Source organism: Petromyzon marinus, assembly GCF_048934315.1.
Source record: "Petromyzon marinus isolate PM22_M1 ecotype Great Lakes invasive population chromosome 78 unlocalized genomic scaffold, UKy_Petmar_22M1.pri1.0 chr78_unloc.2, whole genome shotgun sequence".
Classification (NCBI taxonomy): Eukaryota; Metazoa; Chordata; class Hyperoartia; order Petromyzontiformes; family Petromyzontidae; genus Petromyzon; species Petromyzon marinus.
In genome coordinates this window covers 9,196-295,234 of record NW_027422626.1, presented here as the reverse complement: position 1 = coordinate 295,234, position 286,039 = coordinate 9,196, and the positions used below count along the sequence as shown (strand labels likewise).

At 53.2% G+C, this 286,039-nt stretch overlaps 2 protein-coding genes and 3 long non-coding RNA genes across 7 annotated transcripts; 4 read left to right on the top strand and 1 right to left on the bottom strand.

Moving 5' to 3' along the window:
• Positions 1 to 84,375: 84,375 nt before the first annotated feature.
• Positions 84,376 to 133,959, bottom strand: LOC142908308 (uncharacterized). Its single transcript, XR_012931675.1, has 3 exons — positions 133,902 to 133,959; positions 95,966 to 95,986; positions 84,376 to 84,421 (listed from the first exon to the last, which is right to left on the bottom strand). It is a non-coding gene; the product is annotated as an uncharacterized LOC142908308 (long non-coding RNA).
• On the top strand, positions 85,275 to 114,646 carry LOC142908303 (uncharacterized). The gene is made up of 4 exons (XM_076058817.1): positions 85,275 to 85,295; positions 86,122 to 89,807; positions 101,569 to 105,359; positions 105,609 to 114,646. The coding sequence occupies exons 1-2, from the start codon at positions 85,275 to 85,277 to the stop codon at positions 86,851 to 86,853; spliced, it is 753 nt and encodes a 250-aa protein (XP_075914932.1). The 3' UTR covers positions 86,854 to 89,807; positions 101,569 to 105,359; positions 105,609 to 114,646.
• Positions 133,960 to 135,234: 1,275 nt separating the features above from the next.
• LOC142908306 (uncharacterized) lies at positions 135,235 to 145,820 on the top strand. Its single transcript, XR_012931673.1, has 3 exons — positions 135,235 to 138,507; positions 139,982 to 142,157; positions 143,632 to 145,820. It is a non-coding gene; the product is annotated as an uncharacterized LOC142908306 (long non-coding RNA).
• A 594-nt stretch (positions 145,821 to 146,414) lies between these two features.
• LOC142908307 (uncharacterized) lies at positions 146,415 to 155,132 on the top strand. Its single transcript, XR_012931674.1, has 2 exons — positions 146,415 to 147,401; positions 152,964 to 155,132. It is a non-coding gene; the product is annotated as an uncharacterized LOC142908307 (long non-coding RNA).
• Positions 155,133 to 173,691: 18,559 nt separating this feature from the next.
• LOC142908304 (uncharacterized) lies at positions 173,692 to 240,139 on the top strand. Of its 3 annotated transcripts, none has more exons than XM_076058819.1 (4): positions 173,692 to 174,685; positions 176,137 to 177,763; positions 194,374 to 194,403; positions 212,722 to 240,139. In XM_076058819.1, exon 2 carries the CDS (start codon positions 176,327 to 176,329, stop codon positions 177,287 to 177,289), a length of 963 nt encoding a protein of 320 aa, XP_075914934.1. In that variant the 5' UTR covers positions 173,692 to 174,685; positions 176,137 to 176,326; the 3' UTR covers positions 177,290 to 177,763; positions 194,374 to 194,403; positions 212,722 to 240,139. The 3 variants fall into 3 exon arrangements, with proteins under 3 accessions (XP_075914934.1, XP_075914935.1, XP_075914933.1); XM_076058820.1 differs by lacking the exon at positions 173,692 to 174,685 and having other exon boundaries at positions 175,451 to 177,763; positions 212,722 to 226,538; positions 227,399 to 240,139; XM_076058818.1 differs by lacking the exon at positions 173,692 to 174,685 and having other exon boundaries at positions 175,451 to 177,763.
• The last annotated feature ends 45,900 nt before the right edge of the window (positions 240,140 to 286,039 follow it).

Genomic DNA, 286,039 nt, shown 5'->3' with positions numbered 1-286,039 from the left:
GCTCCTCTATCGGCCATTCCAGGAAGTTAACGGGACCCAGTAACACCGTAAATACTTTGACATTCACATTTGCCTTGCTGCTACTACTACTACAGGCCTTGTGTTTGTATCAGGGGGGAGTGGGGGGGGGGTCTCTAACGTTCTGTCTTCCAGAATCCTCTCTCTGGTCTACTCTGAAACATCTCGGTACAGCTCCAAACCAAGGAAGCCCCAACGGGGCAGAGATCCCAGGCAGTGACGGGACAGGGAGCCAGGTCTGCGTCTTTGTCTCGGTTCAACTCCACGCGGCTTCATGTTGTTGCAAGCGGAGTGGAGGGCGTGCAGATGTCTGGGGCGTCATCGGGAGAATCCAGGCCGTTAACGGGACACCTGGTAAAGTTAAAATGCCGTTGCCATTCGAATTATCAACGACTACTTTGGGCTTTGCGTTCGTATCGGAGCTGGGGGGGGGGGGTCGTCTTAACACCATGTCTTCCAGAATCCCTCGCGTCTCCTGCGTCCTCACGACACCAGCAAAGAGGGGGAAGAGAGATCATCGGTGAATCCAGGCAGTGGCAAGATCCCCAAGTCTGATTTACACAGACAGCTCTCACGCTTCGAGCTCCACACAAACCCTCTCGTGCGTCCCGTGAAGGAAGTGCGGATGTCTGGGGCGTCATCGGGAAAACCCAGGCAGTTAACGGACCTCCTGGTAAAACCGCAGCTCCTGGGCCATCCGTTGCTTTCAAGTTTGTTGACTGTGGCAGTTGGGGGAGGGGGGGGGTTCCTTTAACGCTGCAACCTGCAGACTCCTCCACCCGTCTACTCGCGGAGGAGGCCCAAGGTCTGCGTCCGTCGGCGATTCCAGGCGGTTGTACCGGTACCTGGCGACACCACAAATACTTTGGCGTCTGTTTTAATTGGCCTAGCTACTACCGGAGTTGTGTTTGTATCGGCAGAAGGCGGGGGGGGGGGTACTCTAACGTTCTGTCTTCCAGAATCCTCCCCGGGTCTACTCTCCTACTCGCTTTGAACATCATCTCAACATCTCGGTACAGCTCCAAACCAAGGAAGCCCCAATGGGGCAGATCCCAGGCAGTGACGGGACAGGGAGCCAGGTCTCCAGCCTCCTACCGCTGTTACAACCCAGTCCTGGACAGGAGGGGCCAGAGAACGCCAACACCGTCCACCAGGGAGTGTCAATGTCTCTTGCGACCCACAGCGGCAACATTATTACTATGCAATGGTCATGAGCAGTGCCGCTAGGTAGCCACGAGTGTGAACACGGAGGTCGTGTTTATCATTGTCAAGGCCGAGCGGGCGATGGTGGCGATGGGCGGAATGGGAGAAACGCAACCCCCTACCGCTGTTACAACCCAGTCCTGGAGAGGCCAGAGACGACCAACAGCGTCCATCAGGGAGTGTCAATGTCTCTCGCTACCCACAGCAGCAGCATACTTTATTATCAATGGCAATGAGCCGTGCTCTGTAGCCACGCGTGAGCATCACGGAGGTTGTGTTTTATTATTGTCAAGGCTGAGCGGGTGGTGGTGGCGGTGATGGGGAATCGGACACGCTGGCATCCGTTCCTGCCACCCCCAACTTTGAGAAAGATGTCTGGGCGAGTTCTCAACCCAGGTAACGTTGCGAGTCTCCGGCCTGGTCCTCGGCCTTGCTCACCAAACGAGCGATTAGTTTTTGTAATTGGCCACGCGTGGAAAAGTTGTCAGGAGGACTTCGAAACTTTTTAACGAGTCAATACTTGAAGCCTAGTTATAGAATAACCACAGCATGAAGTTTACGTAATGTGACCTGAAGATTGAAATCAATGTTTTCTTACGGCTATCCTGAATATTTCCCTGAGCCAGGAAAGGGCTTTGATGGTGACATTGCTAGCGAGCGGTGTTCAGTGTTGGCCATTGTGGCTCTGGGGTGGTGGGTGGGGGCAGGGGCTCCTAACGTTCTGTTACAGGACCCCAGCAGTTGTGCCTAGCGCAGACGTCTCTGTTCAACTCCGCAACTTCCTCGGTGCAACGCCACACGGTCTCTGCAACTCCACACGGCCTCAGTTACAACTCCACACAACCTCGCTGCAACTACTCCACACAACCTCGGTGCAACTCCACGTAACCTCGGAACAATTTCATTCAACCTTGCTCCAACCCCTCGCAGCTCCAGTGCCATCCGTTGCTTTCAAGTTTGGGACTGGGACTTGGGGGAGGGTGGGGGGGGGTCTCTAATTCGCTGTCTTCTAGAATTCCCATCCAGCGTCTCTTGACTCAGAACATTCCCGCCAGAGCTCCTCCAAGCAACAGTCTCTCACATGGTCACAGCCAAGTCCTGGACAGGGGAGGCTTGAGAAAACCAACACCGTCAGGGAGTGTCAATGTCTCTTGCTACCCACAGCAGCAACATTATTACTGTGAAATGGTCATGAGCAGTGCTGCTAGGTAGCCACAAGTGTGAACACGGAGGTTGTGTTTATCATTGTCAAGGCTGAGCGGGTGATGGTGATGGGGAATCGGACACGCTGGCATCCGTTCCTGCCACCCCCAACTTTGAGAAAGATGTCTGGGCGAGTTCTCAACCAGGTAACCGTGCGAGTCTCCGGCCCGATCCTCGGCCTTGCTCACCAAACGAGCGATTAGTTTTCGTAATTGGAAACGCGGGGAAAAGTTGTCAGGAGGACTTTGTGAAAGTTTTAATCGAGGCAAAACTTGAAACCTTTATTTGCAAATAACCACAGCATGAAGTTTACGTAATGTGACCTGAAGCTTGAAATCAATGTTTTCTTACGGCTATTCTGAATATTTCCCTAAGCCAGGAAAGGGCGTTGATGGTGACATTGCTAGCGAGCGGTGTGCAGTGTTGGCCATTGTGGCTCTGGGGTGGTGGGTGGGGGGAGGGGCTCCTAACGTTCTATGTTACAGGACCCCAGCAGTTGTGCCTAGCGCAGACGTCTTTGTTCAACTCCACGCAACTTCCTCAGTTGCAACTCACACGGCCTCAGTGCAACTCTTCCATACAACCTCGCTGCAACTCCTCCACACAACTCCGTGCAACTCCACGTAACCTCAGAACAATTTCATTCAACCTTGCTCCAACTCCTCGCAACTTCAGTGCAACTCCACACGTTCTCTGTGCAACTCCCAAGCAACCTCGCGACATCGTACAAGGGGACAGCAAGAGGGAAGGAAGCGCAAATTGCTCCTCTATCATCGGTCATTCCAGGCAGTTAACGGGACCCGGTAACACCGTAAATACTTTGACATTCACATTTGCCTTACTGCTACTGCTACTACTGGCCTTGTGTTTGTATCAGGGGGAGTGGGGGGGGGTCTCTAACGTTCTGTCTTCCAGAATCCTCTCCCTGGTCTACTCTCGCTCAAACATCAAACATCTCGGTACAGCTCCAAACCAAGGAAGCCCCAACGGGGCAGAGATCCCAGGCAGTGACGGGACAGGGAGCCAGGTCTGCGTCTCGATGTCTCGGTTCAAGTGCAGAGGAAGGAAGTGCAAACGGTCGAATCGGTGGTGGATACGGGCAGTTAGCGGACCTCCTGGTAACACCGCAACTCCTTTGGCCGTGCGTTTGAATTTGCATCGCTGCTACTACTACAGGATTTGTTTGTATCGGGGTGGGGGGAGGGGCTCCTAACGTTGTGTTACAGGACCCCAGCAGTTGTGCCTAGCGCAGACGTCTCTGTTCAACTTCACGCAACTTCTTACTGGAACTCCACACAGCCTCGGTGCCACTCAACGCAACCTTGATGCAACTCCAACACCGTCCATCAGGGAGTGTCAATGTCTCTTGCTACCCACAGCAACAACATTATTACTATGCAATGGTCATGAGCAGTGCTGCTAGGTAGCCACGAGTGTGAACACGGAGGTTGTGTTTATCATTGTCAAGGCTGAGCGGGCGATGGTGGCGATGGGCGGAATGGGAGAAACGCAACCCCCTACCGCTGTTACAACCCAGTCCTGGACAGGAGAGGCCAGAGACGACCAACAGCGTCCATCAGGGAGTGTCAATGTCTCTCGCTACCCACAACAGCAGCATTCATTATTATAAATGGCAATGAGCCGTGCTCTGTAGCCACGCGTGAGCATCATGGAAGTTGTTTTATTATTGTCAAGGCTGAGCGGGTGGTGGTGGTGATGGGGAATCGGACACGCTGGCATTCGTTCCTGCCACCCCCAACTTTGAGAAAGATGTCTGGGCGAGTTCTCAACCCAGGTAACCGTGCGAGTCTCCGGCCCGATCCTCGGCCTTACTCACCAAACGAGCGATGTGGATGTCTATTTGAAGTTTGACGTTTTGGTTTTCGTAATTGGCCACGCGCGGAAAAGTTGCCGGCAGAACTTTGTGAAAGTTTTAATCGAGGCAAAACTTGAAACCTTTATTTGCAAATGACCACAGCATGAAGTTTACGTAATGTGACCTGAAGATTGAAATTAATGTTTTCTTAGGGTTATCCTGAATATTTCCCTAAGCCAGTAAAGGGCGTTGATGGTGACATTGCTAGCGAGCGGTGTGCAGTGTTGGCCATTGTGGCTCTGGGGTGGTGGGTGGGGGGAGGGGCTCCTAACGTTCTGTGTTACAGGACCCCAGCAGTTGTGCCTAGCGCAGACGTCTCTGTTCAACTCCACGTAACTTCCTCAGTGCAACTCCTCCACACAACCTCGGTGCAACTTTACATACCTCGGAACAATTTCATTCAACCTTGCTCCAACTCCTCGCAACTTCAGTGCAACTCCACGTTCTCTGTGCAATTCCCAAGCAACCTCGCGACATCGTACAAGGGGACAGCAAGAGGGAAGGAATCGCAAATTGCTCCTCTATCATCGGCCATTCCAGGCAGTTAACGGGACCCGGTAACACCGTAAATACTTTGACATTCACATTTGCCTTGCTGCTACTACTACTACAGGCCTTGTGTTTGTATCAGGGGGAGTGGGGGGGTCTCTAACGTTCTGTCTTCCAGAATCCTCTCCCTTGTCTACTCTCGCTCAAACATCAAACATCTCGGTACAGCTCCAAACCGAGGAAGCCCCAACAGGGCAGAGATCCCAGGCAGTGACGGGACAGGGAGCCAGGTCTGCGTCTTTGTCTCGGTTCAACTCCACGCGACTTCGTGTTGTTGCAAGTGGAGTGGAGGGCGTGCAGATGTCTGGGGCGTCGTCGGGAGAATCCAGGCCGTTAACGGGACACCTGGTAAAGTTAAAACGCCGTTTCCATTCGCATTATCAACGACTACTTCAGGCTTTGCGTTCGTATTGGAGTTGGGGGGGGGGGTCGTCTTAACACCGTGTCTTCCAGAATCCCTCGCGTCTCCTGCGTCCTCACGACGCCAGCAAAGAGGGTGAAGAGAGATCATCGGTGAATCCAGGCAGTGGCAAGATCTCAAGTCTGATTTACACAGACGTCTCTCTCGCTTCGAGCTCAACGCAAACCCTCTCGTGCGTCCCGTGAAGGAAGTGCGGACGTCTGGGGGCGTCATCGGGAAAACCCAGGCAGTTAACGGACCTCCTGGTAAAACCGCAGCTCCTGGGCCATCCGTTGCTTTCAAGTTTGTTGACTGTGGCAGTTGGGGGAGGGGGGGGTTCCTTTAACGCTGCAACCTGCAGACTCCTCCACCCGTCTACTCGTGGAGGAGGCCCAAGGTCTGCGTCCGTCGGCGATTCCAGGCGTTTGTACCGGTACCTGGCGACACCACAAATACTTTGGCGTCTGTTTTAATTGGCCTAGCTCAGGGGTGGGCAAGTTTTTTAACTCACGGGTCACAATGGGTTCTAGAATTTGACCGAGGGGTGGGGCCAGGAACAGATGGATCGAGTGTTTGTGTTACCTAATATAAATCACGTGTAAAAATCATTACATGAAAGGATTTGGCCTTTTAACAGGTTAGCAAAGCATTAATTTGCAAAGGAATTTAACAAATTGCACGAACATGAACAACACAAACATGTCGTAACGTGACTGATCAAACATCATGAAAACAACGCCATGTAATGGGGAAATGGCGGCATTACAGGAGAAAGGTAAAATTTAATTTAATAATCATATTTGGACAAGTTCGACGGACCGGATTTAAAAGCCCAACGGGCCGTACTTTGCCCATGCCTGGCCTAGCTACTACCAGAGTTGTGTTTGTATCGGCAGTAGGCGGGGGGGGGGGTACTCTAACGTTCTGTCTTCCAGAATCCTCCCCGGGTCTACTCTCCTACTCGCTTTGAACATCATCTCAACATCTCGGTACAGCTCCAAACCAAGGAAGCCCCAACGGGGCAGAGATCCCAGGCAGTGACGGGACAGGGAGCCAGGTCTGCGTCTTTGATGTCTCGATTCAAGTGCAGAGGAAGGAAGTGCAAACGGTCGAATCGGCGGTGGATACGGGCAGTTAGCGGACCTCCTGGTAACACCGCAACTCCTTTGAATTTGCCTCGCTGCTGCTACTACTACAGGATTTGTTTGTATCGGGGAGGGGGGAGGGGCTCCTAACGTTCTGTGTTACAGGACCCCAGCAGTTGTGCCTAGCGCAGACGTCTCTGTTCAACTCCACGCAATTCCTTACTGGAACTCCACACGGCCTCGGTGCTACTCAACGCAGCCTTGATGCAACGTCAACACCGTCCATCAGGGAGTGTCAATGTCTCTTGTTACCCACAACAGCAACATTACTATGCAATGGTCATGAGCAGTGCTGCTAGGTAGCCACGAGTGTGAACACGGAGGTCGTGTTTATCATTGTCAAGGCCGAGCGGGCGATGGTGGCGATGGGCGGAATGGGAGACACGCAACCCCCTACCGCTGTTACAACCCAGTCCTGGACAGGAGAGGCCAGAGACGACCAACAGCGTCCATCAGGGAGTGTCAATGTCTCTCGCTACCCACAGCAGCAGCATTCTTTATTATCAATGGCAATGAGCCGTGCTCTGTAGCCACGCGTGAGCATCATGGAGGTTGTGTTTTATTATTGTCAAGGCTGAGCGGGTGGTGGTGATGGGGAATCGGACACGCTGGCATCCGTTCCTGCCACCCCCAACTTTGAGAAAGATGTCTCTGGGCGAGTTCTCAACCCAGGTAACCGTGCGAGTCTCCGGCCCGATCCTCGGCCTTGCTCACCAAACGAGCGATGTGGATGTCTAGTTGAGGTTCGTTGACGTTTTGGTTTATGTAATTGGCCACGCGGGGAAAAGTTGTCGGCAAGACTGTTAAAGTTTTAAACGTGGCATAATCTGAAACCACAACGTTAAGTTTAAGTAATGTGACCTGAAGATTGAAATTAATGTTTTCTTATGGCTGTCCTGAATAGTTGCGTAACCAGGAAAGGGCGTTGATGGTGACTTTGCTAGCAAGCGGTGTGCAGTGTTGGCCTTTGGGGTGGTGGGTGGGGGGAGGGGCTCCTAACATTCTGTGTTACAGGACCCCAGCAGTTGTGCCTAGCGCAGACGTCTCTGTTCAACTCCACGCAACTTCCTCAGTTGCAACTCACACGGCCTCAGTGCAACTCTTCCATACAACCTCGTTGCAACTTTACGTAACTTAAGAATACCTTCACGCAACCTTGCTCCAACTCCTCGCAACTTCAGTGCAACTCCACACGTTCTCTGTGCAACTCCCAAGCAACCTCGCGACATCGTACAAGGGGACAGCAAGAGGGAAGGAAGCGCAAATTGCTCCTCTATCATCGGCCATTCCAGGCAGTTAACGGGACCCGGTAACACCGTAAATACTTTGACATTCACATTTGCCTTGCTGCTACTACTACAGGAATTGTGTTTGTATCAGGGGGAGTGGGGGGGGGATCTCTAACGTTGTCGTCCAGATTCCTCTCCCTGGTCTACTCTCGCTCAAACATCAAACATCTCGGTACAGCTCCAAACCAAGGAAGCCCCAACGGGGCAGAGATCCCAGGCAGTGACGGGACAGGGAGCCAGGTCTACGTCTTTGATGTCTCGGTTCAACTCCACGCGGCTTCGTGTTTGTGCAAGCGGAGTGGAGGGCGTGCAGATGTCTGGGGCGTCGTCGGGAGAATCCAGGCCGTTAACGGGACACCTGGTAAAGTTAAAACGCCGTTGACATTCGCATTATCAACGACTACTTCAGGCTTTGCGTTCCTATCGGAGTTGGGGAGGGGGGGGGTCGTCTTAACACCGTGTCTTCCAGAATCCCTCGCGTCTCCTGCGTCCTCACGACGCCAGCAAAGAGGGGGAAGAGAGATCATCGGTGAATCCAGGCAGTGGCAAGAGCTCAAGTCTGATTTACACAGACGTCTCTCTCGCTTCGAGCTCCACGCAAACCCTCTCGTGCGTCCCGTAAAGGAAGTGCGGACGTCTGGGGCGTCGTCGGGAAAACCCAGGCAGTTAACGGACCTCCTGGTAAAACCGCAACTCCTTTGGCCGTGCGTTTGAATTTGCCTCGCTGATGCTACTACAGGATTTGTTTGTATCGGGGAGGGGGGGGGCTCCTAACGTTCTGTGTTACAGGACCCCAGCAGTTGTGCCTAGCGCAGACGTCTCTGTTCAACTCCACGCAATTCCTTACTGGAACTCCACACAGCCTCGGTGCTACTCAACGCAACCTTGATGCAACGTCAACACCATCCACCAGGGAGTGTCAATGACTCTTGTACTTCCCACACGCCAACATTATTAATGGCAGTGAGCCTTGGCTGCGTAGCCCACACGTGGACATACGGAGGTCGTGTTTATCGTTGTCAAGGCTGAGCGGACGATGGTGGCGATGGGCGGAATGGGAGAAACGCAACCCCCTACCGCTGTTACAACCCAGTCCTGGACAGGAGAGGCCAGAGACGACCAACAGCGTCCATCAGGGAGTGTCAATGTGTCTCGCTACCCACAGCAGCAGCATTCGTTATTATCAATGGCAATGAGCCGTGCTCTGTAGCCACGCGTGAGCATCACGGAGGTTGTGTTTTATTATTGTCAAGGCTGAGCGGGTGGTGGTGGTGATGGGGAATCGGACACGCTGGCATCCGTTCCTGCCACCCCCAACTTTGAGAAAGATGTCTGGGCGATTTCTCAACCCAGGTAACCGTGCGAGTCTCCGGCCGATCCTCGGCCTTACCAAACCAGCAATTAGTTTTCGTAATTGGAAACGCGGGGAAATGTTGTCGGCAGGACTTTGTGACAGTTTTAATCGAGGAAAAACTTGAAACCTTTATTTGCAAATGACCACAGCATGAAGTTTCTGTAATGTGACCTGAAGATTGAAATCAATGTTTTCTTAGGGCTATCCTGAATATTTCCCTAAGCCTGGAAAGGGCGTTGATGGTGACATTGCTAGCAAGCGGTGTGCAGTGTTGGCCATTGTGGCTCTGGGGTGGTGGGTGGGGGGGGGGCGCCTAACGTTCTATGTTACAGGACCCCAGCAGTTGTGCCTAGCGCAGACGTCTCTGTTCAACTCCACGCAACTTCCTCAGTTGCAACTCACACAGCCTCAGTTGCAACTCCACACAACCTCGGTGCAACTCTACATAACCTCAGAACAATTTCATTCAACCTTGCTCCAACTCCTCGCAACTTCAGTGCAACTCCACACGTTCTCTGTGCACCTCCCAAGCAACCTCGCGACATCGTACAAGGAGACAGCAAGAGGGAAGGAAGCGCAAATTGCTCCTCTATCATCGGCCATTCCACGCAGTTAACGGGACCCGGTAACACCGTAAATACTTTGACATTCACATTTGCCTTGCTGTGGCTACTACTACAGGCCTTCTGTTTGTATCAGGGGGAGTGGGGGGGGGGTCTCTAACGTTCTGTCTTCCAGAATCCTCTCCCTGGTCTACTCTCGCTCAAACATCAAACATCTCGGTACAGCTCCAAACCAAGGAAGTCTCAACAGGGCAGAGATCCCAGGCAGTGACAGGACAGGGAGCCAGGTCTGCAGCCTCCTACCACTGTTACAACCCAGTCCTGGACAGGAAGGGCCAGAGGAACACCAACACCGTCCATCAGGGAGTGTCAATGTCTCTTGCTACCCACAGCAGCAACATTATTACTATGCAATGGTCATGAGCAGTGCTGCTAGGTAGCCACGAGTGTGAACACGGAGGTTGTGTTTATCATTTTCAAGGCTCAGCAGGTGGTGGTGGTGAATCGGAAACGCAAGCTGATGCACAGAGCAAGCAGCCGCACTGCTGTACAACACCAACCCAGCCCTGGGTGGAAGGCGGGAGAAGCCGTACGGCCTTTACCATCCACCAGGGAGTGTCAATGACTCTTGTACTTCCCACACGGCAACATTATTTATCAATGGCAATGAGCCTTGGCTGTGATGCCTACACGTGGACATACGGAGGTCGTGTTTATCGTTGTCAAGGCCGAGCGGGTGATGGTGGCGAGGGGCGGAATGGGAGAAACGCAACCCCCTACCGCTGTTACAACCCAGTCCTGGACAGGAGAGGCCAGAGACGACCAACAGCGTCCATCAGGGAGTGTCAATGTCTCTCGCTACCCACAGCAGCAGCATTCTTTATTATCAATGGCAATGAGCCGTGCTCTGTAGCCACGCGTGAGCATCATGGAGGTTGTGTTTTATTATTGTCAAGGCTGAGCGGGTGGTGGTGGTGGTGGTGATGGGGAATCGGACACGCTGGCATCCGTTCCTGCCACCCCCAACTTTGAGAAAGCTGTCTCTGGGCGAGTTCTCAACCCAGGTAACCGTGCGAGTCTCCGTCCCGATCCTCGGCCTTGCTCGCCAAACGAGCGATGTGGATGTCTACTTGAACACCAGAGGAACATTAAATTCTCCCAAACGCAGCTGTCGGCAGTGGCTGAGCTCGTTTGCCGACAAGGACATTCAATTGATTTTGATAACGTTGAAGTGTTACGCGGAGCTAGTTATTACATGCCAAGATTAGTTGGAGAATAAATTTGAATTGAGAACAATTCAAATAATTTCAACCCGCTGTGATCGCAACAGGCTCGGCGCAGCCTGGAAGCGTCTTACATCTCGACCTTGAAGCTTTCGTGACTGCAGGAATTAATATTCTTTGGGTCATTCGGTAAAGCCACGTGACTTTACCGAAAGACCCAAAGAATATGGAAGCGTATTATTAAGTAATACTCAACGCACTTTGCAATTGCTTACAGATGAGTTGCGTGCTAAGTTGCTGATTACTGATCTATTACTTGATTGCATTTACCCCCGCCTATGATCTCGAATCCTGATGGGGTTCAACAACGATGACATGGTCATCCTGCGCTATTTAAGACCAGAAGCAAGTGGGTGGTTTCACTATTCTGGCAAATTTGCCCGAAGGTGCCGGATGTGATTTGCAGTGAAACGTCACGCTACCCAGATTTTGTAAATGTTGTGGATCCACTCTGCAATACACCGGCGGGCTAAAGTGGTGAACTATTTTGTCTCTTGTCAACGTGACACATCTTTTTACTGATTGGCCGTGTCGGGTGGTGGAGGGTTGCGACACATTTATAAATAACGCGATCTGACACAAAAACACCTTCACCGTGAATCATCGTGGTCGCGAAAGCGTGCGACGTGTTAGACCGAGGTTTGTTAAATTGAACTTTTGGCTTTCATAATTGAACACGCGGGGAAAAGTTGTCGGCAGGACTTTGTTAAAGTTTTAATCGAGGCAACACTTGAAACCTTTATTTGCAAATGAACACAGCATGAAGTTTACGTCATGTGAGCTGAAGATTGAAATCAATGTTTTCTTACGACTATCCTGAATATTTCCCTAAGCCTGGAAAGGGCGTTTATGGTGACATTGCTAGCAAGCGGTGTGCAGTGTTGGCCATTGTGGCTCTGGGGTGGTGGGTGGGGGGAGGGGCTCCTAACGTTCTGTGTTACAGGACCCCAGCAGTTGTGCCTAGCGCAGACGTCTCTGTTCAACTCCACGCAACTTCCTCAGTTGTAACTCCACACGGCCTCAGTTGCAACTCCACACAACCGCGGTGCAACTCCACGTTACATCGGTGCAACTCTACGTAACCTCAACACCTTCACGCAACCTTGCTGCAACTCCTCACAACTTCAGTGCAACTCCACGCGTTCTCTGTGCACCTCCCAAGCAACCTCGCGACATCGTACAAGGGGACAGCAAGAGGGAAGGAAGCGCAAATTGCTCCTCTATCATCGGCCATTACAGGCAGTTAACGGGACCCGGTAACACCGTAAATACTTTGACATTCAAATTTGCCTTGCTGCTACTACTACAGGCCTTGTGTTTGTATCAGGGGAGTGGGGGGGGGGTCTCTAACGTTCTGTCTTCCAGAATCCTCTCCCTGGTCTACTCTCGCTCAAACATCAAACATCTCGGTACAGCTCCAAACCGAGGAAGCCCCAACGGCGCAGAGATCCCAGGCAGTGACGGGACAGGGAGCCAGGTCTGCGTCTTTGATGCCTCGGTTCAACTCCAGGTGGCTTCGTGTTGTTGCAAGCGGAGTGGAGGGCGTGCAGATGTCTGGGGCGTCGTCGGGAGAATCCAGGCCGTTAACGGGACACCTGGTAAAGTTAAAACGCCGTTGCCATTCGCATTATCAACGACTACTTCAGGCTTTGCGTTCGTATCGGAGTTGGGGGGGGGGGGGGTCTTAACACCGTGTCTTCCAGAATCCCTCACATCTCCTGCGTCCTTGCAATGCCAGCAAAGAGGGGGAAGAGAGATCATCGGTGAATCCAGGGAGTGGCAAGAGCTCAAGTCTGATTTACACAGACGTCTCTCTCGCTTCGAGCTCCACACAAACCCTCTCGTGTGTCCCGTGAAGGAAGTGCGGATGTCTGGGGTGTCGTCGGGAAAACCCAGGCAGTTAACGGACCTCCTGGTAACAGCGCAGCTCCTGGGCCATCCGTTGCTTTCAAGTTTGTTGACTGTGGCAGTTGGGGGAGGGGGGGGGGGTTCCTTTAACGCTGCAACCTGCAGACTCCTCCACCCGTCTACTCGCGGAGGAGGAGGAGGCCCAAGGTCTTCGTCCGTCGGCGATTCCAGGCGGTTGTACCGGTACCTGGCGACACCACAAATACTTTGGCGTCTGTTTTAATTGGCCTAGCTAATACCAGAGTTGTGTTTGTATCGGGAGTTGGGGGGGGGGGGTACTCTAACGTTCTGTCTTCCAGAATCCTCCCCGGGTCTACTCTCCTACTCGCTTTGAACATCATCTCAACATCTCGATACAGCTCCAAACCAAGGAAGCCCCAACGGGGCAGAGATCCCAGGCAGTAACAGGACAGGGAGCCAGGTCTGCGTCTTTGATGTCTCGATTCAAGTGCAGAGGAAGGAAGTGCAAACGGTCGAATCGGCGGTGGATACGGGCAGTTAGCGGACCTCCTGGTAACACCGCAACTCCTTTGAATTTGCCTCGCTGCTGCTACTACTACAGGATTTGTTTGTATCGGGGAGGGGGGAGGGGCTCCTAACGTTCTGTGTTACAGGACCCCAGCAGTTGTGCCTAGCACAGACGTCTCTGTTCAACTCCACGCAACTTCCTTACTGGAACTCCACACAGCCTCGGTGCTACTCAACGCAGCCTTGATGCAACGTCAACACCGTCCATCAGGGAGTTTCAATGTCTCTTGTTACCCACAACAGCAACATTACTATGCAATGGTCATGAGCAGTACTGCTAGGTAGCCACGAGTGTGAACACGGAGGTTGTGTTTATCATTGTCAAGGCTCTGCGCGTGATGGTGGTGGTGAATCGGAAACGCAAGCTGATGTACAGAGCAAGCAGCCGCACTGCTGTACAACACCAACCCAGCCCTGGGTGGAAGGCGGGAGAAGCCGTACGGCCTTTACCATCCACCAGGGAGTGTCAATGACTCTTGTACTACCCACACGGCAACATTATTTATCAATGGCAGTGAGCCTTGGCTGTGTAGCCCACACGTGGACATACGGAGGTCGTGTTTATCATTGTCAAGGCTGAGCTGGTGATGGTGGCGATGGGCGGAATGGGAGAAACGCAACCCCCTACCGCTGTTACAACCAAGTCCTGGACAGGAGAGGCCAGAGACGACCAACAGCGTCCATCAGGGAGTGTCAATGTGTCTCGCTACCCACAGCAGCAGCATTCTTTATTATCAATGGCAGTGAGCCGTGCTCTGTAGCCATGCGTGAGCATCATGGAGGTTGTGTTTTATTATTGTCAAGGCTGAGCGGGTGGTGATGATGGGGAATCGGACACGCTGGTATCCGTTCCTGCCACCCCCAACTTTGAGAAAGATGTCTGGGCGAGTTCTCAACCCAGGTAACCGTGCGAGTCTCCGGCCCGATCCTCGGCCTTGCTCGCCAAACGAGCGATGTGGATGTCTACTTCAACACCACAGGAACATTAAATTCTCCCAAACACAGCTGTCGGCAGTGGCTGAGCTCGCTTGCCGACAAGGACATTCAATTGATTTTGATAACGTTGAAGTATTACGCGGAACTAGTTATTACTGGCCGATAAGAGATGGAGAATTAATTTGAATTGAGAACAATTCAAATAATTTCAACCTGCTGTGATCGCAACAGGCTCGGCGCAGCCTGGAAGCGTCTTAAATCTCGACTTGAAGCTTTCGTGACTGCAGGAATTAATATTCTTTGGGTCATTTGGTAAAGCCACGTGACTTTACCGAAAGACCCAAAGAATATTGAAACGTATTATTAACTAATACTCAACACACTTTGCAATTACTTACAAGTGAGTCGCATGCTAAGCGGCTGATTACTGATCTATTACTTAATTGCATATACCCCCGCCTCTGATCTCGAATCCTGATGGGGTTCAACAACGATGGCACGGTCATCCTTTCACTATTTAAGACCAGAAGCAGGTGGACGGTTTCACTATTCTGGCAAATTTGCCCGAAGGTGCCGGATGTGATTTGCAGTGAAACGTCACGCTACCCAGATTTTGTAAATGTTGTGGATCCACTCTGCAATACACCGGCGGGCTAAAGTGGTGAACTATTTTGTCTCTTGTCAACGTGACACATCTTTTTACTGATTGGCCGTGTCGGGTGGTGGAGGGTTGCGACACATTTATAAATAACGCGATCTGACACAAACGCCTTCACCGTGAATCATCGTGGTCGCGAAAGCGTGCGACGTGTTAGACCGAGGTTTGATGAATTGAACTTTTGGCGTTCATAATTGAACACGCAGGGAAAAGTTGTCGGCAGGACTTTGTGAAAGTTTTAATCGAGGCAAAATTTGAAACCTAATTAGCGAATAAACACAGCATTATTTTTACGTCACGTGACCTGAAGATTGAAATCAATGTTTTCTTACGGCTATCCTGAATATTTCCCTAAGCCAGGAAAGGGCGTTGATGGTGACATTGCTAGCGAGCGGTGTGCAGTGTTGGCCATTGTGGCTCTGGGGTGGTGGGTGGGGGGGGTGCTCCTAACGTTCTATGTTACAGGACCCCAGCAGTTGTGCCTAGCGCAGACGTCTCTGTTCAACTCCACGCAACTTCCTCAGTTGCAACTCCACACAACCTCGCTGCAACCCCTCCACACAACCTCGGTGCAACTCCACGTTACCTCGGTGCAACTCTACGTAACCTCAACAATTTCATTCAACCTTGCTCCAACTCCTCGCAACTTCAGTGCAACTCCACGCGTTCTCTGTGCACCTCCCAAGCAACCTCGCGACATCGTACAAGGGGACAGCAAGAGGGAAGGAAGCGCAAATTGCTCCTCTATCATCGGCCGTTCCAGGCAGTGAACGGGACCCGGTTACACCGTAAATACTTTGACATTCACATTTGCCTTGCTGCTACTACTGCTACAGGCCTTGTGTTTGTATCAGCGGGAGGGGGGGGGTCTCTAAAGTTCTGTTTTCCAGAATCCTCTCCCTGGTCTACTCTCGCTCAAACATCAAACATCTCGGTACAGCTCCAAACCAAGGAAGCCCCAACGGGGCAGAGATCCCAGGCAGTGACGGGACAGGGAGCCAGGTCTGCGTCTTTGATGTCTCGGTTCAAGTGCAGAGGAAGGAAGTGCAAACGGTCGAATCGGTGGTGGATACGGGCAGTTAGCGGACCTCCTGGTAACACCGCAACTCCTTTGAATTTGCCTCGCTGCTACTACTACAGGATTTGTTTGTATCGGGGAGGGGGGAGGGGCTCCTAACGTTCTGTGTTACAGGACCCCAGCAGTTGTGCCTAGCGCAGACGTCTCTGTTCACCTCCACGCAATTCCTTACTGGAACTCCACATCCTCAGTGCTACTCAACGCCACCAGGGAGTGTCAATGTATCTCGCTACTCACAGCAGAAGCATTCTTTATTATCAATGGCAATGAGCCGTGCTCTGTAGCCACGCGTGAGCATCATGGAGGTTGTGTTTTATTATTGTCAAGGCTGAGCGGGTGGTGGTGGTGGTGATGGGGAATCGGACACGCTGGCATCCGTTCCTGCCACCCCCAACTTTGAGAAAGATGTCTGGGCGAGTTCTCAACCCAGGTAACCGTGCGAGTCTCCGGCCCGATCCTCGGCCTTGCTCATCAATCGAGCGATTAGTTTTCCTAATTGGAAACGCGGGGAAAAGTTGTCCGGCAGGACTTTGAAAGTTTTAATCTAGGCAAAACTTGAAGCCTAATTCGAGAATAACCACAGAATGAAGTTTACATAATGTGACCTGAAGATTAAAATCAATGTTTTCTTTCGGCTATCCTAAATATTTCCCTAAGCCCGGAAAGGGCGTTGATGGTGACATTGCTAGCAAGCGGTGTGCAGTGTTGGCCATTGTGGCTCTGGGGTGGTGGGTGGGGGGAGGGGCTCCTAACGTTCTGTGTTACAGGACCCCAGCAGTTGTGCCTAGCGCAGACGTCTCTGTTCAACTCCAACTTCCTCAGTTGCAACTCACACGGCCTCAGTGCAACTCTTCCATACAACCTCGGTGCATCTTTACGTAACTTAAGAACACCTTCACGCAACCTTGCTCCAACTCCTCGCAACTTCAGTGCAACTCCACACGGCCTCAGTTACAACTCCACACAACCTCAGTGCAACTCCTCCACACAACCTCGGTGCAACTCCTCCACACAACCTCGGTGCAACTCCACGTTACCTCGATGCAACTCCACGTAACCTCGGAACAATTTCATTCAACCTTGCTCCAACCCCTCGCAGCTCCAGTGCCATCCGTTGCTTTCAAGTTTGGGACTGGGACTTGGGGGAGGGTGGGGGGGGTCTCTAATTCGCTGTCTTCTAGAATTCCCATCCAGCGTCTCTTGACTCAGAACATTCCCGCCAGAGCTCCTCCAAGCAACAGTCTCTCACGTGGTCACAGCCAAGTCCTGGACAGGGGAGGCTTGAGAAAACCAACACCGTCAGGGAGTGTCAATGTCTCTTGCTACCCACAGCAGCAACATTATTACTGTGAAATGGTCATGAGCAGTGCTGCTAGGTAGCCACGAGTGTGAACACGGAGGTTGTGTTTATCATTGTCAAGGCTGAGCGGGTGGTGGTGGTGGTGATGGGGAATCGGACACGCTGGCATCCGTTCCTGCCACCCCCAACTTTGAGAAAGATGTCTCCTGGGCGAGTTCTCAACCCAGGTAACCGTGCGAGTCTCCGGCCCGATCCTCGGCCTTGCTCACCAAACGAGTGATTAGTTTTCGTAATTGGAAACGCGGGGAAAAGTTGTCAGGAGGACTTTGAACGTTTTTAACGAGTCAAAACTTGAAGCCTAGTTAGAGAATAACCACAGCATGAAGTTTAGATCATGTGACCTGAAGATTGAAATCAATGTTTTCTTACGACTATCCTGCATATTTACCTAAGCCAGGAGTGGAGTCTGGAGCGAGGATCAGGAGTGGCGTGGAGTCTGGAGGGAGGATCAGGAGTGGAGTCTGGAGCGAGAATCAGAAGTGGAGTCTGGAGCGAGGATCTGGACCGAGGATCAGGAGTGGAGTCTGAAGTGAGGATCAGGAGTGGAGTCTGGAGCGAGGATCAGGAGTGGAGTCTGGAGCGAGGATCAGGAGTGGAGTCTGGAGTGAGGATCAGGAGTGGAGTCTGGAGCGAGGATCAGGAGTTGAGTGGAGTCTGGAGCGAGGATCAGGAGTGGAGTCTGGAGCGAGGATCAGGAGTGGAGTGGAGTCTGGAGTGAGGATCAGGAGTGGAGTGGAGTCTGGAGCGAGGATCAGAAGTGGAGTCTGGAGGGAGGATCTGGAGTGGAGTCTGGAGCGAGGATCAGGAGTGGAGTATGGAGTGAGGATCTGGAGCGAGGATCAGGAGTGGAGTCTGGAGCGAGGATCAGGAGTGGAGTCTGGAGCGAGGATCAGGAGTGGAGTCTGGAGCGAGGATCTGGAGTGGAGTCTGGAGCGAGGATCAGGAGTGGAGTCTGGAGCGAGGATCTGGAGCGAGGATCAGGAGTGGAGTCTGGAGTGAGGATCAGGAGTATAGTCTGGAGCGAGGATCAGGAGTGGAGTCTGGAGCAGGGATCCGGAGTGGAGTCTGGAGCGACGATCAGGAGTGGAGTCTGGAGCAGGGATCCGGAGTGGAGTCTTGAGCTAGGGTCAGGAGTGGAGTCTGGAGTCTGGAGCGAGGATCAAGAGTGGAGTCTGGAGCGAGGATCAGGAGTGGAGTCTGGAGCGAGGATCAGGAGTGGAGTCTGGAGCAGGGATCCGGAGTGGAGTCTTGAGCTAGGGTCAGGAGTGGAGTCTGGAGTCTGGAGCGAGGATCAGGAGTGGAGTCTGGAGCGAGGATCAGGAGTGGAGTCTGGAGCGAGGATCAGGAGTGGAGCCTGGAGCGAGGACCTGGAGTGGAGTGTGGCGCGAGGATCAGGAGTGGAGTCTGGAGCGAGGCTCAGGAGTGGAGTCTGGAGCGAGGATCAGGAGTGGAGTCTGGAGCGATGATCAGGAGTGGAGTCTGGAGCGAGGATCAGGAGTGGAGTCTGGAGCGAGGACCTGGAGTGGAGTGTGGCGCGAGGATCAGGAGTGGAGTCTGGAGCGAGGGTCTAGAGTGGAGTGTGGCGCGAGGATCAGGAGTGGAGTCTGGAGCGAGGGTCTAGAGTGGAGTCTGGAGCGAGGATCAGGAGTGGAGTCTGGAGCGAGGATCAGGAGTGGAGTCTGGAGCGAGGATCAGGAGTGGAGTCTGGATCGAGGATCAGGAGTGGAGTCTGGAGCGAGGATAAGGAGTGGAGTCTGGAGCGAGGATAAGGAGTGGAGTCTGGAGCGAGGATCAGGAGTGGAGTGGAGTCTGGAGCGAGGATCAGGAGTGGAGTCTGGAGCGAGGATCAGGAGTGGAGTGGAGTCTGGAGCGAGGATCAGAAGTGGAGTCTGGAGGGAGGATCAGGAGTGGAGTATGGAGTGAGGATCTGGAGCGAGGATCAGGAGTGGAGTCTGGAGCGAGGATCAGGAGTGGAGTGGAGTCTGGAGCGAGGATCAGGAGTGGAGTCTGGAGCGAGGATCTGGAGTGGAGTCTGGAGCGAGGATCAGGAGTGGAGTCTGGAGCGAGGATCTGGAGCGAGGATCAGGAGTGGAGTCTGGAGTGAGGATCAGCAGTATAGTCTGGAGCGAGGATCAGGAGTGGAGTCTGGAGCAGGGATCCGGAGTGGAGTCTGGAGCGAGGATCAGGAGTGGAGTCTGGAGCAGGGATCCGGAGTGGAGTCTTGAGCTAGGGTCAGGAGTGGAGTCTGGAGTCTGGAGCGAGGATCAGGAGTGGAGTCTGGAGCGAGGATCAGGAGTGGAGTCTGGAGCGAGGATCAGGAGTGGAGTCTGGAGCAGGGATCCGGAGTGGAGTCTTGAGCTAGGGTCAGGAGTGGAGTCTGGAGTCTGGAGCGAGGATCAGGAGTGGAGTCTGGAGCGAGGATCAGGAGTGGAGTCTGGAGCGAGGATCAGGAGTGGAGTGGAGTCTGGAGCGAGAATCAGGAGTGGAGTCTGGAGCGAGGATCAGGAGTGGAGCCTGGAGCGAGGACCTGGAGTGGAGTGTGGCGCGAGGATCAGGAGTGGAGTCTGGAGCGAGGCTCAGGAGTGGAGTCTGGAGCGAGGATCAGGAGTGGAGTCTGGAGCGATGATCAGGAGTGGAGTGGAGTCTGGAGCGAGAATCAGGAGTGGAGTCTGGAGCGAGGACCTGGAGTGGAGTGTGGCGCGAGGATCAGGAGTGGAGTCTGGAGCGAGGGTCAGGAGTGGAGTCTGGAGCGAGGATCAGGATTGGAGTCTGGAGCGAGGATCAGGAGTGGAGTCTGGAGCGAGGATCAGGAGTGGAGTCTGGAGCGAGGATCAGGAGTGGAGTCTGGAGCGAGGATCTGGAGTGGAGTCTGGAGCGAGGATCAGGAGTGGAGCCTGGAGCGAGGACCTGGAGTGGAGTGTGGCGCGAGGATCAGGAGTGGAGTCTGGAGCGAGGCTCAGGAGTGGAGTCTGGAGCGAGGATCAGGAGTGGAGTCTGGAGCAGGGATCCGGAGTGGAGTCTTGAGCTAGGGTCAGGAGTGGAGTCTGGAGTCTGGAGCGAGGATCAGGAGTGGAGTCTGGAGCGAGGATCAGGAGTGGAGTCTGGAGCGAGGATCAGGAGTGGAGTCACGAGCAGGGATCCGGAGTGGAGTCTTGAGCTAGGGTCAGGAGTGGACTCTGGAGTCTGGAGCGAGGATCAGGAGTGGAGTCTGGAGCGAGGATCAGGAGTGGAGTCTGGAGCGAGGATCAGGAGTGGAGTCTGGAGCGAGGATCAGGAGTGGAGTGGAGTCTGGAGCGAGGATCAGGAGTGGAGTCTGGAGCGAGGACCTGGAGTGGAGTGTGGCGCGAGGATCAGGAGTGGAGTCTGGTGCGAGGCTCAGGAGTGGAGTCTGGAGCGAGGATCAGGAGTGGAGTCTGGAGCGAGGATCAGGAGTGGAGTCTGGAGCGATGATCAGGAGTGGAGTCTGGAGCGAGGATCTGGAGTGGAGTCTGGAGCGAGGATCAGGAGTGGAGCCTGGAGCGAGGATCAGGAGTGGAGTCTGGAGCGAGGATCAGGAGTGGAGTCTGGAGCAAGGATCAGGAGTGGAGTCTGGAGCGAGGATAAGGAGTGGAGTCTGGAGCGAGGATCAGGAGTGGAGTGGAGTCTGGAGTGAGGATCAGGAGTAGAGTCTGGAGCGAGGATCAGGAGTGGAGTGGAGTCTGGAGCGAGGATCAGAAGTGGAGTCTGGAGGGAGGATCAGGAGTGGAGTATGGAGTGAGGATCTGGAGCGAGGATCAGGAGTGGAGTCTGGAGCGAGGATCAGGAGTGGAGTGGAGTCTGGAGTGAGGATCAGGAGTGGAGTCTGGAGCGAGGGTCAGGAGTGGAGTCTGGAGCGAGGATCAGGAGTGGAGTCTGGAGCGAGGATCAGGAGTGGAGTCTGGAGCGAGGATCAGGAGTGGAGTCTGGAGCGAGGATCAGGAGTAGAGTATGGAGTGAGGATCTGGAGCGAGGATCAGGAGTGGAGTCTGGAGCGAGGATCAGGAGTGGAGTCTGGAGCGAGGATCAGGAGTGGAGTGGAGTCTGGAGTGAGGATCAGGAGTGGAGTCTGGAGTGAGGATCTGGAGCGAGGATCAGGAGTGGAGTCTGGAGCGAGGATCAGGAGTGGAGTCTGGAGCGAGGATCAGGAGTGGAGTCTGGAGCGAGGATCAGGAGTGGAGTATGGAGTGTGGATCTGGAGTGAGGATCAGGAGTATAGTCTGGAGCGAGGATCAGGAGTGGAGTCAGGAGTGAGGATCAGGAGTGGAGTCTGGAGTGAGGATCAGGAGTGGAGTCTAGAGCGAGGATCAGGAGTGGAGTGGAGTCTGGAGCGAGGATCAGGAGTGGAGTCTGGAGCGAGGATCTGGAGTGGAGTCTGGAGCGAGGATCAGGAGTGGAGTCTGGAGCGAGGATCGGGAGTGGAGTGGAGTCTGGAGCGAGGATCGGAAGTGGAGTCTGGAGTGAGGATCTGGAGTGTAGTCTGGAGTGAAGATCACGAGTGGAGTGGAGTCTGGAGCGAGGATCAGGAGTGGAGTCTGGAGCGAGGATCAGGAGTGGAGTCTGGAGCGAGGATCAGGAGTGGAGTCTGGAGCGAGGATCAGGAGTGGAGTCTGGAGCGAGGATCAGGAGTGGAGTCTGGAGCGAGGATCAGGAGTGGAGTGGAGTCTGGAGCGAGGATCAGGAGTGGAGTCTGGAGCGAGGATCAGGAGTGGAGTCTGGAGCGAGCATCAGGAGTGGAGTGGAGTCTGAAGCGAGGATCAGGAGTGGAGTCTGGAGCGAGAATCAGGAGTGGAGTGCAGTCTGGAGTGAGGATCAGGAGTGGAATCTGGAGTGAGGATCAGGAGTGGAGTCTGGAGCGAGGATCAGGAGTGGAGTCTGGAGTGAGGATCAGGAGTGGAGTCTGGAGTGAGGATCAGGAGTGGAATCTGGAGTGAGGATCAGGAGTGGAGTCTGGAGCGAGGATCAGGAGTGGAGTCTGGAGTGAGGATCAGGAGTGGAGTCTGGAGTGAGGAGCTGGAGTGGAGTCTGGAGCGAGGATCAGGAGTGGAGTCTGGAGCGAGGATCAGGAGTGGAGTCTGGAGTGAGGATCAGGAGTGGAGTCTGGAGGGAGCATCAGGAGTGGAGTCTGGAGGGAGCATCAGGAGTGGAGTGTGGAGCGAGGATCAGGAGTGTAGTGGAGTCTGGAGCGAGGATCAGGAGTGGAGTGGAGTCTGGATCGAGGTTCAGGAGTGGAGTCTGGAGCGAGGATCAGGAGTGGACTGGAGTTTGGAGCGAGGATCAGGAGTGGAGTCTGGAGCGAGGATCAGGAGTGGAGTGTCGTCTGGAGCGAGGATAAGGAGTGGAGTCTGGAGCGAGGATCAGGAGTGGAGTCTGAAGCGAGGATCAGGAGTGGAGTCTGAAGCGAGGATCAGGAGTGGAGTCTGAAGCGAGGATCAGGAGTGGAGTCTGGAGCGAGGATCAGGAGTGGAGTCTGGAGCGAGGGTCAAGTGTGGAGTTGAGTCTGGAGGGAGGATCAGGAGTGGAGACTGGAGCGAGGATCAGGAGTGGAGTCTGGTGCGAGGATCAGGAGTGGAGTGGAGTCTGGAGCGAGGATCAGGAGTGGAGTCTGGAGCGAGGATCAGGAGTGGAGTGGAGTCTGGAGCGAGGATCAGGAGTGGAGTCTGGAGTCTGGAGCGAGGATCAGGAGTGGAGTCTGGAGTGAGGATCAGGAGTGGAGTCTGGAGTGAGGATCAGGAGTGGAATGGAGTCTGGAGCGAGGTTCAGGAGTGGAGTCTGGAGCGAGGATCAGGAGTGAGGATCTGGAGTGAGGATCAGGAGTGGAGTCTGGAGCGAGGATCGGGAGTGGAGTCTGGAGCGACGATCAAGAGTGGAGTCTGGAGTGAGGATCAGGAGTGGAGTCTGGAGTGAGGATCAGGAGTGGAGTCTGGAGCGAGGATCTTGAGTGAGGATCTGGAGTGCAGTCTGGAGCGAGGATCAGGAGTGGAGTCTGGAGCTAGGATGTGGAGTGGAGTCTGGAGCGAGGATCAGGAGTGGAGTCTTGAACGAGGATCAGGAGTGGAGTCTGGTGCGAGGATCAGGAGTGGAGTCTGGAGCGAGGATCAGGAGTGGAGTCTGGAGCGAGGATCTGGAGTGAGGATCAGGAGTGGAATCTGGAGCGAGGATCAGGAGTGGAGTCTGGAGCGAGGATCTGGAGTGAGGATCAGGAGTGGAGTCTGGAGCGAGGATCAGGAGTGGAGTCTGGAGCGAGGATCAGGAGTGGAGCGAGGATCAGGAGTGGAGTCTGGATCAAAGTGCCAGCAGCCCCGAATCATCAATGACTACTTCAGGCTTTGCGTTCGTATCGTAGTTTGGGGCGGGGGGGTTCCTAACGTTTCACGAGCGATGTACATAACAGAAGTTGGTTTTTGTGCGTGTGCTAGAACCAGTGACGAATTGGCACGTTTTGTTCACGCGACAAACCTTACCCCAATTGGCCGTGTCGGGTGGTGGCGGGTTTTAACGACACATTTAATATATTTCGGCGATCAAACCCAAAAACAACATCTCTGTTACAATATAATTAAAGCTTTCGTGACTGCATAAATTACTCATTGTTTATTTCGGTAAAGTCACGTATGTAGAAATACCATAAAATTATATTAAAATAAAATAAATAAATCACGACGTTTCGACCGCAACACAAGCAATCTTCATCAGGTGTAAAAAAACAAATAGCACACAGGGTGACATCAACACATAGAGAGTTGTTGTTTTTACCTCCGTGCAGTTTAACGCTCTCCATGTGCTGCGTTGATGTCACCCTGTGTGCTATTTGTTTTTTTTACACCTGATGAAGATCGCTTGTGTTGCGGTCGAAACATCGTGATTGATTTATTTTATTTGAATATAATTTTATGGTATTTATACACACGTGACTTTACGGAAAAAAAACAATGAGTAACTCTGTTACGCGTTTACAAACGGTTGCGTTGCTACTAGAATTCGTGTTCTCACGTCAGGAGTTGTGGGCTGGGTATGAGGAAGGGGGAGGGGTTGTTGTGTTCACGCCGCCTCCTACAGACTCCCTCGCGTCTCCTGCGTGCTCGCAACAACAACAGCAGCAGCAGCAAAGAGAGGGGTCGTGGGCGAAACCCAGGCGTTCCCAGCAGGAGCACCGAGTTTGATGATTTACACAGACGGTCGCTCTCGGTTCGAACTGCGCGCAAACCCTCCGTGTGTGTGGTGTGTGTGTCACTGTGTGTGTGTGTCACTGTGTGTGTGTGGCGTGTGTGTGTCACTGTGTGTGTGTCACTGTGGCGTGTGTCACTGTGGCGTGTGTCACTGTGGCGTGTGTCACTGTGGCGTGTGTGTCACTGTGTGTGTGTGTCACTGTGTGTGTGTGTCACTGTGTGTGTGTGTCACTGTGTGTGTGTGTGTGTCACTGTGTGTGTGTGTCACTGTGTGTGTGTGTGTCACTGTGTGTGTGTGTCACTGTGTGTGTGTGTGTGTGTCACTGTGTGTGTGTGTCACTGTGTGTGTGTGTCACTGTGTGTGTGTCACTGTGTGTGTGTCACTGTGTGTGTGTGTCACTGTGTGTGTGTCCGTCGTGCGCCGGTGTCTGGGCTGCGTCGTCGTCGGAGAATCCGGGGCCGGTGTCTGGGGCACCCGGTAAAAACCGAATAAATCCTCTGGCACGAATCCAACGCTTCTTTTACAAACGTCGCGTTTTTATCCGTGATTTGTGTTCGTTTGTCGTGAGTCGGAGGTGCTGGGCTGGTGGGCTGGGGGGGGGTGTTGTGATAACGCCGTGTCTTGCAGACTCCCTCACGTCTCCTGCGTGCTCGCAACAACAGCAGCAGCAGCAGCAAAGGGGGAGAGAGAGATCATCGGTGAACCCAGGCGGTTACAGGAGCCCCAAGTCTGCCTCACGCAGATGTCTCTTGGGTTGGAACCCCAGCGGGGCAGAGATCCCAGGCAGTGACGGGACAGGGAGCCAGGTCTGAGTCTTTGATGTCTCGGTTCAAGTGCAGAGGAAGGAAGTGCAAACGGTGGAATCGGTGGTGGATACGGGCAGTTAGCGGACCTCCTGGTAACACCGCAACTCCTTTGAATTTGCCTCGCTGATGCTACTACAGGATTTGTTTGTATCGGGGAGGGGGGGGGAGGGGCTCCTAACGTTCTGTGTTACAGGACCCCAGCAGTTGTGCCTAGCGCAGACGTCTCTGTTCAACTCTACGCAACTTCCTCAGTTACAACTCTTCCATACAACCTCGGTGCAACTCCACGTTACCTCGGTGCAACTTTACTTAACTTCAGAACACCTTCACGCAACCTTGCTCCAACTCCTCACAACTTCAGTGCAACTCCACATGTTCTCTGTGCACCTCCCAAGCAACCTCGCGACATCGTACAAGGGGACAGCAAGAGGGAAGGAAGCGCAAATTGCTCCTCTATCATCGGCCATTCCAGGCAGTTAACGGGACCCGGTAACACCGTAAATACTTTGACATTCACATTTGCCTTGCTGCTACTACTACTACAGGCCTTGTGTTTGTATCAGGGGGACTGGGGGGGGGGGTCTCTAACGTTCTGTCTTCCAGAATCCTCTCCCTGGTCTACTCTCGCTCAAACATCAAACATCTCGGTACAGCTCCAAACCAAGGAAGCCCCAACGGGGCAGAGATCCGAGACAGTGACGGGACAGGGAGCCAGGTCTGCAGCCTCCTACCGCTGTTAAAACCCAGTCCTGGACAGGAGGGGCCAGAGAACAGCAACACCGTCCATAAGGGAGTGTCAATGTCTCTTGCTACCCACAGCGGCAACATTATTACTATGCAATGGTCATGAGCAGTGCTGCTAGGTAGCCACGAGTGTGAACACGGAGGTTGTGTTTATCATTGTCAATGCTCAGCAGGTGGTGGTGGTGATTCGTAAACGCAAGCTGATGCACAGAGCAACCAGCCGCACTGCTGTACGACACCAACCCAGCCCTGGGTGGAAGGCGGGAGAAGCCGTACGGCCTTTACCATCCACCAGGGAGTGTCAATGACTCTTGTACTTCTCACACGGCAACATTATTTATCAATGGCAGTGACCCTTGGCTGTGTAGCCCACACGTGGACACACGGAGGTCGTGTTTATCATTGTCAAGGCCGAGCGGGTGATGGTGGCGATGGGCGGAATGGGAGAAACGCAACCCCCTACCGCTGTTACAACCCAGTCCTGAACAGGAGAGGCCAGAGACGACCAACAGCGTCCATCAGGGAGTGTCAATGTCTCTCGCTAACCACAGCAGCAACATTATTACTATGCAATGGTCATGAGCAGAGCTGCCAGGTAGCCACGAGTGTGAACACGGAGGTTGTGTTTATTATTGTCAAGGCTGAGCGTGTGGTGGTGATGGGGAATCGGACACGCTGGCATCCTTTCCTGTCACCCCCAACTTTGAGAAAGATGTCTGGGCGAGTTCTCAACCGAGGTAACCGTGCGAGTCTCCGGCCCGATCCTCGGCCTTACCAAACGAGCGATGTGGATGTCTATTTGAAGTTTGACGTTTTGGTTTTCGTGATTGGCCATGTGGGGAAATGTTGTCGGCAGGACTTTGTGAAAGTTTTAATCGAGGCACAACTTGAAACCTAATTAGCAAATAACCACAGCATGAAGTTTATGCAATGTGACCTGAAGATTGAAATCAATGTTTTCTTACGTCTATCCTGAATATTTCCCTAAGCCAGGAAAGGGCGTTGATGGTGACATTGCTAGCGAGCGGTGTGCAGTGTTGGCCATTGTGGCTCTGGGGTGGTGGGTAGGGGGAGGGGCTCCTAACGTTCTGTGTTACAGGACCCCAGCAGTTGTGCCTAGCGCAGACGTCTCTGTTCAACTCTACGCAACTTGCTCGGTGCAACGCCACGGTCTCTGCAACTCCACACAACCTCGCTGCAACTCCTCCACAACCTCGGTGCAACATTACGTAACCGCTGAACAATTTCATTTAACTTTGCGCCAACTCCTCACAACTTCAGTGCAACTCCACACGTTCTCTGTGCACCTCCCAAGCAACCTCGCGACATCGTACAAGGGGACAGCAAGAGGGAAGGAAGCGCAAATTGCTCCTCTATCATCGGCCATTCCAGGCAGTTAACGGGACCCGGTAACACCGTAAATACTTTGACATTCACATTTGCCTTGCTGCTACTACTACTACAGGCCTTGTGTTTGTATCAGGGGGAGTTGGGGGGGGGGGGGTCTCTAACGTTCTGTCTTCCAGAATCCTCTCCCTGGTCTACTCTGAAACATCTCGGTACAGCTCCAAAACAAGGAAGCCCCAACAGGGCAGAGATCCCAGGCAGTGACGGGACAGGGAGCCAGGTCTGCGTCTTTGATGTCTCGGTTCAAGTGCAGAGGAAGGAAGTGCAAATGGTCGAATCGGCGGTGGATACGGGCAGTTAGCGGACCTCCTGGTAACACCACAACTCCTTTGGCCGTGCGTTTGAATTTGCTTCACTGCTACTACTACTACAGGATTTGTTTGTATGGGGGGGGGGGGGGGGAGGGGCTCCTAACGTGCTGTGTTACAGGACCCCAGCAGTTGTGCCTAGCACAGACGTCTCTGTTCAACTCCACGCAACTTCCTCAGTTACAACTCCACACAACCTCGCTGCAACTCCACGTTACCTCGGTGCAACTCTACGTAACCTCAGAACACCTTCACGCAACCTTGCTCCAACTCCTCGCAACTTCAGTGCAACTCCACACGTTCTCTGTGCAACTCCCAAGCAACCTCGCGACATTGTACAAGGGGACAGCAAGAGGGAAGGAAGCGCAAATTGCTCCTCTATCATCGGCCATTCCAGGCAGTTAACGGGACCCGGTAACACCGTAAATACTTTGACATTCACATTTGCTTTACTACTACTACTACTACAGGCCTTGTGTTTGTATCAGGGGGAGGGGGGGGGGGGTCTCTAACGTTCTGTCTTCCAGAATCCTCTCCCTGGTCTACTCTCGCTCAAACATCAAACAATTCTTTACTGGAACTCCACACTTCCTCGGTGCTACTCCACGCAACCTTGATGCAACTCCAACACCGTCCATCAGGGAGTGTCAATGTCTCTTGCTACCTACAGCAGCAACATTATTACTTTGAAATGGTCATGAGCAGTGCTGCTAGGTAGCCACGAGTGTGAACACGGAGGTTGTGTTTATTAATGTCAAGGCTGAGCGGGTGATGGTGGCGATGGGCGGAATGGGAGAAACGCAACCTCCTTCCGCTGTTACAACCCAGTCCTGGACAGGAGAGGCCAGAGACGACCAACAGCGTCCATCAGGGAGTGTCAATGTCTCTCGCTAACCACAGCAGCAACATTATTACTATGCAATGGTCATGAGCAGAGCTGCCAGGTAGCCACGAGTGTGAACACGGAGGTTGTGTTTATTATTGTCAAGGCTGAGCGTGTGGTGGTGATGGGGAATCGGACACGCTGGCATCCTTTCCTGTCACCCCCAACTTTGAGAAAGATGTCTGGGCGAGTTCTCAACCGAGGTAACCGTGCGAGTCTCCGGCCCGATCCTCGGCCTTACCAAACGAGCGATGTGGATGTCTATTTGAAGTTTGACGTTTTGGTTTTCGTGATTGGCCATGTGGGGAAATGTTGTCGGCAGGACTTTGTGAAAGTTTTAATCGAGGCACAACTTGAAACCTAATTAGCAAATAACCACAGCATGAAGTTTATGCAATGTGACCTGAAGATTGAAATCAATGTTTTCTTACGTCTATCCTGAATATTTCCCTAAGCCAGGAAAGGGCGTTGATGGTGACATTGCTAGCGAGCGGTGTGCAGTGTTGGCCATTGTGGCTCTGGGGTGGTGGGTAGGGGGAGGGGCTCCTAACGTTCTGTGTTACAGGACCCCAGCAGTTGTGCCTAGCGCAGACGTCTCTGTTCAACTCTACGCAACTTGCTCGGTGCAACGCCACGGTCTCTGCAACTCCACACAACCTCGCTGCAACTCCTCCACAACCTCGGTGCAACATTACGTAACCGCTGAACAATTTCATTTAACTTTGCGCCAACTCCTCACAACTTCAGTACAACTCCACGTTCTCTGTGCAACTCCCAAGCAACCTCGCGACATCGTACAAGGGGACAGCAAGAGGGAAGGAAGCGCAAATTGCTCCTCTATCATCGGCCATTCCAGGCAGTTAACGGGACCCGGTAACACCGTAAATACTTTGACATTCACATTTGCCTTGCTGCTACTACTACTACAGGCCTTGTGTTTGTATCAGGGGGAGTTGGGGGGGGGGGGTCTCTAACGTTCTGTCTTCCAGAATCTTCTCCCTGGTCTACTCTGAAACATCTCGGTACAGCTCCAAAACAAGGAAGCCCCAACTGGGCAGAGATCCCAGGCAGTGACGGGACAGGGAGCCAGGTCTGCGTCTTTGATGTCTCGGTTCAAGTGCAGAGGAAGGAAGTGCAAATGGTCGAATCGGCGGTGGATACGGGCAGTTAGCGGACCTCCTGGTAACACCACAACTCCTTTGGCCGTGCGTTTGAATTTGCTTCACTGCTACTACTACTACAGGATTTGTTTGTATGGGGGGGGGGGGAGGGGCTCCTAACGTTCTGTGTTACAGGACCCCAGCAGTTGTGCCTAGCGCAGACGTCTCTGTTCAACTCCACGCAATTCCTTACTGGAACTCCACACAGCCTCGGTGCTTCTCAACGCAACTTTGATGCAACTCCAACACCGTCCACCAGGGAGTGTCAATGACTCTTGTACTTCCCACACGGAAACATTATTTATCAATGGCAGTGAGCCTTGGCTGTGTAGCCCACACGTGGACATACGGAGGTCGTGTTTATCGTTGTCAAGGCTGAGCGGGTGATGGTGGCGATGGGCGGAATGGGAGAAACGCAACCCCCTACCGCTGTTACAACCCAGTCCTGGACAGGAGAGGCCAGAGACGACCAACAGCGTCCATCAGGGAGTGTCAATGTGTCTCGCTACCCACAGCAGCAGCATTCTTTATTATCAATGGCAGTGAGCCGTGCTCTGTAGCCCACGCGTGAGCATCATGGAGGTTGTGTTTTATTATTGTCAAGGCTGAGCGGGTGGTGATGATGGGGAATCGGACACGCTGGCATCCGTTCCTGCCACCCCCAACTTTGAGAAAGATGTCTGGGCGAGTTCTCAACCCAGGTAACTGTGCGAGTCTCCGGCCCGATCCTCGGCCTTGCTCACCAAACGAGCGATGTGGATGTTTACTTCAACACCACAGGAACATTAAATTCTCCCAAACACAGCTGTCGGCAGTGGCTGAGCTCGCTTGCCGACAAGGACATTCAATTGATTTTGATAACGTTGAAGTGTTACGCGGAACTAGTTATTACTGGCCGATAAGAGATGGAGAATTAATTTGAATTGAGAACAATTCAAATAATTTCAACCTGCTGTGATCGCAACAGGCTCGGCGCAGCCTGGAAGCGTCTTAAATCTCGACTTGAAGCTTTCGTGACTGCAGGAATTAATATTCTTTGGGTCATTTGGTAAAGCCACGTGACTTTACCGAAAGACCCAAAGAATATTGAAACGTATTATTAAGTAATACTCAATGCACTTTGCAATTGCTTACAGGTGAGTCGCATGCTAAGCGGCTGATTACTGATCTATTACTTAATCTCATATACCCCCGCCTCTGATCTCGAATCCTGATGGGGTTCAACAACGATGGCATGGTCATCCTTTCACTATTTAAGACCAGAAGCAGGTGGACGGTTTCACTATTCTGGCAAATTTGCCCGAAGGTGCCGGATGTGATTTGCAGTGAAACGTCACGCTACCCAGATTTTGTAAATGTTTTGGATCCACTCTTCAACACACTGGCGGGCTAAAGTGGTGAACTATTTTGTCTTTTGTCAACGTGACACATCTTTTTACTGATTGGCCGTGTCGGGCGGTGGAGGGTTGCGACACATTTATAAATAACGCGATCTGACACAAAAACGCCTTCACCGTGAATCATCGTGGTCGCGAAAGCGTGCGACGTGTTAGACCGAGGTTTGATGAATTGAACTTTTGGCGTTCATAATTGAACACGCAGGGAAAAGTTGTCGGCAGGACTTTGTGAAAGTTTTAATCGAGGCAAAACTTGAAACCTTTATTTGCAAATGACCACAGCATGAAGTTTACGTAATGTGACCTGAACATTGAAATCAATGTTTTCTTACGGCTATCCTGAATATTTCCCTAAGCCAGGAAAGGGCGTTGATGGTGACATTGCTAGCGAGCGGTGTGCAGTGTTGGCCATTGTGGCTCTGGGGTGGTGGGTGGGGGGGGTGCTCCTAACGTTCTATGTTACAGGACCCCAGCAATTGTGCCTAGCGCAGACGTCTCTGTTCAACTCCACGCAACTTCCTCAGTTGCAACTCCACACAACCTCGCTGCAACCCCTCCACACAACTTCAGTGCAACTCCACGCGTTCTCTGTGCACCTCCCAAGCAACCTCGCGACATCGTACAAGGGGACAGCAAGAGGGAAGGAAGCGCAAATTGCTCCTCTATCATCGGCCGTTCCAGGCAGTGAACGGGACCCGGTTACACCGTAAATACTTTGACATTCACATTTGCCTTGCTGCTACTACTGCTACAGGCCTTGTGTTTGTATCAGCGGGAGGGGGGGGGTCTCTAACGTTCTGTTTTCCAGAATCCTCTCCCTGGTCTACTCTCGCTCAAACATCAAACATCTCGGTACAGCTCCAAACCAAGGAAGCCCCAACGGGGCAGAGATCCCAGGCAGTGACGGGACAGGGAGCCAGGTCTGCGTCTTTGATGTCTCGGTTCAAGTGCAGAGGAAGGAAGTGCAAACGGTCGAATCGGTGGTGGATACGGGCAGTTAGCGGACCTCCTGGTAACACCGCAACTCCTTTGAATTTGCCTCGCTGCTACTACTACAGGATTTGTTTGTATCGGGGAGGGGGGAGGGGCTCCTAACGTTCTGTGTTACAGGACCCCAGCAGTTGTGCCTAGCACAGACGTCTCTGTTCACCTCCACGCAATTCCTTACTGGAACTCCACATCCTCAGTGCTACTCAACGCCACCAGGGAGTGTCAATGTATCTCGCTACCCACAGCAGAAGCATTCTTTATTATCAATGGCAATGAGCCGTGCTCTGTAGCCACGCGTGAGGATCACGGAGGTTGTGTTTTATTATTGTCAAGGCTGAGCGGGTGGTGGTGGTGGTGATGGGGAATCAGACACGCTGGCATCCGTTCCTGCCACCCCCAACTTTGAGAAAGATGTCTGGGCGAGTTCTCAACCCAGGTAACCGTGCGAGTCTCCGGCCCGATCCTCGGCCTTGCTCATCAATCGAGCGATTAGTTTTCCTAATTGGAAACGCGGGGAAAAGTTGTCCGGCAGGACTTTGAAAGTTTTAATCTAGGCAAAACTTGAAGCCTAATTCGAGAATAACCACAGAATGAAGTTTACGTAATGTGACCTGAAGATTAAAATCAATGTTTTCTTTCGGCTATCCTAAATATTTCCCTAAGCCCGGAAAGGGCGTTGATGGTGACATTGCTAGCAAGCGGTGTGCAGTGATGGCCATTGTGGCTCTGGGGTGGTGGGTGGGGGGAGGGGCTCCTAACGTTCTATGTTACAGGACCCCAGCAGTTGTGCCTAGCGCAGACGTCTCTGTTCAACTCCAACTTCCTCAGTTGCAACTCACACGGCCTCAGTGCAACTCTTCCATACAACCTCGGTGCATCTTTACGTAACTTAAGAACACCTTCAAGCAACCTTGCTCCAACTCCTCGCAACTTCAGTGCAACTCCACACGGCCTCAGTTACAACTCCACACAACCTCAGTGCAACTCCTCCACACAACCTCGGTGCAACTCCTCCACACAACCTCGGTGCAACTCCACGTTACCTCGATGCAACTCCACGTAACCTCGGAACAATTTCATTCAACCTTGCTCCAACCCCTCGCAGCTCCAGTGCCATCCGTTGCTTTCAAGTTTGGGACTGGGACTTGGGGGAGGGTGGGGGGGTCTCTAATTCGCTGTCTTCTAGAATTCCCATCCAGCGTCTCTTGACTCAGAACATTCCCGCCAGAGCTCCTCCAAGCAACAGTCTCTCACGTGGTCACAGCCAAGTCCTGGACAGGGGAGGCTTGAGAAAACCAACACCGTCAGGGAGTGTCAATGTCTCTTGCTACCCACAGCAGCAACATTATTACTGTGAAATGGTCATGAGCAGTGCTGCTAGGTAGCCACGAGTGTGAACACGGAGGTTGTGTTTATCATTGTCAAGGCTGAGCGGGTGGTGGTGGTGGTGATGGTGAATCGGACACGCTGGCATCCGTTCCTGCCACCCCCAACTTTGAGAAAGATGTCTCTGGGCGAGTTCTCAACCCAGGTAACCGTGCGAGTCTCCGGCCCGATCCTCGGCCTTGCTCACCAAACGAGTGATTAGTTTTCGTAATTGGAAACGCGGGGAAAAGTTGTCAGGAGGACTTTGAACGTTTTTAACGAGTCAAAACTTGAAGCCTAGTTAGAGAATAACCACAGCATGAAGTTTTGACTTTGAACGTTTTTAACGAGTCAAAACTTGAAGCCTAGTTAGAGAATAACCACAGCATGAAGTTTAGATCATGTGACCTGAAGATTGAAATCAATGTTTTCTTACGACTATCCTGCATATTTACCTAAGCCAGGAGTGGAGTCTGGAGCGAGGATCAGGAGTGGCGTGGAGTCTGGAGGGAGGATCAGGAGTGGAGTCTGGAGCGAGAATCAGAAGTGGAGTCTGGAGCGAGGATCTGGACCGAGGATCAGGAGTGGAGTGGAGTCTGGAGTGAGGATCAGGAGTGGAGTCTGGAGCGAGGATCAGGAGTGGAGTGGAGTCTGGAGCGAGGATCAGGAGTGGAGTCTGGAGCGAGGATCAGGAGTGGAGTGGAGTCTGGAGTGAGGATCAGGAGTGGAGTGGAGTCTGGAGCGAGGATCAGGAGTGGAGTCTGGAGCGAGGATCAGGAGTGGAGTCTGGAGCGAGGATCAGGAGTGGAGTCTGGAGCGAGGATCTGGAGCGAGGATCAGGAGTGGAGTCTGGAGTGAGGATCAGGAGTGGAGTCTGGAGCAGGGATCCGGAGTGGAGTCTGGAGCAGGGATCCGGAGTGGAGTCTGGAGCAAGGATCCGGAGTGGAGTCTTGAGCTAGGGTCAGGAGTGGAGTCTGGAGCGAGGATCAAGAGTGGAGTCTGGAGCGAGGATCAGGAGTGGAGTCTGGAGCGAGGATCAGGAGTGGAGTCTGGAGCGAGGATCAGGAGTGGAGTCTGGAGCGAGGATCAGGAGTGGAGTCTGGAGCGAGGATCAGGAGTGGAGTGGAGTCTGGAGCGAGGATCAGGAGTGGAGTCTGGAGCGAGGATAAGGAGTGGAGTCTGGAGCGAGGATAAGGAGTGGAGTCTGGAGCGAGGATCAGGAGTGGAGTGGAGTCTGGAGTGAGGATCAGGAGTGGAGTCTGGAGCGAGGATCAGGAGTGGAGTGGAGTCTGGAGCGAGGATCAGAAGTGGAGTCTGGAGGGAGGATCAGGAGTGGAGTATGGAGTGAGGATCTGGAGCGAGGATCAGGAGTGGAGTCTGGAGCAAGGATCAGGAGTGGAGTGGAGTCTGGGGCGAGGATCTGGAGTGGAGTCTGGAGCGAGGATCAGGAGTGGAGTCTGGAGCGAGGATCTGGAGCGAGGATCAGGAGTGGAGTCTGGAGTGAGGATCAGGAGTATAGTCTGGAGCGAGGATCAGGAGTGGAGTCTGGAGCAGGGATCCGGAGTGGAGTCTGGAGCGAGGATCAGGAGTGGAGTCTGGAGCAGGGATCCGGAGTGGAGTCTTGAGCTAGGGTCAGGAGTGGAGTCTGGAGTCTGGAGCGAGGATCAGGAGTGGAGTCTGGAGCGAGGATCAGGAGTGGAGTCTGGAGCGAGGATCAGGAGTGGAGTGGAGTCTGGAGCGAGGATCAGGAGTGGAGTCTGGAGCGAGGATCAGGAGTGGAGCCTGGAGCGAGGACCTGGAGTGGAGTGTGGCGCGAGGCTCAGGAGTGGAGTCTGGAGCGAGGATCAGGAGTGGAGTCTGGAGCGAGGATCAGGAGTGGAGTCTGGAGCGAGGACTTGGAGTGGAGTCTGGAGCGAGCATCAGGAGTGGAGTGGAGTCTGGAGCGAGGATCAGGAGTGGAGTCTGGAGCGAGGATCAGGAGTGGAGTCTGGAGCGAGGATCAGGAGTGGAGTCTGGAGCGAGGATCTGGAGTTGAGTCTGGAGCGAGGATCAGGAGTGGAGTCTGGAGTGAGGATCTGGAGCGAGGATCAGGAGTGGAGTCTGGAGTGAGGATCAGGAGTATAGTCTGGAGCGAGGATCAGGAGTGGAGTCAGGAGTGAGGATCAGGAGTGGAGTCTGGAGTGAGGATCAGGAGTGGAGTCTGGAGCGAGGATCAGGAGTGGAGTCGAGTCTGGAGTGAGGATCAGGAGTGGAGTCTGGAGTGAGGATCAGGAGTGGAGTCTGGAGCGAGGATCAGGAGTGGAGTGGAGTCTGGAGCGAGGATCAGGAGTGGAGTCTGGAGCGAGGATCAGGAGTGGAGTCTGGAGCGAGGATCAGGAGTGGAGTCTGGAGCGAGGATCAGGAGTGGAGTCTAAAGCGAGGATCAGGAGTGGAGTCTGGAGCGAGGATCAGGAGTGGAGTCTGGATCAAAGTGGCAGCAGCCCCGAATCATCAATGACCACTTCACGCTTTGCGTTCGTATCGTAGTTTGGGGCGGGGGGGTTCCTAATGTTTCACGAGCGATGTACATAACAGAAGTTGGTTTTTGTGTGTGTGCTAGAACCAGTGACGAATTGGCACGTTTTGTTCACGCGACAAACCTTACCCCAATTGGCCGTGTCGGGTGGTGGCGGGTTTTAACGACACATTTAATATAAATTTCGATTTAAAGCTTTTGCGACTGCAAGGATTCATCGTCTTTGGTTCTTTTGGTAAAGTCACCGCCACGTAGAATGAGAATAAAATAATAAAATAAGACGATAAAATTCTCACTACGTTTCGAGACGACAGTTCTGTTCTTTCACCTGAAGAAGGCTACTTGTGTTGTGGCCGAAACGTCGTGAGATTTTTTTCGTTTTATTTCATTTCATTCTTTTACTCTCATTCTACGTGACTTGACCGAAAGAACCAAAGGAGACTTTTAATATGTTTACGCGATCAAACCCAAAAACAACAACTCTGTTACGCTTTTACAAACGGTTGCGTTGCTACTAGAATTCGTGTTCTCACGTCAGGAGTTGTGGGCTGGGTAGGAGGAAGGGGGAGGGGTTGTTGTGTTCACGCCGCCTCCTACAGACTCCCTCGCGTCTCCTGCGTGCTCGCAACAACAACAGCAGCAGCAGCAAAGAGAGGGGTCGTGGGCGAAACCCAGGCGTTCCCCAGCAGGAGCACCGAGTTTGATTTACACAGACGGTCGCTCTCGGTTCGAACTGCGCGCAAACCCTCCGTGTGTGTGTCACTGTGTGTGTGTGTGTCACTGTGTGTGTGTGTGTCACTGTGTGTGTGTGTGTCACTGTGTGTGTGTGTGTCACTGTGTGTGTGTGTGTCACTGTGTGTGTGTGATAGTGTAGCGGTTAGCGCGCTGCGCTATGAACCTGGCGACCCGGGTTCGATTCCCGCTCACGGCCAACACCAGTGACGATTATCTGAACCGGTCCCGGGCCTCCCCTAGGTCGACTCAGCCTCAAATGAGTACCTGGTGCGGTGTGTAAACATTGCCACTAGGGAGACAAAGGCGGTCGGGCGTGGTGCTGGCCACCCACCCCCTCGTGTACCGTTCCGGCCTTCATAGGTGCTCGCTAACAGCACTTGCCCCTACAGTCTGTTAAGGCTATATGGGGGATCTTTTGTGTGTGTGTCACTGTGTGTGTGTGTGTGTCACTGTGTGTGTGTGTGTCACTGTGTGTGTGTGTGTCACTGTGTGTGTGTGTCACTGTGTGTGTGTGTGTGTGTCACTGTGTGTGTGTGTGTGTCACTGTGTGTGTGTGTGTCACTGTGTGTGTGTGTCACTGTGTGTGTGTCACTGTGTGTGTGTGTGTCACTGTGTGTGTCACTGTGTGTGTGTGTCACTGTGTGTGTGTCCGTCGTGCGCCGGTGTCTGGGCTGCGTCGTCGTCGTCGGAGAATCCGGGGCCGGTGTCTGGGGCACCCGGTAAAAACCGAAAACATCCTCTGGCACGAATCCAACGCTTCTTTTACAAACGTCGCGTTTTTATCCATGATTTGTGTCCGTTTGTCGTGAGTCGGAGGGGCTGGGGGGCTGGGGGGGGGGGGTGTTGTGTTAACGCCGTGTCTTGCAGACTCTCTCGCGTCTCCTGCGTGCTCGCAATAACAACAGCAGCAAAGGGGGAGAGAGAGATCATCGGTGAACCCAGGGCGGTTACAGAAGCCCCGAGCCTGCCTCACGCAGATGTCTCTTGGGTTGGAACCCCAACGGGGCAGAGATCCCAGACAGTGACGGGACAGGGAGCCAGGTCTGCGTCTCGATGTCTCGGTTCAAGTGCAGAGGAAGGAAGTGCAAACGGTCGAATCGGCGGTGGATACGGGCAGTTGGCGGACCTCCTGGTAGCACCGCAACTCCTTTGGCTGTGCGTTTGAATTTGCCTCGCTGCTGCTACTACTACAGGATTTGTTTGTATCGGGAGGGGGGGGGGGCTCCTAACGTTCTGTGTTACAGGACCCCAGCAGTTGTGCCTAGCGCAGACGTCTCTGCAATTCCTTACTGGAATTCCACACAGCCTCGGTGCTACTCAACGCAACCTTGATGCAATGTCAACACCGTCCATCAGGGAGTGTCAATGTCTCGTTACCCACAACAGCAACATTATTACTATGCAATGGTCATGAGCAGTGCTGCTAGGTAGCCACGAGTGTGAACACGGAGGTTGTGTTTATCATTGTCAAGGCTCAGCAGGTGGTGGAGGCGATGGGCGGAATGGGAGAAACGCAACCCCCTACAGCTGTTACAACCCAGTCCTGGACAGGAGAGGCCAGAGACGACCAACAGCGTCCATCAGGGAGTGTCAATGTCTCTCGCTACCCACAGCAGCATTCGTTATTATCAATGGCAATGAGCCGTGCTCTGTAGCCACGCGTGAGCATCATGGAGGTTGTGTTTTATTATTGTCAAGGCTGAGCGGGTGGTGGTGGTGATGGGGAATCGGACACGCTGGCATCCGTTCCTGCCCCCCCCAACTTTGAGAAAGATGTCTGGGCGAGTTCTCAACCCAGGTAACCGTCTGAGTCTCCGGCCCGATCTTCGGCCTTACCAAACCAGCAATTAGTTTTCGTAATTGGAAACGCGGGGAAATGTTGTCGGCAGGACTTTGTGAAAGTTTTAATCGAGGCAAAACTTGAAACCTTTATTTGCAAATGACCACAGCATGAAGTTTCCGTAATGTGACCTGAAGATTGAAATCAATGTTTTCTTATGGCTATCCTGAATATTTCCCAAAGCCAGGAAAGGGCGTTGATGGTGACATTGCTAGCGAGCGGTGTGCAGTGTTGGCCATTGTGGCTCTGGGGTGGTGGGTGGGGGGAGGGGCTCCTAACGTTCTATGTTACAGGACCCCAGCAGTTGTGCCTAGCGCAGACGTCTCTGTTCAACTCTACGCAACTTCCTCAGTTGCAACTCCTCCACACAACCTCGGTGCAACTCCACGTTACCTCGGTGCAACATTACGTAACCTCGGAACAATTTCATTCAACCTTGCTCCAACTCCTCACAACTTCAGTGCAACTCCACGCGTTCTCTGTGCAACTCCCAAGCAACCTCGCGACATCGTACAAGGGGACAGCAAGAGGGAAGGAAGTGCAAATTGCTCCTCTATCATCGGCCATTCCAGGCAGTTAACGGGACCGGTAACACCGTAAATACTTTGACGTTCACATTTGCCTTGCTGCTACTACTACAGGCCTTGTGTTTGTATCGGAGGGAGTGGGGGGGGTCTCTAACGTTCTGTCTTCCAGAATCCTCTCCCTGGTCTACTCTGAAATATCTCGGTACAGCTCCAAACCAAGGAAGTCTCAGCGGGGCAGAGATCCCAGACAGTGACGGGACAGGGAGCCAGGTCTGCGTCTTTGATGTCTCGGTTCAAGTGCAGAGGAAGGAAGTGCAAACGGTCGAATCGGTGGTGGATACGGGCAGTTAGCGGACCTCCTGGTAACACCGCAACTCCTTTGAATTTGCCCCGCTGCTACTACTACAGGATTTGTTTGTATCGGGGAGGGGGGAGGGGCTCCTAACGTTCTGTGTTACAGGACCCCAGCAGTTGTGCCTAGCGCAGACGTCTCTGTTCAACTCCACGCAACTTCCTCAGTTGCAACTCCTCCACACAACCTCGCTGCAACTCCTCCACACAACCTCGGTGCAACTTTACGTAACCTCAGAACACCTTCACGCAACCTTGCTCCAACTCCTCGCAACTTCAGTGCAACTCCACACGTTCTCTGTGCAACTCCCAAGCAACCTCGCGACATCGTACAAGGGGACAGCAAGAGGGAAGGAAGTGCAAATTGCTCCTCTATCATCGGCCATTCCAGGCAGTTAACATGAACCGGTAACACCGTAAATACTTTGACATTCACATTTGCCTTGCTGTGGCTACTACTACAGGCCTTGTGTTTGTATCAGGGGGAGTGGGGGGGGGGTCTAACGTTCTGTCTTCCAGAATCCTCTCCCTGGTCTACTCTCGCTCAAACATCTCGGTACAGCTCCAAACCAAGGAAGCCCCAGCGGGGCAGAGATCCCAGGCAGTGACGGGACAGGGAGCCAGGTCTGCGTCTTTGATGTCTCGGTTCAACTCCACGCGGATTCGTGTTGTTGCAAGCGGAGTGGAGGGCGTGCAGATGTCTGGGGCGTCGTCGGGAGAATCCAGGCCGTTAATGGGACACCTGGTAAAGTTAAAATTCCGTTGCCATTCGCATTATCAACGACTACTTCAGGCTTTGCGTTCGTATCGAGTTGGGAGGGGGGGGGGTCGTCTTAACGTTTTATTTTCCAGAATCCCTCGCTTCTGCGTCCTCGCAATGCCAGCAAAGAGGGGGAAGAGATCATCGGTGAATCCAGGCAGTGGCAAGATCTCAAGTCTGATTTACACAGACGTCTCTCTCGCTTCTAGCTCCACACAAACCCTCTCATGCGTCCCGTAAAGGAAGTGCGGACGTCTGGGGCGTCGTCGGGAAAACCCAGGCAGTTAACGGACCTCCTGGTAAAACCGCAGCTCCTGGGCCATCCGTTGCTTTCAAGTTTGTTGACTGTGGCAGTTGGAGGGGGGGGTTCCTTTAACGCTGCAACCTGCAGACTCCTCCACCCGGCTACTCGCGGAGGAGGAGGAGGCCCAAGGTCTGCGTCCGTCGGCGATTCCAGGCGGTTGTACCGGTACCTGGCGACACCACAAATACTTTGGCGCCTGTTTTAATTGGCCTAGCTACTACCGTAGTTGTGTTTGTATCGGCAGTAGGCGGCGGCGGGGGGGGGTACTCTAACGTTCTGTCTTCCAGAATCCTCTCCGGGTCTACTCTCCTACTCGCTTTGAACATCTCAACATCTCGATAGAGCTCCAAACCAAGGAAGCCCCACGGGGTAGAGATCCCAGGCAGTGACGGGACAGGGAGCCAGGTCTGCGTCTTTGATGTCTCGGTTCAAGTGCAGAGGAAGGAAGTGCAAACGGTCGAATCGGCGGTGGATACGGGCAGTTAGCGGACCTCCTGGTAACACCGCAACTCCTTTGGCCGTGCGTTTGAATTTGCCTCGCTGCTGCTACTACAGGATTTGTTTGTATCGGGGAGGGGGGAGGGGCTCCTAACGTTCTGTGTTACAGGATCCCACAGTTGTGCCTAGCGCAGACGTCTCTGCAATTCCTTACTGGAACTCCACACAGCCTCGGTGCTACTCAACGCAACTTTGATGCAACTCCAACACCGTCCATCAGGGAGTGTCAATGTCTCTTGCTACCCACAGCAGCAACATTATTACTATGCAATGGTCATGAGCAGTGCTGCTAGGTAGCCACGAGTGTGAACACGGAGGTCGTGTTTATCATTGTCAAGGCTGAGCGGGTGATGGTGGCGATGGGCGGAATGGGAGAAACGCAACCCCCTACCGCTGTAACAACCCAGTCCTGGACAGGAGAGGCCAGAGACGACCAACAGCGTCCGACATCAGGGAGTGTCAATGTCTCTCGCTACCCACAGCAGCAGCATTCGTTATTATCAATGGCAATGAGCCGTGCTGTGTAGCCACGCGTGAGCATCATGGAGGTTGTGTTTTATTGTCAAGGCTGAGCGGGTGGTGGTGGTGGTGATGGGGAATCGGACACGCTGGCATCCGTTCCTGCCCCCCCAACTTTGAGAAAGATGTCTGGGCGAGTTCTCAACCCAGGTAACCGTGCGAGTCTCCGGCCCGATCCTCGGCCTTGCTCACCAATCGAGCGATTAGTTTTCATAATTGGCCACGTGGTGAAAAGTTGTCAGGAGGACGTTGAAAGTTTTAAACGAGGCAATACTTGAAGCCTAGTTATAGAATAACCACAGCATGAAGTTTACGTAATGTGATTTAAAGTTTGAAATCAATGTTTTCTTACGGCTATCCTGAATATTTCCCTTAGCCAGGAACGGGCGTTGATGGTGACATTGCTAGCAAGCGGTGTGCAGTGTTGGCCATTGTGGCTCTGGGGTGGTGGGTGGGGGGAGGGGCTCCTAACGTTCTGTGTTACAGGACCCCAGCAGTTGTGCCTAGAGCAGACGTCTCTGTTCAACTCCACGCAACTTCCTCAGTGCAACTCCACGTTACCTCGGTGCAACTTTACGTAACCTCAACACCTTCACGCAACCTTGCTCCAACTCCTCGCAACTTCAGTGCAACTCCACGCGTTCTCTGTGCACTTCCCAAGCAACCTCGCGACATCGTACAAGGGGACAGCAAGAGGGAAGGAAGCGCAAATTGCTCCTCTATCATCGGCCATTCCAGGCAGTTAACGGGACCCGGTAACACCGTAAATACTTTGACATTCACATTTGCCTTGCTGCTACTGCTGCTACAGGCCTTGTGTTTGTATCAGGGGGAGTGGGGGGGGTCTCTAACGTTCTGTCTTCCAGATTCCTCTCCCTGGTCTACTCTCGCTCAAACATCAATCAATTCCTTACTGGAACTCCACACAGCCTCGGTGCTACTCAACACAACCTTGATGCAACTCCAACACCGTCCATCAGAGAGTGTCAATGTCTCTTGCTACCCACAGCAGCAACATTATTACTATGCAATGGTCATGAGCAGTGCCGCTAGGTAGCCACGAGTGTGAACACTGAGGTTGTGTTTATCATTGTCAAGGCTCAGCAGGTGGTGGTGAATCGGAAACGCAAGCTGATGCACAGAGCAAGCAGCCGCACTGCTGTACAACACCAACCCAGCCCTGGGTGGAAGGCGGGAGAAGCCGTACGGCCTTTACCATCCACCAGGGAGTTTCAATGACTCTTGTACTTCCCACACGGCAACATTATTTATCAATGGCAGTGAGCCTTGGCTGTGCAGCCCACACGTGGACACACGGAGGTTGTGTTTATCATTGTCAAGGCTGAGCGGACGATGGTGGCGATGGGCGGAATGGGAGAAACGCAACCCCCTACCGCTGTTACAACCCAGTCCTGGACAGGAGAGGCCAGAGACGACCAACAGCGTCCAGCAGGGAGTGTCAATGTGTCTCGCTACCCACAGCAGCAGCATTCATTATTATCAATGGCAATGAGCCGTGCTCTGTAGCCAGGCGTGAGCATCATGGAGGTTGTGTTTTATTATTGTCAAGGCTGAGCGGGTGGTGGTGGTGATGGGGAATCGGACACGCTGGCATCCGTTCCTGCCACCCCCAACTTTGAGAAAGATGTCTGGGCGAGTTCTCAACCCAGGTAACCGTGCGAGTCTCCGGCCCGATCCTCGGCCTTGCTCACCAAACGAGGGATGTGGATGTCTATTTGAGGATCGTTGACGTTTTGGTTTATGTAATTGGCCAAGCGGGGAAAAGTTGTCGGCAAGATTGTTAAAGTTTTAAACGTGGCATAATCTGAAACCTCATTAGTACAGAACCACAGCGTGAAGTTTAAATAATGTGACCTGAAGATTGAAATTAATGTTTTCGTACGGCTGTCCCGAAATAGTTGCGTAAGCCAGAAAAGGGCGTTGATGGTGACATTGCTAGCAAGTGGTGTGCAGTGTTGGCCTTTGGGGTAGTGGGGGGGGCTCCTAACGTTCTATGTTACAGGACCCCAGCAGTTGTGCCTAGCGCAGACGTCTCTGTTCAACTCCACGCAACTGCCTCAGTTGCAACTCTTCCATACAACCTCGGTGCAACTCCACACGGCCTCAGTTACAACTCCACACAACCTCGGTGCAACTCCACACTGCCTCGGTGCAACTTTACGTAACCTCAGAACACCTTCACGCAACCTTGCCCCAACTCCTCACAACTTCAGTGCAACTCCACGCGTTCTCTGTGCAACTCCCAAGCAACCTCGCGACATCGTACAAGGGGACAGCAAGAGGGAAGGAAGCGCAAATTACTCCTCTATCATCGGCCATTCCAGGCAGTTAACGGGACCCAGTAACACCGTAAATACTTTGACATTCACATTTGCCTTGCTGCTACTACTGCTACAGGCCTTGTGTTTGTATCAGGGGGAGTGGGCGGGGTTCTCTAACGTTCTGTCTTCCAGAATCCTCTCCCTGGTCTACTCTCGCTCAAACATCAAACAATTCCTTACTGGAACTCCACACAGCCTCGGTGCTACTCAACGCAACCTTGATGCAACTCCAACACCGTCCATCAGGGAGTGTCAATGTCTCTTGCTACCCACAGCGGCAACATTATTATTATGCAATGGTCATGAGCAGTGCTGCTAGGTAGCCACGAGTGTGAACACGGAGGTCGTGTTTATCATTGTCAAGGCTGAGCGGGTGATGGAGTCGATGGGCGGAATGGGAGAAACGCAACCCCCTACCGCTGTTACAACCCAGTCCTGGACAGGAGAGGCCAGGGACGACCAACAGCGTCCATCAGGGAGTGTCAATGTCTCTCGCTACCCACAGCAGCAGCATTCTTTATTATCAATGGCAATGAGCCGTGCTCTGTAGCCACGCGTGAGCATCATGGAGGTTGTGTTTTATTATTGTCAAGGCTGAACGGGTGGTGGTGGTGATGGGGAATCGGACACGCTGGCATCCGTTCCTGCCACCCCCAACTTTGAGAAAGATGTCTGGGCAAGTTCTCAACCCAGGTAACCGTGCGAGTCTCCGTCCCGATCCTCGGCCTTGCTCACCAAACGAGCGATGTGGATGTCTACTTGAACACCACAGGAACATTAAATTCTCCCAAAGGCAGCTGTCGGCAGTGGCTGAGCTCGCTTGCCGACAACGGCATTCAATTGATTTTGATAACGTTGAAGTGTTACGCGGAGCTAGTCATTAATGGCCAAGATTAGTTGGAGAATAAATTTGAATTGAGAACAATTCAAATAATTTCAACCCGCTGTGATCACAACAGGCTCGGCGCAGCCTGGAAGCGTCTTACATCTCGACCTTGAAGCTTTCGTGACTGCAGGAATTAATATTCTTTGGGTCATTCGGTAAAGCCACGTGACTTTACCGAAATACCCAAAGAATATGGAAGCGTATTATTAAGTAATACTCAACGCACTTTGCAATTGCTTACAGATGAGTTGTGTGCTAAGTTGCTGATTACTGATCTATTACTTGATTGCATTTACCCCCGCCTATGATCTCGAATCCTGATGGGGTTCAACAACGATGACATGGTCATCCTTTCACTATTTAAGACCAGACGCAGGTGGACGGTTTTACTATTCTGGCAAATTTGCCCGAAGGTGCCGGATGTGATTTGCAGTGAAACGTCACGCTAACCAGATTTTGTAAATGTTGTGGATCCGCTCTTCAACACACCGGCGGGCTAAAGTGGTGAACTATTTTGTCGCTTGTCAACGTGACACATCTTTTTACTGATTGGCCGTGTCGGGTGGTGGAGGGTTGCGACACATTTATAAATAACGCGATCTGACACAAAAACACCTTCACCGTGAATCATCGTGGTCGCGAAAGCGTGCGACGTGTTAGACCGAGGTTTGATGAATTGAACTTTTGGCGTTCATAATTGAACACGCGGGGAAAAGTTGTCGGCAGGACTTTGTGAAAGTTTTAATGGAGGCAAAACTTGAAACCTTTATTTGCAAATAACCACAGCATGAAGTTTACGTAATGTGACCTGAAGATTGAAATCAATGTTTTCTTAGGACTATCCTGAATATTTCCCTAAGCCTGGAAAGGGCGTTGATGGTGACATTGCTAGCGAGCGGTGTGCAGTGTTGGCCATTGTGGCTCTGGGGTGGTGGGTGGGGGGGGGTGCTCCTAACGTTCTATGTTACAGGACCCCAGCAGTTGTGCCTAGCGCAGACGTCTCTGTTCAACTCCACACAACTTCCTCAGTAGCAACTCACACGGCCTCAGTGCAACTCTTCCACACAACCTCGGTGCAACTCCACGTTACCTCGGTGCAACTCTACGTAACCTCAGAACACCTTCACGCAACCTTGCTCCAACTCCTCGCAACTTCAGTGCAACTCCACACGGCCTCAGTTACAACTCCACACACCCTCGCTGCAACTCCTCCACACAACCTCGGTGCAACTCCACGTAACCTCGGTGCAACTCCACGTAACCTCGGAACAATTTCATTCAACCTTGCTCCAACCCCTCGCAGCTCCAGTGCCATCCGTTGCTTTCAAGTTTGGGACTGGGACTTGGGGGAGGGTGGGGGGGGGGGTCTCTAATTCGCTGTCTTCTAGAATTCCCATCCAGCGTCTCTTGACTCAGAACATTCCCGCCAGAGCTCCTCCAAGCAAGTCTCTCACGTGGTCACAGCCCCCTACCGCTGTTACAACCCAAGTCCTGGACAGGGGAGGCTTGAGAAAACCAACACCGTCAGGGAGTGTCAATGTCTCTTGCTACCCACAGCAGCAACATTATTACTATGAAATGGTCATGAGCAGTGCTGCTAGGTAGCCACGAGTGTGAACACGGAGGTTGTGTTTATCATTGTCAAGGCTGAGCGGGTGGTGGTGGGGAATCGGACACGCTGGCATCCGTTCCTGCCACCCCCAACTTTGAGAAAGATGTCTGGGCAAGTTCTCAACCCAGGTAACCGTGCGAGTCTCCGGCCCGATCCTCGGCCTTGCTCATCAATCGAGCGATTAGTTTTCGTAATTGGAAACGCAGGGAATCGTTGTCAGGAGGACGTTGAAAGTTTTAATGGAGGCAAAACTTGAAACCTTCATTTACAAATAACCACAGCATGAAGTTTACGTAATGTGACCTGAAGATTGAAATCAATGTTTTCTTACGGCTATCCTGAATATTTCCCTAAGCCAGGAAAGGACGTTGATGGTGACATTGCTAGCGAGCGTTGTGCAGTGTTGGCCATTGTGGCTCTGGGGTGGTGGGTGGGGGGAGGGGCTCCTAACGTTCTGTCTTACAGGACACCAGCAGTTGTGCCTAGCGCAGACGTCTCTGTTCAACTCAACTCAACTTCCTCAGTTGCAACTCCTCCACACAACCTCGCTGCAACTCCTCTACACAACCTCCGTGCAACTTTATGTAACCTCAGAACACCTTCACGCAACCTTGCTCCAACTCCTCGCAACTTCAGTGCAACTCCACGTTCTCTGTGCACCTCCCAAGCAACCTCGCGACATCGTACAAGGGGACAGCAAGAGGGAAGGAAGTGCAAATTGCTCCTCTATCATCGGGCATTCCAGGCAGTTAACGGGACCCGGTAACACCGTAAATACTTTGACATTCACATTTGCCTTGCTACTACTACTACAGGCCTTATGTTTGTATCAGGGGGGAGTGGGGGGGGTACTCTAACGTTCTGTCTTCCAGAATCCTCCCCGGGTCTACTCTCCTTTTATCTTTGAACATCATCTCAACATCTCGGTACAGCTCCAAACCAAGGAAGCCCCAACGGGGCAGAGATCCCAGGCAGTCACGGGACAGGGAGCCAGGTCTGCGTCTTTGATGTCTCGGTTCAAGTGCAGAGGAAGGAAGTGCAAACGGTCGAATCGGCGGTGGATACGGGCAGTTAGCGGATCTCCTGGTAACACCACAACTCCTTTGGCCGTGCGTTTGAATTTGCCTCGCTGCTGCTGCTACTACTACAGGATTTGTTTGTATCGGGGAGGGGCTGCTAACGTTCTGTGTTACAGGACCCCAGCAGTTGTGCCTAGCGCAGACGTCTCTGTTCAACTCCACGCAATTCCTTACTGGAACTCCACACAGCCTCGGTGCTACTCAACGCCACCAGGGAGTGTCCAATGTCTCTTGCTACCCACAGCAGCAACATTATTACTATGCAATGGTCATGAGCAGTGCTGCTAGGTAGCCACGAGTGTGAACACGGAGGTCGTGTTTATCGTTGTCAAGGCTGAGCGGGTGATGGTGACGATGGGCGGAATGGGAGAAACGCCAACCCCCTACCGCTGTTACAACCCAGTCCTGGACAGGAGAGGCCAGGGACGACCAACAGCGTCCATCAGGGAGTGTCAATGTCTCTCGCTACTCACAGCAGCAGCATTCTTTATTATCAATGGCAATGAGCTGTGCTCTGTAGCCACGCGTGAGCATCATGGAGGTTGTGTTTTATTATTGTCAAGGCTGAGCGGGTGGTGGTGGTGATGGGGAATCGGACACGCTGGCATCCGTTCCTGCCCCCCCAACTTTGAGAAAGATGTCTGGGCGAGTTCTCAACCCAGGTAACCGTGCGAGTCTCCGGCCCGATCCTCGGCCTTGCTCACCAAACGAGCGATGTGGATGTCTATTTGAGGTTTGTTGACGTTTTGGTTTTCGAAATTGGCCACGCGGGGAAAAGTTGTCGGTAGGACTTTGAAAGTTTTAATGGAGGCAAAACTTGAAACCTTTATTTGCAAATGACCACAGCGTGAAGTTTACGTAATGTGACCTGAAGATTGAAATCAATGTTTTCTTACGGCTATCCTGAATATTTCCCTAAGCCAGGAAAGGGCGTTGATGGTGACATTGCTAGCGAGCGGTGTGCAGTGTTGGCCATTGTGGCTCTGGTGGGTGGGGGGAGGGGCTCCTAACGTTCTATGTTACAGGACCCCAGCAGTTGTGCCTAGCGCAGACGTCTCTGTTCAACTTCACGCAACTTCCTCAGTTGCAACTCCACACGGCCTCAGTGCAACTCCACGCGTTCTCTGTGCAACTCCCAAGCAACCTCGCGACATCGTACAAGGGGACAGCAAGAGGGAAGGAAGCGCAAATTGCTCCTCTATCATCGGCCATTCCAGGCAGTTAACGGGACCCGGTAACACCGTAAATACTTTGACATTCACATTTGCCTTGCTGCTACTACTACTACTGCTACAGGCCTTGTGTTTGTATCAGGGGGAGTGGGGGGGGGGTCTCTAACGTTCTGTCTTCCAGAATCCTCTCCCTGGTCTACTCTCGCTCAAACATCAAACATCTCGGTACAGCTCCAAACCAAGGAAGCCCCAACGGGGCAGAGATCCCAGGCAGTGACGGGACAGGGAGCCAGGTCTGTGTCTTTGATGTCTCGGTTCAAGTGCAGAGGAAGGAAGTGCAAACGGTCGAATCGGCGGTGGATACGGGCAGTTAGCGGATCTCCTGGTAACACCACAACTCCTTTGGCCGTGCGTTTGAATTTGCCTCGCTGCTGCTGCTACTACTACAGGATTTGTTTGTATCGGGGAGGGGCTGCTAACGTTCTGTGTTACAGGACCCCAGCAGTTGTGCCTAGCGCAGACGTCTCTGTTCAACTCCACGCAATTCCTTACTGGAACTCCACACAGCCTCGGTGCTACTCAACGCCACCAGGGAGTGTCCAATGTCTCTTGCTACCCACAGCAGCAACATTATTACTATGCAATGGTCATGAGCAGTGCTGCTAGGTAGCCACGAGTGTGAACACGGAGGTCGTGTTTATCGTTGTCAAGGCTGAGCGGGTGATGGTGACGATGGGCGGAATGGGAGAAACGCCAACCCCCTACCGCTGTTACAACCCAGTCCTGGACAGGAGAGGCCAGGGACGACCAACAGCGTCCATCAGGGAGTGTCAATGTCTCTCGCTACTCACAGCAGCAGCATTCTTTATTATCAATGGCAATGAGCTGTGCTCTGTAGCCACGCGTGAGCATCATGGAGGTTGTGTTTTATTATTGTCAAGGCTGAGCGGGTGGTGGTGGTGATGGGGAATCGGACACGCTGGCATCCGTTCCTGCCCCCCCAACTTTGAGAAAGATGTCTGGGCGAGTTCTCAACCCAGGTAACCGTGCGAGTCTCCGGCCCGATCCTCGGCCTTGCTCACCAAACGAGCGATGTGGATGTCTATTTGAGGTTTGTTGACGTTTTGGTTTTCGAAATTGGCCACGCGGGGAAAAGTTGTCGGTAGGACTTTGAAAGTTTTAATGGAGGCAAAACTTGAAACCTTTATTTGCAAATGACCACAGCGTGAAGTTTACGTAATGTGACCTGAAGATTGAAATCAATGTTTTCTTACGGCTATCCTGAATATTTCCCTAAGCCAGGAAAGGGCGTTGATGGTGACATTGCTAGCGAGCGGTGTGCAGTGTTGGCCATTGTGGCTCTGGTGGGTGGGGGGAGGGGCTCCTAACGTTCTATGTTACAGGACCCCAGCAGTTGTGCCTAGCGCAGACGTCTCTGTTCAACTTCACGCAACTTCCTCAGTTGCAACTCCACACGGCCTCAGTGCAACTCCACGCGTTCTCTGTGCAACTCCCAAGCAACCTCGCGACATCGTACAAGGGGACAGCAAGAGGGAAGGAAGCGCAAATTGCTCCTCTATCATCGGCCATTCCAGGCAGTTAACGGGACCCGGTAACACCGTAAATACTTTGACATTCACATTTGCCTTGCTGCTACTACTACTACTGCTACAGGCCTTGTGTTTGTATCAGGGGGAGTGGGGGGGGGGTCTCTAACGTTCTGTCTTCCAGAATCCTCTCCCTGGTCTACTCTCGCTCAAACATCAAACATCTCGGTACAGCTCCAAACCAAGGAAGCCCCAACGGGGCAGAGATCCCAGGCAGTGACGGGACAGGGAGCCAGGTCTGTGTCTTTGATGTCTCGGTTCAAGTGCAGAGGATGGAAGTGCAAACGGTCGAATCGGCGGTGGATACGGGCAGTTAGCGGACCTCCTGGTAACACCGCAACTCCTTTGAATTTGCCTCGCTGCTGCTACTACTACAGGATTTGTTTGTATCGGGGAGGGGGGGGGGCTCCTAACGTTCTATGTTACAGGACCCCAGCAGTTGTGCCTAGCGCAGACGTCTCTGTTCAACTCCACGCAATTCCTTACTGGAACTCCACAGCCTCGTGGCCACTCAACGCAACCTTGATGCAACGTCAACACCGCCCATCAGGGAGTGTCAATGTCCCTTGCTACCCACAGCGGCAACATTATTACTATGAAATGGTCATGAGCAGTGCTGCTAGGTAGCCACGAGTGTGAACACGGAGGTTGTGTTTATCGTTGTCAAGGCTGAGCGGGTGATGGTGGCAATGGGCGGAATGGGAGAAACGCAACCCCCTACCGCTGTTACAACCCAGTCCTGGACAGGAGAGGCCAGAGACGACCAACAGCGTCCGACATCAGGGAGTGTCAATGTCTCTCGCTACCCACAGCAGCAGCATTCGTTATTATCAATGGCAATGAGCCGTGCTGTGTAGCCACGCGTGAGCATCATGGAGGTTGTGTTTTATTATTGTCAAGGCTGAGCGGGTGGTGGTGGTGGGGAATCGGACACGCTGGCATCCGTTCCTGCCCCCGCAACTTTGAGAAAGATGTCTGGGCGAGTTCTCAACCCAGGTAACCGTGCGAGTCTCCAGCCCGATCCTCGGCCTTACCAAACCAGCAATTAGTTTTCGTAATTGGAAACGCGGAAATGTTGTCGGCAGGACTTTGTGAAAGTTTTAATCGAGGCAAAACTTGAAACCTTTATTTGCAAATGAACACAGCATGAAGTTTACGTAACGTGACCTGAAGATTGAAATCAATGTTTCCTTACGGCTATCCTGAATATTTCCCTAAGCCAGGAAAGGGCTTTGATGGTGACATTGCTAGCGAGCGGTGTGCAGTGTTGGCCATTGTGGCTCTGGGGTGGTGGGTGGGGGGAGGGGCTCCTAACGTTCTATGTTACAGGACCCCAGAAGTTGTGCCTAGCGCAGACGTCTCTGTTCAACTCTACGCAACTTCCTCATTGCAACTCCACACAACCTCGCAGCAACTCCACGTTACCTCGGTGCAACTCCCAAGCAACCTCGCGACATCGTACAAGGGGACAGCAAGAGGGAAGGAAGCGCAAATTGCTCCTCTATCATCGGCCATTCTAGGCAGTGAACGGGACCCGGTAACACCGTAAATACTTTGACATTCACATTTGCCTCGCTGCTACTACTACAGGATTTGTTTGTATCGGGGAGGGGGGGGGGCTCCTAACGTTCTGTGTTACAGGACCCCAGCAGTTGTGCCTAGCGCAGACGTCTCTGTTCAACTCCACGCAATTCCTTACTGGAACTCCACACAGCCTCGGTGCTTCTCAACGCAACTTTGATGCAACTCCAACACCGTCCACCAGGGAGTGTCAATGACTCTTGTACTTCCCACACGGCAACATTATTTATCAATGGCAGTGAGCCTTGGCTGTGTAGCCCACACGTGGACATACGGAGGTTGTGTTTATCATTGTCAAGGCCGAGCGGGCGATGGTGGCGATGGGCGGAATGGGAGAAACGCAACCCCCTACCGCTGTTACAACCCAGTCCTGGACAGCAGAGGCCAGAGACGACCAACAGCGTCCATCAGGGAGTGTCAATGTCTCTCGCTACCCACAGCAGCAGCATTCATTATTATCTATGGCAATGAGCCGTGCTCTGTAGCCACGCGTGAGCATCACGGAGGTTGTGTTTTATTATTGTCAAGGCTGAGCGGGTGGTGATGATGGGGAATCGGACACGCTGGCATCCGTTCCTGCCACCCCCAACTTTGAGAAAGATGTCTGGGCGAGTTCTCAACCCAGGTAACTGCGAGTCTCCGGCCCGATCCTCGGCCTTGCTCACCAAACGAGCGATGTGGATGTTTACTTCAACACCACAGGAACATTAAATTCTCCCAAACACAGCTGTCGGCAGTGGCTGAGCTCGCTTGCCGACAAGGACATTCAATTGATTTTGATAACGTTGAAGTGTTACGCGGAACTAGTTATTACTGGCCGATAAGAGATGGAGAATTAATTTGAATTGAGAAAAATTCAAGTAATTTCAACCTGCTGTGATCGCAACAGGCTCGGCGCAGCCTGGAAGCGTCTTACATCTCGACCTTGAAGCTTTCGTGACTGCAGGAATTAATATTCTTTGGGTCATTTGGTAAAGCCACGTGACTTTACCGAAAGACCCAAAGAATATTGAAACGTATTATTAACTAATACTCAACACACTTTGCAATTACTTACAGGTGAGTCGCATGCTAAGCGGCTGATTACTGATCTATTACTTAATCTCATATACCCCCGCCTCTGATCTCGAATCCTGATGGGGTTCAACAACGATGGCACGGTCATCCTTTCACTATTTAAGACCAGAAGCAGGTGGACGGTTTCACTATTCTGGCAAATTTGCCCGAAGGTGCCGGATGTGATTTGCAGTGAAACGTCACGCTACCCAGATTTTGTAAATGTTGTGGATCCACTCTTCAACACACTGGCGGGCTAAAGTGGTGAACTATTTTGTCTCTTGTCAACGTGACACATCTTTTTACTGATTGGCCGTGTCGGGTGGTGGAGGGTTGCGACACATTTATAAATAACGCGATCTGACACAAAAACGCCTTCACCGTGAATCATCGTGGTCGCGAAAGCGTGCGACGTGTTAGACTGAGGTTTGATGAATTGAACTTTTGGCGTTCATAATTGAACACGCAGGGAAAAGTTGTCGGCAGGACTTTGTGAAAGTTTTAATCGAGGCAAAACTTGAAACCTAATTAGCGAATAAACACAGCATTATTTTTACGTCACGTGACCTGAAGATTGAAATCGATGTTTTCTTACGGCTATCCTGAATATTTCCCTAAGCCAGGAAAGGGCGTTGATGGTGACATTGCTAGCGAGCGGTGTGCAGTGTTGGCCATTGTGGCTCTGGGTTGGTGGGTGGGGGGGGCGCTCCTAACGTTCTATGTTACAGGACCCCAGCAGTTGTGCCTAGCGCAGACGTCTCTGTTCAACTCCACGCAACTTCCTCAGTTGCAACTCCACACAACCTCGCTGCAACCCCTCCACACAACCTCGGTGCAACTCCACGTTACCTCGGTGCAACTCTACGTAACCTCAGAACAATTTCATTCAACCTTGCTCCAACTCCTCGCAACTTCAGTGCAACTCCACGCGTTCTCTGTGCACCTCCCAAGCAACCTCGCGACATCGTACAAGGGGACAGCAAGAGGGAAGGAAGCGCAAATTGCTCCTCTATCATCGGCCGTTCCAGGCAGTGAACGGGACCCGGTTACACCGTAAATACTTTGACATTCACATTTGCCTTGCTGCTACTACTGCTACAGGCCTTGTGTTTGTATCAGCGGGAGGGGGGGGGTCTCTAACGTTCTGTTTTCCAGAATCCTCTCCCTGGTCTACTCTCGCTCAAACATCAAACATCTCGGTACAGCTCCAAACCAAGGAAGCCCCAACGGGGCAGAGATCCCAGGCAGTGACGGGACAGGGAGCCAGGTCTGCGTCTTTGATGTCTCGGTTCAAGTGCAGAGGAAGGAAGTGCAAACGGTCGAATCGGTGGTGGATACGGGCAGTTAGCGGACCTCCTGGTAACACCGCAACTCCTTTGAATTTGCCTCGCTGCTACTACTACAGGATTTGTTTGTATCGGGGAGGGGGGGGGGCTCCTAACGTTCTGTGTTACAGGACCCCAGCAGTTGTGCCTAGCGCAGACGTCTCTGTTCAACTCCACGCAATTCCTTACTGGAACTCCACATCCTCAGTGCTACTCAACGCCACCAGGGAGTGTCAATGTATCTCGCTACTCACAGCAGAAGCATTCTTTATTATCAATGGCAATGAGCCGTGCTCTGTAGCCACGCGTGAGCATCACGGAGGTTGTGTTTTATTATTGTCAAGGCTGAGCGGGTGGTGGTGGTGGTGATGGGGAATCAGACACGCTGGCATCCGTTCCTGCCACCCCCAACTTTGAGAAAGATGTCTGGGCGAGTTCTCAACCCAGGTAACCGTGCGAGTCTCCGGCCCGATCCTCGGCCTTGCTCATCAATCGAGCGATTAGTTTTCCTAATTGGAAACGCGGGGAAAAGTTGTCCGGCAGGACTTTGAAAGTTTTAATCTAGGCAAAACTTGAAGCCTAATTCGAGAATAACCACAGAATGAAGTTTACGTAATGTGACCTGAAGATTAAAATCAATGTTTTCTTTCGGCTATCCTAAATATTTCCCTAAGCCCGGAAAGGGCGTTGATGGTGACATTGCTAGCAAGCGGTGTCCAGTGTTGGCCATTGTGGCTCTGGGGTGGTGGGTGGGGGGAGGGGCTCCTAACGTTCTGTTTTACAGGACCCCAGCAGTTGTGCCTAGCGCAGACGTCTCTGTTCAACTCCAACTTCCGCAGTTGCAACTCACACGGCCTCAGTGCAACTCTTCCATACAACCTCGGTGCATCTTTACGTAACTTAAGAACACCTTCACGCAACCTTGCTCCAACTCCTCGCAACTTCAGTGCAACTCCACACGGCCTCAGTTACAACTCCACACAACCTCAGTGCAACTCCTCCACACAACCTCGGTGCAACTCCTCCACACAACCTCGGTGCAACTCCACGTTACCTCGATGCAACTCCACGTAACCTCGGAACAATTTCATTCAACCTTGCTCCAACCCCTCGCAGCTCCAGTGCCATCCGTTGCTTTCAAGTTTGGGACTGGGACTTGGGGGAGGGTGGGGGGGGTCTCTAACTCGCTGTCTTCTAGAATTCCCATCCAGCGTCTCTTGACTCAGAACATTCCCGCCAGAGCTCCTCCAAGCAACAGTCTCTCACGTGGTCACAGCCAAGTCCTGGACAGGGGAGGCTTGAGAAAACCAACACCGTCAGGGAGTGTCAATGTCTCTTGCTACCCACAGCAGCAACATTATTACTGTGAAATGGTCATGAGCAGTGCTGCTAGGTAGCCACGAGTGTGAACACGGAGGTTGTGTTTATCATTGTCAAGGCTGAGCGGGTGGTGGTGGTGGTGATGGGGAATCGGACACCCTGGCATCCGTTCCTGCCACCCCCAACTTTGAGAAAGATGTCTCTGGGCGAGTTCTCAACCCAGGTAACCGTGCGAGTCTCCGGCCCGATCCTCGGCCTTGCTCACCAAACGAGTGATTAGTTTTCGTAATTGGAAACGCGGGGAAAAGTTGTCAGGAGGACTTTGAACGTTTTTAACGAGTCAAAACTTGAAGCCTAGTTAGAGAATAACCACAGCATGAAGTTTAGATCATGTGACCTGAAGATTGAAATCAATGTTTTCTTACGACTACCCTGCATATTTACCTAAGCCAGGAGTGGAGTCTGGAGCGAGGATCAGGAGTGGCGTGGAGTCTGGAGGGAGGATCAGGAGTGGAGTCTGGAGCGAGGATCTGGACCGAGGATCAGGAGTGGAGTCTGAAGTGAGGATCAGGAGTGGAGTCTGGAGCGAGGATCAGAAGTGGAGTGGAGTCTGGAGTGAGGATCAGGAGTGGAGTCTGGAGCGAGGATCAGGAGTGGAGTCTGGAGCGAGGATCAGGAGTGGAGTGGAGTCTGGAGTGAGGATCAGGAGTGGAGTGGAGTCTGGAGCGAGGATCAGAAGTGGAGTCTGGAGGGAGGATCTGGAGTGGAGTCTGGAGCGAGGATCAGGAGTGGAGTCTGAAGTGAGGATCAGGAGTGGAGTCTGGAGCGAGGATCAGAAGTGGAGTGGAGTCTGGAGTGAGGATCAGGAGTGGAGTCTGGAGCGAGGATCAGGAGTGGAGTCTGGAGCGAGGATCAGGAGTGGAGTGGAGTCTGGAGTGAGGATCAGGAGTGGAGTGGAGTCTGGAGCGAGGATCAGAAGTGGAGTCTGGAGGGAGGATCTGGAGTGGAGTCTGGAGCGAGGATCAGGAGTGGAGTATGGAGTGAGGATCTGGAGCGAGGATCAGGAGTGGAGTCTGGAGCGAGGATCAGGAGTGGAGTGGAGTCTGGAGCGAGGATCAGGAGTGGAGTCTGGAGCGAGGATCTGGAGCGAGGATCAGGAGTGGAGTCTGGAGTGAGGATCAGGAGTGGAGTCTGGAGCAGGGATCCGGAGTGGAGTCTGGAGCAGGGATCCGGAGTGGAGTCTTGAGCTAGGGTCAGGAGTGGAGTCTGGAGCGAGGATCAGGAGTGGAGTCTGGAGCGAGGATCAGGAGTGGAGTCTTGAGCTAGGGTCAGGAGTGGAGTCTGGAGCGAGGATCAGGAGTGGAGTCTGGAGCGAGGATCAGGAGTGGAGTCTGGAGCGAGGATCAGGAGTGGAGTCTGGAGCGAGGATCAGGAGTGGAGTGGAGTCTGGAGCGAGGATCAGGAGTGGAGTCTGGAGCGAGGATAAGGAGTGGAGTCTGGAGCGAGGATAAGGAGTGGAGTCTGGAGCGAGGATCAGGAGTGGAGTGGAGTCTGGAGTGAGGATCAGGAGTGGAGTCTGGAGCGAGGATCAGGAGTGGAGTGGAGTCTGGAGCGAGGATCAGAAGTGGAGTCTGGAGGGAGGATCAGGAGTGGAGTATGGAGCGAGGATCAGGAGTGGAGTCTGGAGCGAGGATCTGGAGCGAGGATCAGGAGTGGAGTCTGGAGCGAGGATCTGGAGTGGAGTCTGGAGCGAGGATCAGGAGTGGAGTCTGGAGCGAGGATCTGGAGCGAGGATCAGGAGTGGAGTCTGGAGTGAGGATCAGGAGTATAGTCTGGAGCGAGGATCAGGAGTGGAGTCTGGAGCAGGGATCCGGAGTGGAGTCTGGAGCGGGGATCAGGAGTGGAGTCTGGAGCGAGGATCAGGAGTGGAGTGGAGTCTGGAGCGAGGATCAGGAGTGGAGTCTGGAGCGAGGATCAGGAGTGGAGTCTGGAGCGAGGATCAGGAGTGGAGCCTGGAGCGAGGACCTGGAGTGGAGTGTGGCGCGAGGCTCAGGAGTGGAGTCTGGAGCGAGGATCAGGAGTGGAGTCTGGAGCGAGGATCAGGAGTGGAGTCTGGAGCGAGGACCTGGAGTGGAGTGTGGCGCGAGGATCAGGAGTGGAGTCTGGAGCGAGGATCAGGAGTGGAGTCTGGAGCGAGGATCAGGAGTGGAGTCTGGAGCGAGGATCAGGAGTGGAGTCTGGAGCGAGGATCAGGAGTGGAGTCTGGAGCGAGGATCAGGAGTGGAGTCTGGAGCGAGGATCAGGAGTGGAGTCTGGAGCGAGGATCAGGAGTGGAGTCTGGAGCGAGGATCTGGAGCGAGGATCAGGAGTGGAGTCTGGAGCGAGGATCAGGAGTGGAGTCTGGAGTGAGGATCAGGAGTATAGTCTGGAGCGAGGATCAGGAGTGGAGTCAGGAGTGAGGATCAGGAGTGGAGTCTGGAGCGAGGATCAGGAGTGGAGTCTGGAGCGAGGATCAGGAGTGGAGTCTGGAGCGAGGATCAGGAGTGGAGTCTGGAGCGAGGATCAGGAGTGGAGTCTGGAGCGAGGATCAGGAGTGGAGTCTGGAGCGAGGATCAGGAGTGGAGTCTGGAGCGAGGATCAGGAGTGGAGTCTGGAGCGAGGATCAGGAGTGGAGTCTGGAGCGAGGATCAGGAGTGGAGTCTAAAGCGAGGATCAGGAGTGGAGTCTGGAGCGAGGATGTGGAGTGGAGTCTGGATCAAAGTGGCAGCAGCCCCGAATCATCAACGACTACTTCACGCTTTGCGTTCGTATCGTAGTTTGGGGCGGGGGGGTTCCTAACGTTTCACGAGCGATGTACATAACAGAAGTTGGTTTTTGTGCGTGTGCTAGAACCAGTGACGAATTGGCACGTTTTGTTCACGCGACAAACCTTACCCCAATTGGCCGTGTCGGGTGGTGGCGGGTTTTAACGACACATTTAATATAAATTTCGATTTAAAGCTTTTGCGACTGCAAGGATTCATCGTCTTTGGTTCTTTTGGTAAAGTCACCGCCACGTAGAATGAGAATAAAATAATAAAATAAGACGATAAAATTCTCACTATGTTTCGAGACGACAGTTCTGTTCTTTCACCTGAAGAAGGCTACTTGTGTTGTGGCCGAAACGTCGTGAGATTTTTTTCGTTTTATTTCATTTCATTCTTTTACTCTCATTCTACGTGACTTGACCGAAAGAACCAAAGGAGACTTTTAATATGTTTACGCGATCAAACCCAAAAACAACAACTCTGTTACGCTTTTACAAACGGTTGCGTTGCTACTAGAATTCGTGTTCTCACGTCGGGAGTTGTGGGCTGGGTAGGAGGAAGGGGGAGGGGTTGTTGTGTTCACGCCGCCTCCTACAGACTCCCTCGCGTCTCCTGCGTGCTCGCAACAACAGCAGCAGCAGCAGCAAAGAGAGGGGTCGTGGGCGAAACCCAGGCGTTCCCAGCAGGAGCACCGAGTTTGATGATTTACACAGACGGTCGCTCTCGGTTCGAACTGCGCGCAAACCCTCCGTGTGTGTGTCACTGTGTGTGTGTGTGTCACTGTGTGTGTGTGTGTCACTGTGTGTGTGTGTGTGTGTCACTGTGTGTGTGTGTCACTGTGTGTGTGTGTCACTGTGTGTGTGTGTCACTGTGTGTGTGTGTCACTGTGTGTGTGTGTCACTGTGTGTGTGTGTCACTGTGTGTGTGTGTGTCACTGTGTGTGTGTCCGTCGTGCGCCGGTGTCTGGGCTGCGTCGTCGTCGTCGGAGAATCCGGGGCCGGTGTCTGGGGCACCCGGTAAAAACCGAATAAATCCTCTGGCACGAATCCAACGCTTCTTTTACAAACGTCGCGTTTTTATCCGTGATTTGTGTCCGTTTGTCGTGAGTCGGAGGGGCTGGGGGGCTGGGGGGGGGGGTGTTGTGTTAACGCCGTGTCTTGCAGACTCTCTCGCGTCTCCTGCGTGCTCGCAATAACAACAGCGGCAGCAGCAAAGGGGGAGAGAGAGATCATCGGTGAACCCAGGGCGGTTACAGGAGCCCCGAGCCTGCCTCACGCAGATGTCTCTTGGGTTGGAACCCCAACGGGGCAGAGATCCCAGACAGTGACGGGACAGGGAGCCAGGTCTGCATCTCGATGTCTCGGTTCAAGTGCAGAGGAAGGAAGTGCAAACGGTCGAATCGGCGGTGGATACGGGCAGTTGGCGGACCTCCTGGTAGCACCGCAACTCCTTTGGCTGTGCGTTTGAATTTGCCTCGCTGCTGCTACTACTACAGGATTTGTTTGTATCGGGAGGGGGGGGGGGGCTCCTAACGTTCTGTGTTACAGGACCCCAGCAGTTGTGCCTAGCGCAGACGTCTCTGCAATTCCTTACTGGAATTCCACACAGCCTCGGTGCTACTCAACGCAACCTTGATGCAATGTCAACACCGTCCATCAGGGAGTGTCAATGTCTCGTTACCCACAACAGCAACATTATTACTATGCAATGGTCATGAGCAGTGCTGCTAGGTAGCCACGAGTGTGAACACGGAGGTTGTGTTTATCATTGTCAAGGCTCAGCAGGTGGTGGAGGCGATGGGCGGAATGGGAGAAACGCAACCCCCTACAGCTGTTACAACCCAGTCCTGGACAGGAGAGGCCAGAGACGACCAACAGCGTCCATCAGGGAGTGTCAATGTCTCTCGCTACCCACAGCAGCATTCGTTATTATCAATGGCAATGAGCCGTGCTCTGTAGCCACGCGTGAGCATCATGGAGGTTGTGTTTTATTATTGTCAAGGCTGAGCGGGTGGTGGTGGTGATGGGGAATCGGACACGCTGGCATCCGTTCCTGCCCCCCCAACTTTGAGAAAGATGTCTGGGCGAGTTCTCAACCCAGGTAACCGTCTGAGTCTCCGGCCCGATCTTCGGCCTTACTCGCCAAACCAGCAATTAGTTTTCGTAATTGGAAACGCGGGGAAATGTTGTCGGCAGGACTTTGTGAAAGTTTTAATCGAGGCAAAACTTGAAACCTTTATTTGCAAATGACCACAGCATGAAGTTTCCGTAATGTGACCTGAAGATTGAAATCAATGTTTTCTTATGGCTATCCTGAATATTTCCCAAAGCCAGGAAAGGGCGTTGATGGTGACATTGCTAGCGAGCGGTGTGCAGTGTTGGCCATTGTGGCTCTGGGGTGGTGGGTGGGGGGAGGGGCTCCTAACGTTCTATGTTACAGGACCCCAGCAGTTGTGCCTAGCGCAGACGTCTCTGTTCAACTCCACGCAACTTCCTCAGTTGCAACTCCTCCACACAACCTCGGTGCAACTCCACGTTACCTCGGTGCAACATTACGTAACCTCGGAACAATTTCATTCAACCTTGCTCCAACTCCTCACAACTTCAGTGCAACTCCACGCGTTCTCTGTGCAACTCCCAAGCAACCTCGCGACATCGTACAAGGGGACAGCAAGAGGGAAGGAAGCGCAAATTGCTGCTCTATCATCGGCCATTCCAGGCAGTTAACGGGACCGGTAACACCGTAAATACTTTGACATTCACATTTGCCTTGCTGCTACTACTACAGGCCTTGTGTTTGTATCGGAGGGAGTGGGGGGGGTCTCTAACGTTCTGTCTTCCAGAATCCTCTCCCTGGTCTACTCTGAAATATCTCGGTACAGCTCCAAACCAAGGAAGTCTCAGCGGGGCAGAGATCCCAGACAGTGACGGGACAGGGAGCCAGGTCTGCGTCTTTGATGTCTCGGTTCAAGTGCAGAGGAAGGAAGTGCAAACGGTCGAATCGGTGGTGGATACGGGCAGTTAGCGGACCTCCTGGTAACACCGCAACTCCTTTGAATTTGCCCCGCTGCTACTACTACAGGATTTGTTTGTATCGGGGAGGGGGGAGGGGCTCCTAACGTTCTGTGTTACAGGACCCCAGCAGTTGTGCCTACCGCAGACGTCTCTGTTCAACTCCACGCAACTTCCTCAGTTGCAACTCCTCCACACAACCTCGCTGCAACTCCTCCACACAACCTCGGTGCAACTTTACGTAACCTCAGAACACCTTCACGCAACCTTGCTCCAACTCCTCGCAACTTCAGTGCAACTCCACACGTTCTCTGTGCAACTCCCAAGCAACCTCGCGACATCGTACAAGGGGACAGCAAGAGGGAAGGAAGTGCAAATTGCTCCTCTATCATCGGCCATTCCAGGCAGTTAACATGAACCGGTAACACCGTAAATACTTTGACATTCACATTTGCCTTGCTGTGGCTACTACTACAGGCCTTGTGTTTGTATCAGGGGGAGTGGGGGGGGGGGGTCTAACGTTCTGTCTTCCAGAATCCTCTCCCTGGTCTACTCTCGCTCAAACATCTCGGTACAGCTCCAAACCAAGGAAGCCCCAGCGGGGCAGAGATCCCAGGCAGTGACGGGACAGGGAGCCAGGTCTGCGTCTTTGATGTCTCGGTTCAACTCCACGCGGATTCGTGTTGTTGCAAGCGGAGTGGAGGGCGTGCAGATGTCTGGGGCGTCGTCGGGAGAATCCAGGCCGTTAATGGGACACCTGGTAAAGTTAAAATTCCGTTGCCATTCGCATTATCAACGACTACTTCAGGCTTTGCGTTCGTATCGAGTTGGGAGGGGGGGGGTCGTCTTAACGTTTTATTTTCCAGAATCCCTCGCTTCTGCGTCCTCGCAATGCCAGCAAAGAGGGGGAAGAGATCATCGGTGAATCCAGGCAGTGGCAAGATCTCAAGTCTGATTTACACAGACGTCTCTCTCGCTTCTAGCTCCACACAAACCCTCTCGTGCGTCCTGTAAAGGAAGTGCGGACGTCTGGGGCGTCGTCGGGAAATTCCCAGGCAGTTAACGGACCTCCTGGTAAAACCGCAGCTCCTGGGCCATCCGTTGCTTTCAAGTTTGTTGACTGTGGCAGTTGGGGGAGGGGGGGTTCCTTTAACGCTGCAACCTGCAGACTCCTCCACCCGTCTACTCGCGGAGGAGGAGGAGGCCCAAGGTCTGCGTCCGTCGGCGATTCCAGGCGGTTGTACCGGTACCTGGCGACACCACAAATACTTTGGCGCCTGTTTTAATTGGCCTAGCTACTACCGTAGTTGTGTTTGTATCGGCAGTAGGCGGCGGCGGGGGGGGGGGTACTCTAACGTTCTGTCTTCCAGAATCCTCCCCGGGTCTACTCTCCTACTCGCTTTGAACATCTCAACATCTCGATAGAGCTCCAAACCAAGGAAGCCCCACGGGGTAGAGATCCCAGGCAGTGACGGGACAGGGAGCCAGGTCTGCGTCTTTGATGTCTCGGTTCAAGTGCAGAGGAAGGAAGTGCAAACGGTCGAATCGGCGGTGGATACGGGCAGTTGGCGGACCTCCTGGTAACACCGCAACTCCTTTGGCCGTGCGTTTGAATTTGCCTCGCTGCTACTACTACAGGATTTGTTTGTATCGGGGAGGGGGGGGGGCTCCTAACGTTCTGTGTTACAGGACCCCAGCAGTTGTGCCTAGCGCAGACGTCTCTGTTCAACTCCACGCAATTCCTTACTGGAACTCCACATCCTCAGTGCTACTCAACGCCACCAGGGAGTGTCAATGTATCTCGCTACTCACAGCAGAAGCATTCTTTATTATCAATGGCAATGAGCCGTGCTCTGTAGCCACGCGTGAGCATCACGGAGGTTGTGTTTTATTATTGTCAAGGCTGAGCGGGTGGTGGTGGTGGTGATGGGGAATCAGACACGCTGGCATCCGTTCCTGCCACCCCCAACTTTGAGAAAGATGTCTGGGCGAGTTCTCAACCCAGGTAACCGTGCGAGTCTCCGGCCCGATCCTCGGCCTTGCTCATCAATCGAGCGATTAGTTTTCCTAATTGGAAATGCGGGGAAAAGTTGTCCGGCAGGACTTTGAAAGTTTTAATCTAGGCAAAACTTGAAGCCTAATTCGAGAATAACCACAGAATGAAGTTTACGTAATGTGACCTGAAGATTAAAATCAATGTTTTCTTTCGGCTATCCTAAATATTTCCCTAAGCCCGGAAAGGGCGTTGATGGTGACATTGCTAGCAAGCGGTGTCCAGTGTTGGCCATTGTGGCTCTGGGGTGGTGGGTGGGGGGAGGGGCTCCTAACGTTCTGTTTTACAGGACCCCAGCAGTTGTGCCTAGCGCAGACGTCTCTGTTCAACTCCAACTTCCGCAGTTGCAACTCACACGGCCTCAGTGCAACTCTTCCATACAACCTCGGTGCATCTTTACGTAACTTAAGAACACCTTCACGCAACCTTGCTCCAACTCCTCGCAACTTCAGTGCAACTCCACACGGCCTCAGTTACAACTCCACACAACCTCAGTGCAACTCCTCCACACAACCTCGGTGCAACTCCTCCACACAACCTCGGTGCAACTCCACGTTACCTCGATGCAACTCCACGTAACCTCGGAACAATTTCATTCAACCTTGCTCCAACCCCTCGCAGCTCCAGTGCCATCCGTTGCTTTCAAGTTTGGGACTGGGACTTGGGGGAGGGTGGGGGGGGTCTCTAACTCGCTGTCTTCTAGAATTCCCATCCAGCGTCTCTTGACTCAGAACATTCCCGCCAGAGCTCCTCCAAGCAACAGTCTCTCACGTGGTCACAGCCAAGTCCTGGACAGGGGAGGCTTGAGAAAACCAACACCGTCAGGGAGTGTCAATGTCTCTTGCTACCCACAGCAGCAACATTATTACTGTGAAATGGTCATGAGCAGTGCTGCTAGGTAGCCACGAGTGTGAACACGGAGGTTGTGTTTATCATTGTCAAGGCTGAGCGGGTGGTGGTGGTGGTGATGGGGAATCGGACACCCTGGCATCCGTTCCTGCCACCCCCAACTTTGAGAAAGATGTCTCTGGGCGAGTTCTCAACCCAGGTAACCGTGCGAGTCTCCGGCCCGATCCTCGGCCTTGCTCACCAAACGAGTGATTAGTTTTCGTAATTGGAAACGCGGGGAAAAGTTGTCAGGAGGACTTTGAACGTTTTTAACGAGTCAAAACTTGAAGCCTAGTTAGAGAATAACCACAGCATGAAGTTTAGATCATGTGACCTGAAGATTGAAATCAATGTTTTCTTACGACTATCCTGCATATTTACCTAAGCCAGGAGTGGAGTCTGGAGCGAGGATCAGGAGTGGCGTGGAGTCTGGAGGGAGGATCAGGAGTGGAGTCTGGAGCGAGGATCTGGACCGAGGATCAGGAGTGGAGTCTGAAGTGAGGATCAGGAGTGGAGTCTGGAGCGAGGATCAGAAGTGGAGTGGAGTCTGGAGTGAGGATCAGGAGTGGAGTCTGGAGCGAGGATCAGGAGTGAAGTCTGGAGCGAGGATCAGGAGTGGAGTGGAGTCTGGAGTGAGGATCAGGAGTGGAGTGGAGTCTGGAGCGAGGATCAGAAGTGGAGTCTGGAGGGAGGATCTGGAGTGGAGTCTGGAGCGAGGATCAGGAGTGGAGTCTGAAGTGAGGATCAGGAGTGGAGTCTGGAGCGAGGATCAGAAGTGGAGTGGAGTCTGGAGTGAGGATCAGGAGTGGAGTCTGGAGCGAGGATCAGGAGTGGAGTCTGGAGCGAGGATCAGGAGTGGAGTGGAGTCTGGAGTGAGGATCAGGAGTGGAGTGGAGTCTGGAGCGAGGATCAGAAGTGGAGTCTGGAGGGAGGATCTGGAGTGGAGTCTGGAGCGAGGATCAGGAGTGGAGTATGGAGTGAGGATCTGGAGCGAGGATCAGGAGTGGAGTCTGGAGCGAGGATCAGGAGTGGAGTGGAGTCTGGAGCGAGGATCAGGAGTGGAGTCTGGAGCGAGGATCTGGAGCGAGGATCAGGAGTGGAGTCTGGAGTGAGGATCAGGAGTGGAGTCTGGAGCAGGGATCCGGAGTGGAGTCTGGAGCAGGGATCCGGAGTGGAGTCTTGAGCTAGGGTCAGGAGTGGAGTCTGGAGCGAGGATCAGGAGTGGAGTCTGGAGCGAGGATCAGGAGTGGAGTCTTGAGCTAGGGTCAGGAGTGGAGTCTGGAGCGAGGATCAGGAGTGGAGTCTGGAGCGAGGATCAGGAGTGGAGTCTGGAGCGAGGATCAGGAGTGGAGTCTGGAGCGAGGATCAGGAGTGGAGTGGAGTCTGGAGCGAGGATCAGGAGTGGAGTCTGGAGCGAGGATAAGGAGTGGAGTCTGGAGCGAGGATAAGGAGTGGAGTCTGGAGCGAGGATCAGGAGTGGAGTGGAGTCTGGAGTGAGGATCAGGAGTGGAGTCTGGAGCGAGGATCAGGAGTGGAGTGGAGTCTGGAGCGAGGATCAGAAGTGGAGTCTGGAGGGAGGATCAGGAGTGGAGTATGGAGCGAGGATCAGGAGTGGAGTCTGGAGCGAGGATCTGGAGCGAGGATCAGGAGTGGAGTCTGGAGCGAGGATCTGGAGTGGAGTCTGGAGCGAGGATCAGGAGTGGAGTCTGGAGCGAGGATCTGGAGCGAGGATCAGGAGTGGAGTCTGGAGTGAGGATCAGGAGTATAGTCTGGAGCGAGGATCAGGAGTGGAGTCTGGAGCAGGGATCCGGAGTGGAGTCTGGAGCGGGGATCAGGAGTGGAGTCTGGAGCGAGGATCAGGAGTGGAGTGGAGTCTGGAGCGAGGATCAGGAGTGGAGTCTGGAGCGAGGATCAGGAGTGGAGTCTGGAGCGAGGATCAGGAGTGGAGCCTGGAGCGAGGACCTGGAGTGGAGTGTGGCGCGAGGCTCAGGAGTGGAGTCTGGAGCGAGGATCAGGAGTGGAGTCTGGAGCGAGGATCAGGAGTGGAGTCTGGAGCGAGGACCTGGAGTGGAGTGTGGCGCGAGGATCAGGAGTGGAGTCTGGAGCGAGGATCAGGAGTGGAGTCTGGAGCGAGGATCAGGAGTGGAGTCTGGAGCGAGGATCAGGAGTGGAGTCTGGAGCGAGGATCAGGAGTGGAGTCTGGAGCGAGGATCAGGAGTGGAGTCTGGAGCGAGGATCAGGAGTGGAGTCTGGAGCGAGGATCAGGAGTGGAGTCTGGAGCGAGGATCTGGAGCGAGGATCAGGAGTGGAGTCTGGAGCGAGGATCAGGAGTGGAGTCTGGAGTGAGGATCAGGAGTATAGTCTGGAGCGAGGATCAGGAGTGGAGTCAGGAGTGAGGATCAGGAGTGGAGTCTGGAGCGAGGATCAGGAGTGGAGTCTGGAGCGAGGATCAGGAGTGGAGTCTGGAGCGAGGATCAGGAGTGGAGTCTGGAGCGAGGATCAGGAGTGGAGTCTGGAGCGAGGATCAGGAGTGGAGTCTGGAGCGAGGATCAGGAGTGGAGTCTGGAGCGAGGATCAGGAGTGGAGTCTGGAGCGAGGATCAGGAGTGGAGTCTGGAGCGAGGATCAGGAGTGGAGTCTAAAGCGAGGATCAGGAGTGGAGTCTGGAGCGAGGATGTGGAGTGGAGTCTGGATCAAAGTGGCAGCAGCCCCGAATCATCAACGACTACTTCACGCTTTGCGTTCGTATCGTAGTTTGGGGCGGGGGGGTTCCTAACGTTTCACGAGCGATGTACATAACAGAAGTTGGTTTTTGTGCGTGTGCTAGAACCAGTGACGAATTGGCACGTTTTGTTCACGCGACAAACCTTACCCCAATTGGCCGTGTCGGGTGGTGGCGGGTTTTAACGACACATTTAATATAAATTTCGATTTAAAGCTTTTGCGACTGCAAGGATTCATCGTCTTTGGTTCTTTTGGTAAAGTCACCGCCACGTAGAATGAGAATAAAATAATAAAATAAGACGATAAAATTCTCACTATGTTTCGAGACGACAGTTCTGTTCTTTCACCTGAAGAAGGCTACTTGTGTTGTGGCCGAAACGTCGTGAGATTTTTTTCGTTTTATTTCATTTCATTCTTTTACTCTCATTCTACGTGACTTGACCGAAAGAACCAAAGGAGACTTTTAATATGTTTACGCGATCAAACCCAAAAACAACAACTCTGTTACGCTTTTACAAACGGTTGCGTTGCTACTAGAATTCGTGTTCTCACGTCGGGAGTTGTGGGCTGGGTAGGAGGAAGGGGGAGGGGTTGTTGTGTTCACGCCGCCTCCTACAGACTCCCTCGCGTCTCCTGCGTGCTCGCAACAACAGCAGCAGCAGCAGCAAAGAGAGGGGTCGTGGGCGAAACCCAGGCGTTCCCAGCAGGAGCACCGAGTTTGATGATTTACACAGACGGTCGCTCTCGGTTCGAACTGCGCGCAAACCCTCCGTGTGTGTGTCACTGTGTGTGTGTGTGTCACTGTGTGTGTGTGTGTCACTGTGTGTGTGTGTGTGTGTCACTGTGTGTGTGTGTCACTGTGTGTGTGTGTCACTGTGTGTGTGTGTCACTGTGTGTGTGTGTCACTGTGTGTGTGTGTCACTGTGTGTGTGTGTCACTGTGTGTGTGTGTGTCACTGTGTGTGTGTCCGTCGTGCGCCGGTGTCTGGGCTGCGTCGTCGTCGTCGGAGAATCCGGGGCCGGTGTCTGGGGCACCCGGTAAAAACCGAATAAATCCTCTGGCACGAATCCAACGCTTCTTTTACAAACGTCGCGTTTTTATCCGTGATTTGTGTCCGTTTGTCGTGAGTCGGAGGGGCTGGGGGGCTGGGGGGGGGGGTGTTGTGTTAACGCCGTGTCTTGCAGACTCTCTCGCGTCTCCTGCGTGCTCGCAATAACAACAGCGGCAGCAGCAAAGGGGGAGAGAGAGATCATCGGTGAACCCAGGGCGGTTACAGGAGCCCCGAGCCTGCCTCACGCAGATGTCTCTTGGGTTGGAACCCCAACGGGGCAGAGATCCCAGACAGTGACGGGACAGGGAGCCAGGTCTGCATCTCGATGTCTCGGTTCAAGTGCAGAGGAAGGAAGTGCAAACGGTCGAATCGGCGGTGGATACGGGCAGTTGGCGGACCTCCTGGTAGCACCGCAACTCCTTTGGCTGTGCGTTTGAATTTGCCTCGCTGCTGCTACTACTACAGGATTTGTTTGTATCGGGAGGGGGGGGGGGCTCCTAACGTTCTGTGTTACAGGACCCCAGCAGTTGTGCCTAGCGCAGACGTCTCTGCAATTCCTTACTGGAATTCCACACAGCCTCGGTGCTACTCAACGCAACCTTGATGCAATGTCAACACCGTCCATCAGGGAGTGTCAATGTCTCGTTACCCACAACAGCAACATTATTACTATGCAATGGTCATGAGCAGTGCTGCTAGGTAGCCACGAGTGTGAACACGGAGGTTGTGTTTATCATTGTCAAGGCTCAGCAGGTGGTGGAGGCGATGGGCGGAATGGGAGAAACGCAACCCCCTACAGCTGTTACAACCCAGTCCTGGACAGGAGAGGCCAGAGACGACCAACAGCGTCCATCAGGGAGTGTCAATGTCTCTCGCTACCCACAGCAGCATTCGTTATTATCAATGGCAATGAGCCGTGCTCTGTAGCCACGCGTGAGCATCATGGAGGTTGTGTTTTATTATTGTCAAGGCTGAGCGGGTGGTGGTGGTGATGGGGAATCGGACACGCTGGCATCCGTTCCTGCCCCCCCAACTTTGAGAAAGATGTCTGGGCGAGTTCTCAACCCAGGTAACCGTCTGAGTCTCCGGCCCGATCTTCGGCCTTACTCGCCAAACCAGCAATTAGTTTTCGTAATTGGAAACGCGGGGAAATGTTGTCGGCAGGACTTTGTGAAAGTTTTAATCGAGGCAAAACTTGAAACCTTTATTTGCAAATGACCACAGCATGAAGTTTCCGTAATGTGACCTGAAGATTGAAATCAATGTTTTCTTATGGCTATCCTGAATATTTCCCAAAGCCAGGAAAGGGCGTTGATGGTGACATTGCTAGCGAGCGGTGTGCAGTGTTGGCCATTGTGGCTCTGGGGTGGTGGGTGGGGGGAGGGGCTCCTAACGTTCTATGTTACAGGACCCCAGCAGTTGTGCCTAGCGCAGACGTCTCTGTTCAACTCCACGCAACTTCCTCAGTTGCAACTCCTCCACACAACCTCGGTGCAACGCCACGTTACCTCGGTGCAACTCTACGTAACCTCAGAACAATTTCATTCAACCTTGCTCCAACTCCTCACAACTTCAGTGCAACTCCACGCGTTCTCTGTGCAACTCCCAAGCAACCTCGCGACATCGTACAAGGGGACAGCAAGAGGGAAGGAAGCGCAAATTGCTCCTCTATCATCGGCCATTCCAGGCAGTTAACGGGACCCGGTAACACCGTAAATACTTTGACATTCACATTTGCCTTGCTACTACTGCTACAGGCCTTGTGTTTGTATCAGGGGGAGTGGGGGGTAACGTTCTGTCTTCCAGAATCCTCTCCCTGGTCTACTCACGTATCAAACATCTCGGTACAGCTCCAAACCAAGGAAGCCCCATCGGGGCAGAGATCCCAGGCAATGACGGGACAGGGAGTCAGGTCTGCGTCTTTGATGTCTCGGTTCAACTCCACGCGGCTTCGTGTTGTTGCAAGCGGAGTGGAGGGCGTGCAGATGTCTGGGGCGTCGTCGGGAGAATCCAGGCCGTTAACGGGACACCTGGTAAAGTTAAAACGCCGTTGCCTTTCGCATTATCAACGACTACTTCAGGCTTTGCTTTCGTATCGGAGTTGGGAGGGGGGGGTCGTCTTAACACCGTGTCTTCCAGAATCCCTCGCGTCTCCTGCGTCCTCGCCACGCCATCAAAGAGGGGGAAGAGAGATCATCGGTGAATCCAGGCAGTGGCAAGATCTCAAGTCTGATTTACACAGACGTCTCTCTCGCTTCGAGCTCCACGTCAAACCCTCTCGTGCGTCCCGTAAAGGAAGTGCGGATGTCTGGGGCGTCGTCGGCAAAACCCAGGCAGTTAACGGACCTCCTGGTAACACCGCAGCTCCTGGGCCATCCGTTGCTTTCAAGTTTGTTGACTGTGCCAGTTGGGGGAGGGGGGGGTTCCTTTAACGCTGCAACTTGCAGACTCCTCCACCCGTCTACTCGCGGAGGAGGAGGCCCAAGGTCTTCGTCCGTCCGGCGATTCCAGGCGGTTGTGCCGGTACCTGGTGACACCACAAATACTTTGGCGTCTGTTTTAATTGGCCTAGCTACTACCAGAGTTGTGTTTGTATTGGGAGTAGGCGGGGGGGGGGTACTCTAATGTTCTGTCTTCCAGAATCTTCCCCGGGTCTACTCTCCTACTCGCTTTGAACATCATCTCAACATCTCGGTACAGCTCCAATCCAAGGAATCCCCAATGGGGCAGAGATCCCAGGCAGTGACGGGACAGGGAGCCAGGTCTGCAGCCTCCTACCGCTGTTACAATCCAGTCCTGGACAGGAGGGGCCAGAGAACACCAACACTGTCCATCAGGGAGTGTCAATGTCTCTTGCTACCCACAGCAGCAACATTATTACTATGCAATGGTCATGAGCAGTGCTGCTAGGTAGCCACGAGTGTGAACACGGAGGTCGTGTTTATCGTTGTCAAGGCCGAGCGGACGATGGTGGCGATGGTCGGATTGGGAAAAACGCAACCCCTTACTGCTGTTACAACCCAGTCCTGGACAGGAGAGGCCAGAGACGACCAACAGCGTCCATCAGGGTGTGTCAATGTCTCTCGCCACCCACAGCAGCAGCAGCATTCTTTATTATCAATGGCAATGAGCCGTGATCTGTAGCCACGCGTGAGCATCATGGAGGTTGTGTTTTGTTACTGTCAAGGCTGAGCGGGTGGTGGTGGTGGTGATGGGGAATCGGACACGCTGGCATCCGTTCCTGCCACCCCCAACTTTGAGAAAGATGTCTGGGCGAGTTATCAACCCAGGTAACCGTGCGAGTCTCCGGCCCGATCCTTCGCCTTGCTCACCAATCGAGCGATTAGTTTTCATAATTGGCCACGCGGGGAAAAGTTGTCAGGAGGACTTTGAAAGTTTTTAACGAGTCAATACTTGAAGCCTAGTTATAGAATAACCACAGCATGAAGTTTACGTAATGTGACTTAAAGTTTGAAATCAATGTTTTCTTACGGCTATCCTGAATATTTCCCTTAGCCAGGAACGGGCGTTGATGGTGACATTGCTAGCGAGCGGTGTGCAGTGTTGGCCATTGTGGCTCTGGGGTGGTGGGTGGGGTGAGGGGCTCCTAACGTTCTATGTTACAGGACCCCAGCAGTTGTGCCTAGAGCAGACGTCTCTGTTCAACTCCACGCAACTTCCTCAGTGCAACTCCTCCACACAACCTCAGTGCAACTCCACGTAACCTCAGAATAATTTCATTCAACCTTGCTCCAATTCACAACTTCAGTGCAACTCCACGTTACCTCGGTGCAACTTTACGTAACCTCAACACCTTCACGCAACCTTGCTCCAACTCCTCGCAACTTCAGTGCAACTCCACGCGTTCTCTGTGCACTTCCCAAGCAACCTCGCGACATCGTACAAGGGGACAGCAAGAGGGAAGGAAGCGCAAATTGCTCCTCTATCATCGGGCATTCCAGGCAGTTAACAGGACCCGGTAACACCGTAAATACTTTGACATTCACATTTGCCTTGCTGCTACTGCTGCTACAGGCCTTGTGTTTGTATCAGGGGGGAGTGGGGGGGGTCTCTAACGTTCTGTCTTCCAGATTCCTCTCCCTGGTCTACTCTCGCTCAAACATCAAACATCTCGGTACAGCTCCAAACCAAGGAAGCCCCAACGGGGCAGAGATCCCAGGCAGTGACAGGACAGGGAGCCAGGTCTGCGTCTCGATGTCTCGGTTCAAGTGCAGAGGATGGAAGTGGAAACGGTCGAATCGGCGGTGGATTCAGGCAGTTAGCGGACCTCCTGGTAACAACGCAACTCCTTTGGCCGTGCGTTTGAATTTGCCTCGCTGCTACTACTACTACAGGATTTGTTTGTATCGGGGAGGGGGGAGGGGCTCCTAACGTTCTGTGTTACAGGACCCCAGCAGTTGTGCCTAGCCCAGACGTCTCTGCAATTCCTTACTGGAACTCCACACAGCCTCGGTGCTACTCAACGGAACCTTGATGCAACTCCAACAGCGTCCATCAGGGAGTTTCAATGTCTCTTGCTACCCACAGTAGCAACATTATTACTATGCAGTGGTCATGAGCAGTGCTCCTAGGTAGCCACGAGTGTGAACACGGAGGTTGTGTTTATCATTGTCAAGGCTCAGCAGGTGGTGGTGGTGAATCAGAAACGCAAGCTGATGCACAGAGCAAGCAGCTGCACTGCTGTACAACACCAACCCAGCCCTGGGTGGAAGGCGTGAGAAGCCGTACGGCCTTTACCATCCACCAGGGAGTGTCAATGACTCTTGTACTTCCCACACGGCAACATTATTTATCAATGGCAGTGAGCCTTGGCTGTGTAGCCCACACGTGGACAAACGGAGGTCGTGTTTATCGTTGTCAAGGCTGAGCGGACGATGGTGGCGATGGGCGGAATGTGAGAAACGCAACCCCCTACCGCTGTTACAACCCAGTCCTGGACAGGAGAGGCCAGAGACGACCAACAGCGTCCATCAGGGAGTGTCAATGTCTCTCGCTACCCACAGCAGCAGCATTCTCTATCAATGGCAATGAGCCGTGCTCTGTAGCCACGCGTGAGCATCACGGAGGTTGTGTTTTATTATTGTCAAGGCTGAGCGGGTGGTGGTGATGGGGAATCGGACACGCTGGCATCCGTTCCTGCCACCCCCAACTTTGAGAAAGATGTCTCTGGGTGAGTTCTCAACCCAGGTAACCGTGCGAGTCTCCGGCCTGATCCTCGGCCTTGCTCACCAAACGAGCGATTAGTTTTCGTAATTGGAAACGCGGGGAAAAGTTGTCAGGAGGACTTTGTGAACGTTTTAATCGAGGCGAAACTTGAAACCTTTATTTGCAAATGACCACAGCATGAAGTTTCCGTAATGTGACCTGAAGATTGAAATCAATGTTTTCTTACGGCTATCCTGAATATTTCCCTAAGCCAGGAAAGGGCGTTGATGGTGACATTGCTAGCGAGCGGTGTGCAGTGTTGGCCATTGTGGCTCTCGGGTGATGGGTGGGGGGAGGGGCTCCTAACGTTCTGTTACAGGACCCCAGCAGTTGTGCCTAGCGCAGACGTTTCTGTTCAACTCCACGCAACTTCCTCAGTTGCAACTCCACACTGCCTCAGTTACAACTCCTCCACACAACCTCCCTGCAACTCCACGTTACCTCGGTGCAACTCTACGTAACCTCAGAACACCTTCACGCAACCTTGCTCCAACTCCTCACAACTTCAGTGCAACTCCACACGTTCTCTGTGCAACTCCCAAGCAACCTCGCGACATCGTACAAGGGGACAGCAAGAGGGAAGGAAGCGCAAATTGCTCCTCTATCATCGGCCATTCCAGGCAGTTAACGGGACCCGGTAACACCGTAAATACTTTGACATTCACATTTGCCTTGCTGCTACTACTACAGGCCTTGTGTTTGTATCAGGGGGGGAATGGGGGGGGGGTCTCTAACGTTCTGTCTTCCAGAATCCTCTCCCTGGTCTACTCTCGCTCAAACATCAAACATCTCGGTACAGCTCCAAACCAAGGAAGCCCCAACGGGGCAGAGATCCCAGGCAGTGACTTGACAGGGAACCAGGTCTGCGTCTTTGATGTCTCGGTTCAAGTGCAGAGGAAGGAAGTGCAAACGGTCGAATCGGCGGTGGATATGGGCAGTTAGCGGACCTCCTGGTAACACCGCAACTCCTTTGAATTTGCCTCGCTGCTGCTACTACAGGATTTGTTTGTATCGGGGATGGGGGAGGGGCTCCTAACGTTCTGTGTTACAGGACCCCAGCAGTTGTGCCTAGCGCAGACGTCTCTGTTCAACTCCACGCAATTCCTTACTGGCACTCCACACAGCCTCGGTGCTACTCAACGCAACCTTGATGCAACGTCAACACCGTCCATCAGGGAGTGTCAATGTCTCTTGCTACCCACAGCAGCAACATTATTACTATGCAATGGTATGAGCAGTGCTGCTAGGTAGCCACGAGTGTGAACACGGAGGTCGTGTTTATCGTTGTCAAGGCTGAGCGGGTGATGGTGACGATGGGCGGAATGGGAGAAACGCCAACCCCCTACCGCTGTTACAACCCAGTCCTGGACAGGAGAGGCCAGAGACGACCAACAGCGTCCGACATCAGGGAGTGTCAATGTCTCTCGCTACCCACAGCAGCAGCATTCTTTATTATCAATGGCAATGAGCCGTGCTCTGTAGCCACGCGTGAGCATCATGGAGGTTGTGTTTTATTATTGTCAAGGCTGAGCGGGTGGTGGTGGTGGTGGTGATGGGGAATCGGACACGCTGGCATCCGTTCCTGCCACCCCCAACTTTGAGAAAGATGTCTCTGGGCGAGTTCTCAACCCAGGTAACCGTGCGAGTCTCCGGCCCGATCCCCGGCCTTGCTCGCCAAACGAGCGATGTGGATGTCTACTTGAACACCAGAGGAACATTAAATTATCCCAAACACAGCTGTCGGCAGTGGCTGAGCTCGCTTGCCAACAAGGACATTCAATTGATTTTGATACCGTTGAAGTGTTACGCGGAACTAATTATTACTGGCCAAGATTGATTAGTTGGAGAATAACAGACTCGGCGCAGCCTGGAAGCGTCTTAAATCTCGACCTTGAAGCTTTCGTGACTGCAGGAATTAATATTCTTTGGGTCATTCGGTAAAGCCACGTGACTTTACCGAAAGACCCAAAGAATATGGAAGCGTATTATTAAGTAACACTCAACACACTTTGCAGGTGAGTCGCATGCTAAGCGGCTGATAACTGATCTATTACTTGATTGCCTAGACCCCCGCCTCTGATCTAGAATCCTGATGGGGTTCAACAACTATGGCACGGTCATCCTTTCACTATTTAAGACCAGAAGTAGGTGGACGGTTTCACTATTCTGGAAAATTTGCCCGAAGGTTCCGGATGTGATTTGCAGCGAAACGTCACGCTAACCAGATTGTCAATGTTGTGGATCCACTCTGCAATACACCGGCGGGCTAAAGTGGTGAACTATTCTGTCTCTTGTCAACGTGACACATCTTTTTACTGATTGGCCGTGTCGGGTGGTGGAGGGTTGCGACACATTTATAAATAACGCGATCTGACACAAAAACACCTTCACCGTGAATCATCGTGGTCGCGAAAGCGTGCGACGTGTTAGACCGAGGTTTGATGAATTGAACTTTTGCCGTTCATAATTGAACACGCGGGGAAAAGTTGTCAGGAGGACTTTGTGAAAGTTTTAATCGAGGCAAAACTTGAAACCTTTATTTGCAAATAACCACAGCGTGAAGTTTACGTCACGTGACCTGAAGATGAAATCAATGTTTTCTTACGACTCTCCTGAATATTTCCCTAAGCCACGACAGGGCGTTGATGGTGACATTGCTAGCGAGCGGTGTGCAGTGTTGGCCATTGTGGCTCTGGGGTGGTGGGTGGGGGGAGGGGCTCCTAACGTTCTATGTTACAGGACCCTAGCAGTTGTGCCTAGCGCAGACGTCTCTGTTCAACTCCACGCAACTTCCTGAGTTGCAACTCCACACGGCCTCAGTTGCAACTCCTCCACACAACCTCGCTGCAACTCCTCTACACAACCTCGGTGCAACTCCACGTTACCTCGGTGCAACTCTACGTAACCCCAGAACAATATCATTCAACCTTGCTCCAACTCCTCGCAACTTCAATGCAACTCCACGCGTTCTCTGAGCAACTCCCAAGCAACCTCGCGACATCGTACAAGGGGACAGCAAGAGGGAAGGAAGCGCAAATTGCTCCTCTATCATCGGCCATTCCAGGCAGTTAACGGGACCCGGTAACACCGTAAATACTTTGACATTCACATTTGCCTTGCTACTACTGCTACAGGCCTTGTGTTTGTATCGGGGGGAGTGGGGGGGGGTCTCTAACGTTCTGTCTTCCAGAATCCTCTCCCTGGTCTACTCTCGCTCAAACATCAAACATCTCGGTACAGCTCCAAACCAAGGAAGCCCCAACGGGGCAGAGATCCCAGGCAGTGACGGGACAGGGAGCCAGGTCTGCGTCTTTGATGTCTCGGTTCAACTCCAGGCGGCTTCGTGTTGTACACGCGGAGTGGAGGGCGTGCAGATGTCTGGGGCGTCGTCGGGAGAATTCAGGCCGTTAACGGGACACCTGGTAAAGTTAAAACGCCGTTGCCTTTCGCATTATCAACGACTACTTCAGGCTTTGCGTTCGTATCGGAGTTGGGGAGTTGGGGGGGGTCGTCTTAACACCGTGTCTTCCAGAATCCCTCGCGTCTCCTGCGTCCTTGCAATGCCAGCAAAGAGGGGGATGTGAGATCATCGGTGAATCCAGGCAGTGGCAAGAGCTCAAGTCTGATTTACACAGACGTCTCTCACTCTTCGAGCTCCACACAAACCCTCTCGTGCGTCCCGTGAAGGAAGTGCGGATGTCTGGGGCGTCGTTGGGAAAACCCAGGCAGTTAACGGACCTCCTGGTAACACCGCAGCTCCTGGGCCATCCGTTGCTTTCAAGTTTGACTGTGGCAGTTGGGGGAGGGGGGGGGGGGTTCCTTTAACGCTGCAACCTGCAGACTCCTCCACCCGGCTACTCGCGGAGGAGGCCCAAGGTCTGCGTCCGTCGGCGATTCCAGGCGGTTGTACCGGTACCTGGCGACACCACAAATACTTTGGCGTCTGTTTTAATGGGCCTAGCTAATACCAGAGTTGTGATTGTATCGGCAGTAGGCAAGGGGGGGTACTCTAACCTGTCTTCCAGAATCCTCCCCGGGTCTACTCTCCTACTCACTTTGAACATCATCTCAACATCTCGGTACAGCTCCAAACCAAGGAATCCCCAACGGGGCAGAGATCCCAGACAGTGACAGGACAGGGAGCCAGGTCTACGTCTTTGATGTCTCGGTTCAAGTGCAGAGGAAGGAAGTGCAAACGGTGGAATCGGCGGTGGATACGGGCAGTTAGCGGACCTCCTGGTAACACCGCAACTCCTTTGGCCGTGCGTTTGAATTTGCCTCGCTGCTACTACTACTACAGGATTTGTTTGTATCGGCGAGGGGGGGGGGGCTCCTAACGTTCTGTGTTACAGGACCCCAGCAGTTGTGCCTAGCGCAGACGTCTCTGTTCAACTCTACGCAACTTCCTCAGTTGCAACTCTCCACACAACCTCGCTGCAACTCTTCCACACAACCTCGGTGCAACTCCACGTTACCTCGGTGCAGCATTACGTAACCTCGGAACAATTTCATTCAACCTTGCTCCAACTCCTCACAACTTCAGTGCAACTCCACGCGTTCTCTGTGCAACTCCCAAGCAACCTCGCGACATCGTACAAGGGGACAGCAAGAGGGAAGGAAGCGCAAATTGCTCCTCTATCATCGGCCATTCCAGGCAGTTAACGGGACCCGGTAACACCGTAAATACTTTGACATTCACATTTGCCTTGCTGCTGCTACTACTACAGGCCTTGTGTTTGTATCAGGGGAGAGGGGGGGGGGTCTCTAACGTTCTGTCTTCCAGAATCCTCTCCCTGGTCTACTCTGAAATATCTCGGTACAGCTCCAAACCAAGGAAGTCTCAGCGGGGCAGAGATCCCAGACAGTGACGGGACAGGGAGCCAGGTCTGCGTCTTTGTCTCGGTTTAAGTGCAGAGGAAGGAAGTGCAAACGGTCGAATCGGCGGTGGATACGGGCAGTTAGCGGACCTCCTGGTAACACCGCAACTCCTTTGAATTTGCCCCGCTGCTACTACAGGATTTGTTTGTATCGGGGAGGGGGGAGGGGCTCCTAACGTTCTGTGTTACAGGACCCCAGCAGTTGTGCCTAGCGCAGACGTCTCTGTTCAACTCCACGCAACTTCCTCAGTTGCAACTCCTCCACACAACCTCGCTGCAACTCCTCCACACAACCTCGGTGCAACTTTACGTAACCTCAGAACACCTTCACGCAACCTTGCTCCAACTCCTCACAACTTCAGTGCAACTCCACACGTTCTCTGTGCAACTCCCAAGCAACCTCGCGACATCGTACAAGGGGACAGCAAGAGGGAAGGAAGCGCAAATTGCTCCTCTATAATCGGCCATTCCAGGCAGTTAACGTGAACCGGTAACACCGTAAATACTTTGACATTCACATTTGCCTTGCTGTGGCTACTACTACAGGCCTTGTGTTTGTATCAGGGGGAGTGGGGGGGGGGGGGGTCTAACGTTCTGTCTTCCAGAATCCTCTCCCTGGTCTACTCTCGCTCAAACATCTCGGTACAGCTCCAAACCAAGGAAGCCCCAGCGGGGCAGAGATCCCAGGCAGTGACGGGACAGGGAGCCAGGTCTGCGTCTTTGATGTCTCGGTTCAACTCCACGCGGCTTCGTGTTGTTCCAAGCGGAGTGGAGGGCGTGCAGATGTCTGGGGCGTCGTCGGGAGAATCCAGGCCGTTAACGGGACACCTGGTAAAGTTAAAATTCCGTTGCCATTCGCATTATCAACGACTACTTCAGGCTTTGCGTTCGTATCGAGTTGGGAGGGGGGGGGGGTCGTCTTAACGTTTTATTTTCCAGAATCCCTCGCTTCTGCGTCCTCGCAATGCCAGCAAAGAGGGGGAAGAGAGATCATCGGTGAATCCAGGCAGTGGCAAGATCTCAAGTCTGATTTACACAGACGTCTCTCTCGCTTCGAACTCCACGTCAAACCCTCTCGTGCGTCCCGTGAAGGAAGTGCGGATGTCTGGGGCGTCGTCGGGAAAACCCAGGCAGTTAACGGACCTCCTGGTAAAACCGCAGCTCCTGGGCCATCCGTTGCTTTCAAGTTTGTTGACTGTGGCAGTTGGGGGAGGGGGGGGGTTCCTTTAACGCTGCAACCTGCAGACTCCTCCACCCGGCTACTCGCGGAGGAGGACCAAGGTCTTCGTCGGTGATTCCAGGCGGTTGTACCGGTACCTGGCGACACCACAAATAGTTTGGCGCCTGTTTTAATTGGCCCAGCTACTACCGTAGTTGTGTTTGTATCGGCAGTAGGCGGCGGGGGGGGGGGTACTCTAACGTTCTGTCTTCCAGAATCCTCCCCGGGTCTACTCTCCTACTCGCTTTGAACATCTCAACATCTCGATACAGCTCCAAACCAAGGAAGCCCCACGGGGTAGAGATCCCAGGCAGTGACGGGACAGGGAGCCAGGTCTGCGTCTTTGATGTCTCGGTTCAAGTGCAGAGGAAGGAAGTGCAAACGGTCGAATCGGCGGTGGATACGGGCAGTTAGCGGACCTCCTGGTAACACCGCAACTCCTTTGGCCGTGCGTTTGAATTTTCCTCGCTGCTACTACTACAGGATTTGTTTGTATCGGGGAGGGGGGAGGGGCTCCTAACGTTCTGTGTTACAGGACCCCAGCAGTTGTGCCTAGCGCAGACGTCTCTGCAATTCCTTACTGGAACTCCACACAGCCTCAGTGCTACTCAACGCAACTTTAATGCAACTCCAACACCGTCCATCAGGGAGTGTCAATGTCTCTTGCTACCCACAGCAGCAACATTATTACTATGCAATGGTCATGAGCAGTGCTGCTAGGTAGCCACGAGTGTGAACACGGAGGTCGTGTTTATCATTGTCAAGGCTGAGCAGGTGATGGTGGCGATGGGCGGAATGGGAGAAACGCAACCCCCTACAGCTGTTACAACCCAGTCCTGGACAGGAGAGGCCAGAGACGACCAACAGCGTCCATCAGGGAGTGTCAATGTCTCGCTACCCACAGCAGCAGCATTCGTTATTATCAATGGCAATGAGCCGTGCTCTGTAGCCACGCGTGAGCATCATGGAGGTTGTGTTTTATTATTGTCAAGGCTGAGCGGGTGGTGGTGATGGGGAATCGGACACGCTGGGATCCGTTCCTGCCACCCCCAACTTTGAGAAAGATGTCTGGGCGAGTTCTCAACCCAGGTAACCGTGCGAGTCTACGGCCCGATCCTCGGCCTTACCAAACCAGCAATTAGTTTTCGTAATTGGAAACGCGGAAATGTTGTCGGCAGGACTTTGTGAAAGTTTTAATCGAGGCAAAAGTTGAAACCTTTATTTGCAAATGAACACAGCATGAAGTTTACGTAACGTGACCTGAAGATTGAAATCAATGTTTCCTTACGGCTATCCTGAATATTTCCCTAAGCCAGGAAAGGGCGTTGATGGTGACATTGCTAGCGAGCGGTGTGCAGTGTTGGCCATTGTGGCTCTGGGGTGGTGGGTGGGGGGAGGGGCTCCTAACGTTCTATGTTACAGGACCCCAGAAGTTGTGCCTAGCGCAGACGTCTCTGTTCAACTCTACGCAACTTCCTCATTGCAACTCCACACAACCTCGCAGCAACTCCACGTTACCTCGGTGCAACTCCCAAGCAACCTCGCGACATCGTACAAGGGGACAGCAAGAGGGAAGGAAGCGCAAATTGCTCCTCTATCATCGGCCATTCTAGGCAGTGAACGGGACCCGGTAACACCGTAAATACTTTGACATTCACATTTGCCTCGCTGCTACTACTACAGGATTTGTTTGTATCGGGGAGGGGGGGGGGCTCCTAACGTTCTGTGTTACAGGACCCCAGCAGTTGTGCCTAGCGCAGACGTCTCTGTTCAACTCCACGCAATTCCTTACTGGAACTCCACACAACCTCGGTGCTTCTCAACGCAACTTTGATGCAACTCCAACACCGTCCACCAGGGAGTGTCAATGACTCTTGTACTTCCCACACGGCAACATTATTTATCAATGGCAGTGAGCCTTGGCTGTGTAGCCCACACGTGGACATACGGAGGTCGTGTTTATCGTTGTCAAGGCTGAGCGGGTGATGGTGGCGATGGGCGGAATGGGAGAAACGCAACCCCCTACCGCTGTTACAACCCAGTCCTGGACAGGAGAGGCCAGAGACGACCAACAGCGTCCATCAGGGAGTGTCAATGTGTCTCGCTACCCACAGCAGCAGCATTCTTTATTATCAATGGCAGTGAGCCGTGCTCTGTAGCCCACGCGTGAGCATCATGGAGGTTGTGTTTTATTATTGTCAAGGCTGAGCGGGTGGTGATGATGGGGAATCGGACACGCTGGCATCCGTTCCTGCCACCCCCAACTTTGAGAAAGATGTCTGGGCGAGTTCTCAACCCAGGTAACTGTGCGAGTCTCCGGCCCGATCCTCGGCCTTGCTCACCAAACGAGCGATGTGGATGTTTACTTCAACACCACAGGAACATTAAATTCTCCCAAACACAGCTGTCGGCAGTGGCTGAGCTCGCTTGCCGACAAGGACATTCAATTGATTTTGATAACGTTGAAGTGTTACGCGGAACTTGTTATTACTGGCCGATAAGAGATGGAGAATTAATTTGAATTGAGAACAATTCAAATAATTTCAACCTGCTGTGATCGCAACAGGCTCGGCGCAGCCTGGAAGCGTCTTAAATCTCGACTTGAAGCTTTCGTGACTGCAGGAATTAATATTCTTTGGGTCATTTGGTAAAGCCACGTGACTTTACCGAAAGACCCAAAGAATATTGAAACGTATTATTAAGTAATACTCAACGCACTTTGCAATTGCTTACAGGTGAGTCGCATGCTAAGTTGCTGATTACTGATCTATTACTTAATTGCATAGACCCCCGCCTCTGATCTCGAATCCTGATGGGGTTCAACAACGATGGCACGGTCATCCTTTCACTATTTAAGACCAGACGCAGGTGGACGGTTTCACTATTCTGGCAAATTTGCCCGAAGGTGCCGGATGTGATTTGCAGTGAAACGTCACGCTAACCAGATTGTCAATGTTGTGGATCCACTCTTCAACACACTGGCGGGCTAAAGTGGTGAACTATTTTGTCTCTTGTCAACGTGACACATCTTTTTACTGATTGGCCGTGTCGGGTGGTGGAGGGTTGCGACACATTTATAAATAACGCGATCTGACACAAAAACACCTTTGGTCACTGTGAGTCATCGTGGTCGCGAAAGCGTGTGACGTGTTAGACTGAGGTTTGATGAATTGAACTTTTGGCGTTCATAATTGAACACGCAGGGAAAAGTTGTCGGCAGGACTTTGTGAAAGTTTTAATCGAGGCAAAACTTGAAACCTAATTAGCGAATAAACACAGCATTATTTTTACGTCACGTGACCTGAAGATTGAAATCAATGTTTTCTTACAGCTATCCTGAATATTTCCCTAAGCCAGGAAAGGGCATTGATGGTGACATTGCTAGCGAGCGGTGTGCAGTGTTGGCCATTGTGGCTCTGGGGTGGTGGGTGGGGGGGGTGCTCCTAACGTTCTATGTTACAGGACCCCAGCAGTTGTGCCTAGCGCAGACGTCTCTGTTCAACTCCACGCAACTTCCTCAGTTGCAACTCCACACAACCTCGCTGCAACCCCTCCACACAACCTCGGTGCAACTCCACGTTACCTCGGTGCAACTCTACGTAACCTCAGAACAATTTCATTCAACCTTGCTCCAACTCCTCGCAACTTCAGTGCAACTCCACGCGTTCTCTGTGCACCTCCCAAGCAACCTCGCGACATCGTACAAGGGGACAGCAAGAGGGAAGGAAGCGCAAATTGCTCCTCTATCATCGGCCATTTCAGGCAGTTAACGGGACCCGGTAACACCGTAAATACTTTGACATTCACATTTGCCTTGCTGCTACTACTGCTACAGGCCTTGTGTTTGTATCAGCGGGAGGGGGGGGGGTCTCTAACGTTCTGTTTTCCAGAATCCTCTCCCTGGTCTACTCTCGCTCAAACATCAAACATCTCGGTACAGCTCCAAACCAAGGAAGCCCCAACGGGGCAGAGATCCCAGGCAGTGACGGGACAGGGAGCCAGGTCTGCGTCTTTGATGTCTCGGTTCAAGTGCAGAGGAAGGAAGTGCAAACGGTCGAATCGGTGGTGGATACGGGCAGTTAGCGGACCTCCTGGTAACACCGCAACTCCTTTGAATTTGCCTCGCTGCTACTACTACAGGATTTGTTTGTATCGGGGAGGGGGGAGGGGCTCCTAACGTTCTGTGTTACAGGACCCCAGCAGTTGTGCCTAGCACAGACGTCTCTGTTCACCTCCACGCAATTCCTTACTGGAACTCCACAGCCTCAGTGCTACTCAACGCCGCCAGGGAGTGTCAATGTCTCTCGCTACCCACAGCAGAAGCATTCTTTATTATCAATGGCAATGAGCCGTGCTCTGTAGCCACGCGTGAGCATCACGGAGGTTGTGTTTTATTATTGTCAAGGCTGAGCGGGTGGTGGTGGTGGTGATGGGGAATCAGACACGCTGGCATCCGTTCCTGCCACCCCCAACTTTGAGAAGGATGTCTGGGCGAGTTCTCAACCCAGGTAACCGTGCGAGTCTCCGGCCCGATCCTCGGCCTTGCTCATCAATCGAGCGATTAGTTTTCCTAATTGGAAACGCGGGGAAAAGTTGTCCGGCAGGACTTTGAAAGTTTTAATCTAGGCAAAACTTGAAGCCTAATTCGAGAATAACCACAGAATGAAGTTTACGTAATGTGACCTGAAGATTAAAATCAATGTTTTCTCACGGCTATCCTAAATATTTCCCTAAACCAGGAAAGGGCGTTGATGGTGACATTGCTAGCGAGCGGTGTGAAGTGTTGGCCATTGTGGGTCTGGGGTGGTGGGTGGGGGGAGGGGCTCCTAACGTTCTGTGTTACAGGACCCCAGCAGTTGTGCCTAGCGCAGACGTCTCTGTTCAACTCCAACTTCCTCAGTTGCAACTCCACACGGCCTCAGTGCAACTCTTCCATACAACCTCGTTGCATCTTTACGTAACTTAAGAACACCTTCACGCAACCTTGCTCCAACTCCTCGCAACTTCAGTGCAACTCCACACGGCCTCAGTTACAACTCCACACAACCTCAGTGCAACTCCTCCACACAACCTCGGTGCAACTCCTCCACACAACCTCGGTGCAACTCCACGTTACCTCGATGCAACTCCACGTAACCTCGGAACAATTTCATTCAACCTTGCTCCAACCCCTCGCAGCTCCAGTGCCATCCTTTGCTTTCAAGTTTGGGACTGGGACTTGGGTGAGGGTGGGGGGGTCTCTAACTCGCTGTCTTCTAGAATTCCCATCCAGCGTCTCTTGACTCAGAACATTCCCGCCAGAGCTCCTCCAAGCAACAGTCTCTCACGTGGTCACAGCCAAGTCCTGGACAGGGGAGGCTTGAGAAAACCAACACCGTCAGGGAGTGTCAATGTCTCTTGCTACCCACAGCAGCAACATTATTACTGTGAAATGGTCATGAGCAGTGCTGCTAGGTAGCCACGAGTGTGAACACGGAGGTTGTGTTTATCATTGTCAAGGCTGAGCGGGTGGTGGTGGTGGTGATGGGGAATCGGACACGCTGGCATCCGTTCCTGCCACCCCCAACTTTGAGAAAGATGTCTCTGGGCGAGTTCTCAACCCAGGTAACCGTGCGAGTCTCCGGCCCGATCCTCGGCCTTGCTCACCAAACGAGTGATTAGTTTTCGTAATTGGAAACGCGGGGAAAAGTTGTCAGGAGGACTTTGAACGTTTTTAACGAGTCAAAACTTGAAGCCTAGTTAGAGAATAACCACAGCATGAAGTTTAGATCATGTGACCTGAAGATTGAAATCAATGTTTTCTTACGACTATCCTGCATATTTACCTAAGCCAGGAGTGGAGTCTGGAGCTAGGATCAGGAGTGGAGTGGAGTCTGGAGCGAGGATCAGAAGTGGAGTCTGGAGGGAGGATCAGGAGTGGAGTATGGAGTGAGGATCTGGAGCGATGATCAGGAGTGGAGTCTGGAGCGAGGATCAGGAGTGGAGTCTGGAGCGAGGATCTGGACCGAGGATCAGGAGTGGAGTCTGAAGTGAGGATCAGGAGTGGAGTCTGGAGCGAGGATCAGGAGTGGAGTGGAGTCTGGAGTGAGGATCAGGAGTGGAGTCTGGAGCGAGGATCAGGAGTGGAGTGGAGTCTGGAGCGAGGATCAGGAGTGGAGTCTGGAGCGAGGATCAGGAGTGGAGTGGAGTCTGGAGTGAGGATCAGGAGTGGAGTGGAGTCTGGAGCGAGGATCAGAAGTGGAGTCTGGAGGGAGGATCAGGAGTGGAGTCTGGAGCGAGGATCAGGATTGGAGTGGAGTCTGGAGCGAGGATCAGGAGTGGAGTCTGGAGCGAGGATCAGGAGTGGAGTCTGGAGCGAGGATCAGGAGTGGAGCGGAGTCTGGAGCGAGGATCAGGAGTGGAGTCTGGAGCGAGGATCAGGAGTGGAGTCTGGAGCGAGGATCTGGAGTGGAGTCTGGAGCGAGGATCAGGAGTGGAGTCTGGAGCGAGGATCTGGAGCGAGAATCAGGAGTGGAGTCTGGAGCGAGGATCTGGAGTGGAGTCTGGAGCGAGGATCTGGAGTGGAGTCTGGAGTGAGGATCTGGAGTGGAGTCTGGAGTGAGGATCTGGAGTGGAGTCTGGAGTGAGGATCAGGAGTATAGTCTGGAGCGAGGATCAGGAGTGGAGTCTGGAGCAGGGATCCGGAGTGGAGTCTGGAGCGAGGATCAGGAGTGGAGTCTGGAGCGAGGATCTGGAGTGGAGTCTGGAGTGAGGATCAGGAGTATAGTCTGGAGCGAGGATCAGGAGTGGAGTCTGGAGCAGGGATCCGGAGTGGAGTCTGGAGCGAGGATCAGGAGTGGAGTCTGGAGCGAGGATCTGGAGTGGAGTCTGGAGCGAGGATCTGGAGTGGAGTCTGGAGCGAGGATCTGGAGCGAGGATCAGGAGTGGAGTCTGGAGCAGGGATCCGGAGTGGAGTCTTGAGCGAGGATCAGGAGTGGAGTCTGGAGCGAGGATCAGGAGTGGAGTGGAGTCTGGAGCGAGGATCAGGAGTGGAGTCTGGAGCGAGAATCAAGTGGAGTCTGGAGCGAGGATCAGGAGTGGAGTGGAGTCTGGAGCGAGGATCAGGAGTGGAGTCTGGAGCGAGGACCTGGAGTGGAGTGTGGCGCGAGGATCAGGAGTGGAGTCTGGAGCGAGGGTCAGGAGTGGAGTCTGGAGCGAGGATCAGGAGTGGAGTCTGGAGCGAGGATCAGGAGTGGAGTCTGGAGCGAGGATCTGGAGTGGAGTCTGGAGTGAGGATCTGGAGCGAGGATCAGGAGTGGAGTCTGGAGCGAGAATCAGGAGTGGAGTCTGGAGTGAGGATCTGGAGCGAGGATCAGGAGTGGAGTCTGGAGTGAGGATCAGGAGTGGAGTCTGGAGTGAGGATCAGGAGTGGAGTCTGGAGCGAGGATCAGGAGTGGAGTCTGGAGTGAGGATCAGGAGTATAGTCTGGAGTGAGGATCTGGAGCGAGGATCAGGAGTGGAGTCTGGAGCGAGGATCAGGAGTGGAGTCTGGAGTGAGGATCTGGAGCGAGGATCAGGAGTGGAGTCTGGAGTGAGGATCAGGAGTGGAGTCTGGAGTGAGGATCAGGAGTGGAGTCTGGAGCGAGGATCAGGAGTGGAGTCTGGAGTAAGGATCAGGAGTGGAGTCTGGAGCGAGGATCAGGAGTGGAGTCTGGAGCGAGGATCAGGAGTGGAGTCTGGAGCGAGGATCAGGAGTGGAGTCTGGAGCGAGGATCAGGAGTGGAGTCTGGAGTGAGGATCAGGAGTGGAGTCTGGAGCGAGGATCAGGAGTGGAGTCTGGAGTGAGGATCAGGAGTGGAGTCTGGAGCGAGGATCAGGAGTGGAGTGGAGTCTGGAGCGAGGATCAGGAGTGGAGTCTGGAGCGAGGATCAGGAGTGGAGTCTGGAGCGAGGATCAGGAGTGGAGTCTGGAGCGAGGATCAGGAGTGGAGTCTGGAGCGAGGATCAGGAGTGGAGTCTGGATCAAAGTGGCAGCAGCCCCGAATCATCAACGACTACTTCACGCTTTGCGTTCCCATCGTAGTTTGGGGCGGGGGGGTTCCTAACGTTTCACGAGCGATGTACATAACAGAAGTTGTTTTTTGTGTGTGTGCTAGAACCAGTGACGAATTGGCACGTTTTGTTCACGCGACAAACCTTACCCCAATTGGCCGTGTCGGGTGGTGGCGGGTTTTAACGACACATTTAATATAAATTTCGATTTAAAGCTTTTGCGACTGCAAGGATTCATCGTCTTTGGTTCTTTCGGTAAAGTCACCGCCATGTAGAATGAGAATAAAATAAGACGATACAATTCTCACTACGTTTCGGGATGACAGTTCTGTTCTTTCACCTGAAGAAGGCTACTTGTGTTGTGGCCAAAACGTTGTGAGAATTTTATCGTCTAATTTTATTATTTTACTCTCATTCTACGTGACTTGACCGAAAGAACCAAAGGAGACTTTTAATATGTTTACGCGATCAAACCCCAAACACAACAACAACAACTCTGTTACGCTTTTACAAACGGTTGCGTTGCTACTAGAATTCGTGTTCTCACGTCGGGAGTTGTGGGCTGGGTAGGAGGAAGGGGGAGGGGTTGTTGTGTTAACGCCGCCTCCTACAGACTCCCTCGCGTCTCCTGCGTGCTCGCAACAACAACAGCAGCATCAGCAGCAAAGGGGGAGAGAGAGATCATCGGTGAACCCAGGGTGGTTACAGGAGCCCCGAGTCTGCCTCACGCGGATGTCTCTTGGGTTGGAACCCCAACGGGGCAGAGATCCCAGGCAGTGACGGGACAGGGAGCCAGGTCTGCGTCTTTGATGTCTCGGTTCAAGTGCAGAGGATGGAAGTGCAAACGGTCGAATAGGCGGTGGATACGGGCAGTTAGCGGACCTCCTGGTAACACCGCAACTCCTTTGGCCGTGCGTTTGAATTTGCCTCGCTGATGCTACTACAGGATTTGTTTGTATCGGGGAGGGGGGAGGGGCTCCTAACGTTCTGTGTTACAGGACCCCAGCAGTTGTGCCTAGCGCAGACGTCTCTGTTCAACTCCACGCAATTCCTTACTGGAACTCCATGCAGCCTCGGTGCTACTCAACACAATCTTGATGCACCGTCAACACCGTCCTTCAGGGAGTGTCAATGTGTCTCGCTACCCACAGCAGCAGCATTATTTATTATCAATGGCAATGAGCCGTGCTCTGTTGCCACGCGTGAGCATCACGGAGGTTGTGTTTTATTATTGTCAAGGCTGAGCGGGTGGTGGTGGTGATGGGGAATCGGACACGCTGGCATCCGTTCCTGCCACCCCCAACTTTGAGAAAGATGTCTGGGCGAGTTATCAACCCAGGTAACCGTGCGAGTCTCCGGCCCGATCCTCGGCCTTGCTCACCAATCGAGCGATTGGTTTTCATAATTGGCCACGCGGGGAAAAGTTGTCAGGAGGACTTTGAAAGTTTTTAACGAGTCAATACTTGAAGCCTAGTTATAGAATAACCACAGCATGAAGTTTACGTAATGTGACTTAAAGTTTGAAATCAATGTTTTCTTACGGCTATCCTGAATATTTCCCTTAGCCAGGAACGGGCGTTGATGGTGACATTGCTAGCAAGCGGTGTGCAGTGTTGGCCATTGTGGCTCTGGGGTGGTGGGTGGGGGGAGGGGCTCCTAACGTTCTATGTTACAGGACCCCAGCAGTTGTGCCTAGAGCAGACGTCTCTGTTCAACTCCACGCAACTTCCTCAGTGCAACTCCACGTTACCTCGGTGCAACTTTACGTAACCTCAATACCTTAACGCAACCTTGCTCCAACTCCTCGCAACTTCAGTGCAACTCCACGCGTTCTCTGTGCACTTCCCAAGCACCCTCGCGACATCGTACAAGGGGACAGCAAGAGGGAAGGAAGCGCAAATTGCTCCTCTATCATCGGCCATTCCAGGCAGTTAACGGGACCCGGTAACACCGTAAATACTTTCACATTCACATTTGCCTTGCTGCTACTGCTGCTACAGGCCTTGTGTTTGTATCAGGGGGGAGTGGGGGGGGTCTCTAACGTTCTGTCTTCCAGATTCCTCTCCCTGGTCTACTCTCGCTCAAACATCAATCAATTCCTTACTGGAACTCCACACAGCCTCGGTGCTACTCAACGCAACCTTGATGCAACTCCAACACCGTCCATCAGGGAGTGTCAATGTCTCTTGCTACCCACAGCAGTAACATTACTATGCAATGGTCATGAGCAGTGCCGCTAGGTAGCCACGAGTGTGAACACGGAGGTTGTGTTTATCATTGTCAAGGCTCAGCAGGTGGTGATGATTCGGAAACACAAGCTGATGCACAGAGCAAGCAGCCGCACTGCTGTACGACACCAACCCAGCCCTGGGTGGAAGGCGGGAGAAGCCGTACGGCCTTTACCATCCACCAGGGAGTGTCAATGACTCTTGTACTTCCCACACGGCAACATTATTTATCAATGGCAGTGAGCCTTGGCTGTGTAGCCAACACGTGGACATACGGAGGTTGTGTTTATCATTGTCAAGGCTGAGCGGGTGATGGTGGCGATGGGCGGAATGGGAGAAACGCAACCCCCTACCGCTGTTACAACCCAGTCCTGGACAGGAGAGGCCAGAGACGACCAACAGCGTCCCTCAGGGAGTGTCAATGTCTCTCGCTACCCAGAGCAGCAGCATTCTTTATTAATGGCAATGAGCCGTGCTCTGTAGCCACGCGTGAGCATCACGGAGGTTGTGTTTTATTATTGTCAAGGCTGAGCGGGTGGTGGTGGTGATGGGGAATCGGACACGCTGGCATCCGTTCCTGCCACCCCCAACTTTGAGAAAGATGTCTGGGCGAGTTCTCAACCCAGGTAACCGTGCGAGTCTCCGGCCCGATCCTCGGCCTTGCTCACCAAACGAGTGATTAGTTTTCGTAATTGGAAACGCGGGGAAAAGTTGTCAGGAGGACTTTGAAAGTTTTTAACGAGTCAAAACTTGAAGCCTAGTTAGAGAATAACCACAGCATGAAGTTTAGATCATGTGACCTGAAGATTGAAATCAATGTTTTCTTACGACTATCCTGCATATTTACCTAAGCCAGGAGTGGAGTCTGGAGCGAGGATCAGGAGTGGAGTGGAGTCTGGAGCGAGGATCAGGAGTGGAGTCTGGAGCGAGGATCAGGAGTGGAGTCTGGAGCGAGGATCAGGAGTGGAGTGGATTCTGGAGTGAGGATCAGGAGTGGAGTCTGGAGCGAGGATCAGGAGTGGAGTATGGAGCGAGGATCAGGAGTGGAGTGGAGTCTGGAGGGAGGATCAGGAGTGGAGTCTGGAGTGAGGATCTGGAGCGAGGATCAGGAGTGGAGTCTGGAGTGAGGATCTGGAGCGAGGATCAGGAGTGGAGTCTGGAGCGAGCATCAGGAGTGGAGTCTGGAGCGAGGATCAGGAGTGGAGTGGATTCTTGAGCTAGGGTCAGGAGTGGATTCTGGAGTCTGGAGCGAGGATCTGGAGTGGAGTCTGGAGCGAGGATCTGGAGTGGAGTCTGGAGCGAGGATCTGGAGTGGAGTCTGGAGCGAGGATCAGGAGTGGAGTCTGGAGCGAGGATCAGGAGTGGAGTCTGGAGCGAGGATCTGGAGTGGAGTCTGGAGCGAGGATCAGGAGTGGAGTCTGGAGCGAGGATCAGGAGTGGAGTCTGGAGCGAGGATCAGGAGTGGAGTCTGGAGCGAGGATCAGGAGTGGAGTCTGGAGCGAGCATCAGGAGTGGAGTCTGGAGCGAGCATCAGGAGTGGAGTGGAGTCTGGAGCGAGGATCAGGAGTGGAGTCTGGAGCGAGGATCAGGAGTGGAGTCTGGAGCGAGGATCAGGAGTGGAGTGGATTCTGGAGTGAGGATCAGGAGTGGAGTCTGGAGCGAGGATCAGGAGTGGAGTATGGAGCGAGGATCAGGAGTGGAGTGGAGTCTGGAGGAAGGATCAGGAGTGGAGTCTGGAGTGAGGATCTGGAGCGAGGATCAGGAGTGGAGTCTGGAGTGAGGATCTGGAGCGAGGATCAGGAGTGGAGTCTGGAGCGAGCATCAGGAGTGGAGTCTGGAGCGAGGATCAGGAGTGGAGTGGATTCTTGAGCTAGGGTCAGGAGTGGATTCTGGAGTCTGGAGCGAGGATCTGGAGTGGAGTCTGGAGCGAGGATCTGGAGTGGAGTCTGGAGCGAGGATCTGGAGTGGAGTCTGGAGCGAGGATCAGGAGTGGAGTCTGGAGCGAGGATCAGGAGTGGAGTCTGGAGCGAGGATCTGGAGTGGAGTCTGGAGCGAGGATCAGGAGTGGAGTCTGGAGCGAGGATCAGGAGTGGAGTCTGGAGCGAGGATCAGGAGTGGAGTCTGGAGCGAGGATCAGGAGTGGAGTCTGGAGCGAGCATCAGGAGTGGAGTCTGGAGCGAGCATCAGGAGTGGAGTGGAGTCTGGAGCGAGGATCAGGAGTGGAGTCTGGAGCGAGAATCAGGAGTGGAGTGCAGTCTGGAGTGAGGATCAGGCGTGGAGTGCAGTCTGGAGTGAGGATCAGGAGTGGAGTGGAGTCTGGAGCGAGGATCAGGAGTGGAGTCTGGAGCGAGGATCAGGAGTGGAGTGCAGTCTGGAGTGAGGATCAGGAGTGGAGTCTGGAGCGAGGATCAGGAGTGGAGTCTGGAGCGAGGATCAGGAGTGGAGTCTGGAGCGAGGATCAGGAGTGGAGTCTGGAGCGAGGATCAGGAGTGGAGTCTGGATCAAAGTGGCAGCAGCCCCGAATCATCAACGACTACTTCAGGCTTTGCGTTCGTATCGTAGTTTGGGGCGGGGGGGTTCCTAACGTTTCACGAGCGATGTACATAACAGAAGTTGGTTTTTGTGCGTGTGCTGGAACCAGTGACGAATTGGCACGTTTTGTTCACGCGACAAACCTTACCCCAATTGGCCGTGTCGGGTGGTGGCGGGTTTTAACGACACATTTAATATATTTCGGCGATCAAACCCAAAAACAACATCTCTGTTACAATATAATTAAAGCTTTCGTGACTGCATAAATTACTCATTGTTTATTTCGGTAAAGTCACGTATGTAGAAATACCATAAAATTATATTAAAATAAAATAAATAAATCACGACGTTTCGACCGCAACACAAGCGATCTTCATCAGGTGTAAAAAAACAAATAGCACACAGGGTGACATCAACGCAGCACATAGAGTTGTTTTTACCTCCGTGCAGTTTAACGCTCTCCATGTGCTGCGTTGATGTCACCCTGTGTGCTATTTGTTTTTTTTACACCTGATGAAGATCGCTTGTGTTGCGGTCGAAACATCGTGATTGATTTATTTTATTTGAATATAATTTCATGGTATTTATACACACGTGACTTTACGGAAAAAACCAATGAGTAACTCTGTTACGCGTTTACAAACGGTTGCATTGCTACTAGAATTCGTGTTCTCACGTCAGGAGTTGTGGGCTGGGTATGAGGAAGGGGGAGGGGTTGTTGTGTTCACGCCGCCTCCTACAGACTCCCTCGCGTCTCCTGCGTGCTCGCAACAACAACAACAGCAGCAGCAGCAAAGAGAGGGGTCGTGGGCGAAACCCAGGCGTTCCCAGCAGGAGCACCGAGTTTGATGATTTACACAGACGGTCGCTCTCGGTTCGAACTGCGCGCAAACCCTCCGTGTGTGCGGCGTGTGTGTGTGTCACTGTGTGTGTGTCACTGTGTGTGTGTGTCACTGTGTGTGTGTGTCACTGTGTGTGTGTGTGTCACTGTGTGTGTGTGTGTCACTGTGTGTGTGTCACTGTGTGTGTGTGTCACTGTGTGTGTGTGTAACTGTGTGTGTGTCACTGTGTGTGTGTCACTGTGTGTGTGTCACTGTGTGTCACTGTGTGTGTGTCACTGTGTGTGTGTGTCACTGTGTGTGTGTGGCGTGTGTGTGTCACTGTGTGTGTCACTGTGTGTGTGTGTGTGTCACTGTGTGTGTGTGTCACTGTGTGTGTGTGTCACTGTGTGTGTCACTGTGTGTGTGTCACTGTGTGTGTGTGTCACTGTGTGTGTGTGTCACTGTGTGTGTGTGTGTCACTGTGTGTGTGTGTGTCACTGTGTGTGTGTGTCACTGTGTGTGTGTCACTGTGTGTGTGTCACTGTGTGTGTGTGTGTCACTGTGTGTGTGTCCGTCGTGCGCCGGTGTCTGGGCTGCGTCGTCGTCGGAGAATCAGGGGCCGGTGTCTGGGGCACCCGGTAAAAACCGAATAAATCCTCTGGCACGAATCCAACGCTTCTTTTACAAACGTCGCGTTTTTATCCGTGATTTGTGTTCGTTTGTCGTGAGTCGGAGGTGCTGGGCAACAACAACAGCAGCAGCAAAGGGGGAGAGAGAGATCATCGGTGAACCCAGGGCGGTTACAGGAGCCCCAAGTCTGCCTCACGCAGATGTCTCTTGGGTTGGAACCCCAACGGGGCAGAGATCCCAGGCAGTGACGGGACAGGGAGCCAGGTCTGCGTCTTTGATGTCTCGGTTCAAGTGCAGAGGAAGGAAGTGCAAACGGTGGAATCGGCGGTGGATACGGGCAGTTAGCGGACCTCCTGGTAACACCGCAACTCCTTTGGCCGTGCGTTTGAATTTGCCTCGCTGCTGCTACTACTACAGGATTTGTTTGTATCGGTGAGGGGGGAGGGGCTCCTAACGTTCTGTGTTACAGGACCCCAGCAGTTATGCCTAGCGCAGACGTCTCTGCAATTCCTTACTGGAACTCCACACAGCCTCGGTGCTACTCAACGCAACCTTGATGCAACGTCAACACCGTCCATCAGGGAGTGTCAATGTCTCTTGTTACCCACAACAACAACATTATTACTATGCAATGGTCATGAGCAGTGCTGCTAGGTAGCCACGAGTGTGAACACGGATGTCGTGTTTATCATTGTCAATGCTCAGCAAGTGGTGGTGGCGATGGGCGGAATGGGACAAACGCAACCCGCTACCGCTCTTACAACCCAGTCCCGGACAGGAGAGGCCAGAGACGACCAATAGCGTCAATCACGGAGTGTCAATGTCTCTCGCTACCTACAGCAGCAGCATTCTTTATTATCAATGGCAATGAGCCGTGCTGTGTAGCCACGCGTGAGCATCACGGAGGTTGTGTTTTATTATTGTCAAGGCTGAGCGGGTGGTGGTGGTGATGGGGAATCGGACACGCTGGCATCCGTTCCTGCCACCCCCAACTTTGAGAAAGATGTCTCTGGGCGAGTTCTCAACCCAGGTAACTGTGCGAGTCTCCGGCCCGATCCTCGGCCTTGCTCACCAAACGAGCGATGTGGATGTCTACTTGAACACCAAAGGAACATTAAAGTCTCCCAAACGCAGCTGTCGGCAGTGGCTGAGCTCGCTTGCCATCAAGGAGATTCAATTGATTTTGATACCGTTGAAGTGTTACGCGGAACTAATTATTACTGGCCAAGATTAGTTGGAGAATAACAGACTCGGCGCAGCCTGGAAGCGTCTTAAATCTCGACCTTGAAGCTTTCGTGACTACAGGAATTAATATTCTTTGGGTCATTCGGTAAAGCCACGTGACTTTATCGAAAGACCCAAAGAATATGGAAGCGTATTATTAAGTAATTCATAACACACTTTGCAATTACTTACAGGTGAGTCGCATGCTAAGCGGCTGATTTACTGATATATTACTTGATTGCATAGACCCCCGCCTCTGATCTAGAATCCTGATGGGGTTCAACAACGATGGCACGGTCATCCTGCGCTATTTAAGACCAGACGCAGGTGGACTGTTTCACTATTCTGGCAAGTTTGCCCGAAGGTGCCGGATGTGATTTGCAGCGAAACGTCACGCTACCCAGATTTTGTAAATGTTGTGGATCCACTCTGCAATACACCGGTGGGCTAAAGTGGTGAACTATTTTGTCTCTTGTCAACGTGACACATCTTTTTACTGATTGGCCGTGTCGGGTGGTGGAGGGTTGCGACACATTTATAAATAACGCGATCTGACACAAAAACACCTTCACCGTGAATCATCGTGGTCGCGAAAGCGTGCGAGGTGTTAGACCGAGGTTTGGTAAATTGAACTTTTGGCGTTCATAATTGAACACGCGGGGAAAAGTTGTCAGGAGGACTTTGTGAAAGTTTTAATCGAGGCAAAACTTGAAACCTTTATTTGCAAATAACCACAGCGTGAAGTTTACGTCACGTGACCTGAAGATGAAATCAATGTTTTCTTACGACTCTCCTGAATATTTCCCTAAGCCACGACAGGGCGTTGATGGTGACATTGCTAGCAAGTGGTGTGCAGTGTTGGCCATTGTGGCTCTGGGGTGGTGGGTGGGGGGAGGGGCTCCTAACGTTCTATGTTACAGGACCCTAGCAGTTGTGCCTAGCGCAGACGTCTCTGTTCAACTCCACGCAACTTCCTCAGTGCAACTCCACACGGCCTCAGTTGCAACTCCTCCACACAACCTCGGTGCAACTCAACGTAACCTCGGTGCAACTCTACGTAACCCCAGAACAATTTCATTCAACCTTGCTCCAACTCCTCGCAACTTCAATGCAACTCCACGCGTTCTCTGTGCAACTCCCAAGCAACCTCGCGACATCGTACAAGGGGACAGCAAGAGGGAAGGAAGCGCAAATTGCTCCTCTATCATCGGCCATTCCAGGCAGTTAACAGGACCCGGTAACACCGTAAATACTTTGACATTCACATTTGCCTTGCTACTACTGCTACAGGCCTTGTGTTTGTATCGGGGGGAGTGGGGGGGGGGTCTCTAACGTTCTGTCTTCCAGAATCCTCTCCCTGGTCTACTCTCGCTCAAACATCAAACATCTCGGTACAGCTCCAAACCAAGGAAGCCCCAACGGGGCAGAGATCCCAGGCAGTGACGGGACAGGGAGCCAGGTCTGCGTCTTTGATGTCTCGGTTCAACTCCAGGCAGCTTCGTGTTGTACACGCGGAGTGGAGGGCGTGCAGATGTCTGGGGCGTCATCGGGAGAATCCAGGCCGTTAACGGGACACCTGGTAAAGTTAAAACGCCGTTGCCTTTCGCATTATCAACGACTACTTCAGGCTTTGCGTTCGTATCGGAGTTGGGGAGGGGGGGGTCGTCTTAACACCGTGTCTTCCAGAATCCCTCGCGTCTTCTGCGTCCTCGCGACGCCAGCAAAGAGGGGGAAGAGAGCTCATCGGTGAATCCAGGCAGTGGCAAGAGCTAAAGTCTGATTTACACAGACGTCTCTCTCGCTTCGAGCTCAACGCAAACCCTCTCGTGCGTCCCGTGAAGGAAGTGCGGATGTCTGGGGCGTCGTCGGGAAAACCCAGGCAGTTAACGGACCTCCTGGTAAAACCGCAGCTCCTGGGCCATCCGTTGCTTTCAAGTTTGTTGACTGTGGCAGTTGGGGGAGGGGGGGTTCCTTTAACGCTGCAACCTGCAGACTCCTCCACCCGTCTACTCGTGGAGGAGGCCCAAGGTCTGCGTCCGTCGGCGATTCCAGGCGTTTGTACCGGTACCTGGCGACACCACAAATACTTTGGCGTCTGTTTTAATTGGCCTAGCTCAGGGGTGGGCAAGTTTTTTAACTCACGGGTCACAATGGGTTCTAGAATTTGACCGAGGGGTGGGGCCAGGAACAGATGGATCGAGTGTTTGTGTTACCTAATATAAATCACGTGTAAAAATCATTACATGAAAGGATTTGGCCTTTTAACAGGTTAGCAAAGCATTAATTTGCAATGTAATTTAACAAATTGCACGAACATGAACAACACAAACATGTCGTAACGTGACTGATCAAACATCATGAAAACAACGCCATGTAATGGGGAAATGGCGGCATTACAGGAGAAAGGTAAAATTGAATTTAATAATCATTTGGACAAGTTCGACGGACCGGATTTAAAAGCCCAACGGGCCGTACTTTGCCCATGCCTGGCCTAGCTACTACCAGAGTTGTGTTTGTATCGGCAGTAGGCGGGGGGGGGGGTACTCTAACGTTCTGTCTTCCAGAATCCTCCCCGGGTCTACTCTCCTACTCGCTTTGAACATCATCTCAACATCTCGGTACAGCTCCAAACCAAGGAAGCCCCAACGGGGCAGAGATCCCAGGCAGTGACGGGACAGGGAGCCAGGTCTGCGTCTTTGATGTCTCGATTCAAGTGCAGAGGAAGGAAGTGCAAACGGTCGAATCGGCGGTGGATACGGGCAGTTAGCGGACCTCCTGGTAACACCGCAACTCCTTTGAATTTGCCTCGCTGCTGCTACTACTACAGGATTTGTTTGTATCGGGGAGGGGGGAGGGGCTCCTAACGTTCTGTGTTACAGGACCCCAGCAGTTGTGCCTAGCGCAGACGTCTCTGTTCAACTCCACGCAATTCCTTACTGGAACTCCACACGGCCTCGGTGCTACTCAACGCAGCCTTGATGCAACGTCAACACCGTCCATCAGGGAGTGTCAATGTCTCTTGTTACCCACAACAGCAACATTACTATGCAATGGTCATGAGCAGTGCTGCTAGGTAGCCACGAGTGTGAACACGGAGGTCGTGTTTATCATTGTCAAGGCCGAGCGGGCGATGGTGGCGATGGGCGGAATGGGAGAAACGCAACCCCCTACCGCTGTTACAACCCAGTCCTGGACAGGAGAGGCCAGAGACGACCAACAGCGTCCATCAGGGAGTGTCAATGTCTCTCGCTACCCACAGCAGCAGCATTCTTTATTATCAATGGCAATGAGCCGTGCTCTGTAGCCACGCGTGAGCATCATGGAGGTTGTGTTTTATTATTGTCAAGGCTGAGCGGGTGGTGGTGATGGGGAATCGGACACGCTGGCATCCGTTCCTGCCACCCCCAACTTTGAGAAAGATGTCTCTGGGCGAGTTCTCAACCCAGGTAACCGTGCGAGTCTCCGGCCCGATCCTCGGCCTTGCTCACCAAACGAGCGATGTGGATGTCTAGTTGAGGTTCGTTGACGTTTTGGTTTATGTAATTGGCCACGCGGGGAAAAGTTGTCGGCAAGACTGTTAAAGTTTTAAACGTGGCATAATCTGAAACCACAACGTTAAGTTTAAGTAATGTGACCTGAAGATTGAAATTAATGTTTTCTTATGGCTGTCCTGAATAGTTGCGTAACCAGGAAAGGGCGTTGATGGTGACTTTGCTAGCAAGCGGTGTGCAGTGTTGGCCTTTGGGGTGGTGGGGGGGGGCTCCTAACGTTCTGTTACAGGACCCCAGCAGTTGTGCCTAGCGCAGACGTCTCTGTTCAACTCCACGCAACTTCCTCAGTTGCAACTCACACGGCCTCAGTGCAACTCTTCCATACAACCTCGTTGCAACTTTACGTAACTTAAGAATACCTTCACGCAACCTTGCTCCAACTCCTCGCAACTTCAGTGCAACTTCAGTGCAACTCCACCCGGCCTCAGTTACAACTCCACACAACCTCGCTGCAACTCCTCTACACAACCTCGGTGCAACTCTACGTTACCTCGGTGCAACTCTACGTAACCTCAGAACACCTTCACGCAACCTTGCTCCAACTCCTCGCAACTTCAGTGCAACTCCACACGTTCTCTGTGCAACTCCCAAGCAACCTCGCGACATCGTACAAGGGGACAGCAAGAGGGAAGGAAGCGCAAATTGCTCCTCTATCATTGGCCATTCCAGGCAGTTAACGGGACCCGGTAACACCGTAAATACTTTGACATTCACATTTGCCTTGCTGCTACTACTACAGGAATTGTGTTTGTATCAGGGGGAGTGGGGGGGGGATCTCTAACGTTGTCGTCCAGATTCCTCTCCCTGGTCTACTCTCGCTCAAACATCAAACATCTCGGTACAGCTCCAAACCAAGGAAGCCCCAACGGGGCAGAGATCCCAGGCAGTGACGGGACAGGGAGCCAGGTCTACGTCTTTGATGTCTCGGTTCAACTCCACGCGGCTTCGTGTTTGTGCAAGCGGAGTGGAGGGCGTGCAGATGTCTGGGGCGTCGTCGGGAGAATCCAGGCCGTTAACGGGACACCTGGTAAAGTTAAAACGCCGTTGACATTCGCATTATCAACGACTACTTCAGGCTTTGCGTTCCTATCGGAGTTGGGGAGGGGGGGGTCGTCTTAACACCGTGTCTTCCAGAATCCCTCGCGTCTCCTGCGTCCTCACGACGCCAGCAAAGAGGGGGAAGAGAGATCATCGGTGAATCCAGGCAGTGGCAAGAGCTCAAGTCTGATTTACACAGACGTCTCTCTCGCTTCGAGCTCCACGCAAACCCTCTCGTGCGTCCCGTAAAGGAAGTGCGGACGTCTGGGGCGTCGTCGGGAAAACCCAGGCAGTTAACGGACCTCCTGGTAAAACCGCAACTCCTTTGGCCGTGCGTTTGAATTTGCCTCGCTGATGCTACTACAGGATTTGTTTGTATCGGGGAGGGGGGGGGCTCCTAACGTTCTGTGTTACAGGACCCCAGCAGTTGTGCCTAGCGCAGACGTCTCTGTTCAACTCCACGCAATTCCTTACTGGAACTCCACACAGCCTCGGTGCTACTCAACGCAACCTTGATGCAACGTCAACACCATCCACCAGGGAGTGTCAATGACTCTTGTACTTCCCACACGCCAACATTATTAATGGCAGTGAGCCTTGGCTGCGTAGCCCACACGTGGACATACGGAGGTCGTGTTTATCGTTGTCAAGGCTGAGCGGACGATGGTGGCGATGGGCGGAATGGGAGAAACGCAACCCCCTACCGCTGTTACAACCCAGTCCTGGACAGGAGAGGCCAGAGACGACCAACAGCGTCCATCAGGGAGTGTCAATGTCTCTCGCTACCCACAGCAGCAGCATTCATTATTATCAATGGCAATGAGCCGTGCTCTGTAGCCACGCGTGAGCATCACGGAGGTTGTGTTTTATTATTGTCAAGGCTGAGCGGGTGGTGGTGGTGATGGGGAATCGGACACGCTGGCATCCGTTCCTGCCACCCCCAACTTTGAGAAAGATGTCTGGGCGATTTCTCAACCCAGGTAACCGTGCGAGTCTCCGGCCGATCCTCGGCCTTACCAAACCAGCAATTAGTTTTCGTAATTGGAAACGCGGGGAAATGTTGTCGGCAGGACTTTGTGACAGTTTTAATCGAGGAAAAACTTGAAACCTTTATTTGCAAATGACCACAGCATGAAGTTTCTGTAATGTGACCTGAAGATTGAAATCAATGTTTTCTTAGGGCTATCCTGAATATTTCCCTAAGCCTGGAAAGGGCGTTGATGGTGACATTGCTAGCAAGCGGTGTGCAGTGTTGGCCATTGTGGCTCTGGGGTGGTGGGTGGGGGGGGGGCGCCTAACGTTCTATGTTACAGGACCCCAGCAGTTGTGCCTAGCGCAGACGTCTCTGTTCAACTCCACGCAACTTCCTCAGTTGCAACTCACACAGCCTCAGTTGCAACTCCACACAACCTCGGTGCAACTCTACATAACCTCAGAACAATTTCATTCAACCTTGCTCCAACTCCTCGCAACTTCAGTGCAACTCCACACGTTCTCTGTGCACCTCCCAAGCAACCTCGCGACATCGTACAAGGAGACAGCAAGAGGGAAGGAAGCGCAAATTGCTCCTCTATCATCGGCCATTCCACGCAGTTAACGGGACCCGGTAACACCGTAAATACTTTGACATTCACATTTGCCTTGCTGTGGCTACTACTACAGGCCTTCTGTTTGTATCAGGGGTAGTGGGGGGGGGGTCTCTAACGTTCTGTCTTCCAGAATCCTCTCCCTGGTCTACTCTCGCTCAAACATCAAACATCTCGGTACAGCTCCAAACCAAGGAAGTCTCAACAGGGCAGAGATCCCAGGCAGTGACAGGACAGGGAGCCAGGTCTGCAGCCTCCTACCACTGTTACAACCCAGTCCTGGACAGGAAGGGCCAGAGGAACACCAACACCGTCCATCAGGGAGTGTCAATGTCTCTTGCTACCCACAGCAGCAACATTATTACTATGCAATGGTCATGAGCAGTGCTGCTAGGTAGCCACGAGTGTGAACACGGAGGTTGTGTTTATCATTTTCAAGGCTCAGCAGGTGGTGGTGGTGAATCGGAAACGCAAGCTGATGCACAGAGCAAGCAGCCGCACTGCTGTACAACACCAACCCAGCCCTGGGTGGAAGGCGGGAGAAGCCGTACGGCCTTTACCATCCACCAGGGAGTGTCAATGACTCTTGTACTTCCCACACGGCAACATTATTTATCAATGGCAATGAGCCTTGGCTGTGATGCCTACACGTGGACATACGGAGGTCGTGTTTATCGTTGTCAAGGCCGAGCGGGTGATGGTGGCGATGGGCGGAATGGGAGAAACGCAACCCCCTACCGCTGTTACAACCCAGTCCTGGACAGGAGAGGCCAGAGACGACCAACAGCGTCCACCAGGGAGTGTCAATGTCTCTCGCCACCCACAGCAGCAGCATTCTTTATTATCAATGGCAATAAGCCGTGCTCTGTAGCCAAGCGTGAGCATCATGGAGGTTGTGTTTTATCATTGTCAAGGCTGAGCGGGTGGTGGTGGTGGTGATGGGGAATCGGACACGCTGGCATCCGTTCCTGCCACCCCCAACTTTGAGAAAGATGTCTCTGGGCGAGTTCTCAACCCAGGTAACCGTGCGAGTCTCCAGCCCGATCCTCGGCCTTGCTCACCAAACGAGTGATGTGGATGTCTATTTGAGGATTGTTTGACGTTTTGGTTTTCGTAATTGGCCACGCGGGGAAATGTCGGCAAGATTGTTAATTTTAAACGTGGCATAATCTGAAACCTCAATAGTAAACCACAACGTTAAGTTTATGTAATGTGACCTGAAGATTGAAATTAATGTTTTCTTACGTCTGTCCCGAAATATTTGCGTAACCAGGAAAGGGCGTTGATGGTGACATTGCTAGCAAGTGGTGTGCAGTGTTGGCCTTTGGGGTGGTGGGGGGGCTCCTAACGTTCTGTTACAGGACCCCAGCAGTTGCGCCTAGCGCAGACGTCTCTGTTCAACTCCACGCAATTCCTTACTGGAACTCCACACAGCCTCGCTGCTACTCAACGCCATCAGGGAGTGTCAATGTCTCTTGCTACCCACAGCAGTAACATTACTATGCTATGGTCATGAGCAGTGCTGCTAGGTAGCCACGAGTGTGAACACGGAGGTTGTGTTTATCATTGTCAAGGCTCAGCAGGTGGTGGTGGTGAATCTGAAACGAAAGCTGATGCACAGAGCAAGCAGCCGCACTGCTGTACAACACCAACCCAGCCCTGGGTGGAAGGCGGGAGAAGCCGTACGGCCTTTACCATCCACCAGGGAGTGTCAATGACTCTTGTACTTCCCACACGGCAACATTATTTATCTATGGCAATGAGCCTTGGCTGTGATGCCCACACGTGGACATACGGAGGTCGTGTTTATCGTTGTCAAGGCCGAGCAGGTGATGGTGGCGATGGGCGGAATGGGAGAAACGCAAACCCCCTACCGCTGTTACAACCCAGTCCTGGACAGGAGAGGCCAGAGATGACCAACAGCGTCCATCAGGGAGTGTCAATGTCTCTCGCTACCCACAGCAGCAGCAGCATTCTTTATTATCAATGGCAATGAGCCGTGCTGTGTAGCCACGCGTGAGCATCATGGAGGTTGTGTTTTATTATTGTCAAGGCTGAGGGGTGGTGGTGGTGGTGATGGGGAATCGGACACGCTGGCATCCGTTCCTGCCACCCCCAACTTTGAGAAAGATGTCTGGGCGAGTTCTCAACCCAGGTAACCGTGCGAGTCTCCGGCCCGATCCGCGGCCTTACTCACCAAACCAGCAATTAGTTTTCGTAATTGGCCACGCGGGGAAATGTCGGCAATACTTTGTGAAAGTTTTAATCGAGGAAAAACTTGAAACCTTTATTTGCAAATGACCACAGCATGAAGTTTCCGTAATGTGACCTGAATATTTCCCTAAGCCAGGAAAGGGCGTTGATGGTGACATTGCTAGCGAGCGGTGTGCAGTGTTGGCCATTGTGGCTCTGGGGTGGTGGGTGGGGGGGCTCCTAACGTTCTGTTACAGGACCCCAGCAGTTGTGTCTAGCGCAGACGTCTCTGTTCAACTCCACGCAACTTCCTCAGGTGCAACTCCACACGGCCTTCGTTACAACTCCCAAGCAACCTCGCTGCAACTCCACACAAACTCGGTCCAACTCTACGTAACCTCAGAACACCTTCACGCAACCTTGCTCCAACTCCTCACAACTTCAGTGCAACTCCACGCGTTCTCTGTGCAACTCCCAAGCAACCTCGCGACATCGTACAAGGGGACAGCAAGAGGGAAGGAAGCGCAAATTGCTCCTCTATCATCGGCCATTCCAGGCAGTTAACGGGACCCGGTAACACCGTAAATACTTTGACATTCACATTTGCCTTGCTGCTACTACTACAGGCCTTGTGTTTGTATCAGGGGGAGGGTGGGGGGGGGTCTCTAACGTTCTGTCTTCCAGAATCCTCTCCCTGGTCTACTCTCGCTCAAACATCAAACATCTCGGTACAGCTCCAAACCAAGGAAGCCCCAACGGGGCAGAGATCCCAGGCAGTGACGGGACAGGGAGCCAGGTCTGCGTCTTTGATGTCTCGGTTCAACTCCACGCGGCTTCGTGTTGTTGCAAGCGGAGTGGAGGGCGTGCAGATGTCTGGGGCGTCGTCGGGAGAATCGAGGCCGTTAACGGGACACCTGGTAAAGTTAAAACGCCGTTGCCATTCGCATTATCAACGACTACTTCAGGCTTTGCTTTCGTATCGGATTTGGGGGGGGGGGGTTCTTAACACCGTGTCTTCCAGAATCCCTCGCGTCTCCTGCGTCCTTGCAATGCCAGCAAAGAGGGGAATGTGAGATCATCGTTGAATCCAGGCAGTGGCAAGAGCTCAAGTCTGATTTACACAGATGTCTCTCTCGCTTCGAGCTCCACACAAACCCTCTCATGCGTCCCGTGAAGGAAGTGCGGATGTCTGGGGCGTCGTCGGGAAAACCCAGGCAGTTAACGGACCTCCTGGTAAAACCGCAGCTCCTGGGCCATCCGTTGCTTTCAAGTTTGTTGACTGTGGCAGTTGGAGGGGGGGGTTCCTTTAACGCTGCAACCTGCAGACTCCTCCACCCGGCTACTTGCGGAGGAGGAGGCCCAAGGTCTGCGTCCGTCGGCGATTCCAGGCGGTTGTACCGGTACCTGGCGACACCAGAAATACTTTGGCGTCTGTTTTAATTGGCCTAGCTAATACCAGAGTTGTGTTTGTATCGGCAGTTGGGGGGGGGGGGTACTCTAACGTTCTGTCTTCCAGAATCCTCCCCGGGTCTACTCTCCTACTCGCTTTGAACATCATCTCAACATCTCGGTACAGCTCCAAACCAAGGAAGCCCCAACGGGGCAGAGATCCCAGGCAGTGACAGGACAGGGAGCCAGGTCTGCGTCTTTGATGTCTCGGTTCAAGTGCAGAGGAAGGAAGTGCAAACGGTCGAATCGGCGGTGGATACGGGCAGTTAACGGACCTCCTGGTAACACCGCAACTCCTTTGGCCGTGCGTTTGAATTTGCCTCGCTGCTACTACAGGATTTGTTTGTATCGTGGAGCGGGGAGGGGCTCCTAACGTTCTGTGTTACAGGACCCCAGCAGTTGTGCCTAGCGCAGACGTCTCTGCAATTCCTTACTGGAACTCCACACAGCCTCGGTGCTACTCAACGCAACCTTGATGCAACTCCAACACCGTCCATCAGGGAGTGTCAATGTCTCTTGTTACCCACAGCAGCAACATTATTACTATGCAATGGTCATGAACAGTGCCGCTAGGTAGCCACGAGTGTGAACACGGAGGTTGTGTTTATCATTGTCAAGGCTCAGCAGGTGGTGGTGGTGGTGAATCGGAAACGCAAGCTGATGCACAGAGCCAGCAGCCGCACTGCTGTACAACACCAACCCAGCCCTGGGTGGAAGGCGGGAGAAGCCATACAGCCTTTACCATCCACCAGGGAGTGTCAATGACTCTTGTACTTCCCATACAGCAACATTATTTATCAATGGCAGTGAGCCTTGGCTGTGTAGACCACACGTGGACATACGGAGGTCGTGTTTATCATTGTCAAGGCTGAGCGGGCGATGGTGGCGATGGGCGGAATGGGAGACACGCAACCCCCTACCGCTGTTACAACCCAGTCCTGGACAGGAGAGGCCAGAGACGACCAACAGCGTCCATCAGGGAGTGTCAATGTCTCTCGCTACCCACAGCAGCAGCATACTTTATTATCAATGGCAATGAGCCGTGCTCTGTAGCCACGCGTGAGCATCATGGAGGTTGTGTTTTATTATTGTCAAGGCTGAGCGGGTGGTGGTGGCGGTGATGGGGAATCGGACACGCTGGCATCCGTTCCTGCCACCCCCAACTTTGAGAAAGATGTCTGGGCGAGTTCTCAACCCAGGTAACGTTGCGAGTCTCCGGCCTGGTCCTCGGCCTTGCTCACCAAACGAGCGATTAGTTTTTGTAATTGGCCACGCGTGGAAAAGTTGTCAGGAGGACTTTGAAACTTTTTAACGAGTCAATACTTGAAGCCTAGTTATAGAATAACCACAGCATGAAGTTTACGTAATGTGACCTGAAGATTGAAATCAATGTTTTCTTACGGCTATCCTGAATATTTCCCTGAGCCAGGAAAGGGCTTTGATGGTGACATTGCTAGCGAGCGGTGTTCAGTGTTGGCCATTGTGGCTCTGGGGTGGTGGGTGGGGTGAGGGGCTCCTAACGTTCTGTTACAGACGTCTCTGTTCAACTCCGCAACTTCCTCGGTGCAACGCCACACGGTCTCTGCAACTCCACACGGCCTCAGTTACAACTCCACACAACCTCGCTGCAACTACTCCACACAACCTCGGTGCAACTCCACGTAACCTCGGAACAATTTCATTCAACCTTGCTCCAACCCCTTGCAGCTCCAGTGCCATCCGTTGCTTTCAAGTTTGGGACTGGGACTTGGGGGAGGGTGGGGGGGGGGGTCTCTAATTCGCTGTCTTCTAGAATTACCATCCAGCGTCTCTTGACTCAGAACATTCCCGCCAGAGCTCCTCCAAGCAACAGTCTCTCACGTGGTCACAGCCAAGTCCTGGACAGGGGAGGCTTGAGAAAACCAACACCGTCAGGGAGTGTCAATGTCTCTTGTTACCCACAGCAGCAACATTATTACTGTGAAATGGTCATGAGCAGTGCTGCTAGGTAGCCACAAGTGTGAACACGGAGGTTGTGTTTATCATTGTCAAGGCTGAGCGGGTGATGGTGATGGGGAATCGGACACGCTGGCATCCGTTCCTGCCACCCCCAACTTTGAGAAAGATGTCTGGGCGAGTTCTCAACCAGGTAACCGTGCGAGTCTCCGGCCCGATCCTCGGCCTTGCTCACCAAACGAGCGATTAGTTTTCGTAATTGGAAACGCGGGGAAAAGTTGTCAGGAGGACTTTGTGAAAGTTTTAATCGAGGCAAAACTTGAAACCTTTATTTGCAAATAACCACAGCATGAAGTTTACGTAATGTGACCTGAAGCTTGAAATCAATGTTTTCTTACGGCTATTCTGAATATTTCCCTAAGCCAGGAAAGGGCGTTGATGGTGACATTGCTAGCGAGCGGTGTGCAGTGTTGGCCATTGTGGCTCTGGGGTGGTGGGTGGGGGGAGGGGCTCCTAACGTTCTATGTTACAGGACCCCAGCAGTTGTGCCTAGCGCAGACGTCTTTGTTCAACTCCACGCAACTTCCTCAGTTGCAACTCACACGGCCTCAGTGCAACTCTTCCATACAACCTCGCTGCAACTCCTCCACACAACTCCGTGCAACTCCACGTAACCTCAGAACAATTTCATTCAACCTTGCTCCAACTCCTCGCAACTTCAGTGCAACTCCACACGTTCTCTGTGCAACTCCCAAGCAACCTCGCGACATCGTACAAGGGGACAGCAAGAGGGAAGGAAGCGCAAATTGCTCCTCTATCATCGGTCATTCCAGGCAGTTAACGGGACCCGGTAACACCGTAAATACTTTGACATTCACATTTGCCTTACTGCTACTGCTACTACTGGCCTTGTGTTTGTATCAGGGGGAGTGGGGGGGGTCTCTAACGTTCTGTCTTCCAGAATCCTCTCCCTGGTCTACTCTCGCTCAAACATCAAACATCTCGGTACAGCTCCAAACCAAGGAAGCCCCAACGGGGCAGAGATCCCAGGCAGTGACAGGACAGGGAGCCAGGTCTGCGTCTCGATGTCTCGGTTCAAGTGCAGAGGAAGGAAGTGCAAACGGTCGAATCGGTGGTGGATACGGGCAGTTAGCGGACCTCCTGGTAACACCGCAACTCCTTTGGCCGTGCGTTTGAATTTGCATCGCTGCTACTACTACAGGATTTGTTTGTATCGGGGTGGGGGGAGGGGCTCCTAACGTTGTGTTACAGGACCCCAGCAGTTGTGCCTAGCGCAGACGTCTCTGTTCAACTTCACGCAACTTCTTACTGGAACTCCACACAGCCTCGGTGCCACTCAACGCAACCTTGATGCAACTCCAACACCGTCCATCAGGGAGTGTCAATGTCTCTTGCTACCCACAGCAACAACATTATTACTATGCAATGGTCATGAGCAGTGCTGCTAGGTAGCCACGAGTGTGAACATGGAGGTTGTGTTCATCATTGTCAAAGCTCAGCAGGTGGTGGTGGTGGTGATGATGATGGGGAATCGGACACGCTGGCATCCGTTCCTGCCACCCCCAACTTTGAGAAAGATGTAAGGGCGAGTTCTCAACCCAGGTAACCGTGCGAGTCTCCGGCCCGATCCTCAGCCTTGCTCACCAAACGAGCGATGTGGATGCCTATTTGAAGTTTGACGTTTTGGTTTTCGTGATTGGCCACGCGGGGAAAAGTTGTCGGCAGTACTTTGTGAAAGTTTTATTCGAGGCAAAACTTGAAACTTAATTAGCAAATGACCACAGCGTGAAGTTTACGTAATGTGACCTCAAGATTGAAATCAATGTTTTCTTATGGCTGTCCTGAATATTTCTCTAAGCCAGGAAAGGGCGTTGATGGTGACATTGCTAGCAAGCGGTGTGCAGTGTTGGCCATTGTGGCTCTGGGGTGGTGGGTGGGGGAGGGGCTCCTAACGTTCTATGTTACAGGACCGCAGCAGTTGTGCCTAGCGCAGACGTCTCTGTTAACCTCCACGCAATCCTTTACTGGAACTCCACACAGCCTCGGTGCTACTCAACGGAACCTTGATGCAACGTCAACACCGTCCATCAGGGAGTGTCAATGTCTCTTGCTACCCACAGCGGCAACATTATTACTATTCAGTGGTCATGAGCAGTGCTGCTAGGTAGCCACGAGTGTACACGGAGGTTGTGTTTTGTTGTCAAGGCTGAGCGGGTGGTGGTGGTGGTGATGGGGAATCGGACACGCTGGCATCCGTTCCTGCCATCCCCAACTTTGAGAAAGATGTCCCTGGGCGAGTTCTCAACCCAGGTAACCGTGCGAGTCTCCGGCCCGATCCTCGGCCTTGCTCACCAAACGAGTGATTAGTTTTCGTAATTGGAAACGCGGGGAAAAGTTGTCAGGAGGACTTTGAACGTTTTTAACGAGTCAAAACTTGAAGCCTAGTTAGAGAATAACCACAGCATGAAGTTTAGATCATGTGACCTGAAGATTGAAATCAATGTTTTCTTACGACTATCCTGCATATTTACCTAAGCCAGGAGTGGAGTCTGGAGCGAGGATCAGGAGTGGCGTGGAGTCTGGAGGGAGGATCAGGAGTGGAGTCTGGAGCGAGAATCAGAAGTGGAGTCTGGAGCGAGGATCTGGACCGAGGATCAGGAGTGGAGTCTGAAGTGAGGATCAGGAGTGGAGTCTGGAGCGAGGATCAGGAGTTGAGTGGAGTCTGGAGCGAGGATCAGGAGTGGAGTCTGGAGCGAGGATCAGGAGTGGAGTGGAGTCTGGAGTGAGGATCAGGAGTGGAGTCTGGAGCGAGGATCAGGAGTTGAGTGGAGTCTGGAGCGAGGATCAGGAGTGGAGTCTGGAGCGAGGATCAGGAGTGGAGTGGAGTCTGGAGTGAGGATCAGGAGTGGAGTGGAGTCTGGAGCGAGGATCAGAAGTGGAGTCTGGAGGGAGGATCTGGAGTGGAGTCTGGAGCGAGGATCAGGAGTGGAGTATGGAGTGAGGATCTGGAGCGAGGATCAGGAGTGGAGTCTGGAGCGAGGATCAGGAGTGGAGTCTGGAGCGAGGATCAGGAGTGGAGTCTGGAGCGAGGATCTGGAGTGGAGTCTGGAGCGAGGATCAGGAGTGGAGTCTGGAGCGAGGATCAGGAGTGGAGTCTGGAGCGAGGATCTGGAGTGGAGTCTGGAGCGAGGATCAGGAGTGGAGTCTGGAGCAGGGATCCGGAGTGGAGTCTGGAGCGAGGATCAGGAGTGGAGTCTGGAGCAGGGATCCGGAGTGGAGTCTTGAGCTAGGGTCAGGAGTGGAGTCTGGAGTCTGGAGCGAGGATCAGGAGTGGAGTCTGGAGCGAGGATCAGGAGTGGAGTCTGGAGCAGGGATCCGGAGTGGAGTCTTGAGCTAGGGTCAGGAGTGGAGTCTGGAGCGAGGATCAGGAGTGGAGTCTGGAGCGAGGATCAGGAGTGGAGTCTGGAGCGAGGATCAGGAGTGGAGTCTGGAGCGAGGATCAGGAGTGGAGTCTGGAGCGAGGATCAGGAGTGGAGCCTGGAGCGAGGACCTGGAGTGGAGTGTGGCGCGAGGATCAGGAGTGGAGTCTGGAGCGAGGCTCAGGAGTGGAGTCTGGAGCGAGGATCAGGAGTGGAGTCTGGAGCGATGATCAGGAGTGGAGTCTGGAGCGAGGATCAGGAGTGGAGTCTGGAGCGAGGACCTGGAGTGGAGTGTGGCGTGAGGATCAGGAGTGGAGTCTGGAGCGAGGGTCTAGAGTGGAGTCTGGAGCGAGGATCAGGAGTGGAGTCTGGAGCGAGGATCAGGAGTGGAGTCTGGAGCGAGGATCAGGAGTGGAGTCTGGAGCGAGGATCAGGAGTGGAGTCTGGAGCGAGGATAAGGAGTGGAGTCTGGAGCGAGGATAAGGAGTGGAGTCTGGAGCGAGGATCAGGAGTGGAGTGGAGTCTGGAGTGAGGATCAGGAGTGGAGTCTGGAGCGAGGATCAGGAGTGGAGTGGAGTCTGGAGCGAGGATCAGAAGTGGAGTCTGGAGGGAGGATCAGGAGTGGAGTATGGAGTGAGGATCTGGAGCGAGGATCAGGAGTGGAGTCTGGAGCGAGGATCAGGAGTGGAGTCTGGAGCGAGGATCTGGAGTGGAGTCTGGAGCGAGGATCAGGAGTGGAGTCTGGAGCGAGGATCAGGAGTGGAGTCTGGAGCGAGGATCTGGAGTGGAGTCTGGAGCGAGGATCAGGAGTGGAGTCTGGAGCGAGGATCAGGAGTGGAGTCTGGAGCGAGGATCTGGAGTGGAGTCTGGAGCGAGGATCAGGAGTGGAGTCTGGAGCGAGGATCAGGAGTGGAGTCTGGAGCGAGGATCTGGAGCGAGGATCAGGAGTGGAGTCTGGAGTGAGGATCAGCAGTATAGTCTGGAGCGAGGATCAGGAGTGGAGTCTGGAGCAGGGATCCGGAGTGGAGTCTGGAGCGAGGATCAGGAGTGGAGTCTGGAGCAGGGATCCGGAGTGGAGTCTTGAGCTAGGGTCAGGAGTGGAGTCTGGAGTCTGGAGCGAGGATCAGGAGTGGAGTCTGGAGCGAGGATCAGGAGTGGAGTCTGGAGCGAGGATCAGGAGTGGAGTCTGGAGCGAGGATCAGGAGTGGAGTCTGGAGCAGGGATCCGGAGTGGAGTCTGGAGTCTGGAGCGAGGATCAGGAGTGGAGTCTGGAGCGAGGATCAGGAGTGGAGTCTGGAGCGAGGATCAGGAGTGGAGTGGAGTCTGGAGCGAGGATCAGGAGTGGAGTCTGGAGCGAGGATCAGGAGTGGAGCCTGGAGCGAGGACCTGGAGTGGAGTGTGGCGCGAGGATCAGGAGTGGAGTCTGGAGCGAGGCTCAGGAGTGGAGTCTGGAGCGAGGATCAGGAGTGGAGTCTGGAGCGATGATCAGGAGTGGAGTGGAGTCTGGAGCGAGAATCAGGAGTGGAGTCTGGAGCGAGGACCTGGAGTGGAGTGTGGCGCGAGGATCAGGAGTGGAGTCTGGAGCGAGGGTCAGGAGTGGAGTCTGGAGCGAGGATCAGGAGTGGAGTCTGAAGCGAGGATCAGGAGTGGAGTCTGGAGCGAGGATCAGGAGTGGAGTCTGGAGCGAGGATCAGGAGTGGAGTCTGGAGCGAGGATCTGGAGTGGAGTCTGGAGCGAGGATCAGGAGTGGAGCCTGGAGCGAGGACCTGGAGTGGAGTGTGGCGCGAGGATCAGGAGTGGAGTCTGGAGTGAGGATCAGGAGTGGAGTGGAATCTGGAGTGAGGAGCTGGAGTGGAGTCTGGAGTGAGGATCAGGAGTGGAGTCTGGAGTGAGGATCTGGAAGTGGAATCTGGATTGTGGAGTCTGGAGCAAGGATCAGGAGTGGAGTGGAGTCTGGAGCGAGGATCAGGAGTAGAGTGGAGTCTGGAGTGAGGATCAGGAGTGGAATCTGGAGTGAGGATCAGGAGTGGAGTCTGGAGCGAGGATCAGGAGTGGAGTCTGGAGCGAGGATCAGGAGTGGAGTCTGGAGCGAGGATCAGGAGTGGAGTGGAGTCTGGAGCGAGGATCAGGAGTGGAGTCTGGAGCGAGGACCTGGAGTGGAGTGTGGCGCGAGGATCAGGAGTGGAGTCTGGTGCGAGGCTCAGGAGTGGAGTCTGGAGCGAGGATCAGGAGTGGAGTCTGGAGCGATGATCAGGAGTGGAGTCTGGAGCGAGGATCTGGAGTGGAGTCTGGAGCGAGGATCAGGAGTGGAGCCTGGAGCGAGGATCAGGAGTGGAGTCTGGAGCGAGGATCAGGAGTGGAGTCTGGAGCGAGGATCAGGAGTGGAGTCTGGAGCGAGGATAAGGAGTGGAGTCTGGAGCGAGGATAAGGAGTGGAGTCTGGAGCGAGGATCAGGAGTGGAGTGGAGTCTGGAGCGAGGATCAGAAGTGGAGTCTGGAGGGAGGATCAGGAGTGGAGTATGGAGTGAGGATCTGGAGCGAGGATCAGGAGTGGAGTCTGGAGCGAGGATCAGGAGTGGAGTGGAGTCTGGAGTGAGGATCAGGAGTGGAGTCTGGAGCGAGGGTCAGGAGTGGAGTCTGGAGCGAGGATCAGGAGTGGAGTCTGGAGCGAGGATCAGGAGTGGAGTCTGGAGCGAGGATCAGGAGTGGAGTCTGGAGCGAGGATCAGGAGTGGAGTATGGAGTGAGGATCTGGAGCGAGGATCAGGAGTGGAGTCTGGAGCGAGGATCAGGAGTGGAGTCTGGAGCGAGGATCAGGAGTGGAGTGGAGTCTGGAGTGAGGATCAGGAGTGGAGTCTGGAGTGAGGATCTGGAGCGAGGATCAGGAGTGGAGTCTGGAGCGAGGATCAGGAGTGGAGTCTGGAGCGAGGATCAGGAGTGGAGTCTGGAGCGAGGATCAGGAGTGGAGTATGGAGTGAGGATCTGGAGTGAGGATCAGGAGTATAGTCTGGAGCGAGGATCAGGAGTGGAGTCAGGAGTGAGGATCAGGAGTGGAGTCTGGAGTGAGGATCAGGAGTGGAGTCTGGAGCGAGGATCAGGAGTGGAGTGGAGTCTGGAGCGAGGATCAGGAGTGGAGTCTGGAGCGAGGATCTGGAGTGGAGTCTGGAGCGAGGATCAGGAGTGGAGTCTGGAGCGAGGATCAGGAGTGGAGTCTGGAGTGAGGATCAGCAGTATAGTCTGGAGCGAGGATCAGGAGTGGAGTCTGGAGCAGGGATCCGGAGTGGAGTCTGGAGCGAGGATCAGGAGTGGAGTCTGGAGCAGGGATCCGGAGTGGAGTCTTGAGCTAGGGTCAGGAGTGGAGTCTGGAGTCTGGAGCGAGGATCAGGAGTGGAGTCTGGAGCGAGGATCAGGAGTGGAGTCTGGAGCGAGGATCAGGAGTGGAGTCTGGAGCAGGGATCCGGAGTGGAGTCTTGAGCTAGGGTCAGGAGTGGAGTCTGGAGTCTGGAGCGAGGATCAGGAGTGGAGTCTGGAGCGAGGATCAGGAGTGGAGTCTGGAGCGAGGATCAGGAGTGGAGTGGAGTCTGGAGCGAGGATCAGGAGTGGAGTCTGGAGCGAGGATCATGAGTGGAGCCTGGAGCGAGGACCTGGAGTGGAGTGTGGCGCGAGGATCAGGAGTGGAGTCTGGAGCGAGGCTCAGGAGTGGAGTCTGGAGCGAGGATCAGGAGTGGAGTCTGGAGCGAGGATCAGGAGTGGAGTCTGGAGCGAGGATCAGGAGTGGAGTCTGGAGCGAGGATCAGGAGTGGAGTCTGGAGCGAGGATCTGGAGTGGAGTCTGGAGCGAGGATCAGGAGTGGAGTCTGGAGTGAGGATCTGGAGCGAGGATCAGGAGTGGAGTCTGGAGCGAGGATCAGGAGTGGAGTCTGGAGTGAGGATCTGGAGTATAGTCTGGAGCGAGGATCAGGAGTGGAGTCAGGAGTGAGGATCAGGAGTGGAGTCTGGAGTGAGGATCAGGAGTGGAGTCTGGAGCGAGGATCAGGAGTGGAGTGGAGTCTGGAGTGAGGATCAGGAGTGGAGTCTGGAGCGAGGATCAGGAGTGGAGTGAAGTCTGGAGCGAGGATCAGGAGTGGAGTCTGGAGCGAGGATCAGGAGTGGAGTCTGGAGCGAGGATGTGGAGTGGAGTCTGGAGTGAAGATCACGAGTGGAGTGGATTCTGGAGCGAGGATCAGGAGTGGAGTGGATTCTGGAGCGAGGATCAGGAGTGGAGTCTGGAGCGAGGATCAGGAGTGGAGTCTGGATCAAAGTGGCAGCAGCCCCGAATCATCAACGACTACTTCACGCTTTGCGTTCGTATCGTAGTTTGGGGCGGGGGGGTTCCTAACGTTTCACGAGCGATGTACATAACAGAAGTTGGTTTTTGTGCGTGTGCTAGAACCAGTGACGAATTGGCACGTTTTGTTCACGCGACAAACCTTACCCCAATTGGCCGTGTCGGGTGGTGGCGGGTTTTAACGACACATTTAATATAAATTTCGATTTAAAGCTTTTGCGACTGCAAGGATTCATCGTCTTTGGTTCTTTTGGTAAAGTCACCGCCACGTAGAATGAGAATAAAATAATAAAATAAGACGATAAAATTCTCACTACGTTTCGAGACGACAGTTCTGTTCTTTCACCTGAAGAAGGCTACTTGTGTTGTGGCCGAAACGTCGTGAGATTTTTTTCGTTTTATTTCATTTCATTCTTTTACTCTCATTCTACGTGACTTGACCGAAAGAACCAAAGGAGACTTTTAATATGTTTACGCGATCAAACCCAAAAACAACAACTCTGTTACGCTTTTACAAACGGTTGCGTTGCTACTAGAATTCGTGTTCTCACGTCAGGAGTTGTGGGCTGGGTAGGAGGAAGGGGGAGGGGTTGTTGTGTTCACGCCGCCTCCTACAGACTCCCTCGCGTCTCCTGCGTGCTCGCAACAACAACAGCAGCAACAGCAGCAGCAAAGAGAGGGGTCGTGGGCGAAACCCAGGCGTTCCCAGCAGGAGCACCGAGTTTGATTTATACAGACGGTCGCTCTCGGTTCGAACTGCGCGCAAACCCTCCGTGTGTGTGTCACTGTGTGTGTGTGTGACACTGTGTGTGTGTCACTGTGTGTGTCACTGTGTGTGTGTCACTGTGTGTGTGTGTGTCACTGTGTGTGTGTGTGTCACTGTGTGTGTGTCACTGTGTGTGTGTGTGTCACTGTGTGTGTGTGTCACTGTGTGTGTGTGTGTGTGTCACTGTGTGTGTGTGTGTCACTGTGTGTGTGTGTGTGTCACTGTGTGTGTGTCACTGTGTGTGTGTGTGTGTGTCACTGTGTGTGTGTGTGTCACTGTGTGTGTGTGTGTGTGTCACTGTGTGTGTGTGTGTCACTGTGTGTGTGTGTGTCACTGTGTGTGTGTGTGTGTGTCACTGTGTGTGTGTGTGTCACTGTGTGTTTGTGTGTGTGTCACTGTGTGTTTGTGTGTGTGTCACTGTGTGTTTGTGTGTGTGTCACTGTGTTTGTGTGTGTGTCACTGTGTGTGTGTGTCACTGTGTGTGTCACTGTGTGTGTGTCACTGTGTGTGTGTGTCACTGTGTGTGTGTCCGTCGTGCGCCGGTGTCTGGGCTGCGTCGTCGTCGTCGGAGAATCCGGGGCCGGTGTCTGGGGCACCCGGTAAAAACCCAATAAATCCTCTGGCACGAATCCAACGCTTCTTTTACAAACGTCGCGTTTTTATCCGTGATTTGTGTCCGTTTGTCGTGAGTCGGAGGTGCTGGGCTGGGGGGGGGGGTGTTGTGTTAACGCCGTGTCTTGCAGACTCTCTCGCGTCTCCTGCGTGCTCGCAATAACAACAGCAGCAGCAGCAAAGGGGGAGAGAGAGATCATCGGTGAACCCAGGGCGGTTACAGGAGCCCCGAGCCTGCCTCACGCAGATGTCTCTTGGGTTGGAACCCCAACGGGGCAGAGATCCCAGACAGTGACGGGACAGGGAGCCAGGTCTGCGTCTCGATGTCTCGGTTCAAGTGCAGAGGAAGGAAGTGCAAACGGTCGAATCGGCGGTGGATACGGGCAGTTGGCGGACCTCCTGGTAACACCGCAACTCCTTTGGCTGTACGTTTGAATTTGCCTCGCTGCTGCTACTACTACAGGATTTGTTTGTATCGGGAGGGGGGGGGGCTCCTAACGTTCTGTGTTACAGGACCCCAGCAGTTGTGCCTAGCGCAGACGTCTCTGCAATTCCTTACTGGAATTCCACACAGCCTCGGTGCTACTCAACGCAACCTTGATGCAATGTCAACACCGTCCATCAGGGAGTGTCAATGTCTCGTTACCCACAACAGCAACATTATTACTATGCAATGGTCATGAGCAGTGCTGCTAGGTAGCCACGAGTGTGAACACGGAGGTTGTGTTTATCATTGTCAAGGCTCAGCAGGTGGTGGAGGCGATGGGCGGAATGGGAGAAACGCAACCCCCTACAGCTGTTACAACCCAGTCCTGGACAGGAGAGGCCAGAGACGACCAACAGCGTCCATCAGGGAGTGTCAATGTCTCTCGCTACCCACAGCAGCATTCGTTATTATCAATGGCAATGAGCCGTGCTCTGTAGCCACGCGTGAGCATCATGGAGGTTGTGTTTTATTATTGTCAAGGCTGAGCGGGTGGTGGTGGTGATGGGAAATCGGACACGCTGGCATCCGTTCCTGCCCCCCCAACTTTGAGAAAGATGTCTGGGCGAGTTCTCAACCCAGGTAACCGTCTGAGTCTCCGGCCCGATCTTCGGCCTTACTCACCAAACCAGCAATTAGTTTTCGTAATTGGAAACGCGGGGAAATGTTGTCGGCAGGACTTTGTGAAAGTTTTAATCGAGGCAAAACTTGAAACCTTTATTTGCAAATGACCACAGCATGAAGTTTCCGTAATGTGACCTGAAGATTGAAATCAATGTTTTCTTATGGCTATCCTGAATATTTCCCAAAGCCAGGAAAGGGCGTTGATGGTGACATTGCTAGCGAGTGGTGTGCAGTGTTGGCCATTGTGGCTCTGGGGTGGTGGGTGGGGGGAGGGGCTCCTAACGTTCTATGTTACAGGACCCCAGCAGTTGTGCCTAGCGCAGACGTCTCTGTTCAACTCTACGCAACTTCCTCAGTTGCAACTCCTCCACACAACCTCGCTGCAACTCTTCCACACAACCTCGGTGCAACTCCACGTTACCTCGGTGCAACATTACGTAACCTCGGAACAATTTCATTCAACCTTGCTCCAACTCCTCACAACTTCAGTGCAACTCCACGCGTTCTCTGTGCAACTCCCAAGCAACCTCGCGACATCGTACAAGGGGACAGCAAGAGGGAAGGAAGCGCAAATTGCTCCTCTATCATCGGCCATTCCAGGCAGTTAACGGGACCGGTAACACCGTAAATACTTTGACGTTCACATTTGCCTTGCTGCTACTACTACAGGCCTTGTGTTTGTATCGGAGGGAGTGGGGGGGGTCTCTAACGTTCTGTCTTCCAGAATCCTCTCCCTGGTCTACTCTGAAATATCTCGGTACAGCTCCAAACCAAGGAAGTCTCAGCGGGGCAGAGATCACAGACAGTGACGGGACAGGGAGCCAGGTCTGCGTCTTTGATGTCTCGGTTCAAGTGCAGAGGAAGGAAGTGCAAACGGTCGAATCGGTGGTGGATACGGGCAGTTAGCGGACCTCCTGGTAACACCGCAACTCCTTTGAATTTGCCCCGCTGCTACTACTACAGGATTTGTTTGTATCGGGGAGGGGGGAGGGGCTCCTAACGTTCTGTGTTACAGGACCCCAGCAGTTGTGCCTAGCGCAGACGTCTCTGTTCAACTCCACGCAACTTCCTCAGTTGCAACTCCTCCACACAACCTCGCTGCAACTCCTCCACACAACCTCGGTGCAACTTTACGTAACCTCAGAACACCTTCACGCAACCTTGCTCCAACTCCTCGCAACTTCAGTGCAACTCCACACGTTCTCTGTGCAACTCCCAAGCAACCTCGCGACATCGTACAAGGGGACAGCAAGAGGGAAGGAAGTGCAAATTGCTCCTCTATCATCGGCCATTCCAGGCAGTTAACATGAACCGGTAACACCGTAAATACTTTGACATTCACATTTGCCTTGCTGTGGCTACTACTACAGGCCGTGTGTTTGTATCAGGGGGAGTGGGGGGGGGGTCTAACGTTCTGTCTTCCAGAATCCTCTCCCTGGTCTACTCTCGCTCAAACATCAAACATCTCGGTACAGCTCCAAACCAAGGAAGCCCCAGCGGGGCAGAGATCCCAGGCAGTGACGGGACAGGGAGCCAGGTCTGCGTCTTTGATGTCTCGGTTCAACTCCACGCGGATTCGTGTTGTTGCAAGCGGAGTGGAGGGCGTGCAGATGTCTGGGGCGTCGTCGGGAGAATCCAGGCCGTTAATGGGACACCTGGTAAAGTTAAAATTCCGTTGCCATTCGCATTATCAACGACTACTTCAGGCTTTGCGTTCGTATCGAGTTGGGAGGGGGGGGGGTCGTCTTAACGTTTTATTTTCCAGAATCCCTCGCGTCTTCTGCATCCTCGCAATGCCAGCAAAGAGGGGGAAGAGATCATCGGTGAATCCAGGCAGTGGCAAGATCTCAAGTCTGATTTACACAGACGTCTCTCTCGCTTCTAGCTCCACACAAACCCTCTCATGCGTCCCGTGAAGGAAGTGCGGATGTCTGGGGCGTCGTCGGGAAAACCCAGGCAGTTAACGGACCTCCTGGTAAAAGCGCAGCTCCTGGGCCATCCGTTGCTTTCAAGTTTGTTGACTGTGGCAGTTGGGGGAGGGGGGGGGGTTCCTTTAACGCTGCAACCTGCAGACTCCTCCACCTGGCTACTCGCGGAGGAGGAGGAGGCCCAAGGTCTGCGTCCGTCGGCGATTCCAGGCGGTTGTACCGGTACCTGGCGACACCACAAATAGTTTGGCGCCTGTTTTAATTGGCCTAGCTACTACCGTAGTTGTGTTTGTATCGGCAGTAGGCGGCGGCGGGGGGGGGGGGGTACTCTAACGTTCTGTCTTCCAGAATCCTCCCCGGGTCTACTCTCCTACTCGCTTTGAACATCTCAACATCTCGATAGAGCTCCAAACCAAGGAAGCCCCACGGGGTAGAGATCCCAGGCAGTGACGGGACAGGGAGCCAGGTCTGCGTCTTTGATGTCTCGGTTCAAGTGCAGAGGAAGGAAGTGCAAACGGTCGAATCGGCGGTGGATACGGGCAGTTGGCGGACCTCCTGGTAACACCGCAACTCCTTTGGCCGTGCGTTTGAATTTGCCTCGCTGCTACTACTACAGGATTTGTTTGTATCGGGGAGGGGGGAGGGGCTCCTAACGTTCTGTGTTACAGGACCCCACAGTTGTGCCTAGCGCAGACGTCTCTGCAATTCCTTACTGGAACTCCACACAGCCTCGGTGCTACTCAACGCAACTTTGATGCAACTCCAACACCGTCCATCAGGGAGTGTCAATGTCTCTTGCTACCCACAGCAGCAACATTATTACTATGCAATGGTCATGAGCAGTGCTGCTAGGTAGCCACGAGTGTGAACACGAAGGTTGTGTTTATCGTTGTCAAGGCTGAGCGGGCGATGGTGGCGATGGGCGGAAATGGAGAAACGCAACCCCCTACCGCTGTTACAACCCAGTCCTGGACAGGAGAGGCCAGAGACGACCAACAGCGTCCATCAGGGAGTGTCAATGCCTCTCGCTACCCACTGATGCAGCAGCATTCTTTATTATCAATGGCTATGAGCCGTGCTCTTTTGCCCACACGTGAGCATCATCGAGGTTGTGTTTTATTATTGTCAAGGCTGAGCGGGTGGTGGTGGTGGTGATGGGGAATCGGACACCCTGGCATCCGTTCCTGCCACCCCCAACTTTGAGAAAGATGTCCCTGGGCGAGTTCTCAACCCAGGTAACCGTGCGAGTCTCTGGCCCGATCCTCGGCCTTGCTCACCAATCGAGTGATTAGTTTTCGTAATTGGCCACGCGGTGAAAGTTGTCAGGAGGACTTTGAAAGTTTTTAACGAGTCAATACTTGAAGCCTAATTATAGAATACCCACTGCATGAAGTTTACGTAATGTGACCTAAAGTTTGAAATCAATGTTTTCTTAGGGCTATCCTGAATATTTCCCTAAGCCAGGAAAGGGCGTTGATGGTGACATTGCTAGCGAGCGGTGTGCAGTGTTGGCCATTGTGGCTCTGGGGTGGTGGGTGGGGGGAGGGGCTCCTAACGTTCTATGTTACAGGATCCCAGCAGTTGTGCCTAGCGCAGACGTCTCTGTTCAACTCCACACAACCTCGGTGCAACTCCACGTAACCTCGGTGCAACTCCACGTAACCTCAGAACAATTTAATTCAACCTTGCTCCAACTCCTCGCAACTTCAGTGCAACTCCACACGTTCTCTGCAACTCCCAAGCAACCTCGCGACATCGTACAAGGGGACATCAAGAGGGAAGGAAGCGCAAATTGCTCCTCTATCATCGGCCATTCCAGGCAGTTAACGGGACCCGGTAACACCGTAAATACTTTGACATTCACATTTGCCTTGCTGTGGCTACTACTACTACAGGCCTTGTGTTTGTATCAGGGGGAGTGGGGGGGGCTCTCTAACGTTCTGTCTTCCAGAATCCTCTCCCTGGTCTACTCTCGCTCAATCAAACATCTCGGTACAGCTCCAAACCAAGGAAGCCCCAACGGGTCAGAGATCCCAGGCAGTGACAGGACAGGGAGCCCGGTCTGCAGCCTCCTACCGCCGTTACAACCCAGTCCCGGACAGGAGGGGCCAGAGAACGCCAACAGCGTCCATCACGGAGTGTCAGTGTCTCTTGCTACACACAGCAGCAACATTATTACTATGAAATGGTCATGAGCAGTGCTGCTAGGTAGCCACGAGTGTGAACACGGAGGTTGTGTTTATCACTGTCAATGCTCAGCAGGTGGTGGTGGTGAATCAGAAACGCAAGTTGATGCACAGAGCAAGCAGCCGCACTGCTGTACAACACCAACCCAGCCCTGGGTGGAAGGCGTGAGAAGCCGTACGGCCTTTACCATCCACCAGGGAGTGTCAATGACTCTTGTACTTCCCACACGGCAACATTAATCAATGGCAGTGAGCCTTGGCTGTGTAACCCACACGTGGACATACGGAGGTCGTGTTTATCGTTGTCAAGGCCGAGCGGGTGATGGTGTCGATGGGCGGAATGGGAGAAACGCAACCCCCTACCGCTGTTACAACCCAGTCCTGGACAGGGGAGGCCAGAGACGACCAACAGCGTCCATCAGGGAGTGTCAATGTCTCTCGCTACCCACAGTAGCAGCATTCTTTATTATCAATTGCAATGAGCCGTGCTCTGTAGCCACGTGTGAGCATCATGGAGGTTGTGTTTTATTATTGTCAAGGCTGAGCGGGTGGTGGTGGTGGTGATGGGGAATCGGACACGCTGGCATCCGTTCCTGTCACCCCCAACTTTTAGAAAGATGTCTCTTGGCGAGTTCTCAACCCAGGTAACCGTGCGAGTCTCCGGCCCGATCCTAGGCCTTGCTCACCAAACGAGCGATTAGTTTTCGTAATTGCCCACGCGTGGAAAAGTTGTCAGGAGGACTTTGAGAGTTTTTAACGAGTCAATACTTGAAGCCTAGTTATAGAATAACCACAGCATGAAGTTTACGTAATGTGACCTGAAGATTGAAATCAATGTTTTCTTACGGCTATCCTGAATATTTCCCTAAGCCAGGAAAGGGCGTTGATGGTGACATTGCTAGCGAGCGGTGTGCAGTGTTGGCCATTGTGGCTCTGGGGTGGTGGGTGGGGGGAGGGGCTCCTAACGTTCTATGTTACAGGACCCCAGCAGTTGTGCCTAGCGCACACGTCTCTGTTCAACTCCACGCAACTTCCTCAGTTACAACTCCACACAACCTCGCTGCAACTCCACGTTACCTCGGTGCAACTCTACGTAACCTCAGAACACCTTTACGCAACCTTGCTCCAACTCCTCGCAACTTCAGTGCAACTCCACGCGTTCTCTGTGCAACTCCCAAGCAACCTCGCGACATCGTACAAGGGGACAGCAAGAGGGAAGGAAGCGCAAATTGCTCCTCTATCATCGGCCATTCCAGGCAGTTAACGGGACCCGGTAACACCGTAAATACTTTGACATTCACATTTGCCTTGCTGCTACTACTACTACAGGCCTTGTGTTTGTATCAGGGGGAGTGGGGGGGGGTCTCTAACGTTCTGTCTTCCAGAATCCTCTCCCTGGTCTACTCTCGCTCAAACATCAAACATCTCGGTACAGCTCCAAACAAAGGAAGCCCCAACGGGGCAGAGATCCCAGGCAGTGACGGGACAGGGAGCCAGGTCTGCGTCTTTGATGTCTCGGTTCAACTCCACGCGGCTTCGTGTTGTTGCAAGCGGAGTGGAGGGCGTGCAGATGTCTGGGGCGTCGTCGGGAGAATCCAGGCCGTTAACGGGACACCTGGTAAAGTTAAAACGCCGTTGCCATTCGCATTATCAACGACTACTTCAGGCTTTGCTTTCGTATCGGATTTGGGAGGGGGGGTTCTTAACACCGTGTCTTCCAGAATCCCTCGCATCTCCTGCGTCCTTGCAATGCCAGCAAAGAGGGGGATGTGAGATCATCGGTGAATCCAGGCAGTGGCAAGAGCTCAAGTCTGATTTACACAGACGTCTCTCTCGCTTCGAGCTCCACGCAAACCGTCTCGTGCGTCCCGTGAAGGAAGTGCGGATGTCTGGGGCGTCGTCGGGAAAACCCAGGCAGTTAACGGACCTCCTGGTAAAACCGCAGCTCCTGGGCCATCCGTTGCTTTCAAGTTTGTTGACTGTGGCAGTTGGGGGAGGGGGGGGGGTTCCTTTAACGCTGCAACCTGCAGACTCCTCCACCCGGCTACTCGCGGAGGAGGAGGAGGCCCAAGGTCTGCGTCCGTCGGCGATTCCAGGCGGTTGTACCGGTACCTGGCGACACCACAAATACTTTGGCGTCTGTTTTTATTGGCCTAGCTACTACCGGAGTTGTGTTTGTATCGGCAGAAGGCGGGGGGGGGGGGTACTCTAACCTTCTGTCTTCCAGAATCCTCCCCGGGTCTACTCTCCTACTCGCTTTGAACATCATCTCAACATCTCGGTACAGCTCCAAACCAAGGAAGCCCCAACGGGGCAGAGATCCCAGGCAGTGACGGGACAGGGAGCCAGGTCTGTGTCTTTGATGTCTCGGTTCAAGTGCAGAGGAAGGAAGTGCAAACGGTGGAATCGGCGGTGGATACGGGCAGTTAGCGGACCTCCTGGTAACACCGCAACTCCTTTGGCCGTGCGTTTGAATTTGCCTCGCTGCTGCTACTTCTACAGGATTTGTTTGTATCGGGGAGGGGGGAGGGGCTCCTAACGTTCTGTGTTACAGGACCCCAGCAGTTGTGCCTAGCGCAGACGTCTCTGTTCAACTCAACGCAATTCCTTACTGGAACTCCACACAGCCTCGGTGCCACTCAACGCAACCTTGATGCAACGTCAACACCGTCCATCAGGGAGTGTCAATGTCTCTTGCTACCCACAGCAACATCACTATGCAATGGTCATGAGCAGTGCTAGGTAGCCACGAGTGTGAACACGGAGGTTGTGTTTATGATTGTCAAGGCTGAGCGGGTGGTGGTGATGGGGAATCGGACACGCTGGCATCCGTTCCTGCCACCTCCAACTTTGAGAAAGATGTCTGGGCGAGTTCTCAACCCAGGTAACCGTGGGAGTCTCCGGCCCGATCCTCGGCCTTGCTCACCTAACGAGCGATGTGGATGTCTATTTGAGGTTTGTTGACGTATTGGTTTTCTTAATTGGCCACGCGGGGAAATGTCGGCAAGACTGTTGAAGTTTTAAACGTGGCATAATCTGAAACCTCATTAGTAAAGAACCAGCGTGAAGTTTATGTAATGTGACCTGAAGATTGAATTTAATGTTTTCTTACGGCTGTCCTGAAATAGTTGAGTAAGCCAGGAAAGGGCGTTGATGGTGACATTGCTAGCAAGTGGTGTGCAGTGTTGGCCTTTGGGGTGGTGGGTGGGGGGAGAGGCTCCTAACGTTCTGTTACAGGACCCCAGCAGTTGTGCCTAGCGCAGACGTCTCTGTTCAACTCTACGCAACTTCCTCGGTGCAACGCCACACGGTCTCTGCAACTCCACACAACCTCACTGCAACTCCACACAAACTCGGTCCAACTCAACGTAACTTCAGAACACCTTCACGCAACCTTGCTGCAACTCCTTGCAACTCCAATGCAACTCCACGTTCTCTGTGCACCTCCCAAGCAACCTCGCGACATCGTACAAGGGGACAGCAAGAGGGACGGAAGCGCAAATTGCTCCTCTATCATCGGCCATTCCGTGCAGTTAACACCGTAAATACTTTGACATTCACATTTGCCATGCTACTTCTACTACTACTACAGGCCTTGTGTTTGTATCAGGGGGGAGTGGGGGGGGTCTCTAACGTTCTGTCTTCCAGAATCCTCTCCCTGGTCTACTCTCGCTCAAACATCAAACATCTCGGTACAACTCCAAACCAAGGAAGCCCCAACGGGGCAGAGATCCCAGGCAGTGACGGGACAGGGAGCCAGGTCTGCAGCCCCCTACCGCTGTTACAACCCAGTCCTGGACAGGAGGGGCCAGAGAACACCAACACCGTCCATCAGGGAGTGTCAATGTCTCTTGCTACCCACAGCAGCAACATTATTACTATGCAATGGTCATGAGCATTGCTGCTAGGTAGCCACGAGTGTGAACACGGAGGTCGTGTTTATCATTGTCAAGGCCGAGCGGACGATGGTGGCGATGGGCGGAATGGGAGAAACGCAACCCCCTACCGCTGTTACAACCAAGTCCTGGACAGGAGAGGCCAGAGACGACCAACAGCGTCCATCAGGGAGTGTCAATGTCTCTCGCTACCCACAGCAGCAGCATTCTTTATTATCAATGACAATGAACCGTGCTCTGTAGCCACGCGTGAGCATCATGAAGGTTGTGTTTTATTATTGTCAAGGCTGAGCGGGTGGTGGTGGTGGTGGTGGGGAATCGGACACGCTGGCATCCGTTCCTGCCACCCCCAACTTTGAGAAAGATGTCTGGGCGAGTTCTCAACCCAGGTAACCGTGCGAGTCTCCGGCCCGATCCTCGGCCTTGCTCACCAATCGAGCGATTAGTTTTCGTAATTGGCCACAGGGGGAAAAGTTGTCAGGAGGACTTTGAAAGTTTTTAACGAGTCAATACTTGAAGCCTAATTATAGAATAACCACAGCATGAAGTTTACGTAATGTGACCTGACGTTTGAAATCAATGTTTTCTTAGGGCTATCCTGAATATTTCCCTAAGCCAGGAAAGGGCGTTGATGGTGGCATTGCTATCAAGCGGTGTGCAGTGTTGGCCATTGTGGCTCTGGGGTGGTGGGTGGGGGGAGGGGCTCCTAACGTTCTATGTTACAGGACCCCAGCAGTTGTGCCTAGCACAGACGTCTCTGTTCAACTCTACGCAACTCCCTCAGTTGCAACTCCTCCACACAATCTCGCTGCAACTCCTCCACACAACCTCGCTGCAACTCCACGTTACCACGGTGCAACTCTACTTAACTTCAGAACACCTTCACGCAACCTTTCTCCAACTCCTCGCAACTTCAGTGCAACTCCACGCGTTCTCTGTGCAACTCCCAAGCAACCTCGCGACATCGTACAAGGGGACAGCAAGAGGGAAGGAAGCGCAAATTGCTCCTCTCTCATCGGCCATTCCAGGCAGTTAACGGGACCCGGTAACACCGTAAATACTTTGACATTCACATTTGCCTTGCTGCTACTACTACTACAGGCCTTGTGTTTGTATCAGGGGGGAGTGGGGGGGGTACTCTAACCTTCTGTCTTCCAGAATCCTCTCCCTGGTCTACTCTCGCTCAAACATCAAACATCTCGGTACAGCTCCAATCCAAGGAAGCCCCAACGGGGCAGAGATCCCAGGCAGTGACGGGACAGGGAGCCAGGTCTGCGTCTTTGATGTCTCGGTTCAAGTGCAGAGGAAGGAAGTGCAAACGTGGAATCGGCGGTGGATACGGGCAGTTAGCGGACCTCCTGGTAACACCGCAACTCCTTTGGCCGTGCGTTTGAATTTGCCTCGCTGCTGCTGCTACTACAGGATTTGTTTGTATCGGGGAGGGGCTCCTAACGTTCTGTGTTACAGGACCCCAGCAGTTGTGCCTAGCGCAGACGTCTCTGTTCAACTCCACGCAATTCCTTACTGGAACTCCACACAGCCTCGGTGCTACTCAACGCAACTTTGATGCAACGTCAACACCGTCCATCAGGGAGTGTCAATGTCTCTTGCTACCCACAGCAGCAACATTATTACTTTGCAATGGTCATGAGCAGTGCTGCTAGGTAGCCACAAATGTGAACAAGGAGGTTGTGTTTATCGTTGTCAAGGCTGAGCGGACGATGGTGGCGATGGGCCGAATGGGAGAAACGCAACCCCCTACTGCTGTTACAACCCAGTCCTGGACAGGAGAGGCCAGAGATGACCAACGGCGTTCATCAGGGAGTGTCAATGTCTCTCGCTACCCACAGCAGCAGCATTCTTTATTATCAATGGCAATGAGCCGTGCTCTGTAGCCACGCGTGAGCATCACGGAGGTTGTGTTTTATTATTGTCAAGGCTGAGCGGGTGGTGGTGGCGATGGGGAATCGGACTTGCTGGCATCCGTTCCTGCCACCCCCAACTTTGAGAAAGATGTCTGGGCGAGTTCTCAACCCAGGTAACCGTTCGAGTCTCCGGCCCGATCCTCAGCCTTGCTCACCAAACGAGCGATGTGGATGTCTATTTGAAGTTTGACGTTTTGGTTTTCGTAATTGGCCACACAGGGAAAAGTTGTTGGCAGGACTTTGTGAAAGTTTTAAACGAGGCAAAACTTGAAACCTTTATTTGCAAATGAACACAGCATGAAGTTTACGTAATGTGACCTGAAGATTGAAATCAATGTTTTCTTACGGCTATCCTGAATATTTCCCTAAGCCAGCACATTGTTAGCAAGCGGTGTGCAGTGTTGGCCATTGTGGCTCTGGGGTGGTGGGTGGGGGGTGGGGCTCCTAACGTTCTATGTTACAGGACCCCAGCAGTTGTGCCTAGCGCAGACGTCTCTGTTCAACTCCACGCAACTTCCTCAGTTGCAACGCCACACGGTCTCTGCAACTCCACACAACCTCGCTGCAACTCCACACAAACTCGGTGCAACTCTACGTAACCTCAGAACACCTTCACGCAACCTTGCTCTAACTCCTCGCAACTTCAGTACAACTCCACACGTTCTCTGCGCAACTCCCAAGCAACCTCGCGACATCGTACAAGGGGACAGCAAGAGGGAAGGAAGCGCAAATTGCTCCTCTATCATCGGCCATTCCAGGCAGTTAACGGGACCCGGTAACACCGTAAATACTTTGGCGTTCACATTTGCCTTGCTGCTGCTACTACTACAGGCCTTGTGTTTGTATCAGGGGGGAGTGGGGGGGGGGGGTCTCTAACGTTGTCTTCCAGAATCCTCTCCCTGGTCTACTCTCGCTCAAACATCAAACATCTCGGTAAAGCTCCAAACCAAGGAAGCCCCAACGGGGCAGAGATCCCAGGCAGTGACGGGACAGGGAGCCAGGTCTGCGTCTCGATGTCTCGGTTCAAGTGCAGAGGAAGGAAGTGCAAACGGTCGAATCGGCGGTGGATACGGGCAGTTAGCGGACCTCCTGGTAACACCGCAACTCCTTTGGCCGTGCGTTTGAATTTGCCTCGCTGCTGCTACTACAGGATTTATTTGTATCGGGGTGGGGGGAGGGGCTCCTAACGTTCTGTGTTACAGGACCCCAGCAGTTGTGCCTAGCGCAGACGTCTCTGTTCAACTCCACGCAATTCCCAAATGGAACTCCACACAGCCTCGGTGCTACTCAACGCAACTTTGATGCAACGTCAACACCGTCCATCAGGGAGTGGCAATGTCTCTTGCTACCCACAGCGGCAACATTATTCCTATGCAATGGTCATGAGCAGTGCTGCTAGGTAGCCACGAGTGTGAACACGGAGGTTGTGTTTATCATTGTCAAGGCTCAGCAGGTGGTGGTGGTGAATCGGAAACGCAAGTTGATGCACAGAGCAAGCAGCCGCACTGCTGTACAACACCAACCCAGCCCTGGGTGGAAGGCGGGAGAAGCCGTATGGCCTTTACCATCCACCAGGGAGTGTCAATGACTCTTGTACATCCCACATGGCAACATTATTTATCAATGGCAGTGAGCCTTGGCTGTGTAGCCCACACGTGGACATACGGAGGTTGTGTTTATCATTGTCAAGGCTGAGCTGGTGATGGTGGCGATGGGCGGAATGGGAGAAACGCAACACCCTACCGCTGTTACAACCCAGTCCTGGACAGGAGAGGCCAGAGACGACCAACAGCGTCCATCAGGGAGTGTCAATGTCTCTCGCTACCCACAGCAGCAGCATTCTTTATTATCAATGGCAATGAGCCGTGCTCTGTAGCCACGTGTGAGCATCACGGAGGTTGTGTTTTATTATTTTCAAGGCTGAGCGGGTGGTGGTGATGGGGAATCGGACACGCTGGCATCCGTTCCTGCCACCCCCAACTTTGAGAAAGATGCCTGGGCGAGTTCTCAACCCAGGTAACCGTGCGAGTCTCCGGTCCGATCCTCGGCCTTGCTCACAAAACCAGCAATTAGTTTTCGTAATTGGAAACGCAGGGAAATGTTGTCGGCAGGACTTTGTGAAAGCTATAATCGAGGCAAAACTTGAAACCTTTATTTGCAAATGACCACAGCATGAAGTTTCCGTAATGTGACCTGAAGATTGAAATCAATGTTTTCTTACGGCTATCCTGAATATTTCCCTAAGCCAGGAAAGGGCGTTGATGGTGACTTTGCTAGCGAGCGGTGTGCAGTGTTGGCCATTGTGCCTCTGGGGTGGTGGGTGGGGGGAGGGGCTCCTAACGTTCTATGTTACAGGACCCCAGCAGTTGTGTCTAGCGCAGACGTCTCTGTTCAACTCAACTCAACTTCCTCAGGTGCAACTCCACACGGCCTCAGTGACAACTCCCAAGCAACCTCGCGACATCGTACAATGGGACAGCAAGAGGGAAGGAAGCGCAAATTGCTCCTCTATCATCGGCCATTCCAGGCAGTTAACGGGACCCGGTAACACCGTAAATACTTTGACATTCACATTTGCCTTGCTGCTACTACTGCTACAGGCCTTGTGTTTGTATCAGGGGGGAGTGGGGGGGGGTCTCTAACGTTCTGTCTTCCAGAATCCTCTCCCTGGTCTACTCTCGCTCAATCATCAAACATCTCGGTACAGCTCCAAACCGAGGAAGCCCCAGCGGGGCAGAGATCCCAGGCAGTGACGGGACAGGGAGCCAGGTCTGCGTCTCGATGTCTCGGTTCAACTCCACGCGGCTTCGTGTTGTGCAAGCGGAGTGGAGGGCGTGCAGATGTCTGGGGCGTCGTCGGGAGAATCCAGGCCGTTAACGGGACACCTGGTAAAGTTAAAACGCCGTTGCCATTCGAATTATCAACGACTACTTTGGGCTTTGCGTTCGTATCGAGTTGGGAGGGGGGGGTCTTAACGTTTTATCTTCCAGAATCCCTCACGTCTCCTGCGTCCTCGCGACGCCAGCAAAGAGGGGGAAGAGAGATCATCGGTGAATCCAGGCAGTGGCAAGATCTCAAGTCTGATTTACACAGACGTCTCTCTCGCTTCGAGCTCCACACAAACCCTCTCGTGCGTCCCGTGAAGGAAGTGCGGACGTCTGGGGCGTCGTCGGGAAAACCCAGGCAGTTAACGGACCTCCTGGTAAAACCGCAGCTCCTGGGCCATCCGTTGCTTTCAAGTTTGACTGTGGCAGTTGGGGGAGGGGGGGGGGTTCCTTTAACGCTGCAACCTGCAGACTCCTCCACCCGTCTACTCGCGCAGGAGGAGGCCCAAGGTTTGCGTCCGTCGGCGATTCCAGGCGGTTGTACCGGTACCTGGCGACACCACAAATACGTTGGCGTCTGTTTTAATTGGCCTAGCTACTACCGTAGTTGTGTTTGTATCGGCGTAGGCGGGGGGGAGGGTGGTTCTCTAACCTTCTGTCTTCCAGAATCCTCCCCGGGTCTACTCTCCTACTCGCTTTGAACATCATCTCAACATCTCGATACAGCTCCCAACAAAGGAAGCCCAAACGGGGCAGAGATCCCAGGCAGTGACGGGACAGGGAGCCAGGTCTGCGTCTTTGATGTCTCGGTTCAAGTGCAAAGGAAGGAAGTGCAAACGGTGGAATCGGCGGTGGATACGGGCAGTTAGCGGACCTCCTGGTAACACCGCAACTCCTTTGGCCGTGCGTTTGAATTTGCCTCGCTGCTGCTGCTACTACAGGATTTGTTTGTATCGGGGAGGGGGGAGGGGCTCCTAACGTTCTGTGTTACAGGACCCCAGCAGTTGTGCCTAGCACAGACGTCTCTGCAATTTCTTACTGGAACTCCACACAGCCTCGGTGCTACTCAACGCAACCTTGATGCAACGTCAACACCGTCCATCAGGGGGTGTCAATGTCTCTTGCTACCCACAGCGGCAACATTATTACTATGCAATGGTCATGAGCAGTGCCGCTAGGTAGCCACGAGTGTGAAAACGGAGGTCGTGTTTATCATTGTCAAGGCCGAGCTGGTGATGGTGGAAATTGGCGGAATGGGAGAAACGCAACCTCCTACCGCTGTTACAACCCAGTCCTGGACAGGAGAGGCCAGAGACGACCAACGGCGTCCATCAGGGAGTGTCAATGTCTCTCGCTACCCACAGCAGCAGCATTTATTATCAATGGCAATGAGCCGTGCTCTGTAGCCACGCGTGAGCATCATGGAAGTTGTGTTTTATTATTGTCAAGGCTGAGCGGGTGGTGGTGGTGGTGGTGGTGATGGGGAATCGGACACGCTGGCATCCATTCCTGCCACCCCCAACTTTGAGAAAGATGTTTGGGCGATTTCTCAACCCAGGTAACCGTGCGAGTCTCCGGCCCGATCCTCGGCCTTGCTCACCAAACGAGCGATTAGTTTTCGTAATTGGAAACGTGGGGAAAAGTTGTCAGGAGGACGTTGAAAGTTTTAATCGAGGCAAAACCTGAAACCTTTATTTGCAAATGACTACAGCATGAAGTTTACGTAATGTCACCTGAAGATTGAGATCAATGTTTTCTTACGGCTATCCTGAATATTTCCCTAAGCCAGGAAAGGGCGTTGATGGTGACATTGCTAGCGAGCGGTGTGCAGTGTTGGCCATTGTGGCTCTGGGGTGGTGGGTGGGGGGAGGGGCTCCTAACGTTCTATGTTACAGGACCCCAGCAGTTGTGCCTAGCGCAGACGTCTTTGTTCAACTCCACGCAACTTCCTCAGTTGCAACTCACACGGCCTCAGTGCAACTCTTCCATACAACCTCGGTGCAACTTTACGTAACTTAAGAACACCTTCACGCAACGTTGCTCCAACTCCTTGCAACTTCAGTGCAACTCCACGCGTTCTCTGTGCAACTCCCAAGCAACCTCGCAACATCGTACAAGCGGACAGCAAGAGGGAAGGAAGCGCAAATTGTTCCTCTATCGGCCATTCCAGGCAGTTAACTGGACCCGGTAACACTGTAAATACTTTGACATTCACAATTGCCTTGCTGCTACTGCTACAGGCCTTGTGTTTGTATCAGGGGGAGTGGGGGGGGGGTCTCTAACGTTCTGTCTTCCAGAATCCTCTCCCTGGTCTACTCTCGCTCAAACATCAAACATCTCGGTACAGCTCCAAACCAAGGAAGCCCCAACGGGGCAGAGATCCCAGGCAGTGACAGGACAGGGAGCCAGGTCTGCGTCTTTGATGTCTCGGTTCAAGTGCAGAGGAAGGAAGTGCAAACGGTCGAATCGGCGGTGGATACGGGCAGTTAGCGGACCTCCTGGTAACACCGCAACTCCTTTGGCCGTGCGTTTGAATTTGCCTCGCTGCTGCTACTACAGGATTTGTATCGGGGGTGGGGGGGGAGGGGCTCCTAACGTTCTATGTTACAGGACCCCAGCAGTTGTGCCTAGCACAGACGTCTCTGTTCAACTCCACTCAATTTCCTTACTGGAACTCCACACAGCCTCGGTGCTACTCAACGCAACCTTGATGCAACTCCAACACCGTCCATCAGGGAGTGTCAATGTCTCTTTCTACCCACAGCGGGAACATTATTACTATGCAATGATCATGGGCAGTGCTGCTAGGTAGCCACGAGTGTGAACACGGAGGTTGTGTTTATCATTGTCAAGGCTGAGCGGGTGATGGTGGTGGTGATGATGATGGGGAATCGGACACGCTGGCATCCGTTCCCGCCACCCCCAACTTTGAGAAAGATGTCTCTGGCCGAGTTCTCAACCCAGGTAACCGTGCGAGTCTCCGGCCCGATCCTCGGCCTTGCTCACCAAACGAGCGATGTGGATGTTTTACTTGAACACCAGAGGAACATTAAATTCTCCCAAACGCAGCTGTCGGCAGTGGCTGAGCTCGCTTGCCATCAAGGAGATTCAATTGATTTTGATAACGTTGAAGTGTTACGCGGAACTAATTATTACTGGCCAAGATTAGTTGGAGAATAACAGACTCGGCGCAGCCTGGAAGCGTCTTAAATCTCGACCTTGAAGCTTTCGTGACTGCAGGAATTAATATTCTTTGGGTCATTTGGTAAAGCCACGTGACTTTGCCGAAAGACCCAAAGAATATGGAAGCGTATAATTAAGTAATACACAACACACTTTGCAATTGCTTACAGGTCAGTGACATGCTAAGTTGCTGATTACTGATCTATTACTTGATTGCATATACCCCCGCCTCTGATCTCGAATCCTGATGGGGTTCAACAACGATGATATGGTCATCCTGTGCTATTTAAGACCAGAAGCAAGTGGGTGGTTTCACTATTCTGGCAAATTTGCCCGAAGGCGCCGGATGTGATTTGCAGTGAAACGTCATGCTAACCAGGTTGTCAATGTTGTGGATCCACTCTGCAACATACCGGCGGGCTAAAGTGGTGAACTATTTTGACTCTTGTCAACGTGACACATCTTTTTACTGATTGGCCGTGTCGGGTGGTGGAGGGTTGCGACACATTTATAAATAACGCGATCTGATGCAAAAAAACCTTTATCGTGAATTATTCTGGTCGCGAAAGCGTGCGACGTGTTAGACTGAGGTTTGGTAAATTGAACTTTTGGCGTTCATAATTGAACACGCGGGGAAAAGTTGTCGGCAGGACTTTGAAAGTTTTAAATGAGACAAAACTTGAAACATAATTAGCAAATGACCACAGCATGAAGTTTACATAATGTGACCTGAAGATTGAAATCAATGTTTTCTTACGGCTATCCTGAATATTTCCCTAAGCCAGGAAAGGGCATTGATGGTGACATTGCTAGCAAGCGGTGTGCAGTGTTGGCCATTGTGGCTCTGGGGTGGTGGGTGGGGGGAGGGGCTCCTAACGTTCTATGTTACAGGACCCCAGCAGTTGTGCCTAGCGCAGACGTCTCTGTTCAACTCCACGCATCTTCCTCAGTTGCAACTCACACGGCCTCAGTGCAACTCTTCCATACAACCTCAGTGCAACTTTACGTAACTTAAGAACACCTTCACGCAACCTTGCTCCAACTCCTCGCAACTTCAGTGCAACTCCACGCGTTCTCTGTGCAACTCCCAAGCAACCTCGCGACATCGTACAAGGGGACAGCAAGAGGGAAGGAAGCGCAAATTGCTCCTCTATCATCGGCCATTCCAGGCAATTAACGGGACCCGGTAACACCGTAAATACTTTGACATTCACATTTGCCTTACTGCTACTGCTACTACTGCTACAGGCCTTGTGTTTGTATCAGGGGGAGTGGGGGGGGGGTCTCTAACGTTCTGTCTTCCAGAATCCTCTCCCTGGTCTACTCTCGCTCAAACATCAAACATCTCGGTACAGCTCCAAACCAAGGAAGCCCCAACGGGGCAGAGATCCCAGGCAGTGACGGGACAGGGAGCCAGGTCTGCGTCTCGATGTCTCGGTTCAAGTGCAGAGGAAGGAAGTGCAAGTGGTCGAATTGGCGGTGGATGCGGGCAGTTAGCGGACCTCCTGGTAACACCGCAACTCCTTTGGCCGTGCGTTTGAATTTGCCTCGCTGCTACTACTACAGGATTTATTTGTATCGGGGTGGGGGGAGGGGCTCCTAACGTTCTGTGTTACAGGACCCCAGCAGTTGTGCCTAGCGCAGACGTCTCTGTTCAACTCCACGCAATTCCTTACTGGAACTCCACACAGCCTCGGTGCCACTCAACGCAACCTTGATGCAACGTCAACACCGTCCATCAGGGAGTGTCAATGTCTCTCACTACCCACAGCAGCAGCATTTTTTATTTTCAATGGCAATGAGCCGTGCTCTGTAGCCACGCGTGAGCATCACGGAGGTTGTGTTTTATTATTGTCAAGGCTGAGCGGGTGGTGGTGGTGATGGGGAATCGGACACGCTGGCATTCGTTCCTGCCACCCCCAACTTTGAGAAAGATGTCTGGGCGAGTTCTCAACCCAGGTAACCGTGCGAGTCTCCGGCCCGATCCTCGGCCTTACTCACCAAACCAGCAATTAATTTTCGTAATTGGAAACGCGGAAATGTTGTCGGCAGTACTTTGTGAAAGTTTTAATGGAGGCAAAACTTTAAACCTTTATTTGCAAATAACCACAGCAAGAAGTTTACGTAATGTGACCTGAAGATTGAAATCAATGTTTTCTTAGGGCTATCCTGAATATTTCCCTAAGCCAGGAAAGGGCGTTGATGGTGACATTCCTAGCAAGCGGTGTGCAGTGTTGGCCATTGTGGCTCTGGGGTGGTGGGTGGGGGAAGGGGCTCCTAACGTTCTATGTTACACGACCCCAGCAGTTGTGCCTAGCGCAGACGTCCCTGTTCAACTCCACGCAACTTCCTCAGTTGCAACTCCATACAACCTCGGTGCAACTCCACGTTACCTCGGTGCAACTTTACGTAACCTCAGAACACCTTCACGCAACCTTGCTCCAACTCCTCACAACTTCAGTGCAACTCCACACGGCCTCAGTTACAACTCCACACAACCTCGCTGCAACTCCTCCTCACAACTTCAGTGCAACTCCACGCGTTCTCTGTGCACCTCCCAAGCAACCTCGCGACATCGTACAAGGGGACAGCAAGAGGGAAGGAAGCGCAAATTGCTCCTCTATCATCGGCCATTCCAGGCAATTAACGGGACCCGGTAACACCGTAAATACTTTGACATTCACATTTGCCTTACTGCTACTGCTACTACTGCTACAGGCCTTGTGTTTGTATCAGGGGGAGTGGGGGGGGGGTCTCTAACGTTCTGTCTTCCAGAATCCTCTCCCTGGTCTACTCTCGCTCAAACATCAAACATCTCGGTACAGCTCCAAACCAAGGAAGCCCCAACGGGGCAGAGATCCCAGGCAGTGACGGGACAGGGAGCCAGGTCTGCGTCTCGATGTCTCGGTTCAAGTGCAGAGGAAGGAAGTGCAAGTGGTCGAATTGGCGGTGGATGCGGGCAGTTAGCGGACCTCCTGGTAACACCGCAACTCCTTTGGCCGTGCGTTTGAATTTGCCTCGCTGCTACTACTACAGGATTTATTTGTATCGGGGTGGGGGGAGGGGCTCCTAACGTTCTATGTTACAGGACCCCAGCAGTTGTGCCTAGCGCAGACGTCTCTGTTCAACTCCACGCAATTCCTTACTGGAACTCCACACAGCCTCGGTGCCACTCAACGCAACCTTGATGCAACGTCAACACCGTCCATCAGGGAGTGTCAATGTCTCTTTCTACCCACAGCGGGAACATTATTACTATGCAATGATCATGGGCAGTGCTGCTAGGTAGCCACGAGTGTGAACACGGAGGTTGTGTTTATCATTGTCAAGGCTGAGCGGGTGATGGTGGTGGTGATGATGATGGGGAATCGGACACGCTGGCATCCGTTCCCGCCACCCCCAACTTTGAGAAAGATGTCTCTGGCCGAGTTCTCAACCCAGGTAACCGTGCGAGTCTCCGGCCCGATCCTCGGCCTTGCTCACCAAACGAGCGATGTGGATGTTTTACTTGAACACCAGAGGAACATTAAATTCTCCCAAACGCAGCTGTCGGCAGTGGCTGAGCTCGCTTGCCATCAAGGAGATTCAATTGATTTTGATAACGTTGAAGTGTTATGCGGAACTAATTATTACTGGCCAAGATTAGTTGGAGAATAACAGACTCGGCGCAGCCTGGAAGCGTCTTAAATCTCGACCTTGAAGCTTTCGTGACTGCAGGAATTAATATTCTTTGGGTCATTTGGTAAAGCCACGTGACTTTGCCGAAAGACCCAAAGAATATGGAAGCGTATAATTAAGTAATACACAACACACTTTGCAATTGCTTACAGGTCAGTGACATGCTAAGTTGCTGATTACTGATCTATTACTTGATTGCATATACCCCCGCCTCTGATCTCGAATCCTGATGGGGTTCAACAACGATGATATGGTCATCCTGCGCTATTTAAGACCAGAAGCAAGTGGGTGGTTTCACTATTCTGGCAAATTTGCCCGAAGGCGCCGGATGTGATTTGCAGTGAAACGTCATGCTAACCAGGTTGTCAATGTTGTGGATCCACTCTGCAACATACCGGCGGGCTAAAGTGGTGAACTATTTTGACTCTTGTCAACGTGACACATCTTTTTACTGATTGGCCGTGTCGGGTGGTGGAGGGTTGCGACACATTTATAAATAACGCGATCTGATGCAAAAAAACCTTTATCGTGAATTATTCTGGTCGCGAAAGCGTGCGACGTGTTAGACTGAGGTTTGGTAAATTGAACTTTTGGCGTTCATAATTGAACACGCGGGGAAAAGTTGTCGGCAGGACTTTGAAAGTTTTAAATGAGACAAAACTTGAAACATAATTAGCAAATGACCACAGCATGAAGTTTACATAATGTGACCTGAAGATTGAAATCAATGTTTTCTTACGGCTATCCTGAATATTTCCCTAAGCCAGGAAAGGGCGTTGATGGTGACATTGCTAGCAAGCGGTGTGCAGTGTTGGCCATTGTGGCTCTGGGGTGGTGGGTGGGGGGAGGGGCTCCTAACGTTCTATGTTACAGGACCCCAGCAGTTGTGCCTAGCGCAGACGTCTCTGTTCAACTCCACGCATCTTCCTCAGTTGCAACTCACACGGCCTCAGTGCAACTCTTCCATACAACCTCGGTGCAACTTTACGTAACTTAAGAACACCTTCACGCAACCTTGCTCCAACTCCTCGCAACTTCAGTGCAACTCCACGCGTTCTCTGTGCAACTCCCAAGCAACCTCGCGACATCGTACAAGGGGACAGCAAGAGGGAAGGAAGCGCAAATTGCTCCTCTATCATCGGCCATTCCAGGCAATTAACGGGACCCGGTAACACCGTAAATACTTTGACATTCACATTTGCCTTACTGCTACTGCTACTACTGCTACAGGCCTTGTGTTTGTATCAGGGGGAGTGGGGGGGGTCTCTAACGTTCTGTCTTCCAGAATCCTCTCCCTGGTCTACTCTCGCTCAAACATCAAACATCTCGGTACAGCTCCAAACCAAGGAAGCCCCAACGGGGCAGAGATCCCAGGCAGTGACGGGACAGGGAGCCAGGTCTGCGTCTCGATGTCTCGGTTCAAGTGCAGAGGAAGGAAGTGCAAGTGGTCGAATTGGCGGTGGATGCGGGCAGTTAGCGGACCTCCTGGTAACACCGCAACTCCTTTGGCCGTGCGTTTGAATTTGCCTCGCTGCTACTACTACAGGATTTATTTGTATCGGGGTGGGGGGAGGGGCTCCTAACGTTCTGTGTTACAGGACCCCAGCAGTTGTGCCTAGCGCAGACGTCTCTGTTCAACTCCACGCAATTCCTTACTGGAACTCCACACAGCCTCGGTGCCACTCAACGCAACCTTGATGCAACGTCAACACCGTCCATCAGGGAGTGTCAATGTCTCTCACTACCCACAGCAGCAGCATTTTTTATTTTCAATGGCAATGAGCCGTGCTCTGTAGCCACGCGTGAGCATCACGGAGGTTGTGTTTTATTATTGTCAAGGCTGAGCGGGTGGTGGTGGTGATGGGGAATCGGACACGCTGGCATTCGTTCCTGCCACCCCCAACTTTGAGAAAGATGTCTGGGCGAGTTCTCAACCCAGGTAACCGTGCGAGTCTCCGGCCCGATCCTCGGCCTTACTCACCAAACCAGCAATTAATTTTCGTAATTGGAAACGCGGAAATGTTGTCGGCAGTACTTTGTGAAAGTTTTAATGGAGGCAAAACTTTAAACCTTTATTTGCAAATAACCACAGCAAGAAGTTTACGTAATGTGACCTGAAGATTGAAATCAATGTTTTCTTAGGGCTATCCTGAATATTTCCCTAAGCCAGGAAAGGGCGTTGATGGTGACATTCCTAGCAAGCGGTGTGCAGTGTTGGCCATTGTGGCTCTGGGGTGGTGGGTGGGGGAAGGGGCTCCTAACGTTCTATGTTACACGACCCCAGCAGTTGTGCCTAGCGCAGACGTCCCTGTTCAACTCCACGCAACTTCCTCAGTTGCAACTCCATACAACCTCGGTGCAACTCCACGTTACCTCGGTGCAACTTTACGTAACCTCAGAACACCTTCACGCAACCTTGCTCCAACTCCTCACAACTTCAGTGCAACTCCACACGGCCTCAGTTACAACTCCACACAACCTCGCTGCAACTCCTCCTCACAACTTCAGTGCAACTCCACGCGTTCTCTGTGCACCTCCCAAGCAACCTCGCGACATCGTACAAGGGGACAGCAAGAGGGAAGGAAGCGCATATTGCTCCTCTATCATCGGCCATTGCAGGCAGTTAACGGGACCCGGTAACACCGTAAATACTTTGACATTCACATTTGCCTTGCTGCTACTACTACAGGCCTTGTGTTTGTATCAGGGGGAGTGGGGGGGGGGTCTCTAACGTTCTGTCTTCCAGAATCCTCTCCCTGGTCTACTCTCGCTCAAACATCAAACATCTCGGTACAGCTCCAAACCAAGGAAGCCCCAACGGGGCAGAGATCCCAGGCAGTGACGGGACAGGGAGCCAGGTCTGCGTCTTTGATGTCTCGGTTCAAGTGCAGAGGAAGGAAGTGCAAACGGTCGAATCGGCGGTGGATACGGGCAGTTAGCGGACCTCCTGGTAACACCGCAACTCCTTTGGCCGTGCGTTTGAATTTGCCTCGCTGCTGCTACCCCAGGATTTGTATCGGGGGTGGGGGGGGAGGGGCTCCTAACGTTCTATGTTACAGGACCCCAGCAGTTGTGCCTAGCACAGACGTCTCTGTTGAACTCCACTCAACTTCCTTACTGGAACTCCACACAGCCTCGGTGCTACTCAACGCAACCTTGATGCAACTCCAACACCGTCCATCAGGGAGTGTCAATGTCTCTTTCTACCCACAGCGGGAACATTATTACTATGCAATGATCATGGGCAGTGCTGCTAGGTAGCCACGAGTGTGAACACGGAGGTTGTGTTTATCATTGTCAAGGCTGAGCGGGTGATGGTGGTGGTGATGATGATGGGGAATCGGACACGCTGGCATCCGTTCCCGCCACCCCCAACTTTGAGAAAGATGTCTCTGGCCGAGTTCTCAACCCAGGTAACCGTGCGAGTCTCCGGCCCGATCCTCGGCCTTGCTCACCAAACGAGCGATGTGGATGTTTTACTTGAACACCAGAGGAACATTAAATTCTCCCAAACGCAGCTGTCGGCAGTGGCTGAGCTCGCTTTCCATCAAGGAGATTCAATTGATTTTGATAACGTTGAAGTGTTACGCGGAACTAATTATTACTGGCCAAGATTAGTTGGAGAATAACAGACTCGGCGCAGCCTGGAAGCGTCTTAAATCTCGACCTTGAAGCTTTCGTGACTGCAGGAATTAATATTCTTTGGGTCATTTGGTAAAGCCACGTGACTTTGCCGAAAGACCCAAAGAATATGGAAGCGTATAATTAAGTAATACACAACACACTTTGCAATTGCTTACAGGTCAGTGACATGCTAAGTTGCTGATTACTGATCTATTACTTGATTGCATATACCCCCGCCTCTGATCTCGAATCCTGATGGGGTTCAACAACGATGATATGGTCATCCTGCGCTATTTAAGACCAGAAGCAAGTGGGTGGTTTCACTATTCTGGCAAATTTGCCCGAAGGCGCCGGATGTGATTTGCAGTGAAACGTCATGCTAACCAGGTTGTCAATGTTGTGGATCCACTCTGCAACATACCGGCGGGCTAAAGTGGTGAACTATTTTGACTCTTGTCAACGTGACACATCTTTTTACTGATTGGCCGTGTCGGGTGGTGGAGGGTTGCGACACATTTATAAATAACGCGATCTGATGCAAAAAAACCTTTATCGTGAATTATTCTGGTCGCGAAAGCGTGCGACGTGTTAGACTGAGGTTTGGTAAATTGAACTTTTGGCGTTCATAATTGAACACGCGGGGAAAAGTTGTCGGCAGGACTTTGAAAGTTTTAAATGAGACAAAACTTGAAACATAATTAGCAAATGACCACAGCATGAAGTTTACATAATGTGACCTGAAGATTGAAATCAATGTTTTCTTACGGCTATCCTGAATATTTCCCTAAGCCAGGAAAGGGCGTTGATGGTGACATTGCTAGCAAGCGGTGTGCAGTGTTGGCCATTGTGGCTCTGGGGTGGTGGGTGGGGGGAGGGGCTCCTAACGTTCTATGTTACAGGACCCCAGCAGTTGTGCCTAGCGCAGACGTCTCTGTTCAACTCCACGCATCTTCCTCAGTTGCAACTCACACGGCCTCAGTGCAACTCTTCCATACAACCTCGGTGCAACTTTACGTAACTTAAGAACACCTTCACGCAACCTTGCTCCAACTCCTCGCAACTTCAGTGCAACTCCACGCGTTCTCTGTGCAACTCCCAAGCAACCTCGCGACATCGTACAAGGGGACAGCAAGAGGGAAGGAAGCGCAAATTGCTCCTCTATCATCGGCCATTCCAGGCAATTAACGGGACCCGGTAACACCGTAAATACTTTGACATTCACATTTGCCTTACTGCTACTGCTACTACTGCTACAGGCCTTGTGTTTGTATCAGGGGGAGTGGGGGGGGTCTCTAACGTTCTGTCTTCCAGAATCCTCTCCCTGGTCTACTCTCGCTCAAACATCAAACATCTCGGTACAGCTCCAAACCAAGGAAGCCCCAACGGGGCAGAGATCCCAGGCAGTGACGGGACAGGGAGCCAGGTCTGCGTCTCGATGTCTCGGTTCAAGTGCAGAGGAAGGAAGTGCAAGTGGTCGAATTGGCGGTGGATGCGGGCAGTTAGCGGACCTCCTGGTAACACCGCAACTCCTTTGGCCGTGCGTTTGAATTTGCCTCGCTGCTACTACTACAGGATTTATTTGTATCGGGGTGGGGGGAGGGGCTCCTAACGTTCTGTGTTACAGGACCCCAGCAGTTGTGCCTAGCGCAGACGTCTCTGTTCAACTCCACGCAATTCCTTACTGGAACTCCACACAGCCTCGGTGCCACTCAACGCAACCTTGATGCAACGTCAACACCGTCCATCAGGGAGTGTCAATGTCTCTCACTACCCACAGCAGCAGCATTTTTTATTTTCAATGGCAATGAGCCGTGCTCTGTAGCCACGCGTGAGCATCACGGAGGTTGTGTTTTATTATTGTCAAGGCTGAGCGGGTGGTGGTGGTGATGGGGAATCGGACACGCTGGCATTCGTTCCTGCCACCCCCAACTTTGAGAAAGATGTCTGGGCGAGTTCTCAACCCAGGTAACCGTGCGAGTCTCCGGCCCGATCCTCGGCCTTACTCACCAAACCAGCAATTAATTTTCGTAATTGGAAACGCGGAAATGTTGTCGGCAGTACTTTGTGAAAGTTTTAATGGAGGCAAAACTTTAAACCTTTATTTGCAAATAACCACAGCAAGAAGTTTACGTAATGTGACCTGAAGATTGAAATCAATGTTTTCTTAGGGCTATCCTGAATATTTCCCTAAGCCAGGAAAGGGCGTTGATGGTGACATTCCTAGCAAGCGGTGTGCAGTGTTGGCCATTGTGGCTCTGGGGTGGTGGGTGGGGGAAGGGGCTCCTAACGTTCTATGTTACACGACCCCAGCAGTTGTGCCTAGCGCAGACGTCCCTGTTCAACTCCACGCAACTTCCTCAGTTGCAACTCCATACAACCTCGGTGCAACTCCACGTTACCTCGGTGCAACTTTACGTAACCTCAGAACACCTTCACGCAACCTTGCTCCAACTCCTCACAACTTCAGTGCAACTCCACACGGCCTCAGTTACAACTCCACACAACCTCGCTGCAACTCCTCCTCACAACTTCAGTGCAACTCCACGCGTTCTCTGTGCACCTCCCAAGCAACCTCGCGACATCGTACAAGGGGACAGCAAGAGGGAAGGAAGCGCATATTGCTCCTCTATCATCGGCCATTGCAGGCAGTTAACGGGACCCGGTAACACCGTAAATACTTTGACATTCACATTTGCCTTGCTGCTACTACTACAGGCCTTGTGTTTGTATCAGGGGGAGTGGGGGGGGGGTCTCTAACGTTCTGTCTTCCAGAATCCTCTCCCTGGTCTACTCTCGCTCAAACATCAAACATCTCGGTACAGCTCCAAACCAAGGAAGCCCCAACGGGGCAGAGATCCCAGGCAGTGACGGGACAGGGAGCCAGGTCTGCGTCTTTGATGTCTCGGTTCAAGTGCAGAGGAAGGAAGTGCAAACGGTCGAATCGGCGGTGGATACGGGCAGTTAGCGGACCTCCTGGTAACACCGCAACTCCTTTGGCCGTGCGTTTGAATTTGCCTCGCTGCTGCTACCCCAGGATTTGTATCGGGGGTGGGGGGGGAGGGGCTCCTAACGTTCTATGTTACAGGACCCCAGCAGTTGTGCCTAGCACAGACGTCTCTGTTGAACTCCACTCAACTTCCTTACTGGAACTCCACACAGCCTCGGTGCTACTCAACGCAACCTTGATGCAACTCCAACACCGTCCATCAGGGAGTGTCAATGTCTCTTTCTACCCACAGCGGGAACATTATTACTATGCAATGATCATGGGCAGTGCTGCTAGGTAGCCACGAGTGTGAACACGGAGGTTGTGTTTATCATTGTCAAGGCTGAGCGGGTGATGGTGGTGGTGATGATGATGGGGAATCGGACACGCTGGCATCCGTTCCCGCCACCCCCAACTTTGAGAAAGATGTCTCTGGCCGAGTTCTCAACCCAGGTAACCGTGCGAGTCTCCGGCCCGATCCTCGGCCTTGCTCACCAAACGAGCGATGTGGATGTTTTACTTGAACACCAGAGGAACATTAAATTCTCCCAAACGCAGCTGTCGGCAGTGGCTGAGCTCGCTTGCCATCAAGGAGATTCAATTGATTTTGATAACGTTGAAGTGTTACGCGGAACTAATTATTACTGGCCAAGATTAGTTGGAGAATAACAGACTCGGCGCAGCCTGGAAGCGTCTTAAATCTCGACCTTGAAGCTTTCGTGACTGCAGGAATTAATATTCTTTGGGTCATTTGGTAAAGCCACGTGACTTTGCCGAAAGACCCAAAGAATATGGAAGCGTATAATTAAGTAATACACAACACACTTTGCAATTGCTTACAGGTCAGTGACATGCTAAGTTGCTGATTACTGATCTATTACTTGATTGCATATACCCCCGCCTCTGATCTCGAATCCTGATGGGGTTCAACAACGATGATATGGTCATCCTGCGCTATTTAAGACCAGAAGCAAGTGGGTGGTTTCACTATTCTGGCAAATTTGCCCGAAGGCGCCGGATGTGATTTGCAGTGAAACGTCATGCTAACCAGGTTGTCAATGTTGTGGATCCACTCTGCAACATACCGGCGGGCTAAAGTGGTGAACTATTTTGACTCTTGTCAACGTGACACATCTTTTTACTGATTGGCCGTGTCGGGTGGTGGAGGGTTGCGACACATTTATAAATAACGCGATCTGATGCAAAAAAACCTTTATCGTGAATTATTCTGGTCGCGAAAGCGTGCGACGTGTTAGACTGAGGTTTGGTAAATTGAACTTTTGGCGTTCATAATTGAACACGCGGGGAAAAGTTGTCGGCAGGACTTTGAAAGTTTTAAATGAGACAAAACTTGAAACATAATTAGCAAATGACCACAGCATGAAGTTTACATAATGTGACCTGAAGATTGAAATCAATGTTTTCTTACGGCTATCCTGAATATTTCCCTAAGCCAGGAAAGGGCGTTGATGGTGACATTGCTAGCAAGCGGTGTGCAGTGTTGGCCATTGTGGCTCTGGGGTGGTGGGTGGGGGGAGGGGCTCCTAACGTTCTATGTTACAGGACCCCAGCAGTTGTGCCTAGCGCAGACGTCTCTGTTCAACTCCACGCATCTTCCTCAGTTGCAACTCACACGGCCTCAGTGCAACTCTTCCATACAACCTCGGTGCAACTTTACGTAACTTAAGAACACCTTCACGCAACCTTGCTCCAACTCCTCGCAACTTCAGTGCAACTCCACGCGTTCTCTGTGCAACTCCCAAGCAACCTCGCGACATCGTACAAGGGGACAGCAAGAGGGAAGCAAGCGCAAATTGCTCCTCTATCATCGGCCATTCCAGGCAATTAACGGGACCCGGTAACACCGTAAATACTTTGACATTCACATTTGCCTTACTGCTACTGCTACTACTGCTACAGGCCTTGTGTTTGTATCAGGGGGAGTGGGGGGGGTCTCTAACGTTCTGTCTTCCAGAATCCTCTCCCTGGTCTACTCTCGCTCAAACATCAAGCATCTCGGTACAGCTCCAAACCAAGGAAGCCCCAACGGGGCAGAGATCCCAGGCAGTGACGGGACAGGGAGCCAGGTCTGCGTCTCGATGTCTCGGTTCAAGTGCAGAGGAAGGAAGTGCAAGTGGTCGAATTGGCGGTGGATGCGGGCAGTTAGCGGACCTCCTGGTAACACCGCAACTCCTTTGGCCGTGCGTTTGAATTTGCCTCGCTGCTACTACTACAGGATTTATTTGTATCGGGGTGGGGGGAGGGGCTCCTAACGTTCTGTGTTACAGGACCCCAGCAGTTGTGCCTAGCGCAGACGTCTCTGTTCAACTCCACGCAATTCCTTACTGGAACTCCACACAGCCTCGGTGCCACTCAACGCAACCTTGATGCAACGTCAACACCGTCCATCAGGGAGTGTCAATGTCTCTCACTACCCACAGCAGCAGCATTTTTTATTTTCAATGGCAATGAGCCGTGCTCTGTAGCCACGCGTGAGCATCACGGAGGTTGTGTTTTATTATTGTCAAGGCTGAGCGGGTGGTGGTGGTGATGGGGAATCGGACACGCTGGCATTCGTTCCTGCCACCCCCAACTTTGAGAAAGATGTCTGGGCGAGTTCTCAACCCAGGTAACCGTGCGAGTCTCCGTCAATGTCTCTCACTACCCACAGCAGCAGCATTTTTTATTTTCAATGGCAATGAGCCGTGCTCTGTAGCCACGCGTGAGCATCACGGAGGTTGTGTTTTATTATTGTCAAGGCTGAGCGGGTGGTGGTGTTGATGGGGAATCGGACACGCTGGCATTCGTTCCTGCCACCCCCAACTTTGAGAAAGATGTCTGGGCGAGTTCTCAACCCAGGTAACCGTGCGAGTCTCCGGCCCGATCCTCGGCCTTACTCACCAAACCAGCAATTAATTTTCGTAATTGGAAACGCGGAAATGTTGTCGGCAGTACTTTGTGAAAGTTTTAATGGAGGCAAAACTTTAAACCTTTATTTGCAAATAACCACAGCAAGAAGTTTATGTAATGTGACCTGAAGATTGAAATCAATGTTTTCTTAGGGCTATCCTGAATATTTCCCTAAGCCAGGAAAGGGCGTTGATGGTGACATTCCTAGCAAGCGGTGTGCAGTGTTGGCCATTGTGGCTCTGGGGTGGTGGGTGGGGGAAGGGGCTCCTAACGTTCTATGTTACACGACCCCAGCAGTTATGCCTAGCGCAGACGTCCCTGTTCAACTCCACGCAACTTCCTCAGTTGCAACTCCATACAACCTCGGTGCAACTCCACGTTACCTCGGTGCAACTTTACGTAACCTCAGAACACCTTCACGCAACCTTGCTCCAACTCCTCACAACTTCAGTGCAACTCCACACGGCCTCAGTTACAACTCCACACAACCTCGCTGCAACTCCTCCTCACAACTTCAGTGCAACTCCACGCGTTCTCTGTGCACCTCCCAAGCAACCTCGCGACATCGTACAAGGGGACAGCAAGAGGGAAGGAAGCGCATATTGCTCCTCTATCATCGGCCATTGCAGGCAGTTAACGGGACCCGGTAACACCGTAAATACTTTGACATTCACATTTGCCTTGCTGCTACTACTACAGGCCTTGTGTTTGTATCAGGGGGAGTGGGGGGGGGGGTCTCTAACGTTCTGTCTTCCAGAATCCTCTCCCTGGTCTACTCTCGCTCAAACATCAAACATCTCGGTACAGCTCCAAACCAAGGAAGCCCCAACGGGGCAGAGATCCCAGGCAGTGACGGGACAGGGAGCCAGGTCTGCGTCTTTGATGTCTCGGTTCAAGTGCAGAGGAAGGAAGTGCAAACGGTCGAATCGGCGGTGGATACGGGCAGTTAGCGGACCTCCTGGTAACACCGCAACTCCTTTGGCCGTGCGTTTGAATTTGCCTCGCTGCTGCTACCCCAGGATTTGTATCGGGGGTGGGGGGGGAGGGGCTCCTAACGTTCTATGTTACAGGACCCCAGCAGTTGTGCCTAGCACAGACGTCTCTGTTCAACTCCACTCAACTTCCTTACTGGAACTCCACACAGCCTCGGTGCTACTCAACGCAACCTTGATGCAACTCCAACACCGTCCATCAGGGAGTGTCAATGTCTCTTTCTACCCACAGCGGGAACATTATTACTATGCAATGATCATGGGCAGTGCTGCTAGGTAGCCACGAGTGTGAACACGGAGGTTGTGTTTATCATTGTCAAGGCTGAGCGGGTGATGGTGGTGGTGATGATGATGGGGAATCGGACACGCTGGCATCCGTTCCCGCCACCCCCAACTTTGAGAAAGATGTCTCTGGCCGAGTTCTCAACCCAGGTAACCGTGCGAGTCTCCGGCCCGATCCTCGGCCTTGCTCACCAAACGAGCGATGTGGATGTTTTACTTGAACACCAGAGGAACATTAAATTCTCCCAAACGCAGCTGTCGGCAGTGGCTGAGCTCGCTTGCCATCAAGGAGATTCAATTGATTTTGATAACGTTGAAGTGTTACGCGGAACTAATTATTACTGGCCAAGATTAGTTGGAGAATAACAGACTCGGCGCAGCCTGGAAGCGTCTTAAATCTCGACCTTGAAGCTTTCGTGACTGCAGGAATTAATATTCTTTGGGTCATTTGGTAAAGCCACGTGACTTTGCCGAAAGACCCAAAGAATATGGAAGCGTATAATTAAGTAATACACAACACACTTTGCAATTGCTTACAGGTCAGTGACATGCTAAGTTGCTGATTACTGATCTATTACTTGATTGCATATACCCCCGCCTCTGATCTCGAATCCTGATGGGGTTCAACAACGATGATATGGTCATCCTGCGCTATTTAAGACCAGAAGCAAGTGGGTGGTTTCACTATTCTGGCAAATTTGCCCGAAGGCGCCGGATGTGATTTGCAGTGAAACGTCATGCTAACCAGGTTGTCAATGTTGTGGATCCACTCTGCAACATACCGGCGGGCTAAAGTGGTGAACTATTTTGACTCTTGTCAACGTGACACATCTTTTTACTGATTGGCCGTGTCGGGTGGTGGAGGGTTGCGACACATTTATAAATAACGCGATCTGATGCAAAAAAACCTTTATCGTGAATTATTCTGGTCGCGAAAGCGTGCGACGTGTTAGACTGAGGTTTGGTAAATTGAACTTTTGGCGTTCATAATTGAACACGCGGGGAAAAGTTGTCGGCAGGACTTTGAAAGTTTTAAATGAGACAAAACTTGAAACATAATTAGCAAATGACCACAGCATGAAGTTTACATAATGTGACCTGAAGATTGAAATCAATGTTTTCTTACGGCTATCCTGAATATTTCCCTAAGCCAGGAAAGGGCGTTGATGGTGACATTGCTAGCAAGCGGTGTGCAGTGTTGGCCATTGTGGCTCTGGGGTGGTGGGTGGGGGGAGGGGCTCCTAACGTTCTATGTTACAGGACCCCAGCAGTTGTGCCTAGCGCAGACGTCTCTGTTCAACTCCACGCATCTTCCTCAGTTGCAACTCACACGGCCTCAGTGCAACTCTTCCATACAACCTCGGTGCAACTTTACGTAACTTAAGAACACCTTCACGCAACCTTGCTCCAACTCCTCGCAACTTCAGTGCAACTCCACGCGTTCTCTGTGCAACTCCCATGCAACCTCGCGACATCGTACAAGGGGACAGCAAGAGGGAAGGAAGCGCAAATTGCTCCTCTATCATCGGCCATTCCAGGCAATTAACGGGACCCGGTAACACCGTAAATACTTTGACATTCACATTTGCCTTACTGCTACTGCTACTACTGCTACAGGCCTTGTGTTTGTATCAGGGGGAGTGGGGGGGGGGGGTCTCTAACGTTCTGTCTTCCAGAATCCTCTCCCTGGTCTACTCTCGCTCAAACATCAAACATCTCGGTACAGCTCCAAACCAAGGAAGCCCCAACGGGGCAGAGATCCCAGGCAGTGACGGGACAGGGAGCCAGGTCTGCGTCTCGATGTCTCGGTTCAAGTGCAGAGGAAGGAAGTGCAAGTGGTCGAATTGGCGGTGGATGCGGGCAGTTAGCGGACCTCCTGGTAACACCGCAACTCCTTTGGCCGTGCGTTTGAATTTGCCTCGCTGCTACTACTACAGGATTTATTTGTATCGGGGTGGGGGGAGGGGCTCCTAACGTTCTGTGTTACAGGACCCCAGCAGTTGTGCCTAGCGCAGACGTCTCTGTTCAACTCCACGCAATTCCTTACTGGAACTCCACACAGCCTCGGTGCCACTCAACGCAACCTTGATGCAACGTCAACACCGTCCATCAGGGAGTGTCAATGTCTCTCACTACCCACAGCAGCAGCATTCTTTATTTTCAATGGCAATGAGCCGTGCTCTGTAGCCACGCGTGAGCATCACGGAGGTTGTGTTTTATTATTGTCAAGGCTGAGCGGGTGGTGGTGGTGATGGGGAATCGGACACGCTGGCATTCGTTCCTGCCACCCCCAACTTTGAGAAAGATGTCTGGGCGAGTTCTCAACCCAGGTAACCGTGCGAGTCTCCGGCCCGATCCTCGGCCTTACTCACCAAACCAGCAATTAATTTTCGTAATTGGAAACGCGGAAATGTTGTCGGCAGTACTTTGTGAAAGTTTTAATGGAGGCAAAACTTTAAACCTTTATTTGCAAATAACCACAGCAAGAAGTTTACGTAATGTGACCTGAAGATTGAAATCAATGTTTTCTTAGGGCTATCCTGAATATTTCCCTAAGCCAGGAAAGGGCGTTGATGGTGACATTCCTAGCAAGCGGTGTGCAGTGTTGGCCATTGTGGCTCTGGGGTGGTGGGTGGGGGAAGGGGCTCCTAACGTTCTATGTTACACGACCCCAGCAGTTGTGCCTAGCGCAGACGTCCCTGTTCAACTCCACGCAACTTCCTCAGTTGCAACTCCATACAACCTCGGTGCAACTCCACGTTACCTCGGTGCAACTTTATGTAACCTCAGAACACCTTCACGCAACCTTGCTCCAACTCCTCACAACTTCAGTGCAACTCCACACGGCCTCAGTTACAACTCCACACAACCTCGCTGCAACTCCTCCTCACAACTTCAGTGCAACTCCACACGTTCTCTGTGCACCTCCCAAGCAACCTCGCGACATCGTACAAGGGGACAGCAAGAGGGAAGGAAGCGCATATTGCTCCTCTATCATCGGCCATTGCAGGCAGTTAACGGGACCCGGTAACACCGTAAATACTTTGACATTCACATTTGCCTTGCTGCTACTACTACAGGAATTGTGTTTGTATCAGGGGGAGTGGGGGGGGGTCTCTAACGTTCTGTCTTCCAGAATCCTCTCCCTGGTCTACTCTCGCTCAAACATCAAACATCTCGGTACAGCTCCAAACCAAGGAAGCCCCAACGGGGCAGAGATCCCAGGCAGTGACGGGACAGGGAGCCAGGTCTGCAGCCTCCTACCGCTGTTACAATCCAGTCCTGGACAGGAGGGGGAGAGAACACCAACACCGTCCATCAGGGACTGTCAATGTCTCTTGCTACCTACAGCAGCAACATTATTACTATGAAATGGGCATGAGCAGTGTTGCAAGGTAGCCACGAGTGTGAACACGGAGGTTGTGTTTATCATTGTCAAGGCTCAGCAGGTGGTGGTGGTGAATCAGAAACGCAAGCCGATGCGCAGAGCAAGCAGCCGCACTGCTGTACGACACCAAACCAGCCCTGGGTGGAAGGCGGGAGAAGCCGTACGGCCTTTACCATCCACCAGGGAGTGTCAATGACTCTTGTACTTCCCACACGGCAACATTATTTATCAATGGCAATGAGCCTTGGCTGTGTAGCCCACGCGTGGACATACCGAGGTCGTGTTTATTGTTGTCAAGGCCGAGCGGGCGATGGGTGGAATGGGAGAAACGCAACCTCCTACCGCTGTTACAACCCAGTCCTGGACAGGAGAGGCCAGAGACGACCAACAGCGTCCTCCATCAGGGAGTGTCAATGTCTCTCGCTACCCACAGCAGCAGCATTCTTTATTATCAATGGCAATGAGCCGTGCTCTGTAGCCACGCGTGAGCATCATGGAGATTGTGTTTTATTATTGTCAAGGCTGAGTGGGTGGTGGTGGTGGTGGTGATGGGGAATCGGACACGCTGGCATCCGTTCCTGCCACCCCCAACTTTGAGAAAGATGTCTCTGGGCGAGTTCTCAACCCAGGTAACCGTGCGAGTCTCCAGCCCGATCCTCGGCCTTGCTCACCAAACGAGCGATGTGGATGTCTATTTGAGGATTGTTTGACGTTTTGGTTTTCGTAATTGGCCACGCGGGGAAATGTCGGCAAGATTGTTAATTTAAAACGTGGCATAATCTGAAACCTCAATAGTAAACCACAACGTTAAGTTTATGTAATGTGACCTGAAGATTGAAATTAATGTTTTCTTACGTCTGTCCCGAAATAGTTGCGTAACCAGGAAAGGGCGTTGATGGTGACATTGCTAGCAAGTGGTGTGCAGTGTTGGCCTTTGGGGTGGTGGGGGGGGGGCTCCTAACGTTCTGTTACAGGACCCCAGCAGTTGTGCCTAGCGCAGACGTCTCTGTTCAACTCTACGCAACTTCCTCGGTGCAACGCCACACGGTCTCTGCAACTCCACACAACCTCACTGCAACTCCACACAAACTCGGTCCAATTCAACGTAACCTCAGAACACCTTCACGCAACCTTGTTGCAACTTCAGTGCAACTCTACGTAACCTCAGAACAATTTCACTCAACCTTGCTCCAACTCCTCGCAACTTCAGTGCAACTCCACGCGTTCTCTGCAACTCCCAAGCAACCTCGCGACATCGTACAAGGAGACAGCAAGAGGGAAGGAATCGCAAATTGCTCCTCTATGATCGACCATTCCAGGCAGTTAACGGGACCCGGTAACACCGTAAATACTTTGACATTCACGTTTGCCTTACTGCTACTGCTACTACTGCTACAGGCCTTGTGTTTGTATCAGGGGGAGTGGGGGGGGGGTCTCTAACGTTCTGTCTTCCAGAATCCTCTCCCTGGTCTACTCTCGCTCAAACATCAAACATCTCGGTACAGCTCCAAACCAAGGAAGCCCCAACGGGGCAGAGATCCCAGGCAGTAACGGGACAGGGAGCCAGGTCTGCGTCTCGATGTCTCGGTTCAAGTGCAGAGGAAGGAAGTGCAAGTGGTCGAATTGGCGGTGGATACGGGCAGTTAGCGGACCTCCTGGTAACACCGCAACTCCTTTGGCCGTGCGTTTGAATTTGCCTCGCTGCTGCTACTACAGGATTTATTTGTAATGGGGTGGGGGGAGGGGCTCCTAACGTTCTATGTTACAGGACCCCAGCAGTTGTGCCTAGCGCAGACGTCTCTGTTCAACTCCACACAGCCTCGGTGCCACTCAACGCAACCTTGATGCAACTCCAACACCGTCCATCAGGGAGTGTCAATGTGTCTTGCTACCCACAGCAACATCATTGCTATGCAATGGTCATGAGCAGTGCTGCTAGGTAGCCATGAGTGTGAACACGGAGGTTGTGTTTATCATTGTCAAGGCTGAGCGGGCGATGGTGGCGATGGGCGGAATGGGAGAAACGCAACCCCCTACCACTGTTACAACCCAGTCCTGGACAGGAGAGGCCAGAGACGACCAACAGCGTCCATCAGGGAGTGTCAATGTCTCTCGCTACCCACAGCAGCAGCATTCTTTTTTATCAATGGCAATGAGCCGTGCTCTGTAGCCACGCGTGAGCATCACGGAGGTTGTGTTTTATTATTGTCAAGGCTGAGCGGGTGGTGGTGGTGATGGGGAATCGGACACGCTTGCATCCGTTCCTGCCACCCGCAACTTTGAGAAAGATGTCTGGGCAAGTTCTCAACCCAGGTAACCGTGCCAGTCTCCGGCCCAATCCTCGGCCTTGCTCATCAATCGAGCGATTAGTTTTCGTAATTGGAAACGCGGGGAAAAGTTGTCAGGAGGAAGTTGAAAGTGTTAATGTAGGCAAAACTTGAAACCTTCATTTACAAATAACCACAGCATGAAGTTTACTTATGGTGACCTGAAGATTGAAATCAATGTTTTCTTACGCTATCCTGAATATTTCGCTAAGCCAGGAAAGGGCGTTTATGGTGACATTGCTAGCGAGCGGTGTGCAGTGTTGGCCATTGTGGCTCTGCAGTGGTGGGTGGGGGGAGGGGCTCCTAACGTTCTATGTTACAGGACCCCAGCAGTTGTGCCTAGCGCAGACGTCTCTGTTCAACTCCACGCAACTTCCTCGGTGCAACTCCACGTTACCTCAGTGCAACTCCACACAACCTCGGTGCAACTCCACGTTACCTCAGAACACCTTCACGCAACCTTGCTCCAACTCCTCGCAACTTCAGTGCAACTCCACACGTTCTCTGTGCAACTCCCAAGCAACCTCGCGACATCGTACAAGGGGACAGCAAGAGGGAAGGAAGCGCAAATTGTTCCTCTATCATCGGCCATTCCAGGCAGTTAACGGGACCCGGTAACACCGTAAATACTTTGACATTCACATTTGCCTTGCTGCTAATACTACTACTACTACAGGCCTTGTGTTTGTATCGGGGAGTGGGGGGGGGCTCTCTAACGTTGTCTTCCAGAATCCTCTCCCTGGTCTACTCTCGCTCAAACATCAAACATCTCGGTACAGCTCCAAACCAAGGAAGCCCCAACGGGGCAGAGATCCCAGGCAGTGACGGGACAGGGAGCCAGGTCTGCGTCTTTGATGTCTCGGTTCAACTCCACGCGGCTTCGTGTTGTTGCAAGCGGAGTGGAGGGCGTGCAGATGTCTGGGGCGTCGTCGGGAGAATCCAGGCCGTTAACGGGACACCTGGTAAAGTTAAAACGCCGTTGCCATTCGCATTATCAACGACTACTTCAGGCTTTGCATTCGTATCGGAGTTGGGGAGTTGGGGGGGGGGGGGGGGTCGTCTTAACACCGTGTCTTCCAGAATCCCTCGCGTCTCCTGCGTCCTCGCGATGCCAGCAAAGAGGAGGAAGAGATCATCGGTGAATCCAGGCAGTGGCAAGAGCTCAAGTCTGATATACACAGACGTCTCTCTCGCTTCGAGCTCCCCACACCCTCTCGTGCGTCCCGTGAAGGAAGTGCGGATGTCTGGGGCGTCGTCGGGAAAACCCAGGCAGTTAACGGACCTCCTGGTAACACCGCAACTCCTTTAGCCGCGCGTTTGAATTTGCCTCGCTGATGCTACTACAGGATTTGTTTGTATCGGGGAGGGGGAGCGGCTCCTAACGTTCTGTGTTACAGGACCCCAGCAGTTGTGCCTAGCGCAGACGTCTCTGTTCAACTCCACGCAATTCCTTACTGGAACTCCACAGCCTCGTGGCCACTCAACGCAACCTTGATGCAACGTCAACACCGCCCATCAGGGAGTGTCAATGTCTCTTGCTACCCACAGCAGCAACATTATTGCTATGAAATGGTCATGAGCAGTGCCGCTAGGTAGCCACGAGTGTGAACACGGAGGTCGTGTTTATCATTGTCAAAGCCGAGCGGACGATGGTGGCGATGGGCGGAATGGGAGAAACGCAACCCCCTACTGCTGTTACAACCCAGTCCTGGACAGGAGAGGCCAGAGACGACCAACAGCGTCCATCAGGGGGTGTCAATCTGTTGCACACTCGAAATGAAGGGCATGGGCAAGTGCTCCAAATCGAGGGCAAGTGCTCCAAATCGAGGGCAAGTGCTCCAAATCGAGGGCAAGCACATTTATTGTGGTTAATCTGTAATCTTGTGAAGAACAGCACCGTCACTCTGTAAAATGCACCAACATGTGTGTCACACACAGCATTTCTTCCGAGTCGCCATTAACCATGTGGCGGGTTTACAAGCGCGGTTAATCATTCACAGTTTTCTCTTACACCCAATTCTACTACTGATAAACCATCTTTGTCTTTGACAATCACATTTGCACATCACTATTCCAATATTACTTTAATCCTAAGCTGTATGCCTATCTATACCATCCACTTATCTCGGTGTCTTACACCCATTATATGTACTGTATGTGTACAGTATACGTACTGTATATCACCATTGTACAGCTTACTATTTACATGTGTTCTATTCTCAATAGCATTGCAAGTAGTCATACTCTGGGTACATGGGCATGGTTATAGACTAAACAGTATTAGAGTTAAAGAATTACAATGACAGTAGGTAATTACAGTGCATCATCCCTTTACAATGCACAGTGCTAAAACCCCTCTAATTGCATATATCACAAACGAACAATTCAAAGCCAAGCTTAACGTCTAGAACAAGTCTAGAACAAGTCTAGAACATTTATATAACGATCAAAAACAACCTTTGGGTCCTTGACCTGTAAAATGCACCAACACGTGTGTCACACAGCATTTCTTCCGAGTCGCCATTAACCATGTGGCGGGTTTACAAGCGCGGTTAATCATTAACCCTGCCAGCCACCTACAGGCCCAACTCAGTCATCACATGCTGCTGTACAGACACGCACTAATGCACCGCACAGCACATCAGGACGTTCATAGAACGACACTTTTACTCCCTTGCTGCACAAGGATATAATTAAAAGAGTGGTCCCTTCTTAATGTGCCACAAATGTCTCTCGCTACCCACAGCAGCAGCATTCTTTATTATCAATGGCAATGAGCCGTGCTCTGTAGCCACGCGTGAGCATCATGGAGGTTGTGTTTTATTATTGTCAAGGCTGAGCGGGTGGTGGTGGTGGTGATGGGGAATCGGACACGCTGGCATCCGTTCCTGCCACCCCCAACTATGAGAAAGATGTCTCTGGGCGAGTTCTCAACCCAGGTAACAGTGCGAGTCTCCGTCCCGATCCTCGGACTTGCTCACCAAACGAGCGATGTGGATGTCTACTTGAACACCAGAGGAACATTAAATTCTCCCAAACGCAGCTGTCGGCAGTGGCTGAGCTCGTTTGCCGACAAGGACATTCAATTGATTTTGATAACGTTGAAGTGTTAAGCGGAGCTAGTCATTACAGGCCAAGATTAGTTGGAGAATAAATTTGAATTGAGAAGAATTCAAATAATTTCATCCCGCTGTGATCGCAACAGGCTCGGCGCAGCCTGGAAGCGTCTTAAATCTCGACTTGAAGCTTTCGCGACTGCAGGAATTAATATTCTTTGGGTCATTTGGTAAAGCCACGTGACTTTACCGAAAGACCCAAAGAATATGGAAGCGTATAATTAAGTAATACTCGACGCACTTTGCAATTGCTTACAGGTGAATCGCGTGCTAAGCGGCTGATTACTGATCTATTACTTGATTGCATAGACCCCCGCCTCTGATCTAGAATCCTGATGGGGTTCAACAACGATGGCACGGTTATCCTTTCACTATTTAAGACCAGACGCAGGTGGACGGTTTCATTATTCTGGCAAATTTACCCGAAGGTGCCGGATGTGATTTGCAGCGAAACGTCACGCTACCCAGATTTTGTAAATGTTGTGGATCCGCTCTGCAACACACCGGCGGGCTAAAGTGGTGAACTATTTTGTCTCTTGTCAACGTGACATCTTTTTACTGATTGGCCGTGTCGGGTGGTGGAGGGTTGCGACACATTTATAAATAACGCGATCTTACGCAAAAACGCCTTCACCGTGAATCATCGTGGTCCCGAAAGCGTGCGACGTGTTAGACTGAGGTTTGATGAATTGAACTTTTGGCATTCATAATTGAACACGTGGGCAAAAGTTGTCGGCAGGACTTTGTGAAAGTTTTAAACGAGGCAAAACTTGAAACCTTTATTTGGAAATGAACACAGCATGAAGTTTACGTAATGTGACCTGAAGATTGAAATCAATGTTTTCTTACGACTATCCTGAATATTTCCCTAAGCCTGGAAAGGGTGTTGATGGTGACATTGCTAGCAAGCGGTGTGCAGTGTTGGCCATTGTGGCTCTGGGGTTGTGGGTGGGGGGGAGTGGCTCCTAACGTTCTATGTTACAGGACCCCAGCAGTTGTGCCTAGCGCAGACGTCTCTGTTCAACTCCACTCAACTTCCTCAGTTGCAACTCCTCCACACAACCTCGGTGCAACTCCACGTTACCTCGGTGCAACTCTACGTAACCTCAGAACACCTTCACGCAACCTTGCTCCAACTCCTCGCAACTTCAGTGCAACTCCACACGTTCTCTGTGCACCTCCCAAGCAACCTCGCGACATCGTACAAGGGGACAGCAAGAGGGAAGGAAGCGCAAATTGCTTCTCTATCATCGGCCATTCCAGGCAGTTAACGGGACCCGGTAACACCGTAAATACTTTGACATTCACATTTGCCTTGCTGCTACTACTACTACAGGCCTTGTGTTTGTATCAGGGGGAGTGGGGGGGGGTCTCTAACGTTCTGTCTTCCAGAATCCTCTCCCTGGTCTACTCTCGCTCAAACATCAAACATCTCGGTACAGCTCGAAACTAATGAAGTCTCAGCGGGGCAGAGATCCCAGGCAGTGACGGGACAGGGAGCCAGGTCTGCGTCTTTGATGTCTCGGTTCAAGTGCAGAGGAAGGAAGTGCAAATGGTGGAATTGGCGGTGGATACGGGCAGTTAGCGGACCTCCTGGTAACACCGCAACTCCTTTGGCCGCGCGTTTTATTTTGCCTCGCTGCTGCGACTACAGGATTTGTTTGTATCGGAGAGGGGGGAGGGGCTCCTAACGTTCTATGTTACAGGACCCCAGCAGTTGTGCCTAGCGCAGACGTCTCTGTTCAACTCCACGCAATTCCTTACTGGAACTCCACACAGCCTCGGTGCTACTCAACGCCACCAGGGAGTGTCAATGTCTCTCGCTTCCCACAGCAGCAGCATTCTTTATTATCAATGACAATGAGCCGTGCTCTGTAGCCACGCGTGAGCATCATGGAGGTTGTGTTTTATTATTGTCAAGGCTGAGCGGGTGGTGGTGGTGGTGGTGATGGGGAATCGGACACGCTGGCATCCGTTCCTGCCACCCCCAACTTTGAGAAAGATGTCTGGGCGAGTTCTCAACCCAGGTAACCGTGCGAGTCTCCGGCCCAATGCTCGGCCTTGCTCACCAAACGAGCGATTAGTTTTCGTAATTGGCCACGCGGGGAAATGTTGTCAGGAGGACTTTGTGAAAGTTTTAATCGAGGCAAAACTTAAAACCTTTATTTGCAAATAACCACAGCATGAAGTTTACGTAATGTGACCTGAACATTGAAATCAATGTTTTCTTAGGGCTATCCTGAATATTTTTCTAAGCCAGGAAAGGGCGTTGATGGTGACATTGCTAGCGAGCGGTGTGCAGTGTTGGCCATTGTGGCTCTGGGGTGGTGGGTGGGGGGAGGGGCTCCTAACGTTCTATGTTACAGGACCCCAGCAGTTGTGCCTAGCGCAGACGTCTCTGTTCAACTCCACGCAACTTCCTCAGTTGCAACTCCACACGGCCTCAGTGCAACTCCTCCACATAACCTCAGTGCAACTCCACGTTACCACGGTGCAACTCTACGTAACCTCAGAACAATTTCACGCAACCTTGCTGCAACTCCTCACAACTTCAGTGCAACTCGACGTTCTCTGTGCACCTCCCAAGCAACCTCGCGACATCGTTCAAGGGGACAGCAAGAGGGAAGGAAGCGCAAATTGCTCCTCTATCATCGGCCATTCCAGGCAGTTAACGGGACCCGGTAACACCGTAAATACTTTGACATTCACATTTGCCTTGCTGCTACTACTACTACAGGCCTTGTGTTTGTATCAGGGGGAGTGGGGGGGGTCTCTAACGTTCTGTCTTCCAGAAACCTCTCCCTGGTCTACTCTCGCTCAAACATCAAACATCTCGGTACAGCTCCAACGAAAGGAAGCCCCAACGGGGCAGAGATCGCAGGCAGTGAGGGGACAGGGAGCCAGGTCTGCAGCCTCCTACCGCTGTTACAACCCAGTCCTGGACAGGAGGAGCCAGAGAACGTCAACACTGTCCATCAGGGAGTGTCAATGTCTCCTACTACCCACAGCAGCAACATTATCACTATGCAATGGTCATGAGCAGTGCAGCTAGGTAGCCACGAGTGTGAACACGGAGGTCGTGTTTATCATTGTCAAGGCCGAGCGGGCGATGGTGGCGATGGGCGGAATGGGAGAAACGCAACCCCCTACCGCTGTTACAACCCAGTCCTGGACAGGAGAGTCCAGAGGCGACCAACAGCGTCCATCAGGGAGTGTCAATGTCTCTCGCTACCCACAGCAGCAGCATTCTTTATTATCAGTGGCAATGAGCCGTGCTCTGTAGCCACGCGTGAGCATCATGGAGGTTGTGTTTTATTATTGTCAAGGCTGAGCTGGTGGTGGTGGTGGTGATGGGGAATCGGACACGCTGGCATCCGTTCCTGCCACACCCAACTTTGAGAAAGATGTCTGGGCGAGTTCTCAACCCAGGTAACCGTGCGAGTCTCCGGCCCGATCCTCGGCCTTACTCACCAAACCAGCAATTAGTTTTCGTAATTGGCCAAGCGTGGAAAAGTTGTCGGCAGGACTTTGTGACAGTTTTAATCGAGGCAAAACTTGAAACCTTTATTTGCAAATGACCACAGCATGAAGTTTCCGTAATGTGACCTGACGATTGAAATCAATGTTTTCTTACCGCTATCCTGAATATTTCCCTAAGCCAGTAAAGGGCGTTGATGGTGACATTGCTAGCGAGCGGTGTGCAGTGTTGGCCATTGTGGCTCTGGGGTGGTGGTTGGGGGGGAAGGGCTCCTAACGTTCTATGTTACAGGACCCCAGCAGTTGTGCCTAGCGCAGACGTCTCTGTTCAACTCCACTCAACTTCCTCAGTTGCAACTCCTCCACACAACCTCGCTGCAACTCCTCCACACAACCTCGGTGCAACTCTACGTAACCTCAGAACACCTTCACACAACCTTGCTCCAACTCCTCAACTTCAGTGCAACTCCACGCGTTCTCTGTGCACCTCCCAAGCAACCTCGCGACATCGCACAAGGGGACAGCCAGAGGGAAGGAAGCGCAAATTGCTCCTCTATCATCGGCCATTCCAGGCAGTTAACGTGAACCGGTAACACCGTAAATACTTTGACATTCACATTTGCCTTGCTGCTTCTGCTACTACTACAGGCCTTGTGTTTGTATCAGGGGGAGTGGAGGGGGTCTCTAACGTTCTGTCTTCCAGAATCCTCTCCCTGGTCTACTCTCGCTCAAACATCAAACATCTCGGTACAGCTCCAAACCAAGGAAGCCCCAACGGGGCAGAGATCCCAGGCAGTGATGGGACAGGGAGCCAGGTCTGCATCTTTGATGTCTCGGTTCAAGTGCAGAGGAAGGAAGTGCAAATGGTGGAATTGGCGGTGGATACGGGCAGTTAGCGGACCTCCTGGTAACACCGCAACTCCTTTGAATTTGCCTCGCTGCTGCTACTACAGGATTTGTTTGTATCGGGGAGGGGGGAGGGACTCCTAACGTCCTGTGTTACAGGACCCCAGCAGTTGTGCTTAGCGCAGACGTCTCTGTTCAACTCCACGCAATTCCTTACTGGAACTCCACACAGCCTCGCTGCTACTCAACGCCACCATGGAGTGTCAATGTCTCTCGCTACCCACAGCAGCAGCATTCTTTATTATCAATGGCAATGAGCCGTGCTCTGTAGCCACGCTTGAGCATCACGGAGGTTGTGTTTTATTATTGTCAAGGCTGAGCGGGTGATGGTGGTGGTGGTGGTGATGGGGAATCGGACACGCTGGCATCCGTTTCTGCCACCCCCAACTTTGAGAAAGATCTCTGGGCGAGTTCTCAACCCAGGTAACCGTGCGAGTCTCCGGCCCGATCCTCGGCCTTGCTCACCAAACGAGCGATGTGGATGTCTATTTGAAGTTTGTTGACGTTTTGGGTTTCGTAATTGGCCAAGCGGGGAAATGCTGTCGGCAAGACTTTGTGAACGTTTCAAACGAGGCAAAACTTGAAACATAATTAGCAAATGACTACAGCATGAAGTTTCCGTAATGTGACCTGAAGATTGAAATCAATGTTTTCTTCCGACTATCCTGAATATTTCCTTAAGCCAGGAAAGGGCGTTGATGGTGACATTGCTAGCGAGCGGTGTGCAGTGTTGGCCATTGTGGCTCTGGGGTGGTGGGTGGGGGGAGGGGCTCCTAACATTCTATGTTACAGGACCCCAGCAGTTGTGCTTAGCGCAGACGTCTCTGTTCAACTCCACTCAACTTCCTCAGTGCAACTCCTCCACACAACCTCGCTGCAACTCCACTTTACCTCGGTGCAACTCTACGTAACCTCGGAAAAATTTCATTCAACCTTGTTCCAACTGCTTGCAACTTCAGTGCAACTCCACGCGTTCTCTGTGCAACTCCCAAGCAACCTCGCGACATCGTACAAGGGGACAGCAAGAGGGAAGGAAGCGCAAATTGCTCCTCTATCATCGGCCATTCCAGGCAGTTAACGGGACCCGGTAACACCGTAAATACTTTGACATTCACATTTGCCTTGCTGCTACTATTACTACCACAGGCCTTATGTTTGTATCAGGGGGACTGGGGGGGGGGGTCTCTAACGTTCTGTCTTCCAGAATCCTCCCCGGGTCTACTCTCCTACTCGCTTTGAACATCATCTCAACATCTCGAAACAGCTCCAAACCAAGGAAGCCCCAAGGGGGCAGAGATCCAGGCAGTGACGGGACAGGGAGCCAGGTCTGCGTCTTTGATGTCTCAGTTCAAGTGCAGAGGAAGGAAGTGCAAACGGTGGAATCGGCGGTGGATACGGGCAGTTAGCGGACCTCCTGGTAACACCGCAACTCCTTTGGCCGTGCGTTTGAATTTGCCTCGCTGCTGCTACTACTACAGGATTTGTTTGTATCGGGAAGGGGGGAGGGGCTCCTAACGTTCTGTGTTACAGGACCCCAGCAGTTGTGCCTAGCGCAGACGTCTCTTCAATTCCTTACTGGAACTCCACACAGCCTCGGTGCTACTCAATGCAACCTTGATGCAACGTCAACACCGTCCATCAGGGAGTGTCAATGTCTCTTGCTACCCACAGCAACATCACTATGCAATGGTCATGAGCAGTGCTAGGTAGCCACGAGTGTGAACACGGAGGTTGTGTTTATGATTGTCAAGGCTGAGCGGGTGGTGGTGATGGGGAATCGGACACGCTGGCATCCGTTCCTGCCACCTCCAACTTTGAGAAAGATGTCTGGGCGAGTTCTCAACCCAGGTAACCGTGCGAGTCTCCGGCCTGATCCTCGGCCTTGCTCACCTAACGAGCGATGTGGATGTCTATTTGAGGTTTGTTGACGTATTGGTTTTCTTAATTGGCCACGCGGGGAAATGTCGGCAAGACTGTTGAAGTTTTAAACGTGGCATAATCTGAAACCTCATTAGTAAAGAACCAGCGTGAAGTTTATGTAATGTGACCTGAAGATTGAATTTAATGTTTTCTTACGGCTGTCCTGAAATAGTTGAGTAAGCCAGGAAAGGGCGTTGATGGTGACATTGCTAGCAAGTGGTGTGCAGTGTTGGCCTTTGGGGTGGTGGGTGGGGGGAGAGGCTCCTAACGTTCTGTTACAGGACCCCAGCAGTTGTGCCTAGCGCAGACGTCTCTGTTCAACTCTACGCAACTTCCTCGGTGCAACGCCACACGGTCTCTGCAACTCCACACAACCTCACTGCAACTCCACACAAACTCGGTCCAACTCAACGTAACTTCAGAACACCTTCACGAAACCTTGCTGCAACTCCTTGCAACTCCAATGCAACTCCACGTTCTCTGTGCACCTCCCAAGCAACCTCGCGACATCGTACAAGGGGACAGCAAGAGGGACGGAAGCGCAAATTGCTCCTCTATCATCGGCCATTCCGTGCAGTTAACACCGTAAATACTTTGACATTCACATTTGCCATGCTACTTCTACTACTACTACAGGCCTTGTGTTTGTATCAGGGGGGAGTGGGGGGGGTCTCTAACGTTCTGTCTTCCAGAAACCTCTCCCTGGTCTACTCTCGCTCAAACATCAAACATCTCGGTACAGCTCCAACGAAAGGAAGCCCCAACGGGGCAGAGATCGCAGGCAGTGAGGGGACAGGGAGCCAGGTCTGCAGCCTCCTACCGCTGTTACAACCCAGTCCTGGACAGGAGGAGCCAGAGAACGTCAACACTGTCCATCAGGGAGTGTCAATGTCTCCTACTACCCACAGCAGCAACATTATCACTATGCAATGGTCATGAGCAGTGCTGCTAGGTAGCCACGAGTGTGAACACGGAGGTCGTGTTTATCATTGTCAAGGCCGAGCGGGCGATGGTGGCGATGGGCGGAATGGGAGAAACGCAACCCCCTACCGCTGTTACAACCCAGTCCTGGACAGGAGAGTCCAGAGGCGACCAACAGCGTCCATCAGGGAGTGTCAATGTCTCTCGCTACCCACAGCAGCAGCATTCTTTATTATCAGTGGCAATGAGCCGTGCTCTGTAGCCACGCGTGAGCATCATGGAGGTTGTGTTTTATTATTGTCAAGGCTGAGCTGGTGGTGGTGGTGGTGATGGGGAATCGGACACGCTGGCATCCGTTCCTGCCACACCCAACTTTGAGAAAGATGTCTGGGCGAGTTCTCAACCCAGGTAACCGTGCGAGTCTCCGGCCCGATCCTCGGCCTTACTCACCAAACCAGCAATTAGTTTTCGTAATTGGCCACGCGTGGAAAAGTTGTCGGCAGGACTTTGTGACAGTTTTAATCGAGGAAAAACTTGAAACCTTTATTTGCAAATGACCACAGCATGAAGTTTCCGTAATGTGACCTGACGATTGAAATCAATGTTTTCTTACCGCTATCCTGAATATTTCCCTAAGCCAGTAAAGGGCGTTGATGGTGACATTGCTAGCGAGCGGTGTGCAGTGTTGGCCATTGTGGCTCTGGGGTGGTGGTTGGGGGGGAGGGGCTCCTAACGTTCTATGTTACAGGACCCCAGCAGTTGTGCCTAGCGCAGACGTCTCTGTTCAACTCCACTCAACTTCCTCAGTTGCAACTCCTCCACACAACCTCGCTGCAACTCCTCCACACAACCTCGGTGCAACTCTACGTAACCTCAGAACACCTTCACACAACCTTGCTCCAACTCCTCAACTTCAGTGCAACTCCACGCGTTCTCTGTGCACCTCCCAAGCAACCTCACGACATCGTACAAGGGGACAGCAAGAGGGAAGGAAGCGCAAATTGCTCCTCTCTCATCGGCCATTCCAGGCAGTTAACGTGAACCGGTAACACCGTAAATACTTTGACATTCACATTTGCCTTGCTGCTTCTGCTACTACTACAGGCCTTGTGTTTGTATCAGGGGGAGTGGAGGGGGTCTCTAACGTTCTGTCTTCCAGAATCCTCTCCCTGGTCTACTCTCGCTCAAACATCAAACATCTCGATACAGCTCCAAACCAAGGAAGCCCCAACGGAGCAGAGATCCCAGGCAGTGATGGGACAGGGAGCCAGGTCTGCATCTTTGATGTCTCGGTTCAAGTGCAGAGGAAGGAAGTGCAAATGGTGGAATTGGCGGTGGATACGGGCAGTTAGTGAACCTCCTGGTAACACCGCAACTCCTTTGAATTTGCCTCGCTGCTGCTACTACAGGATTTGTTTGTATCGGGGAGAGGGGAGGGACTCCTAACGTTCTGTGTTACAGGACCCCAGCAGTTGTGCTTAGCGCAGACGTCTCTGTTCAACTCCACGCAATTCCTTACTGGAACTCCACACAGCCTCGCTGCTACTCAACGCCACCATGGAGTGTCAATGTCTCTCGCTACCCACAGCAGCAGCATTCTTTATTATCAATGGCAATGAGCCGTGCTCTGTAGCCACGCTTGAGCATCACGGAGGTTGTGTTTTATTATTGTCAAGGCTGAGCGGGTGATGGTGGTGGTGGTGGTGATGGGGAATCAGACACGCTGGCATCCGTTTCTGCCACCCCCAACTTTGAGAAAGATCTCTGGGCGAGTTCTCAACCCAGGTAACCGTGCGAGTCTCCGGCCCGATCCTCGGCCTTGCTCACCAAACGAGCGATGTGGATGTCTATTTGAAGTTTGTTGACGTTTTGGGTTTCGTAATTGGCCAAGCGGGGAAATGTTGTCGGCAAGACTTTGTGAACGTTTCAAACGAGGCAAAACTTGAAACATAATTAGCAAATGACTACAGCATGAAGTTTCCGTAATGTGACCTGAAGATTGAAATCAATGTTTTCTTCCGACTATCCTGAATATTTCCTTAAGCCAGGAAAGGGCGTTGATGGTGACATTGCTAGCGAGCGGTGTGCAGTGTTGGCCATTGTGGCTCTGGGGTGGTGGGTGGGGGGAGGGGCTCCTAACATTCTATGTTACAGGACCCCAGCAGTTGTGCCTAGCGCAGACGTCTCTGTTCAACTCCACTCAACTTCCTCAGTGCAACTCCTCCACACAACCTCGCTGCAACTCCACTTTACCTCGGTGCAACTCTACGTAACCTCGGAAAAATTTCATTCAACCTTGTTCCAACTGCTTGCAACTTCAGTGCAACTCCACGCGTTCTCTGTGCAACTCCCAAGCAACCTCGCGACATCGTACAAGGGGACAGCAAGAGGGAAGGAAGCGCAAATTGCTCCTCTATCATCGGCCATTCCAGGCAGTTAACGGGACCCGGTAACACCGTAAATACTTTGACATTCACATTTGCCTTGCTGCTACTATTACTACCACAGGCCTTATGTTTGTATCAGGGGGACTGGGGGGGGGTCTCTAACGTTCTGTCTTCCAGAATCCTCCCCGGGTCTACTCTCCTACTCGCTTTGAACATCATCTCAACATCTCGAAACAGCTCCAAACCAAGGAAGCCCCAAGGGGGCAGAGATCCAGGCAGTGACGGGACAGGGAGCCAGGTCTGCGTCTTTGATGTCTCGGTTCAAGTGCAGAGGAAGGAAGTGCAAACGGTGGAATCGGCGGTGGATACGGGCAGTTAGCGGACCTCCTGGTAACACCGCAACTCCTTTGGCCGTGCGTTTGAATTTGCCTCGCTGCTGCTACTACTACAGGATTTGTTTGTATCGGGAAGGGGGGAGGGGCTCCTAACGTTCTGTGTTACAGGACCCCAGCAGTTGTGCCTAGCGCAGACGTCTCTGTTCAACTCCACGCAATTCCTTACTGGAACTCCACACAGCCTCGGTGCTACTCAATGCAACCTTGATGCAACGTCAACACCGTCCATCAGGGAGTGTCAATGTCTCTTGCTACCCACAGCAACATCACTATGCAATGGTCATGAGCAGTGCTAGGTAGCCACGAGTGTGAACACGGAGGTTGTGTTTATGATTGCCAAGGCTGAGCGGGTGGTGGTGATGGGGAATCGGACACGCTGGCATCCGTTCCTGCCACCTCCAACTTTGAGAAAGATGTCTGGGCGAGTTCTCAACCCAGGTAACCGTGCGAGTCTCCGGCCCGATCCTCGGCCTTGCTCACCTAACGAGCGATGTGGATGTCTATTTGAGGTTTGTTGACGTATTGGTTTTCTTAATTGGCCACGCGGGGAAATGTCGGCAAGACTGTTGAAGTTTTAAACGTGGCATAATCTGAAACCTCATTAGTAAAGAACCAGCGTGAAGTTTATGTAATGTGACCTGAAGATTGAATTTAATGTTTTCTTATGGCTGTCCTGAAATAGTTGAGTAAGCCAGGAAAGGGCGTTGATGGTGACATTGCTAGCAAGTGGTGTGCAGTGTTGGCCTTTGGGGTGGTGGGTGGGGGGAGAGGCTCCTAACGTTCTGTTACAGGACCCCAGCAGTTGTGCCTAGCGCAGACGTCTCTGTTCAACTCTACGCAACTTCCTCGGTGCAACGCCACACGGTCTCTGCAACTCCACACAACCTCACTGCAACTCCACACAAACTCGGTCCAACTCAACGTAACTTCAGAACACCTTCACGCAACCTTGCTGCAACTCCTTGCAACTCCAATGCAACTCCACGTTCTCTGTGCACCTCCCAAGCAACCTCGCGACATCGTACAAGGGGACAGCAAGAGGGACGGAAGCGCAAATTGCTCCTCTATCATCGGCCATTCCGTGCAGTTAACACCGTAAATACTTTGACATTCACATTTGCCATGCTACTTCTACTACTACTACAGGCCTTGTGTTTGTATCAGGGGGGAGTGGGGGGGGTCTCTAACGTTCTGTCTTCCAGAAACCTCTCCCTGGTCTACTCTCGCTCAAACATCAAACATCTCGGTACAGCTCCAACGAAAGGAAGCCCCAACGGGGCAGAGATCGCAGGCAGTGAGGGGACAGGGAGCCAGGTCTGCAGCCCCCTACCGCTGTTACAACCCAGTCCTGGACAGGAGGGGCCAGAGAACACCAACACCGTCCATCAGGGAGTGTCAATGTCTCTTGCTACCCACAACAGCAACATCATTACTATGCAATGGTCATGAGCATTGCTGCTAGGTAGCCACGAGTGTGAACACGGAGGTCGTGTTTATCATTGTCAAGGCCGAGCGGACGATGGTGGCGATGGGCGGAATGGGAGAAACGCAACCCCCTACCGCTGTTACAACCAAGTCCTGGACAGGAGAGGCCAGAGACGACCAACAGCGTCCATCAGGGAGTGTCAATGTCTCTCGCTACCCACAGCAGCAGCATTCTTTATTATCAATGACAATGAACCGTGCTCTGTAGCCACGCGTGAGCATCATGAAGGTTGTGTTTTATTATTGTCAAGGCTGAGCGGGTGGTGGTGGTGGTGGGGAATCGGACACGCTGGCATCCGTTCCTGCCACCCCCAACTTTGAGAAAGATGTCTGGGCGAGTTCTCAACCCAGGTAACCGTGCGAGTCTCCGGCCCGATCCTCGGCCTTGCTCACCAATCGAGCGATTAGTTTTTGTAATTGGCCACAGGGGGAAAAGTTGTCAGGAGGACTTTGAAAGTTTTTAACGAGTCAATACTTGAAGCCTAATTATAGAATAACCACAGCATGAAGTTTACGTAATGTGACCTGACGTTTGAAATCAATGTTTTCTTAGGGCTATCCTGAATATTTCCCTAAGCCAGGAAAGGGCGTTGATGGTGACATTGCTAGCAAGCGGTGTGCAGTGTTGGCCATTGTGGCTCTGGGGTGGTGGGTGGGGGGAGGGGCTCCTAACGTTCTATGTTACAGGACCCCAGCAGTTGTGCCTAGCACAGACGTCTCTGTTCAACTCTACGCAACTCCCTCAGTTGCAACTCCTCCACACAATCTCGCTGCAACTCCTCCACACAACCTCGCTGCAACTCCACGTTACCACGGTGCAACTCTACTTAACTTCAGAACACCTTCACGCAACCTTTCTCCAACTCCTCGCAACTTCAGTGCAACTCCACGCGTTCTCTGTGCAACTCCCAAGCAACCTCGCGACATCGTACAAGGGGACAGCAAGAGGGAAGGAAGCGCAAATTGCTCCTCTCTCATCGGCCATTCCAGGCAGTTAACGGGACCCGGTAACACCGTAAATACTTTGACATTCACATTTGCCTTGCTGCTACTACTACTACAGGCCTTGTGTTTGTATCAGGGGGGAGTGGGGGGGGTACTCTAACCTTCTGTCTTCCAGAATCCTCTCCCTGGTCTACTCTCGCTCAAACATCAAACATCTCGGTACAGCTCCAATCCAAGGAAGCCCCAACGGGGCAGAGATCCCAGGCAGTGACGGGACAGGGAGCCAGGTCTGCGTCTTTGATGTCTCGGTTCAAGTGCAGAGGAAGGAAGTGCAAACGGTGGAATCGGCGGTGGATACGGGCAGTTAGCGGACCTCCTGGTAACACCGCAACTCCTTTGGCCGTGCGTTTGAATTTGCCTCGCTGCTGCTGCTACTACAGGATTTGTTTGTATCGGGGAGGGGGGAGGGGCTCCTAACGTTCTGTGTTACAGGACCCCAGCAGTTGTGCCTAGCGCAGACGTCTCTGTTCAACTCCACGCAATTCCTTACTGGAACTCCACACAGCCTCGGTGCTACTCAACGCAACTTTGATGCAACGTCAACACCGTCCATCAGGGAGTGTCAATGTCTCTTGCTACCCACAGCAGCAACATTATTACTTTGCAATGGTCATGAGCAGTGCTGCTAGGTAGCCACAAATGTGAACAAGGAGGTTGTGTTTATCGTTGTCAAGGCTGAGCGGACGATGGTGGCGATGGGCCGAATGGGAGAAACGCAACCCCCTACTGCTGTTACAACCCAGTCCTGGACAGGAGAGGCCAGAGATGACCAACGGCGTTCATCAGGGAGTGTCAATGTCTCTCGCTACCCACAGCAGCAGCATTCTTTATTATCAATGGCAATGAGCCGTGCTCTGTAGCCACGCATGAGCATCACGGAGGTTGTGTTTTATTATTGTCAAGGCTGAGCGGGTGGTGGTGGCGGCGATGGGGAATCGGACTCGCTGGCATCCGTTCCTGCCACCCCCAACTTTGAGAAAGATGTCTGGGCGAGTTCTCAACCCAGGTAACCGTTCGAGTCTCCGGCCCGATCCTCAGCCTTGCTCACCAAACGAGCGATGTGGATGTCTATTTGAAGTTTGACGTTTTGGTTTTCGTAATTGGCCACACAGGGAAAAGTTGTTGGCAGGACTTTGTGAAAGTTTTAAACGAGGCAAAACTTGAAACCTTTATTTGCAAATGAACACAGCATGAAGTTTACGTAATGTGACCTGAAGATTGAAATCAATGTTTTCTTACGGCTATCCTGAATATTTCCCTAAGCCAGCACATTGTTAGCAAGCGGTGTGCAGTGTTGGCCATTGTGGCTCTGGGGTGGTGGGTGGGGGATGGGGCTCCTAACGTTCTATGTTACAGGACCCCAGCAGTTGTGCCTAGCGCAGACGTCTCTGTTCAACTCCACGCAACTTCCTCAGTTGCAACGCCACACGGTCTCTGCAACTCCACACAACCTCGCTGCAACTCCACACAAACTCGGTGCAACTCTACGTAACCTCAGAACACCTTCACGCAACCTTGCTCCAACTCCTCGCAACTTCAGTGCAACTCCACACGTTCTCTGCGCAACTCCCAAGCAACCTCGCGACATCGTACAAGCGGACAGCAAGAGGGAAGGAAGCGCAAATTGTTCCTCTATCGGCCATTCCAGGCAGTTAACTGGACCCGGTAACACTGTAAATACTTTGACATTCACAATTGCCTTGCTGCTACTGCTACTACTACAGGCCTTGTGTTTGTATCAGGGGGAGTGGGGGGGGGGGGGTCTCTAACGTTCTGTCTTCCAGAATCCTCTCCCTGGTCTACTCTCGCTCAAACATCAAACATCTCGGTACAGCTCCAAACCAAGGAAGCCCCAACGGGGCAGAGATCCCAGGCAGTGACGGGACAGGGAGCCAGGTCTGCGTCTTTGATGTCTCGGTTCAAGTGCAGAGGAAGGAAGTGCAAACGGTCGAATCGGCGGTGGATACGGGCAGTTAGCGGACCTCCTGGTAACACCGCAACTCCTTTGGCCGTGCGTTTGAATTTGCCTCGCTGCTGCTACCCCAGGATTTGTATCGGGGGTGGGGGGGGGAGGGGCTCCTAACGTTCTATGTTACAGGACCCCAGCAGTTGTGCCTAGCGCAGACGTCTCTGTTCAACTCCACTCAACTTCCTTACTGGAACTCCACACAGCCTCGGTGCTACTCAACGCAACCTTGATGCAACTCCAACACCGTCCATCAGGGAGTGTCAATGTCTCTTTCTACCCACAGCGGGAACATTATTACTATGCAATGATCATGGGCAGTGCTGCTAGGTAGCCACGAGTGTGAACACGGAGGTTGTGTTTATCATTGTCAAGGCTGAGCGGGTGATGGTGGTGGTGATGATGATGGGGAATCGGACACGCTGGCATCCGTTCCCGCCACCCCCAACTTTGAGAAAGATGTCTCTGGCCGAGTTCTCAACCCAGGTAACCGTGCGAGTCTCCGGCCCGATCCTCGGCCTTTCTCACCAAACGAGCGATGTGGATGTTTTACTTGAACACCAGAGGAACATTAAATTCTCCCAAACGCAGCTGTCGGCAGTGGCTGAGCTCGCTTGCCATCAAGGAGATTCAATTGATTTTGATAACGTTGAAGTGTTACGCGGAACTAATTATTACTGGCCAAGATTAGTTGGAGAATAACAGACTCGGCGCAGCCTGGAAGCGTCTTAAATCTCGACCTTGAAGCTTTCGTGACTGCAGGAATTAATATTCTTTGGGTCATTTGGTAAAGCCACGTGACTTTGCCGAAAGACCCAAAGAATATGGAAGCGTATAATTAAGTAATACACAACACACTTTGCAATTGCTTACAGGTCAGTGACATGCTAAGTTGCTGATTACTGATCTATTACTTGATTGCATATACCCCCGCCTCTGATCTCGAATCCTGATGGGGTTCAACAACGATGATATGGTCATCCTGCGCTATTTAAGACCAGAAGCAAGTGGGTGGTTTCACTATTCTGGCAAATTTGCCCGAAGGCGCCGGATGTGATTTGCAGTGAAACGTCACGCTAACCAGGTTGTCAATGTTGTGGATCCACTCTGCAACATACCGGCGGGCTAAAGTGGTGAACTATTTTGACTCTTGTCAACGTGACACATCTTTTTACTGATTGGCCGTGTCGGGTGGTGGAGGGTTGCGACACATTTATAAATAACGCGATCTGATGCAAAAAAACCTTTATCGTGAATTATTCTGGTCGCGAAAGCGTGCGACGTGTTAGACTGAGGTTTGGTAAATTGAACTTTTGGCGTTCATAATTGAACACGCGGGGAAAAGTTGTCGGCAGGACTTTGAAAGTTTTAAATGAGACAAAACTTGAAACATAATTAGCAAATGACCACAGCATGAAGTTTACATAATGTGACCTGAAGATTGAAATCAATGTTTTCTTAGGGCTATCCTAAATATTTCCCTAAGCCAGGAAAGGGCGTTGATGGTGACATTGCTAGCGAGCGGTGTGCAGTGTTGGCCATTGTGGCTCTGGGGTGGTGGGTGGGGGGACGGGCTCCTAACGTTCTATGTTACAGGACCTCAGCAGTTGTGCCTAGCGCAGACGTCTCTGTTCAACTCCACGCAATTTCCTTGGTGCAACTGCACACAACCTCGCTGCAACCCCTCCACACAACCTTGGTGCAACTCTACGTAACCTCAGAACAATTTCACTCAACCTTGCTCCAACTCACAACTTCAGTGCAACTCCACACATTCTCTGTGCACCTCCCAAGCAACCTCGCGACATCGTACAAGGGGACAGGAAGAGGGAAGGAAGCGCAAATTGCTCTATCATTGGCCATTCCAGGCAGTTAACGGGACCCGGTAACACCGTAAATACGTTGACATTCACATTTGCCTTGCTACTACTACTACAGGCCTTGTGTCTGTATCCAGGGGGAGTGGGGGGGGGTCTCTAACGTTCTGTCTTCCAGAATCATCTCCCTGGTCTACTCTCGCTCCAACATCAAACTTCTCGGTACAGCTCCAAACCAAGGAAGCCCCAACGGGGCAGAGATCCCAGGCAGTGACGGGACAGGGAGCCAGGTCTGCGTCTTTGATGTCTCGGTTCAAGTGCAGAGGAAGGAAGTGCAAACGGTGGAATCGGCGGTGGATACGGGCAGTTAGCGGACCTCCTGGTAACACCGCAACTCCTTTGGCCGTGCGTTTGAATTTGCCTCGCTGCTACTACTACAGGATTTGTTTGTATCGGGGAGGGGAGAGGGGCTGCTAACGTTCTGTGTTACAGGACCCCAGCAGTTGTGCCTAGCACAGACGTCTCTGTTCACCTCCACACAATTCCTTACTGGAACTCCACACAGCCTCGGTGCTACTCAACGCCACCAGGGAGTGTCAATGTCTCTCGCTACCCACAGCAGCAGCATTCTTTATTATCAATGGCAATGAGCCGTGCTGTGTAGCCACGCGTGAGCATCATGGAGGTTGTGTTTTATTGTCAAGGCTGAGCGGGTGGTGGTGGTGGTGAAGGGGAATCGGACACGCTGGCATCCGTTCCTGCCACCCCCAACTTTGAGAAAGATGTCTGGGCGAGTTCTCAACCCCGGTCACCGTGCGAGTCTCCGGCCCGATCCTCGGCCTTACTCACCAAACCAGCAATTAGTTTTCGTAATTGGAAACGCGGAAATGTTGTCGGCAGGACTTTGTGAAAGTTTTAATCGAGGAAAAACTTGAAACCTTTTTTTGCAAATGAACACAGCGTGAAGTTTACGTCATGTGAGCTGAAGATTGAGATCAATGTTTTCTTACGACTATCCTGAATATTTCCCTAAGCCTGGAAAGGGCGTTGATGGTGACATTGCTAGCAAGCGGTGTGCAGTGTTGGACATTGTGGCTCTGGGGTGGTGGGTGGGGGGAGGGGCTCCTAACGTTCTATGTTACAGGACCCCAGCAGTTGTGCCTAGCGCAGACGTCTCTGTTCAGCTCCACGCATCTTCCTCAGTTGCAACTCACACGGCCTCAGTGCAACTCTTCCATACAACCTCGGTGCAACTTTACGTAACTTAAGAACACCTTCACGCAACCTTGCTCCAACTCCTCGCAACTTCAGTGCAACTCCACGCGTTCTCTGTGCAACTCCCAAGCAACCTCGCGACATCGTACAAGGGGACAGCAAGAGGGAAGGAAGCGCAAATTGCTCCTCTATCATCGGCCATTCCAGGCAATTAACGGGACCCGGTAACACCGTAAATACTTTGACATTCACATTTGCCTTACTGCTACTGCTACTACTGCTACAGGCCTTGTGTTTGTATCAGGGGGAGTGGGGGGGGGGGTCTCTAACGTTCTGTCTTCCAGAATCCTCTCCCTGGTCTACTCTCGCTCAAACATCAAACATCTCGGTACAGCTCCAAACCAAGGAAGCCCCAACGGGGCAGAGATCCCAGGCAGTGACGGGACAGGGAGCCAGGTCTGCGTCTCGATGTCTCGGTTCAAGTGCAGAGGAAGGAAGTGCAAGTGGTCGAATTGGCGGTGGATGCGGGCAGTTAGCGGACCTCCTGGTAACACCGCAACTCCTTTGGCCGTGCGTTTGAATTTGCCTCGCTGCTACTACTACAGGATTTATTTGTATCGGGGTGGGGGGAGGGGCTCCTAACGTTCTGTGTTACAGGACCCCAGCAGTTGTGCCTAGCGCAGACGTCTCTGTTCAACTCCACGCAATTCCTTACTGGAACTCCACACAGCCTCGGTGCCACTCAACGCAACCTTGATGCAACGTCAACACCGTCCATCAGGGAGTGTCAATGTCTCTCACTACCCACAGCAGCAGCATTCTTTATTTTCAATGGCAATGAGCCGTGCTCTGTAGCCACGCGTGAGCATCACGGAGGTTGTGTTTTATTATTGTCAAGGCTGAGCGGGTGGTGGTGGTGATGGGGAATCGGACACGCTGGCATTCGTTCCTGCCACCCCCAACTTTGAGAAAGATGTCTGGGCGAGTTCTCAACCCAGGTAACCGTGCGAGTCTCCCGCCCGATCCTCGGCCTTACTCACCAAACCAGCAATTAATTTTCGTAATTGGAAACGCGGAAATGTTGTCGGCAGTACTTTGTGAAAGTTTTAATGGAGGCAAAACTTTAAACCTTTATTTGCAAATAACCACAGCAAGAAGTTTACGTAATGTGACCTGAAGATTGAAATCAATGTTTTCTTAGGGCTATCCTGAATATTTCCCTAAGCCAGGAAAGGGCGTTGATGGTGACATTCCTAGCAAGCGGTGTGCAGTGTTGGCCATTGTGGCTCTGGGGTGGTGGGTGGGGGAAGGGGCTCCTAACGTTCTATGTTACACGACCCCAGCAGTTGTGCCTAGCGCAGACGTCCCTGTTCAACTCCACGCAACTTCCTCAGTTGCAACTCCATACAACCTCGGTGCAACTCCACGTTACCTCGGTGCAACTTTACGTAACCTCAGAACACCTTCACGCAACCTTGCTCCAACTCCTCACAACTTCAGTGCAACTCCACACGGCCTCAGTTACAACTCCACACAACCTCGCTGCAACTCCTCCTCACAACTTCAGTGCAACTCCACGCGTTCTCTGTGCACCTCCCAAGCAACCTCGCGACATCGTACAAGGGGACAGCAAGAGGGAAGGAAGAGCATATTGCTCCTCTATCATCGGCCATTGCAGGCAGTTAACGGGACCCGGTAACACCGTAAATACTTTGACATTCACATTTGCCTTGCTGCTACTACTACAGGAATTGTGTTTGTATCAGGGGGAGTGGGGGGGGTCTCTAACGCTCTGTCTTCCAGAATCCTCTCCCTGGTCTACTCTCGCTCAAACATCAAACATCTCGGTACAGCTCCAAACCAAGGAAGCCCCAACGGGGCAGAGATCCCAGGCAGTGACGGGACAGGGAGCCAGGTCTGCAGCCTCCTACCGCTGTTACAACCCAGTCCTGGACAGGAGGGGCCAGAGAACGTCAACACCGTCCATCAGGGAGTGTCAATGTCTCTTGCTACCCACAGCTGGCAACATTATTGCTATGCAATGGTCATGAGCAGTGCTGCTAGGTAGCCACGAGTGTGAACACGGAGGTCGTGTTTATCATTGTCAAGGCCGAGCGGGCGATGATGGCGATGGGCGGAATGGGAGAAACGCAACCCCCTACCACTGTTACAACCCAGTCCTGGACAGGAGAGGCCAGAGACGACCAACAGCGTCCATCAGGGAGTGTCAATGTCTCTCGCTACCCACAGCAGCAGCATTCTTCATTATCTATGGCAATGAGCCGTGCTCTGTAGCCACGCGTGAGCATCACGGAGGTTGTGTTTTATTATTGTCAAGGCTGAGTGGGTGGTGGTGGTGGTGGTGGAGGTGATGGGGAATCGGACACGCTGGCATACGTTCCTGCCCCCCCAACTTTAAGAAAGATGTCTGGGCGAGTTCTCAACCCAGGTAACCGTGCGAGTCTCCGGCCCAATCCTCGGCCTTGCTCACCAAACGAGCGATTAGTTTTCGTAATTGGAAACGCGGGGAAATGTCAGGAGGACTTTGTGAAAGTTTTAATCGAGGAAAAACTTGAAACCTTTATTTGCAAATGACCACTGCATGAAGTTTCCATAATGTGACCTGAAGATTGAAATCAATGTTTTCTTACGGCTATCCTGAATATTTCCCTAAGCCAGGAAAGGGCGTTGATGGTGACATTGCTAGCGAGCGGTGTGCAGTGTTGGCCATTGTGGCTCTGGGGTGGTGGGTGGGGGGAGGGGCTCCTAACGTTCTATGTTACAGGACCCCAGCAGTTGTGCCTAGCGCAGACGTCCCTGTTCAACTCCACGCAACTTCCTCAGTTGCAACTCCATACAACCTCGGTGCAACTCCACGTTACCTCGGTGCAACTTTACGTAACCTCAGAACACCTTCACGCAACCTTGCTCCAACTCCTCACAACTTCAGTGCAACTCCACACGTTCTCTGTGCAACTCCCAAGCAACCTCGCGACATCGTACAAGGGGACAGCAAGAGGGAAGGAAGCGCAAATTGTTCCTCCATCATCGGCCATTCCAGGCAGTTAACGGGACCCGGTAACACCGTAAATACTTTGACATTCACATTTGCCTTGCTGCTAATACTACTACTACTACAGGCCTTGTGTTTGTATCGGGGAGTGGGGGGGGGCTCTCTAACGTTGTCTTCCAGAATCCTCTCCCTGGTCTACTCTCGCTCAAACATCAAACATCTCGGTACAGCTCCAAACCAAGGAAGCCCCAACGGGGCAGAGATCCCAGGCAGTGACGGGACAGGGAGCCAGGTCTGCGTCTTTGATGTCTCGGTTCAACTCCACGCGGCTTCGTGTTGTTGCAAGCGGAGTGGAGGGCGTGCAGATGTCTGGGGCGTCGTCGGGAGAATCCAGGCCGTTAACGGGACACCTGGTAAAGTTAAAACGCCGTTGCCATTCGCATTATCAACGACTACTTCAGGCTTTGCATTCGTATCGGAGTTGGGGAGTTGGGGGGGGGGGGTCGTCTTAACACCGTGTCTTCCAGAATCCCTCGCGTCTCCTGCGTCCTCGCGATGCCAGCAAAGAGGAGGAAGAGATCATCGGTGAATCCAGGCAGTGGCAAGAGCTCAAGTCTGATATACACAGACGTCTCTCTCGCTTCGAGCTCCCCACACCCTCTCGTGCGTCCCGTAAAGGAAGTGCGGATGTCTGGGGCGTCGTCGGGAAAACCCAGGCAGTTAACGGACCTCCTGGTAACACCGCAACTCCTTTAGCCGCGCGTTTGAATTTGCCTCGCTGATGCTACTACAGGATTTGTTTGTATCGGGGAGGGGGAGCGGCTCCTAACGTTCTGTGTTACAGGACCCCAGCAGTTGTGCCTAGCGCAGACGTCTCTGTTCAACTCCACGCAATTCCTTACTGGAACTCCACAGCCTCGTGGCCACTCAACGCAACCTTGATGCAACGTCAACACCGCCCATCAGGGAGTGTCAATGTCTCTTGCTACCCACAGCAGCAACATTATTGCTATGAAATGGTCATGAGCAGTGCCGCTAGGTAGCCACGAGTGTGAACACGGAGGTCGTGTTTATCATTGTCAAAGCCGAGCGGACGATGGTGGCGATGGGCGGAATGGGAGAAACGCAACCCCCTACTGCTGTTACAACCCAGTCCTGGACAGGAGAGGCCAGAGACGACCAACAGCGTCCATCAGGGGGTGGCAATGTGTTGCACACTCGAAATGAAGGGCATGGGCAAGTGCTCCAAATCGAGGGCAAGTGCTCCAAATCGACGGCAAGCACATTTATTGTGGTTAATCTGTAATCTTGTGAAGAACAGCACCGTCACTCTGTAAAATGCACCAACACGTGTGTCACATACAGCATTTCTTCCGAGTCGCCATTAACCATGTGGCGGGTATACAAGCGCGGTTAATCATTCACAGTTTTCTCTTACACCCAATTCTACTACTGATAAACCATCTTTGTCTTTGACAATCACATTTGCACATCACTATTCGAATATTACTTTAATCCTAAGCTGTATGTCTATCTATACCATCCACTTATCTCGGTGTCTTACACCCATTATATGTACTGTATGTGTACAGTATACGTACTGTATATCACCATTGTACAGCTTACTATTTACATATGTTCTATTCTCAATAGCATTGCAAGTAGTCATACTCTGGGTACATGGGCATGGTTATAGACTAAACAGTATTAGAGTTAAAGAATTACAATGACAGTAGGTAATTACAGTGCATCATCCCTTTACAATGCACAGTGCTAAAACCCCTCTAATTGCATATATCACAAACGAACAATTCAAAGCCAAGCTTAACGTCTAGAACAAGTCTAGAACATTTATATAACGATCAAAAACAACCGTTGGGTACTTTACCTGTAAAATGCACCAACACGTGTGTCACACAGCAGTTCTTCCGAGTCGCCATTAACCATGTGGCGGGTTTACAAGCGCGGTTAATCATTAACCCTGCCAGCCACCTACAGGCCCAACTCAGTCATCACATGCTGCTGTACAGACACGCACTAATGCACCGCACAGCACATCAGGACGTTCATAGAACGACACTTTTACTCCCTTGCTGCACAAGGATATAATTAAAAGAGTGGTCCCTTCTTAATGTGCCACAAATGTCTCTCGCTACCCACAGCAGCAGCATTCTTTATTATCAATGGCAATGAGCCGTGCTTTGTAGCCACGCGTGAGCATCATGGAGGTTGTGTTTTATTATTGTCAAGGCTGAGCGGGTGGTGGTGGTGGTGATGGGGAATCGGACACGCTGGCATCCGTTCCTGCCACCCCCAACTATGAGAAAGATGTCTCTGGGCGAGTTCTCAACCCAGGTAACAGTGCGAGTCTCCGTCCCGATCCTCGGACTTGCTCACCAAACGAGCGATGTGGATGTCTACTTGAACACCAGAGGAACATTAAATTCTCCCAAACGCAGCTGTCGGCAGTGGCTGAGCTCGTTTGCCGACAAGGACATTCAATTGATTTTGATAACGTTGAAGTGTTAAGCGGAGCTAGTTATTACAGGCCAAGATTAGTTGGAGAATAAATTTGAATTGAGAAGAATTCAAATAATTTCAACCCGCTGTGATCGCAACAGGCTCGGCGCAGCCTGGAAGCGTCTTAAATCTCGACTTGAAGCTTTCGCGACTGCAGGAATTAATATTCTTTGGGTCATTTGGTAAAGCCACGTGACTTTACCGAAAGACCCAAAGAATATGGAAGCGTATAATTAAGTAATACTCGACGCACTTTGCAATTGCTTACAGGTGAATCGCGTGCTAAGCGGCTGATTACTGATCTATTACTTGATTGCATAGACCCCCGCCTCTGATCTAGAATCCTGATGGGGTTCAACAACGATGGCACGGTTATCCTTTCACTATTTAAGACCAGACGCAGGTGGACGGTTTCATTATTCTGGCAAATTTACCCGAAGGTGCCGGATGTGATTTGCAGCGAAACGTCACGCTACCCAGATTTTGTAAATGTTGTGGATCCGCTCTGCAACACACCGGCGGGCTAAAGTGGTGAACTATTTTGTCTCTTGTCAACGTGACACATCTTTTTACTGATTGGCCGTGTCGGGTGGTGGAGGGTTGCGACACATTTATAAATAACGCGATCTTACGCAAAAACGCCTTCACCGTGAATCATCGTGGTCCCGAAAGCGTGCGACGTGTTAGACTGAGGTTTGATGAATTGAACTTTTGGCATTCATAATTGAACACGTGGGCAAAAGTTGTCGGCAGGACTTTGTGAAAGTTTTAAACGAGGCAAAACTTGAAACCTTTATTTGGAAATGAACACAGCATGAAGTTTACGTAATGTGACCTGAAGATTGAAATCAATGTTTTCTTACGACTATCCTGAATATTTCCCTAAGCCTGGAAAGGGTGTTGATGGTGACATTGCTAGCAAGCGGTGTTGGCCATTGTGGCTCTGGGGTTGTGGGTGGGGGGGAGTGGCTCCTAACGTTCTATGTTACAGGACCCCAGCAGTTGTGCCTAGCGCAGACGTCTCTGTTCAACTCCACTCAACTTCCTCAGTTGCAACTCCTCCACACAACCTCGGTGCAACTCCACGTTACCTCGGTGCAACTCTACGTAACCTCAGAACACCTTCACGCAACCTTGCTCCAACTCCTCGCAACTTCAGTGCAACTCCACACGTTCTCTGTGCACCTCCCAAGCAACCTCGCGACATCGTACAAGGGGACAGCAAGAGGGAAGGAAGCGCAAATTGCTTCTCTATCATCGGCCATTCCAGGCAGTTAACGGGACCCGGTAACACCGTAAATACTTTGACATTCACATTTGCCTTGCTGCTACTACTACTACAGGCCTTGTGTTTGTATCAGGGGGAGTGGGGGGGGGGGGTCTCTAACGTTCTGTCTTCCAGAATCCTCTCCCTGGTCTACTCTCGCTCAAACATCAAACATCTCGGTACAGCTCGAAACCAATGAAGTCTCAGCGGGGCAGAGATCCCAGGCAGTGACGGGACAGGGAGCCAGGTCTGCGTCTTTGATGTCTCGGTTCAAGTGCAGAGGAAGGAAGTGCAAATGGTGGAATTGGCGGTGGATACGGGCAGTTAGCGGACCTCCTGGTAACACCGCAACTCCTTTGGCCGCGCGTTTTATTTTGCCTCGCTGCTGCGACTACAGGATTTGTTTGTATCGGAGAGGGGGGAGGGGCTCCTAACGTTCTATGTTACAGGACCCCAGCAGTTGTGCCTAGCGCAGACGTCTCTGTTCAACTCCACGCAATTCCTTACTGGAACTCCACACAGCCTCGGTGCTACTCAACGCCACCAGGGAGTGTCAATGTCTCTCGCTTCCCACAGCAGCAGCATTCTTTATTATCAATGACAATGAGCCGTGCTCTGTAGCCACGCGTGAGCATCATGGAGGTTGTGTTTTATTATTGTCAAGGCTGAGCGGGTGGTGGTGGTGGTGGTGATGGGGAATCGGACACGCTGGCATCCGTTCCTGCCACCCCCAACTTTGAGAAAGATGTCTGGGCGAGTTCTCAACCCAGGTAACCGTGCGAGTCTCCGGCCCAATGCTCGGCCTTGCTCACCAAACGAGCGATTAGTTTTCGTAATTGGCCACGCGGGGAAATGTTGTCAGGAGGACTTTGTGAAAGTTTTAATCGAGGCAAAACTTGAAACCTTTATTTGCTAATAACCACAGCATGAAGTTTACGTGATGTGACCTGAACATTGAATTCAATGTTTTCTTAGGGCTATCCTGAATATTTTTCTAAGCCAGGAAAGGGCGTTGATGGTGACATTGCTAGCGAGCGGTGTGCAGTGTTGGCCATTGTGGCTCTGGGGTGGTGGGTGGGGGGAGGGGCTCCTAACGTTCTATGTTACAGGACCCCAGCAGTTGTGCCTAGCGCAGACGTCTCTGTTCAACTCCACTCAACTTCCTCAGTTGCAACTCCTCCACACAACCTCGGTGCAACTCCACGTTACCTCGGTGCAACTCTACGTAACCTCAGAACACCTTCACGCAACCTTGCTCCAACTCCTCGCAACTTCAGTGCAACTCCACACGTTCTCTGTGCACCTCCCAAGCAACCTCGCGACATCGTACAAGGGGACAGCAAGAGGGAAGGAAGCGCAAATTGCTTCTATATCATCGGCCATTCCAGGCAGTTAACGGGACCCGGTAACACCGTAAATACTTTGACATTCACATTTGCCTTGCTGCTACTACTACTACAGGCCTTGTGTTTGTATCAGGGGGAGTGGGGGGGGTCTCTAACGTTCTGTCTTCCAGAATCCTCTCCCTGGTCTACTCTCGCTCAAACATCAAACATCTCGGTACAGCTCCAACGAAAGGAAGCCCCAACGGGGCAGAGATCGCAGGCAGTGAGGGGACAGGGAGCCACGTCTGCAGCCTCCTACCGCTGTTACAACCCAGTCCTGGACAGGAGGAGCCAGAGAACGTCAACACTGTCCATCAGGGAGTGTCAATGTCTCCTACTACCCACAGCAGCAACATTATCACTATGCAATGGTCATGAGCAGTGCTGCTAGGTAGCCACGAGTGTGAACACGGAGGTCGTGTTTATCATTGTCAAGGCCGAGCGGGCGATGGTGGCGATGGGCGGAATGGGAGAAACGCAACCCCCTACCGCTGTTACAACCCAGTCCTGGACAGGAGAGTCCAGAGGCGACCAACAGCGTCCATCAGGGAGTGTCAATGTCTCTCGCTACCCACAGCAGCAGCATTCTTTATTATCAGTGGCAATGAGCCGTGCTCTGTAGCCACGCGTGAGCATCATGGAGGTTGTGTTTTATTATTGTCAAGGCTGAGCTGGTGGTGGTGGTGGTGATGGGGAATCGGACACGCTGGCATCCGTTCCTGCCACACCCAACTTTGAGAAAGATGTCTGGGCGAGTTCTCAACCCAGGTAACCGTGCGAGTCTCCGGCCTGATCCTCGGCCTTACTCACCAAACCAGCAATTAGTTTTCGTAATTGGCCACGCGTGGAAAAGTTGTCGGCAGGACTTTGTGACAGTTTTAATCGAGGAAAAACTTGAAACCTTTATTTGCAAATGACCACAGCATGAAGTTTCCGTAATGTGACCTGACGATTGAAATCAATGTTTTCTTACCGCTATCCTGAATATTTCCCTAAGCCAGTAAAGGGCGTTGATGGTGACATTGCTAGCGAGCGGTGTGCAGTGTTGGCCATTGTGGCTCTGGGGTGGTGGTTGGGGGGGAGGGGCTACTAACATTCTATGTTACAGGACCCCAGCAGTTGTGCCTAGCGCAGACGTCTCTGTTCAACTCCACTCAACTTCCTCAGTTGCAACTCCTCCACACAACCTCGCTGCAACTCCTCCACACAACCTCGGTGCAACTCTACGTAACCTCAGAACACCTTCACACAACCTTGCTCCAACTCCTCAACTTCAGTGCAACTCCACGCGTTCTCTGTGCACCTCCCAAGCAACCTCACGACATCGTACAAGGGGACAGCAAGAGGGAAGGAAGCGCAAATTGCTCCTCTCTCATCGGCCATTCCAGGCAGTTAACGTGAACCGGTAACACCGTAAATACTTTGACATTCACATTTGCCTTGCTGCTTCTGCTACTACTACAGGCCTTGTGTTTGTATCAGGGGGAGTGGAGGGGGTCTCTAACGTTCTGTCTTCCAGAATCCTCTCCCTGGTCTACTCTCGCTCAAACATCAAACATCTCGGTACAGCTCCAAACCAAGGAAGCCCCAACGGGGCAGAGATCCCAGGCAGTGATGGGACAGGGAGCCAGGTCTGCATCTTTGATGTCTCGGTTCAAGTGCAGAGGAAGGAAGTGCAAATGGTGGAATTGGCGGTGGATACGGGCAGTTAGTGAACCTCCTGGTAACACCGCAACTCCTTTGAATTTGCCTCGCTGCTGCTACTACAGGATTTGTTTGTATCGGGGAGGGGGGAGGGACTCCTAACGTTCTGTGTTACAGGACCCCAGCAGTTGTGCTTAGCGCAGACGTCTCTGTTCAACTCCACGCAATTCCTTACTGGAACTCCACACAGCCTCGCTGCTACTCAACGCCACCATGGAGTGTCAATGTCTCTCGCTACCCACAGCAGCAGCATTCTTTATTATCAATGGCAATGAGCCGTGCTCTGTAGCCACGCTTGAGCATCACGGAGGTTGTGTTTTATTATTGTCAAGGCTGAGCGGGTGATGGTGGTGGTGGTGGTGATGGGGAATCAGACACGCTGGCATCCGTTTCTGCCACCCCCAACTTTGAGAAAGATCTCTGGGCGAGTTCTCAACCCAGGTAACCGTGCGAGTCTCCGGCCCGATCCTCGGCCTTGCTCACCAAACGAGCGATGTGGATGTCTATTTGAAGATTGTTGACGTTTTGGGTTTCGTAATTGGCCAAGCGGGGAAATGTTGTCGGCAAGACTTTGTGAACGTTTCAAACGAGGCAAAACTTGAAACATAATTAGCAAATGACTACAGCATGAAGTTTCCGTAATGTGACCTGAAGATTGAAATCAATGTTTTCTTCCGACTATCCTGAATATTTCCTTAAGCCAGGAAAGGGCGTTGATGGTGACATTGCTAGCGAGCGGTGTGCAGTGTTGGCCATTGTGGCTCTGGGGTGGTGGGTGGGGGGAGGGGCTCCTAACATTCTATGTTACAGGACCCCAGCAGTTGTGCCTAGCGCAGACGTCTCTGTTCAACTCCACTCAACTTCCTCAGTGCAACTCCTCCACACAACCTCGCTGCAACTCCACTTTACCTCGGTGCAACTCTACGTAACCTCGGAAAAATTTCATTCAACCTTGTTCCAACTGCTTGCAACTTCAGTGCAACTCCACGCGTTCTCTGTGCAACTCCCAAGCAACCTCGCGACATCGTACAAGGGGACAGCAAGAGGGAAGGAAGCGCAAATTGCTCCTCTATCATCGGCCATTCCAGGCAGTTAACGGGACCCGGTAACACCGTAAATACTTTGACATTCACATTTGCCTTGCTGCTACTATTACTACCACAGGCCTTATGTTTGTATCAGGGGGACTGGGGGGGGGGTCTCTAACGTTCTGTCTTCCAGAATCCTCCCCGAGTCTACTCTCCTACTCGCTTTGAACATCATCTCAACATCTCGAAACAGCTCCAAACCAAGGAAGCCCCAAGGGGGCAGAGATCCAGGCAGTGACGGGACAGGGAGCCAGGTCTGCGTCTTTGATGTCTCGGTTCAAGTGCAGAGGAAGGAAGTGCAAGTGGTCGAATTGGCGGTGGATACGGGCAGTTAGCGGACCTCCTGGTAACACCACAACTCCTTTGGCCGTGCGTTTGAATTTGCCTCGCTGCTGCTACTACTACAGGATTTGTTTGTATCGGGAAGGGGGGAGGGGCTCTTAACGTTCTGTGTTACAGGACCCCAGCAGTTGTGCCTAGCACAGACGTCTCTGTTCACCTCCACGCAATTCCTTACTGGAACTCCACACAGCCTCGGTGCTACTCAATGCAACCTTGATGCAACGTCAACACCGTCCATCAGGGAGTGTCAATGTCTCTTGCTACCCACAGCAACATCACTATGCAATGGTCATGAGCAGTGCTAGGTAGCCACGAGTGTGAACACGGAGGTTGTGTTTATGATTGTCAAGGCTGAGCGGGTGGTGGTGATGGGGAATCGGACACGCTGGCATCCGTTCCTGCCACCTCCAACTTTGAGAAAGATGTCTGGGCGAGTTCTCAACCCAGGTAACCGTGCGAGTCTCCGGCCCGATCCTCGGCCTTGCTCACCTAACGAGCGATGTGGATGTCTATTTGAGGTTTGTTGACGTATTGGTTTTCTTAATTGGCCACGCGGGGAAATGTCGGCAAGACTGTTGAAGTTTTAAACGTGGCATAATCTGAAACCTCATTAGTAAAGAACCAGCGTGAAGTTTATGTAATGTGACCTGAAGATTGAATTTAATGTTTTCTTATGGCTGTCCTGAAATAGTTGAGTAAGCCAGGAAAGGGCGTTGATGGTGACATTGCTAGCAAGTGGTGTGCAGTGTTGGCCTTTGGGGTGGTGGGTGGGGGGAGAGGCTCCTAACGTTCTGTTACAGGACCCCAGCAGTTGTGCCTAGCGCAGACGTCTCTGTTCAACTCTACGCAACTTCCTCGGTGCAACGCCACACGGTCTCTGCAACTCCACACAACCTCACTGCAACTCCACACAAACTCGGTCCAACTCAACGTAACTTCAGAACACCTTCACGCAACCTTGCTGCAACTCCTTGCAACTCCAATGCAACTCCACGTTCTCTGTGCACCTCCCAAGCAACCTCGCGACATCGTACAAGGGGACAGCAAGAGGGACGGAAGCGCAAATTGCTCCTCTATCATCGGCCATTCCGTGCAGTTAACACCGTAAATACTTTGACATTCACATTTGCCATGCTACTTCTACTACTACTACAGGCCTTGTGTTTGTATCAGGGGGGAGTGGGGGGGGGTCTCTAACGTTCTGTCTTCCAGAAACCTCTCCCTGGTCTACTCTCGCTCAAACATCAAACATCTCGGTACAGCTCCAACGAAAGGAAGCCCCAACGGGGCAGAGATCGCAGGCAGTGAGGGGACAGGGAGCCAGGTCTGCAGCCCCCTACCGCTGTTACAACCCAGTCCTGGACAGGAGGGGCCAGAGAACACCAACACCGTCCATCAGGGAGTGTCAATGTCTCTTGCTACCCACAGCAGCAACATCATTACTATGCAATCGTCATGAGCATTGCTGCTAGGTAGCCACGAGTGTGAACACGGAGGTCGTGTTTATCATTGTCAAGGCCGAGCGGACGATGGTGGCGATGGGCGGAATGGGAGAAACGCAACCCCCTACCGCTGTTACAACCAAGTCCTGGACAGGAGAGGCCAGAGACGACCAACAGCGTCCATCAGGGAGTGTCAATGTCTCTCGCTACCCACAGCAGCAGCATTCTTTATTATCAATGACAATGAACCGTGCTCTGTAGCCACGCGTGAGCATCATGAAGGTTGTGTTTTATTATTGTCAAGGCTGAGCGGGTGGTGGTGGTGGTGGGGAATCGGACACGCTGGCATCCGTTCCTGCCACCCCCAACTTTGAGAAAGATGTCTGGGCGAGTTCTCAACCCAGGTAACCGTGCGAGTCTCCGGCCCGATCCTCGGCCTTGCTCACCAATCGAGCGATTAGTTTTTGTAATTGGCCACAGGGGGAAAAGTTGTCAGGAGGACTTTGAAAGTTTTTAACGAGTCAATACTTGAAGCCTAATTATAGAATAACCACAGCATGAAGTTTACGTAATGTGACCTGACGTTTGAAATCAATGTTTTCTTAGGGCTATCCTGAATATTTCCCTAAGCCAGGAAAGGGCGTTGATGGTGACATTGCTAGCAAGCGGTGTGCAGTGTTGGCCATTGTGGCTCTGGGGTGGTGGGTGGGGGGAGGGGCTCCTAACGTTCTATGTTACAGGACCCCAGCAGTTGTGCCTAGCACAGACGTCTCTGTTCAACTCTACGCAACTCCCTCAGTTGCAACTCCTCCACACAATCTCGCTGCAACTCCTCCACACAACCTCGCTGCAACTCCACGTTACCACGGTGCAACTCTACTTAACTTCAGAACACCTTCACGCAACCTTTCTCCAACTCCTCGCAACTTCAGTGCAACTCCACGCGTTCTCTGTGCAACTCCCAAGCAACCTCGCGACATCGTACAAGGGGACAGCAAGAGGGAAGGAAGCGCAAATTGCTCCTCTCTCATCGGCCATTCCAGGCAGTTAACGGGACCCGGTAACACCGTAAATACTTTGACATTCACATTTGCCTTGCTGCTACTACTACTACAGGCCTTGTGTTTGTATCAGGGGGGAGTGGGGGGGGTACTCTAACCTTCTGTCTTCCAGAATCCTCTCCCTGGTCTACTCTCGCTCAAACATCAAACTTCTCGGTACAGCTCCAATCCAAGGAAGCCCCAACGGGGCAGAGATCCCAGGCAGTGACGGGACAGGGAGCCAGGTCTGCGTTTTTGATGTCTCGGTTCAAGTGCAGAGGAAGGAAGTGCAAACGGTGGAATCGGCGGTGGATACGGGCAGTTAGCGGACCTCCTGGTAACACCGCAACTCCTTTGGCCGTGCGTTTGAATTTGCCTCGCTGCTGCTACCCCAGGATTTGTATCGGGGGTGGGGGGGGAGGGGCTCCTAACGTTCTATGTTACAGGACCCCAGCAGTTGTGCCTAGCGCAGACGTCTCTGTTCAACTCCACTCAACTTCCTTACTGGAACTCCACACAGCCTCGGTGCTACTCAACGCAACCTTGATGCAACTCCAACACCGTCCATCAGGGAGTGTCAATGTCTCTTTCTACCCACAGCGGGAACATTATTACTATGCAATGATCATGGGCAGTGCTGCTAGGTAGCCACGAGTGTGAACACGGAGGTTGTGTTTATCATTGTCAAGGCTGAGCGGGTGATGGTGGTGATGATGATGATGGGGAATCGGACACGCTGGCATCCGTTCCCGCCACCCCCAACTTTGAGAAAGATGTCTCTGGCCGAGTTCTCAACCCAGGTAACCGTGCGAGTCTCCGGCCCGATCCTCGGCCTTGCTCACCAAACGAGCGATGTGGATGTTTTACTTGAACACCAGAGGAACATTAAATTCTCCCAAACGCAGCTGTCGGCAGTGGCTGAGCTCGCTTGCCATCAAGGAGATTCAATTGATTTTGATAACGTTGAAGTGTTACGCGGAACTAATTATTACTGGCCAAGATTAGTTGGAGAATAACAGACTCGGCGCAGCCTGGAAGCGTCTTAAATCTCGACCTTGAAGCTTTCGTGACTGCAGGAATTAATATTCTTTGGGTCATTTGGTAAAGCCACGTGACTTTGCCGAAAGACCCAAAGAATATGGAAGCGTATAATTAAGTAATACACAACACACTTTGCAATTGCTTACAGGTCAGTGACATGCTAAGTTGCTGATTACTGATCTATTACTTGATTGCATATACCCCCGCCTCTGATCTCGAATCCTGATGGGGTTCAACAACGATGATATGGTCATCCTGCGCTATTTAAGACCAGAAGCAAGTGGGTGGTTTCACTATTCTGGCAAATTTGCCCGAAGGCGCCGGATGTGATTTGCAGTGAAACGTCACGCTAACCAGGTTGTCAATGTTGTGGATCCACTCTGCAACATACCGGCGGGCTAAAGTGGTGAACTATTTTGACTCTTGTCAACGTGACACATCTTTTTACTGATTGGCCGTGTCGGGTGGTGGAGGGTTGCGACACATTTATAAATAACGCGATCTGATGCAAAAAAACCTTTATCGTGAATTATTCTGGTCGCGAAAGCGTGCGACGTGTTAGACTGAGGTTTGGTAAATTGAACTTTTGGCGTTCATAATTGAACACGCGGGGAAAAGTTGTCGGCAGGACTTTGAAAGTTTTAAATGAGACAAAACTTGAAACATAATTAGCAAATGACCACAGCATGAAGTTTACATAATGTGACCTGAAGATTGAAATCAATGTTTTCTTAGGGCTATCCTAAATATTTCCCTAAGCCAGGAAAGGGCGTTGATGGTGACATTGCTAGCGAGCGGTGTGCAGTGTTGGCCATTGTGGCTCTGGGGTGGTGGGTGGGGGGAGGGGCTCCTAACGTTCTATGTTACAGGACCCCAGCAGTTGTGCCTAGCGCAGACGTCTCTGTTCAACTCCACGCAATTTCCTTGGTGCAACTGCACACAACCTCGCTGCAACCCCTCCACACAACCTTGGTGCAACTCTACGTAACCTCAGAACAATTTCACTCAACCTTGCTCCAACTCACAACTTCAGTGCAACTCCACACATTCTCTGTGCACCTCCCAAGCAACCTCGCGACATCGTACAAGGGGACAGGAAGAGGGAAGGAAGCGCAAATTGCTCTATCATTGGCCATTCCAGGCAGTTAACGGGACCCGGTAACACCGTAAATACGTTGACATTCACATTTGCCTTGCTACTACTACTACAGGCCTTGTGTCTGTATCCAGGGGGAGTGGGGGGGGGTCTCTAACGTTCTGTCTTCCAGAATCCTCTCCCTGGTCTACTCTCGCTCCAACATCAAACTTCTCGGTACAGCTCCAAACCAAGGAAGCCCCAACGGGGCAGAGATCCCAGGCAGTGACGGGACAGGGAGCCAGGTCTGCGTCTTTGATGTCTCGGTTCAAGTGCAGAGGAAGGAAGTGCAAACGGTGGAATCGGCGGTGGATACGGGCAGTTAGCGGACCTCCTGGTAACACCGCAACTCCTTTGGCCGTGCGTTTGAATTTGCCTCGCTGCTACTACTACAGGATTTGTTTGTATCGGGGAGGGGAGAGGGGCTGCTAACGTTCTGTGTTACAGGACCCCAGCAGTTGTGCCTAGCACAGACGTCTCTGTTCACCTCCACACAATTCCTTACTGGAACTCCACACAGCCTCGGTGCTACTCAACGCCACCAGGGAGTGTCAATGTCTCTCGCTACCCACAGCAGCAGCATTCTTTATTATCAATGGCAATGAGCCGTGCTGTGTAGCCACGCGTGAGCATCATGGAGGTTGTGTTTTATTGTCAAGGCTGAGCGGGTGGTGGTGGTGGTGAAGGGGAATCGGACACGCTGGCATCCGTTCCTGCCACCCCCAACTTTGAGAAAGATGTCTGGGCGAGTTCTCAACCCCGGTCACCGTGCGAGTCTCCGGCCCGATCCTCGGCCTTACTCACCAAACCAGCAATTAGTTTTCGTAATTGGAAACGCGGAAATGTTGTCGGCAGGACTTTGTGAAAGTTTTAATCGAGGAAAAACTTGAAACCTTTTTTTGCAAATGAACACAGCGTGAAGTTTACGTCATGTGAGCTGAAGATTGAGATCAATGTTTTCTTACGACTATCCTGAATATTTCCCTAAGCCTGGAAAGGGCGTTGATGGTGACATTGCTAGCAAGCGGTGTGCAGTGTTGGACATTGTGGCTCTGGGGTGGTGGGTGGGGGGAGGGGCTCCTAACGTTCTATGTTACAGGACCCCAGCAGTTGTGCCTAGCGCAGACGTCTCTGTTCAGCTCCACGCATCTTCCTCAGTTGCAACTCACACGGCCTCAGTGCAACTCTTCCATACAACCTCGGTGCAACTTTACGTAACTTAAGAACACCTTCACGCAACCTTGCTCCAACTCCTCGCAACTTCAGTGCAACTCCACGCGTTCTCTGTGCAACTCCCAAGCAACCTCGCGACATCGTACAAGGGGACAGCAAGAGGGAAGGAAGCGCAAATTGCTCCTCTATCATCGGCCATTCCAGGCAATTAACGGGACCCGGTAACACCGTAAATACTTTGACATTCACATTTGCCTTACTGCTACTGCTACTACTGCTACAGGCCTTGTGTTTGTATCAGGGGGAGTGGGGGGGGGGGTCTCTAACGTTCTGTCTTCCAGAATCCTCTCCCTGGTCTACTCTCGCTCAAACATCAAACATCTCGGTACAGCTCCAAACCAAGGAAGCCCCAACGGGGCAGAGATCCCAGGCAGTGACGGGACAGGGAGCCAGGTCTGCGTCTCGATGTCTCGGTTCAAGTGCAGAGGAAGGAAGTGCAAGTGGTCGAATTGGCGGTGGATGCGGGCAGTTAGCGGACCTCCTGGTAACACCGCAACTCCTTTGGCCGTGCGTTTGAATTTGCCTCGCTGCTACTACTACAGGATTTATTTGTATCGGGGTGGGGGGAGGGGCTCCTAACGTTCTGTGTTACAGGACCCCAGCAGTTGTGCCTAGCGCAGACGTCTCTGTTCAACTCCACGCAATTCCTTACTGGAACTCCACACAGCCTCGGTGCCACTCAACGCAACCTTGATGCAACGTCAACACCGTCCATCAGGGAGTGTCAATGTCTCTCACTACCCACAGCAGCAGCATTCTTTATTTTCAATGGCAATGAGCCGTGCTCTGTAGCCACGCGTGAGCATCACGGAGGTTGTGTTTTATTATTGTCAAGGCTGAGCGGGTGGTGGTGGTGATGGGGAATCGGACACGCTGGCATTCGTTCCTGCCACCCCCAACTTTGAGAAAGATGTCTGGGCGAGTTCTCAACCCAGGTAACCGTGCGAGTCTCCCGCCCGATCCTCGGCCTTACTCACCAAACCAGCAATTAATTTTCGTAATTGGAAACGCGGAAATGTTGTCGGCAGTACTTTGTGAAAGTTTTAATGGAGGCAAAACTTTAAACCTTTATTTGCAAATAACCACAGCAAGAAGTTTACGTAATGTGACCTGAAGATTGAAATCAATGTTTTCTTAGGGCTATCCTGAATATTTCCCTAAGCCAGGAAAGGGCGTTGATGGTGACATTCCTAGCAAGCGGTGTGCAGTGTTGGCCATTGTGGCTCTGGGGTGGTGGGTGGGGGAAGGGGCTCCTAACGTTCTATGTTACACGACCCCAGCAGTTGTGCCTAGCGCAGACGTCCCTGTTCAACTCCACGCAACTTCCTCAGTTGCAACTCCATACAACCTCGGTGCAACTCCACGTTACCTCGGTGCAACTTTACGTAACCTCAGAACACCTTCACGCAACCTTGCTCCAACTCCTCACAACTTCAGTGCAACTCCACACGGCCTCAGTTACAACTCCACACAACCTCGCTGCAACTCCTCCTCACAACTTCAGTGCAACTCCACGCGTTCTCTGTGCACCTCCCAAGCAACCTCGCGACATCGTACAAGGGGACAGCAAGAGGGAAGGAAGCGCATATTGCTCCTCTATCATCGGCCATTGCAGGCAGTTAACGGGACCCGGTAACACCGTAAATACTTTGACATTCACATTTGCCTTGCTGCTACTACTACAGGAATTGTGTTTGTATCAGGGGGAGTGGGGGGGGTCTCTAACGCTCTGTCTTCCAGAATCCTCTCCCTGGTCTACTCTCGCTCAAACATCAAACATCTCGGTACAGCTCCAAACCAAGGAAGCCCCAACGGGGCAGAGATCCCAGGCAGTGACGGGACAGGGAGCCAGGTCTGCAGCCTCCTACCGCTGTTACAACCCAGTCCTGGACAGGAGGGGCCAGAGAACGTCAACACCGTCCATCAGGGAGTGTCAATGTCTCTTGCTACCCACAGCTGGCAACATTATTGCTATGCAATGGTCATGAGCAGTGCTGCTAGGTAGCCACGAGTGTGAACACGGATGTTGTGGTTATCATTGTCAAGGCTGAGCGGGCGATGATGGCGATGGGCGGAATGGGAGAAACGCAACCCCCTACCACTGTTACAACCCAGTCCTGGACAGGAGAGGCCAGAGACGACCAACAGCGTCCATCAGGGAGTGTCAATGTCTCTCGCTACCCACAGCAGCAGCATTCTTCATTATCTATGGCAATGAGCCGTGCTCTGTAGCCACGCGTGAGCATCATGGAGGTTGTGTTTTATTATTGTCAAGGCTGAGTGGGTGGTGGTGGTGGTGGTGGTGGAGGTGATGGGGAATCGGACACGCTGGCATACGTTCCTGCCCCCCCAACTTTAAGAAAGATGTCTGGGCGAGTTCTCAACCCAGGTAACCGTGCGAGTCTCCGGCCCAATCCTCGGCCTTGCTCACCAAACGAGCGATTAGTTTTCGTAATTGGAAACGCGGGGAAATGTCAGGAGGACTTTGTGAAAGTTTTAATCGAGGAAAAACTTGAAACCTTTATTTGCAAATGACCACTGCATGAAGTTTCCATAATGTGACCTGAAGATTGAAATCAATGTTTTCTTACGGCTATCCTGAATATTTCCCTAAGCCAGGAAAGGGCGTTGATGGTGACATTGCTAGCGAGCGATGTGCAGTGTTGGCCATTGTGGCTCTGGGGTGGTGGGTGGGGGGAGGGGCTCCTAACGTTCTATGTTACAGGACCCCAGCAGTTGTGCCTAGCGCAGACGTCCCTGTTCAACTCCACGCAACTTCCTCAGTTGCAACTCCATACAACCTCGGTGCAACTCCACGTTACCTCGGTGCAACTTTACGTAACCTCAGAACACCTTCACGCAACCTTGCTCCAACTCCTCACAACTTCAGTGCAACTCCACACGGCCTCAGTTACAACTCCACACAACCTCGCTGCAACTCCTCCTCACAACTTCAGTGCAACTCCACACATTCTCTGTGCACCTCCCAAGCAACCGCGCGACATCGTACAAGGGGACAGCAAGAGGGAAGGAAGCGCATATTGCTCCTCTATCATCGGCCATTGCAGGCAGTTAACGGGACCCGGTAACACCGTAAATACTTTGACATTCACATTTGCCTTGCTGCTACTACTACAGGAATTGTGTTTGTATCAGGGGGAGTGGGGGGGGTCTCTAACGTTCTGTCTTCCAGAATCCTCTCCCTGGTCTACTCTCGCTCAAACATCAAACATCTCGGTACAGCTCCAAACCAAGGAAGCCCCAACGGGGCAGAGATCCCAGGCAGTGACGGGACAGGGAGCCAGGTCTGCAGCCTCCTACCGCTGTTACAATCCAGTCCTGGACAGGAGGGGGAGAGAACACCAACACCGTCCATCAGGGACTGTCAATGTCTCTTGCTACCCACAGCAGCAACATTATTACTATGAAATGGGCATGAGCAGTGTTGCAAGGTAGCCACGAGTGTGAACACGGAGGTTGTGTTTATCATTGTCAAGGCTCAGCAGGTGGTGGTGGTGAATCAGAAACGCAAGCCGATGCGCAGAGCAAGCAGCCGCACTGCTGTACGACACCAAACCAGCCCTGGGTGGAAGGCGGGAGAAGCCGTACGGCCTTTACCATCCACCAGGGAGTGTCAATGACTCTTGTACTTCCCACACGGCAACATTATTTATCAATGGCAATGAGCCTTGGCTGTGTAGCCCACGCGTGGACATACCGAGGTCGTGTTTATTGTTGTCAAGGCCGAGCGGGCGATGGGTGGAATGGGAGAAACGCAACCTCCTACCGCTGTTACAACCCAGTCCTGGACAGGAGAGGCCAGAGACGACCAACAGCGTCCTCCATCAGGGAGTGTCAATGTCTCTCGCTACCCACAGCAGCAGCATTCTTTATTATCAATGACAATGAGCCGTGCTCTGTAGCCACGCGTGAGCATCATGGAGATTGTGTTTTATTATTGTCAAGGCTGAGTGGGTGGTGGTGGTGGTGGTGATGGGGAATCGGACACGCTGGCATCCGTTCCTGCCACCCCCAACTTTGAGAAAGATGTCTCTGGGCGAGTTCTCAACCCAGGTAACCGTGCGAGTCTCCAGCCCGATCCTCGGCCTTGCTCACCAAACGAGCGATGTGGATGTCTATTTGAGGATTGTTTGACGTTTTGGTTTTCGTAATTGGCCACGCGGGGAAATGTCGGCAAGATTGTTAATTTTAAACGTGGCAAAATCTGAAACCTCAATAGTAAACCACAACGTTAAGTTTATAATCATGTGACCTGAAGATTGAAATTAATGTTTTCTTACGGCTGTCCTAAATAGTTGAGTAAGCCAGGAAAGGGCGTTGATGGTGACATTGCTAGCAAGTGGTGTGCAGTGTTGGCCTTTGGGGTGGTGGGGGGGCTCCTAACGTTCTGTTACAGGACCCCAGCAGTTGTGCCTAGCGCAGACGTCTCTGTTCAACTCTACGCAACTTCCTCGGTGCAACGCCACACGGTCTCTGCAACTCCACACAACCTCACTGCAACTCCACACAAACTCGGTCCAATTCAACGTAACCTCAGAACACCTTCACGCAACCTTGTTGCAACTTCAGTGCAACTCTACGTAACCTCAGAACAATTTCACTCAACCTTGCTCCAACTCCTCGCAACTTCAGTGCAACTCCACGCGTTCTCTGCAACTCCCAAGCAACCTCGCGACATCGTACAAGGGGACAGCAAGAGGGAAGGAATCGCAAATTGCTCCTCTATGATCGACCATTCCAGGCAGTTAACGGGACCCGGTAACACCGTAAATACTTTGACATTCACATTTGCCTTACTGCTACTGCTACTACTGCTACAGGCCTTGTGTTTGTATCAGGGGGAGTGGGGGGGGGGTCTCTAACGTTCTGTCTTCCAGAATCCTCTCCCTGGTCTACTCTCGCTCAAACATCAAACATCTCGGTACAGCTCCAAACCAAGGAAGCCCCAACGGGGCAGAGATCCCAGGCAGTAACGGGACAGGGAGCCAGGTCTGCGTCTCGATATCTCGGTTCAAGTGCAGAGGAAGGAAGTGCAAGTGGTCGAATTGGCGGTGGATACGGGCAGTTAGCGGACCTCCTGGTAACACCGCAACTCCTTTGGCCGTGCGTTTGAATTTGCCTCGCTGCTGCTACTACAGGATTTATTTGTATCGGGGTGGGGGGAGGGGCTCCTAACGTTCTGTGTTACAGGACCCCAGCAGTTGTGCCTAGCGCAGACGTCTCTGTTCAACTCCACACAGCCTCGGTGCCACTCAACGCAACCTTGATGCAACTCCAACACCGTCCATCAGGGAGTGTCAATGTCTCTTGCTACCCACAGCAACATCATTGCTATGCAATGGTCATGAGCAGTGCTGCTAGGTAGCCATGAGTGTGAACACGGAGGTTGTGTTTATCATTGTCAAGGCTGAGCGGGCGATGGTGGCGATGGGCGGAATGGGAGAAACGCAACCCCCTACCACTGTTACAACCCAGTCCTGGACAGGAGAGGCCAGAGACGACCAACAGCGTCCATCAGGGAGTGTCAATGTCTCTCGCTACCCACAGCAGCAGCATTCTTTTTTATCAATGGCAATGAGCCGTGCTCTGTAGCCACGCGTGAGCATCACGGAGGTTGTGTTTTATTATTGTCAAGGCTGAGCGGGTGGTGGTGGTGATGGGGAATCGGACACGCTTGCATCCGTTTCTGCCACCCGCAACTTTGAGAAAGATGTCTGGGCAAGTTCTCAACCCAGGTAACCGTGCCAGTCTCCGGCCCAATCCTCGGCCTTGCTCATCAATCGAGCGATTAGTTTTCGTAATTGGAAACGCGGGGAAAAGTTGTCAGGAGGAAGTTGAAAGTGTTAATGTAGGCAAAACTTGAAACCTTCATTTACAAATAACCACAGCATGAAGTTTACTTATGGTGACCTGAAGATTGAAATCAATGTTTTCTTACACTATCCTGAATATTTCGCTAAGCCAGGAAAGGGCGTTTATGGTGACATTGCTAGCGAGCGGTGTGCAGTGTTGGCCATTGTGGCTCTGCAGTGGTGGGTGGGGGGAGGGGCTCCTAACGTTCTATGTTACAGGACCCCAGCAGTTGTGCCTAGCGCAGACGTCTCTGTTCAACTCCACGCAACTTCCTCGGTGCAACTCCACGTTACCTCAGTGCAACTCCACACAACCTCGGTGCAACTCCACGTTACCTCAGAACACCTTCACGCAACCTTGCTCCAACTCCTCGCAACTTCAGTGCAACTCCACACGTTCTCTGTGCAACTCCCAAGCAACCTCGCGACATCGTACAAGGGGACAGCAAGAGGGAAGGAAGCGCAAATTGTTCCTCTATCATCGGCCATTCCAGGCAGTTAACGGGACCCGGTAACACCGTAAATACTTTGACATTCACATTTGCCTTGCTGCTAATACTACTACTACTACAGGCCTTGTGTTTGTATCGGGGAGTGGGGGGGGGCTCTCTAACGTTGTCTTCCAGAATCCTCTCCCTGGTCTACTCTCGCTCAAACATCAAACATCTCGGTACAGCTCCAAACCAAGGAAGCCCCAACGGGGCAGAGATCCCAGGCAGTGACGGGACAGGGAGCCAGGTCTGCGTCTTTGATGTCTCGGTTCAACTCCACGCGGCTTCGTGTTGTTGCAAGCGGAGTGGAGGGCGTGCAGATGTCTGGGGCGTCGTCGGGAGAATCCAGGCCGTTAACGGGACACCTGGTAAAGTTAAAACGCCGTTGCCATTCGCATTATCAACGACTACTTCAGGCTTTGCATTCGTATCGGAGTTGGGGAGTTGGGGGGGGGGGGTCGTCTTAACACCGTGTCTTCCAGAATCCCTCGCGTCTCCTGCGTCCTCGCGATTCCAGCAAAGAGGAGGAAGAGATCATCGGTGAATCCAGGCAGTGGCAAGAGCTCAAGTCTGATATACACAGACGTCTCTCTCGCTTCGAGCTCCCCACACCCTCTCGTGCGTCCCGTAAAGGAAGTGCGGATGTCTGGGGCGTCGTCGGGAAAACCCAGGCAGTTAACGGACCTCCTGGTAACACCGCAACTCCTTTAGCCGCGCGTTTGAATTTGCCTCGCTGATGCTACTACAGGATTTGTTTGTATCGGGGAGGGGGAGCGGCTCCTAACGTTCTGTGTTACAGGACCCCAGCAGTTGTGCCTAGCGCAGACGTCTCTGTTCAACTCCACGCAATTCCTTACTGGAACTCCACAGCCTCGTGGCCACTCAACGCAACCTTGATGCAACGTCAACACCGCCCATCAGGGAGTGTCAATGTCTCTTGCTACCCACAGCAGCAACATTATTGCTATGAAATGGTCATGAGCAGTGCCGCTAGGTAGCCACGAGTGTGAACACGGAGGTCGTGTTTATCATTGTCAAAGCCGAGCGGACGATGGTGGCGATGGGCGGAATGGGAGAAACGCAACCCCCTACTGCTGTTACAACCCAGTCCTGGACAGGAGAGGCCAGAGACGACCAACAGCGTCCATCAGGGGGTGTCAATGTGTTGCACACTCGAAATGAAGGGCATGGGCAAGTGCTCCAAATCGAGGGCAAGTGCTCCAAATCGAGGGCAAGCACATTTATTGTGGTTAATCTGTAATCTTGTGAAGAACAGCACCGTCACTCTGTAAAATGCACCAACACGTGTGTCACATACAGCATTTCTTCCGAGTCGCCATTAACCATGTGGCGGGTTTACAAGCGCGGTTAATCATTCACAGTTTTCTCTTACACCCAATTCTACTACTGATAAACCATCTTTGTCTTTGACAATCACATTTGCACATCACTATTCCAATATTACTTTAATCCTAAGCTGTATGTCTATCTATACCATCCACTTATCTCGGTGTCTTACACCCATTATATGTACTGTATGTGTACAGTATACGTACTGTATATCACCATTGTACATCTTACTATTTACATGTGTTCTATTCTCAATAGCATTGCAAGTAGTCATACTCTGGGTACATGGGCATGGTTATAGACTAAACAGTATTAGAGTTAAAGAATTACAATGACAGTAGGTAATTACAGTGCATCATCCCTTTACAATGCACAGTGCTAAAACCCCTCTAATTGCATATATCACAAACGAACAATTCAAAGCCAAGCTTAACGTCTAGAACAAGTCTAGAACAAGTCTAGAACATTTATATAACGATCAAAAACAACCGTTGGGTACTTTACCTGTAAAATGCACCAACACGTGTGTCACACAGCAGTTCTTCCGAGTCGCCATTAACCATGTGGCGGGTTTACAAGCGCGGTTAATCATTAACCCTGCCAGCCACCTACAGGCCCAACTCAGTCATCACATGCTGCTGTACAGACACGCACTAATGCACCGCACAGCACATCAGGACGTTCATAGAACGACACTTTTACTCCCTTGCTGCACAAGGATATAATTAAAAGAGTGGTCCCTTCTTAATGTGCCACAAATGTCTCTCGCTACCCACAGCAGCAGCATTCTTTATTATCAATGGCAATGAGCCGTGCTCTGTAGCCACGCGTGAGCATCATGGAGGTTGTGTTTTATTATTGTCAAGGCTGAGCGGGTGGTGGTGGTGGTGATGGGGAATCGGACACGCTGGCATCCGTTCCTGCCACCCCCAACTATGAGAAAGATGTCTCTGGGCGAGTTCTCAACCCAGGTAACAGTGCGAGTCTCCGTCCCGATCCTCGGACTTGCTCACCAAACGAGCGATGTGGATGTCTACTTGAACACCAGAGGAACATTAAATTCTCCCAAACGCAGCTGTCGGCAGTGGCTGAGCTCGTTTGCCGACAAGGACATTCAATTGATTTTGATAACGTTGAAGTGTTAAGCGGAGCTAGTTATTACAGGCCAAGATTAGTTGGAGAATAAATTTGAATTGAGAAGAATTCAAATAATTTCAACCCGCTGTGATCGCAACAGGCTCGGCGCAGCCTGGAAGCGTCTTAAATCTCGACTTGAAGCTTTCGCGACTGCAGGAATTAATATTCTTTGGGTCATTTGGTAAAGCCACGTGACTTTACCGAAAGACCCAAAGAATATGGAAGCATATAATTAAGTAATACTCGACGCACTTTGCAATTGCTTACAGGTGAATCGCGTGCTAAGCGGCTGATTACTGATCTATTACTTGATTGCATAGACCCCCGCCTCTGATCTAGAATCCTGATGGGGTTCAACAACGATGGCACGGTTATCCTTTCACTATTTAAGACCAGACGCAGGTGGACGGTTTCATTATTCTGGCAAATTTACCCGAAGGTGCCGGATGTGATTTGCAGCGAAACGTCACGCTACCCAGATTTTGTAAATGTTGTGGATCCGCTCTGCAACACACCGGCGGGCTAAAGTGGTGAACTATTTTGTCTCTTGTCAACGTGACACATCTTTTTACTGATTGGCCGTGTCGGGTGGTGGAGGGTTGCGACACATTTATAAATAACGCGATCTTACGCAAAAACGCCTTCACCGTGAATCATCGTGGTCCCGAAAGCGTGCGACGTGTTAGACCGAGGTTTGATGAATTGAACTTTTGCCGTTCATAATTGAACACGCGGGGAAAAGTTGTCAGGAGGACTTTGTGAAAGTTTTAATCGAGGCAAAACTTGAAACCTTTATTTGCAAATAACCACAGCGTGAAGTTTACGTCACGTGACCTGAAGATGAAATCAATGTTTTCTTACGACTCTCCTGAATATTTCCCTAAGCCACGACAGGGCGTTGATGGTGACATTGCTAGCGAGCGGTGTGCAGTGTTGGCCATTGTGGCTCTGGGGTGGTGGGTGGGGGGAGGGGCTCCTAACGTTCTATGTTACAGGACCCTAGCAGTTGTGCCTAGCGCAGACGTCTCTGTTCAACTCCACGCAACTTCCTGAGTTGCAACTCCACACGGCCTCAGTTGCAACTCCTCCACACAACCTCGCTGCAACTCCTCTACACAACCTCGGTGCAACTCCACGTTACCTCGGTGCAACTCTACGTAACCCCAGAACAATATCATTCAACCTTGCTCCAACTCCTCGCAACTTCAATGCAACTCCACGCGTTCTCTGAGCAACTCCCAAGCAACCTCGCGACATCGTACAAGGGGACAGCAAGAGGGAAGGAAGCGCAAATTGCTCCTCTATCATCGGCCATTCCAGGCAGTTAACGGGACCCGGTAACACCGTAAATACTTTGACATTCACATTTGCCTTGCTACTACTGCTACAGGCCTTGTGTTTGTATCGGGGGGAGTGGGGGGGGGTCTCTAACGTTCTGTCTTCCAGAATCCTCTCCCTGGTCTACTCTCGCTCAAACATCAAACATCTCGGTACAGCTCCAAACCAAGGAAGCCCCAACGGGGCAGAGATCCCAGGCAGTGACGGGACAGGGAGCCAGGTCTGCGTCTTTGATGTCTCGGTTCAACTCCAGGCGGCTTCGTGTTGTACACGCGGAGTGGAGGGCGTGCAGATGTCTGGGGCGTCGTCGGGAGAATTCAGGCCGTTAACGGGACACCTGGTAAAGTTAAAACGCCGTTGCCTTTCGCATTATCAACGACTACTTCAGGCTTTGCGTTCGTATCGGAGTTGGGGAGTTGGGGGGGGTCGTCTTAACACCGTGTCTTCCAGAATCCCTCGCGTCTCCTGCGTCCTTGCAATGCCAGCAAAGAGGGGGATGTGAGATCATCGGTGAATCCAGGCAGTGGCAAGAGCTCAAGTCTGATTTACACAGACGTCTCTCACTCTTCGAGCTCCACACAAACCCTCTCGTGCGTCCCGTGAAGGAAGTGCGGATGTCTGGGGCGTCGTTGGGAAAACCCAGGCAGTTAACGGACCTCCTGGTAACACCGCAGCTCCTGGGCCATCCGTTGCTTTCAAGTTTGACTGTGGCAGTTGGGGGAGGGGGGGGGGGGGTTCCTTTAACGCTGCAACCTGCAGACTCCTCCACCAGTCTACTCGCGGAGGAGGCCCAAGGTCTGCGTCCGTCGGCGATTCCAGGCGGTTGTACCGGTACCTGGCGACACCACAAATACTTTGGCGTCTGTTTTAATGGGCCTAGCTAATACCAGAGTTGTGATTGTATCGGCAGTAGGCAAGGGGGGGTACTCTAACCTGTCTTCCAGAATCCTCCCCGGGTCTACTCTCCTACTCACTTTGAACATCATCTCAACATCTCGGTACAGCTCCAAACCAAGGAATCCCCAACGGGGCAGAGATCCCAGACAGTGACAGGACAGGGAGCCAGGTCTACGTCTTTGATGTCTCGGTTCAAGTGCAGAGGAAGGAAGTGCAAACGGTGGAATCGGCGGTGGATACGGGCAGTTAGCGGACCTCCTGGTAACACCGCAACTCCTTTGGCCGTGCGTTTGAATTTGCCTCGCTGCTACTACTACCACAGGATTTGTTTGTATCGGCGAGGGGGGGGGGCTCCTAACGTTCTGTGTTACAGGACCCCAGCAGTTGTGCCTAGCGCAGACGTCTCTGTTCAACTCCACGCAACTTCCTCAGTAGCAACTCCACACTGCCTCAGTGCAACTCCTCCACACAACCTCGGTGCAACTCCACGTTACCTCGGTGCAACTCTACGTAACCTCAGAACACCTTCACGTAACCTTGCTCCAACTCCTCACAACTTCAGTGCAACTCCACACGTTCTCTGTGCAACTCCCAAGCAACCTCGCGACATCGTACAAGGGGACAGCAAGAGGGAAGGAAGCGCAAATTGCTCCTCTATCATCGGCCATTCCAGGCAGTTAACGGGACCCGGTAACACCGTAACTACTTTGACATTCACATTTGCCTTGCTACTACTACTACTACAGGCCTTGTGTTTGTATCGGGGGGAGTGGGGGGGGTCTCTAACGTTCTGTCTTCCAGATTCCTCTCCCTGGTCTACTCTCGCTCAAACATCAAACAATTCCTTACTGGAACTCCACACAGCCTCGGTGCTACTCAACGCAACCTTGATGCAACTCCAACACCGTCCATCAGGGAGTGTCAATTTCTCTTGCTACCCACAGCGGCAACATTATTACTTTGAAATGGTCATGAGCAGTGCTGCTAGGTAGCCACGAGTGTGAACACGGAGGTTGTGTTTATCATTGTCAAGGCCGAGCGGGTGATGGTGGCGATGGGCGGAATGGGAGAAACGCAACCCCCTACCGCTGTTACAAGCCAGTCCTGGACAGGAGAGGCCAGAGACGACCAACAGCGTCCATCGGGGAGTGTCAATGTCTCTCGCCACCCACAGCAGCAGCATTCTTTATTATCAATGGCAATGAGCCGTGCTGTGTAGCCACGCGTGAGCATCATGGAGGTTCTGTTTTATTATTGTCAAGGCTGAGCGGGTGGTGGTGGTGATGGGGAATCGGACACGCTGGCATCCGTTCCTGCCACCCCCAACTTTGAGAAAGATGTCTCTGGGCGAGTTCTCAACCCAGGTAACCGTGCGAGTCTCCGGCCCGATCCTCGGCCTTGCTCACGAAACGAACGATTAGTTTTCGTAATTGGAAACGCGGGGAAAAGTTGTTAGGAGGACGTTGAAAGTTTTAATCGAGTCGATACTTGAAACCTTAATTTACAAATGACCACAGCATGAAGTTTACGTAATGTGACCTGAAGATTGAAATCAATGTTTTCTTACGGTTATCCTGAATATTTCGCTAAGCCAGGAAAGGGTGTTGATGGTGACATTGCTAGCGAGCAGTGTTGGCCATTGTGGCTCTGGGGTGGTGGGGGGGGGGGGCTCCTAACGTTCTGTGTTACAGGACCCCAGCAGTTGTGCCTAGCGCAGACGACTCTGTTCAACTCCACACAACTTCCTCAGTTGCAACTCCTCAACCTCGCTGCAACTCCTCCACACAACCTCGGTGCAACGCCACGTTACCTCGGTGCAACTTTACGTAACCTCAGAACACCTTCACGCAACGTTGCTCCAACTCCTCGCAACTTCAGTGCAACTCCACACGTTCTCTGTGCAACTCCCATGCAACCTCGCAACATCGTACAAGCGGACAGCAAGAGGGAAGGAAGCGTAAATTGCTCCTCTATCATCGGCCATTCCAGGCAGTTAACGGGACCCGGTAACACTGTAAATACTTTGACATTCACATTTGCCTTGCTACTACTACAGGCCTTGTGTTTGTATCAGGGGGAGTGGGGGGGGTCTCTAACGTTCTGTCTTCCAGAATCCTCTCCCTGGTCTACTCTCGCTCAAACATCAAACATCTCGGTACAGCTCCAAACCAAGGAAGCCCCAACGGGGCAGAGATCCCAGGCAGTGACGGGACAGGGAGCCAGGTCTGTGTCTCGATGTCTCGGTTCAAGTGCAGAGGAAGGAAGTGCAAACGGTCGAATCGGCGGTGGATACGGGCAGTTAGCGGACCTCCTGGTAACACCGCAACTCCTTTGGCCGTGCGTTTGAATTTGCCTCGCTGCTGCTACCCCAGGATTTGTATCGGGGGTGGGGGGGGAGGGGCTCCTAACGTTCTATGTTACAGGACCCCAGCAGTTGTGCCTAGCACAGACGTCTCTGTTCAACTCCACTCAACTTCCTTACTGGAACTCCACACAGCCTCGGTGCTACTCAACGCAACCTTGATGCAACTCCAACACCGTCCATCAGGGAGTGTCAATGTCTCTTTCTACCCACAGCGGGAACATTATTACTATGCAATGATCATGGGCAGTGCTGCTAGGTAGCCACGAGTGTGAACACGGAGGTTGTGTTTATCATTGTCAAGGCTGAGCGGGTGATGGTGGTGGTGATGATGATGGGGAATCGGACACGCTGGCATCCGTTCCCGCCACCCCCAACTTTGAGAAAGATGTCTCTGGCCGAGTTCTCAACCCAGGTAACCGTGCGAGTCTCCGGCCCAATCCTCGGCCTTGCTCACCAAACGAGCGATGTGGATGTTTTACTTGAACACCAGAGGAACATTAAATTCTCCCAAACGCAGCTGTCGGCAGTGGCTGAGCTCGCTTGCCATCAAGGAGATTCAATTGATTTTGATAACGTTGAAGTGTTACGCGGAACTAATTATTACTGGCCAAGATTAGTTGGAGAATAACAGACTCGGCGCAGCCTGGAAGCGTCTTAAATCTCGACCTTGAAGCTTTCGTGACTGCAGGAATTAATATTCTTTGGGTCATTTGGTAAAGCCACGTGACTTTGCCGAAAGACCCAAAGAATATGGAAGCGTATAATTAAGTAATACACAACACACTTTGCAATTGCTTACAGGTCAGTGACATGCTAAGTTGCTGATTACTGATCTATTACTTGATTGCATATACCCCCGCCTCTGATCTCGAATCCTGATGGGGTTCAACAACGATGACATGGTCATCCTGCGCTATTTAAGACCAGAAGCAAGTGGGTGGTTTCACTATTCTGGCAAATTTGCCCGAAGGCGCCGGATGTGATTTGCAGTGAAATGTCACGCTAACCAGGTTGTCAATGTTGTGGATCCACTCTGCAACATACCGGCGGGCTAAAGTGGTGAACTATTTTGTCTCTTGTCAACGTGACACATTTTTTTACTGATTGGCCGTGTCGGGTGGTGGAGGGTTGCGACACATAAATAACGCGATCTGACACAAACACCTTCACCGTGAGTCATCGTGGTCGCGAAAGCGTGCGACGTGTTAGACCGAGGTTTGATAAATTGAACTTTTGGCGTTCATAATTGAACACGCGGGGAAAAGTTGTCGGCAGGACTTTGAAAGTTTTAATCGAGGCAAAACTTGAAACCTTTATTTGCAAATGAACACAGCATGAAGTTTACGTCATGTGAGCTGAAGATTGAAATCAATGTTTTCTTTGGACTATCCTGAATATTTCCCTAAGCCAGGAAAGGGCGTTGATGGTGACATTGCTAGCGAGCGGTGTGCAGTGTTGGCCATTGTGGCTCTGGGGTGGTGGGTGGGGGGGGGGTGCTCCTAACGTTCTATGTTACAGGACCCCAGCAGTTGTGCCTAGCGCAGACGTCTCTGTTCAACTCCACACAACTTCCTCAGTAGCAACTCCACACTGCCTCAGTGCAACTCCTCCACACAACCTCGGTGCAACTCCACGTTACCTCGGTGCAACTCTACGTAACCTCAGAACACCTTCACGTAACCTTGCTCCAACTCCTCACAACTTCAGTGCAACTCCACACGTTCTCTGTGCAACTCCCAAGCAACCTCGCGACATCGTACAAGGGGACAGCAAGAGGGAAGGAAGCGCAAATTGCTCCTCTCATCGGCCATTCCAGGCAGTTAACAGGACCCGGTAACACCGTAAATACTTTGACATTCACATTTGCCTTGCTACTACTACTACTACAGGCCTTGTGTTTGTATCAGGGGGAGTGGGGGGGGGGGGGTCTCTAACGTTCTGTCTTCCAGAATCCTCTCCCTGGTCTACTCTCGCTCAAACATCAAACATCTCGGTACAGCTCCAAACCAAGGAAGTCTCAACGGGGCAGAGATCCCAGGCAGTGACGGGACAGGGAGCCAGGTCTGCGTCTTTGATGTCTCGGTTCAAGTGCAGAGGAAGGAAGTGCAAACGGTGGAATCGGCGGTGGATACGGGCAGTTAGCGGACCTCCTGGTAACACCACAACTCCTTTGGCCGTGCGTTTGAATTTGCCTCGCTGCTGCTGCTACTACAGGATTTGTTTGTATCGGGGAGGGGGGAGGGGCTCCTAACGTTCTATGTTACAGGACCCCAGCAGTTGTGCCTAGCGCAGACGTCTCTGTTCAACTCCACGCAATTCCTTACAGGAACTCCACACAGCCTCGCTGCTACTCAACGCCATCAGGGAGTGTCAATGTCTCTTGCTACCCACAGCGGCAACATTATTACTATGCAATGGTCATGAGCAGTGCTGCTAGGTAGCCACGAGTGTGAACACGGAGGTCGTGTTTATCATTGTCAAGGCTGAGCGGGTGATGGAGTCGATGGGCGGAATGGGAGAAACGCAACCCCCTACCGCTGTTACAACCCAGTCCTGGACAGGAGAGGCCAGGGACGACCAACAGTGTCCATCAGGGAGTGTCAATGTCTCTCGCTACCCACAGCAGCAGCATTCTTTATCAATGGCAATGAGCCGTGCTCTGTAGCCACGCGTGAGCATCATGGAGGTTGTGTTTTATTATTGTCAAGGCTGAGCGGGTGGTGGTGGTGATGGGGAATCGGACACGCTGGCATCCGTTCCTGCCACCCCCAACTTTGAGAAAGATGTCTCTGGGCGAGTTCTCAACCCAGGTAACCGTGCGAGTCTCCGTCCCGATCCTCGGCCTTGCTCACTAAACGAGCGATGTGGATGTCTACTTGAACACCAGAGGAACATTAAATTCTCCCAAAGGCAGCTGTCGGCAGTGGCTGAGCTCGCTTGCCGACAAGGACATTCAATTGATTTTGATAACGTTGAAGTGTTACGCGGAGCTAGTCATTAATGGCCAAGATTAGTTGGAGAATAAATTTGAATTGAGAACAATTCAAATAATTTCAACCCGCTGTGATCACAACAGGCTCGGCGCAGCCTGGAAGCGTCTTACATCTCGACCTTGAAGCTTTCGTGACTGCAGGAATTAATATTCTTTGGGTCATTCGGTAAAGCCACGTGACTTTACCGAAAGACCCAAAGAATATGGAAGCGTATTATTAAGTAATACTCAACGCACTTTGCAATTGCTTACAGATGAGTTGCGTGCTAAGTTGCTTATTACTGATCTATTACTTGATTGCATTTACCCCCGCCTATGATCTCGAATCCTGATGGGGTTCAACAACGATGACATGGTCATCCTTTCACTATTTAAGACCAGACGCAGGTGGACGGTTTCACTATTCTGGCAAATTTGCCCGAAGGTGCCGGATGTGATTTGCAGTGAAACGTCACGCTAACCAGACTTTGTAAATGTTGTGGATCCGCTCTTCAACACACCGGCGGGCTAAAGTGGTGAACTATTTTGTCTCTTGTCAACGTGACACATCTTTTTACTGATTGGCCGTGTCGGGTGGTGGAGGGTTGCGACACATTTATAAATAACGCGATCTGACACAAAAACACCTTCACCGTGAATCATCGTGGTCGCGAAAGCGTGCGACGTGTTAGACCGAGGTTTGATGAATTGAACTTTTGGCGTTCATAATTGAACACGCGGGGAAAAGTTGTCGGCAGGACTTTGTTAAAGTTTTAATCGAGGCAAAACTTGAAACCTTTGTTTGCAAATGAACACAGCATGAAGTTTACGTCATGTGAGCTGAAGATTGAAATAAATGTTTTCTTACGACTATCCTGAATATTTCCCTAAGCCTGGAAAGGGCGTTGATGGTGACATTGCTAGCGAGCGGTGTGCAGTGTTGGCCATTGTGGCTCTGGGGTGGTGGGTGGGGGGGGGGGTGCTCCTAACGTTCTATGTTACAGGACCCCAGCAGTTGTGCCTAGCGCAGACGTCTCTGTTCAACTCCACACAACTTCCTCAGTAGCAACTCACACGGCCTCAGTGCAACTCTTCCACACAACCTCGGTGCAACTCCACGTTACCTCGGTGCAACTCTACGTAACCTCAGAACACCTTCACGCAACCTTGCTCCAACTCCTCGCAACTTCAGTGCAACTCCACACGGCCTCAGTTACAACTCCACACACCCTCGCTGCAACTCCTCCACACAACCTCGGTGCAACTCCACGTAACCTCGGTACAACTCCACGTAACCTCGGAACAATTTCATTCAACCTTGCTCCAACCCCTTGCAGCTCCAGTGCCATCCGTTGCTTTCAAGTTTGGGACTGGGACTTGGGGGAGGGTGGGGGGGGTCTCTAATTCGCTGTCTTCTAGAATTCCCATCCAGCGTCTCTTGACTCAACATTCCCGCCAGAGCTCCTCCAAGCAAGTCTCTCACGTGGTCACAGCCCCCTACCGCTGTTACAACCCAAGTCCTGGACAGGGGAGGCTTGAGAAAACCAACACCGTCAGGGAGTGTCAATGTCTCTTGCTACCCACAGCAGCAACATTATTACTATGAAATGGTCATGAGCAGTGCTGCTAGGTAGCCACGAGTGTGAACACGGAGGTTGTGTGTATCATTGTCAAGGCTGAGCGGGTGGTGGCGATGGGGAATCGGACACGCTGGCATCCGTTCCTGCCACCCCCAACTTTGAGAAAGATGTCTGGGCAAGTTCTCAACCCAGGTAACCGTGCGAGTCTCCGGCCCGATCCTCGGCCTTGCTCATCAATTGAGCGATTAGTTTTCGTAATTGGAAACGCAGGGAATCGTTGTCAGGAGGACGTTGAAAGTTTTAATGGAGGCAAAACTTGAAACCTTCATTTACAAATAACCACAGCATGAAGTTTACGTAATGTGACCTGAAGATTGAAATCAATGTTTTCTTACGGCTATCCTGAATATTTCCCTAAGCCAGGAAAGGGCGTTGATGGTGACATTGCTAGCGAGCGGTGTGCAGTGTTGGCCATTGTGGCTCTGGGGTGGTGGGTGGGGGGAGGGGCTCCTAACGTTCTGTGTTACAGGACCCCAGCAGTTGTGCCTAGCGCAGACGTCTCTGTTCAACTCAACTCAACTTCCTCAGTTGCAACTCCTCCACACAACCTCGCTGCAACTCCTCTACACAACCTCCGTGCAACTTTACGTAACCTCAGAACACCTTCACGCAACCTTGCTCCAACTCCTCGCAACTTCAGTGCAACTCCACGTTCTCTGTGCACCTCCCAAGCAACCTCGCGACATCGTACAAGGGGACAGCAAGAGGGAAGGAAGCGCAAATTGCTCCTCTATCATCGGGCATTCCAGGCAGTTAACGGGACCTGGTAACACCGTAAATACTTTGACATTCACATTTACCTTGCTGCTGCTACTACTACAGGCCTTGTGTTTGTATCAGGGGGGAGTGGGGGGGTACTCTAACGTTCTGTCTTCCAGAATCCTCCCCGGGTCTACTCTCCTTTTATCTTTGAACATCATCTCAACATCTCGGTACAGCTCCAAACCAAGGAAGCCCCAACGGGGCAGAGATCCCAGGCAGTGACGGGACAGGGAGCCAGGTCTGCGTCTTTGATGTCTCGGTTCAAGTGCAGAGGAAGGAAGTGCAAACGGTCGAATCGGCGGTGGATACGGGCAGTTAGCGGACCTCCTGGTAAAACTGCAACTCCTTTGGCCGTGCGTTTGAATTTGCCTCGCTGCTGCTACTACTACAGGATTTGTTTGTATCGGGGAGGGGCTCCTAACGTTCTGTGTTACAGGATCCCAGCAGTTGTGCCTAGCGCAGACGTCTCTGTTCAACTCCACGCAATTCCTTACTGGAACTCCACACAGCCTCGGTGCTACTCAACGCCACCAGGGAGTGTCCAATGTCTCTTGCTACCCACAGCAGCAACATTATTACAATGCAATGGTCATGAGCAGTGCTGCTAGGTAGCCACAAGTGTGAACACGGAGGTCGTGTTTATCGTTGTCAAGGCTGAGCGGGTGATGGTGACGATGGGCGGAATGGGAGAAACGCCAACCCCCTACCGCTGTTACAACCCAGTCCTGGACAGGAGAGGCCAGGGACGACCAACAGCGTCCATCAGGGAGTGTCAATGTCTCTCGCTACCCACAGCAGCAGCATTCTTTATTATCAATGGCAATGAGCCGTACTCTGTAGCCACGCGTGAGCATCATGGAGGTTGTGTTTTATTATTGTCAAGGCTGAGAGGGTGGTGGTGGTGATGGGGAATCGGACACGCTGGTAACCGTGCGAGTCTCCGGCCCGATCCTCGGCCTTGCTCACCAAACGAGCGATGTGGATGTCTATTTGAGGTTTGTTTGACGTTTTGGTTTTCGTAATTGGCCACGCGGGGAAATGTCGGCAAGATTGTTAATTTTAAACGTGGCATAATCTGAAACCTCAATAGTAAACCACAACGTTAAGTTTATGTAATGTGACCTGAAGATTGAAATTAATGTTTTCTTACGTCTGTCCCGAAATAGTTGCGTAACCAGGAAAGGGCGTTGATGGTGACATTGCTAGCAAGTGGTGTGCAGTGTTGGCCATTGTGGCTCTGGTGGGTGGGGGGAGGGGCTCCTAACGTTCTATGTTACAGGACCCCAGCAGTTGTGCCTAGCGCAGACGTCTCTGTTCAACTCCACGCAACTTCCTCAGTTGCAACTCCTCGCAACTTCAGTGCATCTCCACACGTTCTCTGTGCAACTCCCAAGCAACCTCGCGACATCGTACAAGGGGACAGCAAGAGGGAAGGAAGCGCAAATTGCTCCTCTATCATCGGCCATTCCAGGCAGTTAACGGGACCCGGTAACACCGTAAATACTTTGACATTCACATTTGCCTTGCTACTACTGCTACAGGAATTGTGTTTGTATCAGGGGGGAGTGGGGGGGGGGGGTCTCTAACGTTCTGTCTTCCAGAATCCTCTCCCTGGTCTACTCTCGCTCAAACATCAAACATCTCGGTACAGCTCCAAACCAAGGAAGCCCCAACGGGGCAGAGATCCCAGGCAGTGACGGGAAAGGGAGCCAGGTCTGCGTCTTTGATGTCTCGGTTCAACTCCACGCGGCTTCATGTTGTTGCAAGCGGAGTGGAGGGCGTGCAGATGTCTGGGGCGTCGTCGGGAGAATCCAGGCCGTTAACGGGACACCTGGTAAAGTTAAAACGCCGTTGCCATTCGCATTATCAACGACTACTTAAGGCTTTGCGTTCCTATCGGAGTTGGGGAGGGGGGGGGGGGTCGTCTTAACACCGTGTCTTCCAGAATCCCTCGCGTCTCCTGCGTCCTCGCGATGCCAGCAAAGAGGGGGATGTGAGATCATCGGTGAATCCAGGCAGTGGCAAGAGCTCAAGTCTGATTTACACAGACGTCTCTCTCGCTTCGAGCTCCACGCAAACCCTCTCGTGCGTCCCGTGAAGGAAGTGCGGATGTCTGGGGCGTCGTCGGGAAAACCCAGGCAGTTAACGGACCTCCTGGTAAAACCGCAGCTCCTGGGCCATCCGTTGCTTTCAAGTTTGTTGACTGTGGCAGTTGGGGGAGGGGGGGGTTCCTTTAACGCTGCAACCTGCAGACTCCTCCACCCGTCTACTCGCGGAGGAGGCCCAAGGTCTTCGTCCGTCCGGCGATTCCAGGCGGTTGTACCGGTACCTGGCGACACCACAAATATTTTGGCGTCTGTTTTAATTGGCCTAGCTCCTACCGTAGTTGTGTTTGTGTAGGCTGGGGGGTGGGGTACTCTAACGTTCTGTCTTCCAGAATCCTCCCCGGGTCTACTCTCCTACTCGCTTTGAACATCATCTCAACATCTCGATACAGCTCCAAACCAAGGAAGCCCCAACGGGGCAGAGATCCCAGGCAGTGACGGGACAGGGAGCCAGGTCTGCGTCTTTGATGTCTCGGTTCAAGTGCAGAGGAAGGAAGTGCAAACGGTCGAATCGGCGGTGGATACGGGCAGTTAGCGGACCTCCTGGTAACACCGCAACTCCTTTGAATTTGCCTCGCTGCTGCTACTACTACAGGATTTGTTTGTATCGGGGAGGGGGGAGGGGCTCCTAACGTTCTGTGTTACAGGACCCCAGCAGTTGTGCCTAGCGCAGATGTCTCTGTTCAACTCCACGCAATTCCTTACTGGAACTCCACACGGCCTCGGTGCTACTCAACGCAGCCTTGATGCAACGTCAACACCGTCCATCAGGGAGTGTCAATGTCTCTTGTTACCCACAACAGCAACATGACTATGCAATGGTCATGAGCAGTGCTGCTAGGTAGCCACGAGTGTGAACACGGAGGTCGTGTTTATCAGTGTCAAGGCTCACCAGGTGGTGGTGGCGATGGGCGGAATGGGAGAAACACAACCCCCTACCGCTGTTACTACCCAGTCCTGGACAGGAGAGGCCAGATACGACCAACAGCGTCCATCAGGGAGTGTCAATGTCTCTCGCTACCCACAGCAGCAGCATTCTTTATTATCAATTGCAATGAGCCGTGCTCTGTAGCCACGCGTGAGCATCATGGAGGTTGTGTTTTATTATTGTCAAGGCTGAGCGGGTGGTGGTGATGGGGAATCGGACACGCTGGCATCCGTTCCTGCCACCCCCAACTTTGAGAAAGATGTCTCTGGGCGAGTTCTCAACCCAGGTAACCGTGCGAGTCTCCGGCCCGATCCTCGGCCTTGCTCACCAAACGAGCGATGTGGATGTCTATTTGAGGTTCGTTGACGTTTTGGTTTATGTAATTGGCCACGCGGGGAAAAGTTGTCTTCAAGACTGTTAAAGTTTTAAACGTGGCATAATCTGAAACCACAACGTTAAGTTTAAGTAATGTGACCTGAAGATTGAAATTAATGTTTTCTTATGGCTGTCCTGAATAGTTGCGTAACCAGGAAAGGGCGTTGATGGTGACTTTGCTAGCAAGCGGTGTGCAGTGTTGGCCTTTGGGGTGGTGGGTGGGGGGAGGGGCTCCTAACGTTCTGTGTTACAGGACCCCAGCAGTTGTGCCTAGCGCAGACGTCTCTGTTCAACTCCACGCAACTTCCTCGGTGCAACGCCACACTGCCTCGGTGCAACTCCACACTCCTCAGTGCAACTCCTCCACACAACCTCGGTGCAACTCCATGTTACCTCGGTGCAACTTTACTTAACTTCAAAACAATTTAATTCAACCTTGCTCCAACTCCTCGCAACTTCAGTGCAACTCCACGCGTTCTCTGTGCACCTCCCAAGCAACCTCGCGACATCGTACAAGGGGACAGCAAGAGGGAAGGAAGCGCAAATTGCTCCTCTATCATCGGCCATTCCAGGCAGTTAACGGGACCCGGTAACACCATAAATACTTTGACATTCACATTTGCCTTGCTGCTACTGCTGCTACTACAGGCCTTGTGTTTGTATCAGGGGGAGTGGGGGGGTCTCTAACGTTCTGTCTTCCAGAATCCTCTCCCTGGTCTACTCTCAATCAATCATCAACATCTCGGTACAGCTCCAAACCAAGGAAGCCCCAGCGGGGCAGAGATCCCAGGCAGTGACAGGACAGGGAGCCAAGTCTGCGTCTCGATGTCTCGGTTCAAGTGCAGAGGAAGGAAGTGCAAACGGTCGAATCGGCGGTGGATACGGGCAGTTAGCGGACCTCCTGGTAACACCGCAACTCCTTTGGCCGTGCGTTTGAATTTGCCTCGCTGCTGCTACTACAGGATTTGTTTGTATCGGGGAGGGGGGAGGGGCTCCTAACGTTCTGTGTTACAGGACCCCAGCAGTTGTGCCTAGCCCAGACGTCTCTGCAATTCCTTACTGGAACTCCACACGGCCTCGGTGCTACTCAACGCAACCTTGATGCAACGTCAACACCATCCACCAGGGAGTGTCAATGACTCTTGTACTTCCCACACGGCAACATTATTTATCAATGTCAGTGAGCCTTGGCTGTGTAGTCCACACGTGGACATACGGAGGTCGTGTCTATCATTGTCAAGGCTGAGCTGGTGATGGTGCCGATGGGCCGAATGGGAGAAACGCAACCCCCTACCGCTGTTACAACCCAGTCCTGGACAGGAGAGGCCAGAGACGACCAACAGCGTCCATCAGGGAGTGTCAATGTCTCTCGCTACCCACAGCAGCAGCATTCTTTATTATCAATGGGCAATGAGCCGTGCTCTGTAGCCACGCGTGAGCATCACGGAGGTTGTGTTTTATTATTGTCAAGGCTGAGCGGGTGGTGGTGGTGATGGGGAATCGGACACGCTGGCATCCGTTCCTGCCACCCCCAACTTTGAGAAAGATGTCTGGGCGAGTTCTCAACCCAGGTAACCGTGCGAGTCTCCGGCCCGATCCTCGGTCTTGCTCACCAAACGAGCGATGTGGATGGCTATTTGAAGTTTGACGTTTTGGTTTTCGTAATTGGCCACGCGGGGAAAAGTTGTCGGTAGGACTTTGTGAAAGTTTTAAACGAGGCAAAACTTGAAACCTCATTAGTAAGAACCACAACGTTAAGTTTAAGTAATGTGACCTGAAGATTGAAATCAATGTTTTCTTACGGCTATCCTGAATATTTCCCTAAGCCAGGAAAGGGCGTTGATGGTGACATTGCTAGCGAGCGGTGTGCAGTGTTGGCCATTGTGGCTCTGGGGTGGTGGGTGGGGGGAGGGGCTCCTAACGTTCTGTGTTACAGGACCCCAGCTGTTGTGCCTAGCGCAGACGTCTCTGTTCAACTCAACTCAACTTCCTCAGTGCAACTCCACGTTACCTCGCTGCAACTTTACGTAACCCCAGAACACCTTCACGCAACCTTGCTCCAACTCCTCGCAACTTCATTGCAACTCCACACGTTCTCTGTGCAACTCCCAAGCAACCTCGCGACATCGTACAAGGGGACAGCAAGAGGGAAGGAAGCGCAAATTGCTCCTCTATCATCGGCCATTCCAGGCAGTTAACGGGACCCGGTAACACCGTAAATACTTTGACATTCACATTTGCCTTGCTGCTACTACTGCTACAGGCCTTGTGTTTGTATCGGGGGGAGTGGGGGGGGTCTCTAACGTGCTGTCTTCCAGAATCCTCTCCCTGGTCTACTCTCGCTCAAACATCAAACATCTCGGTACAGCTCCAAACCAAGGAAGCCCCAACGGGGCAGAGATCCCAGGCAGTGACGGGACAGGGAGCCAGGTCTGCGTCTTTGATGTCTCGGTTCAACTCCAGGCGGCTTCGTGTTGTACACGCGGAGTGGAGGGCGTGCAGATGTCTGGGGCGTCATCGGGAGAATCCAGGCCGTTAACGGGACACCTGGTAAAGTTAAAACGCCGTTGCCTTTCGCATTATCAACGACTACTTCAGGCTTTGCGTTCCTATCGGAGTTGGGGAGGGGGGGGGGGTCGTCTTAACACCGGGTCTTCCAGAATCCCTCGCGTCTCCTGCGTCCTTGCGATGCCAGCAAAGAGAGGGAAGAGAGATCATCGGTGAATCCAGGCAGTGGCAAGAGCTCAAGTCTGATTTACACAGACGTCTCTCTCGCTTCGAGCTCCACACAAACCCTCTCGTGCGTCCCGTGAAGGAAGTGCGGATGTCTGGGGCGTCGTCGGGAAAACCCAGGCAGTTAACGGACCTCCTGGTAAAACCGCAGCTCCTGGGCCATCCGTTGCTTTCAAGTTTGTTGACTGTGGCAGTTGGGGGAGGGGGGGGTTCCTTTAACGCTGCAACCTGCAGACTCCTCCACCCGTCTACTCGCGCAGGAGGAGGAGGCCCAAGGTCTTCGTCCGTCGGCGATTCCAGGCGGTTGTACCGGTACCTGGCGACACCACAAATACTTTGGCGTCTGTTTTAATGGGCCTAGATACTACCAGAGTTGTGTTTGTATCGCAAGTAGGCGGGGGGTGGGGGGGGGGTACTCTAACGTTCTGTCTTCCAGAATCCTCCCTTGGTCTACTCTCCTACTCGCTTTGAACATCATCTCAACATCTCGATACAGCTCCAAACCAAGGAAGCCCCAACGGGGCAGAGATCCCAGGCAGTGACAGGACAGGGAGCCAGGTCTGCGTCTTTGATGTCTCGGTTCAAGTGCAGAGGAAGGAAGTGCAAACGGTGGAATCGGCGGTGGATACGGGCAGTTAGCGGACCTCCTGGTAACACCGCAACTCCTTTGGCCGTGCGTTTGAATTTGCCTCGCTGCTGCTACTACTACAGGATTTGTTTGTATCGGGGAGGGGGGAGGGGCTGCTAACGTTCTGTGTTACAGGACCCCAGCAGTTGTGCCTAGCGCAAACGTCTCTGTTCAACTCTACGCAATTCCTTACTGGAACTCCACACAGCCTCGGTGCTACTCAACGCCACCAGGGAGTGTCAATGTCTCTTGCTACCCACAGCAGCAACATTATTACTATGCAATGGTCATGAGCAGTGCTGCTAGGTAGCCACGAGTGTGAACACGGAGGTCGTGTTTATCGTTGTCAAGGCTGAGCGGGTGATGGTGACGATGGGCGGAATGGGAGAAACGCCAACCCCCTACCGCTGTTACAACCCAGTCCTGGACAGGAGAGGCCAGGGATGACCAACAGCGTCCATCAGGGAGTGTCAATGTCTCTAGCTACCCACAGCAGCAGCATTCTTTATTATCAATGGCAATGAGCCGTACTCTGTAGCCACGCGTGAGCATCATGGAGGTTGTGTTTTATTATTGTCAAGGCTGAGCGGGTGGTGGTGGTGATGGGGAATCGGACACGCTGGTAACCGTGCGAGTCTCCGGCCCGATCCTCGGCCTTGCTCACCAAACGAGCGATGTGGATGTCTATTTGAGGTTTGTTGACGTTTTGGTTTTCGAAATTGGCCACGCGGGGAAAAGTTGTCGGTAGGACTTTGAAAGTTTTAATGGAGGCAAAACTTGAAACCTTTATTTGCAAATGACCACAGCGTGAAGTTTACGTAATGTGACCTGAAGATTGAAATCAATGTTTTCTTACGGCTATCCTGAATATTTCCCTAAGCCAGGAAAGGGCGTTGATGGTGACATTGCTAGCGAGCGGTGTGCAGTGTTGGCCATTGTGGCTCTGGTGGGTGGGGGGAGGGGCTCCTAACGTTCTATGTTACAGGACCCCAGCAGTTGTGCCTAGCGCAGACGTCTCTGTTCAACTCCACGCAACTTCCTCAGTTGCAACTCCACACGGCCTCAGTTCAACTCCACGCGTTCTCTGTGCAACTCCCAAGCAACCTCGCGACATCGTACAAGGGGACAGCAAGAGGGAAGGAAGCGCAAATTGCTCCTCTATCATCGGCCATTCCAGGCAGTTAACGGGACCCGGTAACACCGTAAATACTTTGACATTCACATTTGCCTTGCTGCTACTACTGCTACAGGCCTTGTGTTTGTATCAGGGGGAGTGGGGGGGGGGGTCTCTAACGTTCTGTCTTCCAGAATCCTCTCCGTGGTCTACTCTCGCTCAAACATCAAACATCTCGGTACAGCTCCAAACCAAGGAAGCCCCAACGGGGCAGAGATCCCAGGCAGTGACTTGACAGGGAACCAGGTCTGCGTCTTTGATGTCTCGGTTCAAGTGCAGAGGAAGGAAGTGCAAACGGTCGAATCGGCGGTGGATACGGGCAGTTAGCGGACCTCCTGGTAACACCGCAACTCCTTTGAATTTGCCTCGCTGCTGCTACTACAGGATTTGTTTGTATCGGGGATGGGGGAGGGGCTCCTAACGTTCTGTGTTACAGGACCCCAGCAGTTGTGCCTAGCGCAGACGTTTCTGTTCAACTCCATGCAATTCCTTACTGGCACTCCACACAGCCTCGGTGCTATTCAACGCAACCTTGATGCAACGTCAACACCGCCCATCAGGGAGTGTCAATGTCCCTTGCTACCCACAGCGGCAACATTATTACTATGAAATGGTCATGAGCAGTGCTGCTAGGTAGCCACGAGTGTGAACACGGAGGTTGTGTTTATCGTTGTCAAGGCTGAGCGGGTGATGGTGGCGATGGGCGGAATGGGAGAAACGCAACCCCCTACCGCTGTTACAACCCAGTCCTGGACAGGAGAGGCCAGAGACGACCAACAGCGTCCATCAGGGAGTGTCAATGTCTCTCGCTACCCACAGCAGCAGCATTCTTTATTATCAATGGCAATGAGCCGTGCTGTGTAGCCACGCGTGAGCATCATGGAGGTTGTGTTTTATTATTGTCAAGGCTGAGCGGGTGGTGGTGATGGGGAATCGGACACGCTGGGATCCGTTCCTGCCACCCCCAACTTTGAGAAAGATGTCTGAGCGAGTTCTCATCCCAGGTAACTGTGCGAGTCTCCATCCTGATCCTCGGCCTTGCTCACAAAACGAGCGATGTGGATGTCTATTTGAGGTTCGTTGACGTTTTGGTTTATGTAATTGGCCACGCGGGGAAAAGTTGTCGGCAAAACTGTTTAAGTTTTAAACGTGGCATAATCTGAAACCTCATTAGTAAAGAACCACAACGTTAAGTTTATGTAATGTGACCTGAAGATTGGAATTAATGTTTTCTTATGGCTGTCCTGAATAGTTGCGTAACCAGGAAAGGGCGTTAATGGTGACATTGCTATCAAGCGGTGTGCAGTGTTGGCCTTTGGGGTGGTGGGTGGGGGGAGGGTCTCCTAACGTTCTGTTACAGGACCCCAGCAGTTGTGCCTAGCGCAGACGTCTCTGTTCAACTCTGCAACTTCCTCGGTGCAACGCCACACGGTCTCCGCAACTCCACACAACCTCGCTGCAACTCCACACAAACTCGGTCAAACTCTGCGTAACCTCAGAACAATTTCACTCAACCTTGCTCCAACTCCTCGCAACTTCAGTGCAACTCCACGCGTTCTCTGCAACTCCCAAGCAACCTCGCGACATCGTACAAAGGGACAGCAAGAGGGAAGGAAGCGCAAATTGCTCCTCTATCATCGGCCATTCCAGGCAGTTAATGGGACCCGGTAACACCGTAAATGCTTTGACATTCACATTTACCTTGCTGCTAATACTACTACAGGCCTTGTGTTTGTATCAGGGGGAGTGGGGGGGGGGGGTCTCTAACGTTCTGTCTTCCAGAATCCTCTCCCTGGTCTACTCTCGCTCAAACATCAAACATCTCGGTACAGCTCCAAACCAAGGAAGCCCCAACGGGGCAGAGATCCCAGGCAGTGACGGGACAGGGAGCCAGGTCTGCGTCTTTGATGTCTCGGTTCAACTCCACGCGGCTTCGTGTTGTTGCAAGCGGAGTGGAGGGCGTGCAGATGTCTGGGGCGTCGTCGGGAGAATCCAGACCGTTAACGGGACACCTGGTAAAGTTAAAACGCCGTTGCCATTCGCATTATCAACGACTACTTCAGGCTTTGCGTTCGTTTCGGAGTTGGTGGGGGGGGTCTTAACACCGTGTCTTCCAGAATCCCTCGCGTCTCCTGCGTCCTCACGACGCCAGCAAAAAGGGGGAAGAGAGATCATCGGTGAATCCAGGCAGTGGCAAGAACTCAAGTCTGATTTACACAGACGTCGCTATCGCTTCGAGCTCCACACAAACCCTCTCGTGCGTCCCGTGAAGGAAGTGCGGATGTCTGGGGCGTCGTCGGGAAAACCCAGGCAGTTAACGGACCTCCTGGTAAAACCGCAGCTCCTGGGCCATCCGTTGCTTTCAAGTTTGTTGACTGTGGCAGTTGGGGGAGGGGGGGGTTCCTTTAACGCTGCAACCTGCAGACTCCTCCACCAGTCTACTCGCGGAGGAGGAGGAGGCCCAAGGTCTGCGTCCGTCGGCGATTCCAGGCGGTTGTACCGGTACCTGGCGACACCACAAATACTTTGGCGTCTGTTTTAATTGGCCTAGCTCAGGGGTGGGCAAGTTTTTTAACTCACGGGTCACAATGGGTTCTAGAATTTGACCAAGGGACAGGGCCAGGAACAGATGGATCGAGTGTTTGTGTTACCTAATATAAATGACGTGTAAAAATCATTACATGAAAGGATTTGGCCTTTTAACAGGTTAGCAAAGCATTAATTTGCAAAGGAATTTAACAAATTGCTCGAACATGAACAACACAAACATGTCGTAACGTGACTGATCAAACATCATGAAAACAACGCCATGTAATGGGGAAATGGCAGCATTACAGGAGAAAGGTAAAATTTAATTTAATAATCATATTTGGACAAGTTCGACGGACCGGATTTAAAAGCCCAACGGGCCGTACTTTGCCCATGCCTGGCCTAGCTACTACCAGAGTTGTGTTTGTATCGGCAGTAGGCGGGGGGGGGGGGTACTCTAACGTTCTGTCTTCCAGAATCCTCCCCGGGTCTATTCTCCTACTCGCTTTGAACATCATCTCAACATCTCGGTACAGCTCCAAACCAAGGAAGCCCCAGCGGGGCAGAGATCCCAGGCAGTGACGGGACAGGGAGCCAGGTCTGCGTCTTTGATGTCTCGGTTCAAGTGCAGAGGAAGGAAGTGCAAACGGTGGAATCGGCGGTGGATACGGGCAGTTAGCGGACCTCCTGGTAACACCGCAACTCCTTTGAATTTGCCTCGCTGCTGCTACAGGATTTGTTTGTATCGGGGAGGGGGGAGGGGCTCCTAACGTTCTGTGTTACAGGACCCCAGCAGTTGTGCCTAGCGCAGACGTCTCTGTTAACCTCCACGCAATTCCTTACTGGAACTCCACACAGCCTCGGTGCCACTCAACGCAACCTTGATGCAACGTCAACACCGTCCATCAGGGAGTGTCATTGTCTCTTGCTACCCACAGCAACATTATTATTATTATGCAATGGTCATGAGCAGTGCTGCTTGGTAGCCACGAGTGTGAACACGGAGGTTGTATTTATCATTGTCAAGGCTGAGCGGGTGATGGTGACGATGGGCGGAATGGGAGAAACGCAACCCCCTACCGCTGTTACAACCCAGTCCTGGACAGGAGAGGCCAGAGACGACCATCAGCGTCCATCAGGGAGTGTCAATGTCTCTCGCTACCCACAGGAGCAGCATTCTTTATTATCAATGGCAATGAGCCGTGCTCTGTAGCCACGCGTGAGCATCACGGAGGTTGTGTTTTATTATTGTCATGGCTGAGCGGGTGGTGGTGGTTGTGATGAGGAATCGGACACGCTGGCATCCGTTCCTGCAACCCCAACTTTGGGAATGATGTCTCTGGGCGAGTTCTCAACCCAGGTAACTGTGCGAGTCTCCGGACCGATCCTCGGCCTTGCTCATCAATCGAGCGATTAGTTTTCGTAATTGGAAACGTGGGGAAATGTTGTCAGGAGGACTTTGTGAAAGTTTTAAAAGATCCAAAACTTGAAACCTTTATTTGCAAATGACTACAGCATGAAGTTTACGTCACGTAATCTGAAGATTTAAATCAATGTTTTCTTACGACTATCCTGAATATTTCCCTAAGCCTGGAAAGGGCGTTGATGGTGACATTGCTAGCGAGCGGTGTGCAGTGTTGGCCATTGTGGCTCTGGGGTGGTGGGTGGGGGGAGGGGCTCCTAACGTTCTATGTTACAGGACCCCAGCAGTTGTGCCTAGCGCAGACGTCTTTGTTCAACTCCACGCAACTTCCTCAGTGCAACTCCACACGGCCTCAGTGCAACTCCTCCACACAACCTCGGTGCAACTCTACGTAACCTCAGAACACCTTCACGCAACCTTGCTCCAACTCCTCGCAACTTCAGTGCAACTCCACACGTTCTCTGTGCAACTCCCAAGCAACCTCGCGACATCGTACAAGGGGACAGCAAGAGGGAAGGAAGCGCAAATTGCTCCTCTATCATCGGCCATTCCAGGCAGTTAACGGGACCCGGTAACACCGTAAATACTTTGACATTCACATTTGCCTTGCTACTACTGCTACAGGAATTGTGTTTGTATCAGGGGGGAGTGGGGGGGGGGGGTCTCTAACGTTCTGTCTTCCAGAATCCTCTCCCTGGTCTACTCTCGCTCAAACATCAAACATCTCGGTACAGCTCCAAACCAAGGAAGCCCCAACGGGGCAGAGATCCCAGGCAGTGACGGGACAGGGAGCCAGGTCTGCGTCTTTGATGTCTCGGTTCAACTCCACGCGGCTTCATGTTGTTGCAAGCGGAGTGGAGGGCGTGCAGATGTCTGGGGCGTCGTCGGGAGAATCCAGGCCGTTAACGGGACACCTGGTAAAGTTAAAACGCCGTTGCCATTCGCATTATCAACGACTACTTAAGGCTTTGCGTTCCTATCGGAGTTGGGGAGGGGGGGGGGTCGTCTTAACACCGTGTCTTCCAGAATCCCTCGCGTCTCCTGCGTCCTCGCGATGCCAGCAAAGAGGGGGATGTGAGATCATCGGTGAATCCAGGCAGTGGCAAGAGCTCAAGTCTGATTTACACAGACGTCTCTCTCGCTTCGAGCTCCACGCAAACCCTCTCGTGCGTCCCGTGAAGGAAGTGCGGATGTCTGGGGCGTCGTCGGGAAAACCCAGGCAGTTAACGGACCTCCTGGTAAAACCGCAGCTCCTGGGCCATCCGTTGCTTTCAAGTTTGTTGACTGTGGCAGTTGGGGGAGGGGGGGGTTCCTTTAACGCTGCAACCTGCAGACTCCTCCACCCGTCTACTCGCGGAGGAGGCCCAAGGTCTTCGTCCGTCCGGCGATTCCAGGCGGTTGTACCGGTACCTGGCGACACCACAAATATTTTGGCGTCTGTTTTAATTGGCCTAGCTCCTACCGTAGTTGTGTTTGTGTAGGCTGGGGGGTGGGGTACTCTAACGTTCTGTCTTCCAGAATCCTCCCCGGGTCTACTCTCCTACTCGCTTTGAACATCATCTCAACATCTCGATACAGCTCCAAACCAAGGAAGCCCCAACGGGGCAGAGATCCCAGGCAGTGACGGGACAGGGAGCCAGGTCTGCGTCTTTGATGTCTCGGTTCAAGTGCAGAGGAAGGAAGTGCAAACGGTCGAATCGGCGGTGGATACGGGCAGTTAGCGGACCTCCTGGTAACACCGCAACTCCTTTGAATTTGCCTCGCTGCTGCTACTACTACAGGATTTGTTTGTATCGGGGAGGGGGGAGGGGCTCCTAACGTTCTGTGTTACAGGACCCCAGCAGTTGTGCCTAGCGCAGACGTCTCTGTTCAACTCCACGCAATTCCTTACTGGAACTCCACACGGCCTCGGTGCTACTCAACGCAGCCTTGATGCAACGTCAACACCGTCCATCAGGGAGTGTCAATGTCTCTTGTTACCCACAACAGCAACATTACTATGCAATGGTCATGAGCAGTGCTGCTAGGTAGCCACGAGTGTGAACACGGAGGTCGTGTTTATCAGTGTCAAGGCTCAGCAGGTGGTGGTGGCGATGGGCGGAATGGGAGAAACGCAACCCCCTACCGCTGTTACTACCCAGTCCTGGACAGGAGAGGCCAGATACGACCAACAGCGTCCATCAGGGAGTGTCAATGTCTCTCGCTACCCACAGCAGCAGCATTCTTTATTATCAATTGCAATGAGCCGTGCTCTGTAGCCACGCGTGAGCATCATGGAGGTTGTGTTTCATTATTGTCAAGGCTGAGCGGGTGGTGGTGATGGGGAATCGGACACGCTGGCATCCGTTCCTGCCACCCCCAACTTTGAGAAAGATGTCTCTGGGCGAGTTCTCAACCCAGGTAACCGTGCGAGTCTCCGGCCCGATCCTCGGCCTTGCTCACCAAACGAGCGATGTGGATGTCTATTTGAGGTTCGTTTACGTTTTGGTTTATGTAATTGGCCACGCGGGGAAAAGTTGTCTTCAAGACTGTTAAAGTTTTAAACGTGGCATAATCTGAAACCACAACGTTAAGTTTAAGTAATGTGACCTGAAGATTGAAATTAATGTTTTCTTATGGCTGTCCTGAATAGTTGCGTAACCAGGAAAGGGCGTTGATGGTGACTTTGCTAGCAAGCGGTGTGCAGTGTTGGCCTTTGGGGTGGTGGGTGGGGGGAGGGGCTCCTAACGTTCTGTGTTACAGGACCCCAGCAGTTGTGCCTAGCGCAGACGTCTCTGTTCAACTCCACGCAACTTCCTCGGTGCAACGCCACACTGCCTCGGTGCAACTCCACACTCCTCAGTGCAACTCCTCCACACAACCTCGGTGCAACTCCATGTTACCTCGGTGCAACTTTACTTAACTTCAAAACAATTTAATTCAACCTTGCTCCAACTCCTCGCAACTTCAGTGCAACTCCACGCGTTCTCTGTGCACCTCCCAAGCAACCTCGCGACATCGTACAAGGGGACAGCAAGAGGGAAGGAAGCGCAAATTGCTCCTCTATCATCGGCCATTCCAGGCAGTTAACGGGACCCGGTAACACCATAAATACTTTGACATTCACATTTGCCTTGCTGCTACTGCTGCTACTACAGGCCTTGTGTTTGTATCAGGGGGAGTGGGGGGGTCTCTAACGTTCTGTCTTCCAGAATCCTCTCCCTGGTCTACTCTCAATCAATCATCAACATCTCGGTACAGCTCCAAACCAAGGAAGCCCCAGCGGGGCAGAGATCCCAGGCAGTGACAGGACAGGGAGCCAAGTCTGCGTCTCGATGTCTCGGTTCAAGTGCAGAGGAAGGAAGTGCAAACGGTCGAATCGGCGGTGGATACGGGCAGTTAGCGGACCTCCTGGTAACACCGCAACTCCTTTGGCCGTGCGTTTGAATTTGCCTCGCTGCTGCTACTACTACAGGATTTGTTTGTATCGGGGAGGGGGGAGGGGCTCCTAACGTTCTGTGTTACAGGACCCCAGCAGTTGTGCCTAGCCCAGACGTCTCTGCAATTCCTTACTGGAACTCCACACGGCCTCGGTGCTACTCAACGCAACCTTGATGCAACGTCAACACCATCCACCAGGGAGTGTCAATGACTCTTGTACTTCCCACACGGCAACATTATTTATCAATGTCAGTGAGCCTTGGCTGTGTAGCCCACACGTGGACATACGGAGGTCGTGTTTATCATTGTCAAGGCTGAGCTGGTGATGGTGCCGATGGGCCGAATGGGAGAAACGCAACCCCCTACCGCTGTTACAACCCAGTCCTGGACAGGAGAGGCCAGAGACGACCAACAGCGTCCATCAGGGAGTGTCAATGTCTCTCGCTACCCACAGCAGCAGCATTCTTAATTATCCATGGGCAATGAGCCGTGCTCTGTAGCCACGCGTGAGCATCACGGAGGTTGTGTTTTATTATTGTCAAGGCTGAGCGGGTGGTGGTGGTGATGGGGAATCGGACACGCTGGCATCCGTTCCTGCCACCCCCAACTTTGAGAAAGATGTCTGGGCGAGTTCTCAACCCAGGTAACCGTGCGAGTCTCCGGCCCGATCCTCGGTCTTGCTCACCAAACGAGCGATGTGGATGGCTATTTGAAGTTTGACGTTTTGGTTTTCGTAATTGGCCACGCGGGGAAAAGTTGTCGGTAGGACTTTGTGAAAGTTTTAAACGAGGCAAAACTTGAAACCTCATTAGTAAGAACCACAACGTTAAGTTTAAGTAATGTGACCTGAAGATTGAAATCAATGTTTTCTTACGGCTATCCTGAATATTTCCCTAAGCCAGGAAAGGGCGTTGATGGTGACATTGCTAGCGAGCGGTGTGCAGTGTTGGCCATTGTGGCTCTGGGGTGGTGGGTGGGGGGAGGGGCTCCTAACGTTCTGTGTTACAGGACCCCAGCTGTTGTGCCTAGCGCAGACGTCTCTGTTCAACTCAACTCAACTTCCTCAGTGCAACTCCACGTTACCTCGCTGCAACTTTACGTAACCCCAGAACACCTTCACGCAACCTTGCTCCAACTCCTCGCAACTTCATTGCAACTCCACACGTTCTCTGTGCAACTCCCAAGCAACCTCGCGACATCGTACAAGGGGACAGCAAGAGGGAAGGAAGCGCAAATTGCTCCTCTATCATCGGCCATTCCAGGCAGTTAACGGGACCCGGTAACACCGTAAATACTTTGACATTCACATTTGCCTTGCTGCTACTACTGCTACAGGCCTTGTGTTTGTATCGGGGGGAGTGGGGGGGGTCTCTAACGTTCTGTCTTCCAGAATCCTCTCCCTGGTCTACTCTCGCTCAAACATCAAACATCTCGGTACAGCTCCAAACCAAGGAAGCCCCAACGGGGCAGAGATCCCAGGCAGTGACGGGACAGGGAGCCAGGTCTGCGTCTTTGATGTCTCGGTTCAACTCCAGGCGGCTTCGTGTTGTACACGCGGAGTGGAGGGCGTGCAGATGTCTGGGGCGTCATCGGGAGAATCCAGGCCGTTAACGGGACACCTGGTAAAGTTAAAACGCCGTTGCCTTTCGCATTATCAACGACTACTTCAGGCTTTGCGTTCCTATCGGAGTTGGGGAGGGGGGGGGGTCGTCTTAACACCGTGTCTTCCAGAATCCCTCGCGTCTCCTGCGTCCTTGCGATGCCAGCAAAGAGAGGGAAGAGAGATCATCGGTGAATCCAGGCAGTGGCAAGAGCTCAAGTCTGATTTACACAGACGTCTCTCTCGCTTCGAGCTCCACACAAACCCTCTCGTGCGTCCCGTGAAGGAAGTGCGGATGTCTGGGGCGTCGTCGGGAAAACCCAGGCAGTTAACGGACCTCCTGGTAAAACCGCAGCTCCTGGGCCATCCGTTGCTTTCAAGTTTGTTGACTGTGGCAGTTGGGGGAGGGGGGGGTTCCTTTAACGCTGCAACCTGCAGACTCCTCCACCCGTCTACTCGCGCAGGAGGAGGAGGCCCAAGGTCTTCGTCCGTCGGCGATTCCAGGCGGTTGTACCGGTACCTGGCGACACCACAAATACTTTGGCGTCTGTTTTAATGGGCCTAGATACTACCAGAGTTGTGTTTGTATCGCAAGTAGGCGGGGGGTGGGGGGGGGGTACTCTAACGTTCTGTCTTCCAGAATCCTCCCTTGGTCTACTCTCCTACTCGCTTTGAACATCATCTCAACATCTCGATACAGCTCCAAACCAAGGAAGGCCCAACGGGGCAGAGATCCCAGGCAGTGACAGGACAGGGAGCCAGGTCTGCGTCTCGATGTCTCGGTTCAAGTGCAGAGGAAGGAAGTGCAAACGGTGGAATCGGCGGTGGATACGGGCAGTTAGCGGACCTCCTGGTAACACCGCAACTCCTTTGGCCGTGCGTTTGAATTTGCCTCGCTGCTGCTACTACTACAGGATTTGTTTGTATCGGGGAGGGGGGAGGGGCTCCTAACGTTCTGTGTTACAGGACCCCAGCAGTTGTGCCTAGCGCAGACGTCTCTGTTCAACTCTACGCAACTTCCTCAGTTGCAACTCACACGGCCTCAGTGCAACTCTTCCACACAACCTCGGTGCAACTTTACGCAACCTCAGAACACCTTCACGCAACCTTGCTCCAACTCCTCGCAACTTCAGTGCAACTTCAGTGCAACTCCACACGGCCTCAGTTACAACTCCACACACCCTCGCTGCAACTCCTCCACACAACCTCGGTGCAACTCCACGTAACCTCGGTGCAACTCCACGTAACCTCGGAACAATTTCATTCAACCTTGCTCCAACCCCTCGCAGCTCCAGTGCCATCCGTTGCTTTCAAGTTTGGGACTGGGACTTGGGGGAGGGTGGGGGGGGTCTCTAATTCGCTGTCTTCTAGAATTCCCATCCAGCGTCTCTTGACTCAACATTCCCGCCAGAGCTCCTCCAAGCATGTCTCTCACGTGGTCACAGCCCCCTACCGCTGTTACAACCCAAGTCCTGGACAGGGGAGGCTTGAGAAAACCAACACCGTCAGGGAGTGTCAATGTCTCTTGCTACCCACAGCAGCAACATTATTACTATGAAATGGTCATGAGCAGTGCTGCTAGGTAGCCACGAGTGTGAACACGGAGGTTGTGTTTATCATTGTCAAGGCTGAGCGGGTGGTGGTGGGGAATCGGACACGCTGGCATCCGTTCCTGCCACCCCCAACTTTGAGAAAGATGTCTGGGCAAGTTCTCAACCCAGGTAACCGTGCGAGTCTCCGGCCCGATCCTCGGCCTTGCTCATCAATCGAGCGATTAGTTTTCGTAATTGGAAACGCAGGGAATCGTTGTCAGGAGGACGTTGAAAGTTTTAATGGAGGCAAAACTTGAAACCTTCATTTACAAATAACCACACCATGAAGTTTACGTAATGTGACCTGAAGATTGAAATCAATGTTTTCTTACGGCTATCCTGAATATTTCCCTAAGCCAGGAAAGGGCGTTGATGGTGACATTGCTAGCGAGCGGTGTGCAGTGTTGGCCATTGTGGCTCTGGGGTGGTGGGTGGGGGGAGGGGCTCCTAACGTTCTGTGTTACAGGACCCCAGCAGTTGTGCCTAGCGCAGACGTCTCTGTTCAACTCAACTCAACTTCCTCAGTTGCAACTCCTCCACACAACCTCGCTGCAACTCCTCTACACAACCTCCGTGCAACTTTACGTAACCTCAGAACACCTTCATGCAACCTTGCTCCAACTCCTCGCAACTTCAGTGCAACTCCACGTTCTCTGTGCACCTCCCAAGCAACCTCGCGACATCGTACAAGGGGACAGCAAGAGGGAAGGAAGCGCAAATTGCTCCTCTAGCATCGGCCGTTCCAGGCAGTTAACGGGACCCGGTAACACCGTAAATACTTTGACATTCACATTTGCCTTGCTGCTGCTACTACTACAGGCCTTGTGTTTGTATCAGGGGGGAGTGGGGGGGGTACTCTAACGTTCTGTCTTCCAGAATCCTCCCCGGGTCTACTCTCCTTTTATCTTTGAACATCATCTCAACATCTCGGTACAGCTCCAAACCAAGGAAGCCCCAACGGGGCAGAGATCCCAGGCAGTGACGGGACAGGGAGCCAGGTCTGCGTCTCGATGTCTCGGTTCAAGTGCAGAGGAAGGAAGTGCAAACGGTCGAATCGGCGATGGATACGGGCAGTTAGCGGACCTCCTGGTAACACCGCAACTCCTTTGGCCGTGCGTTTGAATTTGCCTCGCTGCTGCTACTACTACAGGATTTGTTTGTATCGGGGAGGGGGGAGGGGCTGCTAACGTTCTGTGTTACAGGACCCCAGCAGTTGTGCCTAGCGCAAACGTCTCTGTTCAACTCCACGCAATTCCTTACTGGAACTCCACACAGCCTCGGTGCTACTCAACGCCACCAGGGAGTGTCCAATGTCTCTTGCTACCCACAGCAGCAACATTATTACTATGCAATGGTCATGAGCAGTGCTGCTAGGTAGCCACGAGTGTGAACACGGAGGTCGTGTTTATCGTTGTCAAGGCTGAGCGGGTGATGGTGACGATGGGCGGAATGGGAGAAACGCAACCCCCTACCGCTGTTACAACCCAGTCCTGGACAGGAGAGGCCAGGGACGACCAACAGCGTCCATCAGGGAGTGTCAATGTCTTTCGCTACCCACAGCAGCAGCATTCTTTATTATCAATGGCAATGAGCCGTGCTCTGTAGCCACGCGTGAGCATCATGGAGGTTGTGTTTTATTATTGTCAAGGCTGAGCGGGTGGTGGTGGTGATGGGGAATCGGACACGCTGGCATCCGTTCCTGCCACCCCCAACTTTGAGAAAGATGTCTGGGCGAGTTCTCAACCCAGGTAACCGTGCGAGTCTCCGGCCCGATCCTCGGCCTTGCTCACCAAACGAGCGATGTGGATGTCTATTTGAGGTTTGTTGACGTTTTGGTTTTCGAAATTGGCCACGCGGGGAAAAGTTGTCGGTAGGACTTTGTGAAAGTTTTAATGGAGGCAAAACTTGAAACCTTTATTTGCAAATGACCACAGCGTGAAGTTTACGTAATGTGACCTGAAGATTGAAATCAATGTTTTCTTACGGCTTTTCTGAATATTTCCCTTAGCCAGGAACGGGCGTTGATGGTGACATTGCTAGCGAGCAGTGTGCAGTGTTGGCCATTGTGGCTCTGGTGGGTGGGGGGAGGGGCACCTAACGTTCTATGTTACAGGACCCCAGCAGTTGTGCCTAGCGCAGACGTCTCTGGTCAACTCCACGCAACTTCCTCAGTTGCAACTCCACACGGCCTCAGTGCAACTCCACGCGTTCTCTGTGCAACTCCCAAGCAACCTCGCGACATCGTACAAGGGGACAGCAAGAGGGAAGGAAGCGCAAATTGCTCCTCTATCATCGGCCATTCCAGGCAGTTAACGGGACCCGGTAACACCGTAAATACTTTGACATTCACATTTGCCTTGCTACTGCTACTACTACTACAGGCCTTGTGTTTGTATCAGGGGGAGTGGGGGGGGGTCTCTAACGTTCTGTCTTCCAGAATCCTCTCCCTGGTCTACTCTCGCTCAAACATCAAACATCTCGGTACAGCTCCAAACCAAGGAAGCCCCAACGGGGCAGAGATCCCAGACAGTGACGGGACAGGGAGCCAGGTCTGCGTCTTTGATGTTTCGGTTCAAGTGCAGAGGAAGGAAGTGCAAACGGTGGAATCGGCGGTGGATACGGGCAGTTAGCGGACCTCCTGGTAACACCGCAACTCCTTTGGCCGTGCGTTTGAATTTGCCTCGCTGCTGCTACTACTACAGGATTTGTTTGTATCGGGGAGGGGCTGCTAACGTTCTGTGTTACAGGACCCCAGCAGTTGTGCCTAGCGCAGACGTCTCTGTTCAACTCCACGCAATTCCTTACTGGAACTCCACACAGCCTCGGTGCTACTCAACGCCACCAGGGAGTGTCCAATGTCTCTTGCTACCCACAGCAGCAACATTATTACTATGCAATGGTCATGAGCAGTGCTGCTAGGTAGCCACGAGTGTGAACACGGAGGTCGTGTTTATCGTTGTCAAGGCTGAGCGGGTGATGGTGACGATGGGCGGAATGGGAGAAACGCCAACCCCCTACCGCTGTTACAACCCAGTCCTGGACAGGAGAGGCCAGGGACGACCAACAGCGTCCATCAGGGAGTGTCAATGTCTCTCGCTACCCACAGCAGCAGCATTCTTTATTATCAATGGCAATGAGCCGTGCTGTGTAGCCACGCGTGAGCATCATGGAGGTTGTGTTTTATTATTGTCAAGGCTGAGCTGGTGGTGGTGGTGGTGATGGGGAATCGGACACGCTGGCATCCGTTCCTGCCACACCCAACTTTGAGAAAGATGTCTGGGCGAGTTCTCAACCCAGGTAACCGTGCGAGTCTCCGGCCCGATCCTCGGCCTTACTCACCAAACCAGCAATTAGTGTTCGTAATTGGAAACGCGGAAATGTTGTCGTCAGGACTTTGTGAAAGTTTTAATCGAGGCAAAACTTGAAACCTTTATTTGCAAATGACCACAGCATGAAGTTTCCGTAATGTGACCTGAAGATTGAAATCAATGTTTTCTTACGGTTATCCTGAATATTTCCCTAAGCCAGGAAAGGGCGTTGATGGTGACATTGCTAGCGAGCGGTGTGCAGTGTTGGCCATTGTGGCTCTGGGGTGGTGGGTGGGGGGAGGGGCTCCTAACGTTCTATGTTACAGGACCACATCAGTTGTGCCTAGCGCAGACGTCTCTGTTCAACTCTACGCAACTCCCTCAGTTGCAACTCCACACGGCCTCAGGGAAACTGTACGTAACTTAAGAACACCTTCACGCAACCTTGCTCCAACTCCTCACAACTTCAGTGCAACTCCACGTTCTCGGTTGCACCTCCCAAGCAACCTCGCGACATCGTACAAGGGGACAGCAAGAGGGAAGGAAGCGCAAATTGCTCCTCTAACATCGGCCATTCCAGGCAGTTAACGGGACCCGGTAACACCGTAAATACTTTGACATTCACATTTGCCTTGCTGATACTACTACAGGCCTTGTGTTTGTATCAGGGGGGAGTGGGGGGGTCTCTAACGTTCTGTCTTCCAGAATCCTCTCCCTGGTCTACTCTGAAACATCTCGGTACAGCTCCAAACCAAGGAAGCCCCAACGGGGCAGAGATCCCAGGCAGTGACAGGACAGGGAGCCAGGTCTGCGTCTCGATGTCATGGTTCAAGTGCAGAGGATGGAAGTGCAAACGGTCGAATCGGCGGTGGATACGGGCAGTTAGCGGACCTGGTAACAACGCAACTCCTTTGGCCGTGCGTTTGAATTTGCCTCGCTGCTGCTACTACTACAGGATTTGTTTGTATCGGGGAGGGGGGAGGGGCTCCTAACGTTCTGTGTTACAGGACCCCAGCAGTTGTGCCTAGCGCAGACGTCTCTGTTCAACTCCACGCAATTCCTTACTGGAACTCCACACAGCCTCGTTGCTACTCAACGCAACTTTGATGCAACGTCAACACCGTCCATCAGGGATTGTCAATGTCTCTTGCTACCCACAGCAGCAACATTATTACTATGCAATGGTCATGAGCAGTGCTGCTAGGTAGCCACGAGTGTACACGGAGGTTGTGTTTATCATTGTCAAGGCTGAGCGGGTGGTGGTGGTGGTGGTGATGGGGAATCTGACACGCTGGCATCCGTTCCTGCCACCCCCAACTTTGAGAAAGATGTCCCTGGGCGAGTTCTCAACCCAGGTAACCGTGCGAGTCTCCGGCCCGATCCTCGGCCTTGCTCACCAAACGAGCGATGTGGATGTCTATTTGAGGTTTGTTGACGTTTTGGTGTTCTTAATTGGCCACGCAGGGAAATGTTGTCAGCAGGACTTTGTGAAAGTTTTAATCAAGGCACAACTTGAAACCTAATTAGCGAATAAGCACGGCATGAAGTTTACGTCATGTGACCTGATGATTGAAATTAATGTTTTCCTACGGCTGTCCCGAAAGAGTTGAGTAAGCCAGGAAAGGGCATTGATGGTGACATTGCTAGCAAGTGGTGTGCAGTGTTGGCCTTTGGGGTGGTGGGTGGGGGGAGGGGCTCCTAACGTTCTGTTACAGGACCCCAGCAGTTGTACCTAGCGCAGACGTCTCTGTTCAACTCCACGCAATTCCTTACTGGAACTCCACACAGCCTCGGTGCTACTCAACGCAACCTTGATGCAACGTCAACACCGTCTATCAGGGAGTGTCAATGTCTCTTGCTATCCACAGCAGCAACATTATTACTATGCAGTGGTCATGTGCAGTGCTGATAGGTAGCCACGAGTGTGAACACGGATGTCGTGTTTATCATTGTCAAGGCTGAGCGGGCGATGGTGGCGATGGGCGGAATGGGAGAAACGCAACCCCTTACCGCTGTTACAACCCAGTCCTGGACAGGAGAGGCCAGAGACGACCAACAGCGTCCATCAGGGAGTGTCAATGTCTCTCGCTACCCACAGCAGCAGCATTCTTTATTATCAATGGCAATGAACCGTGCTCTGTAGCCACGCGTGAGCATCACGGAGGTTGTGTTTTATTATTGTTAAGGCTGAGCGGGTGGTGGTGGTGGCGATGGGGAATCGGACACGCTGGCATCCGTTCCTGCCACCCCCAACTTTGAGAAAGATGTCTGGGCGAGTTCTCAACCCAGGTAACCGTGCGAGTCTCCGGCCCGATCCTCGGTCTTGCTCACCAAATGAGCAATTAGTTTTCGTAATTGGCCACGCAGGGAAAAGTTGTCAGGAGGACTTTGAAAGTTTTTAACGAGTCAATACTTGAAGCCTAATTATAGAATATCCACAGCATGAAGTTTACGTAATGTGATTTGAAGATTGAAATCAATGTTTTCTTAGGGCTATCCTGATTATTTCCCTAAGCCAGGAAAGCGCGTTGATGGTGACATTACTAGCAAGCGGTGTGCATTGTTGGCCATTGTGGCTCTGGGGTGGTGGGTGGGGGAAGGGGCTCCTAACGTTCTATGTTACAGGACCCCAGCAGTTGTGCCTAGCGCAGACGTCTCTGTTCAACTCCACTCAACTTCCTCAGTTGCAACTCACACGGCCTCAGTGCAACTCTTCCATACAACCTCGGTGCAACTCCACGTTACCTCGGTGCAACTCTACGTAACCTGAGAACACCTTCACGCAACCTTGCTCCAACTCCTCGCAACTTCAGTGCAACTCCACGTGTTCTCTGTGCACCTCCCAAGCAACCTCGCGACATCGTACAAGGGGACAGCAAGAGGGAAGGAAGCGCAAATTGCTCCTCTATCATCGGCCATTCCAGGCAGTTAACGGGACCCGGTAACACCGTAAATACTTTGACATTCACATTTGCCTTGCTGCTGCTACTACTACAGGCTTTGTGTTTGTATTAGGGGGAGTGGGGGGGGTCTCTAACGTTCTGTCTTCCAGAATCCTCCCGTGATCTGTAGCCACGCGTGAGCATCATGGGGGATGTGTTTTATTATTGTCAAGGCTGAGCGGGTGGTGATGGGGAATCGGACACGCTGGCATCCGTTCCTGCCACCCCCAACTTTGAGAAAGATGTCTGGGCGAGTTCTCAACCCAGGTAACTGTGCGATTCTCCGGCCCGATCCTCGGCCTTGCTCACCAAACGAGCGATGTGGATGTCTACTTGAACACCAAAGGAACATTAAATTCTCCCAAACGCAGCTGTCGGCAGTGGCTGAGCTCACTTGCCAACGAGGACATTCAATTGATTTTGATAACGTTGAAGTGTTACGCGGAGCTAGTTATTACTGGCCGAGATTAGTTGGAGAATAAATCTGAATTGAGAAGAATTCAAATAATTTCAACCCGCTCTGTTCGCAACCGGCTCGGCGCAGCCTGGAGGCGTCTTAAATCTCGATTTAAAGCTTTCGTGACTGCAGGAATTAATATTCTTTGGGTCATTCGGTAAAGCCACGTGACTTTACCGAAAGACCCAAAGAATATGGAAGCGTATTATTAAGTAACACTCAACACACTTTGCAATTGCTTACAGGTCAGTGACATGCTAAGTTGCTGATTACTGATCTGTTACTTGATTGCATATTCCCCCGCCTCTGATCTCGAATCCTGATGGGGTTCAACAACGATGGCACGGTCATCCTGCGCTATTTAAGACCAGAGCAGGTGGATGGTTTCACTATTCTGGCAAATTTGCCCGAAGGTGCCGGATGTGATTTGCAGTGAAACGTCACGCTACCCAGATTGTCAATGTTGTGGATCCGCTCTGCAACACACCGGCGGGCTAAAGTGGTGAACTATTTTGTCTCTTGTCAACGTGACACATCTTTTTACTGATTGGCCGTGTCGGGTGGTGGAGGGTTGCGACACATTTAAAAATAACGCGATCTGACACAAAAACACCTTCACCGTGAATCATCGTGGTCGCGAAAGCGTGCGACGTGTTAGACCGAGGTTTGATGAATTGAACTTTTGGCATTCATAATTGAACACGCGGGGAAAGTTGTCGGCAGGACTTTGTTAAAGTTTTAATCGAGGCAAAACTTTAAACCTTTATTTGCAAATGAACACAGCGTGAAGTTTACGTCATGTGAGCTGAAGATTGAGATCAATGTTTTCTTACGACTATCCTGAATATTTCCCTAAGCCTGGAAAGGGCGTTGACGGTGACATTGCTAGCAAGCGGTGTGCAGTGTTGGCCATTGTGGCTCTGGGGTGGTGTGTGGGGGGAAGGGCTCCTAACGTTCTATGTTACAGGACCCCAGCAGTTGTGCCTAGCGCAGACGTCTCTGTTCAACTCCACGCAACTTCCTCAGTTGCAACTCATACGGCCTCAGTGCAACTCCTCCATACAACCTCGGTGCAACTTCACGTAACTTAAGAACACCTTAACGCAACCTTGCTCCAACTCCTCACAACTTCGGTGCAACTCCACACGGCCTCAGTTACAACTCCACACAACCTCGCTGCAACTCCACGTTACCTCGGTGCAACTCCACGTAACCTCAGAACAACTTCATTCAACCTTGCTCCAACTCCTCGCAACTTCAGTGCAACTCCACACGTTCTCTGTGCAACTCCCAAGCAACCTCGCGACATCGTACAAGGGGACAGCAAGAGGGAAGGAAGCGCAAATTGCTCCTCTATCATCGGCCATTCCAGGCAGTTAACGGGACCCGGTAACACCGTAAATACTTTGACAGTCACATTTGCCTTGCTACTGCTACTACTACTACAGGCCTTGTGTTTGTATCAGGGGGAGTGGGGGGGGGTCTCTAACGTTCTGTCTTCCAGAATCCTCTCCCTGGTCTACTCTCGCTCAAACATCAAACATCTCGGTACAGCTCCAAACCAAGGAAGCCCCAACGGGGCAGAGATCCCAGGCAGTGACAGGACAGGGAGCCAGGTCTGTGTCTCGATGTCTCGGTTCAAGTGCAGAGGATGGAAGTGCAAACGGTCGAATCGGCGGTGGATTCAGGCAGTTAACGGACCTCCTGGTAACAACGCAACTCCTTTGGCCGTGCGTTTGAATTTGCCTCGCTGCTGCTACTACTACAGGATTTGTTTGTATCGGGGAGGGGGGAGGGGCTCCTAATGTTCTGTGTTACAGGACTCCAGCAGTTGTGCATAGCGCAGACGTTTCTGTTCAACTCCACGCAATTCTTTACTGGAACTCCACACAGCCTCGGTGCTACTCAACGGAACCTTGATGCAACTCCAACAGCGTCCATCAGGGAGTTTCAATGTCTCTTGCTACCCACAGTAGCAACATTATTACTATGCAGTGGTCATGAGCAGTGCTCCTAGGTAGCCACGAGTGTGAACACCGAGGTTGTGTTTATCATTGTCAAGGCTGAGCGGGTGGTGGTGGTGGTGATGGGGAATCGGACACGCTGGCATCCGTTCCTGCCACCCCCAACTTTGAGAAAGATGTCCCTGGGCGAGTTCTCAACCCAGGTAACCGTGCGAGTCTCCGGCCCGATCCTCGGCCTTGCTCACCAAACGAGCGATGTGGATGTCTATTTGAGGTTTGTTGACGTTTTAGTGTTCTTAATTGGCCACGCAGGGAAATGTTGTCAGCAGGACTTTGTGAAAGTTTTAATCAAGGCACAACTTGAAACCTAATTAGCGAATAACCACGGCATGAAGTTTACGTCATGTGACCTGAAGATTGAAATTAATGTTTTCCTACGGCTGTCCCGAAATAGTTGAGTAAGCCAGGAAAGGGCGTTGATGGTGACATTGCTAGCAAGTGGTGTGCAGTGTTGGCCTTTGGGGTGGTGGGTGGGGGGAGGGGCTCCTAACGTTCTGTTACAGGACCCCAGCAGTTGTGCCTAGCGTAGACGTCTCTGTTCAACTCCTCGCAACTTCCTCAGTTGCAACTCACACGGCCTCAGTGCAACTCTTCCATCCAACCTCGGTGCAACTCCACGTTACCTCGGTGCAACTCTACGTAACTTAAGAACACCTTCACGCAACCTTGCTCCAACTCCTCGCAACTTCAGTGCAACTTCAGTGCAACTCCACATGGCCTCAGTTACAACTCCACACAACCTCGCTGCAACCCCTCCACACAACCTCGGTGCAACTCTACTTAACTTCAGAACACCTTCACGCAACCTTGCTCCAACTCCTCACAACTTCAGTGCAACTCCACACGTTCTCTGTGCAACTCCCAAGCAACCTCGCGACATCGTACAAGGGAACAGCAAGAGGGAAGGAAGCGCAAATTGCTCCTCTATCATCGGCCATTCCAGGCAGTGAACGGGACCCGGTTACACCGTAAATACTTTGACATTCACATTTGCCTTGCTGCTGCTAGTACTACAGGCCTTGTGTTTGTATCAGGGTGGATTTGGTGGGGGGGTCTCTAACGTTCTGTCTTCCAGAATCCTCTCCCTGGTCTACTCTCGCTCAAACATCAAACATCTCGGTACAGCTCCAAACCAAGGAAGCCCCAACGGGGCAGTGACGGGACAGGGAGCCAGGTCTGCGTCTTTGATGTCTCGGTTCAACTCCACGCGGCTTCGTGTTGTTGCAAGTGGAGTGGAGGGCGTGCAGATGTCTGGGGCGTCGTCGGGAGGAGAATCCAGGCCGTTAACGGGACACCTGGTAAAGTTAAAACGCCGTTGACATTCGCATTATCAACGACTTCTTCAGGCTTTGCGTTCGTATCGGAGTTGGTGGGGGGGGGGAGTGGTCCTGACGTTTTATCTTCCAGAATCCCTCGCGTCTCCTGCGTCCTCGCGACGCCGGCAAAGAGGAGGGGGAAGAGAGATCATCGGTGAATCCGGGCGGTCGCGAGATCCCCCGAGTCCCGATTTTTTACACGGACGTCTTTCTCTCTCGCTTTGAGCTCCACACAAAACACAAACCCTCTCGTGCGTCCCACCGTCAAGGAAGTGCGGACGTCTGGGGCGTCGTCGTCGCGGAGAATCCAGGCCGGTTTCCGTGGCACCTGGTAACAACCACGAGTCTCCGCTGAAACGCGTCGCTTTGTCAAACGCGAGTTTTTTGTTATTTAATTGTCTTCGTGTGTCGGGGAGTTGACGGGGAAGGGGGTGGGGGGTGGGTGGTGTTTTCCCCTAACGCCGTGTCTTCCAGACTCGCGTCTCCTGCGTGCTCGCAACAACAAGTGCAACGGGGGGGGGGGGGCGCGGGGGGGGACAGAGCGAGAGAGTTGACAAAGTTGATGGGCGAGGATCAGGAGTGGAGTCTGGAGTGGAGTCTGGAGCGAGGATCAGGAGTGGAGTCTGGATCAAAGTGCCAGCAGCCCCGAATCATCAACGACTACTTCAGGCTTTGCGTTCGTATCATAGTTTGGGGCGGGGGGGTTCCTAACGTTTCACGAGCGATGTACATAACAGAAGTTGTTTTTTGTGCGTGTGCTAGAACCAGTGACGAATTGGCACGTTTTGTTCACGCGACAAACCTTACCCCAATTGGCCGTGTCGGGTGGTGGCGGGTTTTAACGACACATTTAATATAAATTTCGATTTAAAGCTTTCGTGACTGCAAGGATTCATCTTCTTTGGTTATTTCGGTAAAGTCACCACGTAGAATGAGAATAAAATAATAAAATAAGATGATACAATTCTCACTACGTTTCGAGACAGTTCTGTTCTTTCACCTGAAGAAGGCTACTTGTGTTGTGGCCGAAACGTCGTGAGATTTTTATCGTCTTATTTTATTTTATTATTTTACTCTCATTCTACGCGACTTTACCGAAAGAACCAAAGGAGACGTTTAATATGTTTACGCGATCAAACCCCAAACACAACAACTCTGTTACGCTTTTACAAACGGTTGCGTTGCTGCTAGAATTCGTGTTCTTACGTCGGGAGTTGTGGGCTGGGTATGAGGAAGGGGGAGGGGTTGTTGTGTTCACTCCGCCTCCTACAGACTCCCTCGCGTCTCCTGCGTGCTCGCAACAACAACAGCAGCAGCAGCAAAGAGAGGGGTCGTGGGCGAAACCCAGGCGTTCCCAGCAGGAGCACCGAGTTTGATGATTTACACAGACGGTCGCTCTCGGTTCGAACTGCGCGCAAACCCTCCGTGTGTGCGGCGTGTGTGTGTGTCACTGTGTGTGTGTGTCACTGTGTGTGTGTGTGTCACTGTGTGTGTGTCACTGTGTGTGTGTCACTGTGTGTGTGTGTCACTGTGTGTGTGTCACTGTGTGTGTGTGTGTAACTGTGTGTGTGTGTCACTGTGTGTGTGTGTCACTGTGTGTGTGTGTCACTGTGTGTGTGTGTCACTGTGTGTGTGTGTCACTGTGTGTCACTGTGTGTGTGTCACTGTGTGTGTGTGTGTCACTGTGTGTGTGTGTCACTGTGTGTGTGTCACTGTGTGTGTGTCACTGTGTGTGTGTGTGTGTCACTGTGTGTGTGTCCGTCGTGCGCCGGTGTCTGGACGTCGTCGTCGTCGTCGGGAGAATCCGGGGCCGGTGTCTGGGGCACCCGGTAAAAACCGAATAAATCCTCTGGCACGAATCCAACGCTTCTTTTACAAACGTCGCGTTTTTATCCGTGATTTGTCTTCGTTTGTCGTGAGTCGGAGGTGCTGGGCTGGGAGGCGGGGGGTGTTGTGTTAACGCCGTGTCTTGCAGACTCCCTCGCGTCTCCTGCGTGCTCGCAACAACAACAGCGGCAGCAGCAAAGGGGGAGAGAGAGATCATCGGTGAACCCAGGGCGGTTACAGGAGCCCCAAGTCCGCCTCACGCAGATGTCTCTTGGGTTGGAACCCCAGCGGGGCAGAGATCCCAGGCAGTGACGGGACAGGGAGCCAGGTCTGCGTCTTTGATGTCTCGGTTCAAGTGCAGAGGAAGGAAGTGCAAACGGTCGAATCGGCGGTGTAAACGGGCAGTTAGCGGACCTCCTGGTAAAGAAGCAGTCAACAGATTATAGACTGGCATACACTCGTAATGCCCAAAAGCTAAACTAGCAGTGTAGATAATAGTGGCAGTGCACTGGCGCAGCTGAATAAAACAAAACACAAATAAGTAAAATGTTTAGCAACCTAATGTTGAAATGTTATTTGTCTGTACACAAAACATTATTATTGCAATACATTAAAACCTTGGATTGCGAGCATAATTCGTTCCGGAAACGTGTTTTGTAATCCAAAGCGCTCGTACGTCAAAGCACTCGGTAAATCAGTTGTGATCACGTGACGCTCGGGAGTACAAAGCGTGTTTACACGTACTGCTGCTCGTATTGCAAGGCCCTCGCTCTCGTTTATCACGTTAATATTCATTTAAAAATGTATCCCGTCTTGCAAAACGCTCTCAGGCCAAGTTACTCGCAATCCACAAGGTTTTTAATGTATTTGCCAACTTGTTTCATAGTAAACTACGCGAGTTCTTAGTCGAAAGGAGCAATACAATTGCACTTTACATTGCCGTGGTGAGGCCTAGTCCCGTGCGGAGCCCGCGGCCTCGCCTAGATTGCCCGGCCGGCGGAGGTGGCACGTTGCCAGGCTGGGGGCTGGGCCGCTCCCCCCCCCCCCAACCGCGAAGCAGTAATGCGAAGCGCTCTTAATATTAATATCCGCGGACTTTATAGCAGTAACTGCACGCATCGGGGCTGGGCACTGTGAAGAATGAACCTCGGCACTGTGTGTATATTTTGTAAGTGGCGTAAACGCAAATGAAGATTTTGAGCGATGGCATGTCCGTTGCTAGGAGCAGCTGCGGTGCCACAGCAATGGAGCAACTCGGCTAGCCCCGCCAGCCCCTCGCACCCCTCCACACGGAATGCACCCCGACAACGCACACGCACACGCGCACTAAACACACACACAACACACACGCACACGCGCACACGCACTAAACACACGCACACACCCACACACGCACTAAACACACGCAACAACAACAACCGCCATTCGCCACTAAGTGGCGGTGACGTCACCACGGCGCTTGTGCCAGGCTATGTGCACCCTGAGGCCACGTGAAGTGTCGAACGCCCGCTGGCAGGAGGTCACGGGGCAGACCCAGGTGCCACGGGTCGACTGACTGAGATGACTGGCTGATGCACCACCTGTGCCCCCTACTGTGCCAACCTGCTGTGCTTTAGGCACCCGGCGCTCCGCTCGTTGTTGTGAGCGTCGCTCCTCCGCCCTCCGTTGTTGTTGGAGGGCGACTACCTCCAACTGCCCAGTAGCGTCTTTCACGAGCCTCCTCCACAGAGGCCGATCTTGACACCGCTGGTACCAGTCATCCGCAAGTCCACTCAGCTCCACGTCCTCCTGTACCACATCACTCCATCTCTTCTCTAGCCCGTGCCGCGCCCGCTTAGCCCCCTCAATCCGGCCGAACAAAAGCTGTTTAGGCATGCGGTGGCTGGGCATGCGGGCTACATGACCCAGCCATCGCAGCCTTCCCCGCTGGAGGAGCTCACCGATGGGACCTTGCCCAGATCTTTCAAGGATTTGTGAGCTTCTCACACAATCCAGTCTGGTTAAACCCAGGATGGATCGTAGGCAGGCCAGCCTAAATGTTTCTTACCCGGCGAAGATGTGTTATTAGGGGGGTCCACGTTTCGCAAGCGTAGAGCAAGGAGGGAATGACCGTGGCCGAGAAGACCTGAAGCTTAGTGCGGAGCGACAGACCAGGTAGCTTCCACACAGCGTTACGCAACCGATGAAAAGATATTGCCGCTCGACTGATTCGGAGTGAGACCTCTGCTGTTAAACTGGAGCCGGTCATAAGCACACTGCCCAGGTATGAGAAACTCTCCACTCTCTCCACAACTGCCCCATCACCGATTGGGAGTTGTGGGGGTGGAGTGTCCGATGGTACAAAATACCCAGGCAGGTGCTTAGTTTTGGTGGGGCTGATGGTAAGGCCCCACCTCTTAGTGGCATGCTCCAGTCTCAGCAGCAGCGTCTCCAATTCCTCCACTGAATGAGCAGCTATTACCAAATCATCAGCATACATAACGTGGTTGAGCAATAGGGAGCCATCCCTTGACCGCACCGGGCATCGATCAGCCTCCCATTATATCTGTACCAAATGGAGATTCCCCTGATACAGCTATTGAAGGCTTCACGAACTACGTGGTCAAAATAGATGTTAAAAAATGTGGGAGCCAGAGGACATCCCTGTCGCACCCCAAGGTGTACAGGGAATGGCTCTAACTTCCGGCCACGTAGTTTTACCCGGGCCCGCTCACCATCATGAAGGTCTTTAATGATCGTGAGCAGAGGGTCAGGTACTCCAAAAGCACCAAGAACAACCCAGAGCCCAGGCCTACTGATGGTATCATAGGCCTTGACCAGGTCAATAAAGCAGAGATGTAGGTCTTGTTGGAATTCCCTACACCTCTGCTGTAGCAGACGGACAGAAAATATGGCATCTGTGCAGGACCGCCCTTTCCTGAAACCGCATTGGGGCTCCGCAAGCCTCTCCTCAGCGTGCCTGGCAAGGCGATGCTGAATAATCCTTGCCAGGACCTTTCCCGGCACACTGAGGAGTGAGATACCCCTGTAGTTACAGTCTGTGCGGTCCCCCTTCTTAAAAAGGGGGACCACCAGGGCATCCTTCCAATCCTGCTGAACCCGTCCAGTGGTCCAGACCGTTGTTATGATGTCATATAGGGCAGTCTGTGCACAAACGCCACCCTCCCTCAGCATTTCGCTTGGGAGATCATCTCTGCCCGCTGCCTTTCCTGGTCTCAGACTCCGGATCGCCTTCAGTACTTCCTCAACATATGGCACCTCAGCCAGCCACTCACAGGGGGTGACTTCTTCCAATATTTGAGGCACAGCAGCCTCAGCAGGGTCATCCTCACTTTGTGCCACGATATTTTCCTGGCTGAGGGATTTTCCCACCCCCAGGACCTCACAGAAATTCTCAGCAAATCTGCACACCTGTTCCTGGGGGTCGGAGATTGGATCACCGTTTTTTCCCCTAATGATGGTAATAGGTGTGGCGCCACAGGTTACTTTTTTGATGGAGTTAAATTGAGATTTGTGATCACGGGCCACTGAGGCAGACTCCATCTCCTCAGCAACCCGCGACCACCACCCATCCTTGCAGCGCCTCACGGCTCTCCGAACCTCTGAGCGAAGGCTGCGGTAAGCCTCCTCATTCTCTGACGTGGGATTCTGTAGCCGATGACAGTGGGCCTGTCGCTTTTTCTCAACCATCCTGTACACCTCTGTCAGCCAGGGTCTCTGGGGAGGTCTAGACCGCGTACCCAAAGCAGCCATTGCAGCTGCATGAGTCACAGTCCTACACCTCGCCCATTTACCCTCGACATCAGGAGGAGTCGGGGACGATGCCAATCCCAGCCGCAAGCGATGATGAAATTCTCGCTTGCAACTTTTATCAGATAACTGAGACCAGGCCACTTTAGGTTGGAATGGGGTCCTGGGTGTACACCCACCACCCTAGTGGAAGAATGGCAGGCGCATCTTACAGATGACTAGTCGATGGTCAGAGGGCAGATCAGCTCCACGGTAGGTCCTGGTGTCAAGGACATGGGCTCGCATCTGCTGGTCCGTCACTATGTAGTCCAGCAGATGTTCTTGCTTCGACCCAGCATGCATCCATGATGTTGTGTGGATGCGCCGATGCCGGAACACGCCCACTAAACACACACACCCCACTAAACACACGCGCACCCCCACTAAACACACACGCCCACTAAACACACACACACGCCCCCACTAAACACACACACCCTTACTAAACAGACACACACACACCCACTAAACACACATGCGCACCCCCACTAAACACACACGCCCACTAAACACACACACCCCCCACTAAACACACACGCACCCCCACAACACACACGCCCACTAAACACACACGCCCACTAAACACACACACGCACCCCCACTAAACACACACACACACCCACTAAACACACGCACACGCCCACTAAACACACACGCCCACAACACGCACGCACCCCCACTAAACACACAGCCACTAAACACACCCCCACTAAACACACACGCCCACTAAACACACACACACGCCCCCACTAAACACACACACCCTTACTAAACAGACACACACACACCCACTAAACACACATGCGCACCCCCACTAAACACACACGCCCACTAAACACACACACCCCCCACTAAACACACACGCACCCCCACAACACACACGCCCACTAAACACACACGCCCACTAAACACACACACGCACCCCCACTAAACACACACACACACCCACTAAACACACACACACAGACACCCACTAAACACACGCCCACTAAACACACACGCCCACAACACGCACGCACCCCCACTAAACACACAGCCACTAAACACACACCCACTAAACACACGCACTCACTTAACACACGCACCCACGTAGGGTCTCGTGGGGGGGGGGGGTATCACCTGGTACCACGGGTTTTTACCCGAGGGGGGCCCCTAGCGGGGATGTCCCACGGTTTCCCAGTGCCAGGAGATTGGCCTCCCCCCCCCCCTCCCCCCCAGGCCAAATTTCACCGCTGCGCCCCCCCCCCCCCCCCCCCCCCCGCGAACCGTCTTCACGTTGCGTGGGCGTGACGAAGCTCACCGGGCTGACCGCGGTGAGAGACTCTCTCGTGGCACGGGGGGACGGGGACCTCGGGGGGGGGAGGCTGACGCTCCACAAGCAGCGCATGAGAGGAGGTGGGAGGCAGACTCCTGGACCCGCCGCGGCTGCGTATTCCGCGGGACGCGGGGCCACCCCGATCAAACCGGTCGAGTCCGGTCGAGGACGGGGGGGGGGGGGGGCGGGCGTAGACGATGGGTCGTCATGGGACGGCAACGCTTCGGGTAGGGGCGGGGCGGGGCGGGGCGGGGCGGCGGGGCATCGGTGTAAAATCTAAAGGACAGGCGCCCGACTGGCCGTGCGGGATAACACCACGTGACCCTGCATCTTTTTGGATTCCGAGGGCACGAAAGGAGGAAGGATGGGGGGGGGGGTGGCGGGGGGAAAAAAATGTTAAGGGGGTTCTCCTCCCGGCCGCTGAGCCGCTCGGTCCGACTCCCGGCTGCTGCCACGACTCGACCCCCGGGCGGAGAACCCCTCGGGCCGCCGTCCGTGCGTCTCCCACGGCGTCCGTGCGTCTCCCACGGCGTCCGTGCGTCTGCGAGGCGATCGGCAGGGTGAGGGCGCGCGCCCCCAGGGACTGGATAGGGCTAGGCGCAGCTCGCTGAGACTATTTACTCCGGGCCGCGCAGGGGGGAAACAATAAAATAATAAAAATATAAAACAATAAAATTATCACGACGTTTCGACTGCAACACAAAGCAATCATCATCAGGTGTGAAAACCACCACTTAGAAGGGAAACAATAAAATAATAAAAAATATAAAAAACAATAAAATTATCACGAAGTTTCGACTGCAACACAAAGCAGCAATCATCATCAGGTGTGAAAACCAACAAGCAGTCATCATCACACCTGACGATGACTGCTGCTTTGTGCTGCAGTCGAAACGTCGTGAGAATTTTATTGTTTAATACATCAATTTTTTATTATTGCTTCCCTTCTACGTGGTGGTGACTTCACCGAAAGAACCAACAATAAGAATCACTGCAGTCACGAAAGCTTCAAATCGAAATCTAAACGAATTTGTGTTCAGGGGGCCGTCCGTCAAAGACGTCACATGATTTTGGACGATTTTTTGACCGCCCCTCCCCCCTCAAATCGCTTTAAACTATTGCCATTGTGGTGCGTTGCTTAACGCGGCGCCTCACTCTGAAGCTGCAGGCGAAAAAACGTTCACTGCGAAACGTCTATCTAATTCAGCGGAACGCGTTGTGCCTATGTTTATTTAAAGTTGCCGCGTTTTGACGCGACGTCACATTTCTCAAACAAACCCCCACCCCCCACCCCCCCCCCACCTCGTCGCACATTGTCATGAATGTCTGACCCCCGACCCCGCCTCCCCCTCCTCCACCCCCCCCCCCCCCCCCCAGGTGCGCGACATCATTCATGGACGGCCCCTAACAAGGCGAATCATATGGGCAGCTGGCTAGGAGAAACGGGCAGCTGGCTGAAAACAAAGGAGGTAGCCCGTTACAGTAAGTCAAATGACCAACGGCTTAGCCCAGGCGTGGGTATATGGCCCGTTGGGCTTTTTAATCCGGCCCGCCGAACTTGTCCGAATATTATATTCTTAGCTCTTTCGGTAAAGTCACGTTGAAGGGAAACAATACAATAATAAAATATATATAAAACAATAAAAATTCTCACGACGTTTCGACCATAACACAAACCGTCGACACACCTGATGACGACCGTTTGTGTTATGGTCGAAACGTCGTGAGAATTTTTATTGTTTTATATATATTTTATTATTTTATTGTTTCCCTTCAACATGACTTCACCGAAAGAGCTAAGAATATGAATTACTGCAGTCACGAAAGCTTTAAATCAAAATTTGTCCGAATATTATTATTGAATTTAATTTCACCTTTCTCCTGTAATGCCCTCATTTCCCCATTAGATGGCGCACTTTGACCGGGAGTTACGTTACATGTTTCTGTATCGTTTCACGTTCGTGCAATTTGTTAAAATTTCCCTTGCAAATAAATGCTTTGCTACCTGTCTAAAGGGCCAAATCCTTTCACGCAATGATTTTTAACACGTCATTTATATTTAGTTCACGCAAACGCTCCATCCATCTGTTCCTGAACCCCGTACCCCTCTGTACAAATTTTAGAACCCCACTGTGGCACCGCGAGTCCAAAAAATTTGCCCAGCCCTGGCTTAGCCCTTCCAACTGTCCTGTCACGCAGAATGAACTGACTTGCCGGTGATTGTTGTTTCAGGTCGCGGAGTATTGCCGCGTGCCAACCAGTCGCTCGGCTGCACAGAAGCACCGTATGTGTGCCAAGGAGGCCCCCCCAGGTGTTATTCATAGTTTCATAGTTTTCGTTTATGTTGGTGTGGCCTTGTGATCCATTCGGCTCTTGAATCGGGTGCAACCGCAACAACCAACAAAAACACGAACAAGGAAAACATATAGTGTAGTGTACAACCAGTTACTGTGAATAGCTCAGATGTGTAGGCTTTGACTTCAACATAGCCATTTCTGTGACCAGTCACAAGCGAATCACTCAGTTATTTCAATGCTGAATTCTCCTAGTTATTTAAATGCTAAATTCCCCTGTTTGATTTGTACTAGGTGCCTCTGTGAATGTGTATGCTTTGACTTCAACATAGCCATTTCTGTGACCAGTCACAAGCTAATCACTCAGTTATTTCAATGCTAAATTCTCCTAGTTATTTCAATGCTAAATTCTCCTGTTTGATTTGTACTAGGTGCCTCTGTGGATGTGTATGCTCTGACTTTAACATAGCTATTTCTGTGACCAGTCACAAGCTAATCACTCAGCTATTTCAATGCTAAATTATATGCTAATTTCTTTGTCAAGGGGTGCCTCTGTGGATGTGTATGCTTTGACTTTAACATAGCCATTTCTGCGACCAGTCACAAGCTAATCACTCAGCTATTTCAATGCTAAATTCTATGCTAATTCCTTTGTCAAGGCGCTCTGTTTATTCTCACACAGCTTAAAGGTCGCGATCTGAGCGTGGCTGTGTTCGCTCCAGCGCTGTCCTCCAGACAGTCTCGTCCTTTCACCTGATGGAGGCCGCTTGTGTTGTGGCCGAAACGTCGTGAGAATTTTGTTGTGTTATTTTAGTTTATCAATTTATTATTTTATTCTCATTCTACGTGGTGACTTTACCGAAAGAACCAAAGAAGGAAAACATCTTAAAGTGATTGTGTGTGTGCATTGACTGCGCAAACAGAAAATCCAGGAAAAAAATCTAAAATATTTCTGAAATAGCACCGTACACACCACCACCAACGCCGTGTGCCAAAAAAATCCCAGTGGGATGCAAGTCAAAATAACAACAGGAACAACAACAACCACAAGACAACTAAGATTAAGGACATCAGTCCAAGTCCGTACTACAATTAACCAAAAAACATGGCCAAAACCGGAAAAAAACACGTTTTCGAAATCACCAAAATAAAAGCCATAAATGCAATGTAACAGTGACCATTAAGGACTACGGCCGAACTTTCAACAATAAACTACGTAAATAAATTTAAACAGCAAAATCTAGAGCCATATTTGAGGCCGTGAAATATGGCTCGACGTCAGCACCCGGGGGGGGGGCCCTAGAGCAGGGGGGGGGGGTCCCCCCAAACCCCCGCGGCCTGTTAGGAACCCAGGGCTGCACGGCAGGAGGTGAGAGCGGCGAGTTCCCGCGTGGACTCACCGCCGCCCCCGTTATTTTATTATCATTCGCCTCTTCCGCCCGCGCATCTTTCCCGTACAGCGCGCTCGGCCTCGGTCACGCGGTGCTGGCGAGCCCCACAAGCGCGGACCCCCTAGTGGCGGCCACCGTGAGCAATGAACAAATGTCGCCGGAAAGACCCCAATGTTGAACCGCCCCCGACCCCCCCCAACCGGGTCCGAAAAAAGTAATAGCCTTCCACGAAACCGGTCCCTGGTGCCAAAAAGGTTGGGGACCGCTGCCTGTTGGTCAGCTCACGTTTTAAACACCTAGGGGGTCTGGGGTGGGGGGTGCTGTAGTGGTCAGCTCACGTTTTAAATACCGAGGGGGTCTGGGGGTGCTGTAGTGGTCAGCTCACATTTTAAACACCACGGGGTCTGGGGGGGGGGGGGGAGGATGTAGTGGTCAGCTCACGTTTTAAACACCGAGGGGGTCTGGGTGGGGGGGTGCTGTAGTGGTCAGCTCACGGTTTAAACACCACGAGGTCTGGGGGGGGGGGTGTGCTGTAGTGGTCAGCTCACGTTTTAAACACCGAGGAAGTCTGGGAGGGGGGGGGGGTGCTGTAGTGGTCAGCTCACGTTTTAAACACCGAGGGGGTCTGGGGGAGGGTGCTGTAGTGGTCAGCTCACGTTTTAAACACCACGGGGTCTCGGGGGGGGGGGTGCTGTAGCGGTCAGCTCACGTTTTAGATATCGAGAGGGTCTGGCGGGGTGGGGTGCTATAGTAGTCAGCTCACGTTTTATACACCGAGCGGGTCTGGGGGGAGGGGGGTGCTGTAGTGGTCAGCTCGCGTTTTAAACACCTAAGGGGTCTGGGGGGGGGGGGAGGCGAGGCTGTAGTGGTCAGCTCACGTTTTAAACACCGATGAGGTCTGGGAGGGGGGGGTGCTGTAGTGGTCAGCTCACGTTTTAAACAACGAGGGGGTCTTGGGGGGTGCTGCAGTGGTCAGCTCACGTTTTAAACAACGAGGGGGTCTTGGGGGGTGCTGTAGTGGTCAGCTCACGTTTTAAACACCACGGGGTCTGGTGGGGGGGGGGGTGCTGTAGTGGTCAGCTCACGTTTTAAACACCAAGGGGGTTTGGGGGGAGGGGGGTGCTGTAGTGGTCAGCTCACGTTTTAAACACCTAGGGGGTCTGGGTGGGGGGGAGGCTTTAGTGGTCAGCTCACATTTAAACACCGAGGTGGTCTGAGAGGGGGGGGTGCTGTAGTGCTCAGCTCACGTTTTATACACCAAGGGGGTCTGGGGGGGGGGGGGTGCTGTAGTGGTCGGCTCACGTTTTAAACACCACGGGGTCTGGGAGGGTGCCGTAGTGGTCAGCTCACGTTTTAAACACCACGGGATCTGGCGGGGTGGGGGGGGGGGTGCTGTAGTGGCAGCTCACGTTTTAAACACCTAGGGAGTGGGAGGGGAGGAGGTGCTGTAGTGGTCAGCTCACGTTTTAAACACCAAGGGGTCTGGGGGGGGTGTGCTGTAGTGGTCAGCTCACGTTTTAAACACCGAGGGGGTCTGGGGGTGCTGTAGTGGTCAGCTCACATTTTAAACACCACGGGGTCTGGGGGGGGGGGAGGATGTAGTGGTCAGCTCACGTTTTAAAAATCGAGAGGGTCTGGGGGGGGGGGGGTGCTGTAGTGGTCAGCTCACATTTTAAACACAGAGGGGGTCTGGGGGGAGGGGGTGCTGAAGTGGTCAGCTCACATTTTAAACACAGAGGGGGTCTGGGGGGAGGGGGTGCTGAAGTGGTCAGCTCACGTTTTAAACATCAAGGGGTCTGGGGGGGTGGGGTGTTGCAGTGGTCAGCTCACGTTTTAAACACCACGGGGGTTTGGGGGGGGGGGTGCTGTAGTGGTCAGCTCACGTTTTAAACACCACGGGGTCTGGGGGGGGGTGCTGTAGTGGTCAGCTCACGTTTCAAACACCAAGGGGTCTGGGGGGGGTGCTTTAGTGGTCAACTCACGTTTTAAACACCGACGAGGTCAGGGGGGCGGGGGGTGCTGTAGTGGTCAGCTCACGTTTTAAACACCACGGGGTCTATGGGGGGGGGGGGGGTGCTGTAGTGGTCAGCTCACGTTTTAAAGACCACGGGGTCTGGGGGTGGGGGGCTGTAGTGGTCAGCTCAAGTTTTAAACACCTAGGGGGTCTGAGGGCAGGGGGTGCTGTAGAGGTCAGCTCACGTTTTAAACACCTAGGGGGTCTGGGGGGGGGGGTGCTGTAGTGGTCAGCTCACGTTTTGAACACCACGGGGTCTGGGGGGGAGGGGGTGCTGTAGTGGTCAGCTCACGTTTTAAACAGGAGTGGGTCTGGGTGGGGGGGGTGCTGTAGTGGTCAGCTCACGTTTTAAACACCGAGGAGGTCAGGGGGTGGGTGCTGTAGTGGTCAGCTCACGTTTTAAACACCACGGGTCTATGGGGGGGGGGGGGGTGCTGTAGTGGTCAGCTCACGTTTTAAACACCACGGGGTCTGGGGGGGGGGGGCTGTAGTGGTCAGCTCAAGTTTTAAACACCTAGGGGGTCTGGGGCGGGGGGTGCTGTAGTGGTCAGCTCACGTTTTAAACACCACGGGGTCTGGGAGAGCGGGGATGCTGTAGTGGTCAGCTCACGTTTTAAACACCACGGGGTCTGCAGGGGGGGTGCTATAGTGGTCAGCTCACGTTTTAAACACCACGGGGTCTGGGGGGGGGGGGGGGGAGGGTGGTGCTATAGTGCTCGGCTCACGTTTTAAACACCGAGGGGTCTGGGAGGGGGGATGCCGTAGTGGTCAGCTCACGTTTTATACACCGAGGGGGTCTGGGGGGAGGGGGGTGCTGTAGTGGTCAGCTCACGTTTTAAACACCGAGGAGGTCAGGGGGTGGGTGCTGTAGTGGTCAGCTCACGTTTTAAACACCAGTGGGCCTGGGGGGGGGGGGGGTGCTGTAGTGGTCAGCTCACGTTTTAAACACCGAGGAGGTCAGGGGGTGGGTGGTGTAGTGGTCAGCTCACGTTTTAAACACCACTAGGTCTGGGGGGGGGGGGGGGGTGCTGTAGTGGTCAGCTCACGTTTTAAACACCTAGGGGGTCTGGGTGGGGGGAGGCTTTAGTGGTCAGCTCACATTTAAACACCGAGGTAGTCTGGGAGGGGGGGGGGTGCTGTAGTGGTCAGCTCACGTTTTAAACACCGAGGAGGTCAGGGGGTGGGTGCTGTAGTGGTCAGCTCACGTTTTAAACACCACGGGTCTATGGGGGGGGGGGGGGGGGGGGTGCTGTAGTGGTCAGCTCACGTTTTAAACACCACGGGGTCTGGGGGGGGGGGCTGTAGTGGTCAGCTTACGTTTTAAACACCTAGGGGGTCTGAGGGCAGGGGGTGCTGTAGTGGTCAGCTCACATTTTAAACACCTAGGGGGTCTGGGGCGGGGGGTGCTGTAGTGGTCATCTCACGTTTTATACACCGAGGGGGTCTGGGGGGAGGGGGATGCTGTAGTGGTCAGCACACGTTTTAAACACTGAGGTGGTCTGAGAGGGGGGGGGGTGCTGTAGTGGTCAGCTCACGTTTTAAACACCTAGGGGGTCTGGGGGGGGGGGTGCTGTAGTGGTCAGCTCACGTTTTAAATACCGAGGGGGTCCGGGGGGGTGGGGTTCTGTAGTGGTCAGCTCACGTTTTAAACACCACGGGGTCTGGGGGGGGGGGGGGGGGAGGGAGGGTGGTGCTATAGTGGTCGGCTCACGTTTTAAACACCTAGGGGGTCGGGGGGGGGAGGCTGTAGTGGTCAGCTCATGTTTTAAACACTGAGGGGTCTGGGAGGGGGGGGGGTGCTGTAGTGGTCAGCTCACGTTTTAAACACCGAGGGGGTTTGGGAGGGGGTGCTGTAGTGGTCAGCTCACGTTTTAAACACCACGGGGTCTGGGGGGGGGGGGGGGGAGGGTGGTGCTATAGTGCTCGGCTTACGTTTTAAACACCGAGGGGTCTGGGAGGGGGGATGCTGAAGTGGTCAGCTCACGTTTTATACACCGAGGGGGTCTGGGGGGAGGGGGGTGCTGTAGTGGTCAGCTCACGTTTTAAACACCGAGGAGGTCAGGGGGTGGGTGCTGTAGTGGTCAGCTCACGTTTTAAACACCAGTGGGTCTGGGGGGGGGGGGGTGCTGTAGTGGTCAGCTCACGTTTTAAACACCGAGGAGGTCAGGGGGTGGGTGGTGTAGTGGTCAGCTCACGTTTTAAACACCACTAGGTCTGGGGGGGGGGGGTGCTGTAGTGGTCAGCTCACGTTTTAAACACCTAGGGGGTCTGGGTGGGGGGAGGCTTTAGTGGTCAGCTCACATTTAAACATCGAGGTAGTCTGGGAGGGGGGGGGGTGCTGTAGTGGTCAGCTCACGTTTTAAACACCGAGGAGGTCAGGGGGTGGGTGCTGTAGTGGTCAGCTCACGTTTTAAACACCACGGGTCTATGGGGGGGGGGTGCTGTAGTGGTCAGCTCACGTTTTAAACACCACGGGGTCTGAGGGCAGGGGGTGCTGTAGTGGTCAGCTCACGTTTTAAACACCTAGGGGGTCTGGGGCGGGGGGTGCTGTAGTGGTCAGCTCACGTTTTATACACCAAGGGGGTCTGGGGGGAGGGGGATGCTGTAGTGGTCAGCACACGTTTTAAACACTGAGATGGTCTGAGAGGGGGGGGGGGTGCTGTAGTGGTCAGCTCACGTTTTAAACACCTAGGGGGTCTGGGGGGGGGGGGGTGCTGAAGTGGTCAGCTCACGTTTTAAACACCGAGGGGTCTGGGAGGGGGGATGCTGTAGTAGTCAGCTCACGTTTTAAACACCGAGGGGGTTTGGGGGGAGGGGGGTGCTGTAGTGGTCAGCTCACGTTTTAAACACCTAGGGGGTCGGGGGGGGGAGGCTGTAGTGGTCAGCTCATGTTTTAAACACCGAGGGGTCTGGGAGGGGGGGGGTGCTGTAGTGGTCAGCTCACGTTTTAAACACCGAGGGGGTTTGGGAGGGGGTGCTGTAGTGGTCAGCTCACGTTTTAAACACCACGGTGTCTGGGGGGGGGGGGGGGGTGCTGTAGTGGTAAGCTCACGTTTTAAACACCACGGGGTCTGGGGGGGGGGGGGGAGGGTGGTGCTATAGTGCTCGGCTTACGTTTTAAACACCAAGGGGTCTGGGAGGGGGGATGCTGTAGTGGTCAGCTCACGTTTTATACACCGAGGGGGTCTGGGGGGAGGGGGGTGCTGTAGTGGTCAGCTCACGTTTTAAACACCGAGGAGGTCAGGGGGTGGGTGCTGTAGTGGTCAGCTCACGTTTTAAACACCAGTGGGTCTGGGGGGGGGGGGGTGCTGTAGTGGTCAGCTCACGTTTTAAACACCGAGGAGGTCAGGGGGTGGGTGGTGTAGTGGTCAGCTCACGTTTTAAACACCACTAGGTCTGGGGGGGGGGGTGCTGTAGTGGTCAGCTCACGTTTTAAACACCTAGGGGGTCTGGGTGGGGGGAGGCTTTAGTGGTCAGCTCACATTTAAACACCGAGGTAGTCTGGGAGGGGGGGGGGTGCTGTAGTGGTCAGCTCACGTTTTAAACACCGAGGAGGTCAGGGGGTGGGTGCTGTAGTGGTCAGCTCACGTTTTAAACACCACGGGTCTATGGGGGGGGGGGTGCTGTAGTGGTCAGCTCACGTTTTAAACACCACGGGGTCTGAGGGCAGGGGGTGCTGTAGTGGTCAGCTCACGTTTTAAACACCTAGGTGGTCTGGGGCGGGGGGTGCTGTAGTGGTCAGCTCACGTTTTATACACCGAGGGGGTCTGGGGGGAGGGGGATGCTGTAGTGGTCAGCACACGTTTTAAACACTGAGGTGGTCTGAGAGGGGGGGGGTGCTATAGTGGTCAGCTCACGTTTTAAACACCTAGGGGGTCTGGGGGGGGGGGTGCTGAAGTGGTCAGCTCACGTTTTAAACACCGAGGGGTCTGGGAGGGGGGATGCTGTAGTAGTCAGCTCACGTTTTAGACACCGAGGGGGTTTGGGGGGAGGGGGGTGCTGTAGTGGTCAGCTCACGTTTTAAACACCTAGGGGGTCGGGGGGGGGGAGGCTGTAGTGGTCAGCTCATGTTTTAAACACCGAGGGGTCTGGGAGGGGGGGGGGGTGCTGTAGTGGTCAGCTCACGTTTTAAACACCGAGGGGGTTTGGGAGGGGGTGCTGTAGTGGTCAGCTCACGTTTTAAACACCACGGGGTCTGGTGGGGGGGGGGAGGGAGGGTGGTGCTATAGTGGTCGGCTCACGTTTTAAACACCGAGGGGTCTGGGAGGGGGGATGCTGTAGTGGTCAGCTCACGTTTTAAACACCGAGGGGATTTGGGGGGAGGGGGGTGCTGTAGTGGTCAGCTCACGTTTTAAACACCTAGGGGGTCGGGGGGGGGAGGCTGTAGTGGTCAGCTCATGTTTTAAACACCGAGGGGTCTGGGAGGGGGGGGGGTGCTGTAGTGGTCAGCTCACGTTTTAAACACCGAGGGGGTTTGGGAGGGGGTGCTGTAGTGGTCAGCTCACGTTTTAAACACCACGGTGTCTGGGGGGGGGGGGTGCTGTAGTGGTCAGCTCACGTTTTAAACACCGAGGCGTCTGGGAGGGGGGTGCTGTAGTGGTCAGCTCACGTTTTTAACACCACGGGGTCGGGGGGGGGGGTGCTCTAGTGGTCAGCTCACGTTTTAAACACAGAGGGGGTCTGGGGGGAGGGGGTGCTGAAGTGGTCAGCTCACGTTTTAAACACCACGGGGTCGGGGGGGGGGGTGCTGTAGTGGTCAGCTCACGTTTTAAACACCGAGGGGGTTTGGGAGGGGGTGCTGTAGTGGTCAGCTCACGTTTTAAACACCACGGTGTCTGGGGGGGGGGGGGTGCTGTAGTGGTCAGCTCACGTTTTAAACACCTAGGGGGTGTGAGGGGAGGGGGTGCTGTAGTGGTCAGCTCACGTTTTAAACACCACGGGGTCGGGGGGGGGGGTGCTCTAGTGGTCAGCTCACGTTTTTAACACCACGCGGTCTGGGAGGGGGGATGCTGTAGTGGTCAGCTCATGTTTCATTCACCGAGGGGGTCTGGGGGGAGGGGGATGCTGTAGTGGTCAGCACACGTTTTAAACACCTAGGGGGTCGGGGGGGGGGGGTGCTGAAGTGGTCAGCTCACGTTTTAAACACCGAGGGGACTGGGAGGGGGGGTGCTGTAGTGGTCAGCTCACGTTTATACACCGAGGGGGTCTGGGGGGAGGGGGGGTGTTGTAGTGGTCAGCACACGTTTTAAACACCGAGGAGGTCTGGGGGGGGGGGGGTGCTGTAGTGGTCAGCTCACGTTTTAAACACCACGGGGTCTGGGGGGGGGGGGGTGGTGCTGTAGTGGTCAGCTCACGTTTTAAACACCAAGGGGTCTGGGGGATGGGGTGCTGTGGTGGTCAGCTCACGTTTTAAACACCACGGGGGTTTGGGGGGGGGTGCTGTAGTGGTCAGCTCACGTTTATACACCGAGGGGGTCTGGGGGGAGGGGGGGTGTTGTAGTGGTCAGCACACGTTTTAAACACCGAGGAAGTCTGGGAGGGGGGGGGGGGGTGCTGTAGTGGTCAGCTCACGTTTTAAACACCGAGGGGGTCTGGGGGAGGGTGCTGTAGTGGTCAGCTCACGTTTTAAACACCACGGGGTCTCGGGGGGGGGGGGGTGCTGTAGCGGTCAGCTCACGTTTTAGATATCGAGAGGGTCTGGGGGGGTGGGGTGCTATAGTAGTCAGCTCACGTTTTATACACCGAGCGGGTCTGGGGGGAGGGGGGTGCTGTAGTGGTCAGCTCGCGTTTTAAACACCTAAGGGGTCTGGGGGGGGGGGGGGGTGGAGGCGAGGCTGTAGTGGTCAGCTCACGTTTTAAACACCGATGAGGTCTGGGAGGGGGGGGTGCTGTAGTGGTCAGCTCACGTTTTAAACAACAAGGGGGTCTTGGGGGGTGCTGTAGTGGTCAGCTCACGTTTTAAACACCACGGGGTCTGGTGGGGGGGGGGGTGCTGTAGTGGTCAGCTCACGTTTTAAACACCAAGGGGGTTTGGGGGGAGGGGGGTGCTGTAGTGGTCAGCTCACGTTTTAAACACCTAGGGGGTCTGGGTGGGGGGGAGGCTTTAGTGGTCAGCTCACATTTAAACACCGAGGTGGTCTGAGAGGGGGGGGTGCTGTAGTGCTCAGCTCACGTTTTATACACCAAGGGGGTCTGGGGGGGGGGGGTGCTGTAGTGGTCGGCTCACGTTTTAAACACCACGGGGTCTGGGAGGGGGAGGGTGCCGTAGTGGTCAGCTCACGTTTTAAACACCACGGGATCTGGCGCGGTGGGGGGGGGGGGGTGCTGTAGTGGCAGCTCACGTTTTAAACACCTAGGGAGTGGGAGGGGAGGAGGTGCTGTAGTGGTCAGCTCACGTTTTAAACACCAAGGGGTCTGGGGGGGGTGTGCTGTAGTGGTCAGCTCACGTTTTAAACACCGAGGGGGTCTGGGGGTGCTGTAGTGGTCAGCTCACATTTTAAACACCACGGGGTCTGGGGGGGGGGGAGGATGTAGTGGTCAGCTCACGTTTTAAAAATCGAGAGGGTCTGGGGGGGGGGTGCTGTAGTGGTCAGCTCACATTTTAAACACAGAGGGGGTCTGGGGGGAGGGGGTGCTGAAGTGGTCAGCTCACATTTTAAACACAGAGGGGGTCTGGGGGGAGGGGGTGCTGAAGTGGTCAGCTCACGTTTTAAACATCAAGGGGTCTGGGGGGGTGGGGTGTTGCAGTGGTCAGCTCACGTTTTAAACACCACGGGGGTTTGGGGGGGGGGGGTGCTGTAGTGGTCAGCTCACGTTTTAAACACCACGGGGTCTGGGGGGGGGGTGCTGTAGTGGTCAGCTCACGTTTCAAACACCAAGGGGTCTGGGGGGGGTGCTTTAGTGGTCAACTCACGTTTTAAACACCGACGAGGTCAGGGGGGCGGGGGGTGCTGTAGTGGTCAGCTCACGTTTTAAACACCACGGGTCTATGGCGGGGGGTGCTGTAGTGGTCAGCTCACGTTTTAAAGACCACGGGGTCTGGGGGTGGGGGGCTGTAGTGGTCAGCTCAAGTTTTAAACACCTAGGGGGTCTGAGGGCAGGGGGTGCTGTAGAGGTCAGCTCACGTTTTAAACACCTAGGGGGTCTGGGCGGGGGGGTGCTGTAGTGGTCAGCTCACGTTTTGAACACCACGGGGTCTGGGGGGGAGGGGGTGCTGTAGTGGTCAGCTCACGTTTTAAACAGGAGTGGGTCGGGGGGGGGGGGTGCTGTAGTGGTCAGCTCACGTTTTAAACACCGAGGAGGTCAGGGGGTGGGTGCTGTAGTGGTCAGCTCACGTTTTAAACACCACGGGTCTATGGGGGGGGGGGGTGCTGTAGTGGTCAGCTCACGTCTTAAACACCACGGGGTCTGGGGGGGGGGGCTGTAGTGGTCAGCTCACGTTTTAAACACCTAGGGGGTCTGGGGCGGGGGGTGCTGTAGTGGTCAGCTCACGTTTTAAACACCACGGGGTCTGGGAGAGCGGGGATGCTGTAGTGGTCAGCTCACGTTTTAAACACCACGGGGTCTGCAGGGGGGGTGCTATAGTGGTCAGCTCACGTTTTAAACACCACGGGGTCTGGGGGGGGGGGGGGAGGGTGGTGCTATAGTGCTCGGCTCACGTTTTAAACACCGAGGGGTCTGGGAGGGGGGATGCTGTAGTGGTCAGCTCACGTTTTATACACCGAGGGGGTCTGGGGGGAGGGGGGTGCTGTAGTGGTCAGCTCACGTTTTAAACACCGAGGAGGTCAGGGGGTGGGTGCTGTAGTGGTCAGCTCACGTTTTAAACACCAGTGGGTCTGGGGGGGGGGGGGTGCTGTAGTGGTCAGCTCACGTTTTAAACACCGAGGAGGTCAGGGGGTGGGTGGTGTAGTGGTCAGCTCACGTTTTAAACACCACTAGGTCTGGGGGGGGGGGGGTGCTGTAGTGGTCAGCTCACGTTTTAAACACCTAGGGGGTCTGGGTCTGGGGAGGCTTTAGTGGTCAGCTCACATTTAAACACCGAGGTAGTCTGGGAGGGGGGGGGTGCTGTAGTGGTCAGCTCACGTTTTAAACACCGAGGAGGTCAGGGGGTGGGTGCTGTAGTGGTCAGCTCACGTTTTAAACACCACGGGTCTATGGGGGGGGGTGCTGTAGTGGTCAGCTCACGTTTTAAACACCACGGGGTCTGGGGGGGGGGGGCTGTAGTGGTCAGCTTACGTTTTAAACACCTAGGGGGTCTGAGGGCAGGGGGTGCTGTAGTGGTCAGCTCACATTTTAAACACCTAGGGGGTCTGGGGCGGGGGGTGCTGTAGTGGTCAGCTCACGTTTTATACACCGAGGGTTCTGGGGGGAGGGGGATGCTGTAGTGGTCAGCACACGTTTTAAACACTGAGGTGGTCTGAGAGGGGGGGGGGTGCTGTAGTGGTCAGCTCACGTTTTAAACACCTAGGGGGTCTGGGGGGGGGTGCTGTAGTGGTCAGGTCACGTTTTAAATACCGAGGGGGTCCGGGGGGGTGGGGTTTTGTAGTGGTCAGCTCACGTTTTAAACACCACGGGGTCTGGGGGGGGGGGGGAGGGAGGGTGGTGCTATAGTGGTCGGCTCACGTTTTAAACACCTAGGGGGTCGGGGGGGGGAGGCTGTAGTGGTCAGCTCATGTTTTAAACACCGAGGGGTCTGGGAGGGGGGGGGGGTGCTGTAGTGGTCAGCTCACGTTTTAAACACCGAGGGGGTTTGGGAGGGGGTGCTGTAGTGGTCAGCTCACGTTTTAAACACTACGGGGTCTGGGGGGGGGGGGGAGGGTGGTGCTATAGTGCTCGGCTTACGTTTTAAACACCGAGGGGTCTGGGAGGGGGGATGCTGTAGTGGTCAGCTCACGTTTTATACACCGAGGGGGTCTGGGGGGAGGGGGGTGCTGTAGTGGTCAGCTCACGTTTTAAACACCGAGGAGGTCAGGGGGTGGGTGCTGTAGTGGTCAGCTCACGTTTTAAACACCAGTGGGTCTGGGGGGGGGGGGTGCTGTAGTGGTCAGCTCACGTTTTAAACACCGAGGAGGTCAGGGGGTGGGTGGTGTAGTGGTCAGCTCACGTTTTAAACACCACTAGGTCTGGGGGGGGGGGGGGGGGTGCTGTAGTGGTCAGCTCACGTTTTAAACACCTAGGGGGTCTGGGTGGGGGGAGGCTTTAGTGGTCAGCTCACATTTAAACATCGAGGTAGTCTGGGAGGGGGGGGTGCTGTAGTGGTCAGCTCACGTTTTAAACACCGAGGAGGTCAGGGGGTGGGTGCTGTAGTGGTCAGCTCACGTTTTAAACACCACGGGTCTATGGGGGGGGGGTGCTGTAGTGGTCAGCTCACGTTTTAAACACCACGGGGTCTGAGGGCAGGGGGTGCTGTAGTGGTCAGCTCACGTTTTAAACACCTAGGGGGTCTGGGGCGGGGGGTGCTGTAGTGGTCAGCTCACGTTTTATACACCGAGGGGGTCTGGGGGGAGGGGGATGCTGTAGTGGTCAGCACACGTTTTAAACACTGAGGTGGTCTGAGAGGGGGGGGGGGTGCTGTAGTGGTCAGCTCACGTTTTAAACACCTAGGGGGTCTGGGGGGGGGGGTGCTGAAGTGGTCAGCTCACGTTTTAAACACCGAGGGGTCTGGGAGGGGGGATGCTGTAGTAGTCAGCTCACGTTTTAAACACCGAGGGGGTTTGGGGGGAGGGGGGTGCTGTAGTGGTCAGCTCACGTTTTAAACACCTAGGGGGTCGGGGGGGGGAGGCTGTAGTGGTCAGCTCATGTTTTAAACACCGAGGGGTCTGGGAGGGGGGGGGGGTGCTGTAGTGGTCAGCTCACGTTTTAAACACCGAGGGGGTTTGGGAGGGGGTGCTGTAGTGGTCAGCTCACGTTTTAAACACCACGGTGTCTGGGGGGGGGGGTGCTGTAGGGGTAAGCTCACGTTTTAAACACCACGGGGTCTGGGGGGGGGGGGGAGGGTGGTGCTATAGTGCTCGGCTTACGTTTTAAACACCAAGGGGTCTGGGAGGGGGGATGCTGTAGTGGTCAGCTCACGTTTTATACACCGAGGGGGTCTGGAGGGAGGGGGGTGCTGTAGTGGTCAGCTCACGTTTTAAACACCGAGGAGGTCAGGGGGTGGGTGCTGTAGTGGTCAGCTCACGTTTTAAACACCAGTGGGTCTGGGGGGGGGGGGGGTGCTGTAGTGGTCAGCTCACGTTTTAAACACCGAGGAGGTCAGGGGGTGGGTGGTGTAGTGGTCAGCTCACGTTTTAAACACAACTAGGTCTGGGGGGGGGGGTGCTGTAGTGGTCAGCTCACGTTTTAAACACCTAGGGGGTCTGGGTGGGGGGAGGCTTTAGTGGTCAGCTCACATTTAAACACCGAGGTAGTCTGGGAGGGGGGGGGGGGGTGCTGTAGTGGTCAGCTCACGTTTTAAACACCGAGGAGGTCAGGGGGTGGGTGCTGTAGTGGTCAGCTCACGTTTTAAACACCACGGGTCTATGGGGGGGGGGGGGTGCTGTAGTGGTCAGCTCACGTTTTAAACACCACGGGGTCTGAGGGCAGGGGGTGCTGTAGTGGTCAGCTCACGTTTTAAACACCTAGGGGGTCTGGGGCGGGGGGTGCTGTAGTGGTCAGCTCACGTTTTATACACCGAGGGGGTCTGGGGGGAGGGGGATGCTGTAGTGGTCAGCACACGTTTTAAACACTGAGGTGGTCTGAGAGGGGGGGGGGTGCTGTAGTGGTCAGCTCACGTTTTAAACACCTAGGGGGTCTGGGGGGGGGGTGCTGAAGTGGTCAGCTCACGTTTTAAACACCGAGGTGGTCTGAGAGGGGGGGGGGTGCTGTAGTGGTCAGCTCACGTTTTAAACACCTAGGGGGTCTGGGGGGGGGGGTGCTGAAGTGGTCAGCTCACGTTTTAAACACCACGGTGTCTGGGGGGGGGGGGTGCTGTAGTGGTAAGCTCACGTTTTAAACACCACGGGGTCTGGGGGGGGGGGGGAGGGTGGTGCTATAGTGCTCGGCTTACGTTTTAAACACCAAGGGGTCTGGGAGGGGGGATGCTGTAGTGGTCAGCTCACGTTTTATACACCGAGGGGGTCTGGGGGGAGGGGGGTGCTGTAGTGGTCAGCTCATGTTTTAAACACCGAGGAGGTCAGGGGGTGGGTGCTGTAGTGGTCAGCTCACGTTTAAACACCAGTGGGTCTGGGGGGGGGGGTGCTGTAGTGGTCAGCTCACGTTTTAAACACCGAGGAGGTCAGGGGGTGGGTGGTGTAGTGGTCAGCTCACGTTTTAAACACCACTAGGTCTGGGGGGGGGGGTGCTGTAGTGGTCAGCTCACGTTTTAAACACCTAGGGGGTCTGGGTGGTGGGAGGCTTTAGTGGTCAGCTCACATTTAAACACCGAGGTAGTCTGGGAGGGGGGGGGGTGCTGTAGTGGTCAGCTCACGTTTTAAACACCGAGGAGGTCAGGGGGTGGGTGCTGTAGTGGTCAGCTCACGTTTTAAACACCACGGGTCTATGGGGGGGGGGGTGCTGTAGTGGTCAGCTCACGTTTTAAACACCACGGGGTCTGAGGGCAGGGGGTGCTGTAGTGGTCAGCTCACGTTTTAAACACCTAGGGGGTCTGGGGCGGGGGGTGCTGTAGTGGTCAGCTCACGTTTTATACACCGAGGGGGTCTGGGGGGAGGGGGATGCTGTAGTGGTCAGCACACGTTTTAAACACTGAGGTGGTCTGAGAGGGGGGGGGGTGCTGTAGTGGTCAGCTCACGTTTTAAACACCTAGGGGGTTTGGGGGGGGGGGGGTGCTGAAGTGGTCAGCTCACGTTTTAAACACCGAGGGGTCTGGGAGGGGGGATGCTGTAGTAGTCAGCTCACGTTTTAAACACCGAGGGGGTTTGGGGGGAGGGGGGTGCTGTAGTGGTCAGGTCACGTTTTAAACACCTAGGGGGTCGGGGGGGGGAGGCTGTAGTGGTCAGTTCATGTTTTAAACACCGAGGGGTCTGGGAGGGGGGGGGGTGCTGTAGTGGTCAGCTCACGTTTTAAACACCGAGGGGGTTTGGGGAGGGGGTGCTGTAGTGGTCAGCTCACGTTTTAAACACCACGGGGTCTGGGGGGGGGGGGGGAGGGAGGGTGGTGCTATAGTGGTCGGCTCACGTTTTAAACACCGAGGGGTCTGGGAGGGGGATGCTGTAGTGGTCAGCTCACGTTTTAAACACCGAGGGGGTTTGGGGGGAGGGGGGTGCTGTAGTGGTCAGCTCACGTTTTAAACACCTAGGGGGTCGGGGGGGGGGGGAGGCTGTAGTGGTCAGCTCATGTTTTAAACACCGAGGGGTCTGGGAGGGGGGGGGGGTGCTGTAGTGGTCAGCTCACGTTTTAAACACCGAGGGGGTTTGGGAGGGGGTGCTGTAGTGGTCAGCTCACGTTTTAAACACCACGGTGTCTGGGGGGGGGGGGGGTGCTGTAGTGGTCAGCTCACGTTTTAAACACCGAGGCGTCTGGGAGGGGGGTGCTGTAGTGGTCAGCTCACGTTTTTAACACCACGGGGTCGGGGGGGGGGGTGCTCTAGTGGTCAGCTCACGTTTTAAACACAGAGGGGGTCTGGGGGGAGGGGGTGCTGAAGTGGTCAGCTCACGTTTTAAACACCACGGGGTCGGGGGGGGGGGGTGCTGTAGTGGTCAGCTCACGTTTTAAACACCGAGGGGGTTTGGGAGGGGGTGCTGTAGTGGTCAGCTCACGTTTTAAACACCACGGTGTCTGGGGGGAGGGGGGTGCTGTAGTGGTCAGCTCACGTTTTAAACACCTAGGGGGTGTGAGGGGAGGGGGCGCTGTAGTGGTCAGCTCACGTTTTAAACACCACGGGGTCGGGGGGGGGGTGCTCTAGTGGTCAGCTCACGTTTTTAACACCACGCGGTCTGGGAGGGGGGATGCTGTAGTGGTCAGCTCATGTTTCATTCACCGAGGGGTCTGGGGGGAGGGGGATGCTGTAGTGGTCAGCACACGTTTTAAACACCTAGGGGTCGGGGGGGGGGTGCTGAAGTGGTCAGCTCACGTTTTAAACACCGAGGGGACTGGGAGGGGGGGTGCTGTAGTGGTCAGCTCACGTTTATACACCGAGGGGGTCTGGGGGGAGGGGGGGTGTTGTAGTGGTCAGCACACGTTTTAAACACCGAGGAGGTCTGGGGGGGGGGGTGCTGTAGTGGTCAGCTCACGTTTTAAACACCACGGGGTCTGGGGGGGGGGGGGGGGTGGTGCTGTAGTGGTCAGTTCACGTTTTAAACACCAAGGGGTCTGGGGGATGGGGTGCTGTGGTGGTCAGCTCACGTTTTAAACACCACGGGGGTTTGGGGGGGGGTGCTGTAGTGGTCAGCTCACGTTTTAAACACCGAGGGGTCTGGCGGGGGTGCTGTAGTGGTCAGCTCACGTTTCAAACACCGAGGGGGTCTGGGGGGAGGGGGTACTGAAGTGGTCAGCTCACGTTTTAAACAGCAAGGGGTCTGGGGGGGGGGGGTGCTGTAGTGGTCAGCTCACGTTTTAAACACCGAGGAGGTCAGGGGGGGGGGGTGTTGTAGTGGTCAGCTCACGTTTTAAACACCACGGGGTCTGGGGGGGGGGGAGCTGTAGTGGTCAGCTCATGATTTAAACACCGAGGGGTATGGGAGGGGGGTGCTGTAGTGGTCACCTCACGTTTTATACACCGAGGTGGTCTGAGAGGGGGGGGAGTGCTGTAGTGGTCAGCTCACATTTTAAACACCACGGGGTCTGGGGGGGGGGGAGCTGTAGTGGTCAGCTCATGATTTAAACACCGAGGGGTATGGGAGGGGGGTGCTGTAGTGGTCACCTCACGTTTATACACCAAGGGGGTCTGGGGGAGGGGGGTGATGTAGTGGTCAGCTCACGTTTTAAATACCTAGGGGGTCTGGCGGGGTGAGCTGTAGTGGTCAGCTCACGTTTTAAACACCGAGGAGGTCTGGGGTGGGGGGTGTTGTAGTGGTCAGCTCACGTTTTAAACACCACGGGGTCTGGGGGGGGGGGGGGTGCTGTAGTGGTCAGCTCACGTTTTAAACACCGAGGGGGTCTGGGAGGGGGGGTGGTGCTGTAGTGGTCAGCTCACGTTTTAAACACCGAGGAGGTCTGGGAGGGGGGGTGGTGCTGTAGTGGTCAGCTCACGTTTTAAACACCGAGGGGTTTTGGAAGGGGGGGGGGTGCTGTAGTGGTCAGCTCACGTTTTATACACCATGGGGTCTGGGGGGGGGGGTGCTGTAGTGGTCAGCTCACGTTTTATAGACCGAGGGTGTCTGGGGGGAGGGGGTGCTGTCGTGGTCAGCTCACATTTTAAACACCTAGGGGGTCTGGGTGGGAGGAGGCTGTAGTGGTAAGCTCACATTTTAAACACCGAGGTAGTCTGGGAGGGGGGGGGGTGCTGTAGTGGTCAGCTCACGTTTTAAACACCACGGGGGTTTGGGGGGGGGGTGCTGTAGTGGTCAGCTCACGTTTTAAACACCACGGGGTCTGGGGGGGGGTGTGCTGTAGTTGTCAGCTCACGTTTTAAACACCGAGGGGTCTTGCGGGGGTGCTGTGGTGGTCAGCTCACGTTTTAAACACCGAGGGGGTCTGGGGGGAGGGGGTGCTGTAGTGGTCAGCTCACGTTTTAAACACCATGGGGTCTGGGGGGGGGGTGCTGTAGTGGTCAGCTCACGTTTTAAACAGCAAGGGGTCTGGGGGGGGGGTGCTGTAGTGGTCAGCTCACATTTTATACACCTAGGGGGTCTGGAGGGCGGGGTGCTGAAGTGGTCAGCTCACGTTTTAAACACCACGGGGTCTGGGGGGGGGGGGAGCTGTAGTGGTCAGCTCATGATTTAAACACCGAGGAGTCTGGGAGGGGGGGTGCTGTAGTGGTCACCTCACGTTTATACACCGAGGGGGTCTGGGGGGAGGGGGGTGATGTAGTGGTCAGCTCACGTTTTACATACCTAGGGGGTCTGGCGGGGGGAGCTGTAGTGGTCAGCTCACGTTTTAAACACCGAGGAGGTCTGGGGGGGGGGGTGTTGTAGTGGTCAGCTCACGTTTTAAACACCACGGGGTCTGGGGGGGGGGGTGCTGTAGTGGTCAGCTCACGTTTTAAACACCGAGGGGTTTTGGAAGGGGGGGGGTGCTGTAGTGGTCAGGTCACGTTTTATACACCATGGGGTCTGGGGGGGGGGGGGGGTGCTGTAGTGGTCAGCTCACGTTTTATAGACCGAGGGTGTCTGGGGGGAGGGGGTGCTGTCGTGGTCACCTCACGTTTTAAACACCTAGGGGGTCTGGGTGGGAGGAGGCTGTAGTGGTAAGGTCACATTTTAAACACCGAGGTAGTCTGGGAGGGGGGGGGTGCTGTAGTGGTCAGCTCACGTTTTAAACACCACGGGGGTTTGTGGGGGGGTTCTGTAGTGGTCAGCTCACGTTTTAAACACCACGGGGTCTGGGGGGGGTGTGCTGTAGTTGTCAGCTCACGTTTTAAACACCGAGGGGTCTTGCGGGGGTGCTGTGGTGGTCAGCTCACGTTTTAAACACCGAGGGGGTCTGGGGGGAGGGGGTGCTGTAGTGGTCAGCTCACGTTTTAAACACCACGGGGTCTGGGGGGGGTGCTGTAGTGGTCAGCTCATGTTTTAAACACCGAGGAGTCTGGGAGGGGGGGTGATGTATTGGTCAGCTCACGTTTTATACACCGAGCGGGTCTGGGGGAGGGGGGTGCTGTAGTAGTCAGCTCGCGTTTTAAACACCTAAGGGATCTGGGGGGGGGGGGGGGGCGAGGCTGTATTGGTCAGCTCACGTTTTAAACACCGATGAGGTGTGGGAGGGGGGGGGGGTGCTGTAGTGGTCAGCTCACGTTTTAAACACCTAGGGGTCTGAGGGGGGGGGGGTGGTGCTGTAGTGTTCAGCTCACGTTTTAAACACCACGGGGTCGGGGGGGGGGGGTGCTGTAGTGGTCAGCTCATGTTTTAAACACCGAGCGGGGCTGGGGGGAGGGAGGTGCTGTAGTGGTCAGCTCGCGTTTTAAACACCTAAGGGGTCTGGGGGGGGGGGGGGCGAGGCTGTAGTGGTCAGCTCACGTTTTAAACACCGATGAGGTCTGGGAGGGGGGGGTACTGTAGTGGTCAGCTCACGTTTTAAACAACGAGGGGGTCTGGGGGGGGGGTGCTGTAGTGGTCAGCTCACGTTTTAAACACCACGGGGTCTGGGGGGGGTGCTGTAGTGGTCAGCTCACGTTTTAAACACGGAGGGGTCTGGTAGGTGGGGTGCTGTAGTGGTCAACTCACGTTTTATACACCAAGGCGGTCTGGGGGGAGGGGGGTGCTGTAGTGGTCAGCTCACGTTTTAAACACCCTGGGGGTCTGGGTGGGGGGGAGGCTTTAGTGGTCAGCTCACATTTAAACAACGAGGTGGTCTGGGATGGAGGAGGGGGGGGTGCTGTAGTGGTCAGGTCACGTTTTAAACACCGAGGGGTCTGGCGGGGGTGCTGTAGTGGTCAGCTCACGTTTTAAACACCTAGGGGGTGTGAGGGGAGGGGTTGCTGTAGTGGTCAGCTCACGTTTTAAACACCACGGGGTCAGGGAGGGGGGGGTGCTGTAGTGGTCAGCTCATGTTTTAAACACCACGGGGTCTGGGGGGGGGGAGCTGTAGTGGTCAGCTCATGTTTTAAACACCGAGGGGTCTGGGAGGGGGGGTGCTGTAGTGGTCAGCTTACGTTTTATACACCACGGGGTCTGGGAGGGGGGGGGTGCTGTAGTGGTCAGCTCACGTTTGAAACACCTACTTGGTCTGAGGGGGGAGGGTGCTGTAGTGGTCAGCTCACGTTTTAAACACCACGGGGTCTGGGGGGGGGGGTGCTGTAGAGGTCAGCTCACTTTTTAAACATCGAGGGGTCTGGGAGGGGGGGGGTACTGTAGTGGTCAGCTCACGTTTTATACACAGAGGGGGTCTGGGGGGAGGGGGTGGTGTAGTGGTCAGCTCACGTTTTAAACACCACGGGGTCTGGGGGGGGGGTGCTGTAGTGGTCAGCTCACGTTTTAAACAACGAGGGGTCTGGCGGGGGTGCTGTAGTGGTCAGGTCACGTTTTAAACACCACGGGGTCTGGGGGGGGGGGTGCTGTAGTGGTCAGCTCACGTTTTAAACACCACGGGGTCTGGGGGGTGGGCGGTGCTGTAGTGGTCAGCTCACGTTTTAAACACCGAGGGGGTCTGGGGGGAGGGGGTGCTGAAGTGGTCAGCTCACGTTTTAAACACCAAGGGGGTGTGAGGGGAGGGGGTGCTGTAGTGGTCAGCTCACGTTTTAAACACAAAGGGGTCTGGGGGGTGGGGTGCTGTGGTGGTTAGCTCACGTTTTAAACACCAAGGAGGTCTTTTGGGGGGGGGTGCTGTAGTGGTCAGCTCACGTTTTAAACACCACGGGGGTTTGGGGGGGGTGCTGTAGTGGTCAGCTCGCGTTTTAAACACCTAGGGGGTCTGGGTGGGGGGGAGGCTTTAGTGGTCAGCTCACATTTAAACACCGAGGTGGTCTGGAAGGGGGGGGGGGGTGCTGTAGTGGTCAGCTCACGTTTTAAACACCTAGGGGGTCTGGGGGGGGGGTACTGTAGTGGTCAGCTCACGTTTTAAACACCACGGGGTCTGGGGGGGGGGGTGCTGTAGTGGTCAGCTCACGTTTTAAACAACGAGGGGGTCTGGGGGGGGGGGGGGTGCTGTAGTGGTCAGCTCACGTTTTAAACACCACGGGGTCTGGGGGGGGGGGTGCTGTAGTGGTCAGCTCACGTTTTAAACAACGAGGGGGTCTGGGGGGGGGGGGGTGCTGTAGTGGTCAGCTCACGTTTTAAACACCACGGGGTCTGGGGGGGGGGTGCTGTAGTGTTCAGCTCACGTTTTAAACACGGAGGGGTCTGGGAGGTGGTGTGCTGTAGTGGTCAGCTCACGTTTTATACACCAAGGCGGTCTGGGGGGAGGGGGGTGCTGTAGTGGTCAGCTCACGTTTTAAACACCCTGGGGGTCTGGGTGGGGGGGAGGCTTTAGTGGTCAGCTCACATTTAAACACCGAGGTGGTCTGGGATGGAGGGGGGGGGGTGCTGTAGTGGTCAGGTCACGTTTTAAACACCGAGGGGTCTGGCGGGGGTGCTGTAGTGGTCAGCTCACGTTTTAAACACCTAGGGGGTGTGAGGGGAGGGGTTGCTGTAGTGGTCAGCTCACGTTTTAAACACCACGGGGTCAGGGAGGGGGGGGTGCTGTAGTGGTCAGCTCATGTTTTAAACACCACGGGGTCTGGGGGGGGGGGAGCTGTAGTGGTCAGCTCATGTTTTAAACACCGAGGGGTCTGGGAGGGGGGGTGCTGTAGTGGTCAGCTTACGTTTTATACACCACGGGGTCTGGGAGGGGGGGGGGGTGCTGTAGTGGTCAGCTCACGTTTGAAACACCTACTTGGTCTGAGGGGGGGGTGCTGTAGTGGTCAGCTCACGTTTTAAACACCACGGGGTCTGGGGGGGGGGGTGCTGTAGAGGTCAGCTCACTTTTTAAACATCGAGGGGTCTGGGAGGGGGGGGGGTACTGTAGTGGTCAGCTCACGTTTTATACACAGAGGGGGTCTGGGGGGAGGGGGTGGTGTAGTGGTCAGCTCACGTTTTAAACACCACGGGGTCTGGGGGGGGGGGTGCTGTAGTGGTCAGCTCACGTTTTAAACAACGAGGGGTCTGGCGGGGGTGCTGTAGTGGTCAGGTCACGTTTTAAACACCACGGGGTCTGGGGGGGGGGGGTGCTGTAGTGGTCAGCTCACGTTTTAAACACCACGGGGTCTGGGGGGTGGGCGGTGCTGTAGTGGTCAGCTCACGTTTTAAACACCGAGGGGGTCTGGGGGGAGGGGGTGCTGAAGTGGTCAGCTCACGTTTTAAACACCAAGGGGGTGTGAGGGGAGGGGGTGCTGTAGTGGTCAGCTCACGTTTTAAACACAAAGGGGTCTGGGGGGTGGGGTGCTGTGGTGGTTAGCTCACGTTTTAAACACCAAGGAGGTCTGGGGGGGGGGGGGGGTGCTGTAGTGGTCAGCTCACATTTTAAACACCACGGGGGTTTGGTGGGGGTGCTGTAGTGGTGAGCTCACGTTTTAAACAACTAGGGGGTGTGAGGGGAGGGGGTGCTGTAGTGGTCAGCTCACGTTTTAAACAACAAGGCGTCTGGGGGGGGGGGTGCTGTAGTGGTCAGGTCACGTCTTAAACACCACGGGTCTATGGGGGGGGGGTGCTGTAGTGGTCAGCTCACGTTTTAAACACCGAGGAGGTCAGGGGGGGGTGCTGTAGTGGTCAGGTCACGTTTTAAACACCACGGGTCTATGGGGGGGGGGGGTGCTGTAGTGGTCAGCTCACGTTTTAAACACCTAGGGGTCTGAGGGGGGGGTGGTGCTGTAGTGTTCAGCTCACGTTTTAAACACCACGGGGTCGGGGGGGGGGGTGCTGTAGTGGTCAGCTCATGTTTTAAACACCAAGCGGGGCTGGGGGGAGGGAGGTGCTGTAGTGGTCAGCTCGCGTTTTAAACACCTAAGGGGTCTGGGGGGGGGGGGGGGGGGGCGAGGCTGTAGTGGTCAGCTCACGTTTTAAACACCGATGAGGTCTGGGAGGGGGGGGTACTGTAGTGGTCAGCTCACGTTTTAAACAACGAGGGGGTCTGGGGGGGGGTGCTGTAGTGGTCAGCTCACGTTTTAAACACCACGGGGTCTGGGGGGGGTGCTGTAGTGGTCAGCTCACGTTTTAAACACGGAGGGGTCTGGGAGGTGGGGTGCTGTAGTGGTCAGCTTCTGGGGGGAGGGGGGTGCTGTAGTGGTCAGCTCACGTTTTAAACACCCTGGGGGTCTGGGTGGGGGGGAGGCTTTAGTGGTCAGCTCACATTTAAACACCGAGGTGGTCTGGGATGGAGGAGGGGGGGGTGCTGTAGTGGTCAGGTCACGTTTTAAACACCGAGGGGTCTGGCGGGGGTGCTGTAGTGGTCAGCTCACGTTTTAAACACCTAGGGGGTGTGAGGGGAGGGGTTGCTGTAGTGGTCAGCTCACGTTTTAAACACCACGGGGTCAGGGAGGGGGGGGTGCTGTAGTGGTCAGCTCATGTTTTAAACACAAAGGGGTCTGGGGGGTGGGGTGCTGTGGTGGTTAGCTCACGTTTTAAACACCAAGGAGGTCTGGGGGGGGGGGGGGGTGCTGTAGTGGTCAGCTCACATTTTAAACACCACGGGGGTTTGGGGGGGTGCTGTAGTGGTGAGCTCACGTTTTAAACAACTAGGGGGTGTGAGGGGAGGGGGTGCTGTAGTGATCAGCTCACGTTTTAAACAACAAGGCGTCTGGGGGGTGGGTGCTGTAGTGGTCAGGTCACGTCTTAAACACCACGGGTCTATGGGGGGGGGGGGTGCTGTAGTGGTCAGCTCACGTTTTTAAACACCGAGGAGGTCAGGGGGGGGTGCTGTAGTGGTCAGGTCACGTTTTAAACACCACGGGTCTATGGGGGGGGTGCTGTAGTGGTCAGCTCACGTTTTAAACACCTAGGGGTCTGAGGGGGGGGTGGTGCTGTAGTGTTCAGCTCACGTTTTAAACACCACGGGGTCGGGGGGGGGGGGGGTGCTGTAGTGGTCAGCTCATGTTTTAAACACCTAGGGGTCTGAGGGGGGGGTGGTGCTGTAGTGTTCAGCTCACGTTTTAAACACCACGGGGTCGGGGGGGGGGGGGGTGCTGTAGTGGTCAGCTCATGTTTTAAACACCGAGCGGGGCTGGGGGGAGGGAGGTGCTGTAGTGGTCAGCTCGCGTTTTAAACACCTAAGGGGTCTGGGGGGGGGGGGCGAGGCTGTAGTGGTCAGCTCACGTTTTAAACACCGATGAGGTCTGGAGGGGGGGGTACTGTAGTGGTCAGCTCACGTTTTAAACAACGAGGGGGTCTGGGGGGGGGTGCTGTAGTGGTCAGCTCACGTTTTAAACACCACGGGGTCTGGGGGGGTGCTGTAGTGGTCAGCTCACGTTTTAAACACGGAGGGGTCTGGGAGGTGGGGTGCTGTAGTGGTCAGCTCACGTTTTATACACCAAGGCGGTCTGGGGGGAGGGGGGTGCTGTAGTGGTCAGCTCACGTTTTAAACACCACGGGGTCTGGGGGGGGGGGGTGCTGTAGAGGTCAGCTCACTTTTTAAACATCGAGGGGTCTGGGAGGGGGGGGGGTACTGTAGTGGTCAGCTCACGTTTTATACACAGAGGGGGTCTGGGGGGAGGGGGTGGTGTAGTGGTCAGCTCACGTTTTAAACACCACGGGGTCTGGGGGGGGGGTGCTGTAGTGGTCAGCTCACGTTTTAAACAACGAGGGGTCTGGCGGGGGTGCTGTAGTGGTCAGGTCACGTTTTAAACACCACGGGGTCTGGGGGGGGGGGGTGCTGTAGTGGTCAGCTCACGTTTTAAACACCACGGGGTCTGGGGGGTGGGCGGTGCTGTAGTGGTCAGCTCACGTTTTAAACACCGAGGGGGTCTGGGGGGAGGGGGTGCTGAAGTGGTCAGCTCACGTTTTAAACACCAAGGGGGTGTGAGGGGAGGGGGTGCTGTAGTGGTCAGCTCACGTTTTAAACACAAAGGGGTCTGGGGGGTGGGGTGCTGTGGTGGTTAGCTCACGTTTTAAACACCAAGGAGGTCTGGGGGGGGGGGGGTGCTGTAGTGGTCAGCTCACATTTTAAACACCACGGGGGTTTGGGGGGGGTGCTGTAGTGGTGAGCTCACGTTTTAAACAACTAGGGGGTGTGAGGGGAGGGGGTGCTGTAGTGGTCAGCTCACGTTTTAAACAACAAGGCGTCTGGGGGGGGGGTGCTGTAGTGGTCAGGTCACGTCTTAAACACCACGGGTCTATGGGGGGGGGGGGGGTGCTGTAGTGGTCAGCTCACGTTTTAAACACCGAGGAGGTCAGGGGGGGGTGCTGTAGTGGTCAGGTCACGTTTTAAACACCACGGGTCTATGGGGGGGGGTGCTGTAGTGGTCAGCTCACGTTTTAAACACCTAGGGGTCTGAGGGGGGGGTGGTGCTGTAGTGTTCAGCTCACGTTTTAAACACCACGGGGTCGGGGGGGGGGGGGGTGCTGTAGTGGTCAGCTCATGTTTTAAACACCGAGCAGGGCTGGGGGGAGGGAGGTGCTGTAGTGGTCAGCTCGCGTTTTAAACACCTAAGGGGTCTGGGGGGGGGGGGGGGGGGCGAGGCTGTAGTGGTCAGCTCACGTTTTAAACACCGATGAGGTCTGGGAGGGGGGGGTACTGTAGTGGTCAGCTCACGTTTTAAACAACGAGGGGGTCTGGGGGGGGGGGGGTGCTGTAGTGGTCAGCTCACGTTTTAAACACCACGGGGTCTGGGGGGGGTGCTGTAGTGGTCAGCTCCACGTTTTAAACACGGAGGGGTCTGGGAGGTGGGGTGCTGTAGTGGTCAGCTCACGTTTTATACACCAAGGCGGTCTGGGGGGAGGGGGGTGCTGTAGTGGTCAGCTCACGTTTTAAACACCCTGGGGGTCTGGGTGGGGGGAGGCTTTAGTGGTCAGCTCACATTTAAACACCGAGGTGGTCTGGGATGGAGGAGGGGGGGGTGCTGTAGTGGTCAGGTCACGTCTTAAACACCACGGGTCTATGGGGGGGGGGGGTGCTGTAGTGGTCAGCTCACGTTTTAAACACCGAGGAGGTCAGGGGGGGGTGCTGTAGTGGTCAGGTCACGTTTTAAACACCACGGGTCTATGGGGGGGGGTGCTGTAGTGGTCAGCTCACGTTTTAAACACCTAGGGGTCTGAGGGGGGGGTGGTGCTGTAGTGTTCAGCTCACGTTTTTAAACACCACGGGGTCGGGGGGGGGGGGTGCTGTAGTGGTCAGCTCATGTTTTAAACACCGAGCAGGGCTGGGGGGAGGGAGGTGCTGTAGTGGTCAGCTCGCGTTTTAAACACCTAAGGGGTCTGGGGGGGGGGGGGGGGCGAGGCTGTAGTGGTCAGCTCACGTTTTTAAACACCGATGAGGTCTGGGAGGGGGGGGTACTGTAGTGGTCAGCTCACGTTTTAAACAACGAGGGGGTCTGGGGGGGGGGGTGCTGTAGTGGTCAGCTCACGTTTTAAACACCACGGGGTCTGGGGGGGTGCTGTAGTGGTCAGCTCACGTTTTAAACACGGAGGGGTCTGGGAGGTGGGGTGCTGTAGTGGTCAGCTCACGTTTTATACACCAAGGCGGTCTGGGGGAGGGGGGTGCTGTAGTGGTCAGCTCACGTTTTAAACACCCTGGGGGTCTGGGTGGGGGGGAGGCTTTAGTGGTCAGCTCACATTTAAACACCGAGGTGGTCTGGGATGGAGGAGGGGGGGGTGCTGTAGTGGTCAGGTCACGTTTTAAACACCGAGGGGTCTGGCGGGGGTGCTGTAGTGGTCAGCTCACGTTTTAAACACCTAGGGGGTGTGAGGGGAGGGGTTGCTGTAGTGGTCAGCTCACGTTTTAAACACCACGGGGTCAGGGAGGAGGGGGTGCTGTAGTGGTCAGCTCATGTTTTAAACACAACGGGGTCTGGGGGGGGGGGGGGAGCTGTAGTGGTCAGCTCATGTTTTAAACACCGAGGGGTCTGGGAGGGGGGGTGCTGTAGTGGTCAGCTTACGTTTTATACACCACGGGGTCTGGGAGGGGGGGGGTGCTGTAGTGGTCAGCTCACGTTTGAAACACCTACTTGGTCTGAGGGGGGAGGGTGCTGTAGTGGTCAGCTCACGTTTTAAACACCACGGGGTCTGGGGGGGGGGGTGCTGTAGAGGTCAGCTCACTTTTTAAACATCGAGGGGTCTGGGAGGGGGGGGGGGTACTGTAGTGGTCAGCTCACGTTTTATACACAGAGGGGGTCTGGGGGGAGGGGGTGGTGTAGTGGTCAGCTCACGTTTTAAACACCACGGGGTCTGGGGGGGGGGTGCTGTAGTGGTCAGCTCACGTTTTAAACAACGAGGGGTCTGGCGGGGGTGCTGTAGTGGTCAGGTCACGTTTTAAACACCACGGGGTCTGGGGGGGGGGGGGGGGTGCTGTAGTGGTCAGCTCACGTTTTAAACACCACGGGGTCTGGGGGGTGGGCGGTGCTGTAGTGGTCAGCTCACGTTTTAAACACCGAGGGGGTCTGGGGGGAGGGGGTGCTGAAGTGGTCAGCTCACGTTTTAAACACCAAGGGGGTGTGAGGGGAGGGGGTGCTGTAGTGGTCAGCTCACGTTTTAAACACAAAGGGGTCTGGGGGGTGGGGTGCTGTGGTGGTTAGCTCACGTTTTAAACACCAAGGAGGTCTGGGGGGGGGGGGGGTGCTGTAGTGGTCAGCTCACGTTTTAAACACCACGGGGGTTTGGGGGGGGTGCTGTAGTGGTCAGCTCGCGTTTTAAACACCTAGGGGGTCTGGGTGGGGGGGAGGCTTTAGTGGTCAGCTCACATTTAAACACCGAGGTGGTCTGGAAGGGGGGGGGGTGCTGTAGTGGTCAGCTCACGTTTTAAACACCTAGGGGGTCTGGGGGGGGGGTACTGTAGTGGTCAGCTCACGTTTTAAACACCACGGGGTCTGGGAGGGGGGGGGGTGCTGTAGTGGTCAGCTCACGTTTTAAACACCTAGGGGTCTGAGGGGGGGGTGGTGCTGTAGTGTTCAGCTCACGTTTTAAACACCACGGGGTCGGGGGGGGGGGTGCTGTAGTGGTCAGCTCACGTTTTAAACACCACGGGGTCTGGGGGGGGGGGGTGCTGTAGTGGTCAGCTCACGTTTTAAACAACGAGGGGGTCTGGGGGGGGGGGTGCTGTAGTGGTCAGCTCACGTTTTAAACACCACGGGGTCTGGGGGGGGGGTGCTGTAGTGTTCAGCTCACGTTTTAAACACGGAGGGGTCTGGGAGGTGGGGTGCTGTAGTGGTCAGCTCACGTTTTATACACCAAGGCGGTCTGGGGGGAGGGGGGTGCTGTAGTGGTCAGCTCACGTTTTAAACACCCTGGGGGTCTGGGTGGGGGGGAGGCTTTAGTGGTCAGCTCACATTTAAACACCGAGGTGGTCTGGGATGGAGGGGGGGGGGTGCTGTAGTGGTCAGGTCACGTTTTAAACACCGAGGGGTCTGGCGGGGGTGCTGTAGTGGTCAGCTCACGTTTTAAACACCTAGGGGGTGTGACGGGAGGGGGTGCTGTAGTGGTCAGCTCACGTTTTAAACACCACGGGGTCAGGGAGGGGGGGGTGCTGTAGTGGTCAGCTCATGTTTTAAACACCACGGGGTCTGGGGGGGGAGCTGTAGTGGTCAGCTCATGTTTTAAACACCGAGGGGTCTGGGAGGGGGGGTGCTGTAGTGGTCAGCTTACGTTTTATACACCACGGGGTCTGGGAGGGGGGGGGGTGCTGTAGTGGTCAGCTCACGTTTGAAACACCTACTTGGTCTGAGGGGGGGGGTGCTGTAGTGGTCAGCTCACGTTTTAAACACGGAGGGGTCTGGGAGGTGGGGTGCTGTAGTGGTCAGCTCACGTTTTATACACCAAGGCGGTCTGGGGGGAGGGGGGTGCTGTAGTGGTCAGCTCACGTTTTAAACACCCTGGGGGTCTGGGTGGGGGGGAGGCTTTAGTGGTCAGCTCACATTTAAACACCGAGGTGGTCTGGGATGGAGGAGGGGGGGGTGCTGTAGTGGTCAGGTCACGTTTTAAACACCGAGGGGTCTGGCGGGGGTGCTGTAGTGGTCAGCTCACGTTTTAAACACCTAGGGGGTGTGAGGGGAGGGGTTGCTGTAGTGGTCAGCTCACGTTTTAAACACCACGGGGTCAGGGAGGAGGGGGTGCTGTAGTGGTCAGCTCATGTTTTAAACACAACGGGGTCTGGGGGGGGGGGGGAGCTGTAGTGGTCAGCTCATGTTTTAAACACCGAGGGGTCTGGGAGGGGGGGTGCTGTAGTGGTCAGCTTACGTTTTATACACCACGGGGTCTGGGAGGGGGGGGGTGCTGTAGTGGTCAGCTCACGTTTGAAACACCTACTTGGTCTGAGGGGGGAGGGTGCTGTAGTGGTCAGCTCACGTTTTAAACACCACGGGGTCTGGGGGGGGGGGGGTGCTGTAGAGGTCAGCTCACTTTTTAAACATCGAGGGGTCTGGGAGGGGGGGGGGTACTGTAGTGGTCAGCTCACGTTTTATACACAGAGGGGGTCTGGGGGGAGGGGGTGGTGTAGTGGTCAGCTCACGTTTTAAACACCACGGGGTCTGGGGGGGGGGTGCTGTAGTGGTCAGCTCACGTTTTAAACAACGAGGGGTCTGGCGGGGGTGCTGTAGTGGTCAGGTCACGTTTTAAACACCACGGGGTCTGGGGGGGGGGGGGGGTGCTGTAGTGGTCAGCTCACGTTTTAAACACCACGGGGTCTGGGGGGTGGGCGGTGCTGTAGTGGTCAGCTCACGTTTTAAACACCGAGGGGGTCTGGGGGGAGGGGGTGCTGAAGTGGTCAGCTCACGTTTTAAACACCAAGGGGGTGTGAGGGGAGGGGGTGCTGTAGTGGTCAGCTCACGTTTTAAACACAAAGGGGTCTGGGGGGTGGGGTGCTGTGGTGGTTAGCTCACGTTTTAAACACCAAGGAGGTCTGGGGGGGGGGGGGTGCTGTAGTGGTCAGCTCACGTTTTAAACACCACGGGGGTTTGGGGGGGGTGCTGTAGTGGTCAGCTCGCGTTTTAAACACCTAGGGGGTCTGGGTGGGGGGGAGGCTTTAGTGGTCAGCTCACATTTAAACACCGAGGTGGTCTGGAAGGGGGGGGGGGTGCTGTAGTGGTCAGCTCACGTTTTAAACACCTAGGGGGTCTGGGGGGGGGGTACTGTAGTGGTCAGCTCACGTTTTAAACACCACGGGGTCTGGGAGGGGGGGGGGTGCTGTAGTGGTCAGCTCACGTTTTAAACACCTAGGGGTCTGAGGGGGGGGTGGTGCTGTAGTGTTCAGCTCACGTTTTAAACACCACGGGGTCGGGGGGGGGGGTGCTGTAGTGGTCAGCTCACGTTTTAAACACCACGGGGTCTGGGGGGGGGGGGTGCTGTAGTGGTCAGCTCACGTTTTAAACAACGAGGGGGTCTGGGGGGGGGGGGTGCTGTAGTGGTCAGCTCACGTTTTAAACACCACGGGGTCTGGGGGGGGGGGTGCTGTAGTGTTCAGCTCACGTTTTAAACACGGAGGGGTCTGGGAGGTGGGGTGCTGTAGTGGTCAGCTCACGTTTTATACACCAAGGCGGTCTGGGGGGAGGGGGGTGCTGTAGTGGTCAGCTCACGTTTTAAACACCCTGGGGGTCTGGGTGGGGGGGAGGCTTTAGTGGTCAGCTCACATTTAAACACCGAGGTGGTCTGGGATGGAGGGGGGGGGGGTGCTGTAGTGGTCAGGTCACGTTTTAAACACCGAGGGGTCTGGCGGGGGTGCTGTAGTGGTCAGCTCACGTTTTAAACACCTAGGGGGTGTGACGGGAGGGGGTGCTGTAGTGGTCAGCTCACGTTTTAAACACCACGGGGTCAGGGAGGGGGGGGTGCTGTAGTGGTCAGCTCATGTTTTAAACACCACGGGGTCTGGGGGGGGGGGAGCTGTAGTGGTCAGCTCATGTTTTAAACACCGAGGGGTCTGGGAGGGGGGGTGCTGTAGTGGTCAGCTTACGTTTTATACACCACGGGGTCTGGGAGGGGGGGGGGTGCTGTAGTGGTCAGCTCACGTTTGAAACACCTACTTGGTCTGAGGGGGGGGGTGCTGTAGTGGTCAGCTCACGTTTTAAACACCACGGGGTCTGGGGGGGGGGTGCTGTAGAGGTCAGCTCACTTTTTAAACATCGAGGGGTCTGGGAGGGGGGGGGGTACTGTAGTGGTCAGCTCACGTTTTATACACAGAGGGGGTCTGGGGGGAGGTGGTGGTGTAGTGGTCAGCTCACGTTTTAAACACCACGGGGTCTGGGGGGGGGTGCTGTAGTGGTCAGCTCACGTTTTAAACAACGAGGGGTCTGGCGGGGGTGCTGTAGTGGTCAGGTCACGTTTTAAACACCACGGGTCTGGGGGGGGGGGTGCTGTAGTGGTCAGCTCACGTTTTAAACACCACGGGGTCTGGGGGGTGGGCGGTGCTGTAGTGGTCAGCTCACGTTTTAAACACCGAGGGGGTCTGGGGGGAGGGGGTGCTGAAGTGGTCAGCTCACGTTTTAAACACCAAGGGGGTGTGAGGGGAGGGGGTGCTGTAGTGGTCAGCTCACGTTTTAAACACAAAGGGGTCTGGGGGGTGGGGTGCTGTGGTGGTTAGCTCACGTTTTAAACACCAAGGAGGTCTGGGGGGGGGGGTGCTGTAGTGGTCAGCTCACATTTTAAACACCACGGGGGTTTGGGGCGGGTGCTGTAGTGGTGAGCTCACGTTTTAAACAACTAGGGGGTGTGAGGGGAGGGGGTGCTGTAGTGGTCAGCTCACGTTTTAAACAACAAGGCGTGTGGGGGGGGGGTGCTGTAGTGGTCAGGTCACGTCTTAAACACCACGGGTCTATGGGGGGGGGGGGGGTGCTGTAGTGGTCAGCTCACGTTTTAAACACCGAGGAGGTCAGGGGGGGGGTGCTGTAGTGGTCAGGTCACGTTTTAAACACCACGGGTCTATGGGGGGGGGGTGCTGTAGTGGTCAGCTCACGTTTTAAACACCACGGGGTCTGGGGGGGGGCTGTAGTGGTCAGCTCACGTTTTAAACACCTAGGGGGTCTGAGGGCAGGGGGTGCTGTAGTGGTCAGCTCACGTTTTAAACACCTAGGGGGTCTGGGGGGGGGGGTGCTGTAGTGGTCAGCTCACGTTTTAACACCACGGGGTCGGGGGGGGAGGGGGAGCTGTAGTGGTCAGCTCACGTTTTAAACACCGAGGGGTCTGGGAGGTGGGGATGCTGTAGTGGTCAGCTCACGTTTATACACCAAGGGGGTCTGGGGGGAGGGGGATGCTGTAGTGGTCAGCACACGTTTTAAACACCGAGGTGGTCTGAGAGGGGGGGGTGCTGTAGTGGTCAGCTCACGTTTTAAACACCTAGGGGGTCTGGGGGGGGGGGTGCTGAAGTGGTCAGCTCATGTTTTAAACACCGAGGGGTCTGGGAGGGGAAGGTGCTGTAGTGGTCAGCTCACATTTTAAATACCTAGGGGGTCGGGGGGGGGGGAGCTGTAGTGGTCAGCTCACGTTTTTAAACACCGAGGAGGTGTGGGGGGGTGCTGTTGGTCAGCTCACGTTTTAAACACCACGGGGTCTGGGGGGGGGGGGGTGCTGTAGTGGTCAGCTCACGTTTTAAATACCAAGGGGGTGTGAGGGGAGGGGGTGCTGTGGTGGTCAGCTCACGTTTTAAACACCGAGGGGTCTGGGAGGTGGGGTGCTGTAGTGGTCAGCTCACGTTTTAAACACCACGGGGTCTGGGAGGTGGGGTGCTGTAGTGGTCAGCTCACGTTTTAAACACCAAGGGGGTCTGGGTGGGGGGAGGCTTTAGTGGTCAGCTCACATTTAAACACCGAGGTGGTCTGGGAGGGGGGGGGGTGCTGTAGTGGTCAGCTCACGTTTTAAACACCACGTGGTCTGGGAGGGGTGGGGTGCTGTAGTGGTCAGTTCATGTTTTAAACACCACGGGGTCTGGGGGGGGGGGAGCTGTAGTGGTCAGCTCACGTTTTAAATACCGATTGGTCTGGGAGGGGGGGTGCTGTAGTGGTCAGCTCACGTTTTATACACCACGGGGTCTGGGAAGAGGGTGGGTGCTGTAGTGGTCAGCTCACGTTTAAACACCCAGGGGGTCTGAAGGGGGGGGGGGGTGCTGTAGTGGTCAGCTCACGTTTTAAATACCACGGGGTCTGGGGGGGGAGCTGTAGTGGTCAGCTCACGTTTTAAACACCTAAGAGGTCGGGGGGGGGGGGGCGAGGCTGTAGTGGTCAGCTCACGTTTTAAACAACGAGGGGGTCTGGGGGGGTGCTGTAGTGGTCAGCTCACGTTTTAACACCACGGGGTCTGGGGGGGGGGGGGGGGTGCTGTAGTGGTTAGCTCATGTTTTAAACACCGAGGGGTCTGGGAGGTGGGGTGCTGTACTGGTCAGCTCACGTTTTAAACACCTAGGGGGTCTGGGTGGGGGGGAGGCTTTAGTGGTTAGCTCACATTTAAACACCGAGGTGGTCTGGGAGGGGGGGGGGTGCTGTAGTGGTCAGGTCACGTTTTAAACACCTAGGGGGTCTGGGGGGGGGGTGCTGTAGTGGTCAGCTCATGTTTTAAACACCACGAGGTCTGGGAGGGGGGGGGTGCTGTAGTGGTCAGCTCACGTTTTATACACCACGGGGTCTGGGAGGGGGGGGGTGCTGTAGTGGTCAGCTCACGTTTTAAACACCTAGGGGTCTGAGGGGGGGGGTGCTGTAGTGGTCAGCTCACGTTTCAAACACCACGGGGGGGGGGGGGGGTGCTGTATTGGTCAGCTCACGTTTTAAACACCGAGCGGGGCTGGGGGAGGGGGGTGCTGTAGTGGTCAGCTCGCGTTTTAAACACCTAAGGGGTCTGGGGGGGGGGGCGAGGCTGTAGTGGTCAGCTCACGTTTTAAACACCGATGAGGTCTGGGAGGGGGGGGTGCTGTAGTGGTCAGCTCACGTTTTAAACAACGAGGGGGTCTGGGGGGGTGCTGTAGTGGTCAGCTCACGTTTGGACCACCAGGGGGTCTGGGGGGGGGGGGTGCTGTAGTGGTCAGCTCACGTTTTAAACACCACGGGGTCTGGGGGGGGGGTGCTGTAGTGGTCAGCTCACGTTTTAAACACCGAGGGGTCTGGGAGGTGGGGTGCTGTAGTGGTCAGCTCACGTTTTATACACCACGGGGTCTGGGAAGAGGGGGGTGCTGTAGTGGTCAGCTCACGTTTTAAACACCCAGGGGGTCTGAAGGGGGGGGGGGTGCTGTAGTGGTCAGCTCACGTTTTAAACACCACGGGGTCGGGGGGGGGGTGCTGTAGTGGTCAGCTCACGTTTTAAACACCGAGCGGGGCTGGGGGAGGGGGGTGCTGTAGTGGTCAGCTCGCGTTTTAAACACCTAAGGGGTCTGGGGGGGGGGGGGGGGGGGCCGAGGCTGTAGTGGTCAGCTCACGTTTTAAACACCGATGAGGTCTGGGAGGGGGGGGGTTGCTGTAGTGGTCAGCTCACGTTTTAAACAACGAGGGGGTCTGGGGGGTGCTGTAGTGGTCAGCTCACGTTTTAAACACCACGGGGTCTGGGGGGGGGGTGCTGTAGTGGTCAGCTCACGTTTTAAACACCGAGGGGTCTGGGAGGGGGGGGGGGGGTGCTGTAGTGGTCAGCTCACGTTTTAAATACCACGGGGTCTGGGGGGGGGAGCTGTAGTGGTCAGCTCACGTTTTAAACACCTAAGAGGTCGGGGGGGGGGGGGGGCGAGGCTGTAGTGGTCAGCTCACGTTTTAAACACCTAAGGGGTCTGGGGGGGGGGGGGTGGAGGCGAGGCTGTAGTGGTCAGCTCACGTTTTTAAACACCGATGAGGTCTGGGAGGGGGGGGTGCTGTAGTGGTCAGCTCACGTTTTAAACAACGAGGGGGTCTGGGGGGGTGCTGTAGTGGTCAGCTCACGTTTTATACACCACGGGGTCTGGGAGGGGGGGGGGGTGCTGTAGTGGTCAGCTCACGTTTTAAACACCTAGGGGGTCTGAGGGGGGGGGTGCTGTAGTGGTCAGCTCACATTTCAAACACCACAGGGGGGGGGGTGCTGTATTGGTCAGCTCACGTTTTAAACACCGAGCGGGGCTGGGGGGAGGGGGGTGCTGTAGTGGTCAGCTCGCGTTTTAAACAACTAAGGGGTCTGGGGGGGGGGGCGAGGCTGTAGTGGTCAGCTCACGTTTTAAACACCGATGAGGTCTGGGAGGGGGGGGGGTGCTGTAGTGGTCAGCTCACGTTTTAACCACCAGGGGGTCTGGGGGGGGGGGTTCTGTAGTGGTCAGCTCACGTTTTAAACACCACGGGGTCTGGGGGGGGGGTGCTGTAGTGGTCAGCTCACGTTTTAAACACCGAGGGGTCTGGGAGGTGGGGTCTGTAGTGGTCAGCTCACGTTTTATACACCAAGGCGGTCTGGGGGGAGGGGGTGCTGTAGTGGTCAGCTCACGTTTTAAACACCTAGGGGGTCTGGTTGGGGGGGAGGCTTTAGTGGTCAGCTCACATTTAAACACCAAGGTGGTCTGGGAGAGGGGGGGGGTGCTGTAGTGGTCAGGTCACGTTTTAAACACCTAGGGGGTCTGGGGGGGGTTGCTGTAGTGGTCAGCCCACGTTTTAAACACCACGGGGTCTGGGAGGGGGGGGGTGCTGTAGTGGTCAGCTCACGTTTTAAACACCACGGGATCTGGGGGGGGGAGCTGTAGTGGTCAGCTCACGTTTCAAACACCGAGGGGTCTGGGAGGGGGGGGTGCTGTAATGGTCAGCTCACGTTTTATACACTAAGGCGGTCTGGGGGGAGGGGGGTGCTGTAGTGGTCAGCTCACGTTTAAACACCTAGGGGGTCTGGGTGGGGGGGAGGCTTTAGTGGTCAGCTCACATTTAAACACCGAGGTGGTCTGGGAGGGGGGGGTGCTGTAGTGGTCAGGTCACGTTTTAAACACCTAGGGGGTCTGGGGGGGGGGTTGCTGTAGTGGTCAGCTCACGTTTTAAACCCCACGGGGTCTGGGAGGGGAGGGGGGTGCTGTAGTGGTCAGCTCACGTTTTAAACACCAAGGGATCTGGGGGGGGGAGCTGTAGTGGTCAGCTCACGTTTTAAACACCGAGGGGTCTGGGAGGGGGGGTGCTGTAGTGGTCAGCTCACGTTTTAAACACCACGGGGTCTGGGGGGGGTGCTGTAGTGGTGAGCTCACGTTTTAAACACCTAGGGGGTGTGAGGGGAGGGGGTGCTGTAGTGGTCAGCTCACGTTTCAAACACCGAGGCGTCTGGGAGGGGGGTGCTGTAGTGGTCAGCTCACGTTTTATACACCTAGAGGGTCTGGGTGGGGGGGAGGCTTTAGTGGTCAGCTCACATTTAAACACCGAGGTGGTCTGGGAGGGGGGGTGCTGTAGTGGTCAGGTCACGTTTTAAACACCTAGGGGGTCTGGGGGAGGTTGCTGTAGTGGTCAGCTCACGTTTTAAACACCACGGGTCTGGGAGGGGGGGTGCTGTAGTGGTCAGCTCACGTTTTAAACACCACGGGGTCTGGGGGGGGTGCTGTAGTGGTGAGCTCACGTTTTAAACACCTAGGGGGTGTGAGGGGAGGGGGTGCTGTAGTGGTCAGCTCACGTTTCAAACACCGAGGCGTCTGGGAGGGGGGTGCTGTAGTGGTCAGCTCACGTTTTATACACCTAGAGGGTCTGGGTGGGGGGGAGGCTTTAGTGGTCAGCTCACATTTAAACACCGAGGTGGTCTGGGAGGGGGGGTGCTGTAGTGGTCAGGTCACGTTTTAAACACCTAGGGGGTCTGGGGGAGGTTGCTGTAGTGGTCAGCTCACGTTTTAAACACCACGGGGTCTGGGAGGGGGGGGGGGGTGCTGTAGTGGTCAGCTCACGTTTTAAACACCACGGGATCTGGGGGGGGGGGAGCTGTAGTGGTCAGCTCACGTTTCAAACACCGAGGGGTCTGGGAGGGGGGGTGCTGTAGTGGTCAGCTCACGATTTAAACACCACGGGGTCTGGGGGGGGGGGGGGGTGCTGTAGTGGTGAGCTCACGTTTTAAACACCTAGGGGTGTGAGGGGAGGGGGTGCTGTAGTGGTCAGCTCACATTTTAAACACCGAGGAGGTCCGGGGGGGGGGGGGTGCTGTAGTGGTCAGCTCACGTTTTAAACACGACGGGTCTATGGGGGGGGGGGTGCTGTAGTGGTCAGTTCACGTTTTAAACACCACGGGGTCTGGGGGGGGGGCTGTAGTGGTCAGCTCACGTTTTAAACACCTAGGGGGTCTGGGGGGGGGGGTGCTGTAGTGGTCGGCTCACGTTTTTAACACCACGGGGTCTGGGGGGGGTGGGCTGTAGTGGTCAGCTCACATTTTAAACACCGAGGGGGTCTGGGGGGAGGGGGATGCTGTAGTGGTCAGCACACGTTTTAAACACCGAGGTGTTCTGAGAGGGGGGGGGGGGGTGCTGAAGTGGTCAGCTCACGTTTTAAACACCGCGGGGTCTGGGGGGGGGGAGCTGTAGTGGTGAGCTCATGTTTTAAACACCGAGGGGACTGGGAGGGGGGGTGCTGTAGTGGTCAGCTCACGTTTATACACCGAGGGGTCTGGGGGGAGGGGGGTGCTGTAGTGGTCAGCTCACGTTTTAAACACCGAGGAGGTCTGGGGGGGGGGGGGTGCTGTAGTGGTCAGCTCACGTTTTTAAACGCCACGGGGTCTGGGCGGGGGGGGTGGTGCTGTAGTGGTCAGCTCACGTTTTAAACACCACAGGGTCTGGGGGGGGTGCTGTAGTGGTCAGCTCACGTTTTAAACAGCAAGGGGTCTGGGGGGGGGGGTGCTGTAGTGGTCAGCTCATGTTTTAAACACCTAGGGGGTCTGAGGGAAAGGGTACTGTAGTGGTCAGGTCACGTTTTAAACACCTAGAGGGTCTGGGGGGGGGGGGGGGTGCTGTAGTGGTCAGCTCACGTTTTAAACACCACGGGGTTTGGGGGGGGGAGTGCTCTAGTGGTCAGCTCACGTTTGAAAGACCACGGGGTCTGGGGGTGGGGGCTGTAGTGGTCAGCTCAAGTTTTAAACACCTAGGAGGTCTGAGGGCAGGGGGTGCTGTAGAGGTCAGCTCACGTTTTAAACACCTAGGGGTCTGGCGGGGGTGCTGTAGTGGTCAGCTCAAGTTTTATTTCACCGAGGGGGTCTGGGGGGGGGGGGTGCTGTAGTGGTCAGCTCACGTTTTAAACACCGAGGTGGTCTGAGAGGGGGGGGTGTGCTGTAGTGGGTCAGCTCACGTTTTAAACACCACGGGGTCTGGGGGGGGGGTGCTGTAGTGGTCAGCTCACGTTTTAAACACCGAGGGGTCTGGCGGGGGTGCTGTAGTGGTCAGCTCACGTTTTAAACAGCAAGGGTCTGGGGGGGGGGTGCTGAAGTGGTCAGCTCACGTTTAAACACCATGGGGTCTGGGGGGTGGGGGGGGTGCTGTAGTGGTCAGCTCACGTTTTAAACAC

Excerpts from the sequence above, each read along its gene's own strand:
- LOC142908304 (XM_076058819.1), top strand. The coding sequence starts at position 176,327 with ATGTTTTCTTACGGCTATCCTGAATATTTCCCTAAGCCAGGAAAGGGC.
- LOC142908303 (XM_076058817.1), top strand. The coding sequence starts at position 85,275 with ATGTTTTCTTACGACTATCCT. Across the intron at positions 85,296-86,121 it reads TGTTTTCTTACGACTATCCT|TCTGGAGCGAGGATCAGGAG; the intron begins GCATATTTACCT and ends TCAGGAGTATAG.